This window comes from Scyliorhinus torazame, chromosome 5 (genome assembly GCF_047496885.1).
Source record: "Scyliorhinus torazame isolate Kashiwa2021f chromosome 5, sScyTor2.1, whole genome shotgun sequence".
In the NCBI taxonomy this organism is placed as follows: Eukaryota; Metazoa; Chordata; class Chondrichthyes; order Carcharhiniformes; family Scyliorhinidae; genus Scyliorhinus; species Scyliorhinus torazame.
In genome coordinates this window covers 304,150,232-304,409,953 of record NC_092711.1, presented here as the reverse complement: position 1 = coordinate 304,409,953, position 259,722 = coordinate 304,150,232, and the positions used below count along the sequence as shown (strand labels likewise).

Genomic DNA, 259,722 nt, shown 5'->3' with positions numbered 1-259,722 from the left:
TTATGTTGTCGATTGAGGAGCAAATATTGACATGGACTAGGACACCAGGGATAGTTCCCCTGCTCTTTCTCAAAATAGTACTGCAAGGGCTTTGATATCTAGCTCAAAGTGCAGACAGGCCCTTGGTTAAAAGTATCATCCAAAAAGCTGCATCCCTCAAGATTCAGTCGAGATATTTAAGCTCAAATCCTGCAGTGGGGCTTGAATTCACAACGTTCTGATCCAATTGGCTACCAACTGAGTCACAACCAACACACTGCCAGCTACAAAATGGAAATCAAAATGTGCACCTCATGAACTTAGCATGTGGCCGAGTAATTGCATATTTAATGTTTTCTTTCAAGTTGGAAAATCTGACGGGTCTTTATAGAAAGCCGAAACTTACCAAAACCAAAACCTTTATTCAAAATTACAAACAGTGACAATGCTGTTCATTGAACATGAGAAGTGATCAAGGGATCTGCCTCCGCGGAACGACTGAAGCCTGTCGCAGGAAGGAGCTGCAGTGTCGTCACTAGTTATTAACTCAAGGTTTAGTCATCTTGAAACTTCAGTTTCCAAACTTACAATAGCTTTTCCGAGTCAATGACTCCAGCGCTGAGAGGTGAGAAACAAACTTTGTGGAGGTTTTGTTGTGCCTGTGAAAGCAACGTTTTTGATCAGGGGAACCCAGTCAGGTTTGGCGCCAATGTGCAGTCGTCAGTCAATCAGTTTTCTCCTCTCCCTTTTCTTCTGAAAGCTAATTCCCTTCTGAGTACGCTCCCATAACAGGCACCCTTTTGTACCTCGACCTGTTTCATTCTTTATGTGTGCACCATAACAGTACCAGCACACCCTTCAACCTTAACATATTAAAGTCAAATCCTATCGTGACATAATCACTTTCCAGCAACAATCGCTGGAGAATCGGGACTGGAAATCCAGGCTGATTTTCTTGAAACGGGACACAGGACGCCAAGACCAGATCCTACACCCAGCTGCTGTCCAGGCTGAGCACAGGCAAGAGATCAGAAGAGACTTTCCTTTCCCTTCATTTCCTTATTTTTAATACAGTGCAACATAGATTTATAAAACCAAGTGACTCCAACTGAAACAATGTCAAAACTGAGATGGTACTGATTGATTCAGAATTTTTAATCAGCATGCAAATATAGAATCCCTGCAATGCAGAAGGAGACCATCGGGTTTGCACCGACCCTCCCGAAAGAGCACCCACCCTAGGCCCATAACCCTGCCTAACCTTTTGGCCACTAAGGGACAATTTTATCATGTCCAATCCATCTAACTTGCACATCTTTTGGACTGTGGGAGGAAACCGGAGCACCCGGAGGAAGCCCACGCAGACACGGGGAGAAAGTGCAAACTCCTCACAGGTTGGAATTGAACCCAGGTCTCTGGCGCTGTGAGGCAGCCGTGCTAACCACTGTGCTACCGCGTCTACCTCATCAGCGGCCATCTCACTGATGCTCCCGATAGATAAAATGGTTCTCACTACAATGAATGTGAAACATTTTTCGACCCTTTGAGAGAAGAAGATAAATTATTTAAAATCCCCTACCTTTTTGGAATAAGAGAATAGATTCCCAATGTATCAGTTTGAACGAAGCTATGAATAGTGACATCCCACAAGTTGGCTTGTCTGGCTTGAATGAACATTCTCCAGTGCCTGCAGCCTAAGGCCTTTGCCTTCAACACAGCTAGTGCTTCTTGTTTTTATTTTTATTCTGGCTGAAACTAGAAGGAGAGCCTGAGAATTTGTTCCAGGGAGTAAAACAAAGAGACTGCACTAATGTAAAGAGTGGAGAGATGATTATAAGCAAGAATTACCTTAAAATATCACTTGTAAATATTAGTCATGGATTGAGCACATAGGCTAGCACTTCTGTGTAGTATTGAAGAGGTGCAGCACTGTTAAAGGTCACCTTTCAGATGAGATGTTAAATCATCTTCTTTCTTGAACGAACGTTACAGACCCCGTGGCATCACTTGAAGAAGATGTGCTGGTCAATATTCCTTCTTCACACAATATCACTAAAATAGATTATTTAGTGATTAACTCAGAACAGTCCATGGGATCTTGCCATGTGCAAATTGGCTGCCACTTCTCCGTAAATTACAACAGTGATTATACTTCAAAATTACTTGATTAACTATAAATAACTTTAGGGTGTCTTGAGGTTATGCTATGTAAAGCCAAAGTCTTCATCTAGAAATGCTTAACAACATCTGAGAATGTTAGATATTCACTCGACCATGAACCACAAAATCTACTTATACATTTTCTTTCCTGTTGCTTAAGGACTAAATAAATGTCTGCGTCAATTGCCCAGCAGTAAAATAAAATACTTGATCATTGTAGTTTGGTCTGGTGTTTGGATATCTGAAGTATCTTAATGTTGGATCCGAGCAAAGTGACCACAAGAAAACAGATGTTTGGAGGCAAAACGAGGTTTAATGAAATATACAACTACTCTTCTCCACTCCCCGAAGGTTCTCCCAGCCCCCGACCTACATTTAGGCCAGGGTTTTTATACCCACCATGCTTCTCTTGTTAAGGGGAAGCCCGGCCCCTTTAACAGGGACGTTCATACTCCGCTAAGGTCATGGTAGTCCATACCCGTGACCTACGTGTGGGTTACAACACTCCTCTGCATCCGCATCGGAAACCTGGACTTTGTCCATCGCCGGCAACTGATTTTCCATCTCTGAGTCTGAGGGGTCCTGGTCTTACGGGCCAGGATTTAGAGAACCCCAAAGTGTATCATGGAGTTCACCTGATCCACAACATTTAATAGATTTTGGTTATGGGGAGCACAAGGGCCCACTCTACAGGTGTGATGCAATAGAGATCTAAAGTACTTTTAAAACAAAACAATGTTTATTATATGAATTCAGTTAACATTTTCATAAACACACAGTAAACATCTTAGCAACTATCAACTCAAATACTCCCCCCAAAGAATACAGTACTCTATAAGTAACCCTTAATCTTTCCCAGTAACATTCATAAGCCAAATACCCTCTTTCACAAAGACAACAGGTTTAAATTCTCTACTGAGAGCAGTTATCACTTTTAAATTAGCAAGTGATCTGAATACATTCTTTTCATGCAGAGAGAGATCAAAATTACACCTTGTTTGGCTGAATGCAGCTCCAACTCTGAAAATGAAACTAAACACACACTGTAGCTGCCAGCTCAAAAATGAAAGTAAAGCAGACAGACAGCCCGGCTCCACCCACACTCTGACATCACTGCAGTTATTTGATAAACACCCATTTCTTAAAGGTACATCAACAACGGCTATTTGATAAACACCCATTTCCTAAATGTACTCTCACATGACACCTCCCCCCAAGAAAAAAAAACCCATCAACTTCAAGATGGTTTCATTTTTCAGCTTTTCACATTCCTTTAAGAACTATTGACAGTGAATATATGTTTTTTTGAACAAAACAAAACATGCAAACATTTATAATAACATAGTCCATTTTAGTTCTTCTTCCTCCACCTCCACATTCGTGACAAAGCATCGGCTATCACGTTTTTGCGTCCTGCCACATGTATTATTTTTAAATGAAATAGCTATAACAATAAACTCCATCAAAACAGTCTTGCATTGTTATTCCGGAATCGCTCCAAAAACGTCAACGGATTATGATCAGTATATATAATTGTGTCAGTTGGATTGCTGGTCACATAAATGTGAAAATGTTGCAAAGCCAGCACCAAGCTCAAAGTCTCCTCTCAATCGTTGAATACTTCTTCTGGTGTTTATTTAATTTCTTCGAAAAATAACTAATAGGCCGCTCTAATCCTTCGTCGTCGTCTTGTAGAAGCACCGCACCTACGCCGACATCACTCGCATCAACAGCCACTTTGAATGATTTTGTATAATTTGGGATGGCTAACACAAGAGTGATTAACACAGTCTTCAGGCAGTCAAATGCCTGTTGACACTCTGCTATCCACTTAAATTTCCTACTCTTCTTTAGCAAGTCCATCAGTGGAGCAACCACACAGCTAAAGTTCGACACAAATTTTCGGTAAAATCCACTCATGCCAAGAAATTGCATTATCTCCCTTTGCGTCAAGGGTATTGGAAACTCCCCAATAACTTTTGTTTTCACATCCCATGGGACTATTCGACTCTGTCCGATTGTATGGCCAAGGAAAGTGTCTTGGGCTTTTCCAAATTCACTTTTTGCTAGGTTTACCACCAAACCCGCCTCCTGAAGTCGATCGAATAACTCCATCAGATGCTTTAAATGTTCCGTCCACGTCTGACTGAAAATTACCAGATCGTCGATGTATACCGCACAATTGGGCAATCCTGAAACAACTTTGTTAGTTAACCGTTGAAATGTGGCTGGGGCGTTTTTCATGCCAAATGGTAAAATTTTGAATTGGTATATACCATCTGGAGTCACTAAAGCTGAAATCTCCTTCGCCCTTTCGGATAAAGGTACCTGCCAGTAACCAAATGCTGTTTGGAAATAAAAGCTGATTGTCCCACCTTCACAATGCAATCCTCCAAACGCGGGATAGGATAAGAGTCCGTTCTTGTGACTGCATTAACCTTTCTATAATTCACACATAACCGTTGGGTACCGTTTGGTTTCGGTACCATCACTATGGGTGACTCCATTGGCTGCAACCCACTTCAATTATGCCTGTTTTAAGCATACTTCAATTTCCTTTTTAACCTGTGCCAATTTTAAAGGGTTAAGTCTATATGGATGTTGTTTAATTGGAACAGCATTTCCCACATCTACATCATGTATTGCCATTTTACTGCTTCCCAACTTATCTCCACAAACTTGCCCATGTGATATCAATAATTTTTTCAGGTAAGTTTGTTTTTCCTCTGGAAGGTAACTCAACAATTTATCCCAATTTTTAAGAACATCTTCATTTTTCAATTTAATTTGAGGGATGTCAAATTCAAAGTCATCTGGATTTGGTTCTTCACTTTGAGTTAGAATCATTAAAACCTCTTCCTTTTGCTCTCCTTCCCTTTCAAAGTACCTTTTAAGCATATTCACATGACACACTCAGTGAGTTTTCCTTCTATCTGGCGTTCTTATCACATAATTCACCTCACTTAATTTCCTTTCAATCTGATAAGGTCCACAGAACCTTGCTTTAAGGGTTCACCTACCACTGGTAACAATACTAAAACTTTATCTCCACTGGCAGAACTACAAACTTTTGCTTTCTTGCCCGCTACCCGTTTCATCACATTTTGTGCAACTTTTAAATGTTGCCTAGCCAATTCCCCTGCTCTATTTAATCGTTCCCTCAAATTTGACACGTAATCCAATAATGTAAGTTCCGACTGCTCACTCACCAATTTTTCCTTAATCAATTTACATGGTCCTCTTACCTCATGACCAAAAATTAGTTCAAAAAGACTGAATTTGGTTGACTCATTAGGTGCATCCTTAATTGCAAACTGTACGAATGGAATTCCTTTATCCCAATCCTCTCGATGATCGTGACAATAAGCCCTCAACATTGTCTTTAATGTCTAATGCCACCGTTCTAACGCTCCCTGCGAGTCTGGATGGTACACAGTTGATTTAAATTGTTTTATTCCTAAGCCATCCATAACTTCTTTGAATAACCTTGAGGTAAAATTTGATCCTTGATCCGATTGTATTCCTGTGGGTAGTCCATATCCAGTACCATCAACTGCGTACCATCCAGAATCGCAGGGAGCGTTAGAACGGTGGCATCAGACATTAAAGACAATGTTGAGGGCTTATTGTCACGATCATCGAGAGGATTGAGATAAAGGAATTCCATTCGTACTGTTTGCAATTAAGGATGCACCTAATGAGTCAACCAAATTCAGTCTTTTTGAACTAATTTTTGGTCATGAGGTAAGAGGACAACGTATTTAAGTAACTCCTCCACAATCTTTTTAGCTGTAATATTACGTACTGGAATGGCCTCTAGAAACTTAGTGGACACATCCATTATGGTCAAAAGATATTGATTCCCACTTTTGGTTTTAGGAACCAGTCCTACACAATTAATTAAGATCCTTGTAAAAGGTTCCTCAAATGCTGGAATGGGTATTAAGGGTGCTGGTTTTATCACTGCTTGAGGATTCCCTATCACTTGACATGTGTGACATGATCGACTAAATTTAACTACATCTTTATGTAGTCCAGGCCAATAAAAATGTTTTTGTATTTTAGCTTGAGTTTTCCTTACTCCCAAATGACCTCCCACTGGCACCCTCTATACCCTACCGGCAATACCACTTGATGAACTTCTGCCCACTTGTCATCCGCCTGCATATGTAAAGGTCTCCATTTACTCATCAAGACATAATTTTTACGGTAATAACATTCTGGTATACATTCAGATTCCTCTTCCGTGTATGCTTTCTGGTACATCCGTTTTATTTCTATATCTTTCTGTTGTAAATCCGTCAATTTTCCTGAACTAAAAATATCCGCCTCATCCTCCACCTGTTCTCGTTCTTTTCCAACCATCTGATCAAAAATCATTTCTGATAATTGCACTTCAACTTTATCTTCACTCTTTGATTTCTCCTCTTGTCTTAACTTGTGACTTTGCGACCTTGTTACTACGTAATCCGGAAAAATCCCAGAATATTCGTCCTTCAACTCTTCAGTTGTCTGATTTTCCACTGGCTAATCAAACACTGTTGGCTTCACTCCCACCTGCGATCCAGCTATATCATTACCCAAGATAAACTGCACTCCTGGACAAGATAGTTTCTCTATTACTCCTACTACCACTTCACCACTCTTCATTGAACTTTCCAACCTTACCTTATATAATGGAACACTACTCTTCTCGCCCTGAATTCCACATATTACCATCTTTTCTGGCAATATTCTTCCCAAACTACATAACTCCTCAACTCATACCATTAAAGATTGACCAGCTCCCGTATCTCTTAAAATTGTGACTTCTTTACCTGCTCCTCCTGATACACATGAGTAAACTTTACCCACACAAGTTAATTCTTTAAAGAGATCTAGCACCTTCTTATCAATCACCTCTTGATCAGGCTGTACAATCTTTTGCACATCCTTCGCTTCACTTGGGCTTTCCTTTACCACTTTCACAAACCTTAAAACAGTCTTATCCTGTTTTACCACATCAGCCTTCCCAGTGCTTTTCTTCAACCACCAACACTGTGACATTACATGGCCTAGTTTATGACAGTGAAAACATTTGAAACTTTTCGTTTCTCTTCCAAACTCCTGGATTTCATTTTTAATCTGAGGTCCACTCTCCTTATTATCTCTCATCTTGGGTGGGATTCTCCGACTCCCTGCCGGGTCGGAGAATCGCCGGTGGGGTGGGGGGCGGCGTGAATCCCACCCCCGCCGGCTGCCGAGTTCTCTGGCGCCGGAGATTTGGCGGGGGCGGGAATCGCGCCGCGCCGGTCAGCGGGGCCCTCCCGGCGATTCTCCGGCCCGCGATGGGCCGAAGTCCCGCCCATTCTATGCAGGTCCCGCCGGCGTAAATTAGAGTTGGTCCCTTACCGGCGGGACCTGGTGGCGCGGGCGAACTCGGGGGGGGGGGGGGGGGGAGTGGGGTGATCTGGCCCCAGGGCCTGGCCCGCAATCGGGGCCCACCGATCCGTGGGCGGGCCTGTGCCGTGGGGGCACTCTATTCCTACGCGCCAGCCGTGTATGTCTCTGCGATGGCCGTCGCGAAGGTGAACCCCCCTGCGCATGCGCGGGGATGATGTCAGCAGCCGCTGACGCTCCCGCGCATGCGTGGACCCGCGCCGGCCGGTGAAGTCCCTTCAGCCCTGGCTAGCGCGGCGCCAAATGCCTTCCACGCCAGCCGGCGGGGCGCAAACCACTTGGCGCCGGCCTAGCCCCTGAGGTGCAGAGGATTCCGCACCTTTGGGCAGCCCGACGCCGGAGTGGTTCCTACCACTCCGTCCCGCCAGGATCCCCCGCCCCGCCGGGTACAGGAGAATCCCGCCCCAGATCTCCTTTAACTCTACCACTTGAGTATTTCTCTTTCACCAGTTTCTATCCCTCACCGGCTGAAACTGATGTCGGAAACCAAGCTTTGATTTATGAACTAATTCATAATCATCTGCCATTTCTGCTGCTAACCTCGCAGTTTTAACCCTCTGCTCTTCCACATGAGTTCTCACTATATCAGGAATTGGAGTTTTAAACTCGTACAAAAGTATAATTTCTCTGAGAGCTTCATACGTTTGGGCTTTTCCAAAACCCTTATCCACCTATCAAAGTTACTCTGTTTGATCCTTTCAAACTCCATGTATGTTTGACCTTCTAAACCTCTGTCTGTAGGCTTCAGGCACTAGTACATATGCAGCTAAGATGGATTTTGTTACCTCCTCATACGCCCCAGATACCTCCTCTGGTAGCAAACACATCACTAGCCCTACCTACCAGCTTTGTTTGAATCAGTAATACCCACCTGTCCGGTGGCTATTTCATTTGTTTAGCCACCTTCCCAAATGAAATGAAAAAGGCTTCTATCTCCTTCTCATCAAACCTTGACAATGCTTGGACATATTTAAATAGATCCCGAACAAGCCTTCGACTATGGCGCTCTTTCTCTTTATCCTCATCGCGATTCTCCAACAGTACGTTTTCCTTTACGTCCGCCAATTTTCGCTGACTGTCATGTTTCATGGCCATTTTCTGATGTTCAAACTCTCTCTCTTTTTCCCTTTCCTCCCTTTCTCTTTCTTTGTTTCTTTCTTCTCTCTCCTTTTCTTTTTCCCTGATCAGTATCTCCCTTTCTTTCTCTTTTTCTCCTTCCTCTCTTTTTCTTTTTCTTCTGCTCGGGCTATTCTTTCTTTGTTTCTTTCTTCTCTCTCTTTTTCTCTCATTTCGTATTCAAGCTGCTTTAATTCTTTTTAATGTTCAATTTGCTTGATTTGTAACTGAATTTTTGCAATTTCTAATGTGTCAGACTGTATCTCAGGCAATTTTAAATGCTCAGCTAGCACCGTAAGTACCTCTTATTTTCATGTGCTGTCAGATAATTCTAACTGCAATGTTTTGGCCAATCTAAAAGCCTTTTCTTAGTCTCTGTTGTAAGATACTGCGTGTGACCTTCTCCACTCCCAAAAACTTCCAAGCCTCTGAAACAGTCATTGTCCACAACACAATCCCTACTTGAACTGATATACCACACCTGAAAAGCAACCACAAATATGCTCACCCCTCACTGTCTTTACGTTCACTAAGCCAATCCAATCATGAAAGATAGACTTTTATCCCGGACGAGCCCCCAATTTATTACGGGCCAGGGTTTAGAGAACCTCAAAGTGTATCATGGAGTTCACCTGACCCACAACGTTGAATAGATTTTGGTTATGGGGAGCACAAGGGCCCACTCTACAGGTGTGATGCAACAGAGATCTAAAGTATTTTTAAAACAAAACAATGTTTATTCTGTGAATCCAGTTAACATTTTTATAAACACACAGTAAACACACTTAGCAACTATCAACTCAAATACTCCCCCAAAGAATACAGTACTCTATAAGTAACCCTTAATCTTTCCCAGTAACATTCATAAGACAAATACCCTCTTTCACAAAGACAACAGGTTTAAATTCTCTACTGAGAGCAGTTATCACTTTTAAATTAGCAAGTGATCTGAATATATTCTTTTCATGCAGAGAGAGATCAAAATTACACCTTGTTTGGCTGGATGCAGCTCCAACTCTGAAAACGAAACTAAACACACACTGTAGCTGCCAGCTCAAAAATAAAAGTAAAGCAGACAGACAGCCCAGCTCCACCCACACTCTGACAGCACTGCAGCTATTTGCTAAACTGACAATACTGCAGCTATTTGCTAAACACCCATTTCTTAAAGTTACATCCACTACAGCTATTTGATAAACACCCATTTCTTAAAGGTACTTTTACATGACACTGGGGCTGCTGGACCTGTGGGGCAGGTGCCACCAGTAATGGCAGGGGAGACAGAATTTTGGGGGCCGGAGCAACTGGGAGCAGGTCAATCAGCTCTGGGCCACGACTGCAAAGGTATCTGTTGGACTCCCGGCCCTGTGCCCCTATCATATAGGGGACAGGCCCCATCTAGAGTCAGTACCACCCCTGGGATCCACGCAGCTCCATCACCAAAGTTTTGTGTGTACACTGTGTTGCCCGGAAAAAAGCAGCACGGGGCATATGCCTGCCTGCGTTCACTTCAAACCAGGCCTGTCCACTGTGGACTTTCTCGCCAATGTTTGGGAGCACTAAACCCAAACATGCGTGGAGGGGGCATCCCATGAGTAGCTCGGATGACGCAACCACCTTGTGGCGTGCGGCGTGGTCTGATAACAAAAAGAAAATGGGTCAAACGTGTCTCTGAGGAGCCTGTTGTCTGCCTCCACATCCCCTGTTTAGAAGTCTGGACCGTCCGTGCGGCCAATCCGTTTGAGGCTGGGTGGTACAGTGCGGTGCGCAAGTGGTGGATCGCATCGGTCTGCATGAAACGCGCATCAGGGCAGCACGGTAGCATCGTGGATAGCACAATTGCTTCACAGCTCCAGGGTCCCAGGTTCGATTCCCCGCTGGGTCACTGTCTGTGCGGAGTCTGCACATCCTCTCCGTGTGTGCGTGGGTTTCCTCCGGGTGCTCCGGTTTCCTCCCACAGTCCAAAAATGTGCAGGTTAGGTGGATTGGCCATGATAAATTGCCCTTAGTGTCCAAAATTGCCCTTAGTGTTGGGGGGGGGGGGGTTACTGGGGTATGGGGATAGGGTGGAGGTGTAGACCTTGGGTAGGGTGCTCTTTCCAAGAGCCGGTGCAGACTCGATGGGCCGAATGGCCTCCTTCTGCACTGTAAATTGTATGAAAGAGCTGAATTTGGTGCTGGTGAATGCCGTTCCGTTGTCGGAGGTGAGCATCTCTGAATGGAATGCCAATCACACTAATAAACGTTTGGCGAAGCCGCTCGACCGTGGCCTTTGAGGACGCCGCCTGCATTCGGAGAACCCCCATCCGTTTGCAGTGGGAGTCGACTATTATCTGGAACATCGACCCCTGGAACGGCCCGGCAAACCCAGCATGAGGGCGGGACTAGGGCCGACCCGGCCAGTCCTATGGGTGGAGAGGGGTGCTGCTGGAGGAAGTCTCTGCTGCCCCAAGCAGCGGACTCACTGCTCGTTGAGCTTTTTTATGTTTGCGTCAATTCCGGGCCACCAGACATAGCTGCGGGCCAACATCTTCATCTCTGAAACCCCCGGATGCCCATTGAGGTGGTCCTGCAGAATGGGGCCCTGATCTTTTTCCGGGACCATGACGCGGATCCCCCAAAGGATGAAGCCATCCTCAAAGCTGAATTTTGGTCAAATCATCCGGCAAGGTGCCGTGCTGAGCCACGTACAAAACGATATGCCTGACACGGGACAACTGTGCGTCTGTCTGGGTCCAGGCCCTGATTCGGCAAAGAGTCCATAAAGTGTGGGCAGCTATGACTTTGCTGGACAAAGAGGGCACTGGTCGCCTGGTCAGAGGGGGAGGTGACTCAAAGCAACTGCCTGAGGAATCCTCGCCCCCTGGTGGTGCTCCAGCACATTTTCATGGGCCGTTAATAGTAACGGCCAACGTTGAATCTGCGTGGAAGCGACAGGTGGAATTGCCATGTCCTCTTAAAACAGACCAAACCAGGGCTTGTGGTCCGTCAGCACTGTAAAACCAAGACCTTAAGCGTACTGGTGGAGTTTTTTGACCCCGAGTACCATGGCCAGCCCCTCCTTTTCAATTTGGGCGTAATTCCACTCGGTCGCAGCAAGCGTACGAGAGGCGAAAGCGATGGGACGTTCTTTCCCATTATCCATGAGGTGGGCCAAGACTGCCCCAACTCCGTAAGTCGAAGCGTCTCAAGTGAGCAGCAGCAGTTTGGCGGGGTTGAAATGGGCCAATAACCTCGAAGATGACAGCTGCATCTTCACCTCTGACAAAGCTCCTTGTTGCGGCTGAGCTCAATCCCACGGCTGGGGGGTCAGCAGGGTCACGAGGCTCGGGGTTGATGTGTTAGGCAGGTTGGTTCGATGTGGACTGCACTCGATGCAGGGAAATTAGAAACAGACGTCTAACACAGGAGAAGACCCAACACTGTTTTATTCAACTAGGTGAACTGCTGTTCATATTCAGCTGTGGGTCGACAGTATACTGATCTGACTAGTGACCTTGTAGTAGTCTGACCAGACTTACTAGCTACCGCATGGTGTTTGTGCTTTCTAGCTCGTGGACTCTGACTGTCTCAGTATCTGGGTCCCGAGAGAGCGGGAAACCTAGTGCCCTCTGGCTCTATAGTGGTAGTGTCCTGTCTGGTGATTGGCTGTGCTGTGTTGTATGCTTACTGATCATCCTATGTGTCAATCACAGCCTGTCTGCATCTCATTATATACATGAGAGGATATTATGACAGGGGTGAATTCTCCATAATAATTAATGTCGTAAGACTTCTTACTGTGCCCACCCCAGTCCAACGCCGGCATCTCCACATTATGGCTACCACACTTTCAGGCAGCGAATTCCCTCTGGGTAAAAAGGTTTTCCCTCACATCCTCTCTAAAACTCCTGCCCCTCACCTTAAATCTCTGCCCCCTGGTCATTGATCCCTCCACCAAGGGGAAAAGTTTCTTCCTGTCTACTCTATCACTGCCCCTCATAATTTTATACATTTCAATCTCACCCCTCCTCAGCCTCCTCTGCTCCAAGGGCATGTGCATTGGGTGGGTGGGGGGGGGGGGTGGTCTGTGACTGGTGGCATGTCAGGGCACCATCCCTGGGTATGGAGGGATTGTGCTGGTGGGTGACAGGGTGTGCTGGGGCACAGGCACGGTATTATGCTCGTGAGGTGCCAGCTGCCGACTTGTCGGGTGCAGGGGAGAGGTCAGGGTGGTAGCAAACGCGTCTGGTGCCAGGGGGCCGGTGTCAACTTACCCTTACTGCCCCTTGGAGGCTATTTGTCTGCTTCCTGCTCTGTACGACGGTCCTCCTGGTCAGGATGTCCACAGTGACGACCGCTGCCACTGCCTCCCAAGGGGCAATGGAAGCCCTGCAGCCGGCTCTTCCACTCTCTCCGGGGAACAGGATTTCCTGCCTGGCCAGGTAGGCATCCCCAAATCGCGGAGAAGGTCTACGCAGTGGCACGGCTGAGTGCTGACTGGAGTGTGTTCGGAGGGTGCTGCCCAGCCAATTCCGCTGTGAAGCTTGTGGTGATATGCATCACTGTAAATACACAAGGGGTTAATGTAGATACACTAGGACTAAATAAACACTAGAGGGAGCACCAGAGACATCATGACACACAGACATTCAACCAATAGGTCAGTAAGATAGGACACGGCCAATGGGCAGTCAAGACACACCCAGAAGTGACACTACCACAAGGGGGCTACCCATATAAAAGGACAGGGTACTTTCTCTTTTCTGAGGCGACACTCAGAGAGACAGGGGCAGATCGGGAAGCATCACACCCACCGCATGGCTTCGGGCAGACTGGTTAGTTAGAGTTATGATAGTAAGATTAGCAGGAGAGTCGAACTCAAGTAGGAGAATTGTTAACTGTTCAATAAATGTGTTAAACCTATCTCCAAGTCTGAACCTTCCTTTGAAATGAAATGAAAATCACTTATTGTCACAAGTAGGCTTCAAATGAAGTTACTGTGAAAAGCCCCTAGTCGCCACATTCTGGCGCCTGGTATGGGAATTGAACCGGGCTGCTGGCCTGCCTTGGTCTGCTTCAAAAGCCAGCGATTTAGCCCAGTGTGCTAAACCAGCCCCTAGTCAGAGTATACATCAAGGAAGCAGCTTATGCTGCATGAAGAAGCAGAACACAACAAAGCTCTTGGGAGATCATTTCCCCAACCAAGCGCCATTTGATACAGGTCGCGGTCTCTCCTGGTCGGCCGTTGGGGAGCTCCGTGGAAATCGTGCCAGATACGGCACTCAGACCTTTTCCCGTTAAATCGCGATGTTTGCCATTTGGGGGGACAATTCTGCCCAGTGTGTGTGTGGACTTTAGAAAAGTTTTTTCCCAAGGCACCAAATTGGAGACTAATGGCGAATGGATTAGAACATGCAAACATACAAAATAGGAGCAGGAGTAGGCCATTCGGCCCCTTCAGCCTGCTCTGCAATTCGATAATACTGTGTGTGTTTCAGGTTCTACATTCCCATCTACCCCAGGTTGGGTTCCTAAATATCCGGTTAATTAGAATAGCGCAGTGTCACCCATACACAAATTGATAGACTTGTACAGAACAATGTGAAATAGCATTGAAATATCGGCTGGAATTATATGCCCACTCACCGCCCCCCCAAACCTTGGGTGCAGGCTGGCGAGCCGAGAGATGGGGAAATATGGGGCAGGGGTATGGTTCTAAAACTGGGTGGGACGACAGAGGGGTGCTATAGCTATTGCCTACCTGCCTCAACTAATATTTTACCACGTGGGTGGAAATGCCAACTATATCCTCTGCCCTATGGGGAACAGCTCCTAGCAGCAAGAGCCACCCCTGCTTGAAGAGCCCCACTCCCCTCTTCTTGATCGCGAAACTGTCATCACCCATGACTGGCCCTGGCGAGCCCATTCCGTTTAGCTGTATTCTGGGCCTCCCATGCCGCTCCTGCTCCTGGGCATCCTGTGACCCCCCTACACTGGCCACCACTCCTGGTGGTCCTCCGAGACTGAAAAGCTGCCAGCCCTCTGATTGGCCAGCAGCACTGGGAGGCAGGATATCGTGCCTCAGAGGGGCAGAGCCATAGCTTCAGGCAACTAATTGGCAGCCAGAGGTGGGCCTGTCCCTAACTTTCCAGCCGGTGGGCTGGACCACTGCCTCCACATTAAATCCCAGCTCTCGAAACAGAGAGTTCAGCCCAACCAGTCCATGTTGATGTTTAGCCATCCGACAAGCAGTCTCTTTGTTCCATGTTTACAACCCTTCCTACATCCCCTTTCCTTCAAAAGCCCTATTCAATTTAGTTTGACATGTTAACACAGGACTAATGTTTACCATGAGCATTGGAATTCTGAAGTTGGGATTATTTATAGTTCCCGACCCAGCTCAATGATGTAGTGGCATTATAGGGCGGCACAGTGCCAGGGACCTGGATTCCCTGTCTGTCTGGGTGACTGTCCATGTACGGTTTGCACGTCCTCCCTGTGTCTGTGTGGGTTTCCTCTGGGTGCTCTGGTTTCCCCCCACAGTTCAAAGATGTGCACGTTAGGTGGATTGGCCATGATAAATTGTCCCTTAATGCCAAAAGATCTGTAGGATTGGTGGGGTTACGGGGCTAGGGCGGGGGTGGGCCTAGATAGGGTGCTCATTCAGAAGGTTGGTGCAGACTCAATGGGTTGAATGGCCTCCTTCTGCACTGTAGAAATTCTATGATTCAATTATATGATATCACCTTCTTGTGGCTGGGAACCCGTTCCCATGTGCGTGCAGCCATTTTGTATTGTTTATTGTACAGTTCAATTTTGTGGTTACGTTAAAGCTCGGTGTTTTCACCGAATCACTGCTGATGGTGTCATCCTGAAGGTAAACACATCCTTCTGGTGTAGTGCGCCTGCCGGGTGATTCCCACAGGACGCAGCCGTAAACCCACCTCCACACTCCCTGACCAATTAGAAAGGTGGGAGCTCAGCATAGTGCGGCCCACTGCCCAGGGAGGCTCACTGGGTGGCCAGTGGGGGCACAGCTGAAGCCCAAGCAGCAGGAAAGGGCTGCAGCCGCCATCAGTGTGAGGCCTGGGGAACGGAGACATCCGTCGCCAAGAATTCCACACTCATTGACCAGGCTGTGGGATGGGCAGTCTGCAGCCGTGCCATTTTCTGCTGTCACCGTTTAAATATCCTTCAGCTATGATGCAGCCTCCATCTCCCCGCCGTGCAATCATTGGTGAGGACCAGGGTGAGGACACAGCAGGAGGTCAGCACCACATCGGCAAAATGTCTGAATTACGTCAATTAGCGCCGTAAAGTTGTTCCTTAATTTGGTTGATTGAATTTGCTGCCAAGCGAGATATCGTGATCCCCCCTGAATCCTCAGCTGGAAAATTTACACAGAAGGTGGCAACAGATTGGCAGCAGGCACGTCGTCCTGGTGAGGCACGCCCGTCTCTAAAGCTCTCTGGAAAAACGCCCCCCAGGGTCTACGCTTCAATCAAAATCCTGGATCTCCCTCCCTAACAGCACTGTGGGTGTACCTACACCACATGGACCGCAGCGATTCATGAAGGAAGCTCACCACTGCCCTCTCAAGGGCAATTAGGGATGAGCAATGAGTGTCCAAGCCAGCGAAGCCCATAACCCTCGAGTGAATTTTAAAAATCAAGAATACTAGCAGTGCATTCTACAACCTCAAAACTCTCTGTTTAAGGGAGTCTCTCCTGCTCTCTCTGCCTGAAATTTCTTTTATCTGTGTGTCTTTGTTCCAGGTCCTTCAACCATTGTTTTTTAATTTACCCTGTTCCAGATCAACGTAATCTTAAACACCAGCGACGGGATTCTCCCTCACCTGGCGGGACGGGGTTCCCGGCGGGATGGAGTGGCGGGAACCACTCCGGCGGCGGGCAGCCCCAAAGGTACAGATTTCTCCGCACCTTTAGGGGCCAAGCCCTCACCTTGAGGGGCTAGCCCCGCGCCGGAGTGGTTGGCACCCCGCCGGTCGGCGGGAAAGGTCTTTGGCGCCACTCCAGCCGGGGCCGAAAGGACTTCGCCGGCCGGTGGAAGTCCGCGCATGCACGGGAGCGTCAGCGGCTGCTGACATTATCCCTGCGCATGTGCAGGGGGGCGTGACTCTTACGCATCGGCCGTGGTGAAGGCTGCGGCCGAGGCGGAGGGAAAAGAGTGCCCCCATGGCACAGGCCCGCCCGCGGATCGGCGGGCCCCGATCGCGGGCCAGGCCAACCCGCCCCCCTGGGCCAGATCACCCCGCACTCGCCCCCAGGACCCCGGAGCCCGCCCGTGTCGCCTAGTCCCGCCGGTAAGAGAGGAGGTCTGCAGTGCTCGAAGAAGCTGCACAACCTCCTCAGGGCGGTAGGGTGCGTAGGCAACACTATGCCAGCCCCGCAAGCGTGGAATCCTGGATCAGCGATATGGCGGGGTTTATTAAGTTGGAGAGGGTGAAATTCGCCTTGAGAGGGTCGGTACAAGGGTTCTTTAGGCGGTGGCAACCGTTCTTAGACTTCCTGGCAGAACGGCAGACATTGGTCAATGGCAGCAGCAACTCGGGGGGGGGGGGGGGGGGTTATTTTATTATTGTTATTTACACTGGAGGGTCTGAGGGGGTGTATTCACCTGTTGTGTTAAGTCGGGGTGTTAATGTTAATTTATTATTTATATACAGGGGGAGGGGGGGTATGGAGGGTTGCTTTTCTAGATTGTGTTTTGTACTTAACCCTGTTCGGTTCCTTTTTCATTTTGTGATTGATATTTTATGAAATTCTAAATAAAAATTATTTAAAAAAAAAAGAGTAGGCAACACTGTGCCCCTGGCACTAACCCGCGTCCCCCACACCCGTAACCCGATCACCCCCACCCGAAGGGCGGCCCCCTCACTGTGGCAGAGCAGAGGGCCCTGGACGTGGTTGGCGGCCCGGAGGAAAGGGGGCGGCGTCGGGGTGGAGCTCGGCCGCGGGCGATGAAGTGAGGCCCTGCTGGGTTGCTGTTTCCATGCCACGTGTTTCAAACCCCCCTCTGCAACATCAGCCCCACACCACCTTTCCCCGCCCCCTCAACCCCATGCCACCCTCAATCCCCCCACACCACCTCACCCTCAGCATCACACCCCCACACCATAATAACAATAATAATAATCTTTATTGTCACAAGTAGGCTTACAGTAACATTGCAATGAAGTTACTGCGAAAAGCCCCTAGTCGCCACACTCCGGCGCCTGTTCGAGTACACGGAGGGAGAATTCAGAATGCCCAAATTACCTAACAGCACGTCTTTCGGTACTCGCGAGGCCTCATGCGGCGCCTCCTTTGCACATCCTCGGCCTGCTGGGCGGCTGGCTCTCCATCCTTGGTGGCTGCCTCCTGTTTCTTTGGGGCAGGCTTCGCTGCCGCAGCTTCCTCCTCTTCCTCAAGCAGCTCCAGCTCGTACAGCCGCAGGGCATCCATCAGGGTTGCGGCGACTGGCAGAAAGACCATCATTGCTGATTGAATTGCAATATCCATTGTCTGCAGGGGGTGAAAGGCCACCATGTTAGCATGGTGCGTACCCTCGTGCCCAACCAGGTCCACCGGGCTACATGGTGGTCCCGGTTGGCACTGTGGGCTCTGTCCCTCATGTCCCCCCCACCCAACCCCCCCCCCCCCCCCAAATCTCTGCACTCCTGGCCCCATTGTAGCCCAGCATCATGGGGGCCTCTGGCCCTGACACCCATCCCTGCTGCCAGGGTTACCGTCGGCTAGTGCTGCCCTTGCCAGCGATATGCTCCGCGGCCCCAGCCCGGTGCGCCCGTAGGGGCTACAGTGAGCATTTGCCCTTGAGTGGGCCGCCTGATGCCCCGCCGGTGGGTGGTGGCCAGGTGAGGGAGTAGTATGGCGGAGGGTATGGTGGGGGTGGGGTGCGCATATGGCCAGTGCCACTCTGCAGTGCCAGGAGCCAAGGTGGGTGGTCAGTGGGGTGCGCAGCAAGATGGCTGCCTTGCAGGCAGGGGCGGTCCGTGCCCGGACACCACCCCAGTCGCGTGGGGCATCGCCCCGGCCCCATGGCCCATTCCCCTGTCACCTCCCTCTTCCCCCCCCGGCCTGGACTGGGCCTCCCACCCCCACCAGCGCGGCGTGAGCACAGACGAGTCTACAGAAAGAAAGGGAAGGGGGGTAAAGGAAGGGCGGGTCGGACAAACTGCGAACAAGCTAGGGCCAACAACAGACCGGGCAACTGAGATAGACTGGCTAAATGGGGCCACTGCCGCCGAGAGGGGGCAAACAGGCAGATGTAAATATGTATAATGATCCTCGTTTGTGTGGGCTTTGATTGTCTCGCTCTTTGCTCTTTCCCTCTTTTGTAATTCTAAATTTGCTGTAATGGGCGGCACGGTGGCGCAGTAGTTAGCACTGCTGCCTCATGGCGCTGAGGACCTGGGTTCGATCCTGGCCCCGGGTGTCTGTCTGTGTGGACTATGCACATTCTCCCCCATCGATGCGTGGGTCTCACCCGCACAACCCAAAGATTTATTTTTTTTTAAATTTTAGAGTACCCAATTATTTTTTTTACAATTAATGGGCAATCCAGAACAGCCAATCCACCTACCCTGCACATCTTTGCGTTGTGGGGGTGAAACCCACGCAGACATGGGGGGAATGTGCAAACTCCACACGGACAGTGACCCAGGGCCGGGATTCGAACCCAGGGCCTCAGCGCCGTAGTCCCAGTGTAACCACTGCGCCACATGACACCCTCCCACAACCCAAAGACGGGCAGGGCAGGAGGATTGGCCACGCTAAATTGCCCCATTGGAAAAAGAAATAATTGGGTACTCTAAATTTATTTTAAAAGTTTCACCTTGATTGCTTTTGTAAGACAGTACACGCGGTTATGACACTTGTAATTTAACGCCCAAACTGAAATATGTAATATAATATGTGAAAACCAATAAAAACATTTATTTTTAAAAAGCCTTTGTGCTCCTTGCAGTCCAGGAAGCTTGCTGGTCTTCCCCTATACAACTACTTTCACAAGGTTCAATTGCTGCAGATTGGCTGACATTCATGAGTTAGCCCTCAGTGTTCAGCTCAGAACATAGAACTGTACAGCACAGTACAGGCCCTTCGGCCCACAATGTTGTGCCCAACTCGTCTGACACTAAGATCAAATCAACCTACTCCCAATCATTCTAGTGCACTCCATGTGCCTATCCAATAACCGCTTGAAAGTTCCTAAAGTGTCCGACTCCACCACCATAGCTGGGAGCGCGTTCCTCGCCCCAACCACTCTCTGAGTAAAGAACCTACCTCTGACATCCCTCCTATATCTTCCACCATGAACCTTATAGTTATGCCCCCGTGTAACAACTACATCCACCCGAGGAAAAAGTCGCTGAACAACCACTCTATCTATCCCTCTCATCATCTTATACACCTCAATTAAGTCACCTCTCATCCTCCTTCGCTCCAATGAGAAAAGCCTTAGCTCCCTCAACCTTTCCTCATAAGACCTACCCTCCAATCCAGGCAGCTTCCTGGTAAATCTCCTTTGCACCCTGATGCACGATCAATGACCACTAAAGCGAGGTTGTCGTCCAACTGAAGGCTTTAATAAGCTAGATGTTTCCCCCAGCAGCTCACGTACAGAATGAAGGCTGCTGGGGTGGCACGGGCTCTTATACCCCGCCTAGCAGGGCGGAGCTACCATACAGCTTGACCAAAAGGAAGCATACAATACCTACCAATGGTGTTCCAGCATTACCAGGTACCGTAATACCTCTACACAGACTAGCACATTCACCCCCTGTTAAAAAAGAGTCCGGCGGGGGTGGTGGCCTGATACTACAAACATGGCAACGTGGTAGAATTAGTTATGGAGGTACCGTAATACCTCTGTACAGCGTTTTGTAACTATTTACAATTCTATTAACTATTTCCAATTTTATGATTTAAATTTACAATTTAAAATTAAGCAATCAGTCGATCGGGGGCCCTGGTCGTCCTTTGTGATCGTCGGAGCTTCGGTGGTGACTCCGGTGGAGGCTCGGGCGTCTGTGACTCCGGGAGCATGGCCTCGATCTCTGTGGCAACTTCGACACCCCTAGACGGTGCTGGTGGGGAAAACAGTTGACCTGGGAAGGGAGCGTCTGCGGAGTGCGTCGGTGGGTGGGGGGGCATAGACGGGGCCAGTGGAAGGACCGATCCTCCTGTAAGGTGCCCTGGTGGAGGGGAGGGTGGGACTGATGGCTGGGGTGTGCGTGGGGCTCCAGCGGGTGCCAGGTCTTGTAGGGAGACCGTATCTTGTCGGCCGTCGGGGTACACCACATAGGCGTACTGGGGGTTAGCGTGGAGAAGATGGACCCTCTCGGCCAACGGGTCCGACTTGTGCGCCCGCACATGTTTTCGGAGCAGGATGGGTCCGGGAGCTGCCAGCCAGGTCGGGAGTGAGGTCCCAGAGGAGGACTTCCTGGGGAAGACAAGGAGACGTTTGTGAGGTGTTTGGTTGGTGGTGGTACAAAGCAGTGACCGGATGGAGTGGAGGGCATCTGGGAGGACTTCCTGCCAGTGGGAAACTGGGAGGTTCCTGGACCGTAGGGCCAGTTGGACGGTCTTCCAGACCGTTCCGTTCTCCCTCTCTACCTGTCCGTTACCCCGGGGGTTGTAACTGGTCGTCCTGCTCGAGTGCGCCTGCTGAGCAGGAATTGATGCAGTTCGTCGCTCATAAAGGGGGACCCTCTATCACGATGTATGTAAGCGGGGAACCCGAACAGTGCAAAGATGCTATGGAGGGCCTTGATGACGGTGGTTACGGTCATATCGGGGCAGGGGATGGCGAATGGGAACCGGGAGGACTCGTCAATCACGTTCAGGAAGTACGTGTTGCGGTCGCTGGAGGGGAGGGGGCCTTTGAAGTCCATGCTGAAGCGTTCAAAGGGACGGGAAGCCTTTATCAGGTGCGCTTTCTCTGGCCCGTAGAAGTGCGGTTTGCACTCCGTGCAGATTTGGCAGTCCCTGGTGGCTGTCCTGACCTCCTCGATAGAGTAGGGAAGGTTGCGGGACTTGATAAAGTGGAAAAAGCGAGTGACCCCCGGGTGGCAGAGGTCCTCGTGGAGGGCTCGGAGGTGGTCCACTTGTGCTGTGGCACATGTGCCGCGGGCCAGGGCATCAGGAGGCTCGTTTAGCTTCCCGGGACAATACAAGATCTCATAGTTGTAGGTGGAGAGTTCTATCCCCACCGCAAGATCTTGTCGTTTTTTATCTTGCCCCGCTGTGCATTATCGAACATGAAAGCAACCGACCGTTGGTCAGTGAGGAGAGTGAATCTCCTGCCGGCCAGGTAATGCCTCCAATGTCGCACAGCTTGTACCATGGCCTGGGCTTCCTTTTCGACTGAGGAGTGGCGGATTTCGGAGGCATGGAGGGTACATGAGAGGAAGTCCACGGGCCTGCCCGCTTGGTTGAGGGTGGGCGCCAGAGCTACGTCAGACGCGTCGCTCTCGACCTGGAAGGGGAGGACCCGTCGATGGCGTGCATCGCGGCCTTTGCAATGTCCGCTTTGATGCTGCTGAAGGCCTGGCGGGCCTCTATCGACAGGGGAAAAGCTGTGGATTGGATCAGGGGACGGGCCTTGTCCGCATAGTTGGGGACCCACTGGGCGTAGTAACTGAAAAACCCTAGGCAGCGCTTCAGGGCCTTGGAGCAGTGAGGGAGGGGAACTCCATAAGGGGGCGCATGCGCTCAGGGTCGGGGCCTATAACTCCATTTCGCACTACGTAGCCAAGGATGGCTAGGCGGTCGGTGCTAAACATGCATTTATCCTTGTATGTAAGGTTAAGGATCTTTGCGGTCTGGAGGAATTTTCAGAGGTTGGTGTCGTGGTCCTGCTGGTCATGGCCGCAGATGGTGACATTATTGAGATATGGGAATGTTGCCCGTAAACCGTACCGGTCAACCATTCGGTCCATCTTGCGCTGGAAGACCGAGACCCCGTTGGTGACACCGAAGGGAACCCTTAAGAAGTGATAGAGCCGCCCACCTGCCTCGAAAGCAGTGTATTTGCGGTCACTAGTGCGAATGGGGAGCTGGTGGTAGGCGGACTTTAGATCCACCGTGGAGAAGACCTTGTAATTCGCGATCCTGTTTACCAGGTCGGATATGCGGGGGAGAGGGTTCGCGTCCAGCTGCGTAAACCTGTTGATGGTCTGACTGTAGTCGATGACCATCCTATGTTTCTCCCCGGTCTTTACCACCACTACTTGAGCTCTCCAGGGACTGCTGCTAGCTTCAATTACTCCTTCCCTCAGTAGCCTTTGGACCTCTGACCTAATAAAGATCCGATCCTGGGCACTGTACCGTCTGTTCCTGGTGGCGACGGGTTTGCAATCCGGGGTGAGGTTCGCAAACAGGGAAGGCGGATCGACCTTAAGGGTCGCGAGGCCACAGACAGTGAGGGGGGTATTGGGCCGCCGAATTTGAAAGTTAGACTTTGGAGATTACACTGGAAGTCTAAACCTAGGAGTTTGGCCGCGCAGAGGTGGGGAAGGACGTAGAGCCGGTAATTTTTAAACTCCCTTCCCTGGACTGAGGTTTGCTACACAAAACCCCTTTATCTCTACTGAGTGGGAACCGGAGGCCAGGGAGATTTTTTGACTAACGGGGTGGACGAGGAGAGAACAGCGCCTTACCGTGTCGGGGTGTATGAAGCTCTCCGTGCTCCCAGAGTCGATTAAGCAGGACGTCTCGTGCCCGTTGATTAGTACAGTTGTTGTAGCAGTTGAGAGTGTTCGAGGCCGGGACTGATCCAGAGTCACCGAGGCTAATCGCAGCAGTTGAATGTTCTCTTCGGGCGGTGTGCGGTCAGCCGAGCTGGAGTCCTGGGGGCCCATCCAAGATGGCGGCTCCCATTGGTCGCACATGGCTGGGGGTGCACAAAATGGCGGTGTCCATCCATCTAACGTGGCGTCCGCGGGACAAGGTAGCGGCGCCCGGGGGCCGCACGTGGCCCTGGAGTAGGAAGATGGCGGCGCCCGCTGACCTCACGGTGACCGTGGAGAAGGTTTGTGGTGGCGGTCCGCATTCGCCGCCGGAGACCACGGCAACTGCACGGGCCTGGCATACCCCCACGAAATGGCCCTTTTTACCGCATCCCTTGCAGGTGGATGCGCAGGCCGGGCAGCGCTGGCGGGGGTGCTTGGCCTGCCCGCAAAAGTAGCAGCGGGGCCTCCCGGGGTTGCCAGGCCGCCTTGCAGCACAAGCTTGTGGGGTGATGGGGGATGTCTCGGGGTCGGCTGCGGAGGGGTTCCACGCTGTCCAGGGGGCTGCCGTGCGGTCGGGAACGTAAGCGCGGGCGTTTCTGGAGGCCACGTCCAGGGAGACGGCAAGGGCCCGTGCCTCCTTGAGGCCTAGGGTGTCTTTTTCCAGCAATCGCTGGCAGATCTGGGAGGACAGCATACCTGCCACGAAAGCATCCTGGATCAAGAGTTCTGTGTGATCGCTCGCCGAAACTTGAGGGCAGCTGCAGTTTCTCTCCAACACCAGGAGTGCACGGTAGAATTCTTCCAGCGATTCCCCAGAGATATGTCGCCTCGTTGCTAGCAGTTGTCGGGCGTAGATGTTTCCCCCAGCAGCTCAGGTATAGAATGAAGGCTGCTGGGGCGGCACGTGCTCTTATACCCGCCTAGCAGGGCGGAGCTACCATACAGCTTGACCAATAGGAAGCATATAATATCTACCAATGGTGTTCCAGCATTAGCAGGTACCGTAATACCTCTACACAGACTACCACACACCCTTTCCAATGCCTCCACATCCTTCCTATAATGAGGTGACTAGAACTGCACACAATACTTCAAATGTAGTCTAACCAAAGTCTTGTCCAGTTGCAGCACAACCTCACGGCTCTTAAACTGAATCGCCCTTTTCATAAATGATAACACACTATAGGCTTTCTTCACGGTTCTATCCACTCGGGTGGCAACTTTCAGAGGTCTATGGACATGAACGCCGAGGTCTCTCTGCTCCTCCACATTCTTCAGAATCCTGCCGTTAACCCTGTAATCTGCATTCAAATTTTTCCTACCAAAATGAATCACCTCACCCTTACCAGGGTTAAACTCCATCTGCCACTTTTCAGCCCAGCTCTGCATCCTATCAATATCTCTTTGCAGCCTACAGCGGCCCTCCACATTGTCCACTACTCCACCAATCTTGGTGTCATCAGCAAATTTACTGACCCAACCTTCAACTCCATCATCCAAGTCATTGATAAAAATCACAACTAGCAGAGGACCCAGCACTGATCCCTGTGGTACACCGCTGGTGACTGGGCTGCAGGATGAAAATTTACCATCTACCACCACCCTCTGTCTTCTATGTACTAGCCAGTTACTGATCCAATCGGCCAAATTTCCCTCTGTGCCCTGCCTCCTTACTTTCTGCATGAGCCGACCATGGGGCACCTTATTGTTAAATCTCCGCTCCCCACATAGACAAGCTGCTGGAATGAATGGACAGGCGGCAGATGAAATGCAAAAATGTGTGAAGTGATACATTTTGGTAGGAAGAGTGGAGAGAGGCAATATGGAATAAAGGGTAAAATTCGATATAGTGTGCTGGACAGAAAGACCTGGAGGTACATGTGCACATATCATTGGACGGGTGGCAGCTGCCTTGGATACCCAGGTCTAGTCGTTTCTGGTGTATTTGTGCGCAGACCTGCACTCCATCATTCCAGCTGTGGTTATGTTCCTAGGCGAGATGGGAATGGGTCACCTTGACCTCGCTACAGGTGCACCTTCTCCTCAAGGAGTCAGGGAGGGACCCTCAGACCCTCAGACACCCAATGGAGGACTGCCAGCCAGTCGCTCTGGGGCATCTACCCAGGACAATGCAAGGGTGCCCTGCCTCTCCTAATCCCCTCTGCCTGTGGATCCCATAAACTCCACCAGGTCTGGCTGAGGAGGGCGCACCTGCCCCAAAGCAGGAGACCCTTAACAGGCTGGGCCCCTCCGGGCCTCAGGCCACCAGAGGACGCCTGCCAATGTAACCTCAGACCACAGCCACAGCAATCAGCAGGTTGCCCCCACCTCTGCTGCAGATGTTAGGGCTGCACCTGGATGTAACGGTAGCATGACGAAAATGAAGACATTTTGAATGCACAATGGCAACACGAGTGTTCTTTCACTGCATAGAATCTGCACTGTTGCAAATATATTCCGTATTTATCCCTCTTTAAGTCTCAGGTATTGAATGGCTAATTGACATGATGCAGGGTCCCGCGTTCGTGCAAAATAAAGCCCTCCCCCATTGCCTCCTGTCTTGTTCCTCCATTTCAATTCAGTCTCACTGAATCTCATCACAATGATTCACCTTTAGTTCCGCATCAGCGACATGAACAAAGGCATTTCCGAGAGCTGGCTGGACAGGACACATGTAATCCTTGCATTTTAGGCAGATATTATGTGACCTCATGAGATTTGTTCATCAAGGTTAGTGATTATCCTGTTGCACTGGAATCTGCGGTATGTGGATGTCATAAGTATTTGGCACAACAAACTTTGGAGTCGTTTCACCCAAATGCACAATGGGTTTTATTTTATCACTATGAGGTTTTTATTAAAGTAGCTGTAATAACTTCTAGGATTGGCTCTAGCAGCTAACATAGAAAACACAACGATTTATTCCAACTATAAACAACTATTCACGGAATGCTTCAAAACGGTCTTTCTCTCGTCAGCTCTGGGGCCCAAACTGCAGGAACAAGTCCCCCAACATGCCCCAGTGAATTCCCAACTCCCTCCCTGATTGAACTAGTGGGCCACACGACCCCTCCCTCAGAGAACGTCCCTTAAAGGAACTAGCTGCTACAGTCACGTTTATCGTCAAGCACCATAGCCTTACATGCCTCCGTGCACCTTCATTTCATCTGTGTTTAAGGTTGAACATTATGTCTTTATTTGTCCCCACTGTCCCAATGAATGACGCTGTGCGATGGAAGTTTGTTCCACCCAGTCACATTTGAAATATCCGCTGGCGTGGAATGAGTGTGTAATGTCAGGAGTGTGTGTTCATCCTGACCAACCCATCCACTTCGCTGTGAGGATCATTGCCTGCTCCTAATGGCTGCCGAGCAGAGTTTTACAGAATCCCTCTGAGGTCACCCGATCTCGAATAACGACGAGTCTGAATACAGGAGGGAGATAGAGAACCTAGTGGAGTGGTGCAGCGACAACAATCTCTCCCTCAATGCCAGCAAAACTAAAGAGATGGTCATTGACTTCAGGAAGCAAAGTACTGTACACACCCCTGTCAGCATCAATGGGGCCGAGGTGGAGATGGTTAGCAGTTTCAAATTCCTAGGGGTGCACATCTCCAAAAATCTGTCCTGGTCCACCCACGTCGACGCTACCACCAAGAAAGCACAACAGCGCCTATACTTCCTCAGGAAACTAAGGAAATTCGGCATGTCCACATTAACCCTTACCAACTTTTATAGATGCACCACAGAAAGCATCCTATCGGGCTGCATCACAGCCTGGTATGGCAACTGCTCGGCCCAGGACCGCAAGAAACTTCAGAGAGTCGTGAACACCGCCCAGTCCATCGCACAGACCTGCCTCCCATCCATTGACTCCATCTACACCTCCTGCTGCCTGGGGAAAGCGGGCAGCATAATCAAAGATCCCTCCCACCCGGCTTACTCACTCTTCCAACTTCTTCCATCGGGCAGGAGATACAGAAGTCTGAGAACACGCACGAACAGACTCAAAAACAGCTTCTTCCCCACTGTCACCAGACTCCTAAATGACCCTCTTATGGACTGACCTCATGAACACTACACCCTGTATGCTTCATCCGATGCCAGTGCTTATGTAGTTACATTGTATGTGTTGTGTTGCCCTATTATGTATTTTCTTTTATTCCCTTTTCTCCTCATGTACTTAATGATCTGTTGAGCTGCTCGCAGAAAAATACTTTTCACTGTACCTCGGTACACATGACAATAAACAAATCCAATCCAATCCAAATAGGCATTTAAATCATGGCAAGACAGTGCACACATGGAGGTCGGGCTCTTAGAAATGACCTCTGTGAAGTGGACAATGTTGAGGACTGTAATGGTATGTAAGTGATACTCTGGCACATCTCCCAATGAAGGCCCAGCATTATTGATGAAGGAAATAAGTTGTCATTGACTGCGGTGTCACAATTGTCTGTGCCACATCTCTCCCAGATGCCAAGGCAATGCAGGACATAAACTTGGCAAGGTGTTGATGGATGGAGGGTTATGCGTGTTTATCAATAATCACTCGATTGTCCTGCTGAACCACGCTCTGTGATAACAGCGCTAACGTAACTCTCAGCTTTGGGTGCATTCTGCCCTGCAATTGGTCATTGCGTCCTGTTGTCCCATGGCAACCTGGAGTTCACTATCAAGATGCAGCCTTTGCGGGCAGCACGGTGGCGCAGTGGTTAGCATTGCTGCCTCACGGCGCCGAGGTCCCAGGTTCGATCCCAGCCCTGGGTCACTGCACGTGTGGAGTTTGCACATTCTCCCCATGTCTGCGTGTGTTTCGCCCCCACAACCCAAAGTTGTGCAGGGTAGGTGGATTGGCCACGCTAAATTGCCCCTTAATTGGAAAAAATGAATTGGGTATTGTAAATTCATTGAAACAAAAGATGCAGCCTTCGCGTTAATCATGCTGGAGAGCTGGCGATTGGAGAGATGGTTCTGTCCAGATGTAGCTCCATCTTGAGATGGTCCACCACGAACCAGTCACAAACGTTTTTCTTCTGAGAGCTGCCTTGCCATGCTGCGGAAATGCATACTTAAATGCACCCATTTTTATTTTAGAAATGTTTTCTATTGGGTTTTGAATAAAGTATATTTACCGTTATGTACACAAAATAGAATACATATATATATACATAGAAGGGAAGGGAACACGCACGAAAAACAAAACAAGCAACAACAAAAATAAAAGTTAGAATAAAATAACTGGTAGGGTACTATGTGCTAGCTCAACAACAGCAGCTCTGTACAATTGGCAGTATTGTTTTTAGCACATCAGTAGGCATCTGTTTGTGGAGGGGGGGGTACATATACATTTGGGCGCCGGGGAAACAAATACAGAACAATTACAGAGGGCAATACGCGAATGAATCTGGTGTTGGAGTTGTCGCTTGCTTCTCCCGGACGGTTTTCACTGCCGTTGTCGACTCGCGTTCACCTCCGCTTCAGCCGTTCATCCCGTCTTTCACCCGGATTTTCCTTGTTCTCTGCTCCTGTAGATGCCAAGTTTATTTAAATGCACCCAATAGTCTGCAATAGTGTTTCCGCCTCTTGAAGGATGCCATAGCCACTGATTGTTGATGCCATCTATGCCATCAAAAGTCACTGGCGTCAGGGAAAGTCCCAGAGGATTGGAAAATCGCGGTTGTAACCCCCCTGTTCAAGAAGGGAACAAGGAAAAAGATGGAAAATTATAGGCCAATTAGCCTAACCTCGATTGTTGGCAAGATTCTAGAATCCATCGTTAAGGATGAGATTTCTAAATTCTTGGAAGTGCAGGGTCAGATTAGGATAAGTCAGCATGGAATTAGTAAGGGGAGGTCGTGCCTGACAAACCTGTTAGAGTTCTTTGAAGAGATAACAGATAGGTTAGACCAAGGAGAGCCAATGGATGTTATCTATCTTGACTTCCAAAAGGCCTTTGATAAGGTGCCTCACGGGAGACTGCTGAGTAAAATAAGGGCCCATGGTATTCGAGGCAAGGTACTAACATGGATTGACGATTGGCTGTCAGGCAGAAGGCAGAGAGTTGGGATAAAAGGTTCTTTTTCGGAATGGCAACCGGTGACGAGTGGTGTCCCGCAGGGTTCAGTGTTGGGGCCACAGCTGTTCTCTTTATATATTAACGATCTAGATGACGGGACTGGGGGCATTCTGGCTAAGTTTGCCGAAGATACAAAGATAGGTGGAGGGGCAGGTAGTATGGAGGAGGTGGGGAGGCTGCAGAAAGATTTAGACAGTTTGGGAGAGTGGTCCAAGAAATGGCTGATGAGATTCAACGTGGGCAAGTGCGAGGTCTTGCACTTTGGAAAAAAGAATAGAGGCATGGACTATTTTCTAAACGGTGACAAAATTCATAATGCTGAAGTGCAAAGGGACTTGGGAGTCCTAGTCCAGGATTCTCTAAAGGTAAACTTGCAGGTTGAGTCCGTAATTAAGAAAGCAAATGCAATGTTGTCATTTATCTCAAGAGGCTTGGAATATAAAAGCAGGGATGTACTTCTGAAGCTTTATAAAGCATTAGTTAGGCCCCATTTAGAATACTGTGAGCAATTTTGGGCCCCACACCTCAGGAAGGACATACTGGCACTGGAGCGGGTCCAGCGGAGATTCACACGGATGATCCCAGGAATGGTAGGCCTAACATACGATGAACGTCTGAGGATCCTGGGATTATATTCATTGGAGTTTAGGAGGTTGAGGGGAGATCTAATAGAAACTTACAAGATAATGAATGGCTTAGATAGGGTGGACATAGGGAAGTTGTTTCCATTAGCAGGGGAGACGAGGACCTGGGGGCACAGCCTTAGAATAAAAGGGAGTCACTTTAGAACAGAGATGAGGAGAAATTTCTTCAGCTAGAGAATGGTGGGTCTGTGGAATTCATTGCCACAGAGGGCGGTGGAGGCCGGGACGTTGAGTGTCCTTAAGACAGAAGTTGATAAATTCTTGATTTCTCGAGGAATTAAGGGCTATGGAGAGAGAGCGGGTAAATGGAGTTGAAATCAGCCATGATTGAATGGTGGAGAGGACTCGATGGGCCGAATGGCCTTACTTCCGCTCCTATGTCTTATGGTCTTATGTGCAGCTGCTTGAAGATGTGCACTTGCGGAATGCTCAGCACATTCCACAGCAGTCACTTGATCCCTAGGCAACTTCCAAGGATGACACCGGTGTTAGAGTCAAAGGTCATTTATTCTTCCTCAGTGTTCATTGTAAGATTGTTGACCTTTCGTGGCAAGTTGAAGACAACAATGTAGGTGTTGTTGTGTCCTCTGCATCAAAGTGTGAGGAAAACTGCGCTCGTAACCATTTGTCTTCACCTTCCACCTCCTGGAACCTTGTAGCTATGAACCTTGCATTGTGCCCATGCAATGGCAGCAGTATGAAGCTTGTCTGACTCCTCACCCTCTTCAGATTCATCCCCTTCAATGTCCAGCTCATCTGCCAAGATGTCCAGCTCCTCCGTGTTTCCCTGTGACAAAAGATCCCCCCTTTGCAGCGCAAGTTTGTGCAGGGCACAGCAAACAGTGATGATACGGGACAGTCTCTGTGCTGAGTATTGGAGAACCCTGCCTGGTCTGTCCAAACATCCAAAATGTATCTTTAAGAGGCCAATACTCCGCTCTATTAAGGACCTTGCGTCAGAATGTGTAGCATTGCATCTCTCCTCAGATGCAGTCTGTGGATTACCAATGGGTGTCGCTAACCGTGTCTCACCTGATCTCTGAGGAGCCAACCCTCTAAGCGCTGAGCTCCCTCAAATATCTCTGGCGCCTGAGAGTGACTCAAAATGTACAAGTCGTGTGAGCTCCCTTGGTGCCCAGCACATGTTTCTGGATGTCCAGAGAGTGAAATCTTTTTCTGTGCATGCATCTCACAGGCTGCGGTCAGGGAGCTCTCAAGTCCACATGTGGACAGTCGATAGCATGCTGCTCTTACAGAAAGATTGTGTTCACAGTGAATCCCATAGCTCTGCAGCCTGGCTTGCTTCATCCATGTGAAACTGCGCATAATGTTGAGCTTTAATGAAAAGCAGATTGGTCATCTCCCTTATAAGAGATAAGATGTATAATCATCTGGAAAGGAATAATTTGATTAGAGATAATCTACACGGTTTTGTGAAGGGTAGGTCGTGCCTCACAAACCTTATGAGTTCTTTGAGAAGCTGACCAAACAGGTGGATGAGGGTAAAGCAGTTGATGTGGTGTATATGGATTTCAGTAAAGCGTTTGATAAGGTTCCCCACGGTAGGCTATTGCAGAAAATACGGAGGCATGGGATTCAGGGTGATTTAGCAGTTTGGATCAGAAATTGGCTAGCTGGAAGAAGACAAAGGGTGGTGGTTGATGGGAAGTGTTCAGACTGGAGTCCAGTTACTAGTGGTGTACCACAAGGATCTGTTTTGGGGCAACTGCTGTTTGTTATTTTTATAAATAACCTGGAGGATGGCGTAGAAGGATGGGTGAGTAAATTTGCAGATGTCACTAAAGTCGGTGGAGTTGTGGACAGTGCGGAAGGATGTTACAAGTTACAGAGGGACATAGATAAGCTGCAGCGCTGGGCTGAGAAGTAGAAAATGGAGTTTAATGCAGAAAAGTGTGAGGTAATTCATTTTGGAAGGAATAACAGGAAGACAGAGTACTGGGCTAATGGTAAGATTCTTGGTAGTGTGGATGAGCAGAGAGATCTCGGTGACCATGTACATAGATCCCTGAAAGTTGCCACCCAGGTTGAGAGGGTTGTTAAGAAGGCATATGGTGTGTTAGCTTTTATTGGTAGAGAGATTGAGTTTCGGAGCCACGAGGTCATGTTGCAGCTGTACAAAACTCTGGTGCGGCCGCATTTGGAGTATTGCGTGCAATTCTGGTCGCCGCATTCTAGGAAAGATGTGGAAGCATTGGAAAGGGTGCAGAGGAGATTTACCAGAATGTTGCCTGGTATGGAGGGAAGATCTTATGAGGGAAGGCTGAGGGACTTAAGGCTGTTTTCATTAGAGAGAAGAAGGTTAAGAGGTGACTTAATTGAGGCATACAAGATGATCAGAGGATTGGATAGGGTGGACAGTGAGAGCCTTTTTCCTCGGATGGTGATGTCTAGCACGAGGGGACATAGCTTTAAATTGAGGGGAAATAGATATAAGACAGATGTCAGAGGTAGGTTCTTTACTCAGAGAGTAGTAAGGGCGTGGATTGCCCTGCCTGCAACAGTAGTGGACTCGCCAACACTAAGGGCATTCAAATGGTCATTGGATAGACATATGGACGATAAGGGAATAGTGTAGATGGGCTTTAGAGTGGTTTCACAGGTCGGCGCAACATCGAGGGCCGAAGGGCCTATACTGCGCTGTAATGTTCTATGTTCTATGTTCTTATGCATTTTCATGTCGTGATTGTGAGAATCGGCAAAGGTCCCCAGTGGAGCCCTGGAAGAATCTGCTGGCAATATAGTTCAGTGCAATGATAACCATCAGAACAACCAGTATTGGATGCCCTCCAAGTACATGCAGCGTCAGTTCCTCACGGAGAATATGGCAAATATGAGCTACTGCATCCCTAGACAAGCAGAGGCATATGTGGCACTGTCTTTCGCTCACCTCCGTGTATGAGCTGTGTCCTCTGTAGAGCTTGGTTACACCAAACATTTTTGTGGATTTGGTCCCTTCTTGTCAGCCTCTGGTCTGGCTGGGGCCTGCTAGCCCTTGTTCCTCAGGGAATGGCCTTCCCTGAGCTGTGCCAATCAGTGACCGGCCATTCCTATCCTCATTCCAATCAAAGCTATCCAGAAGGCAGTGTTGCCTGCAGCCTGCATTCTCCACTCCTCCTCGTTTATGTGAATGGATATGATAGTCCCCATTGAATGTTCTCGCTCCATGTACACGGCAGCTCTGCAGTGTCCAGCACTTGACTTTCCCTCAGTCTGCACATCCCATACCTAGACCACCCCTTGCAGGATATCTTCCTGGAGGACGACACGTGCCTGGGTTTTCTCCTCAAATGTGACTGCGCATGCAGTATGAGGGTCTTCATTCAGGCCAAGAGACCCAAGTACTCTGAGCCAGAGCCAGCCTTGTGTTGCTTGTTCTCCAGGGTATATCCAGCCCTTGCACTTATGTCCTGAGTGTAAATACAGTGTCTTGAATGTCATGTTTGTGGTGTTGGGTGCTCTGAGGTACAGACGAACCAACACGGTTGCGATTGGCACAACGCAGTTTTATTCCAACTAGTTATTTACACATCTGTCTTGGTACTCAGCAGGTGGTGACTGTGTGAGTGTCTTGTTAATGAGGTCCTGGCCTTGTCCTGTCTCCAGATGGACTGGCCAGCAGGTGTCGTGTTTCTTGTCTTATACTGTGTCTGCTCTTGTCTGTGATTGGCTGTCGTGTTATGTGTGCTAATTGGTCTGTTGGTCTGTCTATCATGATGTGTGTGTTGTGATGTGTGTTTGAATATCATGGCATCCCCCTTTTTTACAAGATTATGTGCCTACGTGGTTATAAATATGAATGTGTCCTGGGTGCAGCTAAAGGTGTGTGTGCGTGATATTTACAGCATGTACATGTGGCGTAACTATATACAAGGGGCGATGTCAGGCGTGGTATGCTAACGAGGTTGTACCATAACAAAAGAAGAAGAACGTTGAAATGTGGTCCGATCAAACGAGACCTGGAACGATAAAACAGTGACATGTTACAATACAGTAGTTGCTAAATCTTGACGTGTGAACAGTCTCTTAAGTCCAGCCTAGTAGGTGGGCGACGAATTCGGGTTGACCGCCTCAAGGGTGGGTCGAGAACCACCGGCTGAGGTGCGAGCCTGGCCACGGGCGGTGACAGAAGGGGCATGGTATATGGCAACTCCACGAAGTCGCTATCAGGAACCAGTGGAGGACGCGGCGTCTGTGTATGGTTCCATTGCGAGCGTGGAAGTAAGCGATGGGCTCGGCGATTGCGCCTACGCACGGATCCATCCGGCATGCGTACCAGCAACGAGCGGGGAGCCACGCGTCGGAGAACTTCGGCAGGTGCTGACCAGATGAATGCGGATGTTGTCTCCAGGGGCCAGGGAGGGAAGTTCAGTTGCCCTTGCGTCGTACGATCTCTTCTGGCGATCGCGCTGCTGTTGCATCCTATGCAGTACCGGAGCATGGTCTATTGTTGGTGCTAGGATGGAAGGCACAGTGGTTCTGAGGGCGCGACCCATCAGCAGCTGTGCTGGCGAGAGACCCGTGGCTAGTGGGGCCGAGCGATAGGCCAGCAGGGCGAGGTGAAAGTCCGATCCGGCAGCAGCAACCTTGCAGAGGAGCCGCTTGGCCGTGTGAACGCCCTTCTCCGCCTTTCATAGAACATAGAACAATACAGCGCAGTACAGGCCCTTCGGCCCACGATGTTGCACCGAAACAAAAGCCATCTAACCTACACTATGCCATTATCATCCATATGTTTATCCAATAAACTTTTAAATGCCCTCAATGTTGGCGAGTTCACTACTGTAGCAGGTAGGGCATTCCACGGCCTCACTACTCTTTGCGTAAAGAACCTACCTCTGACCTCTGTCCTATATCTATTACCCCTCAGTTTAAAGTTATGTCCCCTCGTGCCAGCCATTTCCATCTGCGGGAGAAGGCTCTCACTGTCCACCCTATCTAACCCCCTGGTCATTTTGTATGCCTCTATTAAGTCTCCTCTTAACCTTCTTCTCTCCAACGAAAACAACCTCAAGTCCATCAGCCTTTCCTCATAAGATTTTCCCTCCATACCAGGCAACATCCTGGTAAATCTACTCTGCACCCGCTCCAAAGCCTCCACGTCCTTCCTATAATGCGGTGACCAGAACTGTACGCAATACTCCAAATGCGGCCGTACCAGAGTTCTGTACAGCTGCAACATGACCTCCCGACTCCGGAGCTCAATCCCTCTACCAATAAAGGCCAACACTCCATAGGCCTTCTTCACCACCCTATCAACCTGGGTGGCAACTTTCAGGGATCTATGTACATGGACACCTAGATCCCTCTGCTCATCCACACTTTCAAGAACTTTACCATTAGCCAAATATTCCGCATTCCTGTTATTCCTTCCAAAGTGAATCACCTCACACTTCTCTTCATTAAACTCCATTTGCCACCTCTCAGCCCAGCTCTGCAGCTTATCTATATCCCTCTGTAACCTGCTACATCCTTCCACACTATCGACAACACCACCGACTTTAGTATCGTCTGCAAATTTACTCACCCACCCTTCTGCGCCTTCCTCTAGGTCATTGATAAAAATGACAAACAGCAACGGCCCCAGAACAGATCCTTGTGGTACTCCGCTTGTGACTGTACTCCATTCTGAACATTTCCCATTGGACAGGGGATGCAGAGGGCTGGACGTCACGTGTGTGAAGCCATACGAGGCTGCAAAGGACGACCATTCATGGCTGGCAAAACATGGCCCATTGTCCGACATGACAGTCATCGGAATGCCGTGGCGAGCGAAGGTGTCTCTGCAGGCCCTGATGACTGCAGACGACGTCAGATCGTGCAGGCGTATGACTTCTGGGTAATTGGAGAAGTAGTCCATGATGATAACATAGTCCATGCCAAGCGTGTGAAATAGGTCGACACCCACCTTCGCCCAGGGGGACGTCACCAGCTCATGGGGCAGAAGCGTCTCAGGAGGTGCGCCGGCTGAAACCTTTGGCAGGTTGTGCAGTTGAGCACCATGTTGGCAATATCGTCACTGATGCCTTGCCAGTATACCGCCTCTCGGGCCCTCCGTCTGCACTTCTCGACCCCCAAGTGGCCTTCGTGTATTTGATCGAGAACCAGCTGGTGCATGCTGTGCGGAATCACAATCCTGTCCATCTTCAGAAGGACACCATCAATGATGGCTAGGTCGTCTCGTACATTATAGAACTGCGGGCACTGCCCTTTGAGCCATCCTCCCGTCGTGTGGCTCATCACTCGCTGTAAAAGGGGTTTGGCCGCTGTCTCTCGGCGGATACGGGCCAGACTGGAGTCGTCAGCCGGCAGATTTGTCGCTGTCAAGGCCACCTGTGCCTCGACCTGACATACGAACCCCTCCGCATCTGGCGGCGTGCTCACTGCTCTGGATAGGGCATCCGCCACGATGAGGTCCTTCCCTGGAGTGTAGACCAGTTGGAAGTCGTACCTCCTGAGTTTAAGTAGGATGCGCTGGAGGCGAGGGGTCATCTCGTTCAGGTCCTTGTTTATTATGCTGACCAGGGGGTGGTGGTCAGTTTTGACCGTGAACCGTGGAAGACCATAGACGTAATCGTGGAACTTGTCTAAACCGGTTAGCAAGCCCAGGCATTCTTTTTCGATCTGCGCGTAGCGCTGCTCTGTGGGGGTCATGGCCCGCGATGCATAGGCCACTGGGGCCCGTGATGCCGTGTCATCCCTCTGCAGGAGCACTGCTCCAATGCCGGATTGGCTGGCATCAGTTGAGATTTTGGTGGCACGAGACGTGTCAAAAAACGCCAACACTGGTGCCGTAGTGAGTTTGCGTTTGAGCTCCTCCCATTCCAGCTGGTGTGTGTGTTGCCACTGGAACTCTGTGGATTTTCTGACGAGGTGGCGCAGAGCCGTCGTGTGGGAGGCAAGATTGGGAATGAATTTCCCCAGGAAGTTGACCATGCCAAGGAATCATAGGACAGCCCTCTTGTCGGCCGGCTGCGGCATGGCTGTGATGGCGCTCACCTTGTCTGCATCCGGACGGACCCCTGACCGGGAGATGTGGTCCCCCAGGAACTTCAATTCGGTCTGGCCAAAGGCGCACTTGGCTCGGTTGAGGCGCAGGCCGTTTTCCCGTATGCGGGCAAAAACGCGTTGGAAACGATATATGTGCTCCTGCGGTGTGGTGGACCAGATGATGACACCGTCCACATATACGCGCACCCCTTCGATGCCTTCCATCATCTGCTCCATGATTCTGTGGAAGACCTCGGATGCCGAGATGATGCCAAATGGCATCCGGTTGTAGCAGAATCTGCCGAAAGGGGTGTTGAAGGTACATAGCTTTCGGCTGGACGGGTCCAGTTGGATCTGCCAAAATCTTTTAGAAGCATCCAGTTTCGTGAATATCTTCGTTTGGGCCATTTCACTGGTGATCTCCTCCCGTTTGGGTATGGGATAATGTTCCCGCAGAATGTTATTATTGAGGTCTTTGGGGTCTATACAGATGCGGAGCTCGCCAGAGGACTTCTTGACACACACCATGGAGCTGACCCATGGTATGGGCTCCGTGACCCTGGATAGGACCCCTTGGTCCTGGAGATCCTGCAGCTGCAGCTTGAGGTGGTCTTTAAGTGGCGCAGGAACCCTGCGAGGTGCGTGAACGACCGGGATGGCGTCCGGTTTGAGGCGAATTCGGTCTGTGTATGGCAGTGTTCCCATGCCTTCGAATGCCTCCTGGTTGTGGGCGAGGAGCGATTGGAGCTGTGCGTAGAACTCAGCATCCGGGAAGTCAGTCTGGAGAGAGAGAAATAATTTGTTGCACAAGGTGGAGAGCCTTACATGCCTGTGCGCCCAGCAGGGAGTCCTTCGATGAGCCAACTATCTCGAACGAGAGTGTGGCCGTGTGTGTTTTGTGTGTCACCTGGAGCTGGCAGGATCCCATGGCCGGGATAACGTTCCCGTTGTAGTCGACCATCTTGCACCGGGATGGCTGGATTGGTGGTCTGACCTTCATGGCATAGAATGCTGACCATGCTATGAGGTTGGCGGATGCGCCAGTGTCCAGGCGGAAAGTGATCGGCGATCGGTTGACCGTCAGGGTGGCACTCCATTCATCGGCCGGATTGATGGTGTTGACCCGGTTCACATCAATGACCGCAACCCGGAAGGTGTCTTGGTCATCTGTGTCATCGGTTTGGATGTCCTGATGTGGAGGCTGGATGGTCCGCACGTGTCTGCGAGGTTGTCGGAGATGTGGAAGATCAACAGGTTGAGCCGCTCGACAGTAGGCAGCGTAGTGGCCCATCTTGCCACAGCGTAGGCATTGTCAGGTTGTTGCAGGACATTGCCCTTTTACATGTGCAGCTCCACAGTTGCCGCACGTCATGACGTCATGGAGTTCGTTACGCCACTGCGCATGCGCAGTTCGGTCTTGCGTCGGGCGCACCTGCGCAGTGCGTCCCTCAATGTTGCCGTTGGTTTTGGCGCGCACAAACGCGGGAGGCCTCAAAAAGCGCGCGAAACGGCCGCCCTCGTCCGGGCCGCGGGCCGGGAGAAACTCGATTGCCTGGATGCGTTCGGCCTCGTGGGTGGCCTGGCTTGCCGATTCGATCGCTAGGGACCCCCTCCGTGCCAATTCGGTCGCCTGAAATTGGGCGTAGCGGCTGGTCGCATTCTCATGCAGGACACAGGCTTCCACTGCAGGCCTTTAATTAAAGGTCAGGCCTTTAATTTTTAGAAGCTGCTGGCATAGGCCACTGGAGGCAACGCCAAAAACGATCTGGTACCGGATCATGGACTCTGAGGTGGTGCCGTAACCGCAGGACTGCGCGAGTATGCGGAGGTGCGTCAGGAAGGATTGAAAGAGCTCATCCTTACCTTGTAGGCGCTGCTGAAAGATATACCTCTCAAAGCTTTCATTGAATTCAACGTTGAAGTGCTTGTCGAGCTTGAGGAGGACCGTGTCATATTTAGATTTGTTCTCGCCTTCCGCGAACACCAAGGAGTTGTATACATCGATGGCATGCTGACCTGCGGTAGTGAGGAGCATGGCAATCTTTGTTTCGTCCGAGGTGCCCTGTTTTTCGTTGGCTCGCATGAACAGTTCGAATCGCTGCTTGAAGAGCTTCCAGTTGGTGCCCAGGTTCCCAGCGACTTGCAACGGCTGCGGTTTGTTGTGGGTGTCCATGGCTCAGGATGGCAGATTTGCCGGTAAGTATCGATTTACTCACTGGTATCATGTGGTGTTGGGTGCTCTGAGGTACAGACGAACCAACACGGTTGCGATTGGCACAACGCAGTTTTATTCCAACTAGTTATTTACACATCTGTCTTGGTACTCAGCACGTGGTGACTGTGTGAGTGTCTTGTTAATGAGGTCTTGGCCTTGTCCTGTCTCCAGATGGACTGGCCAGCAGGTGTCGTGTTTCTTGTCTTATACTGTATATGCTCTTGCCTGTGATTGGCTGTCGTGTTATGTGTGCTAATTGGTCTGTTGGTCTGTCTATCATGATGTGTGTGTTGTGATGTGTGTTTGAATATCATGACAATGTTCATATCTCAAACCATATATTAAACAACAATGAATCAGACTACAGGAGGGAGATAAATCACTTGGTTGCATGGTGTACCGAAAACAACCTCTCTGTAAATGTCGGAAAGACCAAGGAACTGATCATCGACTTCAGGAAGCGTAGCACGACACACACTCCCGTCTGCATCAGTGGCTCCGAAGTGGAGATGGTCGATAGCTTTAAGTTCCTGGGGGTCACCATCACCAACAGTCTGTACTGGTCCACTCACTTATTATAGTGCAGAGATTAGTTGTAGGTGAGCATAGATTATATGTTAATTATCAACTGTGTATTATTTAGGAGTATGTGTCGAATCCAAATTAGTAGTGTTAATAAAGTTATAGCTTTGTTTAAGTTAAAGCTATTTTGTGGTCTTTGTGAACACTACGCCAAACATCCTGAATTTAGCAACACAAAGAACACCACATGGTACCAGGTGTTTATTTCTACAAATAAGAAGCAGTTAAATTAGAAAAGATTATCATAAGAAGACGAAGAAAACTATCAAGCCGCGAGAACGATCAGAAAATCTACATAGAAGATAAATCATAAGATGGAGAGTCTCAAGAGGCCTGACTACGTCAGGACAAACGGTAAACTATGTCAAAACTGGGCATTCTTTAAACAGTAGTTTGAAGTTTTCCTATCTGCCACCGCACAAGAAAATGCTTCCGATCAGAGAAAAATAGCACTCCTATTAAATTTGGCTGGAAAGCAAGCATCAGAACATTCTAATTCCTTTGAATTTACTGCTGATGAAGATAAAACAAAATATAACATAGTGCTACATAAGTTCGATGCACACTGCAAGAAGCAGGTGAATGAGACCTATGAGTTCAACATGTTCAGAAAAAGGCTGCGGTTGTGAGGGGCGTCGGTCATTTTGAGAGTGACATCACGAATGTGATGACATGCACATGCTGTGGCCACACCCACAGGAAAAAAAATTGTCCGGCAAAAGGCAAAACAATGTTCCAATTGTTGCAAGTTCAACCACTTTGCAGCACAGTGCCGTATCTCAACTGCTTCTCCAGTAACCACATTTTTAAAAGTCCTACAATGGCTACAGAAGGACTCCAAAGTGTTCGGACTAAAGTTAAAAAATCTAATATCTTAACTGATAAAGATTTCTCACCGTACATGCGAAAGAATACTTTCATGATTGAAGCAGTCACTAGGATTAATTTGCTGGATTGCAATGACAAACCAGCACAGGTAATTAACGAATGGACTGTATTATTAGAAGTTAATGGAGAAGACATACCATTTAAAATTGATCCAGGAGCAGACGCAAATATTATCACAGAAAAGAATTTAAGACAAGCTTATAGTACACCGCTAATAAAGAAATCTACTTGTCGGCTGACCGATTACAATGGTAACACGATCGTCACAAGAGGATCCTTGTGAGAAATGGCGACATCGAAATGCCAATCAACTTTGGGATAGTGGAAGGTGATAAGTCATCGCTAATAGGGGAGGATGCTTGCGAAAAGTTAAACCTGGTTCAAATGGTTCACACAACCAAGACTTCAACTGGTCACATGAAGGGCCAAGGGAAGACTTGGTCGTTGCGGATAGCAGCACGGTAGCATTGTGGATAGCACAATTGCTTCACAGCTCCAGGGTCCCAGGTTCGATTCCGGCTTGGGTCACTGTCTGTGCGGAGTCTGCACATCCTCCCCGTGTGTGCGTGGGTTTCCTCCGGGTGCTCCGGTTTCCTCCCACAGTCCAAAGATGTGCAGGTTAGGTGGATTGGCCATGATAAATGGCCCTTAGTGTTCAAAATTGCCCTTGGTGTTCAAAATTGCCCTTGGTGCTGGGTGGGGTTACTGGGTTATGGGGATAGGGTGGAAGTGTGGGCTTGGGTAGGGTGCTCTTTCCAAGAGCCGGAGTAGACTCGATGGGCCGAATGGCCTCCTTCTGCGCTGTAAATTCTATGATACCACTAGTCACAACCTTCCATTCAGAAAAATACCCTTCTACTGCTACCTTCTCTGACCTAGCCAGATCTGTGTCCAACTTGCCATCTCAATTCTGATCCCGTGTGACTTCACCTTTTGTGAGGCTATCACGTGAGGCTCACCGGCCTATAGTTTCTTGGATTATCCCTGTGACCTTTCTTAAACAGCGGTATCACATTAGCTATTCCCCAGTATCTCAGTGTCTGAGAGAGTGGGACTGTGTGAGTATGTGAGACTGTCTGAGAGTGTGGGACTGTCTGAGAGTGTGGGAATGTCTGACTGTGGGACTGTCTGAGACTGTTGGACTGTCTGACAGTGTGGGACAGTCTGAGAGTGTGGGACTGTCTGACAGTGTGGGACTGTCTGAGAGTGTGGGACTGTCTGAGAGTGTGGGACTGTCTCACAGTGTGGGACTGTCTGACAGTGTGGGAGTGTCTGACTGTGGGACAGTCTGAGAGTGTGGGACTGTCTGACTGTGGGACTGTCTGAGAGTGTGGGACTGTCTGACTGTGGGACTGTCTGAGAGTGTGGGACTGTCTGACAGTGTGGGACTGTCTGACAGTGTGGGACTGTCTGAGAGTGTGGGAGTGTCTGACTGTGGGACAGTCTGAGAGTGTGGGACTGTCTGAGAGTGTGGGACTGTCTCACAGTGTGGGACTGTCTGACAGTGTGGGAGTGTCTGACTGTGGGACAGTCTGAGAGTGTGGGACTGTCTGACTGTGGGACTGTCTGAGAGTGTGGGACTGTCTGACAGTGTGGGAGTGTCTGACTGTGGGACTGTCTGAGACTGTGGGACTGTCTGAGAGTGTGGGACTGTCTGAGAGTGTGGGAGTGTCTGAGAGCGTGGGAGTGTCTGACTGTGGGACTGTCTGACAGTGTGGGAGTGTCTGACTGTGGGACTGTGACTGTGGGACTGTCTGAGAGTGTGGGACTGTCTGAGAGTGTGGGACTGTCTGAGAGGATGGGACTGTCTGACTGTGGGACTGTCTAACAGTGTGGGACTGTCTAACAGTGTGGGACTGTCTGACAGTGGGACTGTCTGAGAGTGTGGGACTGTCTGAGAGTGTGGGACTGTCTGAGAGTGGGACTGTCTGAGAGTGTAGGACTGTCTGAATGTGGGACTGTGGTACTGTCTGACTGTGGGACAGTCTGAGAGGTTGGGACTGTATGAGAGTGTGGGACTCTCTGTCTGTGGGACTGTCTGACTGTGGGACTGTCTGACTGCAGGACTGTCCGACTGTGGGACTGTCTGACTTTGGGACTGTCTGAGAGGGTGGGACTGTCTGAGAGTTTGGGACTGTCTGAGAGTGTGGGTCTGTCTGACTGTGGGGCTGTCTGAGAGGGTGGGACTGTCTGAGAGTTTGGGACTGTCTGAGAGAGTGGGGCTGTCTGACTGTGGGACTGCCTGACTGTGGGACTGTATGAGAGTGTGGGGCTGTCTGACTGTGGGACTGTCTGATTGTGGGACTGTCTGACTGTGGGACTGTCTGAGAGGGTGGGACTGTCTGAGAGTGTGTCTGAGAGAGTGGGACTGTCTGAGAATGTGGGACTGTCTGAGAGTGGGACTGTCTGACTGTGGGAGTGTCTGAGAGTGTGGGAGTGTCTGAGAGTGTGGGACTGCCTGACTGTGGGAGTGTCTGACTGTGGGACTGTCTGAGAGTGTGGGGCTGTCTGAGAGTGTGGGACTGTCTGACTGTGGGAGTGTCTGACTGTGGGACTGTCTGAGAGTGTGGGATTGTCTGAGAGTGTGGGACTGTCTGAGAGTGGGACTGTCTGAGAGTGTAGGGCTGTCTGAATGTGGGACTGTGGTACTGTCTGACTGTGGGACAGTCTGAGAGGTTGGGACTGTATGAGAGTGTGGGACTGTCTGAGAGTGTGGGACTGTCTGAGAGTGTGGGACTCTCTGTCTGTGGGACTGTCTGAGAGGGTAGGACTGTCTGAGAGTGTGGGACTGTCTGACTGTGGGACTGTCTGACTGTGGGACTGTCTGACTGCAGGACTGTCCGACTGTGGGACTGTCTGACTTTGGGACTGTCTGAGAGGGTGGGACTGTCTGAGAGTTTGGGACTGTCTGAGAGTGTGGGTCTGTCTGACTGTGGGGCTGTCTGAGAGGGTGGGACTGTCTGAGAGGATGGGACTGTCTGACTGTGGGACTGTCTGACTGCAGGACTGTCTGACTATGGGACTGTATGAGAATGTGGGACTGTCTGAGCCTGGGACTGTCTGAGAGTGTGGGGCTGTCTGAATGTGGGGCTGTCTGAGAGTGTGGGACTGTCTGAGAGTGTGGGACAGTCTGAGAGTGTGGGACTGTCTGACTGTGGGGCTGTCTGACTGTGGGGCTGTCTGACTGTGGGGCTGTCTGAGAGTGTGGGACTGTCTGAGAGTGTGGGACAGTCTGAGAGTGTGGGACTGTGTGACTGTGGGAGTGTCTGAGAGAGTGGGACTGTCTGAGAATGCGGGACTGTCTGAGAGGATGGGACTGTCTGACTGTGGGACTGTCTGCGTGTGGGACTGTATGAGAGTGTGGGACTGTCTGAGAGTGTGGGACTGTCTGACTGCGGGACTGTCTGACTATGGGACTGTATGAGAATGTGGGACTGTCTGAGAGTCTGGGACTGTCTGAGTGTGGGACTGTCTGAGAGTGAGGGGCTGTCTGAGAGTGTGTTGAGAGTCTGACTGTGGGACTGTCTGAGACGGTGGGACTGTCCGAGAGTGTGTCTGAGAGAGTGGGACTGTCTCAGAGTGTGGGACTGTCTGAGAGGTTGGGAATGTCTGACTGTGGGACTGTCTGAGAGGGTGAGACTGTCAGAGAGTGTGGGACTGTCGGAGAGTGTGGGACTGTCTGACTGTGGGCCTGTCTGAGAGGGTGGGACTGTCTGACTGTGTAAGTGCCTGACTGTGGGAGTGTCTGAGAGAGTGGGACTGTCTGAGAGGGTGGGACTGTCTGAGAGGGTGGGACTGTCTGAGAGCTTGGGACTGTCTGAGAGAGTGGGACTGTCTGAGAGTGCGGGAGTGTCTGAGAGTGTGGGACTGCCTGAGAGTGTGGGACTGTCTGACTGTGGGACTGTCTGAGAGTGTGGGACTGTCTGACTGTGTAAGTGCCTGACTGTGGGAGTGTCTGAGAGGGTTGGACTGTCTGAGAGGGTGGGACTGTCTGAGAGGGTGGGACTGTCTGACTGTGGGACTGTCTGAGAGTGTGGGACTGTCTGAGAGTGTGAGACTGTCTGACTGTGGGACTGTCTGAGAGGGTGGGACTGTCTGAGAGTGTGTCTGAGAGTGTGGGACTGTCTGAGAGTGTGGGACTGTCTGAGAGTGTGGGACTGTGCCTGTGGGACAGTCTGAGAGGGTGGGGCTGCCTGTGGGAGTGGGACTATCTGACTGTGGGACTGTCTGAGAGGGTGGGACTGTCTGAGAGGGTGGGACTGTCTGAGAGGATGGGACTGTCTGACTGTGGGACTGTCTGAGAGGGTGGGACTGTCTGAGAGGGTGGGACTGTCTGAGAGGGTGGGACTGTCTGACTGTGGGACTGTCTGAGAGTGTGGGACTGTCTGACTGTGGGACTGTCTGAGAGTGTGGGACTGTCTGAGAGTGTGGGACTGTCTGTCTGTGAGACTATCTGAGAGGGAGGGACTGTCTGAGAGTGTGGGACTGTCTGAGAGTGTGGGACTGTCTAACAGTGTGGGACTGTCTGAGAGTGTGGGACTGTCTGAGTGTGGGAGTGTCTGACTGTGGGACTGTCTGAGAGTGTGGGGCTGTCTAAGAGTGTGGGACTGTCTGAGAGTGTGGGACTGTCTGAGAGTTTGGGACTGTCTAACAGTGTGGGTCTGTCTGACTGGGACTGTCTCAGAGTGTGGGGCTGTCTGAGAGTGTGGGACTGTCTGACTGTGGGACTGTCTGAGTGTGTGGGACTGTCTGACTGTGGTAGTGTCTGAGAGGGTGGGACTGTCTGAGAGTGTGGGACTGTCTGAGAGTGTGGGACTGTATGAGAGTGTGGGACTGTATGAGAGTGTGGGACTGTCTGAGTGTGGGAGTGTCTGACTGTGGGACTGTCTTACTGTTTGACTGTCTGACTGTGGGACTGTCTGACTCTGGGATTGTCTGACTGTGGGACTGTCTGACTGCGGGACTGTCTGACTGTGGGACTGTCTGAGAGGGTGGGGCTGTCTGAGAGGGTGGGACTGTCTGACAGTGTGGGACTGTCTGGCTGTGGGACTGTCTGAGAGGGTGGGACTGGCTGAGAGTGTGTCTGAGAGAGTGGGACTGTCTGAGAGTGCGGGACTGTCTGAGAGTGTGGGAATGTCTGACTGTGGGAGTGTCTGAGAGGGTGGGACTGTCTGAGAGGGTGGGACTGTCTGAGAGGGTGGGACTGTCTGACTGTGGGACTGACTGAGAGGGTGGGACTGGCTGAGAGTGTGTCTGAGAGAGTGGGACTGTCTGAGAGTGCGGGACTGTCTGAGAGTGTGGGAATGTCTGACTGTGGGAGTGTCTGAGAGGGTGGGACTGTCTGAGAGGGTGGGACTGTCTGAGAGGTTGGGACTGTGTGAGATGGTGGGACTGTCTGACTGTGGGACTGTCTGACAGGTTGGGACTGTATGAGAGAGTGGGACTGTCTGAGAGTGTGGGACTGTCTGACTGTGGGACTGTCTGACTGTCTGACTGTGGGACTGTCTGAGAGTGTGGGACTGTCTGAGAGTGTGGGAGTGTCTGAGAGCGTGGGAGTGTCTGACTGTGGGACTGTCTGACAGGTTGGGACTGTATGAGAGAGTGGGACTGTCTGAGAGGGTGGGACTGTCTGACTGTGGGACTGTCTGACTGTGGGACTGTCTGACTGTGGGACTGTCTGACTGTGGGACTGTCTGAGAGGGTGGGACTGTCTGAGAGTGTGGGACTGTCTGAGAGTGTGGGACTGTCTGACTGCGGGACTGTCTGACTGCGGGACTGTCTGACTGCGGGACTGTCTGACTGTGGGACTGTCTGACTGTGGGACTGTCTGACGGTGGGACTGTCTGACTGTGGGACTGTCTGACTGTGGGACTGTCTGACTGTGGGACTGACTGACTATGGGACTGTCTGACTGTGGGACTGTCTGAGAGCGTGTCTGAGAGAGTGGGAATGTTTGAGAGCGTGGGACTGTCTGAGAGGGTGGGACTGTCTGAGAGGGTGGGACTGTCTGAGAGTTTGGGACTGTATGAGAGAGTGGGACTGTCTGACTGTGGGACTGTCTGAGAGGGTGGGACTGTCTGAGAGGGTGGGACTGTCTGAGAGGGTGGGACTGTCTGACTGTGGGACTGTCTGAGAGTATGGGGCTGTCTGAGAGTGTGGGACTGTCAGACTGTGGGATTGTCTGAGAGTGTGGGACTGTCGGAGAGTGTGGGATGTCTGACTGTGGGACTGTCTGAGAGGGTGGGACTGTCTGACTGTGGGACTGTCTGAGAGGGCGGGACTGTCTGACTGTGTAAGTGCCTGACTGTGGGAGTGCCTGAGAGAGTGGGACTGTCTGAGAGGGTGGGACTGTCTGAGAGGGTGGGACTGTCTGAGAGTTTGGGACTGTCTGAGAGAGTGGGACTGTCTGAGAGTGTGGGACTGTCTGACTGTGGGACTGTCTGAGAATGTGGGACTGTCTGACTGTGTAAGTGCCTGACTGTGGGAGTGTCTGAGAGGGTTGGACTGTCTGAGAGGGTGGGACTGTCTGAGAGGGTGGGACTGTCTGAGAGGGCGGGGCTGTCTGACTGTGGGACTGTCTGAGAGGGTGGGACTGTCTGAGAGGATGGGACTGTCTGACTGTGGAACTGTCTGAGAGGGTGGGACTGTCTGAGAGGGTGGGACTGTCTGACTGTGGGACTGTCTGTGAGTGTGGGACTGTCTGAGAGGGTGGGACTGTCTGAGAGTGTGGGACTGTCTGTCTCTGGAACTGTCTGACTGTGGGACTGTCTGACTGTGGGACTGTCTGAGAGTGTGGGACTGTCTGACTGTGGGACTGTCTGAGAGTGTGGGACTGTCTGACTGTGGGATTGTCTGAGAGGGTGGGACTGTCTGAGAGTGTGGGACTGTCTGACTGTGGGACTGTCTGAGAGTGTGGGAGTGTCTGAGAGTGTGGGACTGTCTGACTGTGGGACTGTCTGAGAGGTTGGGACTGTCTGAGAGTGTGGGACTGTCTGACTGTGGGACTCTCTGTCTGTGGGACTGTCTGAGAGTGTGGGACTGTCTGAGAGTGTGGGACTGTCTGACTGTGGGACTGTCTGAGATTGTGGGAGTGTCTGAGAGTGTGGGACTGTCTGACTGTGTGACTGTCTGAGACTGTGGGACTGTCTGAGAGGTTGGGACTGTCTGAGAGCGTGGGACTGTCTGATTGTGGGACTGTCTGAGAGGTTGGGACTGTCTGAGAGTGTGGGACTGTCTGATTGTGGGACTGTCTGAGAGTGTGGGACTGTCTGAGAGGTTGGGACTGTCTGTGAGTGTGGGACTGTCTGAGAGTGTGGGACTGTCTGACTGTGGGACTCTCTGTCTGTGGGACTGTCTGAGAGTGTGGGACTGTCTGTGAGTGTGGGACTGTCTGAGAGTGTGGGACTGTCTGAGAGTGTGTGAGTGTCTGAGAGTGTGGGACTGCCTGATTGTGGGACTTCTGGAGGTAGATTAAATGATGACCACCAAACGGTAATTCAATAACCATGATGAAGAAGATAGAAATCACAAGGTGTAGGGAAGCATTGCCGCAGAAGGCTCTGGAGTCCAAGTCACTGAGTGTCTTTAAGACAGAGATGGATAGATAGAGATTAATAAGGAGATGAGGGTTTATGGAGAGAAGGCAGTAGATTGGGTATGAGAAACATATTAGCCATGATTGAATGGCAAAGCTGTCTTGATGGGCCGAATGGCCTAATTCTGCTCTTATGTCTAAGGTCTACGATCTAAAAAGGTGAATTCACAAGGTGAATCCCCTTACAGAGAGCCAGCATAAAGAGGATGGGCCTAATGTCCTTCTCCAGTTCTGAAACCATTCAATTATTCTCTGATTATATTTCGGCACTTTCTAACCGTCAACTTCTGAGCAGTATTTGCAACGGCCTGTGAGCTGCTCCTGACCTACCTTCTCTCCCAGGGATTGCCGCTGGTTGCAACAGGTCAACAGAAGAGAGACGTTGTGGATAGAATAAAAAATATTTTTTGGTATGTTTGGGGAAAATAAATGAAACATTCTTTCAATTTGGTTCGCAATCAATACGGAAAGGTTACACAAAATCATTCTTGCACAATGCACTGGACATACAAACAGTGAAGAAGAAAGTTCAAATCTGAAATTTAAAACAGAGCCTCTGTTCTCATCTTGCATTGAAGCACCAATTTCCGATTCAGACACTATTGAGGTTTGATGGTGCGGAGTCTAATTTAAGAGCAGCAAGCCAGCAATACCTGCACATTGGAGCCGATCTTTCAGAGGCCAACGTGCACCTTAACCAATAGTAGGCCAGTCCATTCTATAGCTTTGTAATACGGCCCCCGTCAGGAATGCATAGTGCATGGTTCAGACGGACATATGTGCATTCTCCTGGATCACCAAGTAGGACCACCAAATCAAATGAGCTAAAAGGTTAAAGCTCAAAGCGATGTCCCTGTTTCACAAATCTAGTCACGAGACAACCATAGAATGGCTATGGCACTAGCGATCATTTGACTCAGCTAGCCCCACGTCCACTCTTCAAGAGCTTATCCAATTCCCTGTTAAAAGCCACGGCTGAATCATTTTTTAATATTTGTTCAGGGCACGTGAACATCGCTGGCTGGGCCGGCAATTATCGCCCATCTCTAATTGCCCTTGGCTTGCTGGGCCATTTCATTGGGCATTTAAGAGTCAACCACATCCAGACCAGGTGAGGACGGCAGATTGCCTTCGCCAAAGGACATTTTGACAAAAAAAATCAACAATGGTTTCATGGTCATCATGAGACGTTTAATTCCAGATTTTTTGGTTGAATTCAAATTTCACCCCTTGGCGTGGTGGGAATCAAACCTGGGTCCCCGAGTTGAGGCTTGGGGAGGGTTTGGGGTCATGTTAGGGCTCAAGAGATCCGGACGCCATTTAAAAATGGTGTCCAATTGCTCGCTGCACTGAAGAGTTCAGGTGAGCGGAGCTCCTCAGTGCAGGAAAGGGGGTGAAGGGTGGCATTGTCGGGGACATCCCCGCGGAGGCCCCCGGACCGGCGTTAGATAGCGGGGTGCTCTGAGCCATGGGAAACATCCGGCAATTCTCGCGCTACAGGACTCTGTCCCCATTCGTGTAGATCGTGCCCACTGACTCTCTGTGGATTCTGTTTAGACCCCTCATAACGTTTAACACCTCCATCACACCTCCTCCGCAACCTTCTCTCCTCAAAGGAGAACAGCCCCAACTTCTCTAATTTGTCCAAGCAACTGATGTCCCTCCCCGGAACCATTCTCATAAACATTATCTACACCAACGCTAAAACCTTCCTAAGGTGCAGTGCCCAGAATTGGACACATTTTCCAATTGAGGTCAAAGCAACGTTTCCTGAAAGTTTATTGTAAATATCTGGCCTTTGTACTCTCAGGCTCTATTTACAAAACCCAAAATATTATGTAACTTTTCATCTGCTTTCTCAACCTGTCCAATTGCCTATGTATCTGGAGATCCTCCTGTTGCTGCATCCCTGTTCGCCCTTTGGGGGCGATTCTCCGAGCCCCGCGCCAGGCCTGAGAATCGCCGCAAGCGCACCTCAATTCACCGAGGTGCGGAGAATCAGCGACATTTGCGCCGGCGCGTTGCTGGCCGCGGGCCACTGGAATCGGCGGGGTCGCCAATTTTGCCGGGCCGTATGGGCCGAGCCGTTGCGCGGATACGACAGAGTCCTGCCAGTGCCGTTCACCCCCGGTCTTTGCCGGCGGGAACTCTGCGCGGACGGTCGGGGGGGGGGGCGGCCTGGGGAGGGGTGCTCCGTCCCCGGGGGCGCCTCCGATGCGGTCTGGCCCCTCTCCTCCCCGGGCCTACTTTCTGGCGCGGCTGGCCCCTGAACACCGACGCCACGTTGAGTTGGGGCCGGCACGCTAAAGAAGTCCCCCGCGCATGCGCAGGTTGGTGCGGCCCAGTAGCAACTTATGTTAATCAAACAGCATAACATAACAGGACCCTGGCGCTATGAAGCAACAGTGATAACCACTGGGATTTTATTGGGATTTTAACATTTAGTAAAAAGATTTATATATATAACAAAAGAAAAGAGTGCCATTGACAAATACATAAATGAAGGAACTAGGCAACAATAGTTGCCTACATATCTGTACAAATGGTTGTCACTTTGCCTGTGACCAAGTTTCCTGAGCTCGTATTCTGTTATTTACATTCATATTTACAGTTCATGGCAGAACTCTTGACTTTCTTTCTATGTGCACTTGTTCTGATGGAGGGAGCCCCGTTCCCCGATTGTGTTCTCGAGGGTGAGGAGGATAATTTGCCACGTTTTCCATGTGTCGAGGGGGACCTGTGCCCCCCCCCCCCCCTCCCCCAACTAGCTCCTTCCCAATCTCTCGTCTGCTGCCGCGAGTTCCCTTCTGCCCTGGCGGTTCTCCCAGCCCCCCTGCCCCGCCCGTGCCCCCCCCCTTCCTACCCCCCTCTCCCTTTCTGTTCTTCCTCCCCCCCCCCCCCCCCCCCAACCCCTGTTAGTTGCTGGTTGCGAACAGGTCCTCAGAGCGATTCGTGAACTTCTTCCAAACGTGGTGAACTTTCCCCCCAGTCCCCCGATCGAGAATTTTATCTTTTCTAATTTCAGGAACTCAGCCAGGTCTGAGAGACTCTCCAATGCCCTCGGTGATGCTGCCGACATCCAGCCTAGCGGAAGTCTCCGCCTGGCGATCAGTGAGGCGAAGGCCAGGGCACCCGTCCCCTTCCCTATCCAGAGCTCTGGGTGGTCTGACACCCTGAAGACCGCACAACCTTGGACATGGCCTCAAAAAGGCGGTCCCTGAGTCTGGGGTGTCATAATATACACCAGTATATCATGGTGCAGATACACACACACTGATGGACACACAGTGGGACCAATCAACACCGCAGCCAATCACCAGTTAGAGCACACGCACTATAAAGACAGGGGACATCAATGTTCCCGCTCATTCGAGATGCAGCCTCCTCGTAGGACAGAGCTCACAGCCTGCAGCACAGATCTTCACCATGTGCTGAGTGCATAGACTGGTTAGGACAAGACATAGGTCTTTAGTTCAATCTAATGTCGTGTTAACCCACAGTGAAAGTATGTTCAACAGTTTCTGACTTAATAAAATAGTGTTGCACTATTTTAAGTGTTGGTGGCCTGTATGTGTTCCACGGATCCAGAGCACCCAACACATAATGGGGCAGGACCAGAACATGTGGGTGTGGTTGGCCGGGCCCCCCTGACACCGCTCGTACTTTTCCTGCACCTCTGGGTAGATCCCACTCATGCGTCTCCTCGTGAGGTGAGCTCTGTGCGCCACTTTGAGCTGCATCAGGTTAAGCCTGGCGCAGGAGGAGGCGGAGTTGATCCTGCGCAGCGCCTCGATCCAGATTCCTCCCCCTATCTCCATGCCCATCTCCTACCTCCAATTCCATCTGGTCTCGCCCAGGGGGGTCCTGATCTTTTCTATAAGTTGCCTGGAAATGTCGCCACACTTGTCCCCCACCAGTCCAGTCCTACAATTGAGTCTGAGAGTGTGTGTCCGGGTCTCTGGGGGAACGTTCTTGTCTCCTTGTGGAGAAAGTCACGCAGCTGCAGGTATCTGAGCTCATTCCCTTTTGGAAGTTTTAGCTTCTCCGAGAGTTCCCCCAGTGTTGCCAGTCTATCGTCCATGTACATGTCCTTTACCCTCAATGTCCCTCTGGCCTCCCTCCATTTCCCAAATGTGACGTCCATCTTTGCCGGTGTGAACCTACAGTTGTTAGAGGTGGGAGCCTCTGTAGACATACCACCAAGCTTGAAGTGGTGCCTGAACTGGTTGCAGTTCTTTAGTCAATACCACCAGGCCCCTAGAGTGTGTGTATGGGGGGGGGGGGGGGGGGGGGGGGGGGGGGCGGGGGGGGTGTGAGGCAGTGACCAGTGTGTGGGGGGAGTGAGGCAGTAACCAGTGCAGGAGGCTTCTTTCATTCAGACCCAGCCTGCCTCTGGCTCCTTCAGCCACCCTCTCATCCTCTCGTGTGCCGCCCAGTGGTAGAATAAGAGATTCGGTAGGACCAGGCCTCCCACATGCCTAACTCACTGAAAGATGGTCTTACATTTCCTGGGGATTACACTTATCGCCCGCGGTGCTTCCCCAGTCCTGAGCTGCTGGCTTGTGGGCGGTGACTTCCTCCGGGAGCTTGGCGAAGCCCTCCTAGCCGACCTGCTTCCTGAGCACCTCTGCAATGTATTCTGCGGGGTCGCTCCTGTCTGTTCCCTCCGGCTGTCCCACGATCCTCAAATTTTGTCGAAATCTGCGGGGTCGACCCTCGCCGGTTCTGTACCTCTGCGTGTGCTTCCCGGTTCCTCGTCTCTGCTGGTTTCCGGCTGGGCGGTTGGTTCTTTCCTATCTTAGCTGGCAGTGCGGTCGATGGGAGTTAATTTGGGGGACTCTATGCTTTTGCTACCCGTTTGTTGGGGTTAAAAGGCCGTCGTCGATGTTCTTAGATGAGAGCCACCTTTCGTGTGACTGCTCAGCTCATGGACCCCACCGGAAGTCTCCGTACCCTTTATTTTAGATTGTTTCCCTGTATTCTTCCTACCAAAGTGCACAATTCGCACTTCTCTGCAATAGATTGTATCTGCTGTGTGTCTGCCCACCCCACCAGCCTGTCTGTGTTCTCTTCAAGTCTATCACTATCCTCCTCGCAATTATAAGTGCTTCCTAGTTTTGTGTAAGCTGCAAATTTTGAAATTGTACCCTGCCATAGCCAAGCCTTAGTCATTAATGAAGATCAAGGAATGCAGTGGTTCGAATCCTGACTCTTGAGGAACCGCACTAAAGCTTTCCCGTCACTGAGGTTAAACTGGCTCGCTTCCAGTTTTTAAAAATATTTTTCTAATTAGAGGGCAATTTAGCGTGGCCAATCCACCTAATCTGCACATCTTTGGGCTGCGGGGGTGAGACCCCCGCAGGCACGGGGACAATGTGCAAACTCCACACGGGGAGTGACCCGGGCCCAGGATTAAACTCTCCTCCAATTAGGTATTTTTACTCTAAATTGCATTTTGGGTTTTTGACATGCTGTGAATTTCAGGGCGAGGATGCTTGATTGAAGAAGTTATGGAAATTGTTTTAAAAGCAACGAGGTGTCAAACTCTGTAGGTATTTCATCAATGCCAGCTGCCTGGCCAGTTTTTATCTCATTTATTGCTGCCTTCACCTCACTCTCGATTTTTGGTCCAATGAAATCAACGTCATCGCTATTCTGTTCTTCTAGCTCAGTTATTTCAGGCTCTTAATTTTCTGCTTACCGATCTTCAATTTGCTCCTTCCTGCTTTTACTCAACATCAAGGCTTACTATGCAAAGATATTTACTTATCAGGAGAATGGCCAGAGGACCTCATACAGACAATAATGATCACTCTAAGAAAGGAATCCATGGCATGCCGACGTTCTGACTTTCATACAATTAGCCTGGCTACCCACACATCAAAGGTTGTGTTGAGAGTTAGAACAAAGAGAGTGGCTAATGTGATTAATGTAGGAATTTTTTATATTGATTGTATTATATATACCTGCTGCAATAATGTTATTAAAAGCCTGGTTAAGGTATATTTATTTATATGTATATATGTTGCAGTAATGGTACAGGCAGATGGTGTATCTGCAAATGGTGCAATTAAGATGTCGTAAAAGTGAGATAATCATTCATTCCAACCATGTATTTGTTTATAAAGAGATGCCTACTTTGTTGGGAACTTTGTTGTGATTGCTGGAGAGTAGATAATTTAAGATATTGTGTTGAGACTAAGGTAAGCAGGCCATGGGGTGGGATAAAGATGATGCAATTAATGAGAGGCACCAGGTCGGTGTGTAGTTTTGCAGTTTGATATAGGTTTGGCAGTCGGCTAGGAGTTTTTAAGTTGATCAGCAGCTTTGCCAAATGCTGTCAGGATGAGTAGTCTGAAACAGGCAGATTGACCTGTAGGTTGTGCCCTGCAGGGTCTCTCTCTTCAAGAAGTCTTTCTAAGAAAGGTCTACACAATTGTACAGCAAGTACCCCTGTATTTGCTAACTTTATTTACAAGTGGCTTTTGACCTGCAATGGGCTTTGCTTAATTGGAGGCAGAGAAGGTATAAGTTAATAATTAAACATTTTTCCTTTCATTTTAAGAATTGTTCAAATGTTAATTGAAAAGCCATTTTCTGTGATACCTGTGTTAATAATAAAGTTTGTTTTAATATAACATATCCCTATTTCTCAGTGGAGCCACCCCTGGAGTGAAGTAACCTTCCCTCACAGTATTGTTGGGGTTTCTCACCAGGTTTCCAAATATAAATTGGGGTCTGGTCCAGCACTGTAACAGTGGGAAGCAATGATCATAGAAGCGTTTGAAGACTCAGAATCTGGTGTTAAGATTGGGGGAAAATGGTAACATCAGTTAGATTTTCATTTCATTTGCAGGCAACAAAACACTGGTGAGCAAGCACAGGAGGAAGATTGTAGGAACTAGTAGACACACTAGCAACAACAAGCATGAACTTTGGAATGAAAGTCAACATTGACAAAACCAAAGTGATGCACACCTCAAAATCACTAAGAAACATTCATATATTCAGAATAGGGAGATAACTCAAACAGGGACAAGGATGCAAGTATTTTGGAAGCATACTATCTGCAGATGGAGGATGCAACAAAGAAATAAGAACAAGGTTAGCAATTTAAAAGGGTAAGAGATGTTTGGTAACCGGAAAGCTTATAAACAACTCAAACTGACTTGCAAAGAGTTTCTTTTGGAGTTTTGTTTTGGATATGAAGCGTGGGCCATAGGGAAGGCGGAGTTCCACACATGCTCAATAGCTTTGAAATCTGGCTTGGGAGAAGGGAAAGGATCAGCTGGACAGAAAAAGTAACCAATGATAAAGTGTTGAGGAGAGTGAACGAGTAAAGGGATTTGCTGAACCTAATTGGGAAAAAGGCAGAGAGACTGGGTAGGATGCATCTTAAGAGGAAGCGGACTTTAAACCTTCCCTAAATAATGTCCCTTACAAGGAAATAGGGAATGAGGAAGAGAATCTTGAAGCAATTTATTGGCACATGGAAAGAATGGCACAGGAGAGATGTACGCAAAACCTGCTATGAGTCAAGGACCTGCCTTTGGGCGTGTTTTGATGATGGTGAGGTGTCAAGATGAAGAAAGATTTTGCTCGTATGCATGCAGTTTTTATAAATGGTTGCTTTTCGAGCCTTTAGCGCGATCACAACCAACGGTTTGACTTGTGACTGAAATTTCTGGGTCCTGCGAATGTAAAATAACATGATGCAATCTTTCTGGTCAATACTTTTTTTAAGAAGAAAGAGATATCAGAATCCGTTCAAACTCAAGATATACTGGGTTGGATTACTTTAGAGTCTTTATTCATCACTAGAATGCATTTGCACTCTATTCTTCTGCATTCGCTCAAAGTGGTTTTTAATATGTTGGGAATTGAATTGTATTTTAGGGGATTCCATTAACGAGGAAAGAACAGCCAAACGTAATCAGTACGGCAATTTTGTCAACCTCTCTATCCCCTTTTCCTCACACGTACCTGCCGAGTCTCCTCACCCGTCCCACTCAAGGATGAAGAGTGCATTTGAGGGTAAGATAGATACATTTTTGGTCTCGGTCAAAGGATTGGATGGGCAAGTGGAGTTGAAGCCCGAGATAGGCCATGATCGCATTAAACGACAGAGCAGCTCGAAGGGCTGTGTGGTCGACTGTTCCTATTTCCTATGTCAATCAGGCGAAGGAAAGGAATCCACTGCAAGGTTCAATATTCATGTTCCATCCCTGCCTCTAGATTGGTCCTTGGCCTTTGTCAGAAAAATAGCAAGTATATGAGTGTAGCGATTCTCCCTCCTCCTTGTTCAGAGGTCCTGACTGGCACTCAGCACCACCCACAGAGCCCAATACAGAGAAAGTTGTAGACATTTCAGTGCTCTAATGTGCGACCATCATTTCATAATTACCACAGACTGGTTCATTCTTTAATTTTTGAGTAGGTATAAAACACTACCCTACCTAAATATAATTTTGTACCCCTCCCTTTTCTTTGATCTATCGAGCCCAGTTTACATTGATTCAAAAAGGCGATGCATGATATTCCTTCTCATATTCTTACTACTGAGTGGTGGCCAGAAAATAGTTTTGAGCATAATGTCTATTGGTGTCAGAATCTTAATTGATCTGTCCAAAGCTTTAAGGAGTGGCGATATGAAAGATATTGAATAAAATGCTAAACAATATCCAGCTTTTTGAGTTTGAACAGATGGCAGAGAGTTCAAGTACTCCAGCCTAAGTGGTCGGTGGTAAACTCATGGCAAATGATGTTGTAAATGCGAGCACGGAATTTCATGCTTGTAGTATGGTAGTCAGCCATAATGCAGTCTTGGCACAAGGCAAGTTTATTATGATATGAAGCAAAAACTTGTCATACTATTTGTGCTCCAAGATGGTATTAAATTAAAAATAAAAGAAACACATTTGTGGCAGGGGGAAAAATACATGTAACTAATAAAACATAAGATCACAAAAGGTTTCAGCAACAAACGCATTATGAAGTTCATAATATCTTGGTAGAATGCACACCTAAAATGTACAGAGTGTCAACATGAGCTGACAGATTACAAAGAAAGCAATTTCGTATTGACAGCTATTCCATCAGTTCAATGCTCACTGTGGTAACGTATTTAAATCAAAATGGGATTGATGGTGAATGAAAGTCTATGAAACCAGGAATAAATCACCTGTACAACACAAGACTGCACTGCCTATGTCATGTCAAAAACACAACCTGTATTTTAACATTGTAATACACAGTATTACTGACTGAACAATGTAGTCTGCATATTTTATACCAAATAAAAATAAACAAATTTGCTAATATAAAAACAATGATTTTGCCTATACTGCATTTTATTGACAAATGATCCAACAAAGTATAATTATTCCTTCCTGACGTACAATATTTATTAGGAAAACATAATTTACAGAATATTTTGAACAAATACATTAATTTATGTATTGCCACTTTAAAACTCAGTGTTGCAGGCAGTACACTAGGTACATCCAGTGACTTATACCTGCGAGTATATGGAAAGTTACAGTGTCCACACCTACACACCTGCCCAATAGTCTTTAGTCCAATGCCACAATGTGTAGGTGGGCGCTCTCTATGTACAACAGCTTGGAGGTCAGATAAATCATACCCAGCAACCAGGCCTTAAGAATGCTGCCCCAGAAAGTCATCAAGAGTCAAGTCATTTATCCAGTCGTCATTACTGCCACTACTCTTCATAATAGACTCTATGAAGTCAGACTCATTGCGAGCTCCAGCCAAGGTATTGCTGTTGTTGTGTTGAAGAAACTCAAAGGAAGAAACCTCGGTGGTGGGGTTCATGCGGTTGAAGGATCCAGATGACTGTCCGGTGGAAGTGTAGCTGGTTGGAGCTAGACCTGGCAGGGGGTGACTCTGGCTCAAATTGGCGATCCCTTGCGGTACAGGTTTCATGCCAGCCATAGTCGCTGAGGGTAGCCGTGGCTGATTATGCCTTGTTGATGGACTGCTCATGGAGACCATGCTTTGTCCAGTCTGGCCTGGGTTGAGTTGCTGCAGTGGCCTCATTTGTCCTCCTGGTGCTATCTGGTTTGGTGGTGCTATGGTTTGATGAGGAAATGGTTGCACAGATAAATTTGGCCTCATGGTCTGTTTGGAGAACAATGGGTTATTTGAGAACTGTTGCATGCTGCCATCCATTTTGGTCTGATTTTGCAATGCTGGAATCCTTTGCTGTGGCCACATTTGAGAAGCCATGCCTGAAGTGGATAACGCATTTGAGATGCCTTGGACAGGTATATTGGCTGCCGCCTGGTTTATGGATTGCCTTATGTGCTGGGGAGGTACAGCGGCATTTGGAACAGAGCCAGTAAACCCGGATATTGCTGTCCTTTGGCGAATTATAGCCTGGCTTGGCACTGCCTGGCTGGTTGATCTAATCCCCAGAGCACTTTGACTTGGTCGGAGAGGCATGTTGATGCCAGATGGTGGTATGTAGATGCTTTGTTGATTGTTGGGATTAGTTGGGTACATTCCTATAGTCCGCTCACCCTGACTGGCTGTTACCGCCGGAATCCCAGGCCCAAGGTTATTCTGAGACGTCACTTGCAGGAGCCCAGTGTTTAGCCGCATCCCACAGTGGGCAGAAGGTGGCGTTGGCAAGGGCTGCCCAGAGTTCGTCGGCAACGATTGTGCCACAGCTGTAAAGAAAACGAGAAGGGATTAATGCAATGTTTTTGCACAATACTCCACGAGTGCTGACGTGAAGATAAAGCAATTGATAATCGCAGGGCAATGTGAGAGCTTTTTCAAAAAAAGCTACTTTATCCTTGCAGAATCGCGTCAAAGAAAAGAAAAGAAAATTTGCATTTATATTGTGTTTTTCGCATCTTCAGGACATCCCAAAGCACTTTACAACCAATGAAGTACTTTTGGAGTATCGCCTCCATTGTATTTCAGCATCACAGTTGTCAATTTGCATGCAAAAAAACTCCTTCAAACAGCAGAGTGGTAATGACCAGATCTTCTATTTGTTTGCAGGAATGTTTCTCGAGGAAAACACATTGGCTTCAACACTGAGCCAAGGTTGACAGAGCTGATGTTGAAATTTGTCAGCTTATCATTTGCACACAAAGCTATATATAGTTTGCGCACAAAGCTATAGATATATATATATATATATATATATATATAGATATCAAACAAAATTTGGTTTACCAGACATATTTTCATGAGGACAGCATCTCCTTTAATCTCTACCTACAGCACTGCTGATTATAGTCTTCAGCATACGTACTACTTTAGACTCCAAGTATAATAAGTGTCTTTTGTATTATTATTCGTTCATGGGATGTGGGAGAATGTGTCAAGGCCAGCACGTATTGTCCATCTTTAATTGGTCTCGAGAAGGTTTGGTGAGCTGCCTTCTTGAAGCTCTGTAGTCTGAGTGGTGTAGGTACACCTACAGTGATATTAGGTAAAGAGGTCGGTACGGTATGAATAGCACAGTGGGTATAGCGCTGGACTAGTAATCCAGAGGTGAGGACCAAAGATCTGGAACATGAGTTCAAACCCCCAGCAGCTGGTGCAACTTAAACTCAATTAATTAAATAAATCTGGCATTAGAAAGCTGCTATCGATATTGGTGACGCTGAAATGACTGGCCTGTTGTAATGTGGTTCACTAATGTCCTTTAGGGCAGAAAATCTATCATCCTTACTATTACGTGACCTAAATGTGACTCCAGACCCAAGGCAATGTATTTGACTATTAACAGCCCTCTGTAATGGCCCAGCAGGTCATACAGTTGTATCCAAGACTGTGGCTGACCATCACGTTCCCAAGAGCAATTTGGGACTTTGCCAGCAATGCCCCCATCCGGTGAATGGATTTCCAGGATTTTAACCCCACCTCGATGAAGGAACGGCGACATATTTGTAAGTCAGGATGGTGTGCGCCTTGGAGGGGGACTAGCAGCTGGTGGTGTTGCTTTGCAGCCACTGCTCTTGTCCTTCTGGAAGGTAGAGGTTCTGAGTTTGGAAGGTGTGGTGAAAGATGCATTCAGCGGTTGCTGGAGTGCAGATGGTCCACACTGCCTGTCGACAGTGCTCAGCTGGGCTTGAGGCTGCATCTCGCGGCGAAACATAACCAGGGCGACAGCAGCTCGGTAATGCCACAGCTGGTAGTGACCGCCACACCCAGAGGAAGAGGCACTGCAGTGGATGTGTGCCCCCACAATCAGGTAAATGGGGCCTGAGGGAGCAGGGGCCAGTCAGGCAGCATCCTGTAGGGGGGGAGGGTGTCGTGGAGGACAGGCAGGTGCTCTTGCTTGGTACCATTGCCACAGGGTCCTCTTCCGAAGGGTCAAACAGTGCCCGCAAAGTAGGGGTACCCACCCAACCCAGAGACCGCGACCGCCCGGGGGGGGGGGGGGGGGGGGGGGGGGGGGGGGGGGGGGGGGTGGGGGTCATCAGGGGTTCACCTGGCAATCGCCAGGGAAGGCCCCCCCCCCCCCCCCCCCTTCTTCCATTCACTGGTTAAAATTGTCATCAGGATAGAAAAGACTTTATTAGCCACAAGTTACTCAATTGGGCCCTGGGCCTGCCACTCTTCCTGTACAGGCAAGGAGATGCATCAATCAATGAGAAGACGGTGGGCACACGACCACCACATTCCCACACCATCCTGACGGGCTTCCTGCCTCCCAACATTGGGGGGGGCTTCAGTGGGAAATCCCACAGAGAATCCCGCCTCCGTGCAAACGCCGAGCCTCCGAGAAACATGCGGCTGGGAGAACGGAGAATCCTGTCCTAAATGGCAAAGTGGGTGATGGAGCAAGACCAGATGTGCTGGTTTCTCACCCCTGGAACCACTATTGTAAACCTCTTCTGCTCCCTCTCCCAATGTGCTCACACACTTTCAATTGTGTGGCACCCAGAACTGTGCATAATATTCCAGCTGAGGCCGAACTATCAACTTGTATAAGTTCAGCATAACCTCCATAATGTCTCTATTAACGTGATCCAGAATACTATATGCTTCATTAACTGTTCTCTCCACCTGTCCTGCCACCTTCAATGATCTATCCATATATACGCCCAGATCCCACCGGTCCTGCGGCCCTTAAGAGTTTTACACTTTATTTTATATTGTCCCGCCATGCTCTTCCTACCAAAATGCAGCATGTAACACTTCTCTGCATTGAACAGCATCAGTCACCTGTCCGCCCAATCCACCAACTTGTCTGTGTCCTTTTAAAGTTCCACACAGTTCTCTTCACAGTTTACAATACTTCCAAGTTTTCTGTCATCTGCAAACTTTGAAATTGCCCCCTGCACACCAACGTCTAGATCATTAATATATATCAGGAACAATGAGCCTCCCAATACTGACCCCGGGGGAACACCACTACAAGCTTTCCTCCGGCCTGAAAAATATTTATTGCCCGTTGCTCTCGGTTTCCTATTATTCGTCAGAATTATCACTGACAGCTGATGTCCAATCTAAAATTTTTCAACCAATATTTGGGGCAGCACGGTGACACAGTGGTTACACTGCTGCCTCACAGCGCCAGAGGCCCAGGTTCAATTCCGGCCTTAGGTAACCGTGTGGAGTTTGCACGTTCTCCCCGTGCCTGCGTGGGTTTCCTCCGGGTGCCGCGGTTCCCCCCACAGTCCAAAGATGTGCAGGTTAGATGGATTGGTCGTGATAAATTGCACCTTAATGTCCAAAGATGTGCGGGTTAGGTGGGGTTATGGGGTTGCGGCGATAGGGTGGGGGCTTCGGTGCAGACTCAATGGGCCGAATGGCCTCCTTCTGCACTGTAGAGATTCTATGAATATCGAGTCTGGAAGACTGCAAAGTGCCTAACTGAAAGTTACGGTGCTGTTCCTTGGGTTACATTAAGCTTCACTGGAAGAAGTGCAGAAGGCTAAAAATAGAGAGGTTCGAATGCGTGTGCATCTGAGAATTAAAATGGCAGCTGATCAGAAATTCTTGAGTCACGATTGTGATCTGATTAGGAGTGTTTCACAAAGCAACTACCCAATTTGCATTTGGTCTCCTCAATGTAGAGGAGACCGCAGTGTGTGCAGCGAACATAGTTTACTCAATCAAGAGAAATCCAAGTAAATTGCTGTTTCTCCCAGATAGAGTGCCTGGGACTTTGGAGGGAGCGAAGGTGAAAGGGCATCTGAAATAATAGCAGAAAATGCTGGAAAAACTCTGCAGGTCCGGCAGCGTCAGAGGAGAGAGGAGCAGAGTCCCTATGACTTCTTCAGAGTTTCTGAAAGGAGTGGGGGGGGGAGGAGATCCAGGAGAACCCTGCTCTGGTTCTGGGAGAGAGGGAGGGGAAAGATGGGAGCAGGTGAGCAGGAAATGGAATGAATGTTCCACTCTGGAGGGGGCGCAGTGGAAAAACTGGTATGGATGGTAGCATTGGCAGAACAGATGCAATTGAGTTAGATAAGCTGAGGAAATAGATGATAATCCTTATAGGAAGTGGGATGGGAGGAAAATTGCTGATTTTCAGCATCATGGTTTGAAGGACCATGATGGTGTGGGCGTGCCACGGTGGAGGGCCTGAGCTTCATGGGCGGGCGGGAGGGCGGGCAGGGGTGTGGGGAGGAAGTGAGGGGCACTCGAAAGGCAGCCAGTAACGGAGACATCTACCCTCTCCCACCCAAGACTCAACAGGTGGCGCAGTGGTTAGCTCTGCTGCCTCACGGCGCTGAGGACCCGAGTTCGATCCCGGCCCTGGGTCATTGTCCGTGTGGCATTCACACATTCGCCCCGTGTCTGCGTGGGTCCCACCCCCACAACCCAAAAAGATGTGCAGGGCAGGTGGATTGGCCACGCTAAGTTGCCCCTTAATTGGAAAAGAAAGAATTGGGTACTCTAAATTTATTTTTAAAAAAGGGATAACTAACATCCCTGAATCCCTTCCGATGCCCTCGAAATGGCCACTTAAGGGCCTCCAATTGAGGCAAGGGAGGGCAGGCCACCCATGTCCTCACCTGATGTGCTAAGAAGACCACCTGGGAACGTAATGCCTGCAAACCCGCCAGCAGGGGCCACTGCAATTCAGCCCCTCGGACTGTCTACACCAAATAAACGGGGTAGTCACAAGCCTGCCGCTGCATCCTCCTCACACCCTCCTCTGATTCCACTGTCCATTCATGACTTGGAATATCAACGGTGACAGCGACATCCACAGACACCGAGCAGATGGTTACACCCGAGCGGGAACCAGGCTGCTGATTTTGCATTCATCTTTTGTGGAGGAATTATTCGGTTTAGCTCCAAATACTCATCCAGAAGAGCAACTGAGTTCTCCCCTGTATCGCGGTCAACATTATTGCTCAACTTACATCATTGGGAAAAAAACAACTCAGCTGATCCGGTCATTATCAAACTGCCCGTGTGCGGGATCTTACTCTGTGGAAATGTGCTGCCACATTTACTGCATTGCAACAGTGATTGTACTTCATAAAGTGCATCGGGACCTCCTGAAGTGCGCTGTCATACAGCTCCTTCCTCACACAGATCAAGTAGCAGCATTTTAACAATTCTTCAATTTTAAAAAGTGGTGAAAGCGTCAAGTATTCCCCATAGTATTTGTAGGGCGGCACCCTGCAAAGTTTTTCTGACAGTATACAACTAAATTAAACTTCAGAAAAACACCGACCACACCCTGCAGCATTTCCACAATCCCTCAAGGTCTGTGAGCCGAACTTAGAAACAAACGCCCGCCAGTGCTCACTCTGTGACACTTCCTGCTTTGGGCTTTTGCTCACTCTGGGGCGAACCTTAAATCGTTCTAATTCATCTCAACGGGATAATGAGCTTGTTTGGCCTCTACCCCGGGCCAGTACCCTACAAGGTCTCGATCACTCTCTCGAAATTTATCTGCAGCAACTAAGCAATATCCTCACCCACAAGTGATGTTGCCAGGCTGCTCTGGGAGGGGAGGGGCACATTTCACAGAGGATGAGATGGGAATGCCAGGGAAGCAGCTGGTTATTCCGGTCAGGTGGGGGAGGCGCGCCCTTCTAATTTATTCTTGATATTCTCACTTCAAATCTAGAATCGGCAGACAGGCACTCGCTTGTCCATAATGAACAGCTCTGCTTCCTGCTGAATTAACCCATTCCCCCATCCCGCCAGAGATTAAACTCTGGGTAAAGCACTTACTGGTGTCCTCATTAAAAACACCCGTAAAAAAATTTTTTAAGTTGCACAGCCCAATACTTTTTTTTTTAAATTTAGAGCATCCAATGATTTTTTTCAAATGAAGGGGCAATTTATAGAGTGGCCAATCCACCTACCCACCTTGCACAGCCCAATACTGATCTTACCTTGGAACTGGCTTAACTGCTGAACTCCAAATGTGTTCCTCTGCTCCTTGTAATCAGGAGACACTCTGATCATGTGGCCGTTTATTTGATCGTGCTGTCTTTGTTTCTCCTGAAATAAAAAAATAAGAGGGGAGCATGACCCTTTAAGTAAATCCTAAAGCTGCAGAGATGAAGGAGACTCAGCAAAACTCTGGTCAAATAAGAATTTACCGTACCACCTTAACAGTTTGGGTGTTTCAGCCCCTCGCAAGGCGCCTTTGAGATTTTTGGCTCACGGGCCCCTTCCTGAATATTTTATTCCAATTGCAATAATGCGTGTGTATGGAGAAGACAAGGACAGCAACAGAAGTAACGCTCAGTACAAAATGTCTCTGCCGCTATACAGCAACATACTATTGTGTACCATCTCTTGCCTCGTTACATTGTAAAAAGAAAGTGTCACCAAATTCATCAACGCACTGTCAGTTTGTATCATTCTGGCCCCCCCCCCCCGTGTCAGAAAGTCATGTGCCTAAGCCCCCATTCCAGGATTTGAGTACATAATCTAGGCTAACACTTCAGTGCAGTACTGAGCGAGTTCTGCATTACTGGAGGAGACATCTATATATTCTGGTGTATTGAATCAATCTGCTACGTTAACCTTGGCAGAGAGCAGTGCTGGATACCCTCTCAAAAGAAAATCTGCTGGTAACAGCAGGCAAGGGGCCAGAGGATTTAAAATAAATATATTTCAGTGCTTTTCCTTCTTTGTGCGATAGGAAGAGCACAAACTCCTGAAAGGAAACCGGACACCTCTCCCCAACCTCCTCCCTGCCCTGGTCTTCCTCCTCTCACAACCCGGACCAGGACTCCTGCCCAGAGCACATGTCTTGACCCAGGAAACATACCCCTTTACCCCCCCCACCCCCCCCCCCCCCCCCCCACCAGCTGACTTCTTTGATCAATGAGTCGGCAAACGGCATCCCAACGAAAAATAAAAACAGAAAGTTCTGGAAAAACTCAGCGGATCTGGCAGCATCTGTGGAGGGGGAAACAGAATTAACGTGCGCGATTTAAAAAAAATAATACATTTAGAGTATCCAATTTTCTTTTCCAATTAGGGGGCAATTTAGTGTGGCCGATTCACCTACCCTGCACACCTTTGGGTTGTGGGGGCGAGAGCCACGCAGACACGGCGAGAATGTGCAAATTCATCATGGACAGTGACCCGGGGCTAGGATCGAACCTGGGATCTCACGGCGTGAGGCAGCAGTGCTAACCACTGCACCACCGTGCCGTCCTTACGGGCGCGATTTAACAGGAGATAAACAGAGTCCTGTTCTGAGAGCGTTTAGTGGGATGTCTCTCGGTGCCTGCAATGTTGAGAACGGCCCCGTTATCAAATGGGACTCTTTTTCTGTCCCTGCCGAGGCACACTTACCTTCATTTACTGTACTGACAAGCTCAAGTGCCATGGTGTCCAGGTGGCAGTGCCAGGCCAGCAGTGGCAGTGCTGGGGCATCATCCCTGCCCAGAGGCCGACCTTCCGGAGCCTCCGCTGCCTGGGTGACCCCCCAAGGTGCCGTTACGCCTGGTCCACCTTTGTGTGGACCAGTGCTAAACGGTTCCAAGGCAAGGCGTCCCAGGTATCGGCATTCGATCCTGGGCCTTGGGAGACTTCAGTGCAGACATATTTAAGTGAGGCTAACTACTCACTTCAGTATGCAAATGCCCAATAAGGGTGAGATCCAGATCGCAACGTCTCACAAGCTCTCGTATGTCCTGAGCATCGAAAATCGAGACCTATGGCAAGATTTAACGGCCCCAGCCACGACGAGGCCATACGTTCGTGTCCAATGTTTCAAGTCCAATATGACTCTTGTTCAGACAAAGATCACACAGACTTGAAACATCAACTGGGTTTCCCTCTCCACACATGCTGCCAGATCCCTATAGTTTTCCCAGAACTTTCTGTTTTTTTAATCAGATTACCAGCATCTGCATATTTTATATTACAAAGAACAAAGAAAAGTACAGCACAGGAATAGGCCCTTCGGCCCTCCAAGCCCGTGCTGACCATGCTGCTCGACTAAACTACAATCTTCTACACTTCCTGGGTCCGTATCCCTCTATTCCCATCCTATTCATGTATTTGTCAAGATGCCCCTTAAATGTCACTATCGTCCCTGCTTCCACCACCTCCTCCGGTAGCGAGTTCCAGGCACCCACTACCATCTGTGTAAAAAACTTGCCTCGTACATCTACTCTAAACCTTGCCCCTCGCACCTTAAACCTATGCCCTCTAGTAACTGACCCCTCTACCCTGGGGAAAAGCCTCTGACTATCCACTCTGTCTATGCCCCTCATAATTTTGTAGACCTCTATCAGGTCCCCCTCAACCTCCGTCGTTCCAGTGAGAACAAACCGAGCTTATTCAACCGCTCCTCATAGCTAATGCCCTCCACACCAGGCAACATCCTGGTAAATCCCTCCTGCACCCTCTCTAAAGCCTCCACATCCTTCTGGTAGTGTGGCGACCAGAATTGAACACTATACTCCAAGTGTGGCCTAACTAAGGTTCTATACAGCTGCAACATGACTTGCCAATTCTTATACTCAATGCCCCGGCCAATGAAGGCAAGCATGCCGTATGCCTTCTTGACTACCTTCTCCACCTGTGTTGCCCCTTTCAGTGACCTGTGGACCTGTACACCTAGATCTCTCTGACTTTCAATACTTTTGAGGGTTCTACCATTCACTGTATAGTCCCTACCTGCATTAGACCTTCCAAAATGCATTACCTCACATTTGTCCGGATTAAACTCCATCTGCCATCTCTCCGCCCAAGTCTCCAAACAATCTAAATCCTGCTGTATCCTCTGACAGTCCTCATTGCAATCTGCAATTCCACCAACCTTTGTGTCGCCTGCAAACTTACTAATCAGACCAGTTACATTTTCCTCCAAATCATTTATATATATTACGAACAGCAAAGGTCCCAGCACTGATCCCTGCGGAACACCACTAGTCACAGCCCTCCAATTAGAAAAGCACCCTTCCATTGCTACTCTCTGCCTTCTATGACCTAGCCAGTTCTGTATCCATCTTGCCAGCTCACCCCTGATCCCGTGTGACTTCACCTTTTGTACCAATCTGCCATAAGGGACCTTGTCAAAGGCCTTACTGAAGTCCATATAGACAACATCCACTGCCCTACCTGCATCAATCATCTTTGTGACTTCTTCGAAAAACTCTATCAATTTAGTGACACATGACCTCCCCTTCACAAAACCCTGCTGCCTCTCGCTAATATGTCCACTTGCTTCCAAAAGGGAGTAGATTAGGCACCCTGATGAGGCTGGGATGTTAAAAACTGCGGCCATATATTGTGGAAATGCTCAGATGGATGAAATAAAAGACTACTGTTTTAAAGCTTTCAAGGATCCTGCCGATGATTGGTTTATATTCTTTATGGATGGCAAGGCAGAATTTCCCGATTCCATTCCTGGAAGTGACCCTTAAAGAAAGCTTTTGCCACTTCACCTGTATTCTGCCTGCAAAAGCTTGGAGCTGGCCAAGTTGGAGATGAAGCGGACTCCAAATTCCAGTTCAAAGCCAAATAAAATGGAGAGTAAGTGTCTCGGGGCATATCATGCCAAGAGCCCGATTTGATCTGCTACTCCGAACAGAATTGTCCTCCACTCCCTTCGACAGTGGAGCTCAATGAAATCAATGCTCCAAAAGCATCTAATCAAATCTTTCAGATACTGGGAGGCTTTGCAGTTCCTTTTTTACCCTCAGGAATCATAGAATCATCAAATTTACAGTGCAGAAGGAGGCCAGTCGGCCCATCGAGTCTGCACCGGCCCTTGGTAAGAGCACCCTACTTAAGCCCACACCTCCTCCCTATGCCTGTAACCCCACCTAATCTTTTTGGTCACTAACGCCAAATTTAGCATGGCCAATCCACCTAACAAGCACGTCTTTCGGGACTTGTGGGAGGAAACCAGAGAACCCGGAGGAAACTCACGCAGATACGGGGAGAACGTGCAGACTCCGCACAGACAGTGACCCAACCTGGGACCCTGGCGCTGTGAAGCAACAGTGCTAACCACCATGCTACCGTGAAGCCCATCTTGTCAAAGGCCAAATATTACTTGCTGCCTCCTACCGGCGTAAACAGTGACCAATCTCTCCAGATTAAAGTTCCAACCAAAGGGCCATATCTTTATCTTTGGGGGCAGCACAGTAGCATAGTGCATAGCACTGTAGCTTCACAGCGCCAGAGTCCCAGGTTCGATTCCCTGCTGGGTCACTGTTTGTGCGGAGTCTGCACGTTCTCCTAGTGTCTGAGTGGGTTTCCTCCGGGTGCTCCAGTTTCCTCCCACAGTCCAAAGACATGCAGGTTAGGTGGATTGGCCATGCTAAATTGCCCTTAGTGACCAAAAAGGTTAGGAGGGGTTATTGGGTTACAGGGATAGGCTGGAAGTGAGGGCTTAAGTGGGTCGGTGCAGACTCGATGGGCCAAATGGCCTCCTTCTGCACTGTATGTTCTATGTTCTATTTTTACTAATATTTAGTAAGACTTTGCCTTGGATGAAACGAGGAAGAGGGTTTCGGGATTAAGAAGCTTGTCTGAATCTGCAGTTGACCTGCCCTTCCCATAAACCCAGGTATGCATGTATGGAAACTTGGGAAAACGAGCACAAACTCATTTTGCAACGAGTCCCTTGCTGCAAGAGTTCATTAGCCCAGTTAGAACTACACAGCCTCCTGCCTCCAATGGAAACCAATATGAAGAATGCCTGGACTTACACGTTTTAGGTTTTAGCTGCTCCCGGCTAAAGGTCAGCAACCTGAAGCATTGGCCGGAAGTTTACGGCCCCTCCCACCCGTGGGATTTTCCAGTCCTGCCAAAGTCAATGGACTTTTGAGCGGCTCACTGCATTCGCCAGCCCTACCCCCGCCGTGACAGGTCCAGAAAATTGCGCTCGTCAACACGGACTTTCTCTCTGCAATCGCTGGCTGATCTGCCAAGCATTTTCCAGTATTTTGTTGGAGGTTTCCAGTTAGTAAGCTGCCCATGTTGCCCTTTTATGTAATGTTGATACTACTTTGTTAGCGTGTTGACTTTGCACTCCAGTACAATCAACGGGGGACAGAATGCACTGCCTACGTCAGTGATGTTATATATTCGTAGTACTGTCAGAAAGTGCTTCAATAACAGAGAGACCTACCTGGTCCGCCATGAGCTGCTGTTGGAGAAAATTATGATGCTGTTTCTTCAGAAGTTGCTGCTTGAGGAAGGCTTGTGGCGTGGCTTTTATATAATTGTTACCAGGATTATGATCCTATAGTGAAGGAGGAGAGAAAAAGGAATTAGGAGAAAACAGGACTTTACATCCACCTTTATTTACTGCTGATGTTTAACAATCTGGTCTGCTGTTGCTCAGCTGGTCTTTCCTGCTGTCCCATTGCCCACAGGTAAGCAGAGGGCTCAGATCGTGCCCCAACACTGGATGTCCAATATAATCCCATGCCTTTGCTCCAAGGAGTTGACCAATGATTTGCATGGGCACATGTAAATGTACGGTGGAGCTACAGCATCATTTTCAACCATTCGTTACAAAACCTGGCCCCGAGTTTGACCAGGCGGGAACTGCGACATTCGGGTGGCCGAGCGGGTCCTGAGTCAGCAGCGGGGCCTGCTTGGCGATTTTACTACTCCTAATCGGCCACCCGTGGACTTGCTGGATGCAGAAAACCTTGGGCAGGTGAGTAAAAGTGAGAACTTAAAAATCTCACTGTGCTGACTGTCGGAGGAAAGGTCTAGCACTTTCTGTTTTTATATCTTTAATTATGTGAGATGTCTGTCTGCCTGGCTCCCCACGACTGTACTACCACCCCCCGCATTCCCATCCCAATACTTCGACAATTGTCTCAATTATTTTGGAAATATTGTGTATTCTTCTGGGATAGCTTGGTATCAATTATTGATGTGGGCGGCTCTTTTCTTTCTTCAGTCAGTCTACTCAACTTTTCATCTCCGAAATAACTGAGGGCTAGGCAAACACATCACCCACATGCCCACCCATTACTGCTGCTTGGAGCCCATCCTGCCAGGAGGTCTGTTGCCATGATATGCCATGCTCGCCTGTCCAGCTCCAGCCTCACACATTCACTGTAACTCATCAGAAACCGTTCTGTGAGGTCCATCATCCAATTACACCCAGGTCGACCCCTCTTTCTGCTGCCTCCACTTTGATCTCTGGGAGAGATCTTTCGCTGTAGCTTTTCAGCTCTGATCAAATGGCCAAAATACAGACTTTTCTTTGTACCTTCAGTGCTCTTTCTGCTTTTGCAAAAAAAACCTTTCATTTGTCTTATCATCTGTAAATGGAATTTTAAGCAGACGTGTTTGCATTGTTTCGACACCCTGGGTTAGCGCACGGTCAATTCCAGCCCCACCTGCCCCGGGGTCACAACACAAGTGAATTAACCAATAATCCTTCGAAAAAGGTCCCAAAGTCTTTGGCACCTGGCTGCCCAATAATTACAATCACCAGGGGCGAGATTCTCCGGAAATGGCGCGATGTCCGCTGACTGGCGCCCAAAACGGCGCAAATCAGACGGGCATCGCACCGCCCCAAAGGTGCGGAATGCTCCGCATCTTTGGGGGCCAAGCCCCAACATTGAGGGGCTAGGCCGACGCCGGAGGAATTTCCGCTCCGCCAGCTGGGGGAAAAGGCCTTTGTTGCCCTGTCAGCTGGCGCGGAAATGACATCTCGGGGCGGCGCATGCGCGGGAGCGTCAGCGGCCGCTAACAGTTTCCCACGCATGCGCAGTGGAGGGAGTCTCTTCTGCCTCCGCCATGGTGGAGACCGTGGCGGAGGCGGAAGGGAAAGAGTGCCCCCACGGCACAGGGCCGCCCGCGGATCGGTGGGCCCCGATCGCGGGCCAGGCCACCGTGGGGGCACCCCCCGGGGCCAGATCGCCCCGCGCCCCCCCCCAGGACCCCGGAGCCCGCCCACGCCGCCTTGTCCCGCCGGTAAGGTCGGTGGTTCAATTTACGCCGGCGGGACAGGCAATTTATCGGCGGGACTTCGGCCCATCCGGGCCGGAGAATCGAGCGGGGGGGCCTGCCAACCGGCGCGGCGCGATTCCCGCCCCCGCCGAATCTCCGGTGCCGGAGACTTCGGCAACCGGCGGGGGCGGGATTCACGCCAGCCCCCGGCGATTCTCCGACCCGGCGGGTGGTCGGAGAATGTCGCCCCAGGTTTGTAAATTTCAACACAATTAGTGTTTATTATAAAGAGAACTATAATTATAGATTTTTCTGTCAGTAACACATTCTGATCTCTTAATATGCCACCATCAGCACCTTTCGTAGCCATGCTCACCGCCATTTACATTCCCTTTGTCATTCTGACCATGACATCTTTGTCAATCTCCACCTATCGCTGGCCCTCTAACAGCCCCACTGCTCCACGCCCCCCGCAACAGCATAAATCTACCCCTATTTCCAGTTCTCTCCAGCCTTGACAAAGAGTCATCCAGACTCAAAACGTTAGCTCCCTTCTCTCTCCACAGATGCCGTCAGACCTGTGGAGATTGTCCAGCATTTTCTGTTTCTATCTATCTGCCAGCTTTGATAAACAGCCATGGCTAGCAGACCTCCCGTGGCATTGCTGATTGAATCGTGCTTGTTTTGTAATGAGAAGAACATAGATACCGGGAGGCACATGCATGATCCTCCTACAATGCAGCTGTGCTTCATTACCCTTGCCCCTGTAAAAATACAAACTGCTGTAAGTAGGACAGCTAATTATAGGTTAGTTGGCGAGGGAAAGTTTGCAGTTCAGCAAATGCGATACACATAAGCTCCTGACTCCATTTCGGAAGATACGACTTCCTTCCTTTTTTTATTTGGACACCCTGAACTGTGACAAGCCGCTGATTGCTCATCGGATCGGCCTTCATTTCCTTCAGCCCAATCTCAAAGCCCCACTTCTTTTAGGAAATTAAGCACGTTACGCAGCGAAATAGTAATGACCAACATGAGACAATGAGAAGCTATGGTGAACAGTGCCCTGAGTTAGGGGCAATAACAGTACCCGGAGTTAGGGGCACCAACCCAACTGGATTATCCTGAAGTCTCCGTGAAAGAAGGATTAATTTTCAGGGACACTGATGTTGTGAGCAACCCGGAAGAAAAATCATCGGGGGAATTAAATAAATTGTGGGGTGTTCTTCATTTTCTTCGATCAAAGGTGGATTGGCCGTGTTAATTGCCCTTCCCTTCGTGTCCAAAAATGTTAGGTGGGGTTACGGGGATTAGGTATAGGATGGAGGCGTGGACTTAAGTAGGGTGCTCTTTCCAAGGGCCGGTGCAGACTTGATGGGCCGAATGGCCTCCTTCTGCACTGGAGGCCAGAAATTATCCTACAAAATCTCCAGGAATACATCTGATGATGGCAATTTGACTGAACCCCTGTATCATGTACTGAAACGCTAAATCATTAGAACCCAGTCGGTTCTAACATTCTAAAGACGATTTGTGGTCATGCGATTGCTAAATTACCACCAGGGTTAACAATACAGAGGTTGTATGCGGGCGCCCTGAAATCGGAAATGGAGTGATCTACAGCTCACTCGAGTGTAATCCCTGCTGTTCTTGCGCAGTTCTGTTTCCTTGGTTTTTAACGATGAAATACAAATTTGTTCAGCCAACACCATTTTGGGGGTCAAAATGGGCTCATGTGTGATCTGAGGCACGCTAGCACCAATCTAGAAAGAAAAACCTCAGGAATTAAACTTAGTGGGGAATTCAGCCTTTGGGAGGGATCAGCAGGAAATGTTTCAAGCTCGGTACTTTGTGTGAAGGAACAATCACGATAAGATACAAGAAGACTTTCAGTTTACTGAGTGCTACAGAAGTAACGCTGGCTCCCGGGGACTTTCCATCAATGGTTGAGGGACGAAAGGTCTTAATATCAGGATCAAACTGAACCTTAGCCACTTGTCTTACCTTTACATTACTTAGCCCTTGCTTGTGATTTTAAAGAACTGTGTTCACTCCTGGTTTCAGATTTAAGCCAGGAAATAGGAGTAATAAAAAGAGACAGGTTTTCCCAACACTGCTGATGGTATCTTTACCGTACCGCTCCCTTTGCCACGCGTTTCGTCATTCAAGCCCTCCCTGTCTTCGTCCCCCTGCCCTCCGTCACTTGTTTAAAACCTATTACATTTTTGGCTTTTACCAGTTCTGATGAAAGGTCATTAAACTCTAACACCATTTCCCCCTCTGCAGAAGCTGCCTGACCTGCTGAAAATTTTTAGTGTTTATCACGATGGTATTCCTACATTACGGAGGCAAAAATATATAGAGGGCACTTCTACTTATGTAGATCTCAGTCAGGGCAAACATCACTGTTTATCAATCTACACTGCGGCCAAGGTCATGATGGGTGAGCCTACATTAGGGCCAAGGTCATGACCATCATAAGCCTACATAAGTGCCAAGGTCACGACCCTTGTGAGCCTACATTAGGGACAAGCTTACAACCCTTGAGCCTACATTAGGGCCAAGGTCACGATCCTTGTGAGCCTACATTAGGGCCAAGGTCACAACCCTTGCGAACCTACATTAGGGCGAAGGTCACGACCCTCACGAACCTACATTAGGGCCAAGGTTATGACCCATGAACCTACATTAGGGCAAAAGCCATAACAATAACCCAACATTATGTTTGATTGTCGGTCATTTTTTGCTTTTACTGAAATTTAACAACAGGAGAGTTTTTTTAATGAAGTTCTATCGGCACAATCAATTTTCCCCATTAGTTCAAAAAAGTAAAACTTATCCTGAGGCATTGCTCTACATCGTAAGTGAAAATTGACGCAGATGCTTTAGGTTTTTATATTCCAGGATCAATGAACAGGAAATGGAAATCTATATACATCTTCCAACAATAACCCTCTTAAAATCTAGTACAGAATTTTGAATCACACCCATGCCTCCCTTGCCTGGTGATTGGTTGTCAAGCTGCCTGGTTTAAATTTCAAACAATGCTTGGCAGTTAACTGTCAGTCACCATCAACTGGTGCGTTCTCCGAGGCAACGCCTCTACCAATTTGAGTCCACGTGCCAACCAATCAGTACTCTCTTCCAAAAAATGTGCTGATTTCCCTTACACACACACACACTCACACTCTCTGGTCTGCAAGGAAATACTGAACTCAGTTGTTGGATCGGGAAAGGTGATATAATTGGCTCAGGGAAGAAGAGAGAGGATAAAAAGTCAGATATGCTCCTGGTTCTTATTGCCATGACTTTTGCCAGAACAGCGTGCATCTGGATGTTAGGGCGAGGACTTGATTGTGATGGCCCTTACAGTCAAATAGCCTGAAAACACACATGGTCACCTGAATAAATGCTCACTTGGCCAACAGGATGACAGTGACTGATGCCCATGAAACTTTATCCCAGTGAAGCACACAGGGAGCAAAGGAATGGGAGCAAGGAAAAGAAAAATGATAGCTTGAATTCTATGGTAGTATTGATGGTAAAAGTGTCAGCCTTTGCCATCATGACTCCATTGAAATGTATAACTTGTCCGCACAGGCGCAAAACAACAGAGTAATTGTGTGCCCCTCGGGCAGGGTGCTGTCGAGAATCCACCTCACCGAATACAATCCCTATGCAATCAGTGAATTGACAAAAGCTTCCTCTTTTATGTTGTCAGTCTCATTGTTAAAACCCTTGCAAGAGAAAGTACATCTTTTTGATTAAGACCATAAGACATAGGAATGGAAGTAAGGCCATTCGGCCCATCGAGTCCACTCCGCCATTCAATCATGGCTGATTTCAACTCCATTTACCCGCTCTCTCTCCATAGCCCTTAATTCCTCGAGAAATCAAGAATTTATCAACTTCTGTCTTAAAGACACTCAACGTCCCGGCCTCCACCGCCCTCTGTGGCAATGAATTCCACAGACCCACCACTCTCTGGCTGAAGAAATTTCTCCTCATCTCTGTTCTAAAGTGACTCCCTTTTATTCTAAGGCTGTGCCCCCGGGTCCTAGTCTCCCCTGCTAATGGAAACAACTTCCCTACATCCACCCTATCTAAGCCATTCATTATCTTGTAAGTTTCTATTAGATCTCCCCTCAACCTCCTAAACTCCAATGAATATAATCCCAGGATCCTCAGACGTTCATCGTATGTTAGGCCTACCATTCCTTGGATCATCCGTGTGAATCTCCGCTGGACCCGCTCCAGTGCCAGTATGTCCTTCCTGAGGTGTGGGGCCCAAAATTGCTCACAGTATTCTAAATGGGGCCTAACTAATGCTTTATAAAGCTTCAGAAGTACATCCCTGCTTTTATATTCCAAGCCTCTTGAGATGAATGACAACATTGCATTTGCTTTCTTAATTACGGACTCAACCTGCAAGTTTACCTTTAGAGAATACAAAGAACAAAGAACAAAGAAATGTACAGCACAGGAACAGGCCCTTCGGCCCTCCAAGCCCGTGTCGACCATACTGCCCGACTAAACTACAATCTTCTACACTTCCTGGGTCCGTATCCTTCTATTCCCATCCTATTCATATATTTGTCAAGATGCCCCTTAAATGTCCCTATCGTCCCTGCCTCCACTACCTCCTCCGGTAGTGAGTTCCAGGCACCCACTACCCTCTGCGTAAAAAACTTGCCTCGTACATCTACTCTAAACTTTGCCCCTCTCACCTTAAACCTATGCCCCCTAGTAATTGACCCCTCTACCCTGGGGAAAAGCCTCTGACTATCCACTCTGTCTATGCCCCTCATAATTTTGTATACCTCTATCAGGTCGCCCCTCAACCTCCTTCGTTCCAGTGAGAACAAACCGAGTTTATTCAATCGCTCCTCATAGCTTATGCCCTCCATACCAGGCAACATTCTGGTAAATCTCTTCTGCACCCTCACTAAAGCCTCCACATCCTTCTGGTAGTGTGGCGACCAGAATTGAACACTATACTCCAAGTGTGGCCTAACTAAGGTTCTATACAGCTGCAACATGACTTGCCAATTCTTATACTCAATGCCCCGGCCAATGAAGGCAAGCATGCCGTATGCCTTCTTGACTACCTTCTCCACCTGTGTTGCCCCTTTCAATGACCTGTGGACCTGTACTCCTAGATCTCTTTGACTTTCAATACTCTTGAGGGTTCTACCATTCACTGTATATTCCCTACCTGCATTAGCCCTTCCAAAATGCATTACCTCACATTTGTCCGGATTAAACTCCATCTGCCATCTCTCCGCCCAAGTCTCCAGACAATCTAAATCCTGCTGTATCCTCAGACAGTCCTCATCGCTATCCGCAATTCCACCAACCTTTGTGTCGTCTGCAAACTTACTAATCAGACCAGTTACATTTTCCTCCAAATCATTTATATATACTACAAAGAGCAAAGGTCCCAGCACTGATCCCTGTGGAACACCACTGGTCACAGCCCTCCAATTAGAAAAGCATCCCTCCATTGCTACCCTCTGCCTTCTATGGCCTAGCCAGTTCTGTATCCACCTTGCCAGTTCACCCCTGATCCCGTGTGACTTCACCTTTTGTACTAGTCTACCATGAGGGACCTTGTCAAAGGCCTTACTGAAGTCCATATAGACAACATCTACTGCCCTACCTGCATCAATCATCTTAGTGACCTCCTCGAAAAACTCTATCAAGTTAGTGAGACACGACCTCCCCTTCACAAAACCGTGCTGCCTCTCACTAATACATCCATTTGCTTCCAAATGGGAGTAGATCCTGTCTCGAAGAATTCTCTCCAGTAATTTCCCTACCACTGAAGTAAGGCTCACCGGCCTGTAGTTCCCGGGATTATCCTTGCTACCCTTCTTAAACAGAGGAACAACATTGGCTATTCTCCAGTCCTCCGGACATCCCCTGAAGACATCAAGGATCCAAAGATTTCTGTCAAGGCCTCAGCAATTTCCTCTCCAGCCTCCTTCAGTATTCTGGGGTAGATCCCATCCGGCCCTGGGGACTTATCTACCTTAATATTTTTTAAGACACCCAACACCTCGTCTTTTTGGATCACAATGTGACCCAGGCTATCTACACCCCCTTCTCCAGACTCAACATCTACCAATTCCTTCTCTTTGGTGAATACTGATGCAAAGTATTCATTTAGTACCTCGCCCATTTCCTCTGGCTCCACACATAGATTCCCTTGCCTATCCTTCAGTGGGCCAACCCTTTCCCTGGCTACCCTCTTGCTTTTTATGTACGTGTAAAAAGCCTTGGGATTTTCCTTAACCCTATTTGCCAATGACTTTTCGTGACCCCCTTCTAGCCCTCCTGACTCCTTGCTTAAGTTCCTTCCTACTTTCCTTATATGCCACACAGGCTTCATCTGTTCCCAGCCTTTTAGCCCTGACAAATGCCTCCTTTTTCTTTTTGACGAGGCCTACAATATCACTCGTCATCCAAGGTTCCCGAAAATTGCCGTATTTATCTTTCTTCCTCACAGGAACATGCCTGTCCTGTATTCCTTTCAACTGACACTTGAAAGCCTCCCACATGTCAGATGTTGATTTGCCCTCAAACATCCGCCCCCAATCTATGTTCTTCAGTTCCCGCCTAATATTGTTATAATTAGCCTTCCCCCAATTTAGCACATTCATCCTTGGACCACTCTTATCCTTGTCCACCAGTACTTTAAAACTTACTGAATTGTGGTCACTGTTACCGAAATGCTCCCCTACTGAAACATCTACCACCTGGCCGGGCTCATTCCCCAATACCAGGTCCAGTACCGCCCCTTCCCTAGTTGGACTGTTTACATATTGTTTTAAGAAGCCCTCCTGGATGCTCCTTACAAACTCCGCCCCGTCTAAGCCCCTGGCACTAAGTGAGTCCCAGTCAATATTGGGGAAGTTGAAGTCTCCCATCACCACAACCCTGTTGTTTTTACTCTTTTCCAAAATCTGTCTACCTATCTGCTCCTCTATCTCCCGCTGGCTGTTGGGAGGCCTGTAGTATACCCCCAACATTGTGACTGCACCCTTCTTATTCCTGATCTCTACCCATATAGCCTCACTGCCCTCTGAGGTGTCCTCTCGCAGTATAGCTGTGATATTCTCCCGAACAAGTAGCGCAACTCCGCCTCCCCTTTTACATCCCCCTCTATCCCGCCTGAAACATCTAAATCCTGGAACGTTTAGCTGCCAATCCTGCCCTTCCCTCAACCAGGTCTCTGTAATGGCAACAACATCATAGTTCCAAGTAGTAATCCTGGACTAGGACTCCCAAGTCCCTTTGCACTTCAGCATTATGAATTTTGTCACCGTTTAGAAAATAGTCCATGCCTCTATTCTTTTTTCCAAAGTGCAAGACCTCGCACTTGCCCACGTTGAATTTCATCAGCCATTTCTTGGACCACTCTCCTAAACTGTCTAAATCTTTCTGCAGCCTCCCCACCTCCTCCATACTACCTGCCCCTCCACCTATCTTTGTATCATCGGCAAACTTAGCCAGAATGCCCCCAGTCCCGTCATCTAGATCGTTAATATATAAAGAGAACAGCTGTGGCCCCAACACTGAACCCTGCGGGACACCACTCGTCACCGGTTGCCATTCCGAAAAAGAACCTTTTATCCCAACTCTCTGCCTTCTGCCTGACAGCCAATCGTCAAGCCATGTTAGTACCTTGCCTCGAATACCATGGGCCCTTATTTTACTCAGCAGTCTCCCGTGAGGCACCTTATCAAAGGCCTTTTGGAAGTCAAGATAGATAACATCCATTGGCTCTCCTTGGTCTAACTTATTTGTTATCTCTTCAAAGAACTCTAACAGGTTTGTCAGGCGCGACCTCCCCTTACTAAATCCATGCTGACTTGTCCTAATCTGACACTGCACTTCCAAGAATTTAGAAATCTCATCCTTAACAATGGATTCTAGAATCTTGCCAACAACCGAGGTTAGGCTAATTGGCCTATAATTTTCCATCTTTTTCCTTGTTCCCTTCTTGAACAGGGGGGTTACAACAGCGATTTTCCCTCTGGGACTTTCCCGGACTCCAGTGACTTTTGAAAGATCATAACTAACGCCTCCACTATTTCTTCAGCTATCTCCTTTAGAACTCTAGGATGTAGTCCATCTGGGCCCGGAGATTTATCAATTTTTAGACCTCTTAGTTTCTCTTGCACTTACTCCTTTGTGATGGCTACCATATTCAACTCTGCCCCCTGACTCTCCGGAATTGGTGGGATATTACTCATGTCTTCTACTGTGAAGACTGACGCAAAGTACTTATTTAGTTCCTCAGCTATTTCCTTGTCTCCCATCACAAAATACCAGCGTCATTTTGGAGCGACCCAATGTCAACTTTTGCCTCCCGTTTGTTTTTAATGTATTTAAAGAAACTTTTACTATCATTCCTAATGTTACTGGCTAGCCTACCTTCATATTTGATCCTCTCTTTCCTTATTTCTCTCTTTGTTATCCTCTGTTTGTTTTTGTAGCCTTCCCAATCTTCTGACTTCCCACTACTCTTTGCCACATTATAGGCTTTCTCTTTAGCTTTGATGCATTCCCTAACTTCCTTTGTCTGCCATGGCTGCCTAATCCCCCCTCTGATAACCTTTCTTTTCTTTGGGATGAACCACTACACTGTGTCCTCAATTACTCCCAGAAATTCCTGCCATTGCTGTTCTACTGTCTTTCCCACTAGGTTCTGCTCCGAGTCGATTTTCGTCAGTTCCTCCCTCGTGCCCCTGTAGTTACCTTTATTTAACTGTAACACCTTTACATCTGATTCTACCTTCTTTCTTTCAAATTGGAGATTGAATTCTACCATATTATGATCACTGCCTCCTAAGTGCTCCCTTACTTTAAGATCTTTAATCAAGTCTGGTTCATTACATAACACTAAGTCCAGAATGGCCTGTTCCCTCGTGGGCTCCATCACAAGCTGTTCCAAAAAGCCCTCCTGTAAACATTCAATGAATTCCCTTTCCTTGGGTCCACTGGCAGCATTATTTACCCAGTCCACCTGCATATTGAAGTCCCCCATGATCACTGTGACCTTGCCTTTCTGACATGCACTTTCTATTTCGTGGTGCATTTTGTGCCCCCGGTCCTGACCACTGTTAGGAGGCCTGTACATAACTCCCATTATGGTTTTTTTGCCTTTGTGGTTCCTCAACTCTACCCACACAGACTCCACATCATCTGACCCTATGTCATTTAGTGCTATTGATTTAATTTCATTCCTAATTAACAAGGCAACCCCGCCCCCTCTGCCCACCTCCCTGTCTTTTCGATAGGTTGTGAATCCCTGGATGTTTAAATGCCAGTCCTGAACCCCCTGCAACCATGTCTCTGTGATGCCTACCACATCATACCTGCCAGTCACAATCTGGGCGACAAGCTCATCTACCTTGTTCCGTACACTGCGCGCATTTAAATATAGCACCTTTAATTCTCTATTGACCGTCCCTTTTTGTTTTCTTAGTGTGGTGGACCTTGGTTTACTGAGCCTTTCCATACACTGTGTCATATTTTGTGGGATGGGGACTATCGTAACCTTTCCTGAGTTTTGTCTTTTCGTGCTTTTTTGTATTCCTAAGCAGCTACGCTTCCCACTGATTACTTCACCTCTTTGTTCCCTGACTTTCCCTTCCCCCCCAATCTTTAGTTTAAAGTCCTATTGACCACCCTATTTATTCTTTTCGCCAGAACACTGGTCCCAGCTCGGTTCAGGTGGAGACCATCCCAACGGTATAGGTCCCCCCTGTCCCAAAACTGATGCCAGTGTCCCATGAAAAGGAACCCCTCTTTCCCACACCACTCTTTCAGCCACGTGTTAACTTCCCTTATTCTTGACTCCCTATGCCAACTTGCACGTGGCTCGGGCAGTAATCCGGAGATTATGACCCTTGAGGACCTGTTTTTTAATTTAAATCCTAGCTCTTTATAATCTCTAAACAGGTCCTCTTTCCTAGACTTGCCTATGTTGTTGGTACCGACATGGACCACAACAACTGGATCCGCCCCCTCCCTCTCCAGTATCCTTTCAAGCCGGTCAGAGATGTCCCGCACCCTAGCACCGGGCAGGCAACATACCATGCGGGACTCTTTATCCTGCTCACAAAGGATACTATCTATCCCCTTGATAATAGAATCCCCTACAACTACAACTTGCCTATTTACTCCCTCCCCTTGAATGGCCTGCTGAACCATGGTGCCTTGATTGAAGTGTAACTGGGGCTTTGATGATGTACTAACTTCATAATTACTACTAAACACCCTCAACAGCCCTGAAAAGCTAATTTTATATCTGGGAAATGTCAAAGTCTCTTCGAAATGAGAAACAAATTCCATTTAAGTAAAATACTATATTTTTTGAAGTTGTTTAACAGTATTTTAGCTTCTCCCTCAATCCAATCATAATCATTTCTATTTTTATTAAATTTAGAGTACCCAATTCATTTTTTCCAATTAAGGGGCAATTTAGCGTGGCCAGTCCACCTACCCTGCACATCTTTTGGGTTGTGGGGGAGAAAACCCACGGGGAGAATGTGCAAACTCCACACGGACAGTGACCCAGAGCCGGGATCGAACCTGGGACCTCGGCGCCGTGAGGCTGCTGGGCTAACCCACTGCGCCACCGTGCTGCCCCCAATCATAATCATTTCCTTTGGTATCTGCAAATTTAAATTAAAAGAGGCTACTGAGTGCCTTTAATTCCTGCTTTTCTGTCTGTGAGAATTCTTCGATCTGACTGGCTATTTGCCCTGCTTACAGACATCACCGCTGCTGTACATCAAGGGATTACCTCGAGTTGGCGCCAAGCTGAAACAGCCGCGGGGACAGAGGAAATCCACTCCATAGAGATCACTGGATCTTTGTGGGCAGCTTTCTCGAGGCCAGTGGTGAGTGCCATTGCTTTGATGCTGACTGTAAAATTCAGCCCCACATCTCTGAAAAGAGCTGGCAGTCCGTGGTCATGCTCCCATCACAGAAGCAAAAAGCAAATCAAAGCCTTCGGGAGATCCACTGCACTTTATGGCAGAAATTTGCAGAGAGAGAAGAAAGCTGAATGCTTACTCTCCATCAGGAAGATAAAAATTGTGGGTTTAGAATCAGACAGTCCAGAAGGAGACCATTCAATCCACCATGCCGATACTGGATCTGTGAAAGGGCTAGTTCCACAGACTTTTACGCCCTCATAGTCCTGCTATTGTATCTAATTCTCTCTCTCTTTTTTTAAAAGTTATCAATCTGCATCTACCACCCTTTTAGGCAGAGGGTATGATGTGTATTGGAATGACATTCACCTGGGCGGCACGTTGGTGCAGTGGTTAGCACTGCCCCGGGTCACTGTCATGTGGAGTTTGCACATTCTCCCCGTGTCTGTGTGGGTCTCACCCCCACAACCCAAAGATGTGCAAGGTAGGTGAATTGGCTGCGCCAAATTGCCCCTTAATTGGAAAAAAAGAATTGGGTACTCTAAATTTGTAATTTTAAAAAAGGAATAGCATTCACCTAAATACATATGGCAGTATTCTATAAACATTGGGTTATAAACAGTAATGTTGCCTTGCAGGTCGCCTAGTTGCATGTAATGGTCCCTGCCCACTGAAGCAAAAGTGTGCATCTGTTTTTTTTTAAGAAAAGGCGTATTTGGAATCATTTCAATGCTCTAGGGCACATTAAATTTCTCATGGATTTAGCATCTCAGGCAAAGCACAATAATGTTCCTTTGATGTCTGATTCCTGGGTTTGATTCACATCCAGCTCTACAGTAACTTACTCAAACTTGATGCCAAAAAAAATCCATTTTATTTCAGTGTCAAATTTCTATGGGGGGGGGGGGGGGGGGGAATATATGGGCGGGATTCTCCACTCCCGCGCCAAAGTGCCCACGCCGTCGTGAACGCCGTCGAGGTTCACGACGGCGCGAAACGGTCCCTATGCCGACCGATTCAGGGCCCGATAATGGGCTAGGAGCGGGGACGCGTCATTTACCCGCGCCAGGCCTTGTCGCCGCGTAAAGGCGGCGCCGCATACATGACGCGGCCGGCGCCGCATAACTGGTGTCACCCGCGCATGCGTGGTTGCCGTCCTCTCCGAGTCCGCCCCGCAAGAAGATGGCAGACGGATCTTGCGGGGCTGCGGAAGAAAGGAGGTCCTCCTTCAGAGAGGACGGCCCGACGATCGGTGGGCACCGATCGCGGGCCAGACCCCATTTGAGGTACCCCTCGGTGCAGGATCCCCCCCCCGCCCCCCCCAGCGTTCCCACGCTGTTCCCAACGGCAGCAACCAGGTGTGGATGGCGCCGGGGGGGGGGATCCCGCCGTTTTGGCCTGGCTGCTCGGCCCATCCGGGCCTGAGAATAGCAGGGGTGCCGGAGAATCGCCATTTTGGGTGTCTCGGGCGATTCTCCGGCCTGCGCCGCGTGGAAGCCGACGGGGCCGTTCCCGCCGCTTGGGAGAATCGTGGGAGGGCGTCGGACCGGCGTCGCGGGAAAATTTGGCGGCCCCGGCGATTCTCCCAACCGGCGCGGGAGTTGAGAATCGCGCCCATAGCAAGAGACACTAGAAAAATCAGGACAATTTGCGTTAATCCCACCAACTCCTGTGCAGCTACACAGATTTGCCACCAGTGGGAGCTGGTGTCTCTCATTAAAACGGTGTCCTTCAGAAGTGCTCCATTAGAAGCAGCTTTTGATCTGAGCGACATGCTGTAATGGGTAGCTGGAGAGTCAGATACATGGAATAGTTATTGAATGAGATAAACCCCCCCCCCCACACACTTTCCTTGGAAACATCCCAGTTAGCTTCCTCAGCAAGACCGAGTGAAAAACTGTTTCTAAACTTCCGACAAACCTTCCAGGATAGATCAGCCCCCATTTAACAGGTCCCTTAAACAGACAATGAAGAAAGCTAATAGGCCATTCGAACAATAGTTGGGTAGTCTCGGTATGATAAAGGACTACATTGTATCTTTACTTATTTTAATACAGCTCAAAACACAACCATTAATAGTGGAGGCTGCGCAGGGGATATTTCACTTTGCAATTAATCATCCATTATCATGCCCAATTTCCATAAATCAGGCCACATTACACCTGACTAATCACTTTGTGATTCATTCATTAATTCAAGGCATTGTCCACAGTGGGACTGAGGAAGAGAGAGAGAGAGAGAGGGAGAGGGGAGGAGAGAGTGTGGATTACTGATAGGCTAGGAAAAATGTTACCCCGAATTCTCCCCCCCCCCCCCCCCCCCCCCCCCCCCCCTCTCTCTGTACCTAAAGCAGTCCTGGTATGCACTGTATTATTTACCACATTTCCAAATGCAGCACAGCTTCACTGTTGCTCGACAGTGATGTAATGCAGATCGCTGCAGCACATGTTTTGTTATATTGATCAATAATGGCAGCCCGTGGTCACTGCTAGGCAACTGTTGGGCAGCTCGAAGACAAAGAACAGATTAGAGAAAGGGGAGGAAAATGAAAAGTCGGCAATGAAAGGAAAACGGGAAGGACAATCTACTAAATAAGTAAATAAGAAAATGCGCGGACGAAATATCACGCCCTTGCCCATGCACAAATGCAAAGAATGGTTTTTAATTTTTTGCAAGGCCAACCTGCCCCTTTCAGTCAATCAGCTGCTAGGTCAGACTCTGATAAAATAGCCTCTCCGGCGGAGATCACCTTTACCGAAGCAAATCGACAGTGCCTGCGCCACCGCCAAAATCAAATCTGCCGCAATATTCGCAAAAAACACGAAAGTTAAAAGGTATTTTTTTTTTTAAAAGGAAAGGGGGGCGGCACTGTGGCTAGCACTGCTGCCTCACAGCACCAGGGTCCCGGGTTCAATTCCGAACTCGGGTGACTGTCTGTGCGGAGTCTGCACGTCCTCCCCGTGTGTGCGTGGGTTTCCTCCGGGTGCTCCGGTTTCCTCCCACAGTCCAAAGATGCGCAGGTTAGGTGGACTGACCACGCTAAGTTACCCCTTGGTGTCCAAAAGGTGAGGTGGGGTTATGGGGATAGGGTGGGGGAGTGGGCCTGGGTAGGGTGCACTTTCGGAGGGTTGGTGCAGGCTCGATGGGCTGAATGGCCTCCTTTTGAAAGAAAAGAAAAGCTGCATTGCAAAACGTTCGCCTGTTCGCCGCTGCCTGCAAGGCGGTCAATATAAAGGACGTGAATGGAGATTTCAGAGCAGATAATCTGAGGGACTAAGTCAGACAAGAACGTCCCCTGATATGATGACAGTGCCCCTTTAAGGACTATATGTAAACATAGTCCAGGACAACAACAACAGAACCGTTAAATTTGTAAAACCTCCCAAGATGCTTCAGAGGAATGATATCAAATACAATCTATCAATGGGCCATTGAAGCCGATGTTACAGCGGGTCGAGAGAGAGAGGTCAGTTTGAAAGAGCATTGGCAAGAAAGAGAGGAGAAGCAGAAAGGTTTAGGGAGGGTATTCCAGAGCTTGGGGCTTGGAGGTTGCAGACACCGGCAGGGATTTACCGACCCGCAGAGCTGAGAGGCGGCCGGCAGTGGGCAGCGGGATCTTCTGGTCCCGCTGTTGTCAGGGGAGAAAACCCGCCGTCACCGGGACCGGAAGATCCCACCGGCGCGATCAGACGGAAAACCCCGCCCACTTTCACCAATGGCGGAGCGATTCAAATTGGGGATGTTCAGAGGTTTAACATTAGAAAGAAATGTGCAGCTACCTTGCAGGGGTGTGGGGCTGGAGGAGATTACAGAGGCAGGGAGGAGTGAGGGGTTTGAAAACAAGCATGGGAATGTTAAAATCGAAGCATCATTTAGCAGGAGCCAATGCAGGTCGGCGAGATCGGGGCTGATGGGTGATCTGCCTTTGGTGCGATTTAGGATATGGACAGCAGAGTTTTCTGACGGCCTCGAGCTGGCAGAGAGTAGAACGTGGGAGACCAGCCGGGAGTGTGTTTGAATCATCAGGTCCGGAGGTGCAAAAGGTCTCGGGGCTTCAACGGCAGCAGAACAGCTGAGGGAGGGGCGAATACGGCTGATGCTGTCGAGGTGGAAATCAGCATCTCCGAGGGCAAGTGTAACACTGAGGCTGTGGACAGTCTGGTCCAGTCTCAGGCAGCTGCCAGGGAGACGAATGGAGAATAGGTGGCAAGGGGGCAGAGTTTGCAGCTGGAGCTGCCAGGGAGACGAATGGAGAATAGGTGGCAAGGGGGCAGAGTTTGCAGTTGGGTCTGAAGATAATGGGGGCAATCAAACGGCCTCGTCGCGCCTGACTCAGTGACGCGACGAGGCTGTTAAATCTCTCGCGATATCTGCAACGCGCGTCACGATCTGGGTTTTGCCCTCGCTGGGCGAGATCCAGATTAATATATTTAAATGAGCCATGAGGCTAATTTAAATCTGTCTGTGCCGGATTACCACAGCGCCCAGGTCTAACGTCCTCACCAGCGAGGCTTCGGCTGGGCGCAGTTTAGCACTGGTTCACACAACCCCGGGCACACTTGCAAGTTAGGTTGAGGGGCTATTGGGATGGGGTGGGGGAGTGCATCAAGTGCAGACTCGATGGGCCAAATGGCCTCCTCCTGCACTTTAGGGATTCTGTGACACACTAGACTCTGCTCTGGAGTTAATTTAAAATTTAAAATTGCTAATGTAAATCCCTCATGTATATACAAGGCACCGTTTGCCACTGGTATCTACACAGTAAACAGATGCCTTAGCGTCAGTGAGGTAACTTATCTAAAAAGGCAAGGTTTGCTGCAGCGTAAACATTAAACACAATTGACTGGTGCCTGGATGGAATGGTCCGGAGTCACCGTGTAAATGAGATATTAGCTGTTAACTGTGATTGCTTGATTTAACCCCATCTCCCTCAAAATAATATGTTACAATCCCTGTTATGAGGTGGAAGCAGCCAAGAGTTGCCACAGGTTCGCTGCAGGATTGTTCCAATGCTGGATCTTGATTAATGCGCTGGCATGAAATTTGAAGAGAAGATCCACTCTCTTAGAATTTAAATGAGTGAGTGTGGAATTTTTATCTTACTTCCTCAGAGGCATTTATTTCCTTAGACGGCAGGTGGTCCCCAGGTAGGGTGGGTTTTCTTTCATGGGCTTCAGTAGGGGTCCGGGGGGGGGGGGGGGGGGGGGGGGGGGGGGGGGGGGGGGGCGGGGGGGGGTGACGAGAGCTCAATTGTTATGAATTAGACGTCAAGTGAGGGCAACGTCACGAATGTATGTTCATTTTATACCATGGTTTGCAATGAGAAATAGACACAGAAGAAACTCCCCAAACTGCGGGTCAAAATGTAAAACCTACACTTGAGTTATAGATGGGGGTTGGCTGCTTTGTATGTTGTCAGGAACCGCAATTTATAAGATGCAGTAATAGCATTGGTTAATTGGTTACAGCACTGATACAGTCAGTCCTGGCACAGTAATAGATCTGATGCAAATCAGGGTATGTTCAGTATTTGTTTTCACATCCACCCCTTTTGAAGTACTAATGCACAAAAGAATGAGCAAGTCTCAGATTACTGTACATGTCACGAGAGCTGCCCATCACAAAAGTGTTTTTTTTTTTGATAGCAGTAACTGATCCACTGGCCCGCTGTACTGAACAAGCCCTTTTAAGTGCATTCTGCTCCTCTGCCTGCCCCTGTGGCACCGATAAGTACACACTTGCACAACAAAGCCAAGCCACTCTTTGAAGGGAATCAATGACTCTTGCCGCCACACCTGGCTGACACGTTTGCCGATGTAGGCTCTAACAAAGCAGGAGGAATACATTCTGCGTACAGTCAGCTTCGTAAATGCACTGGAGAGCGAGTCGAGGGTTGGCATGTGCGTAAACAAATATTTTTACTGATCGGTAATATTGCATTCTACACTCTGGTTATTAAGCACATTTTGAGTTGGGAAGGAGCATTAACTTGCTGGTCTCCCTTCTGACAACGTGGACACTTATAAAAAAAGAGATTTTTTTTAAAGTCGAAATTTATAATAATAATCATTACATTAACACTGCAATGAGGTTACAGTGAAAATCCCCTAGTCGCCACACTCCGGCGCCTGTTCGGGTACACGGAGGGAGAATTCAGAATGTCCAAATTACCTAACAGCACGTCTTTCAGGAGTTGTGGGAGGAAACCGGAGCACCCGGAGGAAACCCACGCAGACACGGTGAGAACGTGCAGACTCCGCACAGACAGTGACCTAAGTTGGGAATCGAACCTGGGACCCTGGCGCTGTGAAGCAACAGTGCTAACCACTGTGCCACCGCAGCCCACCATATGGTGCCAGCCACGAAAACAGCAAAAAGGAATTTTTATAATCCAGAGTTTTCAGGGGGAAAAAAACACGGTTCGTTTAAACCCACGAAGTACAAACTGGCCAGCAGCATGAGACTTCAAAATGGTTCCATTCGAATGAACAGCAAGTCCTTTTTTTAAAATCAATAAATTCACCCCCGGGCAGCATTTTAAAAAATGTGCAAGGTGGATTTGCACCAGCTAATGCACCCACACAGGGTGCCGGAGTTTCCAGTCGGCACTCAGACCGTTCAGAACCACATTTGTGTCACAGAAGTTCTGCTCGACTCCGACAACTGTTTAGGTCTCCCGGTGCACAAGGAGCAACCTTTAAAAAAAAACACGCGAGCAGCAGAGGCAAGACACACACAAAACTCACAGGAGGCCCTTTTAATTAACCCTTCACTTCTCTCCTCCCCTCCCCCCAGGTTTTTATTTTGACTAAAAAAAAATTCCTCTTTGTCCCCAAGTGCTCGATTCCCCCCCACCTCCCCCCACCCATCCCATTACTTTATTAATGCTCAGTGTTGTGATCGGTGACCATCTGCAGCCTCATTTCATCAAGCTCTGGTTTGTCCTTGGGAAATAAGGTCGTTGCTCAGAAGGAAAACAAAATGCTGCTTGTCCATGACTGGCGAGTCCCAACATGCCTCGCTTCTCAAAAAGATATTTCTTCCCCCCTCCACTGCCACCCCAACTCTTCCCCCCCCCACCCCCCGGCAACTCATCATCCGTTACAACCTAGTCACCTATTTACATCATCAATGGTACTTTACAGTAGGCTGAATATACATATTTTTTTTAATACCGTAAGAGAGAGTGATTGCATTTATTACCAGATGACTGAAAAATAGCCAATTTTTTTTTTAAGCCCAGGAATCTCCCGCAGATTCATGTGACTCTCAGAAAATTAGCCATGGGTCAGACAACAAGGTCTACAATCTGCACACATCCACTTCCAAGCACCTCAATATTCTGTCATGCAGAAACTGCAAACTGTGCACAATCCTTCTTGAAGCCAGCTGCAGAACAGCTCACCCACGTACGGTAAATAATATTTTACAACGCAAGTCCCTTTATAAGAATACTGGGAACAGGGCTGGGTGGGGGGTTTGGGCGGTTTAATAAACAAAGGTGAGATCTGGGGAGCCAAGCAGTTCCTCGAAATCCAGACCGCAAGCCTTCGGGGTCACCCGCCGAAATAGGAATATCGACAATGGCCAACCGAAGCCAAAGGTTTGAGAATTAAAGGCTGCCCCAAGTGTTAATAATTCTTACCTCACCCTTTCTCATTCAGGTCACATGCAGCGGTTGCAGATTATTTATTTTTTTTCCAGGGATGGATGAGGAGATTTTGCGATGAATTTCTGCTGGAAATAAAACCGTCTGGAACTTTTCTGGGACTGGCTGGGTGTGTGCAAAAGGTCAGACGTCTAGATCCATCGGGTTGGTAGTTGGCTGGGGGGGGGGGGGCGAGGGACAGAAGCCTGAAGGAGGCCCAGAAAAGGTGTGTCCTGTGAGAGCATTGCAAGATTTCCAAATTGCTTGATTTTCGACATCAAAGAGTAAAGGTACTGGGTGCTGTATTTGCATTCTGCAATCCACTTCCTTATCAAAGTTAACACGGAAATAATTCCTTTCGTCAATTTTTATTTTCTGTTTATTTTCTTCCGTTTTGTAAAGATGTATAAAGCAGCCCGGCCTTGGGACAAAAAAAACATTACAGCTGCTGGAAAACTTCAGAATAACTTGCCTTTAAAAATTTCAATCGCGAAACATTGCTTTGGCATTTCGCTTCGGATCGTAAACAATTCCTCTTAACCTTGCCTACCCTCCAAAGCAGAACAGCCCAGCTTCTAATGTAGTCGAAGGGCTCATTGTCAGGTTTATGTGGGTATGATTGCTATAACTCGATATTAAACAACCGGCAACTCACCAAAAATTATTTAAATCTGTTTAATTGTGCTGTTGCATTGAATGCTTTACTCAAACATTCACTAACGGTGCTGCCACCTCTTTTTTCTCCCCAAATAGTGTTAGTGCCCATCGGCGTTGCTGCCTGAAATCGAGGTGAAGCAACAAATTTAGTCTCTGCTATAATAGTATCATTTGTTACGATTTGGCCCATCAAGTCCATGTTGGCCCTCCACAGAGCAATCTCGTCGGCCGCATTCCTCACTCGACCATACAAACATACAAAATAGGTGCAGGAGGCCCTTTAGCCTGGTTCATAAGATCATGGTTGATCTGTTTGTGTTTCGAGTTCCACATTGCCACCCACAGAAGGAAACATCCTAACCCCACTCATAGCCCCTAGAAATTGATTTCCCCCAAGTGTCCATCCAATTTCCTTTTGAAATAAGTTACGCTCCCTGCTTCCATCACCTCCTGGGCCGCAAGTTCCAGGTCATTCCCGCCTCGCGGTATTAACAAGTCCTTGTTCACATTCCCCCGCACCCCTCGGTCAAAACCTTAAATCTGTGTCCCGAGTCCTTATACCATCAGCTAATGTATCAAAGTAGACATTAACGAAAATCAGCACAATTAAAATGCAATTTTTGGCATTTGGCAAAACTTCTAAAATAGAAAATATGGTCGCGGAGCAATGCAGCTTGAAGTAGATAATCAGATCCATCTGTGTACACAGCAGCACTGCCATTTGTCAGTTAACCAACCAGCCATGGCAAAGACCTATGAAGATTGCCGTAGCCACAGTGTGATAACTTTACCTGTGTACTTTACCTGAATGCTCGTAGTATACGAAATAAGGTAAATGAGTTGATGGCGCAAATCATCGTGAATGACTATGATTTAGTGGCCACTACTGAAACATGGTTAAAAGATAGTCACGACTGGGAGTTAAATATCCAAGGGTATCAGACTATACGAAAGGATAGAATGGACGGTAAGGGCGGTGGTGTAGCTTTGTTGTTTAAGGATGGCATCCGGGCAATAGTAAAGGATGATATTGGTGCTATGGAGGACAAGGTTGAATCAATTTGGGTGGAAATCAGGAATAGTAAGGCGAAAAGGTCACTGATAGGAGTAGTCTATAGGCCACCAAATAGTAACAGGATGGTAGGGCAGGCAATAAGCAAAGAAATAACGGATGCATGGAGAAATGGTACAGCGGTTATCGTGGGAGATTTTAATCTGCATATCGATTGGTTTAACCAGGTTGGTAAATGCAGCCTTGAGGAGGAGTTTATAGAATGTGCCCGGGATAATTTCCTAGAACAGTATGTAATGGAACCTACAAGGGAACAAGCGGTCCTAGATCTGGTCCTGTGTAATGAGGCAGGATTGATTAATGATCTCATAGTTCGGGATCCTCTTGGAAGGAGTGACCACAATATGGTGGAATTTAAAATACAGTTGGAGGATGACAAGGTAAAATCAAACACTAGTGTTTTGTGCTTAAACAAAGGCGATTACAATGGGATGAGAGAAGAACTAGCTAAGGTAGACAGGGAGCAAAGACTTCATGGTGAAGCAGTTGAGGAACAGTGGAGAACCTTCCGAGCGATCTTTCACAGTGTTCAGAAAAGGTTCATACCGACAAAAAAGAAAGACGGTAGAAAGGGGAAAAATCGACCGTGGATATCTAAGGAGTTGAGGGAGAGTATCAAATTGAAGGAAAAAACATACAAAGTGGCAAAAATTAGTAGGAGATTAGAGGACTGGGAAGTCTTTAGGGGTCAACAGAAAGCTACTAAAAAAGCTACAAAGAAGAGTAAGGTAGACTATGAAAGTAAACTGGCTCAGAACATGAAAGCAGATAGTAAAAGCTTCTACAAATATATAAGACAAAAAAGAGTGGCTAAGGTAAATATTGGTTCTTTGGAAGATGAGAAGGGAGATTTAATAATAGGAGACGGGGAAATGGCTGAGGAGCTGAACAGGTTTTTTGGGTCAGTCTTCACAGTGGAGGACACAAATAACATGCCAGTGACTGATGGAAATAAAGATAAGATAGGTGAGGACCTTGAGATGATTGTAATCACTAAGGAGGCAGTATTGGGCAAGCTAATGGGGCTAAAGGTAGACAAGTCTCCTGGCCCTGATGGGATGCCTCCCAGAGTGTTAAAAGAGATGGCTAGGGAAATTGTAAACGCACTAGTGATAATTTATCAAAATTAACTAGACTCTGGGGTGGTCCCAGAGGATTGGAAAGTAGCAAACGTGACACCACTGTTTAAAAAAGGAGGTCGGCAGAAAGCGGGTAATTATAGGCCGGTAAGCTTAACTTCGGTTGTAGGGAAAATGCTGGAATCTATCATTAAGGAGGAAATAGTGGGGCACCTGGAGGGAAATTGTCCCATTGGGCAGACACAGCATGGGTTCACAAAGGGTAGGTCGTGTCTAACTAATTTGGTAGAATTTTTTGAGGACGTTACCAGTGCAGTAGATAACGGGGAGCCAATGGATGTGGTATATCTGGATTTCCAGAAAGCTTTTGACAAGGTGCCACACAAAAGGTTGCTGCATAAACTAAAGATGCATGGCATTGAGGGTAAAGTGGTAGCATGGGTAGAGGATTGGTTAACTAACAGAAAGCAGAGAGTGGGGATAAATGGGTGTTTCTCTGGTTGGCAACCTGTAACTAGTGGGGTCCCTCAAGGATCAGTGTTGGGCCTGCAGTTGTTCACAATTTACATAGACGATTTGGAGTTGGGGACCAAGTGCAATGTGTCAAAGTTTGCAGACGACACTAAGATGAGTGGTAAAGCAAAAAGTGCAGAGGATACCGGAAGTCTGCAGAAGGATTTGGATAGGTTAGGTGAATGGGCTAGGGTCTGGCAGATGGAATTCAATGTTGCCAAGTGTGAGGCTATCCATTTTGGGAGGAATAACAGTAGAATGGATTATTATTTAAATGGTAAGATGTTAAAACATGCTGCTGTGCAGAGGGACCTGGGTGTGCTGGTGCACGAGTCGCAAAAAGTTGGTGTGCAGGTGCAACAGGTGATTAAGAAGGCTAATCGAGTTTTGTCTTTCGTTGCTAGAGGGATGGAGTTCAAGACTAGGGAGGTTATGCTGCAATTGTATAGGGTGTTGGTGAGGCCGCATCTGGAGTATTGTGTTCAGTTTTGGTCGCCTTACCTGAGAAAGGACATATTGGCACCCAGAGTTGAGGGGATTAGATTATGACGAGAGGTTGAGTAGACTGGGACTGTAGTCATTGGAGTTTAGAAGGACGCGGGGTGATCTTATTGAAACATATAAGATTATGAAGGGAATAGATAGGATAGATGCGGACAGGTTGTTTCCACTGGTCGGGGAAAGCAGAACTAGGGGGCATAGCCTCAAAATAAGGGGAGGTAGATTTAGGACGGAGTGGAGGAGGAACGTCTTCACCCAAAGGGTTGTGAAACTCTGGAATTCCTTGCCCAGTAAAGCAGTTGAGGCTCCTTCTTTAAACGTTTTTAAGAAAAGGATAGATACCTTTCTAAAGAATAAAGGGATTCGGGGATATGGTGTACGGGCCGGAGAGTGGAGCTGAGTCCACAAAGATCAGCCATGATCTCATTAAATGGCGGAGCAGGCTCGAGGGGCCAGATGGCCGACTCCTGCTCCTAGTTCTTATGTAACCCTCACGAAGTGGTGGGGGTGGGGGTTCAGTGATTGATCGCCCCGTGAGCTCCATAGAATACCAGTTCCCGTGGTGAGCGGGCGGAGGCACGACCAGTTGGGGCTTGTTAGCGGACACTCCTTTCCACATGGGTCATCTGACAGGAAGAGGAGGCGGCCATTCAGCCCTTCAAGCCTGCTCCGCCATTCAATTACATCATAGTTTCACTTGTACCTCAGCTCATTTTCCAACCATAGATCCATATCCCTTGATGCGCTTACCCATCTAAAACCTATCAATTGCAATCTTGAAAGTTTCAGTGTTCCCAGCCTGCACAGCTTTTCCAACTTTGGGATTTTCCGACTTTGGGATTTTTGTGAAATGGCATTCCTTGATTTCGCGCAGAAATGTCGTGGCGGTGGGCTAACCACGGTGGCGCAGTGGTTAGAACTGCGGCCTCAGGTCGCCGAGGTCCCAGGTCCGATCCCGGCTCTGGGCCACTGTCCGTGTGGAGTTTGCCGCATTCTCCCCATGTTCGTGTGGGTCTCACCCCCACAACCCAAAAGATGTGCAGGGTAGGTGGATTGGCCGCGCTAAATTGCCCCTTAATTGGAAAAAAAATGAATTGGGTACACTAAATTTATAAAAAAGAAGAAATGTCATGGCTCTAATTTATGTCCCTTTGTTCTTGATTCTCCCACCTGAGGAAATAGTTTCTCTATCAAATCTTTTTAACATTTTAAACACCTCAATCAGGTCACCTTTCCATCTCCTCTATTCAAGGTGCTGCAAATCAGCTTTACGGAATATGTCCTTGTAATGTAACACTCCAAGCCTCAGGACCATTTTGCTGATTCTGTGCTACACCCCAGCCAAAACCAATCAAAAAGGCCAACAGATCCGTTCGCTTTTTTGACTGTGTTTTATACCTGTCTGCTACCTCATCTAAATGGTTCTCCTTGGATAGGTTTTCTGAAAACACAGGATGGGAGTTTCTGCCAGCGGAATCTTCCAGTCCCAACGAGATTGGCAGCATGGTGGCGCAAGTGGTTAGCACGGTTGCCTCACGGCGCCGAGGTCCCAGGTTCGATCCCGGCTCTGGGTCACTGTCTGTGCGGAGTTTGCACATTCTCCCCGTGTTTGTGTGGGTTTCACCCCCACAACCCAAAAGGTGTGCAGGTTAGGTGGTTGGACCACGCTAAATTGCCCCTTACTCAGGGCAGCACGGTAGCAATGTGGATAGCACAATTGCTTCACAGCTCCAGGGTCCCAGGTACGATTCCGACTTGGGTCACTGTCTGTGCGGAGTCTGCACATCCTCCCCGTGGGTTTCCTCCGTGTGCTCCGGTTTCCTCCCACAGTCCAAAGATGTGCGGGTTAGGTGGATTGGCCATGATAAATTGCCCTTAGTGTCCAACATTGCCCTTAGTGTTGGGTGGGGTTGCTGGGTTATGGGGATAGGGTGGAGGTGTTGACCTTGGGTAGGGTGCTCTTTCCAGAAGCCGGTGCAGACTCGATGGGCCGAATGGCCTCCTTCTGCACTGTAAATTCTATGATTCTATGATTTGAATGGCTTGCTGTATCCACAGCGTCAGTTTCCACAGGTCCCCGCGGCGTGGGGTGGCTACGATGGAAAATCCCCCTGACAAGTGGCGGTAACAGGGAATCCCTCCCCCAGCGAACGGGGCGGCGCCGAGAAGCACACAGCTGGGGGCAGGGGAATCCAGCACATTGTCTTTGATCCCCACCACCGACACTATTTCTTAGCTGACTCCACCCGTCCCTCTGGCCTGAGGCTACGTCAAGACTGTTCACAAACCTGGTGCCATATTTGAGTTACTTCACGGCGTCGAGGTCCCAGGTTCGAATCCCGGCTCTGGGTCACTGTCCGTGTGGAGTTTGCATATTCTCCCCGTGTTTGCGTGGGTTTCGCCCCCCACAACCCAAAGATGTGTAGGGTAGGTGGATTGGCCACGCTAAATCGCTTAGTTGGAAACAATTGATTGGGTACTCTGAATTTACAAAGAAAAAAAATAAAATTTGAGTTGCTGACCTCAACATCAACTAACATCGCCTACTGCCTCCTCCATGACAATCGCTGGACTCTGTGACCCGAGCTCTGCCCATCAGCTTCTAAAGGCATTCATGCCTTTAGTTTCCTTGTGTTGTGGGTGCCACTGGCAAAGCCAGCATTTGCTGCCCATTCCTGATTGCCCCCAACCCTCGGGCAGGTAAGAGTCATTACATCCGGTCTGGAGTTACATGTTGACCAGATAAGGATGGCAGATTTCCTTCAGTTTTTAATAACGATCAATGATGGTTGTCATGGTCGCAATCACGGGGAGTATTAATTGCGATTTATTAATTATAATTGAATTATTAATTGAATTTAAATTCCACCAGCTTCCATGGTGAGATTTGAACCCGTGACCCAGAGCATTCGACTGGGCCTCTGGATTATTAGTTCAGTGACATTGCTACTCTGCTAAATGGACACACATCAAAGATGGCTGAGGATAAAAAGTCAGTCACTGGCTGAATTTCTGGGTGGGGGATTCTATGAGAGACAATGGAACCCCACCCAGTCTCCAGACAAAGATATTTCCGAAGCGTACATAAACTAAATGCCATCTCCAGTGGAAACAATGGGAGATAATGGGAGATGAACATCATTCCATCAAGGATATCCTGTGCATAATGTCCAGACGGATTTGTGGATTTTGCCTCTAGGAATAATAATCTTTATTAGTGTCACAAGTAGGCCTACATTAACACTGCAATGAAGCTACTGTGAAAATCCCCTAGATGTTACACTCTGGCACCTGTTCGGGTTACAAAGACTGGTATAAAAGCCAGCTGTAAAATGCCCCAAGCATATGTGTGTGTGTGGTGTGTGTATATCTGTCTGTTTGTGTGCGTATCTATGTTTGTCTGTGTGTGTGTGTGTGTGTGTGCGCATTGTATGTGCGTGAGAGTCTGTGTGCTTATCATAGTGTAGAAGGAGGCCGTTCGGCCCATCGAGACTGCACCGGCCCTTGGAAAGAGCACCCACTTAAGCCCACGCCGCCACCCTATCCCCGTAACCACACCTAACCTTTTGGGCACTAAGGGGCAATTTAGCATGGCCAATCCACCTAACCTGCACATCTTTAGACTGCCTGGGCTGGTGCTGGGGTGTCAGAACATATGTGACACCGAAGAAAAATCAGTCAGTCAGCTTTTGCAGGGCGATTTCCACCTCTCCGTCTCTCTGATTGTTGAAGTCAGCCATGCCAGCAAAGCCCACAGGTGAAAAGAATACAGGGAAATTTCCACCAAACTGCAGAACACTGAACTTTCAAAACTGACTATTCGCCTGCTGAGGTCAGCATTACTGGTATCTCAAATCCCAAGGCTGCAACGCTCAATCATCTATTGCTCACAAGTCAAGGACTTTCTCGTATACCTTTTTTTACAGAAACTTACTTTGGACTCAATTCTCACTTCTGATCGGAATGAATGTATCTGTATATGTTTTTGCCATTGTCTTGCCTTTGATAGTTCATAAACTCACTCTGCCTTTTTCCCCAAGAAAGCCTGATTAAAATTGGCTCCTTTTAAAACATAAATAGTGTGATTGGGGAAAGGTCTCCACGAAGGGAAGGATCCTTTTTAGATTAAATTTAATTGCTTCTTCAGAGCCCTGGATTTCTCACCATACAGAAAATACTTTTATTTATCTTTCTTTGCACTTACCCAGATTAAACGGTTTTTCCCGCTCACTTCTTCTGTCAATGCCTAGGAACACAATGGGAAGCAAGAGCCGTGATTGACTCTCCATTCACTCGGTCCAATGTCGCAACAAACTGCAGAGTGTGGTGAACTCAGCCCAACGCATCACACAAACTTGCCACCCCCACATTGATTCTGTATATACCTCCCGCTGGCTCAAGAAGGCAGACAGCATTATCAGAGACCCCTCCCACCCAGGCTTTGCCCTCTTCCAGACCCTTCCATCAGGCAGAAGGTACAGAAGTCTGAAGACCCGCACATCCAGATATAGGAACAGCTTCTTCCCCACAGCTACAAGACTCCTCACCGACTCCCCCTCTGACTGATCTGTTCCCTGTAAGAACACTATTCACGACGCCCTATGCTGCTCTTGCTCATGTATTTCCTTTGTTTGGCCCCTTGTTCCGCACTGTAACCAATCACTGTTTGTCGATGTACCATTTGTCAATGTTCTCTGTTGATTATTCTTTTGTCTACTATGTACGTACTGTGTACGTTCCCTCGGCCGCAGAAAAAGAATACTTTTCACTGATTTCGGTACATGTGACAATAAATCAAATCAAATCCAATCAAATCATTGGGATCATCCGACTCTGCATTGGCCATCGAATGAATCGGATCTCACTCCCAGCAACTTGACAGAGTAACAATTCCCGCCTGTTTGCTTTTGAATTCTCAATCCCTCCCCTCCCCCCTCCCCAACTTCTTTGAAGACAAAAGAAACATTTCTGCAGCAGATCCGAAAATAATCAAATAACACAATGTTCCATTTTCAATGTGCGAGAAATTGAAACGATTTTCCTGCTGTATACCTTTCTCCAATTGCCACCAGGATTAATCACATTTATATTAGAAATCATTTCTTCAAATGGAATGAAAATGGTTTTGGAATGGCTGGGCTTTCAATTTAAAAAGAGATTGATTAAAGTGGTGGTTATTTTGCTGAAATCAACAATCGATATTCAAAATAAAAAGCTGCTAACTTCAAAGAGGAAAAGTCCGTTTTTAGCATATTATATATGTTCAACTACACATTTGTTTCTTCTCTCCCAAAGGAAATGTTTCTACAACAGCCGCGTTGCCTACCCTTTGTTGGCACAGTGGTTAGCACTGCTGCCTCACAGCGCCAGAGTCCCAGGTTCAATATCAGCCTCAGGTGACTGTGTGCAGTTGGCACTATTTCTGTGTGGGTTTCCTCTGGGTGTTCTGGTTTCCTCACACAAAGTCCAAAGGCGTTCAGGTTAGGTGGATTGGCTATGCTAAAAGTTGCCCCTTAGTGTCCAAAGATGTGCAGGTTAGGTTGGGTGCGGGGATAGGGTGGGGGAGTGGGTCTGAGTAGGGTACGCTTTCAAGGTCCGATGCAGACCCGATGGGCCGAATGGCCTTCTTCAGCACTGTATGGATTCGATTGATAGACCACAGAAGTGCTCTGGAATGGACAGATATATACTCACTATCAACAAATTGGATATTTTGACCCCAATCTGCAGTGTACTGATATAATTTGGACAAGGCATAAATACAGCAATAAAAAAAATGACAATAAGTTGAAAACATTACATCTCCATTTTAAATAAGACTGATTCAAAATGCTATCTTGTTTGAATCCGTCAGTCCTTTGCTCCATGCGAGACCTTTGCTAAAGAAATGTGGAGGAAATGTAGCAATGACAGAAATACTGAGCTCTCCCTGCTACAGGCAATGGCTTTGGATCCAATGCAATTATTTGTTAAGGGGCTAGATCTTCAAGGTGCCAACGGTAGGCTTGTACCAGAAAGTATTGACTCAAATCACAAGATCAATAAATTGCAGGATAAGAGTTGAAACTGTAATGATGACAGTCAAATGGATCCCTTCAGGATTCACCAACCTCTGGTCTTCTTGTGTAGAATTTTTCACACCCCCAAGGCGGGTTGGGAGGTTGGTGGGGGAAGGGGAGCGTCACATTGAATGGACCGGAGTCCCTCTGGGAACCCACCCGTCCCAAACCCAGTTGCAATTTTGTGTTTGGGTGCAGGGCTCAGGTGCAAAAACCCTCCCATATATTAACTTTCGGGCCCTATTCCGCCCTGACTCCATTTTTAGGCTACTGCCAGTGGGTGGGGCTAGGGGGGAAAGTGACAACAAACCTTTTTTTCCCCATCTCAGGTGGGAAGTGTTGGGGGGGGGGGGGGGGGGGGCTTCGCTCTGAAGGCTCCTTCAATGTTGCCTCTGCCCCAAGAATTTTGGAATTCCAGGACCCCCCCCCCCCCTCCTCCCCCCATCCCCCATCCCTTGGCCATTGCCCAATGCCACGATTGCCCCTTTCCTGACCACCCTAGGACATCCCCTACCCTTCCGCCCCTGGGACTTACCTTTGCAACAGTCCTGGGACATACCTGGGCAGAGCGCTTCAATGCCGTTTCTGGCCACTGCAGTGCTGTGCTTGGCCAGGTTGAAGAGCTGTTAGCCAATCAGATTCTACGGGTGAACGAGAGTCCTGCCCACTGCCAATCAACGCTCAAGTGAGCATTAAATGGCAGTGGGAGTTTGAGAGTGGGCGGTTGCTGACTCTCGGGATGGTGAGCACCCTTGGCCATCCTTGAATTCTAGCCCACATGTGCACAGCCACATGGAAACTTTGGTCAGCTATGCATCATTCCCTAACCCGTGGGTTTTCCGTTGCCTCTATCGCAGCTAAATTACAAGCAGTACTGTGTTGCCAATTTCAGTGCCCAAGACTTGAATACCTTCCCTGGTAGTTGAAAGCTCTTGGCTGATCCACTGACTGGAACAGTCTGGAGCAAAGGAGCTCCACGTATTTTTTCCATGTCAGAGAACATGGAATTTCTTTCCCAGAAATCTGCTGGTGTGATCAGCCATGTCTGCATAGGATATCTGGCATTAAAGAAAATAGAAACTGAAGAACAGATATGGAATGAAATGAAATGAAATGAAAATCACTTGTCACAAGTAGGCTTCAAATGAAGTTACTGTGAAAAGCCCCTAGTCGCCACATTCCGGCGCCTGTTCGGGGAGGCTGTTACGGAAATGGCTCAAGTCTAAATATGCTGTGAATGCAGCCCATCCCCACAAATAACCATCGGAAATATTTTATGAAAAAAATCCAAGCTCCATCCTCTAGCATCTTGATACAGCAATAATGGAGTTTTGCTTTAAAAAAAAGTTTTGGCGAAGCTTTTAGTCGTGCACTCATCAGGATAATCGCAAAAATACCAATGTCAGGGGAAACAACAACATTATACTGTATGAGAAGACAGTGGCTGATTGGGTTAGTTGATACAGGTGCAATTGGCGTACAAACAAAATAAGTGATGGCCATTCACTGGTTCATTCCTCTGGGCAATGCCTTGTCCAATCAGAGTCAAACTGCCTGGTTTACATTTTCAAACAATGCTTGGCAATTAATTGTCAGTCACCATTAGCTAGTGCAGTCTTCATGGCAACATTACTACCCATCAGCGTCTACTTGCCAACCAATCAACACCCTCTTCTCACACAGTACAGAATTGTTCTTTCCCCTGACATTGGTATTATTGCGATTGTTCTGATGAGTCCAAAATGGAAAGCTTCACCAAAGTGTATTTTTCAGCAATACTCCACGTCTGTACTATCAAACGACGATTTTAAAAATGGGATTGTTGATCAATCATTAAACCATGAATGAGTCGACAAGAGAATTCAAAATGGCATGAGAAAAGGCCCCGTCCTGGCGAGTTTTGAGAACCGTGGGGGGGATTCTGTGATCCTGAGGCTAAGTGTTGACGCCGTCGGAAACGCCGTCACGTTTCCCGAGGGCGTCAACATGGCCTCAGGATCAGCAATTCTGGCCCCTACAGGGGATCAGCAAGGTACTGGAGCGACCCACGCCACTCCAGCTGCTGATCCCGATGCAAACTGGGCGCCAGGGGATCCGCGCATGCGCAATGGCACCGGCGCCAATGTGCATATGCACAGTGGCTTCCTTCAACACGCCGGCCCTGACCCAACCTGGTGCAGGACTACAGGGGCCGGCGCGGAAGAAAGGAGGCTGCCAGCCAGAGAGGCCGGCCCGCCGATCGGTGGGACCCGATCGCGGCCCAGGCCACATCAGAGGCCCGCCCCCTGGGGGTCGGAACCCCCCTCCCCCTTCCAGGCCGAGTTCCTGCCGGCTGAGAGCAGGTGTGGACGGCACCGGCGGGACTCGGCGTTTTTACGACGGCTGCTCGGCCAATCCTGAGCCGAGAATCGGCGTAGAGCGGAGATTCTCCACTCTGCGGGGAATCGCGTGCCGACGTTGGGGCAGTGTGGCGCGATTTGCGCTGGTCGCGGGGATTCTCCAGCCTGGTCCTGGGCTGAGAGAATCCCGCCCCATACGTCCAAAGTCATCTGGGCCTGCCATACAGGCAACACTCACGACACGTCATGTCCAAAATTACTCATATCCCAAACCTCAACCATTGGCCCAACATAGCCCATCTAGAACCCTTATTCAAAAACATAACAAGCAATTCATTCATCCAACTTTGTTAACTCCACGCTTTCTGTATCTATTTGACAGAAGGGAAAAGGACCAACAGGTGGAGATCGAGAGATTGCAGTTACTGGTTTGAGTAGCAGAAATTCACCCTGAACAGGGCTTTTCCAATGACATTACTTACTTTAAGCAAATGTGATCTTCAGCAAGAAACGCCTGCCAGTGCCAGGTGATCATGGTCATCAACGTTTCAAAAACAGCACTATTGAAAATTAATTGTGTGTAACCCTGAATTGTGCTACCTTCAACCTTGCTGCCTGGAGAGTACAGTTCCCATACAGCAACTGCTGAATTGCAAGCAGGTTTTTAATCTTACTTTAGTTATTTTTCAGAGTAAATTACACTCAATACTTCGGCTCGGTGCAAGTGATTTCACTTCAGCCCTTCTTACACATTCTGTTCTGTGACCTTGAAATCTCATGGCACCAGGACAACACACAGGCAAGGAACCCCCACGTTCCCCCCCCCCCCCCCCAGCTCATGAATCAGTATTCCTCCATGTTGAACACCAAGCTGGCTGGGTCCAAAAGGGCATAGCTGTTAGACTGGGACTGTGGCACTAGGTGAGGGAAAAACATACTTGACCATGTCCTCGCCAACCTGCCTGCCCCAGATGCATCTATCCATGACAGGAACAGCGTGGAGGAGGAGGCAGAGGAGTCGTGCTATTGTCAATGGAATAATAAGTCAGAGACCTACAGTGATGCCCTGGGGACCGGGGTTAGAATCCCACCGTAGAAGATGGTGAAAACTGAATTCATATAAAATCTGGAATTCAAAGTCTAATGAAGACCATGATTACCATTGTAAAAACCCATGTGATTCACGAATCTGCTGTTGGGAAGGAAATCTGTCGTCTTTACCTGGTCTGGCCTATGTGTGACTCCAGATCCACAGCAATGTGGTTGGTTCTTAATTGCCCTCAGGGATGGGCAATAAAGGCTGATCCACCCAGCGATGCCCACATCCCATAAATGAATTTTTAAAAGTCCCATCTTCACATTGAGGATATCCTCCATCGTGCTGTGTGGCATTACCACTGTACTAAACGGGATAGGCTTCGATCAGATCTAGCAACTCAAGACTGGGCATCCATGAGACGCTGTGGGTCATCAGCCACAGTAGAATTGGACTCAACCCCAATTTGTAACCTTATGTTCCGCCATATCTCCCCACTCCACCAAGAGTACAGGAGGGCATGCCAGGAGCAACACCAGGCATACCTAAAAATGAGGTGTCAACCTGGTGAGGCTGCAAGACAAGACTACTTGCAAGCAAAACAGCATAAGCAACAAGTAATAGATAGAGCTAAGCGACTTCACAACCAATGGATCAGATTTAAGTTCTGCAGTACTGCCACATTCAGCCATGAATAGTGATGGACAATTAAACAACTCACTGGAGAAGGAGGCTCCACAATTATATCCATCCTCAATGATGGAGGAGCCCAGCACATCAGTGCAAAAGATGAGGCTGAAGCATTCGCAATAATCTTCAGCCAGCAATGCCAAGTGGATGATCCACCTCCGCCTCCGCCCGAGATCCCCAGCACCACAGATGTCAGTCTTCAGCCAAATCACTCCATGTTACATCAAGAAATGGCTGAAGGCCCTGGATACTGCAAAGGCTATGGGCCCTGACAATATTCTGGCAATTGTCCTGAAGACTTGTGATCCAGAACTTTCTCCGTCCTTAGCCAAGCTGTCCCAGTACAGCTACAATACTGGCATCTACCCGGCAACGTGGAAAATTGCCCAGGTGTGTCCTGCACACATGAAACAGGACAAATGCACCCCAGTCAATTACTGCCATCAGTTTACTCTTGATCATCAGTAAAATGATGATCAACAGTGCTATCAAGCGGCACTTGCTCAGCAATAACTTGCTCACGGACGCTCAGTTTGGGTTCCGACAGGGTCTTTCAGCTCCTGACCTCATTACAGCCTTGGTTCAAACATGGGCAAAAGAGCTGATTGCCAGAGGTGAGGTGAGAGTGACCGCCCTTGACATCATGGCAGCATTTCACCGAGTATGGCATCAAGGAGCCCGAGCAAAACTGAAGTCAATGGGAATCAGGGGGAAAACTCTCCGCTGGTTGGAGTCACACCTGGCAAAGGAAGGTGGTTGTGGTGGTTGGAGGTCAATCATCTCAGTTCCATGACATCTTTGCAGGAGTTCCTCGGGATAGTGTCCTGGGCCCAGACATCTTCAGCTGCTTCATCAGTGACCTCCCTTCCATCACAAGGTCAGACGTGGGGATGTTCGCTGATGACTGCACAATGTTCAGCACCATTCACGACTCCTCAGACACTGAAGCAGTCCATGTCAAATGCAGCAAGACCTGGCCAATATCCAGGCTTGGGCTGACAAATGGCAAATAACATTTGTTTAAAACATTTTAAAAAAATTATTGGATGTGAGCTTCACTGGCTGGGCCAACATTTATTGCCCCTCCCTAACTACTGCCCATTTCAGAAGGCATTTGAGAGTCCAACCACATTGCGGTGGATCTGTCACCCCGTGTAGGCCAGATCAGGTAAGGATGGGAGATTTCCTTCCCTAAAGGACATCAGTGGACCAGTTGGGTTATTACAACAATTGATAATGGTTCCACGGACATCATTAGACTTTTAATTCCAGATTGTTTATGGGATTCATATTTCACTATCTGCCATAGTGTAATACAAACTCCGGTCCCCAGATCTTTCCCTGCGTCTCTGGATCACCAGTCCAGCGCCAACATGGCCAATGCCTCCCCTGAGGCGCCAGGCCAAGATCATCTCCAACAACAGAGGGTCTACCCATCACCAGTTGTCATTCAATAGCGTTACTGTCACTGAATTATCCACTATCAACATCCTGGGGGTTACCATTGACCAGAAACTGAACTGGACTAGCCATATAAATACCGTGGCTACCAAAGCAGGTCAAAGACTAGGAATACTACGGTGAGTAATTCACATCCCGACCACCATCCTGTCCACCATTTACAAGGCACAAGTCAGGAGTGTGATGGAATACTCTCCACCTGCCTGGATGAGTGCAGCTCCAACAACACTCAAGAAGCTTCACACCATCCAGGACAAAGCATCCCGCTTGATTGCTGCATCCACTGCACGAAAACCAGTCACGGCGGGGCTGGGAAGTTTCAGCGGTTATGTCACTCTCTTGAATGCTGGTCCACCTGAGTTAACCGCCAGGCCTCACCTTCTACCTACCAAAACAAAGGACTGGCACCTATGAAACACCCATTAGGGAGCTCATCAGCCTGCAGATGTCCCTCGGTAACTCCTTTCTGCATGTTTCAAATCACAGACCGAGGGTTAACCATAGTGAAGATGGAAGCTGCTCGGAGGCCGGACTGACCCATGCTGCATGATCGTAGATACAGAGCTGAGAATAGTTCACTCTCTGACGCTCCAGTGATAACCTAACAGCTTCCTTTCCCTCTCCCCCGTCCCCTGGTATGTTTTGGCCGTTACCTCTGACAACATCCTTGCAGTCTACACGCCTCTGTAAATCTGTAAGTAGGTTTGTAACTGTCATACAGACCATTGGGACAAGTGGATTTTCTTTCTTTCTTTTTTAAAAAAATCAGGACTGCAGTGTCCTAAATCTATCTATTGAAAAGAACGCATTTTGTACTTGGCCTGCCAGAGAGATACTTGATGAAAAGCAGGTTTAACTCTGCAGCTTTTGCAATAAGCGAATGCACAGTGTTGTGGGACACTGGGATTGCGGGTTTGATCTCCAGCTAAGATGACAAGAGCAGCCGGTTACCGTGAAGTCTGGACATGCAGTCAGCGAAGTGCTCTGGTCTGTTCCACATCTGCTGGACCGGTGAAAAAAGCAGGATGCTTTAATTAGCACCGGTCTCTTTGGAGCAGGCTCACCAGGGTTGTGTGGCTTACTCCTGCCTGTATTGCTGTGTTCTTTATGTTCACTCTGCACTGGGGCTGTGGAAGTACCAAACAATGTTTCTGCTCAGCAACTCTCAACCCATCCAGGAAGCAGGAGTAGATGGATGGCGGGGCGGCACGGTGGCACAGTGGTTAGCACTGCTGCCTCACGCGCCGAGGTCCCGGGTTGGATCCCGGCCCCGGGTCACTGTTCGTGTGGAGTTGCACATCCCGCCTGTGCCTGCGAGAGTCTCACCCCCTCAACCCAATGAGGAAATGAACAGAAAGGCATGATGGGTAGTTAGGCCAAGTTAGGAGTAAAATCTTAATGTGCAGCCTGCAAGTGGGATTCAAGAGTGGAAGAAGGGGGATGGGCAGCCATTAGGACCTGTTCTTTCTGCAGAGGATGCTGCAGAGGATGCTGGGTGAAAGGGGCCCCAGGGTGAGCTTATATGGCCAGGTCAAGGAATGTGTGAGAAAGACCTATGAAAATCTTGCATTTGCCACCTTGCCTTATTTGGTCGTGTGTGAAACTTGATTCTATATTCATGTGTATAAGATGTTATGTGCTTTTTTTTCACTCACTTCCCCTGGGGATCTCAGGAACAGTGTTGGTCCTGGGTTATCAGAGTGAGTCTAGCTTGCAAGCTATTTGAAATAAAACAAAGGAATACCTATAAATCCGACTCAGCCTTTGACTGAGACCAGACTGAGGGCAGGAAGTACTCAATATCATCACCAATGATGTCCAGGGTAGGTGGATTGGCCGCGTTAAATTGCCACTTAATTGGAATAATAGAACTGGGTACTCTAAATCTATTTTTAAAAGAGGGGGAAAGAAGTAAATGGATGGTGCCTGAAGACAGGGTCAACTGGGATGAATTGGCAAATCTCATAAGCGATTTACCCTCCCACCCCCCACCCCCAGCTACAGCTCAGTGGTCCTGGTCACTTTCTCCCAATCGTAGTCAGTTTAGCCACTGACTGGTTGAAGGGGCTGAATAACTTTACCCTTGTTCCCCGCACTCACGACTGCTCAGCAATAAACCAAATGAAGTTTCGAGCACGACGGCACCATTTTGAAGCCAGAGATTGAACCAGATGTTTGGTGGCGAACCACGAAGCTTGACCAGCGGCACAGTGACCGGTTGCTCATGAAGACAACACACCCGAACCTTCACTCCGCTCACTGGCACTAACTGGAGCAATGCCAGCAAAGCTGTAAAAGCGGCTGTTACGGTGACCAGCTGGAAGCTTTTGCTTTACTCCTGTAGCGAGTAGGACACCGACACTTTAAAAACAGGCTGATTAGGGGGGGGGCGGGCAGGGAAACGGGACTGGTGAGGGCAATCGCAGGCCTCCTTGTGTGATGTGCCTGCCCCACGTGGCAATGCCCATGATCCAACAGGCCACTTTCCAAGTTCACACATTTTAAAGAACTAGCTCTGTTTGGTTAAGTACTGAAGTGGCGCCGTCGAACCATTAAGTCATCACCTTCAGAACGGCGAAAGAGGAAAACAATTACCATTCCACGGCCAATTGTAATGGTTTGATTTTTTTTATTTTTTAAATCGGCCTTCTGACACATAGCACACGCGCTGACGAGCATGTGAAGACTTGACACGAGTAAAAGCAGTATTTAAAACATTGAAAATTATCAGAATTGGCTCCACCATCTTTATTGCCATGCCGGAGGAAACTAGCGGGTTAGACCAGCTGCTGCATGCTCATGGCTGCCAGCTCCACTTGCCCACAAACCCTCTGCCCTCTCCCCCCCATAATCCCAGGACTGTCACTGCATTGTCCTCATAGAGTTCATAGAATTTACAGTGCAGAAGGAGGCCATTTGGCCCAGTGAGTCTGCACTGACTCTTGGAAAGAGCACCCAAGCCCACACCTCCACCCTATCCCCGTAACCCAGTAACCCCACCCAACCTTTTTGGACACTAAGGGCAATTTACCATGGCCAATCCACCTAACCCGCACATCTTTGGACTGTGGGAGGAAACCGGAGCACCCGGAGGAAACCCACGCAGACACGGGGAGAACGTGCAGACTCCGCACAGACAGTGACCCAAGCCGGGAATTGAACCTGGGGCCCTGGAGCTGTGATGCAACTGTGCTAACCACTGTGCTACCGTGCTGCCATGCTACCATCCTGTCTGAGAACGCTTGATGCGTATTCCTTGGGAGATGGCAATACGAGTCGATATCACAGTTAAGAAAGTGCCTGGGACGCTTGGCTTTATTAATAGGGGCATTAACTACTAGAACCGGGAAGTCACTCTAAAGCCACTGCTCTCAGCTAGAGTATGTGTACAATTCTGGGCATCACACATTTAGAAAGGATATCAAGGCCCTGAAGAGGGTCTAGAGAAAGTTTCCCCGGATGACAGCAGGGGTGAGAGAGCTCAAGCAGAGAAGGTAAAAGGTAGACTTAATTGAGGTGTACAAATTTGTTGGAGCCAGCATGGGGAAGCTCTTGCCTCGGGCCATAGATTTAAAATAATTGGCAAAACATCTAGAAGGGAAAGGAGGAGAAATTCCTTCACACAGGTGGTTAAGATTTGGAATGCATTTCCTGAAAGGGTGATGGCATTGGATTCCACACCAAAGTACGTGGAATTGAAGAGGGTTAATTTTCAGGGTTATGGGAGTAAAGGGAGACTGGGTAACTCTTCAAACAGCTGGCACGGGTACATCAGGCCAAATGGCCTCATTCTGTGCACTGACATTTTAGAATTCTATTCCATGAGCCAGAACTTCCTCCGAACATTGGCACGGTTGCGCCCAGACGGTTCCAGTCCAACAATAACATTGGATTTTGGTGACTTCCCCTCTTGTCCACGGTCCAAATCGTTCACCGTTGGAACTGTGCATGATCCAGGGGTCCAGTGTAACCCTTTTCTGAGTTTCTAGCTCTCTATCCCATCACTTGGGGTCGGTTAGCTCAATTGGCTGGTCCGGCTGGTTCGTGATGCAGAGCAGCTGGGGTTATTCATAGAGGCCCCGCCTTCTCAACCTTGCCCCTCACCCGAGGTGTGGTGACCCTCAAGTTAAGTCACCACCAGTCAGCTCGCTCTCAAAGGGGAAAGCAGCCTGTGGTCCTCTGGTTACATCCCATCACGAAGAACATGCATGCTCACCTCTCTCAGAATGCACCCCACCATGGGGGAATCTCAAATCTATATCTTTGCCATTTTCAGACTTGACCACTCTGGCTTTCTCCTAATTGGCCTCCTCAACTCCATCATTTGCAAACTCCGATCATCAGCTTTCTATCCTAAACTAAGTCCCACTGACCATGATCGCAATCTCGACCAGTTCCCCATCTCTGCAGCTACCGATCTCAACAACTTTGTCTTCCTTTAGACCATGTCTTACTCTACTGTACCAATACAGTCTCCCACACGCCTACATCTCACTGTGGCCTAACGAATACCCAGCTTCCCTGCTACACCATCATGCTTCTCAAATTCTGTTTCTAAACCACATTTGCGTGGTTCCATCTTTTCCTAATTCCGGAGCTTTCCAAGGCCTCGTTATAACCTCCCTCTTTGACCACACCCCTAACTCTTCTCTCAACTCTCCTGGTGAGGGAACTTTGGGATGTTTTGTTGTGTTCCAGGTACTTCATGGAAGTCGTCGTACACCTTCAGCCAATGGTTTGGTCGAGGAAAAGTGCCTCGAGTCCAGTTTGCTCCCCTCCCTGGAGTTGGAGATGGTCATTTCGCAACACGACGCTGGAAGGCCAATGACCATGCCCGGCCCACCAGAGCGCTGCAGTTTAACTTCATTTCCTCCACTTGTACGGTGATTATCAATCTCCATTTTGAACACACCCTGGCCCTGACAGGGCAGGACCACAGGCAGTTCTACAAAACCTCAGTCTTAAAACATGGCAATTACAGATCTTTCTGCTTTGGTTCACTCAGGGAACAGAGAAAGGTCTGTTTCACATTACAGTGTCAAATGTACTGTAACATTCAAGCCACGGAAAGAAAACAGCAGCAATAAATAAAGCTTCAACGTCGCAAACAAAACTCCCATTTTTAGACAGTTTAATTGAAGACGCAACTGGTACAGGCTGTGCTTGTGTGTCCGTGTTTTAAAAAAATTAAATTAACAGCAGTTGTCAAATTCAGCATCTTGTTTCTCCATTCGGGTTTCTGGCCAGAAACTGTTGGTCATTCCCCTCACTCTCACCAAAGCAGCCACTCACAATGAAGAAAGGACAAGAAGGGCAAACAGGCCCACGAGCATTTAAAACAAATTTTGGTATATTCTATTGATGCAGGTGGGCGTAGACTCTTGGGAGGCTGTTAATTTTCCACCCACACCTGACTTTTGCTGCTGCTAATTTTGACTGTAATTTAGTCAAAGAAGCTCCTGGAACCCGGTATACCTTGGACACATTCCAGGATCTCCTAGTTCCAGCTATCCTTGGTCAAAACAGCCTTTCTTTCCCCATCTCTGATGTTCTTATATCTAAATACATAAAACACATTTCTACTTGCTACGTCTTATGTTTTTGTTTTCTCTTGGGTTACTTGTTTTTAACAAAACATGAATTTAGAGTACCCAGTTCTTTTTTTCTTCCAATTAAGGGGCAATTTAGCATCCACCCATCCTGCCCATCTTTGGGTTGTTGGGGGTGAGACCCACGCAGACACGGGGGGAATGTGCAAATTCCACAGGGGCAGTGACCTGGGGCCGGGATTGAACCCGGGACCTCGTCGCCGTGAGGCAGCAGCGCTAACCGCCGTGCTCCTAGGTTATTTGTGACAGTGCCCAGGAGATAGATTCTGCAAATCCTGAAGACTCCAGGACAATGTCAGAGGATTGGCAATTCTATTTGGAATGGTGGATGGTGAGCTATCTCATTAACATTGCTGCACTAGCAGGCAGCGGAACCTTGGAGCAACAAACGGATGGAAAGAATTTAATACTTTCCACCTTCTCCAAGTCATTTTATTCAATATTTCGCTTAAGACCCAGCAGTTGTGAAACAAGAAGCAGAAATCATTGTTGAATATAATATTGTTGACTCCCCAAGGTCTGTCCACTCTCTGCAAGCCACCAGTCAGGAGTGTGATGGAATACTCCCCACTTGCCTGGATGAGTGCAGCTCCAACAACTCTCAGAAAGCTCAACACTATCCAAAACAAAGCAGCCCGCTTGATCGTCACCCCATCCATTACCGACGAACAGTGGCAGCCGTGTGTACCATCTACAAGATGCATAGCAAGAACTCAACAAGTCTCCCTAGCCAGCACCTTCCAAACCCACGACCACTACCACCCAGAAGGACAAGGGCAGCAGATACCTGGGAACCCCACCACCTGCAAGTTCCCCTCCATCCCAACGTGGAACTTTATCGTTGTTCCTTCACTGTCGCCGGGTCAAAATCCTGGAAATCCCTCCCTAACAGCACAGTGGGTGTACCTACACCACATGGACTGCAGCGGGTTCAAGGCGGTGGCTCACCACCACATTCTCGAGGGTAATTAGCGACGGGCATCAAATTCTAGCCTCGTCAACAATGCCCACATCCCACAAAATAATGAAAAAGTCCTCCTGAGCGGTGAGGTGTGGGGTGGTGGTGGTGAAAGGGAGAGTGCAAGGGTCCTGCTGTAACGCTCAATGTTACAGTAACGCTATGCATGAGTAAAGAAGATATAATGTCGTGTTTAAAGTCAATCGCAGCAGGCTGACATGGTCGTGGTTTTGAGCTCCCAGCACGGTGCAAAACATGCCTCTTATTAGGTTGGTAAGCTTCTCTTTATGTTTCCAGCGTGACTACATCCCCACTTAGGATTTAAAAATCTTGAATTTACACAACCCTTTTAACATAATAAATATCCCTCAATCGCTTCATAGCCTGACAAAACAAATTGACATTGGTGAGGCCACATTTGAAATACTGTGTCCAATTCTGGTCACCGCACTACCAGAAGGACGTGGAGGCTTTGGGAATAGTACAGAAAAGGTTTAACACGATGTTGCCTGGTATGAGGGTATTAGCTACGAGGAAAGTTTCAATAAACTGGGATTGTTCTCCCTAGAGAGACGGAGGCTGAGAGGCGACCTGATAGAAGTTTATAAAATTATGAGGGGTGAACAGTTGGAGGCTTTTTCCCAGGGCGGAATTGAAAATTACAAGGGGGCACAGGTTCAAGGTGAGGGGGGAAAGGTTCAGTGGAGATGTGCGGGGGAAGTTTTTTTACACAGAGAGTGGTGGTGGCCTGGAATGCACTGCCAAGTGAGGTAGTTGAGGCAGATGCATTAGCGACCTTTAAGGCTTATCTGGATGAGACGGGGTATAGAAGGATACAGGCGGTTGGTCTAGATAGGACACGTGATCTAGGTTTGGAGGGCTGAAGGGCCTGTTCCTGTGCTGTATTCTTCTTTGAGACACACGAGGTGAGATGACCAAAAGTTTGGTCAAAGAGGTAGGTTTTAACCGGGGCCTAAAGGGACAACAGGGGGATGGAACCTTTTAGAGAAGGAGTTCCAGACGTTGGGGCTTAAGCAACTGAAAACAATGCTGCCTATGGGGGAATGAAGGATTTGGGGGGTTGTGCAAGAGTCACAAGTTGGAGGAACACAGAGATCCTGGACAGCTGATTGACTCCGGTGGGGATGGAAGGAGCCCCAATTTTAAACGGGGACAGGTTTGCCCGGGAACCTGAAATCTAGTGAAGGGATTTGAGAGTTTGCTAGGATGGCAAGAAAGGGGACCAGGTGAGAAAGTTGATTTATTCAAATGTTGCTTTTTTAAAAAAAAATAAGGTGTTGAACTGGCAGGTAGGGTAAAAATATAAACCCACTTCAAAATAGGCACGCCAAGTGGAAAAGCGAAAGGGTTTGAAGTAAACCCATTCAAACCTGTTTAACATCATATTTCTCAGTCAAACCTTACAGTGTGGCAACTGCCGTGTAGTCAGTCGAGTGCAGGAGCTGGGATCAGTAAATCTTGGGTTCATTTTAAAGTGCATCTCCACACACGGCACTGGATTCTCCGGTCGCCCAGCCGCGTGTTCCTCAGCGGCACGCCGGTCACTGGTGGCGTGATTCTTTAGTCTGGCCGTTTGTCAATGGGGTTTCCCATTGAGGCCACCCCATGTTGCCGGGAAACGGGCTGGCGAGGGTGCTCTGCCGGCGGGAATAGCCACTGGTTGTCCCTTTGGTAGGGGAAGTGGTAGAAGAATTCCTGAGCTGATTATCAGCCCGTTATAAAGGCTCCTTCTGTGGCCAACACTCCCTGACGTTGGACTTGAACCGGCAGCTTCTAGCCCAGAGGTAGAGGCACTACCACTGTGCCTCACAACCACAATAGCGGCACTCACTCAAGCATCCTTCTGGGGCTGAGACCTACATTTTGAAACGCGTGAAGGGTGGGGGTGGGGGTGGGATAGAGGGAAGAAAAGGAGGAGAGCGCACGTGCACCGTTTACCAAACAGTCCCAAGCATGGTTTTCCGATTCTCGCGGCCATCTGCAATACAAATGGAAATCGACAGCACCTCACGGTAACCATCTGGTGGCGGTGATTGTCCAACACCCTCTCACTGTGATGACACTGCAGCAAATGTAATCTTTCAGCAACAACGTTAAAAAAAAAGAGATGATAAAAGCTGACTGATGGGAGTAATTACAATGAAAACCAAGCTGTGGAACCTAGGTGAGTCACCCGGATTTTCTCATCAAAATTGCCCACACGCCCTGAATTGTGCACAACCATATACAGGGTAAATTTCAACTGAGATTGCTCAGAGGATCTAACCCATGACATGCCTTCGATACCACATCCAGGACTTTTGTTCACTTTTTTCTGTATTGCCTCCCCCCCCACCCCACCCCACCCCACACACACACACACACACGCCAATCTCATCGCGGTTGTGACAGGCAAGGAAATAAAACACAGAATAATGTTCATCAGCTGCAAATCAGGCAATTATCCGCCTCTGAAGCCAGTGAAGCTTCAGAACGACACACTTCTGCATGCATCTTCCACCAGTGTTTCACATCCTGTTCCTCAAGAGGCTGTTGTTGAAACAACAAAATAAATACGAGAAACTTATTTTTAGCTCGCAATTAATTAAACGAACCGACGTAGGCACGTCTGGGCAAAAAATAAAAAGGCGAAAAGCCAGCCCGGGTGGAGGAGTTACTGGAGGAGTACGCTGGCGCCCTTTTGCGAATACTTAACCGAATGCAGCCATTTTTCTTAAACACACTTTTTAAACTTGAATGGCAGCCTTAAATCAACAGTTGATTATGCAAAGTAATTACTGATTTCGCAGTAACTGTACGATAATTATTACTCTGGGCCAGCCTCAGTTACTGTTTCAACCAAACAACTTGTGATTGATTTTTCCGATGAAGTGGAGCTTCCACCTTTGACCTTTAACCCTTTTGATCCCACTCTGAAATCAAATTCTGAATGAGAGAGCCATATGCACATACATATGCACACAGACACAGACAGACAGACACACACACCAAATGAATGGCTTCTTAGTACCACCAGGTGCGGTGTTAATGTACTAAGAAAACATAGAACATGAATATGGTCAGACATTCGTGCATTTCACTACATTCAACATGGTGCTGTCTGGGATGTGGGGGAAATAGCTGCAACCAAGCATCGGTACTTTGGAATCATTTAATGGCTGCACACCAATTAGCTCAGCTCTGTGACCCCGCTGTCCCTATCCATCACATTAATTCAGCCTGGTGCCAGCCTTCCCTTCCCCTGTCTGGAGGCTGGGATACAGGAAGGACTTGTCTCACCCCAGCGCACCCAGCCCTGCCACAACTTCCACAGGAGGCTTTTTATTTTTCGCCAGGTCAGTCTTTGCTCGAACGGAGTCGGATCAGGAGTCCACCAGCACCGTCCGTCCTCGGCAGCCAAAACAAAGGAGCATCTGCAGAAGAAAGTGACACTGGCACCCTTTCACTACAGCCAGCTATCTGCGGGGTTGTGACGGAAGTCTTTAAACGGGAAGCATGGTGGTGCAGTGGTTAGGATTGCTGCCTCAAAAGGGCAGCACGGTGGCGCAGTGGTTAGCACAGCTGACTCACGGCGCTGAGGTCCCAGGTTCAATCCCGGCTCTGGGTCACTGTCCGTGTGGAGTTTGCATATTCTCCCCGTGTTCGCGTGGGTTTCGCCCCCACAACCCAAAGATGTGCAGGGTAGGTGGATTAGCATCGCTAAATTGCCCCTTAATTGGAAAAAATGAATTGGGTACTCTAAATTTTTTTTATAAATGGAAGCGAGATAATGCCATGAGGGACAAAGGTAGAGAAGGATATGGTGATGAAGAGAGGTGGGAGGAGGCTCGTGTGCGGCAGAAATACCCAGTTGGGCTGAATGGCCTGTTTTGGTGCCGTAGATTCCATGGGGCATCACTGTAATTTGAAATAAGATCAAGAAAATGGTGGAAAGACTCAACGGGTCTGGCAGCAGCTGTGGAGAGAGAAGGACGGTGTCTTCCGGCGGTTTCCTGCCAACGGGCAGCAGCGGGACCTTCTAGTCCTGCCGCTGTCATAGGTCACCGGTTGTTCCTACCCTCCGTTGCCAGGGAACAGACAGCGCTGGGGGGTGGGGGGGATGGGGATGGGGATGGGGATGGGGGGGGCACCGTCAGGTTATACCGCAGGCGGAACTGGCCGGAAAATTTCAACCAGAGTTGACATTTCAACTCCGTATGACCCTTCCTCCGAGCTGAATCATATAATCCAGCGCAGAAGGAGGCCACTTGGCCCATCGAGTCTGCACCGGCTCCTGGAAAGAGCATCCCACCCAAGGTCCACACCTCCACCCCACCCCCACCACCCAGTAACCCCACCCAACACTAAGGGCAATTTAGCATGGCCAATCCACCTAACCTGCACATCTTTGGACTGTGGGAGGAAACCGGAGCACCCGGAGGAAACCCACGCACACACGGGGAGGATGTGCAGACTCCGCACAGACGGTGACCCAAGCCGGGAATCGAACCTGGGACCCTGGAGCTGAGAAGCAATTGTGTTAACCACAATGCTACCGTGCTGCCCCTTTTATCATTGGGACTCAAAACGATAACTCGGCTTCGCTCTCCGCAGATGTTGCCCGACCTGCTGGGACTTTGCGGCATTTTCTGTTTTCATTTCGAATTTCCAACATCTGCGGTATTTCGCTTTTATCTAACTCCCATTGCCACCCATTGACTTGCTTCCAGTACAAAGCACAGGCCCTGTTTTTACACGTAAAAGGGTGACGGGTTGATCGGAATTCAAAAAGGTTACCAGGTTAAAGGATGGGGAATCCCCTTCATTCCGAGTACAGTAACATTCGTGTTACTGGCACCGACATCAATCAGCTCATGTGAAATGCCTTTAATCAGATTCTCTGCATTTAAATGAGGGATCCCACAAACCTCACTGCCACCTGCAACACAACATGTGGGTAAACACATCTGTATGCAATCTTTAGGAGTCAGGTAAACGTGCAATGTGTATACCTTAGCTACAATCATGTAGGAGGCTTTTAATGCAATTTTACAGGATATAAACGGGCCATTCGACTGGTCTATGTTAGCGTTAATGTTCTACATGAGCCTCCACTCACCCCTCTTCATCTAACCCTGTCAGCATGTTCTTCTATTCCTTCCTCCCTCCCCCACTCATTCAGCTTCCCCTGTCTACGTCCTCTGAAAGAAGAGGGTGGTGTTGGGGGCGCAGGGAAGAAAATTAATCAGCTGGTCTGGAAGTGAAATAGAATTAATCTTATAGGCTGGCGAACGTTCGTCAGAAACAGGAAAAGTTCCAGTTATAACTGGTTTTAAAGAAATAGGGAGGTAACAAAGATTAACGGACAAACGAGATGATGGAGCCAAACAGAAGGAGGAGGCAATGGGCTCAGTAAAGTAAGAGAAGGTGAGTCTGGGGAAGGGTAAATGGGAATAGCAGAAAATTCACCAACTATGCTTCATGATCCCACATCATTTGCCTGAAATGCATGTTTCCCCGTCAGCGGGTTTTTAACAGGGGATGGGTAGGAATGAGGGACGCAACCTCACAGCAATTTAACACTGGGGTGGGCAAGGCCTCGGAAGGGCCATTTTCTGGCCAGCCACAATTTTTAGGCTGGTGCAAGGAGGAGTGAAAATGAATAGGCTTAGGCCCCAGGTGGAAAATGCAAGCGGACAGTGGGGGGGGGGGGGGGGGGCGCCCATACAGAGGGGCCAGACAACAGGGAAGCGGGCTATGTAATTGACCAGATCAGGCCTCCATCTGTGCATGGTCCTAAAAAAAGAGAGGACCTTCTTCTTCTAAATGGCCAAGGCAAATGGAGAGCAGGGACTCGGGACAGGGAACAGTCGGTTGCTAAAATTCTATTCCTGCTGTGAAAAATTGGGGAAAATTAAGATTAACATAGGAGGGCGGCACGTTGGCTAACCCTGCTGACTCACTCCGCCGAGGACCCAGGGTCACTGTCCGTGTGGAGTTTGAACATTCTCCTAGTGTCTGCGTGGGTCTCGCCCCCACAACCAAAAAGATGTGCAGTGTAGGTGGATTGGCCACGCTAAATTGCCCCTTAATTGGAAAGAAATAATAGAATACTCTTAAAAAAAAAATTTTAAAGATTAAAATAGGAAATTGGGATAAAATAAAAAGGGAAATTGATAAGGGCAGCTGTCTGAAGGGGAATTAACATATCAGTGAGAAAAGCAAGTATTTACCTATGTGACTGGAGGAGAACAATGGGATGTAGAAGAGGTAACTTCAAAGTGGAGAGATAAGGGAATTGGCACCAATTTTCTAAAAGGCCGGGTCCACAGGGTGGGTAACATCAAAGGGAAGAATGGTATATCAAAAGCATAATAAGTGGGGAAAGGGACACCATAGAGGCAGCCACCATCACAGCCACAGCCAGCTGCAGAAAACAGTCTCTCCTGAAAACAAGTTATTGCTGAAAGCGCAGACGGTCAAAATCAAAAACCCCAACCAAGGAAATTACGGCTTTGCTGAAAATGAAGTTGGTTTTCCCAAACATGGTAATTATCTGCTGTGTTTAGCTCATGGAGTTGTTTAACATTGTACGTTGTTTGGAAAAGGGGCGTCTCAGAGTTCAGGAAACATAGGTAGTTGGGAAAAAAAGGGTAACTTCATGTAATAGTGTGTGTCTATGACCATCAGCGTATTAATGGAAATGTTTTTCATTGAATTTTATATTTTACATCCAGCCATCAGTGTAGTTAAGTGCACGTTTGTGGTGAATTATAGTCCTTCTTGTGTGTTTTTCTTTTTAAGTCAATAAATATTCTTTATGAACTGATCACAAGATGACTGGACTGTTCCTCCCTGGTTTGCAGATCTTTTCTCACAGTATATCAAATTGAAGACATACACCACTACAAACCAGTGTTACAAGTTACCCTCCTGGGTTTTGGGATACCCTCACATTTAACATTAGCGGGGTTCTTAACAAAATTGGGGGCTCTTTGGTGGGATTTTGATAAGCATAATTCTTTGGGTGGAGGGGAATTTGTGACTTTTAAATATAACGAGAGTAAGAAGAGTGTGGAACCAATTGAGGAGGTGTGTGATTGAAAATAAGGTGACTGCAACATGACTTTTGAAATGGCTACGCCTTGTTTGGGAGTAGACGATATAACCTGGGAAAGTCCGAAAAGTGTACCTCAGGCCAAATTGACGGAATTGGCGAACACGTTAGGGCATTAGGGTTACTGCAGGACAGCTGAGGTAAGTGAAAGAGCAGCGTAGCATTTAAATGTACAAGAGTTGTCAGATGGACCATATTCTTCAAAAAGTGAGGAAGCTAAATTAGCTGAAATTCCAATACAAACAAATCAATTGGAACTGAAGGGAAAAGAGAAAGAAATAGAAATGAGGAAATTGAATTGGAGGCAAAAGAAAAAGAATGGGCGTGATTCTGCCAGCCCCGCGCCGGGCCGGAGAATCGCCGCAACCGCGCCACGCTGCCCCGGCACGCGATCCTCCGAGATGCGGAGAATCGGCACCATTTGCGCCGGCACGTTTGGCGCGGCGCCGGTCGCCGGCCGCTGATTCTCCGGCCCGGATGGGCCGAGCGGCCGCGCGGAAACGGCAGAGTCCCGCCGGCGCCATTCATCCCCGGTCGCTGCCGGCGGGAACTCTGTGCGCAGGGTTGGGGGCAACCTGGGTGAGGGGAGGGGGGCTCCGTCCCAGGGGGGGCCTCCGATGAGGTCTGGCTCGCGGTCGGGACCCACCGATCGGCCGGCCGCCTCTCCCCCCCCCCCGGGCCTACTTTGTTGCGCGGCCGGCCCCTGAACCCCCACGCCATATTGCGTTGGGGCAGGCACGCTGAAGAAGTCCCCCGCGCATGCGCGGGTTGGCGCGGCCCAACTGCGCATGCGCGGGTTGGCGTGGTGCCCATTTGTCGCCGGGAAGGGAGGCTGGAGCGGCATGAATTACTCCAGCTACGTGCTGGCCCCCTGTGGGGGCCAGAATCAGTTGTCCCCGCGCCCGTTTCACGCCGTCGTGAAACGTGACAGCGTTCACGATGGCGCAAACACTTAGTCTCCATTTCGGAGAATCGCGCCCTACATTCTTTTATTAGTGCCACAAGTAGGTTTACATTAACACTACAATGAAATTACTGTGAAAGCAATGGAACTGCGGAAAGTTGAAATGCAAAAAGAAAGGGAAAGAGAGGACAAAGGGAGAGCTTTTCAAGAGGGAATTGGAAGTGTAGAAGTTAGCAATGGCAGAAAGAGAAAGGGGAAAGGGAGCATTTTAGCATGATGGAAGTTAAAGCAGAGACACCAGAGCAGGTTGAAGGACATAATTCTGGGCATGAACCTAGTGGGGAGATGTTTGGATTTGTACAGGCACTTCTGTGATGAAAAGGATGTTGGAGGCACTTTTAAATTCATTTGAGAAATTTGGATACTGCATTTACAGAGTAAACTCGTAGGTAGGGCTGGTGAAGTCTATGTATCTTTCTCAAAGGAAAGGTCTGGGGGTATGATGCAGTGAAGAAAGGTATATTCGGTGCTTTTGAGTTAGTACTGGAGGCTTATAGACAAAAGTTTTGAAATGTAAGAAAGCAGTCTGGCCAAACTTATATTGAATTTGAAAATGTCAAACAAGCAATTTTGATTCGTGGGTGAGAGCATTAAAAATAGAACAAACCTATGAAGCTCTTAGAGAAATAACTCTGTTGGAAGAATTCAAAGATTCATTACCTCCAGTGATCAGAACTCATGTGAAGGAACAAAGAATTAAAATTGCGAGACAAGCCACAGAGCTTGCTGATGACTATGAATTGGTTCATAGGTCAAACTTTCTTTTCAACACACTTTTAAATCTGAGAAAGATTTTAAAAATGGGACGGTGCGAGAAAAGACAGTCAAGCAAGAGAGGGAGTGGTTACATGTTCCAAAGAGACATCACCTCAAAGTAAAGAAGACATTGCTGAGAGAATATGGGATACGAGTAAAGTTAGATGGTTCCATTGTAATAAACTGGGTCATACAAAATCATTCTGCTGGTGGTTAAATTGCAAGCCGGTTGGAGTTAAAAGTTCTAAGAAACGAAGTATTAAATCAGAGACTGGAGAACAAAATACGTTGAAGGGTTTGTGCATTGAGAAATACAAAAAATTGGGGTGAATGTGTGCACACAACTTGTACCGGGGCAGAGTGAACAGCAAATGGCTGATGTGTTTAAGGAGCTGCGTGTGAAGGGAAAGTTTTCTTCAAGTGTACAAAACGGAATGGGAAAAGGTATTAAAATGTTAAGAGACACAGAAGTGAGTCATTCCCTAACGTTGTGGGATAAAGGTATTTGTTGTTCAGAAGGGATATTGAAGGAAGAGGTTCTGATTAGCATGGAGAGACTATAAAAATTCCTCTGGTGAAGGAGTAGCTTGAAGACCGGAGAAGTGGTTTTAGGAGAGGTTGAAACATTGCTCATTATAGGGATTCAATTTATTCCAGGGAATTATATAGCTGGATCACAGATAATAGTGATGCCTACTGTGGTGGATCAGCCGGTAGAAAACCACACTACAGAAGAATTGCTGATGGACCATCCTGGGGTGTTTCCAGACTGTGTGGTAACAAGATCACAGGCACACAAGATGAAATAAGAGGAGTTAAGAGCCCAGGATGGGAAAGGTGAGATACGGCTGTCTGATAATGGATGGAATTTTCTGGCTGTTCGCCCTGGAGGAATTGTATGGCCAACAGCACACCACCCACTGCAGATTTCACGACGGTGAGGGGTGCATTCAATGGGAAGTCCCGTTGGCAATGGCGGGACCGGAAGATTCCCCCACTGGCCCACTTGGTGAACCGCCCTCTGCCGCTGCAGAACACGCCGGGATGAGGAGGAAACTCCTGCCCAATATCTCGAGTAAGCTGAATGAAGATGGAAAAGGCAAAGTTAAAAAAAACATGTGTTTAGCTCAAAGAGATGGGTAGACTTACAGCAGGGTAATTCCAAACTAAAACAATTTAAAACGCAAAGATACAGGAACAATGTTTCTGGCCAGGGCTACATGAAGATGTAGTTAGATTTTGTCGAACATGTCACATATGTCAGTAGAGAAACCACATACTGCAGTAAAGTAAGCAGCTCTGATCCCTATTCCAGCTTTCAAAGGGGAGGGCCAGGGGGCCACCCTGCCCTGCCCCTAACCACCCAGGGGTCTCCGATGACCCAGCAGATCCCCCGGGTGCCGATCCGCCTGGTCCACATTTGTGTGGACCAGTACTGAACGGCGTCCGGCTGGGGACTCCCTGGGAGGCCGGTAGATAGCGGGAGCTTGATAGATCTTGGGTCAGCACGCCTAAGTGGGTTTTGAACCTACTTAGGCGTACGAGGCATGGTCCTGCTCATTGGGTTCCTGATCGCCATGCCTCGTGACACCTGGGTAGTTCTTGTGAGGTGTACTCGCTGTTGGGAAGCGTTTCCCAGCATCTACCGGCTGTGTTGTGCTCCTGTTCCGGTGCGATGCGGCCGGTAGATCGCGCCCATTGTTCTATAGCAGGGAGAAAGTGCTAGTGTTGTTATTGGTGGTGGGCGAACCATTGAAAGCTAGTTCTAGTGGACCGTATCAGATTGAAAGAAAACTGAGTGAAGTCAATCACCTGCACACAAGATAGATTTAAATCTCACAGAAATGTCATATTAATATGCTTAAGAGATATTGGGATAGAGGAGATGAGAACAAGCATGAGGTTTTGGTCGTAATGAAGCAGGGAAAAGAAAAAGGGTTAAAGTCTACGATTTTCCTGTAATTAATTTAGGTAACGACGAAGTTCAAACAACTGGTTAAGTTATCTTCCTGGTAAGTGCAGAGGTGAATTGAAAGAGTTACTGCAGTTTTATAAACGTATTTGTGGAAACAAATTAGGTAGAACGGAGATAGTGATGCATGATGTAGATGTCGGCAAAACAGTTCCAATAAAACAACATCCATATAGATTAAATCCAGCAACGCTATCACAAGAACAGAAGGAAATTGAATATATGCTCCAAAATGACATTATTGAATTGAGCTACAGTGATTGGAGTTTCCCTATCAGTATGGCTCCAAAGACAGGTGGAACACCAAGACTTTGTATGGACTGCAGGAAGGTGAATGTCATCATCAAGAGGGATTTGTTTCCTATACTACATTTAGAGGACTGCATTCAAGGACTGAGTCACTGTGCGGTGTGCATTGTTGATTTAGCCATGTTTAGTTGACGTTTTGAAGAACATCTGCAACACCTAAAAGAACTGCTTGGACACTCAACAGAAGCTAATTTAGTCATGAATTTGGCAAAAAGCATATTTTCTGAAGCTCAAATTTCATATTAAGGACATGTCGTGGGACATGGTCAGATGGCTCCACGAGATGTAGAAAAAAAAGACCATTTGGCTTTTCCAGAACCTACAACAGGAAAAGAGATTTTAAGACTTCTGGGAATGAGTGGGTTTTATCGTAGGTTTGTGCCGAGGTTTAGCAGTGTGGTAACAGAACTCTTGAAGAACAAGAAATTTAACTGGACGGAGGACAGCCAAACTGCATTCCAACTTTTAAAAACTGTGTGATGACAGCGCCAGTGTTAGCTGCACCAAATTGTGACAAACTGGCTGTGGATGCTAGTGACATTTGTGTGGGGGCTGTGTTGTTACAGGAAGATGAACCTGAATTTGAGAAGCCTGTGGGGTATTTCTCAAGGAAATGAAATCCTCAACAGAAGTGTTCTACACTTGAAAAATAGACTTGAGTAAGTTTGATATTGACATTACAACACTTTGATATTTACAGCTTTGACAAAGAGTTATTGGACTCGAAATGTTAGCTCTTTTCTCTCCCTACAGATGCTGCCAGACCTGCTGAGATTTTCCAGCATTTTCTTTTTCGCTTTGATATTTATGTTGTCAATAAAGCAATCATATATACAGACCATAATCCCCTAACATTTCTGGAGACATGTCAAACTCGGAACACCGGGTTAATGAGACGGAGTTTGTTATTATAACCGTTTAATTTGAAAATCAATCATGTGGTTGGGAAAGGTGGCACGGTGGTTAGCACAGCTGCCTCACGGTGCTGAGGACCCGGGTTCGATCCCACGTGGAGTTTGCACATTCTCCCCATGTTTGCGTGGGTCTCACCCCTACAACCCAAAGGTGTGCAGGGTAGGTGGATTGGCCACACTAAATTGACCCTTAATTTGGAAAAAAAATTGGGTACTCTAAATTTATGTTAAGAAAATAAGGAGGAGCAGATTTAGGACTGAGTTGAGGAGGAACTTCTTCACCCAAAGGGTTGTGAATCTGTGGAATTCCCTGCCCAGTGAAGCATTTGAGGCTAGCTCGCTAAATGTTTTTAAGGCAAAGGTAGATATATTTCTGCGCAGTAAAGGAATAAAAGGTTACGGTGAGCAGGTGGGTGAGTGGAGCTGAGTGCACAAAAAGATGAACCATGATCTCATTGAATGGCAGAACAGGCTTGAGGGGCCAGGTGGCCTACTCCTGCTCCTAGTTCTTATGTTCTAAGTGGAGAGATACATGCTAAAACGTTGGGTGGGTCCACAGGGTGGGTAACATCAAGAGAACAAATTATACATCCATCGCACAATAACTGGAGTTAGCACATTCTTCCTGTGTTTATGTGGGTCTCACCCCCACAACCAAAGGTGTGCAGGGTAGGTGGAATGGCCATGCTAAATTACCCCTTAATTGGAATTTTAAAAAAAAAGAAACGGCAGAGGATGAGCCATTGAAAATGAACACCGTTTCAGGAATGGAGGGGAAGGGGTGACAATAGAAGAGCAGGAAAAGATCCGGGCACAGTTGAATGCCCTTCTCCTGTGAGGAGTATCTTTAGTCTGTGGTAAAAGGACGACCTAGTCATAATAATGGCATTATCAGAATTGATGCATTGGAGACGGAGAGACTTGGAGAATGAGAAAGTGTCCTTACAAGAAGCTAGCTGCGGGAGTCAGCGGGTTCACAATAGGTAGATAATTGACCGACAGTCAATCTGCAGAAATGTAAATGGAAAAGTCAAGGAAGGGAAGGAAAGAGTTGGAGGTGGATTGTGTCGAGGTGAAGAAAGGGTTTAAACTGGAAGCAAAACTGAGTAAATTTGCAATTTCTGGGGTGTGATCAGGGAAGAGCACTGATGCAGCCATCAATCGATAGAATCCCTACGGTGTAGAAGGAGGCTACTCGGACCATCGGGTCTGCACTGACCCGCCGAAAGAGCACTCTACTTAGGCCCAAACCCCCAACCTATCCCCTTAACCCCACGCATTGATCATGACCAATCCACCTAACCTACACATCTCTGGACACTGAGGGGCAATTTACCATAGACAATCCACCTAACCGGGACGAACCCGGAGAACTCCGAGGAAACCCATGCAGACAGGGGGAGAATGCGAAAACTCCATATAGTCACCCGAGGCTGGAAGAGAACTGAGGTCCCGGAGCAGCGGTATGAATGAGGTACCACGGTAATTGGGTAGATTGAGGTCATTACTACACTTTTTAATAGCTTTATGTACTGCAAAATAGACAGTAGGCCTGAGTAAGACTGGAACAAACCGTGTTCCACGTATCCCACGATCAAGGCGGCATAGCTGGAGCTTATAAGAACTTCCAACGTGACACCATTCATTTTGGAGAAATTGAGTAGAATTAAAGACAAATTGTTCAATGTGAGAACAGGTTCAGAGAGGTGGAGGAGAGCGGTGGTGGATAGGGACTGGCTGGGCCTCCGTTCGAGAAATAAGCAGAGATGGTGACAGAAAGGTTACGGGTGCAGGTGGGAGAGGTTTGCAGAAAGGGGGAGTGGGGGTGGAAATGAAGTCCAAGATAGCAGGAAATCAGTTCCAGTGGCACACAAATGGGCTGAAACAATAAACCTACCAGAGCAGGCCTGTCTGTGGATTTTGGGAAGACAGTGGAAGCTGGCTGCATTGGCTTGGGGGACTCCGAGGTTAAAGGCTGTAAAGAGAAAACCCGAGGATCTGAAGTTAGTGACAGTCCTGAAAGCAATGGCTTGATGGTGAGAGGCGGGGCGATGGCAGGAAGGAGCAGAGAGTTGGCGTTCAGCTTCCGCGGGGTTGTGGTTGGATCTCTCGCCAACAAACAGTAAAGGGCATGACAAAGTCAGGGTTGGCACCGAGAGAACAGAGGGAAGCAAGTTCGGAAAGAGACAAGTGTGATCGAATAAAGGGGAACAGAGAAATTGAGGCAGTCGATGTCATGCCAGCAGTTCCCAAACAGAAAGGTCTAAAGAGGGCTAGGGACCTGGGGGGGGGGGGGTTGAGTCTCTGAAAACAGGAGAAGAGTCCATTGTTCAGAGGGAAGAGTACTGGCCAAAGGAAGTGAACACAGAAACAAAGGTGTTGGAAGAGGTGCTCAGCATCATTGCCAAGCTCCATATTCTTTGAGGTGGAGTGTTAAAGGATGAAGTCACGAGGATTCCTCAACGGGATCCGCATTGGAGACTGGTAAATATGTTTTTTTTAAAATATAAATTTAGTGTACCCAATTCATTTTTTCCAATTAAGGGGCAATTTAGCATGTTCAATCCACCTGCCTTGCACATCTTTGGGTTGTGGGGGCAGCACGGTAGCATTGTGGTTAGCACAATTGCTTCACAGCTCCAGGGTCCCAGGTTCGATTCCGGCTTGGGTCACTATCTGTGCGGAGTCTGCACATCCTCCCCGTGTGTGCGTGGGTTTCCTCCGGGTGCTCCGATTTCCTCCCACAGTCCAAAGATGTGCAGGTTTGGTGGATTGGCCATGATAAATTGCCCTTAGTGTCCAAAATTGCCCTTAGTGTTGGGTGGGGTTACTGGGTTATGGGGATAGGGTGGAGGTGTTGACCTTGGGTAGGGTGCTCTTTCCAGGAGCCTGTGCAGACTCGATGGGCCGAATGGTCTCCTTCTGCACTGTAAATTCTATGAACCCACACAAACACGGGGAGAATGTGCAAACTCCACACGGACAGTGACCCAGAGCAAGGATCGAACCTGGAACCTTGGCGCCGTGAGACAATGGGACTAACCCATTGCGCCACCGTGCTGCCGACTGTTAAATAAGTTAAGAGCTCATGGTGTTCAGGGTAAGATCCTGGCATGGATAGAGGATTGGCTGACTGGCAGAAGGCAGAGAGTGGGGATAAAGGAATCTTTTTCAGGATGGCAGCCGGTGATTAGTGGTGTGCCTCAGGGTCTGTGCTGGGACCACAAGTTTTCACAATATACATTATTGATCTGGAAGAAGGTACTTAAGGCACTGTTGCTAAGTTTGCAGATGGTACAAAGATCTGTAGAGGGACAGGTAGTATTGAGGAAGCAAGGGGGCTGCAGAAGGACTTGGACAAGCTAGGAGAGTGGGCAATGAAGTGACAAATGAAATACAATGTGGAAAAGTGTGAGGTTATGCACTTTGGAACGAGGAATCTAGGCATAGACTATTTTCTAAATGGGGAAATGCTTCGGAAAGCAGAAGCACAAAGGGACTCGGGAGTCCTTGTTCACAATTCTCTTAAGGTTAATCTGCAGGTTCAGTCGCCAGTTAAGAAGGCAAATGCAATGGTAGCATTCATGTCAAGAGGGCTAGAATACAAGACCAGGGATGTACTTCTGAGGCTGAATAAGGCTCTGGTCAGACCCCCATTTGGAGTATTGTGAGAAATCTTGGGCCCCATATCTAAGGAAGGATGTGCTGGCCTTGGAAAGGGTCCAGAGGAGGTTCACAAGAATGATCCCTGGAATGAAGAACTTGTTGTATGAGGAACGGTTGAGGACTCTGGGTCTGTACTCGTTGGAGTTTAGAAGGATGAGAAGGGATCTTATTGAAACGTACAAGATACTGCGAGGCCTGGATAGAGTGGACGTGGCGAGGATGTTTCCACTTGTAGCTAAAACTAGAACCAGAGGACACAATCTCAGACTAATGGGACAATCCTTTAAAACTGAGATGAGGAGGAATTTATTCAGCCAGGGGATGGTGAATCTGTGGAACTCTCAGAAGGCTGTGGAGGCCAATTCATTGAGTGCCTTTAAAACAGAGATAGATAGGTTCTTGATTAATAAGGAGATCAGGGGTTATGGGGAGAAGGCAGGAGAATGGGGATGAGAAAAATATCAGCCATGATTGAATGGCAGAGTAGACTTGATGGGCAGAGTGGCCTAATTCTGCTCCTATGTCTTATGGTCTTATGGATCGAACTGAATTATGCGCAGGCTCGATGGACCAAAAGCACACACAGATTCCTATTCTTTCTGTTAACAATTAACAAATTCCTGGAATATAGCTACAATTACTGGGGCACCATTTCCACTAGTGTCACTTCATAGTGAAATAGGGCATTGTGGGTGGCAAAAAGCCATTGTGAGAGCAACCAGAGGCACTCAGCCAGTCAACAGTTTCTTACATTTCTGTCCTAGGGATGCATTTGTAAAGTGAGGAGCGAGCACAGATCCAAATGTATCTTTTTTTTTAAAAAGTGTGTGAATAGACACATTGGATCGACACAATCTAATCCTTAACTTTCCTTCAGGGCTGGAGACCCTTCAGTGTTTCGAACGCTGTATTAAAATGCTTACCTTATTGACTCCAAAGCCACAACTTCATAACATCACAGTGTCATTTTGAAAGCCTGGAGTCTGTAAAATTGTCCAAACTATGGGAGAAACGTGTGACTTCCTAATCCTGACATTCCAGTGAAATACATAAGGGTTGGGTCTCAGGTGAGATCAAGTCCTCTTTCTACACTAAGATATGACAACTATCACAGATTTTAGGTTCAGTGTAGTAAAGGACATAGGGCAGTACTACGGTAAAGATAAAGTCGCCATAGTCCCAAGTGACCATGGGCTGCTTTCCCCTTTTGAGGAAGATAGCTGACTGGTGATTTAACCCGAGGGTCACCACAACTCAGGCGAGGGGCAAAGTTGAGAAGACGGGGCCTTCATGAACAGGCAGTACTAATATTAAAATGGATATTTGCATTCTTGGAGGGTACATGATCATACCCGTTCACCCCTCATGCAAGGGATAGTATTGTAGGATATAAATTAAAGATGTACAATAGAGGGGCGGCATGTGGTGCAGTGGTTAGCACTGGGACTGCGGCACTGAGGACCCAGGTTCGAATCCCGGCCCTGGGTCACTGTCCGTGTGGAGTTTGCACATTCTCCCCATGTCTGCGTGGATTTCACCCCCACAACCTGTGGTGGTATGTATTAGGGGTAATACGGTACACCACGTGTCGACAGGCTATTGGTGGAGGGATGCCAGGTCCTGATAGGATCTGCCACCTACTGGACTCCACCCAGAAATGCCGGTATAAGAACCCAGTTTTTCCCTCCATTTCCCTCAGCAGTTGCATTCTGTAACCACGCTGCTGGGGATAAAGTTCTGCTTAATAAAGCCTTCAATTGACATTACCTCAACCTGCCTCGCGTCATATTGACGGTGCTACACAACCCAAAGATGTGCAGGTTAGGTGGATTGCCATGCTAAATTGCGCCTTAATTGGACAAAAAATAATTGGGTACTCTAGATTTTAAAATTTTTTTTAACGATGTGCATTAGAGGCACTGCACAACAACAACTTATATTTAAATGGCATTTATGTAAAGCAGAATATCCCAAGGTGCTTCATGGGAGTGTTAAAAAAAGCAACATCCAACAGGGCCAGGTGACATTCGGACTGATAAAAGCATGTTACAGGTGGACGGTGTAAGGAGCATTTTAAAGAAGAGTAGGAGTAGAGGGGTTTAGGGAAGGAAATCTTACAGCTGAGGTGGCTGTAGGTACAGGCGCCAATAGTGGCGCGAGGGTAACTGGTGATGTTCAAGAAACCTGAATTGGAGGAGCGCAGAGTTCTCATTGGATCGGAGGACTGGAGGAGGTTACAGAGGGGAGGAAAAAGCAAGGCCACAGAGGGATTTGAGCACAGGAGCGAGAATGTTAAACTGGTGATCTGGGAATCCAATGTGAGTCAGTGAGCACAGGGGTGATGGGTGGGTGGGGCTTGGTGCGAGGGAGCAGAGAGGGCACTGGCAGCAGAGTTCTCAATAACTGCAAGTTAACAGAGGGTGCAGGATGTGAATCATTGAACTTACAGTGCAGAAGGAGGCCATTCAGCCCATCGAGTCTGCATCTGCCCTTGGAAAGAGCACCCTACTTAAGCCCACACCTCCACCCTATCCCCGTAATACCACCTAACCTTTTTTGGACACTAAGGTCAATTTAGCATGGCTAATCCACCTAACCTGCACATCTTTGGACTGCGGGAGGAAACCGGAGCACCCGGAGGAAACCCACGCAGACACGGGGAGAACAGTCAGTCAGTCACCCAAGTCCGGAATTGAACCTGGGACCCTGGAGCTGTGAAGCACAGTGCTAACCACTGTGCTACCATGCTGCCCATGAGGGTCTCAGCAGTAGATGACCTGGATGGCCTGGATTCTGGATGTGAACTGCATCCCTGTGGGTGAGTGGGTGTGTGTGTGGCAGGTGTACCTGGCCTCCAAACAGAGAAACAAGATTCAAAAGGAAGAACACGGCCACAATACTGACCAACAACCAGCTGAAAACTAACACAAACGGAGTCTTGGAAACAAGGTTCTCATCAACATCCTCAGCACAGTGCTGGACTCAGCGGAACCTGGGGAGGGAGGGCGCAGAGGAAAATTGAGGCATTTTGTACCCTCAGAACACATACACATGCAAAATGCAGCACAACATTTGTACGTGCATTAGCATAGACAACACAACGCAGGAACCAAGGTTGACACATTTATGGGGAGGTTAGAAATTGCTCCCTCTGGAATCTGTCAAACCAGTTAGCTATTACAAGACAAAGTATTAAAATATGCTGTTAATAGGGCATAATTGTTGCGTGGCATTTTGATTTAAAATTAGATAATAGATCAGGCACCACCTCCCACCCCCAAAGCACACACATACGCAAATTTCCCCTCCCTCCAACCCCACACACACACAAAACTCCCCCCTCCCCCCCCCACACACAATGCCCCCTCCCTCCCCCAAACACAATTCCCCCCTCCCCACACACAAAGCTCCTCCCTACACACACACAAAACTCCCCCCTCCCCCACACACACACACACAAGACTCCCCCTCCCCCCCACACAAAACTCCCACCTCCCCCACACGCACAAAACTTCCCCCTCCCCTACACGCACAAAACTGCCCCTCCCAAAAACACAAACTGCCCCTCCCCCACACACACACAACTCCCCCTCCCCAACACACATAAAACTCCCCCCTCCCACACACACAGAAACCCCCACACACACACAAAACTACCCCCTCCCCCCACACACAAACCCCCCCTCCCCAACACACATAAAACTCCCCTCTCCCCAACACACACAAAACTGCCCGTCCCCCCCACAAACAAAACTGCCCGTCCCCACACACACAAAACTCCCCCCATCCCCACACACACAAAATACCCACCTCCCCACCCACACAAAACTGCCCCTCCCCAAAAACAAAACTCCCCCCTCCCCCCGCACGCACAAAACTGTCCCTCCCCCACACGCACAAAACTGCCCCTCCCCCACACACAAAAAACTGCCCCTCCCCCACACACACAAAACTCCCCCCTCCCCAACACACACAAAACTGCCCGTCCCCCCCACAAACAAAACTGCCCGTCCCCCCACACACAAAACTCCCCCCTCCCCCCACACACAAAACTCCCCCCTCCCCACCCACACAAAACTGCCCCACCCCCACACACACAAAACTCCCCCTCCCCTACACACACAAAACTCCCCCCTCCCCCACACACACAAAATTCCCCCCTCCACTACACACACAAAACTCCCCCACACACAAAACTCCCCCTCCCCCACATGCACAAAACTGCCCCTCCCCTCACACAAAATTACCCCCTCCCTCACACACACACAAAACTCCCCCTCCCCCCACACACAAAACTACCCCCTCCCCTACACACAAAACTCCCCCTCCCCAACACACAAAATTCCCCTCCCAACACACATATGCTCCCCACCCCCCACACACAAAACCCCCCCATACACAAAACTCGCCCCTCCCCCACACACAAAACTCGCCAATGCCCCCACACACAAAAACTACCCCCTCCCCTACACGCAAAACTCCCCCTCCCCTACACGCAAAACTCCCCCTCCCCCACACACATACAAAAAAGACCCTCACCCCACACACACACAAAACTCCCCCACATACACAAAACCCGACCCTCCCCCACACACAAAACTCTCCCATGCCCCCACACACACAAAACTCCCTCCGTCCCACATACACAAAACTCGACCCTCCCCCACACACACAAAACTCCCTCCGTCCCACATACACAAAACTCGACCCTCCCCCACACACACAAAACTCGTCCCTCCCCCACGCACAAAACTCTCCCATGCCCCCACACACACAAAACTCCCCCCTCCCCTACACGCAAAACTCCCCCTCCCCCACACATACAAAAAAAACCTCCCCCACACACACAAAACTCCCCACTCCTCTCTCACACACACAAACTCACCCCCGTACACACCACCCAAATTCCCCCCAACACCCAAAACTCCCCCCATCTCCCCCATACAAAAGCCACCCCTCCCCTACACACAAAACTCCCCCGCCCCACACACATAACTCCCCCCCCACACAAAAACACCCTCCCCCACACACAAAACCTCCCCCTCCCCCTACACACACAAAATTTCCCACTCCCCTCACACACACACAAACTCCCCACCCCCCAACACACACAGGCTCCCCAACCCCCCCCCCCCCCACACAAACCCCTCCACACACACACACACACACACACACACACACACACACACACAAACTCCTCCCTCCCCCAATATCAACTTGTACGTTATCTCGTAGAGAACAGAAAATAGGCCAAGAAATGCATTTAAAATTCTTTAATACCCAACTGCACAATAAAACGAAATCCATTTGGATGGAGTCCTTTCCTCCGCTGCTTGTTTTGAAGCCGGGCTCGACCCTTTCAGGGAGTGAGTTCTTAGTGTAGCGCAGTGCTGCAAAACTGCTCTTTTTTTCATTACAGCTATTTCAAGACTGGACCATCACTATGGAGTGTATATATTTCCTGGAACATACCCTCAGAGTCGGAGGAGAAGGCCTCTCCAATAGCTCAACTCACTGGCTGTCTCTTGGTAGTAATGATCCTGGTTCGCAGCAGCTTTGTGTGGGACATACAGTCCCTGACTGAAACACTGTGATGCTAAAATACATATTGATCCAGATTCAAAGAACAAAGAAAAATTACAGCACAGGAACAGGCCCTTCGGCCCGCCAAGCCTGCGCCGATCCAGATCCTCAATCTAAAACTGTCGCCTATTTTCTAAGGATCTGTATCCCTCTGTTCCCTGTCCATTCATGTATCTGTCTAGATGCATCTCAAATGACGCTATCGTGCCCGCCTCTACCACCTCCGCCGGCAATGCGTTCCAGGCACCCACCACCCTCTGCGTAAAGAACTTTCCACGCATATCTCCTTAAACTTTTCCGTCTCACCTTGAACCCGTGACCCCTAGTAATTGAGTCCCCCACTCTGGGAAAAAGCTTCTTGCTATCCACCGTCTATACCTCTCATGATTTTGTAGACCTCAATGAGGTCCCCCCTCAACCTCCGTCTTTCTAATGAAAATAATCCTAATCTACTCAACCTCTCTTCATAGCTAGCGTCCTCCATACCAGGCAACATCCTGGTGAACCTCCTCTGCACCTTCTCCAAAGCATCCACATCCTTTTGGTAATGTGGCGACCAGAACTGCACGCAGTATTCCAAATGTGGCCGAATCAAAGTCCTATACAACTGTAACATGACCTGCCGACTTTTGTACTCAATACCCCGTCCAATGAAGGAAAGCAAGTCGTATGCCTTCTTGACCATTCTATCGACCTGCGCAGCCACCTTCAGGGTACAATGGACCTGAACACCCAGATCTCTCTGTACATCAATTTTCCCCAGGGCTTTTTCATTTACCGTATAGTTCGTTCTTGAATTGGATCTTCCAAAATGCATCACCTCGCATTTGCCCGGATTGAACTCCATCTGCCATTTCTCGGCCCAACTCTCCAATCTATCTATATTCTGCTGTATTCTCTGACAGTCCCCTTCACTATCTGCTACTCCACCAATCTTAGTGTCATCTGCAAACTTGCTAATCAGATCACCTGTACCTTCCTCCAGATCATTTATGTATATCACAAACAACAGTGGTCCCAGCACGGATCCCTGTGGAACACCACTGGTCACAGTTCTCCATTTTGAGAAACTCCCTTCCACTACTACTCTCTGTCTCCTGTTGCCCAGCCAGTTCTTTATCCATCTAGTTAGTACACCCTGGACCCCATGAGACTTCACTTTCTCCATCAGTCTACCATGGGGAATCTTATCAAATGCCTTACTGAAGTCCATGTATATGACATCTACAGCCTTTCCCTCATCAATCAACTTTGTCACTTCCTCAAAGAATTCTATTAAGTTGGTAAGACATGACCTTCCCTGCACAAAACCATGTTGCCTATCACTGATAAGCCCATTTTCTTCCAAATGGGAATAGATCCTATCCCTCAGTATCTTCTCCAGCAGCTTCCCTACCACTGATGTCAGGCTCACCGGTCTATAATTATCTGGATTATCCCTGCTACCCTTCTTAAACAAGGGGACAACATTAGCAATTCTCCAGTCCTCCAATACCTCACCCGTGTTCAAGGATGCTGCAAAGATATCTGTTAAGGCCCCAGCTATTTCATCTCTTACTTCCCGAGTTGGACTATTTACATACTGCTCTAGAAAACCCTCCTGGATGCTCCTTACAAATTCTGCTCCATCTAGACCTCTGACACTAAGTGTATCCCAGTCAATGTTGGGAAAATTAAAATCTCCTATCACTACCACCTTGTTGCTCCTACATCTTTCCATAACCTGTTTACATATTTGTACCTCTATCTCACGCTCGCTGTTGGGAGGTCTGTAGTACAGCCCCAACATTGTTACCGCACCCTTCCTATTCCTGCGGACTCACAGCGTATATAATTAGCGAAACGCCAAGGAATCCAAACCATACTGCGTTATGGGACTGGTCAGAATCAATTAGACACATTTAAAACCTGGCTTTATTCTTGTTATTTCTCCATTCCGGGACCAAACATTTTGCACCTTTGCTCAGGACATTTCCCCCCACCCCTTTAGCCCAGAGAGTTCAGCAGCTGCATTCCCAAGAGCTGTGATCTGAACCTGTGCCAATGAGGAAAAGAGGAGAATTCCTCCGCAGGCAGAAACACAAAGAGGCTTCTATTTGCAAAATGTTCCACAGCTGCAGAGGCCATCACGACTGCTTCAGGCTGGGCTAGATCCTAGTGGCGAGGGAGCAAGATCCTTCAGCAGAAACACTGAGGAATGAGAGGGGAGTGCGGAGCGCGACTTGGAAATACTCTCTGCAGTTTGCAGGGTACTTGACTCAATGCCCAGACTCAAATGGCATTGTCTAAGGGGGTGGTTAAAGTGCAGCCACCACACCAGCCAGTTCCCTCTACCCTCCCACCCCAGCACCGTCTGTTTTTGGCCAGTTGTGGAGAGCCAGTGTGGCTATTTCTGAAATCCAGGGAGCAGGTTCTGAGGTACGGGAATGGGTGGTCACAGCACGGTCAACATTTGGGCAATGAGGGGCGACATGTGGCGCAGTGGTTAGCACTGGGACTGTGGCGCTGAGGATCCGGGTTCGAATCCCGGCCCCGGGTCACTGTCCGTGTGGAGTTTGCACATTCTCCCAGTGTCTGCGTGGGTTTCACCCCCACAACCCAAAGGATGTGCAGGTCAGGTGGATTGGCCACGCTACATTGCCCCTTAATGGGAAAGAAAAAAATTATAATTGGGTACTCTAAATTTATTTTAAAAAACATTGATCTGCTGTTGAGGGATATGGGAGGCAGGCGGGAAAACAAGAGTTAAAGTCACAACCTGATCAGATAGTGTAGGTGGGCTTTAGAGTGGTTTCACAGGTCGGTGCAACATCGAGGGCTGAAGGGCCTGTACTGCGCTGTAATGTTCTATGTTCTATGTGGACAACAGGAGGCCGATTCTTGTCAGTGGGATAGGATGGAAATCCATTCCAATGTATGGCTGTTTGAGTTGGGATGGACATTATTTAAAAACAAAATGAATGACCCACCAATCCAACTTATTTGGCAGGCTTGCACAATTGGTCAGAAATAGTGACTGGGTGAATTAAAAAAAAAAACATACATTAGCACAGTCCTGGATTTGGCACTTCTCCATTGCTCAAATAACCCAATGAGAATCAATACTTAAAATGACCTGGCAGGAGGGGTATGGACAGGGTAAATAATGAGGAACCGTGCCCACTCCAGAGAACTTCAAGAACATGAGGGCACAGAGCCAAAATAATTGGCAAAAGGAGTAGAATGGGATTTTGAGGAAGTGTTTTTCACCAAGTGGTTGGAGTCTGGAACAAACTTTCTGTGAGGGGGATTGGGGGGGGGGGGGCGAAAGAGAGGCAGGTTCAATCAAGGTGTTCAAAAGGGAACTGGACTCCTATGTGAAAGGAAATAGGTTGCAGGGATAGGACAAGAGTAAGACGATATAGAATGCTCTGTCAGTGAGCCATTGCAGATCCGATGGGCCGAATGGCCTACTTCTGCACTGTAAAGATTCTGTGATATGGTATCACGGGATTACTGTGTTGACATGGACACTAGTTACTGCTGCTCCTCCATATCTCACTCACAAATCAGTGGAAATGCTGGGGACATACTGGTACACGATAAAAGAAACCCAAGCAGAGAGCTCGAAGTTTAGCCTCCCAGTCCAGCGCTGTTTCTTTAAAACGATTTTATGGGACGTGCGCGTCGCTGGTCAGGCCAGCATTCATTGCCCATCCCTGGCTGCCCTTCAGAAGGTGGTGGTGAGTTGCCTTATTGAACCACTGCAGTCCTTCGGGTGTAGGTACACCCACTGTGCTGTTAGGGAGGGGGTTCCAGGATGTTGTCCCAGCGACAGTGAAGGAGCGGCGATATATTTCCAGGTCAGCAGGGTGGTGGCTGGTGAATGACTTGGAGGGGAACCTCCAGGTGGTGGGGTTCCCAGGTATCTGCTGCTCTTGTCCTTCTAGATGGTAGTGGCTGTGGGTTTGGAAGGTGCTGTCGAAGGAACCTTGGTGAGTTACTGCAGTGCATCTTGTAGATGGTACACACGGTTGCCACTGTTTGTCGGTGATGGAGGGGTTGAATGTTTGTGGGAGGGGGAGAAATCAAGCGGGCTGCTTTGTCCTGGATGGTGTCGAGCTTCTTGAATGTTGTTGGAGCTGCGCTCATCCAGGCAAGTGGAGAGTATTCCACTACACACCTGACTTGTGCCTTGTAGATGGTGGACAGGCTTTGGGGGGTCAGGAGGTAAGTTTAAGTTACTCGCCGTAGGACTCTCCTAGCCTTTAACCTGCTCTGGTAGCCACAGTGGTAATGTGGCTAGTCCAGTTCCGGTTCTGATCAATGGTAACCCCCAGGATGTTGATTTTGTACCTTAGAGCGCTGCAGAAGTTATTTTGTTTCATACTTTTAGCCACAACTGTGGTTGTAACATTTTACAGTAAAGCTCTCTCATTGTAAAAAAGGGGATTTTTTTTTCTTTAAAGCAGAAAGGAAAATCTGCAATTTCTTGCTGTGGTTGAAAAAGACCCTTGCCACACAATGCACACTCTATCCCCTCTATGTTCCAGCACAGTAGCCAAATCCACTGCCACCTCTGTGCCTTCTGAGCCCCCATTAGCCTTTACCTGTTGCAGCAAACCTACTGCCTCCGGGCACCCTCCAATGCCCCCGGTGATCCCAGAAATTGATAAATGTGCCCCAAGCATGGATCAGAAATGCTCTGTTAACACAATAGATTCACTCTCTCAGTGAATTAAAATTCTGTATTTCAAAAAGAAAGACAGTTCTGATGTGGTTTAGGTGTAATGGTTCTGCAAAGGGACCCAGCTCAGACGTGGATTGCGTCAAAATCACTTCCTAGTCTGCTGAAAGAAGAGGCAAACGCAGATCGTTTAATGGAATTAGAAATTGACTAAAATTATAGTTTATTGGCACTGTCCCGCCAGTTTTCATATCAATCAGGAGACTGAAGCACTTAACTACAATCACAGGTTTAGTCCAGATTCCGCCCCTGTAAAGAAATCTTCTATTAATGACGGTCCTGAGGGATTTGTGGCGAAATTCTAAACTCACAGAACAATATTGTGAGTTTTAGCCTCACTCACATGCCCACGATTCTAGCCAATTCCTCAGTGCAGCATTATTTGTGCAGAATCACCAAGAACTCAAATTTCAATACCGAATAAATATTGAGATGAGCACGGCAGAATATGTTTGCTGTTTAAGCAAATCAATGAAGCTCTTGTGCCAAAGCAAACTAAATAAGAATGAAAACAGCACAATGCATTTTGAGGAAGTGCAAGTATCAGACAGTGTATAGCGTTCATTGACTCGACAGGAAGAAACAAACTTCACATTGTCAGGGCAACGGTGGAGGAAGTCATTCTGAAACCCCCGGGTTCGACAAGGGCTGATTATCATAACAATTCTACTGCTTCGCCTGCTAAAATTGGAGACTTATTTCACTGATTTCTAGTAACCCGATTAAGAAGTACAGCACCAGGACAGCACGGCGGCACAGTGGCTAGCACTGGGACTACGGCGCTAAGGACCCGGGTTCGAACCCCGGCCCTGGGTCACTGTCTGTATGGAGTTTACATATTGTCTGCGTGGGTTTCACCCCCAAAATCCAGACGATGTGCAGGTTAGGTGGATTGGCCATGCTAAACTGCCCCTTAATTGGAAAAAAAAAATAATTGGGTGCTCTAATTTTATTTTTAAAAAAGGAGTACAGCACTGACCATTTACTAATGAAAATTAGGGGGCAGCACGGTGGCGCAGTGGTTAGCATTGCTTTCTCACGGCGCCGAGATCCCAGGTTCAATCCCGGCTCTGGGTCACTGTCCCGTGTGGAGTTTGCACATTCTCCCCGTGGGTTTCGTTCCCACAACCCAAAGATGTGCAGGGTAGGTGGATTAGCCATGCTAAATTGCCCCTTAATTGGAAAAAAATGAATTGGGTACTCTAAATTTATTTTAAAAAAAGAAAAGAAAAAGATACGAAGAAAAATTAGATCGTACCACATGTTCCACCGAGGTGAAGTCGGGCCATCAATGGCTGGACTGATTGATGTTTAAACTCTGACTCATTCTCAGCATTCTGGGTACAAAGGTCCCGGTACAGCCTTATGAAATTGTTTTTCTGTACACTAACTGAGGTTTCATGAGCAAATTTCTGTTTACAAAAATCTACCATTTCCCCACCCGCCTACACAGAATTTCTCAACGACAAAAAAAGCCCAACTCCGGTTCTGAGTCTGAGTCAGCCGAAGACAGTCGGACCCGAAACCTTAACTCTTGGCTTTTCTCTCTCTACAAGACCTGGTGTGCTTTCCCATCATCTTCTGTTTTCATGGCAGCTGAAGGGTTCGCCCTGGGAAATCCGAACTGAACTTTGTATTTTTCTTCCCCCAAAAAAGAAACTTACTTTCACTCCAAGTGCTGCCGACTTTGAGGCTATGTTACAAAAACGAATCTGTTTATTTCAAATGTACCTACAGGTTGCCCCAGCCCTTTTTTTGAGAGACGTTTTTCATATACAACCCATTTCCTTCATTAAATAAGCAATCCAACGAAAGGATTTTCAGTTGTTTAAAAAAAATAGCTGAGCCTAAATGGAAAAAAACTTTTGATCTGCATATTTCTTGAGAGTTTGCCAGCTTGTATCTCATTTCGCTTTGATGTGGCTTTAACTTGTTGCAGGTTAATCAGTCACGTCACTAGTGGAAGAATGCTGTCTTGCTGGAATATTGTTCTACCAAGATCAAACCACAGCTACTAGCACGGGATTGTGTTCCCAGTGGCTGACAACACAACTCATGTTTTGTGGCCCTGTTGAGTTGTACACTGAAATACATTCGACTATTGCTTTCGCCAAATAAAAATAAACATGTTTGATCCACGCAAGCATGTGATACTGACATTACACAGGGCGTTCTTCCACCACCTCTGCCACACCGCTAAGTTTTTAAAAATATTTGTTCCCCAATTAAGGGGCAATTTAGCGTGGTCAGTCCACCTACCCTGCACATCTTTGGGTTGTGGGGGTCAGACCCACGCAGACAAGGGGAGAAGGTGCAAACTCCATAGGGACAGTGACCCGGGGTCGGGATCGACAGTGGGACCTCGGCCCCCTGAGGCAGCAGTGCTAACCACTGCGCCGCCCTTCCCACCACTATGTTATTTCAGGTTTCCCAGGGTGATGTATGTACAACGGGCTCACTAGCAATGTGCAGTACTCTTCTCAAAACTGCATGATGTAAAGACCAAGAGCAAGAGCCAAACTGGGACTTACTTTGGTGGGGTTGGGGAGGTGGGGAAAATGTGACTTCTTGCAGAACACTGAAAAGTAAGTTTATATTTGTTTTACAAGGCCACGAAGGGGTCCACACCGTGTACTTACTTCACAGAAACTTATTTATCTACAATCACTAGTATATAGATCACTTGCTAAATCCCTACTGGGGCTGCCTTGCCTGTGTCTAACTGGCTGGCTATATATACTATCCAACAAGACATTGTTTTGCGGTTTCCCTGCCCCCTTAACGGGGCGGGGGGGAGCTCACATCCGCACGGTCTATGGGGAAGTTCATTGCCCCCCCCCCCCCCACACACACACACACACACACACACCACCACCCCCTGCTATCCCACCCAGTAAGGCTCTTGTGGTTTATAACAATTTGAAAGGATTCCCCCATCAACGTTCTCTCCTCCCATTGATGAATGTTCTGCTCTGTCAGTCATCAGGCCACTGGTGTTACTTCTCACAAACTATCAAGAGATGCAGTGCAAGAGCACGATACAGAAAGGAAACTGAGAAAAGGGAAAGAGAGAGAATGGGAGAGAAGAGAGTGGGAACAAGTGAGAAAAGAGATGTGGATGAATGAATTGGAGATTTCTTTGCCGCTTTCTAGCCTCACAATTGTTCTGTGGCTTAGTCAGCAGGAGGCAGTGCAACGTAATAGGGCTGGCAGCTCTCAAATATGCTGTTTTCCAACACTGGGTACCCCACATGATAGTTCCGCCGAAAGCCATTGAACCTTACTGCAGGTCCCGGTATCAAAACTCAAACTGGTTGATAGTACTGCTCCAAACATTGCTTACCCAGACTGCTCAAGAGTAGATTTAATTTTTGGTACAAAGTTTCCCATGGCACCAGCAGTTACGAATAAGCCATTGACAGAATGCGTGGCATTCTCTAGTCTTATTGCTATTTGGAAGCTGTCTTTTGTGGCGGGTTTATCAGTTGAGGGGGCAGGACATTATGTTTTAAGTGGGGTGGTACATCTTTGTTGTGAATGCCTTAAATTACCCTTGAGGAAATAAGGAGCAGCTTTACATCGACCCGGGTCAAAAGTGCTCAGCAAAGTTTTCCAATTCTGCTGAGCAGCAGAACTATTGATATCGATAAATAGGATATAATGTGCAGTGCCAAATAGGATATAATGTGCAGTGCCTTGGGGTTGCTTTGCTGCACATGAAAAACAACAAAATGACCACTAAGCGAGTCACTGCTAACACCAGTGAGAAAACAAGAAGCCAAATCTCTAGCTCATTGCTGTGAGACAGCACGGATTCATCTCCTTTATTCGCCTATTCAAAAGGCACTCAATTAGCTGCAGGGGCTAGTGCTGTAGATCAGAAGCTGCATACACCCTCAAAAGCTCACAGTCTGGCATTCTCGCTGTCACAAGCCTTTGAAATCAAATCCAGCTCCAGCCCCCCGCCCCCGCCTTTATCCTCTCTCTCTCTCTCTTCCTCCCCAATGCACTCTCTCTCCAAGCTTTGTCTGTCTCTCCCTGTCTGTTTTTCTTTCCATGTCTCTCTCTCTCTCTCACCTTCCCTCCCGCTGTTTGCCTGGTTTTCTCTCCCTTTCTCTCTCTCTCTCTCTCTCTCACCTTCCCTCCCGCTGTTTGCCTGGTTTTCTCTCCCTTTCTCTCTCTCTCTCTCTCTCACCTTCCCTCCCGCTGTTTGCCTGGTTTTCTCTCCCTTTCTCTCTCTCTCTCTCTCTCACCTTCCCTCCCGCTGTTTGCCTGGTTTTCTCTCCCTCTCTCTCTCTCTCTCTCCGGCACATTTGTGGAGATTTGTTCCAGAGTTCAAGAGTCAATTATAAAAGGAGGATGGGTGTGTGGGGCTTGGGGGGGGGCAGAATTCCATTTTAATTGGAACATCCTCAACACAGTTAGACATTCCTTAAAAGCCTAAAAGGAAGCAAGAATATTTTGAACATAAGCTCACTCGCTCTGCACTGCCAGACATCAGAGGTCTCTGTGGCTGAAAGAAAAATGCTTAGTTACCTCATTGAAATGGTCCACTTGCATTTTTAAAAGTGTGTAGGTTGAAATCCAGAGGCCAAACACTGTTGGGACTCCTCTGATTGCACGTGATGGGGGGGAACATTTCGACAAGCATATTTGTCTTAAAGTTAAAATGCTCATCTTTCCATTCACAGAACTAACAAGAACTAACACACACACAAACAAAAAAGTTTCAGGACCCATACAACAGCTGCGAGCTGTGTTTCCACTGCCTGTTACACAGATCAGATTTCATGGCCCCTTTTTTTTTTGTTCCCTCTCCAGCTGGCTACCTTCCACATACCTTCGCCCACATATCTCTGCCTTGCTGGGAACTTTGACCTCTCTGCTGGTCTGCTCGAGTCATTCTCCGAAAAAGAATGCTTGCCGCTCAAGCATCGAAGACAAGACCGGGGCGGGGAGTTGGGAGTTGGGGGGGGGGGGGGGAACAGCGCTCAGCAGCCATTTTTCATCCTCATGTATGGCCCCACCAGTTCTGGATCAGCATTCCATGTGTGCGAGTTTACTCTGCCTCTTCCTCTGTTCGGGCCCACACTCAATCAGTGGCATGAGGGTCATGAATTCATTTTGAGACAGCGAACATGCAGCAACATTCGTTGGAAAACAGTGCATAGAGTTGACAACTTATTCCTTTTTTTTGGTAATATTGGAGATTTATGAAAGCAGCTTTCTTGCCATGACAAATCATAGAGAAAAGTAAACAAACATTTGCATTTATTCTGTGCCTTTCACTAAGACAGGACTTCAGCCAATTAAATGCTTCTGAAGGGTTGTCACGGTTGCAATGCAGGAAATACGGTGGTCAATTTGCACACAGCAAAATTCCAGAAACTGATTGGAACACAGGAAGAGGCCATTCAATCCTATTAAGCCTGTTCTGCCATCTACATAGATCGCGTCTAATTTGTACCTAAACTTGTCTACCAGCCTTGGTTCTGCAACCCTTACTTAACATATAACCATCAATTTTAATTGACCTTCTCAACAGCTTTACAAGGGGAGACTGTTCAATCGCCTTTTGCAAAGAAGTATGTCCTTTTTTTTAACTTTTCCAATTAAGGGGCAATTTAGCGTGGCCAATCCACCTACCCTGCACATCTTTGGGTTGTGGGGGTGAGCCCCACGCAGACACGGGGAGAATGTACAAACACCACACGGACAGTGACCCGGGGCCAGGTTCGAACCCAGGTCCTTGGCACCGTGAGGCAGCAGTGCTGACCACTGCGCCGTCCTGTGAAGAACGTCCTCTGATCAGCCGAACTTTATACCCTCTTTCTTGGTTTCCTCAGCAGAGGAATACGTTTCTCCCTATCTGCCTTATCTTCACCTCTTAATCATCACTGTTTGAGGAAATGCTAGTCTGGCCTAGGTACCCGTCTTCATGGCTGGGATTCTGTGTCCTTTCATTGGCGATCGGTTCACACCAGCAGTGCACCCCCAGCCATGGCTTTCCCCACAGCGTGCAGTGGCTTCAATGGAAATTTCCATTGACAGCGGGGGTGCAACGAATCCCCCCCGCCAGTGAACAACACGCCGCTTCCTGCCGGCTAGAAACACGTGACTGGGAGGCTGGAAAATTCCGCCGCATATTTTAACAGTTATTAATCCCTGGTGAAATTGTTTGAGGCATATAATATTGGCCAAGGTGCTGGAGGAAATTACTCTGTTCTTCAGAAAAGTGTGTGGGACATTTTACATCCAGCCAAAAGAGGAAAGGTGATCTTGATTTTAAAGTCCAATCTCAAAGGCTGCACCTCCGGCAGTGCAGCACCCCCTCAGTAGTGACCCTCTGACCGTGCGGCACCCCCTCAGTACTGACCCTCTGACAGTGCAGCACCCCCTCAGTAGTGACCCTCTGACCGTGCGGCACCCCCTCAGTACTGACCCTCTGACAGTGCAGCACCCCCTCAGTAGTGACCCTCTGACCGTGCGGCACCCCCTCAGTACTGACCCTCTGACAGTGCAGCACTCCCTCAGTACTGACCCTCTGACCATGCAGCACTCCCTCAGTACTGACCCTCTGACCGTGCGGCACCCCCTCAATAGTGACGCTCTGACAGTGCAGCACTCCCTCAGTACTGACCCTCTGACAGTGCAGCACTCCCTCAGTACTGACCCTCTGACCGTGCAGCACTCCCTCAGTACTGACCCTCTGACAGTGCAGCACTCCCTCAGTACTGACCCTCTGACAGTGCTACACTCCCTCAGTACTGACCTGACAGTGCAGCACTCCATCAGTACTGACCCTGTGACAGTGCAGCACACCCTCAGTTATGATTCTCTGACAGTGCAGCACTCCCTCAGTACTGACCCTCTGACAGTGCGGCACTCCCTCAGTACTGACCCTCTGACAGTGCAGCACTCCCCCAGTTCTGATCCTCTGACAGTGCAGCACTCCCTCAGTACTGACCCTCTGACAGTGCAGCACTCCCTCAGTACTGACCCTCTGACAGTGCAGCACTCCCTCAGTACTGACCCTCTGAAAGTGCGGCACTCCCTCAGTACTGACCCTCTGACAGTGCAGCACTCCCTCAGTACTGACCCTCTGACAGTGCGGCACTCCCTCAGTACTGATGCTCTGACAGTGCAGCACTCCCCCAGTTCTGATCCTCTGACAGTGCAGCACTCCCTCAGTACTGACCCTCGGACAGTGCAGCATTCCCTCAGTACTGACCCTCTGACAGTGCAGCACTCCCTCAGTACTGACCCTCTGACAGTGCAGCACTCCCTCAGTACTGACCCTCTGACAGTGCAGCACTCCCTCAGTGCTGACCCTCTGACAGTGCTGCACTCCCTTAGTACTGACCCTCTGACAGTGCGGCACTCCCTCAGTACTGACCCTCTGACAGTGCAGCACTCCCTCATTACTGACCCTCTGACAGTGCAGCATCCCTCAGTACTGACCCTCTGACAGTGCGGCACTCCCTCAGGACTGACCCTCTGACAGTGCAGCACTCCCTCAATACTGACCCTCTGACAGTGCGGCACTTCTTCAGTACTGACCCTCTGACAGTGAGGCACTCCCTCAGTACTGACCCTCTGACAGTGCGGCACTCCCTCAGTACTGACCCTCTGACAGTGCAGCACTCCCTCAGTACTGACCCTCTGACAGTACAGCACTCCCTCAATACTGACCCTCTGACAGTGCAGCACTCCCTCAGTACTGACCCTCTCACAGTGCAGCACCTCAGTACTGACCCTCTGACAGTGCAGCACTCCCTCAGCACTGACCCTCTGACAGTGCAGCATCCCTCAGCACTGACCCTCTGACAGTGTAGCACTCCCTCAGTACTGACCCTCTGACAGTGCGGCACTCCCTCAGTACTGACCCTCTGACAGTGCAGCACTCTCTCAGCACTGACTGTCTGACAGTGCGGCACTCCCTCAGTACTGACCCTCTGACAGTGCAGCACTCCCTCAGTACTGACCCTCTGTCAGTGCAGCACTCCCTCAGTACTGACCCTCTGACAGTGCAGCACTCCCTCAGTACTGACCCTCTGACAGTGCAGCACTCCCTCAGTACTGACCCTCTGATAGTGCAGCACTCCCTCAGTACTGACCCTCTGACCGTGCAGCACTCCCTCAGTACTGACCCTCTGACAGTGCAGCACTCCCTCAGTACTGACCCTCTGACAGTGCAGCACTCCCTCAGGACTGACCCTCTGACAGTGCTGCAGCCCCTCAGGACTGACCCTCTGACAGTGCAGCACTCCCTCAGTACTGACCCTCTGACAGTGCAGCACTCCCTCAGTACTGACCCTCTGACAGTGCAGCACTCCCTCAGGACTGACCCTCTGACAGTGCAGCACTCCCTCAGGACTGACCCTCTGACAGTGCTGCAGCCCCTCAGGACTGACCCTCTGACAGTGCTGCAGCCCCTCAGGACTGACCCTCTGACAGTGCTGCAGCCCCTCAGGACTGACCCTCTGACAGTGCTGCAGCCCCTCAGGACTTACCCTCTGACAGTGCAGCACTGGAATGTCAGCCTCGATTATTTGTGCAAAACCCTGGAGTGAGTCCCAAACTCCCCAAACCTCTGAGATATGATAGTGCTGCCTCAGAGCCACAGATGCTTGAGGAGAGCAGACACTCACCATTGAACGATAGAGTAGAGGAGAAGCCCTTTGCGCCAATAAAAAAAAACCTCCTCTAATCTACCCTGAACGCACTCCCCAGCACATGGTCCAGAGCCTTGAATGTTGTGGCATTCCAAGTGTTCATCCAAGTACGTTTTAAAGATTGTGAGGTTTCCTGCATCAACTACAACCCCCCCCCCCCCCCCTGCCCGTCCCCCGCCCGCCCCCTCCCAAGCAGACTCCTCACTCTCACCACCCTCTGGGTGAAAACATTTCTTCTCAAATCCCCTCTAAGCCCCCTCCCTGCCTTTCAATTTAAAATTACTCCTCCTTGTTGTTGGCCTTTCAACCAAGGCTGCTTTCAATCCACCCTTTCCATGCCCCACATAATCCTCGACACCTCAGTCAGGTCCCCTCTCAGCCTTCTCTGCTCCAAAGAAAACAGCCTGAGCTTATCCAGCCTCTCTTCACAGCGAAAATGCTCCATCCCAGGCCACATCCTGGTGAATCCCCTCTGCACTCTCTCTCGTGTAATCACTTACTTCCTATAGTGAGGTGACTAGAGCTGAACACTGTACACTAGCTCTGGCCTAACCAAACTCCCATACAGCTCCGGCGTAACCTCGCTGCTCTTACAATCCATGCCACGACTGATAAAATCAAAAGTGTCCCATATGCCACCTTAACTACCCTATTAACCTGTTTCTTCTATATCATTTCTGTATAATCACAAACAATAAAGGACCCAGCACTGATCCCTGTGGTACGCCACTGGACACCAGCCTCCAGTCACACAAACAGCCTTCCACCACCACTCTCGGTCTCCCATTTTGACCGTAAATATTGCTGTGATCAGTGTTGTCAGTTCTAAGTCAGTCCGCTATGCAGAAACCCTAAGAATGCCACAGTGCTCTTCAATGGGCAAGTGTTTGTGAATTTCAAAACACATTAAAACTGTCTATTTTGTCTGGCACGTTTCAGGCAAAACTGCCTGAAAGGCAATCAAAGAGGTCTTGCCATCAAGACTCCTAGATTTGCAAGTTAGAAATCCCCAAATGGGACAGTGGTTCAGTTATTGCTACAGAATTTGTAACAACATCATCGTCACACTGAAGTACTGTTTGAAGACGCCAGAAAAAGTCAGTCAAAAGACTTAGTGTTTGGTGTTTTCACTTTAAGCTGCTCTAAGCTATTATCATATTCCCCTCACTTCCAACTTCAATGGAACCAATTCATAGAATCCCTACGGTGCAGAAGGAGGCCATTCAGCCCATCGAGTCTGCACCGACCCTCAGAAAGAGCACCGTATCTTTAATAATCATTACTTAATGATCTGTTGAGCTGCTCGCAGAAAAATACTTTTCACTGTACCTCGGTACACGTGACAATAAACCAAACCAAAATAAGGACACGGGGAGTCCATGCCAAGTAAAATAAGAAACAAAGTTCATTTACAAAAACGATATGTGCACTACCTGGTAGATCCCGACTAGGTTCTCCTCTGGTTGGTGTCTTACTGGCTGACCGTATTTACAGCGACTAACGAGATACCCCGTCCCTAGAGGGGTAGCTTGTATCTTCAAGGAGCATGGGGAAGACAAGCATTCCCACCCCGTAAATCCTGTGCGGGATATTAGAGCACCCAGGCCCATGTCCCCATCCCAGCCCAGTGAGCCAGTAACCGCACCTAAACTTTTGAACACTAAAGGGGCAATTTAGCATGGCCAAGCCACCTAACCCGCGCATCTTTGGACTTTGGCTGGTTTAGCACACTGGGCTAAATCGCTGGCTTTGAAAGCAGACCAAGGCAGGCCAGCAGCACGGTTCAATTCCCGTACCAGCCTCCCCGAACAGGCGCCGGAATGTGGTGACTAGGGGCTTTTCACAGTAACTTCATTGAAGCCTACTTGTGACAATAAGCGATTTTCATTTCATTACAAAAAAATTTTAACAGCAAAGTGATACAGCGCAAACCGATGCCCTGGATGGGCCTGGTTCCCAGGAAAAAGGAAACTTAATAGAGGCAAGTGGTCTTTTGTGGTAGAGGGAGGAATTGCAAGCTTGAGCCGATGAAAGTTAGCACAGAGAGAATTCACTAAAAAGAAAGTATGCACCAGCGCTAGGAAACCTACCTTTAATCCATTCAGGAAAAACGGAATGCTCCATTTAAATGCATCTTTACCAAGGGGAAGCTAGACAAGCACGAGAGGGAGAAGGGTATAGAGGGTGGTGATGATAAGATTTAAACGGGGAAAGAAGGAGAAGGCTTGAGCGGAGCAGAAATACCGGCAAGGACTGCTTGGCTGACTGGTCTTTTTCTATACCGCCCGATGCAAAGTCCAGCTCGCAAGCGGTAAAAACATGGCTCGTGACAAAATTCACACCTGATGGCTACAGGTTCAGGAGGAATGTTCTCTTCCCTCCACAGGGCTGGCAATCCAGAAATTCCCGTCAGAAACAATAGCCACCTCAGGGAACTAAAGTCTGCAGTAAGCACAGTTTTAATAGCACTTACATTCTTGAAATATGTTATTTTCACACGTACAAACATATGAATTAGGAGTAGGCCAGTTGGCCCCTCGCGCCTGCTCCGCCATTCTATAAGATCATGGCTGATTGGATGGTGGCCTGGATGGTGGCCTCAACTTCACATTCTGCCATCCCGCAATAGCAAGGATTCTCAATGAGGATTGCATTTTCATGTTGTGGCTAACTATAAACAAAGGCCCGTAATTCTTGCGTCATATTTTATAGCAGCCGCCATTCGCATGGAGGATCTTATAAGCCAAGAATTCCAGAGGCCTATTTGCCCTTGCTTGGTTCAGAGAGGTACAAATATGAAAATGTAGCAATTCATTTTTAATATAATCTTACCGGCGACGGTTGAAGGCTGCCCTGCACTCTCATTTGGTGCATTCGTATCTTGTTTCGAAATTGCAGTTGCAGAGGGTTTGGCTGCTGAGTGGGCCCAGGCTGTGGAGGCTGCACTGCTGAGGCTGGTTGCTGCAAGTAATGCACCACCGAGGGCTGGCTCTGAGCGCCGGACACTTGAGACATCTTCTGAGCGGATAGATCAGGGTCAAAATGTGACAGCGGTTTCGTGTTGCTAAACGAAAGCTGCTCTGAAGGCATGGGGTTCTCATTCACGGGAGCCTGGCTCAAACCCGTTTGCTGCTGCTGCACCATCATGGGGATACGGTTAGGCTGGCTGGGTGGCGCTTTGTTGTAGAGGTAACTCTGCATGGCACTGCTCGAGGGAGGAATGTTGGCCAGCATGGCGCTCGGAGGGCTGAACGGCTGCTGGTGCAGGGAGGGACTGGGAAGTTTGTCCGGTCGGTAAGGTGGGGAAGGTCCCGAGGAAGGAACTGGCGGCCAGTTTGCTGCCTGGCTCTGCTGTGAGTGGGGCTGCTGAGAGACAGAACGCTGATGCTGGCTAGCTGCTATCTTCTTCAACTGCTGTGCATGCGACAACTCATGCCAGTTGGTCCCACCCCGGTTGGCGTTGGTGCCCGGCAACAACGGTGACTGGGCCTGGTTCGGAGCTTGGTTCTGAGGTGCTGAAGACATGGGCAATGGCATGGGATTGGGAGGAGTTGGTAATGGATACGATGTGCCTGTGGAGGGGGGCCTCGGCTGAGGCGATCCCCCTGGTGCCGGATTGTAATTGGGAGAAAATTCTCGGTTTGGTATGGCACTCTCCAAATGTGGAGCTGCTTGAGGAGATGGCTTCCGACTGCTGCTCTGGTTTGTTTGTACAAGGCCCAGGTTCAGAGGGTCACTCCTGTTGGTCAAAATGTCAAGTTCATTCAGGGGAGCGTTTGGCATATTTGTCAATTCTTCCAACAGATCCTCCAAGTCCTGATCCATTGTTTGCATATTGTGGACTCCTTTGGAGTCAAACGAGAACATATTGTGTCCATCCCCCACCGTGGGTTTCATTGCAGCGTTGGATGGCACAGCATATTGCGAGCTAATGTCATTCCCATTCACTTGGATGCTGCCCATGAGGCCGGCACTGGCGCCTGGCGCAACACACCCCAAAGATGGCCCCATGGAGGCAGGAGTCTGCAGGGCCTGATTGCGATGTCCAATTGGCAGTGAGGAGGTTTGCACATCTGGGCGAAGGACACTGGAGGTGTCGCCCTGACTCATCGGAAGACTGACATCATCCAGGCAAATCCTTTTCACCTCGCTGGAGAACGAGCCATCAGAAAGTTCGGTGATTTTATCATGATTGGCGGGTGAGCCGTTGCTTTCCAACTTTCTCTTTATTGATCCTTGGAGCTGAAACAAAGAAAAAAGGGATGGTGTGAGGTTGCATCAACTTTAGAGCAGAACAAAGAACAATTCAGCACAGGAACAAGCGCTTCGGCCCTCCAAGCCTGCGCCGATCACGTGTCCTATCTAGACCAACCACCTGCATTTGGCTATTCCCCGTCCGTTCCTGTGTCTATCTAAATAAGTCTTAAAGGCCACTAACCTATCGACCTCAGCCACCTCATTTGGCAGTACATTCCAGGCCACCACCACCCTCTGTGTAAAAAACTTGCCCCGCACATCTCCTCTGAACTTACTCACCCTCACCTTGAACTTGTGCCCCCTTGTAATTTTAATTTCCGCCCTGGGAAAAACCTCCAACTGGTCACCCTATCTATACCCCTCATAATTTAATAAACTTCTATCAGGTCGCCCCCTCAGCCTCCGTCTTTCTAGGGAGAACAATCCCAGTTTATTCAATCTCTCCTCATAGCTAATACCCTCCATAACAGGCAACTTCCTGTACTCTCCCCAAAGCCTTCACGTCCTTCTGGTAGTGCGGTGACCAGAATTGGACACAGTGGGCGGGATTCTCCGATCCTGAGGCTAAGAGTTGACGCCGTTGTAAACGCTGTCGCGTTTCCCGACGGCGTCAACATGATCTCAGGATCAGCAATTCTGGCCCCTACAGGGGGCCAGCACGGCACTGGAGCGACCCATGCCACCTCCAGCTGCTGATCCCGGTGTCAACTGGACGCTGCGGGGTCCACACATACGCAGTGGCACCGGCGCCAACGCGCGCATATGCAGTGGCTCTCTTCTCCCCGCCGGCCCCAACGCAACATGGGGCAGGGCTACAGGGGCCGGCGCGGAAGAAAGGAGGCCCCCAGCCGGAGAGGCTGGCCCGCCAATCGGTGGGCCCCGATCGCGGGCCAGGTCACAGCGGAATCCCGCACTGTATTCCAAATGTGGCCCATGTGCCAGAAAAATACAAAATATTCAGAATGATCCATCATTATTTATCTCCAGTACTGAAGCTAAAACTGCTACAAAGATTCATTAGGCCTTCTCATTCTCACAGGTTAAATTCTTTATCAGTTCATGTTTGTTGCCTCAATCTACTAACATACTAAACATCCTCTGCAACAAGGCCCACTGTTTATCAATGCAGTAAACAAATTCAACTAAACAGCAGAAATCCTTGATTTTAGAGGACAAAGTATGAGATTACTAGACAATCTGTGCCAGATGACAAGAACATGCACACAGAGCGAGCAATGGCTATTAAAAATGGGTCATACTTAACATGACCTCAAACGCAAAGTCAATTATTGGCAAAGAACCAAGTCAATACTTCAAATCCATAAAATGGATAACAAGGGAAAGGGGAACAAGAAACAGAATTTCCCACAACAGTAAGGAATGTTTGACCCCATATTGTTGCTGAGGCAAGAACTAACCTATCGTTGAAACGGGAGACTAGATAAACACTTGGAGCGGAGACAGTTACAGGACAGTGGGAGTGCTCGAACAAAAGACCCTGCAAGGACACAACTGGTCAAACTGCCTCCCATCTGTGCAGTAAATCTCTGCCACTCCATATACTGACAAAAACAATCGCGGCTACTTGCAGCAATCCCAGCGTTCATTTATACCATCACTGAAAAGTCGGTGTGAAGTGGCATCACAATGCAGTCTGAAATTATTAGTTCAGCGTGTTGCTGGAGCGAGTCTAACTGACAGGAGGAAATCTTGCTCCGGGGCATATCGGGCCTGAAATCTGATTTACACCACGCAGGTTTAATGTTGAGTTTAGTGCGAAGCGTTAGTATTTTATACCCAAGTTTGTGACTGATTACTATCTGCCTGGCTGTCTTCTGCTCTCCCATATCTTGTGCTGCCTCTGACATTGGTGAATATCAGAATGAAAAAGACACAGCCTTACACATCAATATGGAGAAAAAAAGCAATTCCTTTTCCCATTGCCTCAACTGGTTCACTATCGTCAATTTGAAAAACAAAAAGAGGACAGGCAACCAACAACTACTATTTCTATTTAGATAGCGGGCTGGCAGCGCGAATCGTGATTGGGCGGAGAATACTGGATGAAGCAAAAATCCTGAGCTGGATTCTCTGTTTTTTGGGACTATGCCCCACGCCCTCGTAAAAACTGTGGAGTTTCACGCCAAGAAACATTGTGTGAAAAGGCCCCATATTCATAGCCCTGCAGGGGGCGAGCAGGGACCCGGCCAGGTTCTAGTAGTGATAGCTGCAGATATGGGCCCCACGCACTTCCGGGTCTGAGGCCGCGCTCCATGGCAGACTCAGACTGCAGAGCTGGACCTGCCAAATAGTGCCCCCGATCGGCCGCGCGTCAGACCCGGACCACCACCACAATAAAGGCTCCTGTCCCTTATCAGGCCTCACCTATCCTCAGACCGGCCAGACCCCAACCATGGCGATTTCGGGGTCGGGGTTCGGAGAATCCAGCCCCAGAATGTGTGCCTGGCGCCGATACCGTTGCAATGGTCGGGTCCTCCGATGGCGTCGTTAGTGAGGTTCACACTGTGCGCCGGCGGGTCCATGCAAAACCACCATTTGCATGGATTTGAATGTGATTAGCGGGTTGGACACCGAATGCCCCGCCTCTCCACAATGCTCCACCCCTCTCAGGCGGGAGTCACGCGGGTGCAAATTGGTGCAAGTGTTTACAAGTGGGCCATGGGCGGCACGGCTGCTGAGGGGGAGAAGGAAGGTAAGAAAACTCTCTAAACTTGTTGGGCTTGCTGGGGAGTGGCTGCCCGCACCCCAGGGTTTAGCAGGCTGCCAAGTCCATGCACTCGGGATGTCCCCCTCAAGACCGAGGTGGCGTGGCTCAGACCACCATTGCTGCAGTATGTGGTTTAAACCCATCCCTCTGGTGCAATTTAGCGGCTCCTGGCTATTCACACTGGTGACTGCTCACTGTGTCCTGTCTATGCTCAGAGAACGTGGTCCTGTGGTGGGAATGCACCCAGGCCGTCCCTCTGGAAACCCTCAGACCCCAGCAGATTCATCAATGGGATAGGCGTGTCCAAGCTCAGGCACTGGTTCACGAGGTGTTGGTAATCCCCAGTGCACTCCTTAGAAGCATGGCTCCTCGGCACAAAGGAAGCACCGAGGTGAGAAAACCTGACTAGCTCTGTGTCACAACTTGTCTATTACACCTAGGCCCCCCATCACATTGCAGCTAAGATCCCAGCAGATGCACACTTCCCTCGCTCACCCCCATTGGCAGGACCTGCCCTCTAAGCATGGAGGCGATTTGAAGCACAAGTTGATCTTCTCCACTGCTCAACCAGTTGCCTCCCTGCTGGTGGGATATCACACGGCCAACCCAGTGAAGAGTCCCACAGTAGTCCCCACTCAGGGAAAGAGGACAGGGGCCGCAGAGCCTATCGCTAACGCGGGTTGTGATAGCCATCGGTACCCCTGTCGGGACGGGTGGCGAGGTACATGCCAGCTGACACTCATTGATGGGGACAGGGGTGTAGTGTGGGCGACAACATATTGAAGGAACCAGGTGAGGGGTTGCGGGGGGGAGAGGGGGGGGGGAGGAAGTGTTGAGGGGGGCACAGCAGTACAACTCAGGGTCACGATGTAACCTGGTGGCGTTGGATGGGTCAAGGAAATCCTCACCTTGCGAACATTCTCTGTCAAGGTGATGGTCGCCCTGAGTTTTTAGGCGTCTGGATCATTCCAGTGCTCAAGGGGGGACCTTGTATGAGACCTTGCAAATGTTCGGGCACAGGTGTATCCGTGCTGTGACAGGTGTATGCCGCCCGGACATCAGATTACATACATCACCTTCAACCTGGACCCGGCCCATCAGGAATTTGGGTGTGCTGTTAGCTGCTGCCGGGATTCTCTACTCCTGCTGCTTGTCAATGGGAATTCCCATTGAAGCCGCACCCACACTGGCAGGACACCCGCGGGCAGGGGTGCACTGCCGGCGAGACCAGAGACTCCCGCTGCCAGCAAACAGCCGGAGAATCCCGCATCTCCCAGACGGCGAATCCTTGAACTGAGGTGTTTAAAGAGGAGGTGGGAGAAACTGTTTCCATTGGCAGAAGGGTCTGTAGTGAGAAACACGGATTTAAGATCATTGTCAAAAAGTCCAGGGCGAGGAGATGTTTTAGAAAAGTAAAAGGATGGGGCAGCACGGTGGCGCAGTGGTTAGCACTGCTGCCTCACGGCATCGAGAACCCAGGTTCGATCCCGGCCCCGGGTCATTGTCCGTGTGGAGTTTGCACATTCTCCCCTTGTCTGCGTGGGTGTCACCTCCAGAATCCAAAGATGTGCAGGGTAGGTGGCCACGCTAAATTGCCCCGTAATTGTAAAAAAAAAGAATTAAGGCACTCTTAAGTTTTAAAAAAAAGTAACAGGGTGCGTTGTTACGATCTGCAGTGCACTTCCTAAGAGTACGATGGGAAGCAGAGCCAATAGTAACTTTCCAAAGCAAATTGGATAGATTCTTGAAAAGGAGAATTTTTCAGGGCTGTAGTGCAAGAGCTGGGGGTTGAGATTAATTGGACAGCAATTTCAAAGAGTCAGTATTGACACAATGAGCTGAATGATTGTGTTCTGTGCTGCTCGATTCTACCGAAGATAGACAAACATCCCAAGGCACCTGAACCAGTTGCTCGCTCTGTTATTAACACTCTTAACTGGCCTCCAGGAAGCCGACAAGCAAAACCCTGGTTAACCCTACTTTGAGAAGCACCTCACCTCTGTCAAACACCCCCCACAGATAATCTGGCAAAGATTAGGAACCCAGCAGGTAGAAAACAAACAGGATTACAGATATCCCCATCTGCTGAATTCTGTCGTGTAAACATCTGGGGCGTCATTCTCCGCCGGCGGGAGTCTCCGCTTTGCCGGCACCCGGGGGTTTCCCGACGGTGTGGGGCTGCCCCACAATGGGAAACCCCATTGACCGGCCGGAGTTATGGAGACTCCCGCCGGCCGGTCGGCGCAGAAATGTGGCGGGACGGGGAGGAGAATTTCGCCCCTGATTTGAATACCAGACTTAATTTTCACATCCAGTTTAAACCCAAACAGTGCACTGTTCCGCAATTCCGGTTTGTACTGTTGCAACTGAAAACCATCCTGAAGGCTAAAATATTGCCAACACTGCAAGTTCAAGTAATCTACGATCTTAAATGTCAAAGCAATGTTTTGAAAATTCCATAGTATTTTCCTTCTGACCAGGTGGAGAAAGGGCAGTGATTCTCAAAGTGGACAATCGCAGCTTTGCAGCGGTCTGTAGTTTTGGGCCCTCCTGCAGCTTTTTGCAATACATTTGGGTGGCTATCTCTGGAATCTTACATGGACTCTTTCTATGCTGCTTATTCTATCACCCCAACTCGTCTATTTACGCTGTGCATGATCCCCCCCTACCGCCTTACTTCATCAAACTCGCTGTTCCTTAAATGCATTTATGTTTTTGGCCTCAATTACTCCCTGTGGCAGCGAGTTCTACATTATAAACATCCTCCAGGTAAAGATGTTTCTCCTTAATTTCTTATTCATTAGCGACTATCTGATATGGGCCGGAATTGTCCGGCTGTTGGGGTTTGTTCTTTGCGCTGGCAGCTCACCCCCACCTGTGAGCTTGGGGTGGATCCAATGCGAAATCCCATTGACAAGCGGCATGAGGAGAGAATCCCGGCCCCAGAATCCAGCCCCACGATCTCTAGTTTTGAACTTGCTCATTGATGGAAACATCTTCACAACGACCCTATCAAACCTCCTCATTACCTTAAAAGATCTCTGCTAGGTCACCCCTCAGCCTAGAAGAAAGAGTCTCGGGTTGATTAGTCTATCTTGATAGTTGTAACCGCTCTATTCTCATATTGTTCTTGTAAATCTATTTTGAACCTCCGCCAGTGCCTTTCTATCCTCTTGGTAATATGGAGGCCAGAAGTGTGCACCGTACATTATGGAAATGTGTTGATTCACGACTGGAAAGATTTTGTGCTTACATTGTTGAACATCATCATCACATAAATAGGATTAGGGTGGAGAGGAAAAAAAACAATTCCTCATTAGGTGACTCGGTACCATTGTTTAAAGAAATAGAAATTACAATAAATATAGATTATGCACAAGTAATATTGCTGTGTTAAAAATAGTAAACCAACCAATATGGATTATATTGTTATATTCTGTTTTGAAGAAGGGTGATACTCGACTCAAAAAGTTAACCCGTGTATCTCGCCACAGGTGCTGTCAGAAGGGTTCCAGCAATTTAAATTTTTATTTCAGATTTTCCAGCATCCACGGTATTTTCCTTGAACTTGGATTATAGATGATCTTATTTGGTTCCTAGAATTAATTGAAATCAGTGGTTTTCATTAACAGTGTACCCTCCTGGCCCCACCCCTGACCATTTACACTCCCCTCTCTTTACGTCAGGCTGACGGGCAGGCCTCCATTTTAGGCCTCGCAACACAACATTTTGCAACCAACTGCTCGGATCAGCTGCGCAAGTATAGTCAGGGGCTGAACCCACTAATTTTCACTTCCTCCCTGTGGGAAAGCACCAAGTGCCCTTTCCTCTTCTCTCCGCTGAGATTGAAAAAAACTCACTGTGAGGAAACCCCTCACCGCAATTTGACAATACAGCTGGACGTGAAAAGCCCATCTCGTCCATCCATTCAGAGAGATTCCAAAATGACTCAAGAGTTTATGCCTTCATTTCATTGCGTGATCTGGAACAGTTACCGAAAATGATCATTTACTAGTTTGCACCTCCCAGGAGGGAAAGAAAACAGTTCAGACCAGTATTCTTATTTCCCTGTTTTACTGGTGTTCCATTTTAAAGTACATGAGACCAGTTCAGACCAATATTTTTATTTCCCCATTTTATTGTTTTTAAACTTCTGGGCTATTCTACTCCTAGCTTCTACTCAAATAGTTCAACTTGAAATAATGTTGTGGGTTAATTTTTTTTTACATTCCTTAACAATCTTCACAAAGGTCTGCCCCTCAGCTGCCCCCCTTCTTGACTAAAAGTTTATTCTCCAGTTCTTCCTCATACCATTAAGAAAAAAAGCTCTTCGCAACACTGCCTCTAGAACTTAATCTCTGTCTCCTGGTTTTTGGCGTACAGATCGGATGCAGTATTCAAGGTGGGGTGCGGTCCTGATCTCTTGTATTCTACTGCTTTATCTTGGTAAGTCAACTCTTCAGGACAGGTACTTGAAGAGGACTGATGTGCAGGGTTATGGAGAAACACTAGGACATGGAACTAAATTGGACAGCTCTTTCCGGGAGCTGGCACAGACAGGCATGTTGGGTTGAATGGTGATGTTGATTGAGGGATAAATATTGGCCAAGACGCTTGGAATAACTCCCCTGCTCTCCCTGGACTAGCGCCAGGGGATCTCATACGTACATCTGGGGGGGCTCTTATCCTAAAGTCAGTGGGCGGTATTTAACTGAGGTGGAGGGGCCTTACGCTAAAGGGAGCCCTGTGTCGCCTCTGGAAGGGAAGGCTTCCCAAATTAAGTATCAAGGATCCCGGGTGGGGAAGTCAGAGGCTGGCAGCTCCATTGAATGGGAGCGTCATCAGGGAGCCTGGGAAGCCCACAAGTGGGATGCATTTGTTTGCTTGTTGTGGTCCCCAAATGCAAGCCCCCACCTGCCTCTGGGTTAGTATCAGTGGCGGCTTGAGGCCCTGAAGTGGGCCCATTTGAGGGCCTCAATAGGTGGATGGGGCAGGAAGGACGTCCATGGGCCTTTCTGCCTTGGACTTAATTGGGGTGGAGGTAAGAAGGTGGTGGGGTCTCCATCTGCTACCCTCCCACCTGATAGCATGCCGTCTGCCACCAAACCCGCCATGAGAGAGTGCATTCAATTCCGCCCATGTGTCTGACCCTCAGTACTGTTCTGGGGCACTTTTGTTCGCAAGATCCGGGGCGGGACTTGAACCCACACTCTCCTGACTCAATAGATGAGAGAGCTACCCACTGAACTACAGCTGACTAAACCAGTAAGAGCCCATCATGGATCCAGTCACAATGTGATCTCTTATCATTTTTTGAGCAAGGACCAGATTGAAAGCAGGCATGATACACAAAACAGCGCACCGTCAGTGTGGCTGGACTTGTCTGGACTGCTCATTTTACGAGTCAGCTATCTGGAACGCAGTTTGGGCTGCTGGTGTGGTTTCTTCCTGGGATATGCAACATTCTAGCAGCTGATCGGTGGACTCCAGCACCATTTAATAAAAGCAGCCTAAAGATACTTATTGCATGTTACCCAGGACAGGTGCCAAGCTGCGTATGTATAAGATTAACGTAACAAATATTACATATGCAGGACCAACTGAAGTGTTGTCGGTGGAGAAAGACGAGCGTTTCATCCAGTGTGCAATTCTTGCTTCCAAATAGTCCGCATTCATTTGTTGCACAAGTTACTGTGGCAACTAATTGCTCCCTTTTTCCCTCAAACTGCAAAAACACTCTCATCGTTTGGCAATAGAATTAAACTAGACGAATTCTTGGCTGTACCTGTGCTTACACCATTCACACCAGGACTGCGCAGCATGCTAAGTTTTGTGAAGTCCCACGGAACTGTCATTCTCTGTTTTACCTTCCACGAGATCTGACTCACTTTGTCCCTCACTTCTTTAATTGAATTCAATAAATTAACCATATAGTCTGAATATCTTTCAATTAAATTGACCTAGCTTAGTTCTTACTTTAAAGGAATCATTTGAAATATATTTTCTTTGGCCGCAGTTTAGAAAGGCCCAAAGTCTAAATATTAAGAGCCACTGGGAGCATTTTATTCACTTGCACATATACTTCTGATTTTAAGGATTTTCTTCGAAGTTCTGCCAGCCGTGTTTTTTTAAAATTGTGGATGGTTAAGTGATGACTAAATTGGCTGGCCGCAGGTTTCCAAAGCTTTAAAAACTTACTTTGTGCAGTGGGAAGGAGACCAAAAGATTTCTCGATCAACAGATGAGAACAACGCTATTTTTTTTTTGTTTTTGAAAAGGGCTACAAAAGATGTAACCTTTCTGTGGCCTTGCTGCAAAACAAAAACAAATGTTCCCCCTAAAGTGTGAACAAAAATATATCCCACATGTGCACGTTTTTCCAATGCTGGAACATATGTCTCATGTGCCACTGCTGGGATAGCTGGAAGTATCGCCCAGTCAGCCACTTGTGGCCGGTTGGCAGTTACTCATTTCTTCCCAGCTTGTTTCTCAATTTTTCTTCTGATCTCTCTCTCTCTGCCTCCCATCCGCACAACACCCTATTACCTCTTCCCTGCTGCTCGATTTTCCCGATTTCTCTGGAAGCCAGTTACGGTCCAATGGTTCTATTTGCCCAAAGAGAGGTATTTTGGCGAGTACTTTTTAAGACTTTAATTAAAACAGAATGTCAACAGTGTCGGGCCAGAGGTAGTGTCAGGATAATTTATCCTCGTCACCAGACGCAAAGATGCACTTTCACAGAATTCATTAGTGAACACAATAAGTATTTACTAATAAGAATTGTACAGCAGCCTCACGGCTGTCGTTGGGTCCTAAAATGTCTCTTTGCCTCGCAGCCTCTCTCACCTTGGGGCGGTTCCCCGCTCCGAGTCTCGATTGGTCCCACAGACCATGTGACCCTTACTCTGCTGTGTTGCCCTTAAAGGGACAATCACCACACCTCTTTAAGATGTTCAAAAGACAATCATGGACTTCTGAACTGTATTCACTTTGTTGTGTCAGCAAACATGACAATAACTTCCACAAACAGCAATGAAATAAACGACATGTTCGTGTATTTTGCTGAAAGTGGTGGAGAGATAAATGCCAGCAAAACTCCTCCTGTCCTCTTTTGCAGATAGTGCCATGGGGTCTTATGTCTATTTCACCCGAAAGGCAGCACCTTCAGCATTGCAACATTCCTTCAGTACTGCGGTGAAATGTCAGTATAGATCACTTGCTCAACGACCAGGCGAGGGCTTGAACACCTGACCTCCTAACTTGGTGGTATTGTTTAATGGTTCAAATTATTCTATGCTTGGTTACGTGAGCCTGTTCACAATCAAGGCTAACTGCACTTGGCTGGTTAAGCCTGGGTGTGGACTCAGGAGAGGAGTAAACAAGCTGTAGAAATAGCTGGGAGCTTGAAACAGCGTAAATAAAATTCCTGCAAACATAGAAAATAGTGTCAACTCTGTACAGTTCTGAGATATTAGATATCAGATGTACCACACTGACTGTACATGGAAGCAACTAAACCAAGCTAATGCAAACTGCCTCTCCAGGTAATGGAACTCACTTCTTCCAACAGGTGTGAGCTGTTGGCCCAATGACCTCAGTAGGTTAATCTGCTGATCTATATTCTCCAGCTGAATGGGGCTGGTTTAGCACACTGGGCTAAATTGCTGGCTTTTAAAGCAGATCAAGGCAGGCCAGCAGCACGGTTCAATTCCCGTACCAGCCTCCCCGAACAGGTGCCGGAATGTGGCGACTAGGGGCTTTTCACAGTAACTTAATTTGAAGCCTACTTGTGACAATAAGCGATTTTCATTTTTTCATTCATTCATGGTTAACAATGCATCAACTAACTCAGCGATTCCCAACCTGTGGTCCGCGAGAGTACTGCAAATGGTCCGTGGGGAAAAAAGTACAATTATGTGTACCTTGTAGGTATCATAATTGCGGTGACCTTATTATTCACAATGTAATTTGCTTCACAAACATACTCGCGTAATATAATCTGCAATGTATTTGAGAGCGTGCATCATAACGTATTTGAATAGCTGCGTTTTTAATACCCGTTGATGTATATGTTTGACTCCCGTCAGTCGTAGGTCATGTAAAAAATAATGTTTAATTGGCTTGCGTCCGCTGTGGATCGCAAAAGCTTTTGCTGGCGATCTATGGTTTGCATAAAGGGAAAGGTTGGGAGCCACTATGCTAATTGATTGAAAAACTACAGTATATGGGGTGGTTTCGTTTCTTTTAAATGAATGTTACAAATTCAATCGCATGACAGCATCATTTTATCCATATCCTTCGGGTTTTGGTCAGGTTAGTTTATCCATCAGGACTAGAAATTGCAACCTTTTTACCGTCTGTAACTGTTAATTAAAAAAGAAGAAACCAGATGTTAATGGAAAGTTAGGTTCCTGTTTAAATCTCAGTCATAAAACAAACGATAACACATCCAATACAGGCTTTCCCATTAAAAAGCAAATGGTTTCCATAATACTGCACTGCTTCAGGGAATACACAACCCTCCTGTAACATAATAATCGCTTATTGTCACAAGTAGGCTTCAATGAAGTTACTGTGAAAAGCCCCTAGTCGCCACATTCCGGAGCCTGTTCAGGGTGGCCAGTACGGGAATTGAACCCGCGCTGATGGCATTGTTCTGCATTACAAGCCAGCTATTTAGCCCACTGAGTTAAACCAGCCCCTGTACACAGTAACATTACACTATTCAGGGTAATGTAATCAGATATATAAAATAATGGATTACGAGTGTTACAGGTCCCATTACTTAAAAATTGGATTGACAACCAGAGGTTCTCAGGAGAGTTCGGGTGGTCCAGACCCCGGCCACGTGTCTGTTGACATTTTATTCACCAGTTTCCTTCGTTCCCTGCTATGCTACAAGGCAGAATATTTTACAGAAGACCAGCCATAAAAGAGGAAAGCATGACTGCTTTAGGTGGCTGGAGGTGGCGAACAATGTAAACCAAATCCACTGCAAGACTGTTCGATTGAAAGAACATGAAAGAAGAGGTTTTGAAGATCGAGTCCAACCCCACTTCTGTTTCAGTCCAAAAGGCCCTCAACGGAGAAGTGAAACACTTTCATAAAACACACAAGACATAGGAACAGGAGTAAACCACACGGCCCATTGAGTCTGTTCCACCATTCAATATCACCATGGAGGTTCTTGGGCTTCAACTCCACTTTCCTGTCTGCTCCCATAGCCCTGGATTTCCTGGAAAGCTAAAAACGGGTCTATCCCAGCATGCAATGCTGGAGGATCCACAACCCTCTGGGGTAGAGAATTCCAAGGATGCACAATACTTTGAGTGAAGACATTTCTCCTCAACTCGGTCCTAAGTGATCAGCCCCTTATCCTCAGACTACGCCCCGGCCAGTCAATACACTCTGCCAGCATCCGCGATATTCAAGCCCCTTCAGAGTCTTGAATGTTCCAATAAGATCACCTCTCATTCTTCTGAACTCCAAGCTCAATTTACTCAGCCGCTCATCATGGGCCAGCCCCTTCGCCCCAGGAACCAATCCTCACAGAACCATAGAATTTACAGTGCAGGAGGAGGCCATTCGGCCCATTGAGTCTGCACCTTGCCCTTGGAAGGAGCACCCTACTTAAGCCCACACCTTCACCCTATCCCCGTAACCCCACCTAACCTTTTTGGACACCAAGGGGGAATTTAGCATGGCTTACCTGCTTAGGTTTACCTGCGCATCTTTCGACTGTGGGAGGAAACCGGAGCATCCGGAGGAAACCCACTCAAACATGGGGAGAACGTGCAGACTCCACACAGTCAGTCACCTGAGGCCAGAATTGAACCCGGGACCCTGGCGCTGTGAGTGAACCTTCGCTGTACCGCCTCCAGTACAAGTATATCTTTCCTTAAATGCAACAACGAAAACTGCACAATACTCCAGATGTAGTCTCATCAAAAAATGTCCAATTGTAGCAAGACTTCTTTCTTCCAGTACTCCATTCAGTGATGGAAAGTTATAAACCTGGCCTGGATCTCACAAATAAGAACTCGATGAGGCAAAAGGAGACGCACATGTTGCCACAATTTGCTTTCAGTTACAGCAACACTCATCTGAATATAGTTCCGTGTTGTAGGTAGATACGTAGGAGTGTGTTCGATAGCTCGTGAAAGTTAGCAGTATGAACTCTTTTGAGATAAATCAAAGCTCAGATCCACTTATTTGGGCACGGTTTTGTTTAAAATGAAGATGTTGGGATACTGAGCTGAGCAGCAAATGAAAGATAAACATTGCCTTGGAACAGAGGAGGATAAGGAGTGACTTACGTGAGGTGGATAAAAATTACGCGGGCCCTAGGTAGAGTAAATAGGCATGACCTACGCACCCTGGCAGAGGGGTCAAAAATCAGGCAGCATAGATTTTAATGAATTGGTGCATCAGATGGGAGGAGGAAGAAATCATTTTTCATCCTGAAAGTGGGAGGGACTGGAAGTCACCTTGTAAAAGGTGGTAGAGGCAGTAATTCTCACCACATGCAAATTACCTGGATAACTACTTGAAGAGCCATGACCTACAGGGCTGCAGACTTAGTGCAGGAATGTGGGATTAGTCTGGGATAGTTTGTCATTCACCAACACAGACACACCTCCTTCTGTATCGTAAATTATTTTGTTTTAACATAGGAAACCATGGGCCTTATCTGCGTGTGTTTTACTTTACTTTAAAGCTGAATATAGATTATAAAATAAACACAGTTTCAGCAGAGATAGATATATAGATTGATTGGTTATCTCAAACCTGAGCTTTATGTTAGATGGATGGATAAAGGAGCCGGTTAAGATCAGGACTCGCTGTGTGCAAGCATAAAACTGTTGTAAAAGCTTCCTTCACTCAATTGACTCCTGAATCACAAGTCTGATTTCTGGCAGTCGTGCAGTGCAGGTACATGGCATGAACCATGGATTGGAGGTGAGAGTTTAAAACATAAGCTAAATGGTTTTGCCTCCTTTACAGTTCATCATTAAATGTCGAAGCACAAGTTGTATTGGTGTTCAGTAAGGTTAAATATGTTTTCTGTTCGTCTATGGTATATAGGAACCGCTGGCAGGGCATGTAAAGAGTCAATCACATTGCCGTGGGTCGGGAGTGACATGTCGGCCAGACCAGGTAAGGATGGCTGACTTACTTCCCTAAAAGTGAACACAATGGGTTTTTGCAATAATCAACAATTGTTTCATGGTCATCATTAGACTTTTAATTCCAGATCTGTTTTTAATTGAAAATCTCACCATATGCCAAGGTGGGATTCGAACCCGGGTCCCCAGAGCATTACCCAGGGTCACTGAATTACTAGTCCAGTGACAATACCATTACGCCACCACCTCCCATGTCTGCCAGATTTTACTTTTGCCAAGTGGCAAGCTGTCAAGTGAAAGATCAACATTATGAATGTGGGAAAGGTTTCAGATAACTTAGAAGATAGAGTATATTTCACGCCATGGAATAGGGTACCCAAGTATAATCATTTTCCACTCTTTTTATCTAATCGGTCTAGAAATCAGTTTAAGATAGCAGTTCTGAAGTCTATTTATTCAGGGATATTTATGGGCTATTGAAATGCACTCAACTTTCATAACAGGCTCGTAGGCATGAAGTGGAGTGGGTAAAGGTGGATGTGGTTGGGGGGTGAGAGGTGTGAGGTGTTGAGGGGACGGGGGAGTGTTTAAAGTGGTCAATGATTCAGCTATATTTGGATGAGCCAGTAATTGTGGCAGGCCCGCCTCCAGGCTACTTAAGGCCCAGAAGATCCCGCCGACAGTCTCTAGATGGAGACGGGATCGTGATGGCGGGATGAGTCCCATATCCCAATTCCCGCCTCCGTGTGTCAACTCGGGGGATATTCCATGTTAAGTACACCCTGCAGCCTGCAGTTGTGGTGACATATTATTTATCTGAATATAAGCAAAGAAATTAAACAAGGCTCTTATACTAAAATAATTTTATGCTGATTGCTGGGTGGTTGTTTTCATTTTGAGAGATTTATATGTCTTTGTAATGAAAGAAAGTTGCTAACCATAGCAATGTTCGCCACGGGCTCTTTACAGTGGTATTGGAGCATTAGCCTAGATTGTTCCACACATCTCAGCACCCGCAGAAATGACTGGCAGGTATTGCAGTAGGGCTTTCAAACTGTGCGTTATGAAAAGATTATCCTTTCTAAAGTTCTTGGAACATCTGGTGTTTCACAGGAGAACCATGAAGTAAATCATAATGCACCCAAAATCCGCAAACACTAAGCAGGTCATTAATCTATTATTAGTCTGTGCTAAAAAAAAACGTGCCACAGGAAAAAAAAGGTAATTGGGAGTCCATTTCAAAGCCAGTGACACATATAATATTTGTTTTTCCCTTCTATGCAGTTTATTTTCCAATAGTTTTCTTTTTAAATTAAAGCTGTTTTGTAATCAGCCTTTGTCTGAATGCACTAATACTGACGATGCATTAAGTATCCAGCAAGGCTCTGCGTGTGCTGTGCTGTGCTGCGAACCCTTAATTCTTGTCCCTAGTTAACTGTGCTGTAGTGGAACAGCAGTGAATGGTGTCATGCTATGCAATCCATTTAAAAATTCATTAGTTTTTTTTTGCTTGCTGCATTCTCTATGCAAATAGCCTCATAAACACATTTACATACCAGAGAGTCCGGTTTGCTCTCCGCCACAGTCTCATAAATTAAAATGGCTGCAATTGATCTGCACTATGAAAAGAAGAAGAAATAAAAAACTTTTTGTAATTTCTGTTCCCCCCAGTAGAAAAGGCGGATTTGCTTCATGACTGCGTATTGGGCGTCAGAGAGGCTTTTTCTTGCCTGGCACATTGCTAGGCTGGAATTGCAATATTACTTTATGCACATCTCACCCTAGTGAAGCTTAACTTATGCCATCAAGCACGTCTCCAGACAGTGCACCAAAGAACACCAAGTACTGTTGGTATTGAATCGTGCTGAACAGCATTTCGCCAGCGAAAGGTTCAAGACATATCCTTATTTCTCTGGGAGTTGGGCTGAAGTCCATATATTCTGGCGGGATGTGTATCTCCTCTCGCAAATAGCCGATGGGGGCCTCCAGTTTTCAGTCAATTCCTTGTGCTCACAGATCTGCAACCAAAGACTGGGTAAAGTCAGGTTGCATTGTAGGCTCTCGCTCAAAACATTGGAGGTCTTGTGGCGTTGAGATAGCGCCCCCCCCCAAAAAAAATTCTGGACCAGAGGCCGACGCCAGGACTTGCTGGCGACAGAAGGAGCATTCAAAACGCGTTTCAACGGGCTGATAATTCAGCTCGGGAATCCTTACACCTCTTTCTACTTACCACCCCCCAGTGTCCTCTCTGCGTGTCATGTTGACAGCCAATCTGTGCTCAGCAAGATCCCACAAATTGCAATGTGACCGACTTTAAATGCCGTGGGAGATTCACCGAGAGGGCATGTGGGACCTCCTGCTTAACATCACATCTGCACAGTACCTCAGAAGAATACTGCATACCCGTAGTACCTCAATGGAGTGCCAGCCGAGATGATGTGCCCCGACCCCTCGAGTGGGACTTGAACCCACAACTTTCACACTCAAGGTGAAAGTGCTACCACTGACTGAGGTCTGTGGTAATTCAGGTTCTGGATTGGCTGTGAGGTCTGCCCCATCTTGGAAATTGCTGGGTGCTCCAAATCTTGTCAGTTTGAGGAGAAAAAAATTGAAGTTTGCCACAACATACTTTTTCTGCATCCCCCGTGTTACTATAAAATGTATCAAAATTAGGTTATCTCCTGTGGTTGGAATGACATCTGTTTATTTACAATGTTTATGTCACAAAACAGCTAAAAAAATCCCAGCAGTGTTATGAAATAAATGTTTTTTTTCAACTTTTATCAAAATATGCTCAATGCTATAAGGTGAGAACATAAGAACTACATAAGAACTAGGAGCAGGAGTAGGCCATCTGGCCCCTCGAGCCTGCTCCGCCATTCAATGAGATCATGGCTGATCTTTTGTGGACTCAGCTCCACTTTCCGGCCCGAACACCATAACCCTTAATCCCTTTATTCTTAAAAAAACTATCCATCTTTATCAAGGAGCTCAGTTCCTGTGTGGAAGGGAGTGGAGTAAACTTTAGCTAACTTTGGCATTATAATCCCAGTGGCACAGTGGTTAGAACTGCTGTCTCACAGCGCGAGCGACCCAGGTTCAATTGGCTGGTTTAGCTCAGTGGGCTAGACAGCTGGTTTGAGATGCAGAACAAGGTGCGAGTTCAATTCCTGTACCAGCTGAGAATTCTGAATTCTCCCTCAGTGTACCCGAACAGACGCCGGAATGTGGTGACCAGGGGCTTTTCACAGTAACTTCATTGCGGTGTTAATGTAAGCCTACTTGTGACAATAAAAAGATTATTATTAATTCCTGTCTTGGGTCACTGTCTGTGTGGAGTTTGCACATTCTCCCCGTGTCTGCGTGGGTTTCCTCCAGGTGCTCTGGTTTCGTCCCACAGTCCAAAGATGTGCAGGTTTGGTGGGTTGGTCATGCTAAATTGCCCCTTGGTGTCCAGGGATGTACAGGTTACATTCTGGAGATGAGTCGGGGAGCGGGCCTGGGTGGGGTGCTCTTTATAGGATCAAAGCAGACCAGATGGACTGAATGGCCTCCTTCTAAACAGTAGGAATTCTATGGTTCCATGGAAATACATCATCCGAAGACAAGGTTAGGGCATGTTGTTGAAGCACAAGCTTTATTTTGCGATAAACAGGTGTATTCAGTTATATGGTACTGATCTTTGATAGAGCGTATGTGCGCGTGCATACTAGCATTCCCAACAATTAGCAACTCAATACAGACCAGAGACCAAATTTACAGCCTTCCTAATTTGAATGGTTTAAGCAGCACAATAGAGTCATAGATAGATGCTACCATTACCTTCTAAGTAATGGAGACAGCTGAAAAGTGACTGTTCAAATACACACTTTATAAGAATGAGATATTTGTACTAAAGCAGCCTGCAGGACACTTGTTGCCAATTAAGATTTATTGATGTAGTCGTTTATTATTAGACACTGAGCAGCAACCCAAAAAATAACTATCTTTCGAACATAAATAGGAAACCATCCTTTCTAGATTGTTGACAACACATCCATTTGATGCAAACACCCTTTACTTGCACCAAACACCAAGGTGCTGAAGCGTGTGCGGAGAATTTGCAGCAGCGTAACCCCATTTACATGGGGAATTGTGAAAATGGAGCCAATACTCCTAGGTATGCTCACCTTCTTATAATGAACCCCATGGCAGCAAGGTGGCACCGTGGTTAGCACTGTTGCTTCACAGCACCAGGGTCCCACGTTCTATTCTCGGCTTGGGTCACTGTCTGGGTGGAGTCTGCACGTTCTCCCCGTGTGTGCGTGGGTTTCCTCTGGGTGCTCCGCTTCCCTCCCACAGTCCAAAGATGTGCAGATTAGGTGGACTGACCAATGATAAATTGCTTTCTTTATAATAATCTTTATCTTTACCTTCATTATTGTCACATGCAGGCTTACATTAACACTGCAATGAAGTTACTCTGAAAATTCCCTAGTCGCCACACTCCAGCGCCAGTTCGGGTACACAGAGGGAGAATTCAGAATGTCTCATTCACCCAACAAGCACGTCTTTCAGGACTTGTGGGAAGAAACCGGAGCATCCGGAGGAAGCCCACGCAGACACAGGGAGAAGGCAGAGGCTCTGCACAGACAATGATCCAAGTGGGAATCAAACCCGGAATCTTGCCGCTGTGAAGCAACAGTGCTAACCACTGTGCCATCATGCCGCCCATGTGTCCGGGGATGTGCACGTTAGGTTACGTGTACAGGGCACGAAGGATGGGTGAGTGGACCTGGATAGAGTGCTCTTTCAGAGGGTTGGTGCAGACTCGATGGGCCAAATGGCCTCCTTCTGTACTGCAGGTATTCTATGATTCTATGCCCAGGGTTTTAAATTCAGCGGCAATGCATGGAGGCTTGCTGCTAATCTCAAAGAAAGGTCTCCTTACCTGGGAAAGGACATATTGGCACTGGAGGGAGTGCAGAGGAGATTCACTCGGTTGATCCCAGAGTTGAGGGGATTAGATTATGACGAGAGGTTGAGTAGGCTGGGACTGTACTCATTGGAGTTTGGAAGGATGCGGGGGGATCTTATTGAAACATATAAAATTATGAAGGGAATAGATAGGATAGATGCGGGCAGGTTGTTTCCACTGGTCGGGGAAAGCAGAACTAGGGTGCATAGCCTCAAAATAAGGGGAAGTAGATTTAGGACCGAGTTTAGGAGGAACTTCTTCACCCAAAGGGTTGTGAATCTCTGGAATTCCTTGCCCAGTGAAGCAGTTGAGGCTCCTTCTTTAAACGTTTTTAAGAAAAAGATAGATACCTTTCTAAAGAATAAAGGGATTCGGGGATATGGTGTACGGGCTGGAGAGTGGAGCTGAGTCCACAAAGATCAGCCATGATCTCATTGAATGGCGGAGCAGGCTCGAGGGGCCAGATGGCCTACTTCTGTTCCTAGTTCTTATGTTCTTATCTAGTGATCTCTGTGCCGTGAATTTCCCCTTTCTCGATGGATATTTACACCCGGTCCCATGTCAAAGGTGGTGGCATGATGCAGCAAGCAGCCAATCAAATTGAAGCATTCACCCAAACAGCAAATCTAGAAGTTAAAAGCCCCAGAGATCCTTCACTTTCAATTTAATTTTTCAGGTAATGAAATAAATGTGTGGACTGTATTAAGTTTGAAGCTAAAATAAAGATAACAGGTTTTGAAAGAAAAAGGAGGGAAAATATTTTTTTTTTAAATAGTGGAAAAATTGATATTCCACAAATGTAAAATTAGGTTTTCAGGATTTATGAGGATGCTTAGCAGTAAATAAGGAGTTCATACATTGTTCAAAAAACAAATTACACCTCATTCAGCAAGGTGCAACCTTTTCCAGGCCTTTTAAACGGCAAGTTTGGAAGTTCGCGTCAATTCATCATTGCAACAACTGCTGTTGGTCAGAATCTCTACAGCTCATCATCTGGAAGGACATAGATTCACTGACAGCAGCTCCTGCAGTCTCACTTTATCCTATGTAAGTCAGACTCCCAAAAGTGCTGTCAGTTTTAGTGGAGTTTTGCTGTCATTACTGTAGCGAAATTCAGGCCAACAGATTCGTGATGGGTACTCAGAGCATTTGGCAAACATGGCAGCTCAAATCACCTAAGTGGCCCCTAGAAGGTAGACCGCTTGGCCAAGGCGACCACAAATAAAATGGTCTCAAATGTTTCCGATTAGAGAAACCTTGGCTTTTTGGCAACACCGTACTCCATGGGCATCAGAGAGAGCAGGCACCAGTTTGCCATCACTATGTACAGAGAGACATGGGAAACAGGAGGTACAAAATGCAACAGTGAGAATGCAGTGTGCAACTGAAAACAACCAAGCAGTTCTGAGGATTTAATTTCTGGAGAGGGGCACAATTTTGAGCTCAATTCTTGCTGTGGTCTAAAGCTGGGATTTCACCAGAAGTATTTCTACTGCTTCAGATATGGACCAATAGAATTCTTCCACCCGGTACACCCAAGTGAGCCCATTTGCAATCCAATCATTCCATGGCGTCCTTTTAGAAATTTCTCTCCAGGTTCTGAGAAAATCATGAAACAAACAAGCTAGCCGGGAGTGCAGGAGGCGAAAGAGGCCGGAATTCTGGCCTTTGCGTCCCTGGTAGCCCAGCGAAGGATTCTCCTTCAGTGGAAAGATACGAGGCCCCCAAGCATGGAATCCAGGATTCATTAAATTGGAGAGGGTGAAATTCGCCTTGAGAGGGTCAGTACAAGGGTTCTTAAGGCGGTGGCAACCGTTCTTAGACTTTCTGGCAGAACGATAGAGATTGGTCAATGGCAGCAGCAGCTCGGGGGGGGGGTTTACTTTATTTTTGTTTATGTTATTTACACTGGAGGGTCTGAGGGGGTGTAAACACCTGTTGTGTTAAGTCGGGGTGTTAATGTTAATTTATTATTTAGGCACGGGGGGAGGGAGGGGTTTGGGGGGTTCCTTTTTTTAGATTGTGTTTTGTACTTAACCCTTTTTTCTTTCTCATTTTGTTATTGCTATTTTATGAAACCTTTAATAAAAATTATTTAAAAAAAAAAAAAAATGAAACAAACAAGCTGGAGGAAGGTTCATGAAATGTCAGAGAAACAATTATTTTTTAAATAAACTTAGAGTACCCAATTATTTTTTTCCAATTAAGGGGCAATTTAGTGTGTTCAATCCACCTACCCTGCACATTTTTGGATTGTGGGGGCGGAACCCACGCAAACACGGGGAGAATGTGCAAACTCCACACGGAGAGTGACCCAGAGCCGGGATCGCACCTGGGACCTCGGCGGAGTGAGACTGCAATGCTAACCGCTGCGCCACCGTGCTGCCCGAGAGAAACAATTATTGATGTTGTTCCCTGGATGGGATTTGAGAGCTTGAACAACCTGCACAATTCATCATCTTCTTGTGAAATTTCATGGAGGCCATTCTAATCATCGTAGATGGCCAAGACCAAAGTCTGACAGACAGCCTTTACAATCTCACCCAAAAGCGGCATAACTGGAACCATTCACAATGAATATTCCCTGCTTATATTGATGGGATCTTTTATATAAATTCAATGTTAAAAACGCTACCTGTAGGGCAGCACGGTGGTGCAGTGGTTCGCGCTGCTGACTCATGGCGCCATGGACCCTGGTCGATCCCAGCTCCGGATCACTGTCCGTTTGGAGTTTGCACATTCTCCCCGTGTCTGTGTGAGTCTCACCCCCACAACCCAAAGATGTGCAGGGTAGGTGGATCAGCCACGCTAAATTGCCTCTTACTTAGAAAACATTTTTTTTAAAGAAAATAAAATGCTCCTGGTAAAGGAAGTAGGTTTAAACCTTTAGCATTTCTACCATGTTAAATTCCTGTGGGCCATAGGTCATAGATCAAAACTCATTTAGCTCAGCTTACTTATATTCAACTTAACAAGAATCCTGAAAACTAGATCCCTTTTATTTCAAATCCTCGGGCGTTATGGTATCAAAACAATTTTGTTTGTCAAATATGCATAATCTTTGGCTTTATTCCCCACAAGCAATTACCAGTCACTCATGTTTCAGCTATAGTTTTACCACAGCAGTATACTCTTCCCATCTCACTGCATCTGTTCTGGTTGTGTAACGCACTTGCAGACATCGATAACATGACCCAATATATGGCTATGATTTGGCATTTACTGAGATACATGTATCAGGCTTGCTAATCTGGCAGCTTGACGTATCCAGAAAAATGGTCAATTGCAACTGTGGTCAGATATTTGAGCCATGACTGTATATGCTCCCATTTCCTGTCAGTCTAATTCACCTCCTGCCTTTTTTTAATATTCTACCAAGGACAGAAACTGCACCCACTTCTCTTTCTCAGAGACGCACAGTAAATGGGTTTGGTCTTTTACTTTGCTTTGATTCCCCCATTAATGGGTAAAAGTGAATTCACTTTAATGTCCGTGAGTCGGCGGTGGTTTGGTTGGTAGTGTTCTCGCTTTGGGAGCCTGGAAGTTGGGGATTCAAGCTCTGCTCCCGAGATGCGAGTACATAATCATTTCAGTGTGGCACCGTGGGAGTGGTGCATTGCCTGAGGTGCTGTGGTGAGATATTAAACTAAAGCCCCTGCTGTTCCTCAGGTGGACATACATGATCTCCTAGAACTATTTCTAGCCAATATTTATCCCTTAACCAACAGACTTAAAGAAAAAAGAATGTCTGGTCGTTATCACATTGCTGTTTGTGTGAGTTTACAGTGTGCAAACTGACTGCTACATTTCTGACATTGGCTGTTTTGGAACACTCTGAGAAGCACCCTCGCAATGCACGTCTTTCTTTCTTTCTTTTAAACCTAATTCATCAATTACTTTTCATTTAAATTGAACTCTTGCACTATTACAACAGAATATCCCAGATACGAATGCCATTCACAAAACTGCAGGCGGAAGTTAAATCCATCGACGCTTCTCTGAAGTAGTGTTCTGATTGTCAGATTTAGGACGTACATCATTGCCATCACGCTGTCTACCTGCTCAAGGTCTGCTCTGCAGGTTTGTCGGGGTGAGTTCACTTGTCAAGCAGGGCGGAATGTTGGGTCAAAATCTGGAGTTGAGATACTCTCGGAACTGTGTAGAACAGTTAATTATTGTGCAATGAGCTGTGGAGGAGTGAACGCCACTTGGAGACATAAATGAGGCTTAGCCGCCCCAAGCAACGCACAAGATGAATAACTTCAAATCATATCATTTAGAAGATAGAACTATAAATATCGTTATCTGAATCACGGGCTGCTTTTAGTTCTCTGGTAACTGCAATGTTGTGCAGTGCATTCGCAGTTGTGTGAGAGGATAGTGTGCACAAGGGTCTACTGAATGACCCCTTGTGTTTGAAAATCATAGGCGGTCATTGAGATACAGTCCCAATCAATTTGCAGAATGCATATCGAGTAGCGGGAGTCACAGAAAATCGAGTAACACTGAGTGATGCTGCAGAGTTCACAAACAAAGCAGACGCATTGACAGATTTCTGATTAATAATAACATAAAGGGTTATGGGGATAGTGGGTCCAAGAGGAATTGAAGTGTCCGATCTGCCACGATGGTATGAAATGGCAGAGCAGGCTCAATGGGCTGACTGGCCTACTCCTGTTCCTATGTTCCTCTTCTGACAAGCGGCTGACGTTGGCAGCATCGCTGGTGATTGACTATACACTTGCTGTGACTCTTAATGTGTACGTTGCTCAAACCACATGTCCAGTTCTCAGTGATGATGAACGTCACTTGGCAAATAACGTGGCAATTTGTGGGCCCACCTGGTCAGTGCAATAAAATTGCAACTAGTGGTACAGCCCGGTTCAATTTTGTGGCAACAGAAACAGAAAACGTTGGGAAAACTCAGCAGGACTGGCAGCATCTGAGGAGCGAGAAAATAGTCTTATCGTTTCGGGTCTGTATGAGTCAGAGCTCTGAACAAGAGACACGTGGATTTGAAACGTTAGCTCTGGTTCTCTCTCCCCAGATACTGCCAGACCTGCTTGAGCTGGCTTTGAAAGCAGACCAAGGCAGGCCAGCAGTTCAATTCCCGTACCAGCCTCCCCGAACAGGCGCCGGAATGTGGCGACTAGGGGATTTTCCCAGTAACTTCATTTGAAGCCTACTTGTGACAGCAAGCGATTTTCATTTCATTTCATTTTGTTCCAGCATTTTCAGTTTTTGTCTCAGATTCCAGCATCTGCAGTATTTTGCTTGCATTTGGGAGTAACTGGACTACATCCCAGTTGCTCACTCTGGGGTGCAATATTCCCGTACTCTTCCCGAACGGGATAGAGTACAAGCCATAAGTAGGAAGCAGCATTGGGGGAGTTCATAAGTTCAGAAGATATAGGAGCAGAATTAAGCCATTCGGCCCATCGAGTCTGCTCTGCCATTCTATCATGGCTGATATGTTCCTCATCTGCTACCTACAATGCTACAGACCAAGAACTGGATTGCAAAATCAGCCAAAGCATCTCCTCCCTCGAACACATGACCCAGGGGCAGGAGTCGGCAATTTAGCCTCCCGAGCCTAAACACTCTCAATGTGATCATGGCTGATCCCATCCTGGCCTCAACTCCACCGTCCTGCCCGTTCTCCTTAATCCTTCAACCCATTACCAATTAAAAATCTGTCTAACTCCTCCTTAAATTTACGCACTGTCCCAGCATCCACCGACTCTGGGGTAGAGAATTCCACAGATCGTAACCCTCTGGGAGAAGTAGTTTCTCCTCAAATTTGTTTTCAATTTGCTACCTTTTATCCGAAGATTATGACCTCTCATTTTAGAATGCCTTACAAGAGGAAGCATCAACTCCATGTCTACTTTATCCATACCTTTTATCATCTTGTATACCTCAATTAAATCTCCCCTCATTCTTCCAAACTCTAGAGCGTAGGCCTAAACTGTTCAATCTCTCCTCATACGACAAAACCCTCATCTTTGGAATCAATCTAGTGAACCTCCTCTGAACTGCCTCCAAAGACTATATCTTTCCTCAAATAAGGGGACCAAAACTGTGCACAATACTCCAGGTGTGGTCTTACCAATTGTATTATTGCAACAACACTTCCTTTCATTTATACTAATAGTAAATCAAAGAGAAGATCAGACCATTATTGGGAGTTTAGGAGCTAGAAGCAACTGGTTAACAAAATAATCCTAGCAACACAACAACCCCTCTAAAGAGGGAAAAGCTTGCATTTATATAGTACCTTTCATGACCCAAAATGCTTGACTTTTGAATGAAATGCTGTCACTGTTGTAATGCAAGAGTAGCACACAAGCCTGATGAACGAGTTCTAAAATCCCAGATGTGTAGTAGAACACCATCTCACAGCCAAGGGACATAAATCTTACCGTTACGTGTACGAGATAACAGACATCTTAGTTTAGAGACCACACATATTGCACAATGGGATTTGGTCCCCAAGTAGACAACTTTGCATTTCTGTAACAGGATACCTCCCTTACAAAGCCCTTGCATCTGGGAATCAAGGTTTGTCTAGATGGTCGTTACACTGGTACAGATGCACCAAAGGGACACACGGTAATCCAAACACCCAGGTCAGGAGATTCTTTAATCAGGAAGTCTCTGTCAGCTAGTCTCACACAAGACTGTTGAGTCTGAACTTGGCTGCGTTGAAAACCTACAGGGTGAAAACCTGACTGAAACTTGTTGTAGTATTTTGCATCTTCAAAACTATTTTGTTAGTTTCACAACCACCTCATCAGTGCAGCACCCCCCGCCCCCCTCCTCCGTATGAACTGGAAGAACCATCGGATAATTCAACGCAGGAAAACAAGCTAGCTTCTGAGAGAAAGGTGCACATTGTTCAACGATGCTAAATTGCCAACAACGCACTCAGGAGGAATCGACCACCTCCGTAATCATTCCCACCCTTCTATTTTGCACTGGCAACATAAAAAAAAATAAGATCCAATTAATTAATTACAGCAATTATACTCCACTGATTGAACAGCACAAATAAGAGAGAAAATCGAAAGGGCGACTAACAAAATGACTTTGGAGGTGCTGCGGGTATGATTGGGAGACAATGGAAATTCCAAATAAACAAAATAATTAAAACTTTTGCAGAAATAAAGACTGCATAATGAATCTAATTTACTCTGTTTACAAGCCTAATCAAATGATTAATCTTTCTGTTGCTGAACACTGATTGTCATCTGCTGGTATCCCAAAGTTATACAGGGTGATAATATCTCTTGACGTTTTGATTTATTGAGGAAGTAGCTCTGAACCTAATACATTATTTCAATATGACAGAATGAATTATTATGTAAAGTAAGCTGCTGTTATTCAATCTACACTGCACTAAAATTACAAAGTAGGTACACAGGCAGACATTTACAAGCCTGCACTGACAGATTGCAAACCGGAGGAGACCAAGCCCATCTCCAACTCACCCACCAACCCCTCCCAAATTGTTTCCCAGATTCTCTTTTGTGTCACTTGCTGGAGGTATGTCATTTGTAACGGAAAGCAATATTTCATTGTGTTTGAAAAACTGCATCAGTGATGAGCTCAACACAGCACAATCCTTTGTGATGAACAAAAGAGGTATTTGACTTTCTGTAGTGTCCTTTAACACGGTGTAACATTCCATACCCTGCCACACGAAAAGATAGTAGGACAGGTGACCAAAGTTTTGGCCGCAGACATAGGCTTTTAAAGAGCATCTTAAAAGGACAATGGCACGGTAGAGAGGTTTAGGGATGGCATTCCAGAGTTTAGGGACCAGGCAAGGAGGAGGCACAACCGGTAATGGAAGAGTGATTCAAACTGGGGAGTGCAAGGGACCAGAATTGGAGAAGAGATTGTGGACAGCTGTGCTGCAGGTTTTACAGATGAGGGGTAGGCCCTGGAGGGATTTGGAAACAACGGTTAAGAGCTCAACCGGGCTCCACGGTAAGTCAGGTGGAAAAATGAATGGGCAGCATGGTAGCACAAGTGGATAGCACTGTGGCTTCACAGCGCCAGGGTCCCAGGTTCGATTCCCCGCTGGGTTACTGTCTTTGCGGAGTCTGCACGTTCTCCCCATGTCTGTGTGGGTTTCCTCCGGGTGCTCCGGTTTCCTCCCACAAGACGTGCAGGTTAGGTGGATTGGCCATGATAAATTGCCCTTAGTGACCAAAAAGGTTAGGAGGTGTTATTGGGTTATGGGGATATTGTGGAAGTGAGGTCTTAAGTGGGTCGGTGCAGACTCGATGGGCCGAATGGCCTCCTTCTGCACTGTATGTTCTATGATCCAAAGCATAAACCCAACCAGAACTCTGGCCACAATTTTTCGCTCTCACCCTTGGTGGGGTGGAGACGTTGGGAAGAGGCAGCTGGCTTTTGGTGGGGATTTACGGAAAATTCCAACCTCTCGTGTTCAAGACCAGGCTGTCGACATCCCAGTGGACTGATGAAAAAGAACAAATCCAATTTGCATGCAAACTACAATCATAGGGAAACAATTCTGTGCATCAGTAGCTAATGTCTCAAATCTTGCTCATGTTAAAACATGGGTGTCAGGTTATTGCAGCCCCTGCCACCAGCCATGCTACTTCTCAAAAGGTCACAAGACTCACTGGGCACACAAGTTCTCACAGCAACCTCAGCTCAATTGTCAGTTCAGTTACATCGGACTGCACCTCCAACAACTGCTTCTTTTAAAAAAAAAATACATTAACCATGCTAGGTGACTGATGAATAGATAAATGGTGCAAAGGTGGAAGATATGTCTGGCTCACTCCACTGCCCTCCAATCATCAATGTGGGCACATCTCCTACTCTCACTGTCATCCCAAGATTCCCAGTTTTAGCAGCGGAGGTCGCAGGGCATCGCACGTCACCAATCCCTTATATTACCCAGTTATCTGCATGTCCGGACCAATTACTTCCCTTCCTGGCAGACTGTCAGTGAAAGTAAAGGGAGCTGTCGCCTGATTTAGCCCGTCACCTGCAGATGTGGGCAGTAGACCTTGCCCCTTAATGGTGACCTTTACACAGCCACATGCAGGCTTTAGTGACTGGCTCTGGATTAATTCTGAAGCAATTGCCCTGGAATTGGTAGCTTGAAAAAACATCACAGAAGATATCCATTTCCTGGTTGCAGGAGGTTTGTACTGAGACAGACAGGTATTACGGAGCAGGACTGTAATCACTGCCATTTTTATCAATGAGCCTGGAGTGAGCGCTCTTCAGCTCAAAATGCAGCACAGAGGACAGCAACCGTTCCTAATCCCAGGCAGCACACATCACGTAGTTCAGTGATTTTGCATCTGAATGTTAAAGCTCGATAGCTTGCTTGATTTTAAAATGTTCCACGCGCGTGGAGTTGTACCATCAAGAATCACATCCTAAAAAAGTCACCTGACTGTACACGCCCCTGTCTGCATCAATGGGGAGATGGTTCAAATTCCTAGGGTGCACATCAGCAAAACTCTGTCCTTGTCCACCCACGTCGACACTACCACCAAGAAAGCACAACGGCACCTATACTTCCTCGGGAAACTAAGGAAATTCGTCTTGTCCACACTGACTCTCACCAACTTTTACAGATGCACCATAGAAAGCATTCTATCTGGCTGCATCACAGCCTGGTATGGCAACTGCTCGGCCCAGGACCGCAAGAAACTTCAGAGAGTCGTGAACACCGCCCAGTCCATCGCACAAACCTGCCTCCCATCCATTGACTCTATCGACACCTCCCGCTGCCTGGGGAAAGCGGGCAGCATAATCAAAGACCCCTCCCACCCGGCTTACTCACTCTTCCAACTACTTCCATCGGGCAGGAGACACAAAAGTCTGAGAACACGCACGAACAGATTCAAAAACAGCTTCTTCCCCACTGTCACCAGACTCCTAAATGACCCTCTTATGGACTGACCTCATTAACACTACACCCTGTATGCTTCATCCGATGCCGGTTTCTATGTATTTACATTGTGGACCTTGTGTTGCCCTATTATGTATTTTCTTTTTATTTTCATGTACTTAATGGTCTGTTTGAGCTGCTCGCAGGAAAATACTTTTCACTGTACCTCGGTACACGTGACATTAAACAAATCCAAATCCAATCCAAGTCAGTACCAAGAACCAAACTAAAGATCCTAATGCCAATGATTATAGTTATCTGTTTAAGTGAATACCATATTTTCATTCACCAATGACTGTTTTGTTGCATTTTACCCTCAAACAACTTTGCCACTTTATTAGGCTCTCTGAATTGTCAGCAAATCATGTTGTGCTCACTTCTGCCTTAGTGGGTCATCTCCAAACATGTCCAGCAAAAAATCCAAGTCTTTATCAAGCTGCAGTCCCCTTTTCCCTACCTCCCCTCAAAGGATATTTTGAATTGTATTGCATTCACCTATCAAGAGAATTGTCCTCCTGTAGCAGAGCATTGTCTGCACTGGGCTGATTTCAGAAACATATAAATCAGTCCTTCCAGCTAAGAACCAATGATAGCACTTGGTGTGCAAACACAAAAATTCATCAGAGAAAGTTACTTCTACATTGGTCTCCATGTTTGGAAAGTGACAGCAAAAACGCAGTCGATCAATGCAATGTTTTAAAAAGATCTCTGTATTCTTACGGTCCCTGTGCACATCTAGAAATTCGCTCACAAGTTTCAGGAAATGTGAGTCTGTATTCCCCCCACCCCCGTACAGTTACTAAACATAAGAAAGTGACATCTCAAACAAATATGTTACGAGAGAGACAACAGTTTGCTGTGTGAATTGCAAATCCCCATTCGCATGGCATTGCTTGCTCAGGAGTGCGAATGTACCCTGGTTTACAGTAGCTGCAGTGTGTACGAACTAAAGGGCGCAGCCAGCAACTCACCCGGGCTTCTTCGACAGCGCCTCCAAAACCTATGGCCTCCACCGCCTAGGAGAATAAGGACAGCAGGCACATGGGAACAGCACCGCCTCCAATTCCCAAGTAACACACCCACCAGGCATGCAGAAACATTGTTGTTCCTTCATTGTCTAGGTTAACATTCTGGATCTCCCTAAAAGCACGATGGGGGTAACTCGCACCATACGCACGGCAGTGGTTGAAGGCCGTGGCCCAACCATCACCTTCTCAAGTGCAACTAGAGGTGCGCAATAAATAATGGCCTTGCCAGCGATGGCCGCTTCCCAAGGCTTAATCTGAGGATCCTTTCTACGACCTACATTCACACTGGCATGTTGGCAGTACAAAAGAAAGCTTGCTCCTTCTGTACAAGGGTGACTTGACATAGGAGCACCAGTGTCAGTGCGTGGAGTAGGCACCACGCAGCCCGGGAGCGGGCGGGGGGGGGGGGGGGGGGGGGGGGGTGCTTTGCATCAGCACAAACTGACTCCTTTACCAGGGGCAGCAGCAGTATGACATTGCTGCCAATGCCAAGTGTTCGTGCAGCTGGATTGTGCCATAGAAGAAACACTGCAGATCTTGGACTTATGCCCACGGTCCCAATGGATACCAAGTGCAAACAAAACAGTCGATGCAACAGTAAATACACAGTGCAGGTGGGACTAATATACTATTTGACTGGAGACAGACACTCGAGCCCAGAGTGAGACAGAAGCAATTGCTTACTAGAAGATATATTATGTGTACTCCGTAACCAGTGGTGAAAAGGCCCAAACAAATGATTTAAAAATACTTTTAATCCTTTGCCTTTCCTCTAAAAGCAACAGGGTGGGAAAAAAAACATTTGGAATGATTTTCCTTGAAACGAAGGGTTGAAATAAATTATACAATTGCTGGATACTCCCAATATAAATATGAGCAATGCTGGTTCAGTACATGCCGGAATACTGTAAACAGGGAGAGAGAGGCGTAGCTGTATTGTCACTGGACTAGTAATCCAGACACCCAGTAAACCGTCGTGGGAACCCAGGCTCGAATCCCACCATTACGGATGGTAAATTTGAAAAAGATCTGGAATTAATAGTCGAACGATGCCCATGAAGCCATCGTCAATTGTTGGAACAAACCATCTGGTTCAATAATGCTCTTTACAGAAGAAAATCAGCCATCCTTTATCCGGGCTGTGAGTCCAGACCCGCAGCAATGTGGTTGAGTATTAACTGCCCTCTGAAATGGCCTCAGTACCAAGGGGCAATTAGGGGATGGGCAATAAATGTTGAACAAACCCCCGACACCCATAACCCCCATATCCCATAGAAGAATAAGAAAAAAAGGGTAGAACCAGAGAATGGGAGCAACAGTAATCTGAATTCGAGGGAGGTCAGGGAGATCAGTGGGCCCGACTGTCGAACCATTTCTGGATCATGTTGTTGATGGAGGTTCTCCATGAGGTGAGACAGAGGTATTCTGTGGAGATATCATGCTTCATGGGTCAAAGGGGACAAAACACAGGTCAAACTTGGATCCGTTGCAGGGTGTACTTAGATCTAACTTTTCGCATAGCAAACACCCCAAGGTACGTCACAAAAGCATTATCAAATAGAATTATCAAATACATAAAATGATATCAGGGCGGGTGACCTGGAGCTTAGTCAATCGGGTAGGTTTTAAGTAGTATCTTAAAAGTGGGAAAGGGAGGTACTGAGGTGAAGAAGTTTAGGAAGCGACGTGAGAACTTTGGGACGTTAACAGCTGAAGGCATGTCTGCCAATGATGCAGTGATCAAATGTTGAAGATGTGCACTGGGCCATAATTGGAGGAGCAGAGGTATCTCTGGAGGGTTGTAGGGCTGGAGGAGGTTACAAATCAGACTGTACAGTTGGTGCTCTGACTGATCTGTGCTCTATAAAGGGGCCAACGCCTGTGATTCACTTCATGGAGATGCCTGAGCAGATGAAAACCAAATGCACATTGCAGTTGAGACCACATCCCACCCCGTTACTAATCCACCCACCACATCCCGTGCAAAATCACGCAGGCTGTGGTTACCCATTTTACTGGTTGTCACCACCACCTTTTTTGTTTTAAGCTGAGAAAGTTGTAGTCGGTTGCACATGTGTACAGGCCACTGAGGGGGGCTCTGCCACGGTGTCAGAAAATAACAGCAGCGCAACGCAAGTGGACCTTTTAGCCAGGCTGTCAACACCAATGGCAAACAACAGACCCAGATTACACATCTGGTTCTCAGAAGAGAGAGACTACAATGAAAAATAGGCAAACACTTCTGGTGCTGATATAACATGAGTGTCAATTACTCCTGGTTAAGATGCAGTAACTTAATTCAGGAGGAGTTCCTGATTTTGGGTCACGTAAGAAATAATCTAAAACAGATAAATAGAAATCTAGAAATTATTCTTGCTACCGTAAATGGCCAAATGCGTAACATGTTCATACATCTTTTATCTGGTTGCTGTTTTAAATGGAGACATTAACCCATTTATTTTAAATAGATTAACACCTCCTTTAACACATTAGACTGCGCGCTGTCATTTCACCTCATTAATAGTTCATTGGTTAATATTCCCAGCAGTAATATCTGATTATGGATGAGATGGTAAACGCCTGCCCTCTCAGCTCGATTTAAAAGATCCCAGGCCACTATTCAGAGAAGAGGCGGTCTCGCAGTATCCTGGCTAATATTTATCCCTCACAAAGAGGGTGTATCTGGTCAGTATTTCATTCCTGCTTGAGGGGCCATGGCTATCCACAAGTTGGTTGTCACATTTCCTACATTACAGCTGTGACAACACTTCATAAAGTTCTTCCTTTGGCTATGAAGCATTTTGTGCTTGGGCAATCCCAAGGCTGTGACAGGCACTACATCGATGCAATCCTTTCTAGGATTGAATGTTTTCCCCTTATCCAGTGTGAGGTGGGGTGGGGGGGTGTCCCTCACATGTTGTGTTCAGGCGGGGGGTCGGGGATTCTTTTCGGGGCCTCGGAGATCGGGACGCCATTTTTAAATGGCGTCTCGATCTCTCGCTACAATGGCGAGTTCCGGCAAGCAGAGCTCCCCATTGTAGAAAACGGAGCCATGTGCGGCCTGGGCCGCGCGTTCTCCATTTAGGCCCCTTATTCAAAGCGGGTCGCGTTGAGTAGCCGCATGTTTCTTGGCACTGCGAGTGCCCGGAAACACGCGGCTAAACGCGCTCGCTCAGGACTTTCCTCCCTTTTGGGAAGATCCGCCATGTGGCTACCAGAGCAGGTCAAAGGCTAAGAATCCTATGATGGGTAACTCACCTCCTGACCTCCCCAAAGCCGGTCTACTATCTACAAGGCACAAGTCTGGAGTATAATGGAATACTCTACAATTTTATGGATGAGTGCAGCTCCAACAACACTCAAGAAGCATCAGATACCTGGGAACCCCACCACCTGGAGGTTCCCCTCCAAGTCACTCACTAATTCAATTTGGAAATATATCGCCATTCCTTCACTGTCACTGGGTCAAAATTTTGGAATTCCCTCCATAACAGCACAGTGGGTGTACCTATACATCAGGGACTGCAGGGGTTCAAGAAGGCAGCTCACCTAGCCAGCGATGCCCACACCCCATAAATGTGGTGGCCTCCATAGTAAGGTATCTCTCACTTGGGGAGTGGCCCGAATGCCCCCATGCTGGCGAGAATGGATGGGATGGAGAGGGTGGGGTCACCCAGACATTTAGTGATGGGGGGAGGTTGCCCCTCTGTGGTCAAGGGGTCAAGGGTTGGAGGTGTTGCGTATGTTCGCGGGGGAGGAGAACGGGGGGGGGCAGACCTTCAATTTCACTTTGAGATCGGGGCACCCTTTAAAAATGGCGGCCGGTCTCCGAGGAGCTCAACTTGCTGGCTAACTCCAACTCCAAAAGAACTGGTTCGCCCTACACCAACCAGCGGGAATCTCCCCGGTGTTGGGAACAACACTTTGAATTATTATAGCAGAATTCCGCCCAGATTCCTTTTATGATTCCAGAATTTTCTCCAAAGTTTCAACAGATGCGGCTGCAGGGTTTATGGTATCATTACAAACAAGGGTTCATCCCAATGATTCAATTATTCCCAGATGTATTCGCTGCTGAAAGAAGAAGTAATGGCACCTTCTGGATTTCAGGGAAAAAAACAGCATCACAACCGGAATATGCACAGATACTGGGCAGGATTCTCCCATTCGGCGGCAGAGTGTCCACGCCGTCGGAAACGCCGTCGCTTTTCACGATGGTGTGACCGGGCCGCTGGGGGTACCGATTCTGGCCTCTACAGGGGGCCAGCACGGCGCTGGAGCGGTTCACACAGCTCCAGCCTCCCATCCCGGCGCGAACTGTGCTCCGCGCCATCCTGCGCATGCGCGGTGGCCTCCCTCAACGTACCGGCCCAGACGCAACATGGCGCGGGAGTTCAGGGGCCGGCACGGACGAAAATAGGCCGGGGGAGCGAGAGGCCAGCCCGCCGATCGGTGGACCCCGATCGCGGGCCAGGCCTCATCGGAGGCCCCCCGCCGACCCTGCGCGTAGAGTCCCTACCGGCTGCGACCAGATGCGGACGGCATCGGCGGGTCTCTGCCCTTTTAGAGCGACCGCTCGGCCCATCCGCGGAGAATCCTGTGCCGGCGTCGGGGCAGCGTGGCGCAGTTGCGGGGATTCTCCGGCGCGGGGCTGGGCTGGGAGAATCCCGCCCACTCTGTCTGACAGGAGATTCCATTCGTAAATAAACAACAACAATGAACATGTCTCGTAGCTTCAGAGTTTCAACTCAGTTATTTATAACGACCACAGCCTTAAATCTACCTACTCCCACACAGTTCCACCAGGAGACTGTTCTCCAGATTTATTTATTACCCACTGTCTTCAATCTCAAACATTTCAAGTATTATTTCATTTCAAGAAGTGATACATTCTACATCCAATACTGCACACGGCCCAAAACAGCTCCAAACACTGGATGAAAGCTCAAGTCTCGACACTTGTTTAATCCAGCACTAATAATCGAATCTCTGTAAACTCCACCAATCCTACAACCCTCAATCTATCTGAACTCCCCCAATTCTGACCTTGAGCAAACCCGCTTTTAATTGGTCCACCATTATAGGCCAATGCCTTCTTGAATCCTAGAATATTTACAATGCAAACAAAAGGCCACTCAGCCCATCGAGTCTGCACCGGCCCTTGGAAAGAGCACCCTACTTAAGCCCACACCTGCACCCTATCCCCGTAACTCAGTAACCCTACCTAACCTTTTTGGACATTAAGGGCAATTTAGCGTGGCCAATTCACCTAACCTGCACATCTTTGGACTGTGGGAGGAAACCGGAGCACCCGGAGGAAACCCACGTAGACACGGGGCGAATGTGCAGTGACCCAAGCCGTGAATCGAACCTGGGACCCTGGAGCTGTGAAGCAACAGTGCTAACTACTGTGCTACCGTGCCGCCTTCTTCAGCTGCTTCGATCCTAAGCCCTGGAGCTCCCTCCCCAAACCTTTCGGACTCCCCTTCCTCCTATCAGATGCTTCCACAAGTTAACAGACAGTGACCCAAGCCGGAATCGAACCTGGGATTCTGGAGCTGTGAAGCAATTGTGCTATCCACAATGCTACCGTGCTGCCCTAAATAGAACTCCTTTAACATATAAACTGTCCCATGATGCTGCACGACAGGGCTAATCAGACAAACACTGACACCAAGCTCACCAAGGAGTTATTAGGGCAGGTCACCAAACGCTTGGTCAGGCAGATGGGATTTATGCAGCGACTTTCTAAACATTCTTTCATGAGTGTGAGCTTTGTGGCTGGGCCGGCGTTTGTTGCCCATCCCTAATTGCCCTTGAACACAGTGGCTTGCTCGGCCACTTCGGAGGGGGCGGTTTAAGGTCAACCACGGTGCTGTGGGCCTGAAGTAACGTGTAGGCCAGACCAGGTAAGGCCGACAGATTTCCTTCTCTTTTTTTCATAACTTTAGAGTACCCAATTATATATTCTTTTTCCCAATTAAGGGGCAATTTGGCTTGGCCAATCCACCTATCCTGCACATCTTTGGGTTGTGGGGGCGAGACCCACGCAGACACGGGGAGAATGTGCAAACTCCACACGGAAAGTGACCCAGGGCCGGGATCGCACCCGGGTCCTCAGCGCCACAGTCCCAGTGCTAACCACTGCGGCACATGCTACCCTAGATTTTCTTCTCTTAAGGACATTAGTGAACCAGATGGGTTTTTACAACACAAATGGAGACCTATTATGTTTTTATTAATTGAATTTAAATTCCACCAGCTGCCACGGTGAGATTTATTTTTAAAAAGACATTTAGAGTACCCAATTCATTTTTCCAATTAAGGGGCAATTTAGCGTGGCCAATCCACCTATCCTGCACATCTTTGGGTTGTGGGGGCAAGACCCACGCAGACACGGGGAGAATGTGCAAACTCCACACGGACAGCGACCCGGAGCCGGGATTCGAACCCGGGTCCTCGGCGCCGTGAGGCAGCAATGCTAACCATTGTGCCACCGTGCTGCCCCTCGCCATGGTGAGATTTAAACCCCTGTCCCCAGAGGTTTAGGCTGAGCCTCTGGATTTCTAGTCTGGTGACATTACCTCTATCTCCCCTAAAGTTTAAAGGAGGATAGAATGGTGTACATAAGAACTAGGTTCAGGGGTCGGCAATTCGGCCCCTCGAGCCTCCTCCACCATTCAATGTGATCATGGCTGATCCTCTCTCTCCACTTTCCAGCCCGTTCTCCATAGCCCTTCAATCTATTACTAATTAAAACTCTTCTTAAATTTACTCAAGGTCCCGGCACCCACTGCACTCTGGGATAGTGAATTCCACAGATTCACGATCCTTTGAGAGAAGTAATTTCTCCTCATCTCGGTTTTGAAACTGCGACCCCTTATCCGAAACCTATGACCTCTTGTTCTAGATTGCCCCACAAGAGGACTCCTCTTTCTCAATACTTTTCCATCACCTTATATACCTCAATTAGCTCTCCCCTTCTTCTAAACTTGAGAGAGTACAGGCTCAATGTCTATTCATAAGACAAAACCCTTCATATCTGGGATCAATCTAGTGAACCTCCTCTGAATTGGATTAGGGAAGGAATTCTGGAACTTCGGGCCTGCCCAGAGGGCTGAAGACACAGCCACCAAAATTGGGGGGGAAAATATATAAAAGTTTATTATTTAAATGTTTTAAAACTTTTATCAAACATGGGCCTTTGACATGGAGATCCCAGTCAATATGAGGGAAAGTGACTCAACATGGCTTCGTATCCTGTAAACCTTTACAGCTCACTGCCTGTCACGTGATTTTCAGAACACTTTTGGATCCAGAGTCCCAGTGGGAGTGAAAACCCAAGTCTTCTACATCATGGATGTGAATAACAGCAAATCAGTGGCTCTTGTTTAATCAAAGAAACTCCTCACAATTTAGTAAAACATGCCATCAGTTTCACTGACAATACATAGGGGGCGGGATTCTCCCATTCGGCGTCGCGTTTCACGACGGTGCGAACGGGCCACTGGGGGTACCAATTCTGGTTCCTACAGGGGGCCAGCACGGCGCTGGAGCGGTTCACGCCGCTCCAGCCTCCCATCCCGGCACGAACTGTACGCCGTGCCAACCCTCCCATGCGCGATGGCCTCCCTCAACGTGCCGGCTCCGACGCAACATGGTGCATGCGTTCAAGGGCCGGCACGTAAGAAAATAGGCCCGGGGAGCGAGAGGGCGGCCCACCGATTGGTGGGCCAGGCCCCATCGGAGGCCCCCCCCCCCCCCCGGGGTCGGAGCCCCCCTCCCCCACCCACACCCCCCACAGGCCGGCCCCCGACCCTGCGCGCAGAGTTCCCGCCGGCTGCGACCAGGTGCGGACGGCGCCGGCGGGACTGTGCCGTTTTAGAGCGGCCGCTCGGCCCATCCGGGCCGGAGAATCGGTCACCCGGCCGCATAGAGCGGCCCGCGACCGGCTCCAATTCTCCACTCACGTGCCGGCATCGGGGCGGCGTGGCGCAGTTGCAGGGATTCTCCGGCCTGGCGAGGGGCTAGGAGAATCCCGCCCAGGACATCTGTCACAGAATAAACTTACTCCAGTGTCTTAGCAGCTGCAGAATTCCCAGAGCAAGTTCTCCCAGTAATTTTGCCTGTCTGAAAATTCCCCATTTTATAATAACACTCTTGCTTACAAAATGAAATACAAAGGCAGCGCAGTGGTTAGCACTGCTGCATCATGCCGCCGAGGACCCGGGTTCGATCCCGGCCCCGGGTCACTGTCCACGTGGAGTTTGCACATTCTCCCCTTGTCTGCGTGGGTTTCGCCCCCATAAAGATGAGGAGGGTGGCTGGATTGGCAATGCCAACTTGGCCCTTAATTTGAAAAAAAGAATTGGGTACTATCAGGGGGCGATTCTCCCGAAAAATTTACACATGCTGTAGCGAGCAGAAATTGCCGTTCGTTTCCCGGTGGTCGGTCCAGTGAGCCTGGCAACGTAATTCAACGTTAATTGGTCTAATTAACGAGGCCTCATGGGCTTCTCGCAATAGATGAAGGCTCACCAGCTGATTCGCCGGAACAGCGCTCGCCAGACCCCCACTAACAAGGTCGAGCAGCACTTAAGCTGCTGCACTTGCTCAGCCAACCCAGTCAGCTCGCAACAATGGCACCGAGGAGACCAGCCCCAAGATTCGGGGACGCTGACCTGAGGAGGCTCCTGGACGCGGTGGAGGCCAGGAGGGATGTCCTGTTCCACCGAAGGTCCCGGACGGTGAGCCACAAGGCAGCCAGTGCTGCCTGGGTTGTGGTAGCTGTCAGTTCGGGCACTCTGACTAGTAGGACTGGCCTCCAGTGCCGGAAGTAGGTCAACGGCCTACACCGGGCACCATGAGTGAGTGGACACCAACCTTCCCCCCCACCACCACCCTTCCCCAAGGAAGCAACCCCCCAGGTGACCCCAACCCTCCCTCCATTCCCCTCCAGCATTCCCTCCATCCACCCTTTAACCCTCCCTCCACCCCAACCCTCCCTTCACACCCGCCCCCACAACTACACGCGTGAGGATAACGATACCCTCGGTGTGTCCCCTCAGGAAAAACTCCCATAATGGCGGAAGAGGGCTCAGACTGGCGGTGGGGTACCGGACTTGTGAATCCTCAGCTCCGTCGAGGAGCAGGCCCTGGAGGTGATTGGCGTGGTCGGGGACAGGGCGGTCACCAACATGGAGGATGGCCGCAGGGGTGAGGGACGACCAGGCTCCACTCGGAGGACCTGTCAAACATGAGTAGTGATCGCCTTATTGACTAACCCATCCCTCCCACTGACCACATGTCCATTCTCCGCCGGCCCATCACGGGCGGCCCCCTCTTCTGACTCCGGGGAGAACACCTTGGAGAAGAGCTCCGAGGATGCAACCGTTATAGTCATGGCACAGGTTCACGTTTATAAAAAGGAGTACTAATCGACGCCAGTATGACTACTCGCTGGAGAGGCCGGTGAATGACAGGAGGCTGTTGGATGACGGGTGGCCGTCGTCAATCGTATGGAAATTGGGCTGAAGTGCTGAGATTTGGTTTCTCGTCATGCTACGGCGAGATTCCGAATTTGCCTCGGGGAGCAGGCCGGTTGCATCGCACCTGGCACGGTTCCTGTTTTTGGCCTCTCCCGCTAGTCACTGGCCTCGTTATGCTTGAGCGCAAATGTAAAGAGGCTGGAAGAGCGCGTCCAAAATTTATATAAAAAAACTAAATGAAACCCAAAATCAAATCCTGTGGCAAGTCTTCGTAATTTCACATAGGTGCACAATGTTCGTCATGGTAACACACCCTCAAACTGTTCAGCTTCCCTGTGAACCCTTGCCCACTATCAACGACGGTCTCATTATAAAACATTGAGTATGTGACGAGTTTTCCCATGCCAAGATGCTCTTTCTGAAGTTCAATCTCGAGGCCGCCAGAAGCAGCAGCCATTGCTTTTCTCTTACGTTTTGTGACTGAACGCGAAAGGAAAGTTCTGATTGTATTGTGCGATGGAAAGAGGAAAGATAAAGAAGAAACCGGTGAAATCCCCACCTGAATTTTGCCGGTTTCATTTAAAGGAAAGCAAACAGAAATGAAAAGGTCCTCGAGAGCGAAATCGCACAGTCCGGTGATAATAAGGGCAGTGGGGAGATTCCGCACACTTCATTTCAGCGTTCAATCAGTTTAACACTTAATCCCACAGAGGCTAAGAAATGAAGTCCAGTCTCTTTCATGAATACGGGTTTCTCGGGTTCTGCCAAACCACTTGCTGGAAAGTGACCGCCTCTGTTGCCCGGCAGATACCTGTCATTTATCACTCCGGCTTCAAAACAATATTACAAACCCCAAGCATTTTACTGTAAAATCACAGCCTACAGAAAGTCTTGTGAGGAAAACAAAACCTGTAGTTAGCTGAAATGACACAGGCCAAAGTCTCCGGCTTCTGGGAACAGGAAGGAAGATGCCACGTGTGTCTCGATAGCTGCTTCCTCTCCACTTTACTGGCTTTTGCGATTACCTCACCGCGCCCACTCATGCTCAATTGCAGATTCTTTTCCAGCTACACCCAATTCTGTTGTTTGATTTACACCCTAAATCACCCCAAGCAGAAGGAAAGGCCTCGCTGTAATCCTGTCCTTTTTAAAATAAAGTTTCCCCGTGCCCAATTCTAACATTAATGCTGCGTTGACAAACTTTGCATTTTCAAAATGGTCATTCCACCCCCCCCCCCACCATGAACATGCACGTTTGGCGCAGTGGTTAGCACTGCTGCCTCACACCCGCCAGGGACCCGGGTTCGATTCCGGCCTTGGGTGACGGTCTGTGTGGAATTCACACGTTCTCCCCGTGTGTGCGTGGGTTTCCTCCGGGTGCTCCGGTTTCCTCCCACAGTCCAAAGGTGTGCAGGTTAGGTGGGGTTACGGGGATAGGGCGGGGAAGCGGGCCTAGGTAGATTGTTCTTCTGAAGGGTTGGTGCAGATTTGATGGGCTCAATGGCCCCCTTCTGAACTGTAGGGATTCTATGGCATTTGTACAGCACCTTTGGTGACCTGAGGCTTCACAGCCAATGAATTACTGTTTTAAGGGTAGGCCCTGGGGTCATGTAGAAGACACAACATTTGTGCTACAAGCAGGAATAAGATAATGGCCGGATTGTTGGTTTGAGATATTGGTGACTGTGCCTTCAGTTGCTTAGGCGCCAAGCCACGGAATACACTCCTTAAATCCTCCCACCATTCCCCTTTAAGGAACTCTGTAAAACCGCTCTCTTTGATCAAGTTTTTGATCATCTGAGCTAATGGCTGGATTTTAACTTTGGGACCGGGGCCCCTGATGTCAGATGCACTACCGGATCCTGACGTACCAAAATGTTTTCTTTGACGAACAGGCCAACTAGTGGCCAGGTAGCGAGCTCGCCATCTAATTAAGGCAGTGGATCGGGAGCCAGACTGTCAGAGGTAGGAGCTGCGGGTGAGTGCAGGAGGGGCAGGTGCCTCAAGGAGACCTTTCAGAAGGTGAAATTAAAAGTGACCATGGCTGCCAGATTGTAACCATGGAGACGGAGCCCCTCCACAAGGCCACCTGTGGCCACCTCTCAGTTGTTACCATGGGGATTGTTGGTCCTTGGTTTGGCCTCAGCAGGGGGGGGTGGGGCGGGGGTGCTGCTTTCCATCCGGCACTGGCAGGCAAGAGTGGCTCTTCATGCTGCAGATGCCGGAAATCAGAAAATGCCAGAAACACTCAGCAGGTCAGGCAGCAAGTGCGGAGAGGGAATCAGAGTTACCCGGCGGGATTTTCCATTTCCATCCGCCCGAGATCGGAAATTCCCTCCCGAGGTCAACGGACCTTGAAACATTCAGTCAAATTTCAGTCCCGCCCCCGAAGATTCCCGAGTCTGTCTCAGAAATGTTGCGTCAGAGATGGGAAATAGTTAGAGAGGTAATAGATATTGAGCAAGGGGTGGGCGGGACAAGGAGAAAGGAAGGCCTTGAGAGGTTTCTTCATTCGTTCATGGAATGTGGGTGTCGCTGACCGGCCCAGCATCTGTTGCCCATCCCTGAGAGTCAGCCACATTGTTGTGGGTCTGGAGTCACGTGTAGGCCAGACCAGTTAAGGATGACAGCTTTCCTTCCCTGAAGGGCATGAGTTAATCAGATGGGTCTTTACAACAATCGACAACGGTTTCATTGTCGTCATCAGTCTTCTTTAAATTCCAGATCTTTATTGAATTCAAATTCCACCACCTGCCCTGGTGGGATTCGAACCCAGGCCCCCAGAGCATTACCCTGGGTCTCTGGATTACCACTCGTCCAGTGACACCGACTCCTTGTTGAAAGACAGGAGAGATTGAGAGACAGAAGAGCTGATCTGGCAGGGCCAAGGAAAGACTGATGCAACAAGAAGCAAACAATGTGCCGAGCGCAGGTGTGCTGCTGTCTGGAAGCAAAAATAAGGAGAGAAAAAAATGCCAAGAAGAAGAAACAAAATGGCGGGTTCAGAGTTCCCAGTCTGAAATTGTTGAACTCAATGTTGAGTTAAGGTCTTCAGTAGGGTCTATCTGATCCCGAGCTGGCTACTTGTGGCCTGCAGACAGTTAGCCATTCAATGCCATTCTCCCCCCCCACCCCCCAACCCCCCACTCCCCACCCCACCCCCATCCAAACTCGCTCGGAGGCCGGAACATACCGGCAAATTGACTTACCAGCTGCCGGTGGGAATTTTTTTAATAGGGCCCAATATCCCCTAATGTGGCTCGATCTCATATTTTTGTTTTACATTACTCCTCTGGGGTGCTTCGAGGTGTTTTTCGGTAACGGAACTATATAGGTTTTTGATGGTAAATGCCGACTGGAGAGGAACCCCCCCACCGTTCTGCTTGGAAAGATCACACGGTGCTATTTAGAAACTCACTCAGGAAAGCAGAAGCAGCTCCAGTTCCACATTTGATCTGAAAGACAATGCAACATGCCCTCAGCACTGCCCTGCACTGGGAGTTCCAGTTTGATAGAGGAGGCACTCCCGAACTCTGGAGCCGGACTCAAAATGCACAACCTTCCGACTCATGGGCCAGGACCGCCACTGGCTGCGCCTTGGCAGTCGCCCACAGACAACAATTAAAAGCACAAAAAGGTCTTTTCTCACCTCATGGTGGAAAGCAAAAGTTTTCAAACACAGAAGGAGCTGGTAAAAATATACAGTTTAACTTGTAGCAAACGAAAGTAGCAATAATTAGTCATAAGTGCACGCATCTGTCTCAAATAGTCTTGTTATTAATCAACGCCCTATATAAAAATCTCCCCGTCATTCAAATGTCTGCAGCTTTAGAAGACACCACAAACAAAACTCGAATTTAAACATTTGCAATGACACACCAAAGAGTTAATTTACCGTAATAAATTCAAGGTGCAACTGTCAGATTTTTTTTGTTTGCAAAATGAATAGCAGGAGGCAGCCACCTGATTTGTCAAACAGATGTTGATATATATAATAATAATCTTTATTGTCACAAGTAGGTTTACATTAACACTGCAATGAAGTTACCGTGAAAAGCCCCTAGTCGCCACACGGTGCCTGTTCGGGTTCACAGAGGGAGAATTCAGAATGTCCAAATTACCTAACAGCACGTCTTTCGGGACTTGTGTGAGGAAACCGGAGCACCCGGAGGAAACCCACGCAGACACAGGGAGAACGTGCAGACTCCACCCAGACAGTGACCCAAGCCGGATTCGAACCTGGGACCCTGGTGCTGTGAAGCAACAGTGCTACCCACTGTGCTACCGTGCTGCCCATGAACGCCAGGACGAATTTGAGCAAAACATCTCAGCAGGCGGTCCAGGCAGACATTTCTGACCATCTTAATTCAGATCTCATGTGTCTTTTGTGACTCGTGAATGAACAATCAAAACAAAAACGTCCAATTCACACTTACAAAATTAAACTGCTAAACGGAACTGGAAGTGGCAAATGAAAAATCTAGAACATTCTTCCCCCAAACAGCCACGGCAATTGAAAACTTAAATGCTGAGATTGATAGATATTTGTTAAGCAAGGGTATTAAGGGCTACGAAATAAAGGTGAGAAAATGAAGTTAAGATACAGATCAGCCACGATAGAATTGAGTAATGGAGCCAAGTGACCCACATCATGTCCCTATGTAAACCTGGACTGTGTTTTCCCCCCATCTTTAATTTTTAGTCTAGGGCCACTACTTCAGAGAGTCAGACAATTATCAGATTAAAAGGGAGTGGCCAGTCAACAGGATTAAGACAGAGTAGGTGGGCATGTGTCAGGACAAGAAAATTAAGTTCCTTTGCAGAATTTTCTTAACTCACTTCATCAATCGGGTGAGACATTAAATCGGAGGCTCCGTCTGGCTTCTCAGGTGAACGTTAAAAGGTCCCATGTCACGATTTTGAAGAGCAGGAAGGTTAAACTTGTGCAAACCAATGTTTAATCTTCAAAGGATGTCATTAAAAAGAAACATTTTTTTATAATATAAATTTAGACTACCCAATTATTTTTACCAATTAAGGGGCAATTTAGCGTGGCCAATCCACCTATCCTGCACATCTTTGGGGGTGAAACCCACACAGACACGGGGAGAATGTGCAAACTCCACACGGACAGTGACCCAGAGCTGGGATTTGAACCTGGGTCCTCAGCGCCGTGAGGCAGCAGTGCTACCCACTGCGCCACCGTTCTGCCCTAAAAAGAAACATTATTGACCTGTAACTTCCTGGCTCCCTAGTGTTGGAATTTGGGGGATACCCCAGAGATACGCTGGAATCCCTCTTGGGAGTTCTGAGGTAAAGGTGTACCCGGCAATTGTCCAGAAGTGCTAATTTTTAGGCCGGCGTGTGCCGCAGTGGTTAGCACTGGGACTGCGGCGCTGAGGACCCGGGTTCGAATCCTGGCCCTGGGTCACTTTCCGTTTGGAGTTTGCACATTCTCCCCATGTCTGCGTGACCCCCACAACCCAAAGATGTGCAGGTTAGGTGGATTGGCCACACTAAATTGCCCCTTAATTGGAGAAAAAAATAATTGGGTACTCTAAATTTATATTTAAGAAAAGAAGTGCCAACTTTTTCTGGACAATTGCGCTGGGCTGGGCAAAGCGATTGAAATTGCTGACTTTGGATGGTTCTGCCAATGTGTGAAGAAATAAAAGCATTTCGAACTTCAACGACACTATTTTAAACGCCCAGACCGGGCTCCACACAGGCCACCCCCTCACATCCCGACCCCTCGGGAACTCCCCCATGCACCCACAGCTAAGCACTCCCCACAATTCCACAACTGACCTGACCTGACTGGACCCAATCCCTGCCCCCTTCCCAGCACCGGCTCCCCACTCCAACCCCCTGACCACCTGCCACTTACCCCTGCCACTCGACTGCCCCCCCCCACCCCGAATTTCTACCCACCCTGACCCCACTACCACCACCGATGTCTGACTCATCTCCCCCCCCCCCCCCAATGTCCGACTCTCTGTCCATGTCCAAAGCCCCATCCCACGTCCCATCCATTTACCTTAGACACTCATCGTCTCTCTGGCCTGTTATTTTTTTAAATAAATTTAGAGTACCCAATTCTTTCTTTTCCAATTAAGGGGCAATTTAGCGTGGACAATCCAGCTACCCTGCACACCTTTGGGTTGGGGGGGGGGGGGGGTCGAGACCCACACAGACACAGGGAGAATCATCATAAAATTTACAGTGCAGAAGGAGGCCATTCAGCCCATCAAGGCTGCACCGGCCCTTACAAAGAGCACTCGACTGAAACCCACGTATCTACCTATCCCAGTAACCCCCACTTAACATTTTGTGGACACTAAGGGCAATTTATCATGGCCAATCCACCTAACCCGCACATCTTTGGACTGTGGGAGGAAACCGGAGCACCCGGAGGAAACCCACGCAGACACGGAAGAACGTGCAGATTCCGCACAGACAGTGACCCAGCCGGGAATCGAACCTGGGACCCTGGAGCTGTGAAGCAACTGTGCTACCCACTATGCTATCATGCTGCCCTGCTAATGTGCAAATTCCACACGGACCAGAGCCGGGATCGAACCCCGGTTCTCGACGCAGTGAGGCAGCAGTGCTAACCACTGCTCCACCATGCCACCCCTGGACTGTTATTTTCAATGGGACTTTTAAACTCATCTGCTTTATGGCAGCTGGTGCTGTAAAATAGGGGGAAGTAGGGGTGCCATGTGGCGCAGTGGATAGCACTGGGACCCGGCTTCGAATCCCGGCTCTGGGTAACTGTCCGCGTGGAGTTTGCACATTCTCCCAGTGTCTGCGTGGGTTTCACCCCCACAACCCAAAGATGTACAGTGTAGGTGAATTGGCCACACTAAATTGCCCCTTAATTGGAAAAAAATAATTGGGTACTCTAAATTTAAAATAAATAAATAAATAGGGGGAAGTATCCTCCTCTGTTCCGCTTCTTTTACCCTTGGACGCTGGAGCCAGGCACCTGCAGCGCTGCCTGAATCTCACCCAGTTTGAATCAGGAAATCAGGCAAGATAAGCGTTTAATAAGTTTACTGTTGGTAAGTCAGTACGGAGTGATTATCTGCCGCAAATTGCCATTCCGAGGAAGTTATGACCTATTGTTTGGTCCTTTCACGTGTTGTTCTTTGTGGGATCTGACTGTGCATAATTTGGCTGCTGCATTTCCTACATTACAACAGTGACTACTCTTCAAACGCATGTCATTGGCTGCAAAGTGTTTTGGGATGCTCTAACACCATGAAAGGTGCTACATAAATGCAAGTTCTTTCTTTTCCGCAGTGGTTAACAACAAAAATGACCCCACTGGGTTTTGGAAGTTTGTGCCTCTGTTCGCTTCCGTCTATCCCCTCGGAGACACTAGTTTCAGCAAAAGCTAAAGGCAATTAGAAGCACATAAACATTATGTGCAACATGCTGTTGTCATGACATCATCTCCTCCCACCAACAGTCAGAGTCGCTGGTCTTTGAAGAAGGAACAGTGAATCACAGCCAAGTCTTTAATAAATCGGAGAGTCCTCCCTAAGTAAATCAGGACCTGCTAGCTCACGGACAGACTCTTAATTCAAGTTCTGATGCCATACTGGGAAGTCTGTTTATGAAACTGGTCTTTTGAAAAAGCATAAAAATATACTGGATGACGAAAATTCTTGGCCCCTCGCATTTTCTGCAGCTAAGAAATGGTTTGTACCAGTTTGGCGCCTCCTACATTGACTGATAACCCAGCGTTGGAATGTAGATGTATTTGATTGCCCTGGGATGCGGTTTCTTACAGTTTGTAAGGGATCTGTCGCTCTGAGCAGCAGGGGTTTGGGGTGGGATCCCGGTCCAAATTCATTCATATGAAAGACTTCATGGTGAAGCAGTTGAGGAACAGTGGAGAACCTTCCGAGCGATCTTTCACAGTGTTCAGAAAAGGTTCATACTGACAAAAAAGAAAGACGGTAGAAAGGGGAAAAATCGCCCGTGGATATCTAAGGAGGTGAGGGAGAGTATCAAATTGAAGGAAAAAACATACAAAGTGGCAAAAATTAGTGGGAGACTAGAGGACTGGGAAGTCTTTAGGGGACAACAGAAAGTTACTAAAAAAGCCACAAAGAAGAGTAAGGTAGACTATGAAAATAAACTGGCTCAGAACATAAAAGCAGATAGTAAAAGCTTCTACAAATATATAAGACAAAAAAGAGTGGCTAAGGTAAATATTGGTCTGTTGGAAGATGGGAGAAGGGAGATTTAATAATAGGAGACGGGGAAATGGCTGAGGAGCTGAACAGGTTTTTTGGGTCAGTCTTCACAGTGGAGGACACAAATAACATGCCAGTGACTGATGGAAATAAGGATATGATAGGTGAGGACCTTGAGATGATTGTAATCACTAAGGAGGCAGTATTGGTCAAGCTAATGGGGCTAAAGGTAGACAAGTCTCCTGGCCCTGATGGGATGCATCCCAGAGTGTTAAAAGAGATGGCTAGGGAAATTGTAAACGCACTAGTGATAATTTATCAAAATTAACTAGACTCTGGGGTGGTCCCAGAGGATTGGAAAGTAGCAAACGTGACACCACTGTTTAAAAAAGGAGGTCGGCAGAAAGCGGGTAATTATAGGCCGGTAAGCTTAACTTCGGTTGTAGGGAAAATGCTGGAATCTATCATTAAGGAGGAAATAGCGGGGCACCTGGAGGGAAATTGTCCCATTGGGCAGACGCAGCATGGGTTCACAAAGGGTAGGTCGTGTCTGACTAATTTGGTAGAATTTTTTGAGGACGTTACCAGTGCAGTAGATAACGGGGAGCCAATGGATGTGGTATATCTGGATTTCCAGAAAGCTTTTGACAAGGTGCCACACAAAAGGTTGCTGCATAAACTAAAGATGCATGGCATTGAGGGTAAAGTGGTAGCATGGGTCGAGGATTGGTTAACTAGCAGAAAGCAGAGAGTGGGGATAAATGGGTGTTCCTCTGGTTGGCAACCTGTAACTAGTGGGGTCCCTCAAGGATCAGTGTTGGGCCCGCAGTTGTTCACAATTTACATAGACGATTTGTAGTTGGGGACCAAGTGCAATGTGTCAAAGTTTGCAGACGACACTAAGATGAGTGGTAAAGCAAAAAGTGCAGAGGATACCGGAAGTCTGCAGAAGGATTTGGATAGGTTAGGTGAATGGGCTAGGGTCTGGCAGATGGAATTCAATGTTGCCAAGTGTGAGGCTATCCATTTTGGGAGGAATAACAGCAGAATGGATTATTATTTAAACGGTAAGATGTTAAAACATGCTGCTGTGCAGAGGGACCTGGGTGTGCTGGTGCACGAGTCGCAAAAAGTTGGTGGCAGGTGCAACAGGTGATTAAGAAGGCTAATCGAGTTTTGTCTTTCATTGCTAGAGGGATGGAGTTCAAGACTAGTGAGGTTCTGCTGCAATTGTATAGGGTGTTGGTGAGGCCGCATCTGGAGTATTGTGTTCAGTTTTGGTCTCCTTACCTGAGAAAGGACATATTGGCACTGGAGGGAGTGCAGAGGAGATTCACTAGGTTGATCCCAGAGTTGAGGGGATTAGATTATGACGAGAGGTTGAGTAGACTGGGACTGTACTCATTGGAGTTTAGAAGGATGCGGGGGAATCTTATTGAAACATATAAAATTATGAAGGGAATAGATAGGATAGATGCGGGCAGGTTGTTTCCACTGGTCGGGGAAAGCAGAACTAGGGGGCATAGCCTCAAAATAAGGGGAAGTAGATTTAGGACGGAGTGTAGGAGGAACTTCTTCACCCAAAGGGTTGTGAATCTCTGGAATTCCTTGCCCAGTGAAGCAGTTGAGGCTCCTTCTTTAAACGTTTTTAAGAAAAAGATAGATACCTTTCTAAAGAATAAAGGGATTCGGGGATATGGTGTACGGGCCGGAGAGTGGAGCTGAGTCCACAAAGATCAGCCATGATCTCATTAAATGGCGGAGCAGGCTCGAGGGGCCAGATACCCTACTCCTGTTCCTAGTTCTTATTATAGAATCTACAGTGCAGAAGGAGGCCATTCGGCCCATTGAGTCTGCACCGGCCCTTTGGAAGAGCACCCTACATAAGCCCACGCCTCCACCCCATCTCCACAATCCCACCGAACCAATTGGAAAATCATTTTTAGCAGTCAACAAGCGTGCAAGTTCCAAACGACATTTGGTACTGAAAAAAGTCAATCTGCTCCGTTTCAACCAAGGGAATCGAAACTGGATCTGTGCACTAATTTTTCGCTTTGAACCCAACAGTTTTCATCCCGACTCTTCAGGAACAGTTTTTAAAAAACTCACATAAGAGTGTGTGAATTAATGGCACAGAAGTAAAGAATGAGATGGCAGGTCTTAACTTTCACCAGGTCTGAAACATCAAAACATGTTTTGATATTAAGATCGGTGGAATGTCTAAGAAAAGATACCTTTCACAAAAGGGAGAATTTAGCTGCAAGATATGCATTCAGTCGGAGTTCCACACATTGGTTACACCATTTTCTTTTCTCTGGGAGTAGGTAAACAATGTTAAGGCCATTTCAGTTCCTTTACCCCACCCACTCTCTGGGTAAACTGGTGCTCATCATAGCTTTGCACAAGCTTCAAGTGTGTAGCTCTTGGATCATTGTCCAATCTAATCATTTACCAACAGCAATGGTTAAAAGAACCAATTTTACACTTTACGAGTGTTGGTAGTCAAGCAGCAGCTTCTGAACCAGCAGTTATTAATGCTGAGGGCACGTTTGGTAAACAGCTAGTGATTTTTGTTGTGTGTGTGTGTGTGTTGAATGAACTCCATTAACGCTTAATCATTTTAAACCACAGGTGTCAGACCATTCATTTGGACTAATGGGTTAGCAGGAAGGCTTCAATGATAAACACTGCTGGGGACACTTCCCTCATTTAACATCGCAAGATACAGATGAAGTGCCAAGACTCATAATGCAGCAAATGGATAAAGCAGGCAGGAGTGATTGGATGACACAGCGTTTGGCATTTTAAAAGCATGGAGAAGGAAGGCAGGACTCGGGGAAAGACATTGGGTAAATTTAAACCTTCACCACTCGAGTGTGAAACTGGGAGAAAATTCACACTCCTTCCTCTTTGCAGAACCTGCCTGGCTATCACTCCATTGACTTAGAAAGTAGGTGTCTTAGGACCAGCTGTTTTCCCCCTTTCCTTTCCCAGGAGATTACTAGGCTATGGGGTGGAGTGCAGTGTAGAAAGGAAGAGTTTAGCCATGAAACTCCATCCATCTCGACATAGAACAGGCTTTATGGACCTGCTGGTTTTTTCCTTTCTTTTATAAATTTATAGTACCCAATTCTTTTGATTGATTGATGGATTTATTGTCACATGTACCGAAGTACAATGAAGTATTTTTCTGTGGCCAAGGGAATGTACACAGTAGGCCAAAAGAATAATTAACAAAGTACATCGACAAATAAGTAATGGTTACAGTGCGGAACAAGGGGCCAAACAAAGGAAATACATGAGCAAGAGCAGCATTGGGCATTGTGAATAGTGTTCTTACAGGGAACAGATCAGTCCGAGGGAGAGTCGTTGAGGAGTCTAGTAACTGTGGGGAAGAAGCTGTTCCTATGTCTGGATGTGCGGGTCTTCAGACTTCTCTACCTTCTGCCTGATGGAAGGGTCTGAAAGAGGGCAAAGCCTGGATGGGAGGGGTCTCTGACAATGCTGTCTGCCTTCCTGAGGCAGCGGGAGGTATATACAGAATCAATGTGCGGGTGGCAAGCTTGTGAGATGCGTTGGGCTAAGTTCACCACATTCTGCAGTTTCTTGCAATCTTGGGCCGAGCAGTTGCCATACCAGGCTGTGATGTAGCCGGATAGGATGCTCTCGATGGCATATCTGTGGAGGTTTGAGAGAGTCAATGCAGACAAGACAAATTTCTTCAGCTTCCATAGGAAGTAGAGAAGTTGTTGGGCTTTCTTGATTGTTGCATCAACGTGAGTGGACCAGGCCAGACTGGTGGTGATGGTGACTCCCAGGAACTTAAAGCAATCAACCATCTCCACTTCGGAGCCATTTGTGTTGCACTACGCTTCCTGAAGTCGATGATCAGTTCCTTGGTTTTGCAGATATTTAGAGAGAGGTTGTTTTCGCTACCCCATGCAACCAATTTTTCCCAATTAAGGGGCAATTTAGCGTGGCCAATCATCCTATCCTGCACATCTTTAGGTTGTGGGGGTGAGACCCACGCAGACACAGGGAGAATGTGCAAACTCCACACGGACAGTGACCCAGGGCCGGATCAAACCCGGGTCCTCAGCGCCATGAGGCAGCAATGGTGGTCTTTTCCTGCCCATTGACTTTGTATATTCTGTCTTTCAGCGGGATGAATTTGGTACTCACTGTACCAAATTACCATACAGGTGCTGAAGGCGAGAACGTGTACCATAGTTTTGAAGTTGAAAATGAAAATCGCTTATTGTCACAAGTAGGCTTCAAATGAAGTTCCTGTGAAAAGCCCCTAGTCGCCACATTCTGGTGCCTGTTCGGGGAGGCTGGTACGGGAAATGTTCTGGGGAAATGCAAGCGAAAACAAAATGCTATGGAAATGAGCCTTGAGAATATTGAAAGTATGTTTTACACTGGAATGTTTACGTTGTCAAATAGGGGTCTCCAAACCCCTATTGTATTTTTAAAATATATATAAGTCCACGTTACTGCTGCAGGAATAAAACAAAAGCCAGATTTTGCAGTGTAAGCAAAGTGTGAGCACCAATCCCCCTACAATCCCAGTGAAACGCATCTTTGCATCTTAGCAGGAGGAAAATTCTCAGGGACACTCAAAAAGTACTGGTAAAAAGAGAGAGACAGGTAGAGACAGGGACAAGTCAGGTACTAAGCCGTGTCTTGTATCCTATCCGGGGTATATAAAAAGTCAAAGCTATTTAACTATAGATCTCTTTCACCCAAGAAAGCCTCAGTACGACAAGTGAATCAATATTACAACAACTGCATTTTTGCTGGAGTACATTACCATGACCTTCAATCTACAATGTGATAAGACTTCAGCCATGGCAATGATAATATGAATCTGCTGCCCAAGTTTCATTCTGAAACGGCAGCATATTTAGAAAGGATTTTATTCACGGAGGGACATTCAAACCACTGACATCCAGGCATAAAGTATCAACAGAAAAAACTCACATACAATCACAATTCTCTTGATTACATGATAACAGTACTTGTCTTTTTTGCTTTTTAAAACGTAGTCGCTGTTGTAGTATACACCTGATCATTCCAAGTATAGTGATCATTCCAAGTCTTTTTTTGCACTAATTATTTGATCATTTGAATGAATCAATGCAGCATCAGAATTTTAGAGCAAAATGTGAAGTGAATGAAATCATTGAAATGAGCATTACTGAATGAAGAATCAATGGGATTTTGTACATTCTTCCCTTCATCAACCTCGGCAGAGTGCTCAAATTTTCCATAGAATTTCTACAGTGCAGAAGGAGGCCATTCGGCCAATCGGGTCTGCATCGATCCTCTGAAAGAGGACCTCACCCAGGCCCACTCCCCCGCCCCACCCCCAGAATCTAACCTGTACTTCCCTGGACACCCAGGGCAACTTAGCATGGCCTAACCTGCACATCTTTGGACTGTGGGAGGAAACCGGAGCACCCGGTGGAAACGCAGACACTGGGAGAACATGCAAACTCCACACAAACAGTCACCCAAGGCAGGAATTGAACCCGGGTCCCTAGCGCTGTGAGACAGCACGGTGCCACTGGGATTATAATGCCAAAGATAGCTAAAGTTTAGTTCACTATCCCCCCACCCCACACAGGAACTGAGCCCCTCACCTTATAACATTGAGCATTTATTCTGTAACACTGCTGGGATTTTTAAATCTGTTTTGTGACATTAACATTGTAAATAAACAGATGTCATTCCAACCACAGGAGATAATTTGATACATTACGAATATACGTAACGGAGATGCAGAAAAATTGTGTTGTGGTAAACTGCAGTTTTTTTCTCAAACTGACAAGATTTGGAGCATCCAGCCAAGACGGGGCCGAGCTCACAGCCAACTCAGAACCTCAGTCAGTGGTAGCACTTTCACCTTGAGTGTGAAGGTTGTGGGTTTAAGGCCCACTCGAGGGGTTGGAGCACATCATCTTGGCTGGCACTCCATTGAGGTGCTATGGGCATGCAGCAGAATTGTCCTCGACCGAGTGTTGCAGACTGGCACATTCCAAGGTCCAGGACTACGTGCTGGGGGACGCACTCAAGCTTGGGGCAGCTGCCGCCAAGGCGCAATGGGGAAAGACCATTGTGTAAGGTCTTTCCAGCAAATGTACACCGAGGGGCGGGTAACAGTGTAAACCCCCCTCGGTCTGGGCCACCAACACTCCAATGTATAAAAGAAACATGACAATGTAAATAGTTAAGAAGGAATTGTAATGTAAAGAGTGATATGTGTATAATAATATTAAAATTGATTGGAAGAAAGTCAAGGCAATGTGTAGCTCTGACGGAAATGTACAGTCAAGACAATTCGAAATGCTCTGTAATGCTTATGATAAATTTTATGAATAAAGTATATTTTTTTGAATTAAAAAAAAAAATTCTTCTGAGGTACTGTGCAGATGTGATGTTAAACAGGAGGTCCCACATGTCCTCCCTCAGCACTTAAAAGTGGGTCACATTGCAATTTGCGGGATCTTGCTGAGCACAGATTGGCTGTCAACATGACACGCAGAGAGGATACTTAAAAAACTCAAAATAGGGGGCCGCACAGTGGGTTAGCCCTGATAGCTCACGGCGCAGAGGTCCCAGGTTCGATCCCGACTCTGGGTCACTGTCCGTGTGGAGTTTGCACATTCTCCCCGTGTTTCCGTGGGTTTCACCCCCACAACCCAAAGATGTGCAGGCTAGGTGGATTGGCCGCGCTAAATTCCCCCTTAATTGGAAAGAAAATGAATTAGGTACTCTAAATTTATTTTTAAAAACTCAAAATAGTTGTGACATTCTAAAAGGTGCAATATTAATACAAATTCAATTGTTGTCACCTGTTAACAGAAACGGGTGCAGTTCTTCCTGTTGTGAACACATGTGGAATATGCAAAAACAGATTTATCTAATAAATGTATCTGGTGAAGCCAACACCGGGCAAAGCCATTAATTGGTCTTCACAAACGTGACTGCTGGACCAGAAATATGGTTCATGAATGAAGACTTTGACTTGCAGCATCTCAGATGGGCAGCCCAAAGTACTAGATTACCCTGGCGGGGCTGTGGAAAAGTAGACTGCTGTCTATACAAGCACAGCCCCTGAATAGGTTGGACATTAGGAAATGTATATTTGAGCTAAATGATGGGGGTGGGGAGGGGATTCCTCCTGGGAAGTGCCAACCCTCAGTGAGAGAGAGAGATGACAGATAGGCCTATATTTATATACAACTTTCGCAACTTTAGAACATCCCAAAACGTAAGTGCGGTCACTGATGCAATTTTGGAAGAATAGCAACCAGTTTGCACACATCTCATTAGTATTTGTGGGTCCTTGGTAGGTGGCTGGATAATACCTTCAGTGCTCTGCTAGTTGATGGATATTGGCCACGAAATGGGCATAAACACCCCATCTCATTGGAAATAGTGCGAGTGCGAGGAGGGCATTTTTCTTTAACGTGTACCCGATAGGTGTCCTGACAATTGTAATTGTATCCAAGTGACTATGATCAGGACACTAAAAGCAGCAACAGAACACAGCGTATTCCTCTGCTTAGCAAATGATAAATTGTTTTAAACTGATAACTGAACTTATGATCAATGATAACTATTTTCCAATTAAATTCACAACCCCCCCCCCCCCCCCCCTCAAATGCCTGCAGGGAGAAAAGACAATGAGCCGAGTGTGAAACAGGGCATTTAAAAATGGGCTGGTTACTGAAAGTTGCTGGATGGGGAAACAAAGGCACTTTTATTGCAGCCTCCACATCAGAGAGAAGTGAAGCAGAGAAAACAATAACAGCGTTCAGCTTTGTTTCAGTTTACAAAGAGAGGCACAGTTTGTGTAAACCTGGCTTGAAGACAGAATCCCAGTTTTGTCAGACACACACACACACATACAAAATCTGAATCCCTGGTAGGCCCAGCTAAGTATATAAAATTAAGAGCTGACAAATAAAACAATATTTCCAAGTCCTCCCTTTAGAGAGCACGTGCTATACTGAAATTAACCTTTATTTTTAAATAAAGGATCTACTAAAAGCAGACGCTAATGAATATTACCGATGTACCAAGCTATATTTATTGCAAAACCGATTCACTGGCAGGATTATAGATCAGTTTCTGTTGGCCTGACCTGGGTGTAACTGGCAAACTGGTTCTCTCTCTCCATAACGTGTAATCAAATAAAAATGGGGATGCTGCTCAAATAATGTCCTGAATCTAGAGATGCCAGATGGTAAAATTCTAAATCAAAGGCTGGCTCAGCATCTCGTCTTTTAACAAAGGGTCCACGTGTGGAGACACATTTCCCTCACGTGAAACAAACACGGTCACGCTGATCATGCCTGGATCATGTTGCACTCTGCCGAGTTTATTAAAACATCACAGTGCCATGCCAATTCCCTTCACTGATAAAAGTGTTCCCTACAGGACCAAAATGGCAAGAGAAATTTTCGAAGCCTTTGGAAGAGAAGGAGCTCCCCTTCTAATGTTGCCATTCGGCTAAGCAGCGACCAGTTTAGTTTGACTGAAGGAGACGTGTCCCAGTTTTGAATAGTTCTAAAGCAGTTAGGAGCCCAACACATTATCCTGTCGGCAGCCTAACAAAAGTATGAAATACAGAGGTCACAGCAAAGTACTAGATAATATGAAAGGGGACAAAAGTAGCTTCCACAAAGGCTTCAGACAGCAGAATGGAAGTTAAAAGTTAACCGAATGCTTGAAATTCCACAAGCTTGCTAAATTAATTCCACCACCCTCCCCCAGATTTGCCAAACTATTCGCCTAATTAACAAAGGAATCAATGCAAATCTCATTGATGGGTGGAGGGCCCAAGGCAGCAACACAAATTTGTCTTAATTGTTTTTCATGCAAATTTGCCAAATTGTTACAAGCCTTGGTAGGGCCAGCTTCTGTCAATGCCACACCTCCTTCGCAACAAAAGCCATTGATCAGATTTGCCTGATATTTCCCACACTTCAATCAGCGTTCCAGTACTGAAACCCCATTTACATTTCAAAATGAGCAAACGGCAGCTTCTGCCACACATTCCAACTGCACAAATGATCTTAACAATGATCTTGTGCATGTGCCAAAGCATGTCGTAACTTTAGTCACTTGAATGAAAACAGATATACGTTACAGTGTTAAAATGCTGCAGTGCTTGAAGCTTAATATCATCTAAATGAATTGGCCTTTGTTCTGGATTGATTTCCACGTTTGAGGATAGAACCCAGGATAATTCCACAGAAGCACTTCAGCCCGATCTTACAGAAGCGAGTAAGACAGACAAACTACTCACAACCCTCAAATTCAGAGGCATTACTATCGGGATAATTGAACGATAGTGATTGAAATCCAGCAACTAAATCACCTTGGCTGTTTTTTTCCACTGTACGCAATCGTTCATCGGCATAACATTTCCAAGGAGCTGTGCTTAAGGTAGTGTAAAGCAACAGCCCAATCCTATTTGCTGATTGTTTATTTCCACACAATGCACTCTTGCAGCCTGCGGGGACAAGACTGAAGTAGGTCAGCAGTCTGTAATCTGCACGAAAAGATCCCATTAGACAGCCTTCTGGGGAAAAGGCAGAAACTGACAGTGTAACTGACACATAACAAACAGCCGTAAGTTGTCTTCGGCACATCTTGTTTTTTAAAATATGCAGCCTCCTAAAACGTAGCGAGCCCACCCTCGTCCCCTTAATCAGCAATCCTCTGTCCTTTTTTTACTGCCATTAGCCAAGGCAGCTAAATACCATCCCTGGCTACATTTTAAATTCGCTCCATTTTAAACACCAGAGGATCTTGCTGAACGTGTTTAGGGTAAGCCCACCAATGCTAGCCCGCTCCTTCCTTATTGTTTCGCTCGAATCGCCCTCGAATTCTTCGCTGCCCAGTTTAAACCTTGAACGATTTATGGCAGATGTGATACTTGTTAGCCTAACAGAAGGGCACGGATAACACAAATCCTTCAGGACTTGGGAGTTCCTTTATCAGGTGGGAAGGCCACCCAGCTGTTCAAGGCAACTCCTTCGCTGCAGCACTTGCCTTCCCTGTAACATCCCTACTCTAGCCATGTTAGTGAGAGGCGAGGGGGGTCGCTTATCTGCCTCCAAATTGCAGAATAAGATCAGTAGATACAATGAACATGACCAGATCTGTGCTGTGTGTTCTGATGAAAATGATTGGGGTGGGGGGCTCCTCATTGTTGAGGGTCGCCTAAAGCTCCGCCCCTCCACATGGCAGGCAATTCACCATCCCCTACGCCTCTCTGTAAGGAAAATGTGATGTCTTTGTTCAATTTAATTTGTAAAATGGGATTTTTTTTTTTTGACAGTGAAAGCGAATCTGGCAGAGAAAGCTGGAGCAAGGGACTTGCCGATTCTTGAAGCTAAACCCATTGGGGGATTTATCTTCACAACAGTTTAACTCCGAACCACAAATCAACCAGTCTCACCCATCTGGGGGGGGGGGGGGTTACACGAGTTTGCTGCTTGTAACCTGGGGGGGGGGGGTTACACGAGTTTGCTGCTTGTAACCTGGGGGGGGTTTACACGAGTTTGCGCGGGGGCGGGGGGGGGGGGGTTTACACGAGTTTGCAGCTTGCAACGGGGGGGGGGGGGGGGGGGTTTACACGAGTTTGCGCGGGGGGCGGGGGGTTTACACGAGTTTGCGCGGGGGGCGGGGGGTTTACACGAGTTTGCTGCTTGTAACCTGCTTGCAAATTGTTTCAAATAAATTGACCTTTAAAAGATTTAGCAGATTATCCGCATCCTTGACATCTGATCTCGTTGTACCCATTTCTAACTTGGATGGAGGTTTGGCAGAATGTAATTCAAAACTCACTGCCTTTGAGGATCCCCTCACTATTTTTGTGTTTAGAGATCAAGGTCGGTTTGAAAAAAAAACAACCAATGCTGAAATAATGGACTCCAGGAGAGGGAAGCCATGGTTAGGGTTCGGACAATATTAAATGCTTTGACGTTTTTTCCCTTACAAGTCTTTAGTTTCGATTTGAATTTGGAAATCTAGTCATTAAAACGAGTAAGATGGGCTCCTACACAAAAGTAAGTTTATTACAACATTTAAACGTGTCCCCCCCCCCCCCGTGTGCCAGACAGTGAAGAGGGAGGAAACTCCAGAGATACTATCGGGACATATCAGGCAGCAGTAATGGGTTTTTTTTTTTTGCAGCTGAAGAAACAAACAATGTGGATTGGCAATTTGAATTTATTGGAACCTCATGTTGCTCCCGCTGCTGTAGTCCCGATTAGCTAAAAAGCATGGAACAAGTGACTGTTAGCCTGCTGTACACCAAAGCCTGCTGTACACTAATTCCCAAAATTGTTAGGTTTGATTTTAGTATCCAAAGACTTTTTCTTTCGGTCACAAACATGAGTGAAGTCGACAAATGAAAAACTTGTGTTGGGCAGATTTTTATTAAGCCAATTTTCCCCTTTAACTGGAATCACACGGCCAGGAATAATCCACAAATCAACTGGAACAGGTGAATTTTCAATTTAGACATATACACTTTTGCAAAGCTTTTTCTGTGACATTGTCAAGCAGGAAGAGAGTGTAGGGGGAAAAACACGTTTAAACTGGTCAGAAATTACAGCGCGCCAACAATCTTTGCTACTTCCCAACCAATCATTACCATGGACTCTGTGGAAATTCGAGAACTTTCATCAAAATAGTCCCAGCTGTTCTGTATGCCCCCCCCCCTTCTCTTTTAAATTGATATTGTTAACTGATTAAACTCCAGTCACACACAAAAAAAATCTGAGAAAGGACAAGATTCAAAAATAGTCCGCCCCCCAAGTCTTAGCGACAAGTTCAGCAGGGAAACTTAATTTCTGACCATTGATTGCTTTTTCTTCTGCAGACAACACACAGCCAGCAGTCGTGCCGGATGCAGGTACAGATGAAATTGTACTTGGCACAGCTGCTGCATTTCTCCTGTCAATATCTTACACCATGAACTGCAGGCACAACCCAGCACAACACACACCTTTTTACAGCTATTCTGACCACCACAGACACAAGCAGGAGGCTCAGGAAAAGGCAAATTAGTTGGCTGATTTCTCCCACAAACAGCAGTCGAAGCTACAACAGTTTTTAATTTTAAATCTGAGATATAGATTTTTGTGAAGCAAAGATATTAAGGACCGACGGCGTTAGGCCACCGATCAGGCATGATCTCAGTGAAAGGCTAGAGGGGCTGAATGGCCTACTCCTGAGTTAGCTGATTAATTCCAGGTTCTTGGGATGTTGTTTTAGACAACAGGCCTGGGTGCAGACAGGGGTTTTCTTAGTTGCTTCAAGGAAACTGGGCGGGGGCGGGAAAGCAAAGATATGTTTTTTTCTTTCTAAATTTAGAGTACCCAATAATTTTCCAATTTAGGGGCAATTTAGTGCGGCCAATCCACCTAACCTTCACATAGAATCATGGAATTTGCAGTGCAGAAGGAGGCCATTCAGCCCATCAAGTCTGCACCGGCCCTTACAAAGTACATCCTACTTAAGCCCACATCTCCACCCTATCCCCATAACCCCAACTAACCTTTTTGGACACTAAGGGCAATTTAGCATAACCAATCCACCTAACAAGCACATCTTTGGACTGTGCGAGGAAACTGGAGCACCTGGAGGAAACCCACGCAGACATGGGGAGAATGTGCAAACTCCACACAGACAGTGACCCAGGACCGGGATTCGAACCCAGGTCCTCAGTGCCGCAGTCCCAGTGCTAACCTCTGGGCCACGTGTTCCCCCTTTTTTTGGGGGGGGGGGAGGGGGGAGAAGGGAGCAAAGATGTTCCGACCAAGGATCTCGCACCTCCAGACGTTCACCTGGATTTATGTCAGATGTGGATAGACCTGCTCAGGGAGGCTCACAAGAATGAACCCTGGAATGAAGAGCGTGTTGTGTGAGGAATGGTTGAGGACTCTGGGTCTGCACTCATTGAAGTTTAGAAGGATGAGGGGGGGGATCTTATTGAAACTTACAGGATACTGCTATGCCTGGATAGAGTGGACTTGGAGAGGATGTTTCGACTTGTAGGAAAAACTAGAACAAGAGGACACAGCTTCAGACTGAAGGGACGATTCTTTAAAACTGAGATGAGGAGGAATTTCTTCAGCCAGTGGTGAATCTGTGGAACTCATTGCCGCAGAAGGCTGTGGAGGCCAAGTCACTGAGTGTCTTTAAGACAGAGATGGATAGGTTCTTGATTAATAAGGAGATCAGGGGTTATGGGGAGAAGGCAGGAGAATGGGGATGAGAATAATATCAGCCATGATTGAATGGCGGGGGGCAGCACAATGGCGCAGTAGTTAGCATTGCTGCCTCAGGTTCGACCCTGGCTCTGGGTCACTGTCCGTGTGGAGTTTGCACATTCTCCTCGTATTTGCGTGGGTTTTGCCCCCCCCCCCCCCAAAAAAAAAAATGTGCATGCTGGGTGGATGCTAAATTGCCCCTTAATTGGAAAAAATGAATTGGGTACTCTAAATTTTTAAAAAATGATTGAATGGTGGAGCAGACCCGATGGGCCGAGTGGCCTAATTCTGCTCCTATATTCCCCAATACTTCGGAAGGTACAGAAACGTGATTTGAAGTCGGCACGCGTAGCTGTATCTTCGGTCCAGGACAAAGAAAATCCGTTCTTAACCTTTGGCATGGGGTACATCTTTCCAATGTGACATCTCCTGTTAGTTAATCAGCAAAATTCCACGAGCCGTTCTCGACTAATTATCTTGAAGGAAAACTCGTGCTCTGAACACAGGGCGTGCGTGTAGCTGTAATTCAATTAGCAGACTGTTAATAGAGATATGGCACCAGTAATAGGTTAAGGATAAGTATAGTAAGTGTTTGACCTAGAAATATGTGTGATCGGGAGTGCGTGTTCAAATTTTTCAAAAATACAACAATCACCCGGAATACTCTGATTTTCCTTTTCATTTAAAAATAAAAGACAGCTTTATAAAGGACATTTATTGGAACTGCGTTCCTCTGTTAGGAATGGTAGAAAAAATTGACTTTTTTAAATGACCAACAATGCGATTTAATGTTTACATGCCGACAATTCTTGATTGTTTTAACCATTAACATGCCTCGATGTCATTTCAGGAAATTGATTTATTGCGGGTTTTCTTTAGAAATGTATTTTTCAGACTGCTTTTACACATTTTTAAATCAAGTGAAATGATTTTTTTAAATCATTTTTGACGGGATTCCTGAATCGGGATCAATGTTGCCGCCTAGCCCATTGCCCTGTGGGTTCCATTACTCTAGTAACTCGGTGCTATCGTTTTAAAAAGGTACAAATGGTCTTACTGCCACAATGGGTGGGAAATAAGCAGCGGGGGGCGGGGGGGGGGGGGGACTGTTCACAATCAGCGACCGAGCACACTGCGGAATGCCAAACGGTAGCCAGAGTTAAATCCGAAGAATTTCTGAAGTTAACGCACCTTCTCTTGCAAAGCATCGTCGATGCTAATCTGACCTCGAGTGGCACAGGGAGTGAACGACTGTGTCGGGGGTGGGGGGTGTGAAGAATGTTTGCAAATTCAATTTTCCGGGCTGGGAAAGACAGAAATAACCTTCAAGACCCGTGTCGATGTGTCCTGCCCTTAACGCGATTGACTTAAAGCTGGAGTTCTGAAGTCCGAAGCATCAAACAAGAGCGCGGTGCCTGGCAAAATGCATTAGTCTGCCATTTAAAATAAACAGCCCGCACTTGAGCGGTGCTACCAAGGTTACCTTTGAGTGACAGACAGGCTGGTTTATTATGGCGATCCATAGTAACCAGTCCCTCTACATCGATCATTTCTCTTCCTAGCCAGTGACATATGGCTTTGTCTGCGCGCCCTCCCTGCATTGTATTTGTCCCTGGAAACACCTATCTTTTCTGCTTAGCTCAAGCTATCTTATAATTACACCCATCAAACACGATTATTCATTCGAAATTTAAAGAATAACCGTTTAACTTAAATGGTAATGGTTAAACAAGACAAATGGGTGACTATTATTATTTCGATGTCTGATACATTTCAGTCCTCTCCCCTCCTCCCTCCAAGCCTGATGAACATTTGTTGAAACTGCCTGCAGGCGTTCAGAAGTACACAAAGGCTCTGATCTGGATCCGGGCGCATATTTGACAAGATGAGGACGAGAGTGACGTTTGGTGTCAGCAACAAAATCGCAAGGATACAGCGCTGATTTTCGTGGGCAGCTTGTGGACATTTGGTATAGATACTGGCAGTAAAGGGAGCAAACCCCAAGAGTTCAATCGGATGACTCTTTTAGGAAGTGCTGAGGGTTTTGGTCAAGGCTGGTATGACCACTACAGCCTTGGAGGGCCCAAGGGCCTGTTCCTGTGCTGTATTGTTCTTTGAAGGTACAAGGCACAGAAAGAGACCATTCAGCGCACCTGGGCCATGCTGGTGGTTATGAAATGGGAGCAGGAGCTGTCCATTCAGCCCATCGCTCCACCATTCCGTGAGATCATCTTTTACTTCACCATTTTCCAGCACTATCCACATATCCTACATTATCCCAAAGATTCACCACCCTCCGAGTGAAGAAATTCCTCTTCTCAGGTCTAAACTACCTGCCCCATTATCCTGAGAGCATCCCCAACAAAGTCCAGTCCAAGAAGGTGCAGTGGGCCTAGGTAGAGTGTTCTTTCAGAGGGTCGATGCAGACTCATTGGGCTGTAGGGCCTCCTTCTGCACTGTAGGGATTCTGTGGTTCTAGACCCCCGCCCGCCCACACCCTGTGAGATGTTTTTAAAATTTTTTAGAGTACCCAATTCATTTTTTCCAATTAAGGGGCAATTTAGCGTGGCCAATCCACCTACCCTGCACATCTTGGGGTTGTGGGGGTGAAACCCAAGCAAACACGGGTAGAATGTGCAAACTCCACACGGACAGTGACCCAGAGCCGGGATCGAACCTGGGACCTCGGCGCTGTGAGGCAGCACGGCTAACCCACTGCGCTACCGTGCTGCCCTGCGAGATGTTTGAATGAGATTACCTCTCAAAGAATAAAAGTTAAGGCAACATGATGGCACAGTGATTAGCACTGCGCCCTCACGGCACCGAGGTCCCAGGTTCAATCCCGGCTCTGGGTCACTGTCCGTGTGGAGTTTGCACATTCTCCCCGTGTTTGCGTGGGTTTCGCCCCCACAACCCAAAAATGTGCAGGCTAGGTGGATTGGCCACGCTAAATTGCCCCTTAATTGGAAAAAATGAATTGGGTACTCTAAATTTAAAAAAAGAATAAAAGTCCAGTCCTTACCTCACACAAAACCCTTCCCCCCGACTTTTTTATTTAATCCCATCAATAGATTCTTCTACCACTCCACCCCCACATGTGCTTACCTAGCTTCCATTTAAATGCATCAATGAGACTTGCCTCAATGTGTCAGCGAGTTCCTCATTCTAACGAAAAGTTTCCCACGAATGTCTCACTGGATTGATTGGTGACTGATATTCATGCCTCTAGGTGTGGTCTGCACAAAGTTGGTAGAGGTTGTGGTGCAAATCAGAACAGGCTGCCAATGTCGCATTTGAATGTTGGTTTTGCCTTCATTGTAAAGGGAAGGAAGAGCCAATTGAAATGAATATGGCCCAACATCCCCACAACAATCAACACAAACCAAACTTGACCGTTCTCACTCTGCCCCTGTGTAGCTATAGCCCTGGGGAAAATCCCTACACAAGTCACGCTTCACTCTTGATACGGTCTCGTCTGGATCACTTTTACTGCTGACAAATTTTTCTTATCACCATTTTCAGCATGTTTCTGGGTATCAGTTTGAAAGTTCAGCAGTTGAACATACTGATGGGAGTGGACACGTTACTGATTCAACTTACCGAAAAACAAATGACTTCCACAGAACTATAAACAACTGCATGGCATTAACAGCGACCCTGTAATCTCTAATACCTGGAGACGTGTATGAAATACCTTGGACCTTGCGACAAATATCCCTTTTTGTACAGGTTGAGAGGGTTGTTAAAAAGGCGTACGGTGTGTTAGCTTTTATTGGTAGAGGGATTGAGTTTCGGAGCCATGAGGTCATGTTGCAGCTGTATAAAACTCTGGTGCAGCCGCATTTGGAGTATTGCGTGCAATTCTGGTCGCCGCATTATAGGAAGGATGTGGAAGCATTGGAAAGGGTGCAGAGGAGATTTACCAGAATGTTGCCTGGTATGGAGGGAAGATCTTATGAGGAAAGGCTGAGGGACTTGAGGCTGTTTTCATTGGAGAGAAGGAGGTTGAGACGTGACGTAATTGAGGCATACAAGATGATCAGAGGATTGGATAAGGTGGACAATGAGAGCATTTTACCTTGGATGGTGATGTCCAGCACGAGGGGGACATAGCTTTAAATTGAGGGGAGATGGATATAGGACAGATATCAGAGGTAAGTTCTTTACTCAGTGAGTAGTAAGGGCGTGGAATGCCCTGCCTGCAACAGTAGTGGACTCGCCAACACTATGGGCATTCAAATGGTCATTGGATAGACATATGGACGATAAGGGAATAGTGTAGATGGGCTTTAGAGTGGTCGGCGCAACATCGAGGGCCGAAGGGCCTGTACTGCGCTGTAAAGGTCTATGTTCTAGGTCTCGCCTAATTTGGTTTCTACACCAACTAAATTTAATCTCAGCCATTCTTCAAGTGGCAACTTAGTCCCAAGGCGGTACCTTAGACAGGTGGCATCGCCTTGCTGTTGTCTGACGCCTATATGGGTACAGGAGGAAATATTTTGGACATAGTTAGGGTAATACAAAAAGAAATACACCAACAGCCATGAGTCACAGATTCATGACTCTCAACTGTGCCATTCCAGGCCTCTAGACATTCCAACTGAAACATAGTTTTCCCCCAAATGACCTGGTCTTTAATTAAAGCACCAAGTGATGGTGGGAATGGGTCCATTCAGTGTCCTGTGTCATAAGAACTAGGAGCAGGAGTAGGCCATCTGGCCCCTCGAGCCTGCTCCGCCATTCAGTGAGATCATGGCTGATCTTTTGTGGACCCTGCTCCACTTTCCGGCCCGAACACCATAACCCTTAATCCCTTTATTCTTCAAAAAACTATCGATCTTTATCTTAAAAACATTTAATGAAGGAGCCTCTACTGCTTCACTGCAAGGAATTCCATAGAGTCACAACCCTTTGGGTGAAGAAGTTCCTCCTAAACGCAGTCCTAAATCTACTTCCCCTTATTTTGAGGCTATGCCCCCTAGTTCTGCTTTCACCCGCCAGTGGAAACAACCTGCCCGCATCTATCCTATCTATTCCCTTCATAATTTTATATGTTTCTATAAGATCCCCCCTCATCCTTCTAAATTCCAATGAGTACAGTCCCAGTCTACTCAATCTCTCCTCGTAATCCAACCCCTTCAGCTCTGGGATTAATTTAGTGAATCTCCTCTGCACACCCTCCAGAGCCAGTACGTCCTTTCTCAAGTAAGGAGACCAAAACTGAACACAATACTCCAGGTGTGGCCTCACTAACACCTTATACAATTGCAGCATAACCTCCCTCGTCTTAAACTCCATCCCTCTAGCAATGAAGGACAAAATTACATTTGCCTTCTTAATCACCTGTTGCACCTGTAAACCAACTTTTTGCGACTCATGCACTAGCACACCCAGGTCTCTCTGCACAGCAGCATGTTTTAATATTTTATCATTTAAATAATAATATCTTTTGTTGTTATTCCTACCAAAATGGATAACCTCACATTTGTCAACATTCTATTCCATCTGCCAGGCCCTAGCCCATTCACTTAGCCTATCCAAATCCCTCTGCAGACTTCCAGTATCCTCTGCACTTTTTGCTTTACCACTCATCTTAGTGTCGTCTGCAAACCTGGACACATTGCCCTTGGTCCCCAACTCCAAATCATCCTATAAAGCTCTTTATTTACACATTAGGTTGTAACCAAAGATTTGTCTTTATGTGACGCCTTCCACGCCCACCTGATGTGCCAACGTGTTTAACTGATCATCAGGTTCTTACTTCCCAAGTGTCGATACAAGTTAGAAATGTAGGAAAGACGGCAGCTAGATCTGCATACATCCAAATGGTGCCAGAAACCGCAGAGTAATAATGAGCAGACGATCATTTCAGTGTCATTGTTTTGGGATACCAGGAAGAAACTCCTAGGATCTGCTTTGAAACGGTGCCCGGGGATCGGACTGTGCAGCGCTGGAGTGTCAGTCTGGAGCGGGACTGGGGCCCACAACTTTCTCACTCAGGTGAGAGCTACCAGCTGAGTTAGGGGCCTTACGTCCAGAGATGCAACTAATGGACACTCACACCCAGAACAAACAAAGTGCACAGTGTTCACAACGTGTGTCACTGTGGTGGCGACTGTAGTTTTAGTGAATTGCAAATATCCCTGAGGCCAATTTAAGCGATGCGAGAGCACCCCGCAGAAACTCTGACAATCAACCTATTTACTTGCTGCCTGTCCTATGTGTGTGTGCCTTTTGGGGGGGGGTGCATTTATATAGCGTCTTTTAACATTCCACCGTGTTTCACAAGAGCGTATCAACCTCCCCCCCCCCCCCCCCCAGGAAAGTGCTTCAAGTGGCGGAATAAAAGTCAAGCAAGCAGTGACAACTGGGTCTGGAGTATCCCTGCGTGTTTAATACAGAACAGACAAGAGTTTAGCGCCAGGGCCTTTCTGACACCGAATCCAGGAGGGGTGGGAGCAGCTCACTGGATTACCCAGCACTCCAATCACTGGATCACCCAGCACACTGGATCACCCAGCACACCAATCACTGAATCACCCAGCACACTGGATCACCCAACACACCAATCACCGGATCACCCAGCACACTGGATCACCCAACACACCAATCACTGGATCACCCAGTACACTGGATCACCCAACACACCAATCACTGGATCACCCAGCTCACCAGTCACGAGATCACCCAACACACCAATCACTGGATCACCCAGCACATTGGATCACCCAACACACCAATCACTGGATCACCCAACACGCCAATCACTGGATCACCCAGCACACTGGATCACCCAACACGCCAATCACTGGATCATCCAGCACACTGGGTCACCTAGCTCACCAATCACTGAATTACCCATCACACTGGATCACCCAAAACACCAATCACTGGATCACCCAGCACACTGGATCACCCAGCTCACTGGATTACCCAGCACAACGAGAGCTTCTCTAACTACACAGGCGGCACACGTTCCAGCTTCTGTTTAAAACACCATAAACCCATTGCTGAAACTTCCCCAGCTACTTTCCTCTGGTTGGGGGGGGTTACAATCAGCACTGGCCCACGCGAGAGGCTAGAATCAGTTAAAATCGTGGTTGCTATTTTGTCCATAACAAAAAAAAACAGCGACCGTGATATGGGAGCCAAGAGCGAGAATCTACTGCAATGGGGAGAAATCAAGAAGTGATACAAACAAGGGGAAATATTGACACTGCAAAACAGTCTATTTGTTGACTTCAGCTAGGCAACAATGGAGACAGACTTCCGCCTCATGCCTTTGGAAGATCAGTGACGTTTTCAACCCACACAGCTCTGCCTCGCACGTCAGCAGAGAAATATTACATATTTTTTTTAAAAGCAAAAAGTCATGCTTCCTAAATTGGAGTTGTGTTGGGTCCACCGTGACTTCCCCCGCACATTTCCAAGGAGCAGTTCCGTCCACCCCGACAACGTGCAGCGAGCAACCCACCCACCCCAGCAGCTTCTGGGGACTTCGGAAGTGCCTCCCCTTGGCAGAGAGCAGCTGCCCGCCCTGCCAGGTTCAAGGCCGCCTCGCCTGCTCTGCACATCGGCTCCCATATGCTGCAGTTCGCGGGAGGCCACCCGCTTCGCTTACGCCACTGCCATGCAACAAGAGAGAGAGTGAGAGGGAGGGCGAGAGCGACTCATCCTTTCCGCCTTCTCTCTAAAAATATAAAACCATAACAATCCCCCCCCCCCCCCCCGCTTCCTTCCCTCCCTCCCTCTTCCTGCCGTCTTTGATTGGCCTGCCTACATTTCACAACACTCCAGATGCCTTGTTCTCGCTCTCTTTCTCTCTCTGGGCCATTGGCGTAATGCAAAACCCTGCTTAGTTTAAAATATATATACACAACCGGCGTTGATATCCCGGGACAGTAAAAGGGGTGATTCTGTGAAACACCAACACACCCAGTGTGCAGTAGCCCTGATGTACTTGTCAATTTCAGCGCAGCTTTACATCTCAGAGCGGTTTAAAAAAAAAAATCAGCTTACAAAGGATTACAATCCCTGTTTTGTTTTTAAAAAGTGGCATTCGTCCCTTCCATAAATCACACACACACATAGCCCAGACTAGTGTTTTAATGCCATGAATCAGAGAATGAGGAGAAAGAGGCATGTCCTCAGCCACTGCCTCGGTTTTCTATTGTTATTTTGGTGGGGGGGGGGGGGTTCTTTCAGGTTTGAGTTCATATTCCGCGTGGTTTCCTGCCAGGCAGTGGTTAAATGTTGGTAAATGTGACGTTCATTCAAGGGCATCGCCTGATGGACGGAAACGGTAAAAAAAAAATAAAAGACCCGCCGTCACATAGCCGAATGAATAAGTAAAAGTGATGAGTTGTCCAACTTCAATCTGACTCAATCTCTCCCCCCCCCCCCTTCTTCCACCAGTGTGCAGTCCGTTTACAAACTTAATTACCATAAACTCGGCCCTCACTGACACCATTAGCCCCGCCACCAGCCGCTTACAGGTGCTGCTTTCTCTTCCAGGGTAACAAGGAGGCGATTTTTGGGACGTCTTCTGTCCCCAATCCACAAAGTTTCTGAGTATATTTAACACGATCCCACTCACCCCCCCACCCCACACACACTCCCTTTCTTGGTTTAAAAAAAATCACTGCAAATGTCACAATTAAAGGTCTGACCGGCGGTGAACCGAGGCGCTGTCCCCCTTTTTAAAAAAAAACCCATCTGCAACAATTATTTTTCTTGTGTGGAAATTATTTGCGTTGGGGAAAATCAAAGTGAAGTTAATCCCGCGTTAAGTTTGGGTAATGGTCCCTCAGAACTATCAGCCACCTCGTCGTGATCTAACTTCACACCCAGAGATTATTTGATCATATTTAAACAACAAAAACATTGCTTTCTATAAATGAAAATCCACATTGCACGACAATAAACAGCGACAACGCCGCTGCAAATTCAGAACAGACAGCCCTCCCTAGGACTGCGTGCGCCAGAAAATTCTAAATCAATTCAAAGACTTCATTCCTTTTTTAAAAAAAAACACACACACACATTTAAATCCTTTTCCTGGGCCGGCTGTCCCAGGTAACCTCCCCGTCTCAGGCAAGTGATGACACCCCACTGATAACGAGAGACAAAGAGGGGTTTGTTACCGGCTCCCTTACAAACTCGTCCACATTTTAAAAAAAATTAAACATCCCTGGCAAATACACATCCAACAAACAAGCACTTGCCAATTACCAGCCACAGGAGTGAGAGACAGAGAGAGTGAGGGAGAGCCACTCAAAAACAATGTTTACAGAAGAGAGTTTATTGCTAGTTTCAAAAATAAAAACACACTTTAATCCCTGTGCAGTCAATCCTAATCCTGGATAAATCAAGCTTCAACTCCTAACCCCCCCTCTCCTAACCTGCCTGGGATCGGAAACTGCTAACAGATTATTAATGACAGTGATAAACTACAAGGTGCCAGACGTCGAGATGGACAATAGACAAAAAACAGGAAATATATATATATATATACACTCACACATCTTTCGCAATATTGAAGTGAATGTCACTGGAGCGAGTGCCCCCCCCCCCTTCAGGGGTGGAGGGGGGGGGGGGGGCTGAAGCCGACCAAACCTATGGAGATTTCGCTGCCTTTCTTTTTAAATCGTCGCGATTTACAAAAGACAAACTGCCCCTCTTTCTGAATTCATCCTGGCTCTTCACGCCGGAGCGCAGCTTTCAAACCAGGGTTTTATTTTTTTTATTGTTAGCCGAGCCCTTGCAAGCTCCTGAGTCTTCGGAGATCTCCAACTAAGACCTGCTAAAGATCAAGCTTCTCTCTCTCTCTCACTCATTCTCTGACCAGGAGAACAGCCCGTGCGGGATTTAATTTATATATATACATGATGAAAGCAAGTTGGGATTGTTACGTACCGAGATGTGCTGCTCCATGCGAGGGGCTTCGATGCGCTGGGAGACGAGCAGCATCTTGCAATGCCTCGCCCAGGCTTAAAATCCACTCTGGAGAAGACTAATATTTCTACTGCCCTCCTCAAGTCTCAAGGCAAGTTCATCCCACGGCTGGTTGTGCTGAGCGAGTAGCTGATGATGATTCTCTGTCTCTGTCTCTCTCTCTCCCTGAACGGTGCCGAGTACATTCGCCAACAGCCCCCAGCTTCCTGGGCAGGCGGGCGGAGCCGGGCGCGCAGGCTCACACTCCATAGGGCAGCTGCTGACAAGGGGGATGGATGTTGGCCAGCGAGCTGCGCCAGCCCACCTCCACCGCGCAAGCATTCTGGGCATCGTAGTTCTCACTTGGCGGCGGCGAGAGAGAGTGGCTGAGTGAATCGCGCGGAATCCCTGCAGGACAGTGGGGGTGGGGGAGCATTCGGCCCGTCCTGTCTGCACCGACCCTCCGAAGGAGCACCCCCCCCCCCCTAACCAGATCCATGCCCCCCCCCCCCCCACCCCGCCTGAACCCCCCTCCCAACTTTCTTGGACACTAAGGGGCGATTTTAGTATGGCCAATCCGCCTAACCTGGGCAGCACGGTAGCACAGTGGTTCGCACAGTTGCTTCACAGCTCCAGGGTCCCAGGTTCGATTCCCGGCTTGGGTCACTGCCTGTGCGCAGTCTACACGTTCCCCCGGTGTGTGCGTGGGTTTCCTCCGGGTGCTCCGGTTTCCTCCCATAGTCCAAAGATGTGCAGGTTAGGTGGGTTGACCATGATAAATTGTCCTTAGTATCCAAAAAAGGTTGGGTGGGGTTGCTGGGTTACGGGGATAGGATGGAGGTGTGGGCTTGGGTGGGGGGCTCTTTTCAAGGGCCGGTGCAGACTCGATGGGCTGAATGGCCTCCTTCTGCATTGTGAATTCTGTATTCTATCTTTGGACATTAAGGGACAATTTAGCATGGCCAATCCCAATCCACGTAACCTGCGCATCTTTGGACACTAAGGGGCAATTTAGCATGGCCAATCCACCTTGCCTTCTGTGTCCGGTGCGCACCGCAGCAGTTGGGGTTGTTACCCATACCACGATTACAATGCAGAACTTGCCAACACAAGAGGCGAGTAGCACAGATGCACCGAGAGAGAAAAATACTTTCATTACTGTAGCGCCCGTCACCTCCACAGGACGCGCTTAGCAGCCACTGAAGTGTGGTTTGATGTGAGAAATTGCCAGTGGCGCAGCAAGCTCCAACAAACATCAACCTGACCATTACTGGATCATCTGCTTTCGTGACATTGGTTGAGGGATAAATATTGGCCAAGTCATGTGGAATGAAAGTTGAAAACAAATGACTGCAGGCGCTGGAATCTGAAACAAAAACAGAAAACGCTGGAAAATCTCAGGTGGTCCGACAGCATCTGTGGAGAGAGGAGGGAGCTAACATTTCGAGTCTGGATGGCTCCTTGTCAAAGCTCGAAACCTAGACAGGTGCTGTGACAAAGAGTCATCCAGACTCGAAACGTTAGCTCCCTTCTCTCTCCACAGGTGCTATCCGACCTGCTGAGATTGTCCAGCATTTCCCGGTTTTCTGACATAGAATGATAGAATAGTTACAGCACCGAACAAAGCCATTCGGCCCATTGTTGCTGAATTGACGCTCTGAAGGAGCAATTCACTTGGTACCCACTGCCCTGCCCTCCCCCTTTGACTGGCAATTCTTTGCCGATTTCAGATAATAATTCAATTCACCCCATTTCGACTGCCTCTGTTGAACCTGCCTCCGCCACGCTCTCAGGCAATGCATCCAGATCCTCAACACTCGATACATGAAAATTTTTTCCCTCATGTCGCCATCGCCTCTTTTGCCAAATGCCTTAAACCTGTGCCCACTGTTTCTCGATCCTCCCACCAATGGGAACAGTTTCTCCCGATCTTCTCTGGCCAGACCCCTCACAGTTTTGAATACCTCTTTCAAATCTCTTCTCAATCTTCCCTTCTCCAAGGAGAACAGTCCCAGCTTCTCCAATCTCTCTCCGTAATTGATGTTCCTCATCCCAGGAGCCAATGTCTCTAATGCCTTCACATCTTTCTTAAAGTGCAATGGCCAGAGTTGGAGCCAATATGCTGGTGTTTCTTACAGATTTGAATTGATTTCCTTGCTCTTGTACTCTATGCCTCTATTAATAAAACCCAGGATACTGTCTGCTTTATTAACTGCTATCCTCAACCTGTCTCCCACCTTCAATGATTCATTCACATATACACCCAGGTCCATCTGCTCCTGCACCCCCTTCAGAATTCTACTCTTTATTTGATATTGCCTCTCCACTTATTCCTACCCAAATGAATCACTTTGCACTTCTCTGTCCTACATTTCATCTGCCACTTGTCCGCCCGTTCCACCAGCCTGTCTGTCACTTGTGAAGTCCTACACTATCCTCCTCATGGTTCTTAATGCTTCTAAGTTTCATATCATCGGCAGATTTTGAAACTGTGCCCCCTAGTCACTTTGTCATATGAGGAACGGTTGAGGACTCTGGGTTTAGAAGGATAAGGGAATATCTTATTGAAACTTACAGGATACTTACAGGGGGCAGCATGGTAGCATTGTGGATAGCACAATTGCTTCACAGCTCCAGGGTCCCAGGTTCGATTCCGGCTTAGGTCACTGTCTGTGCGGAGTCTGCACATCCTCCCCGTGTGTGCGTGGGTTTCCTCCGGGTGCTCCGGTTTCCTCCCACAGTCCAAAGATGTGCAGGTTAGGTGGATTGGCCATGATAAATTGCCCTTAGTGTCCAAAATTGCCCTTAGTGTTGGGTGGGGTTACTGGGTTATGGGGATAGGGTGGCGGTGTGGACCTTGGGTAGGGTGCTCTTTCCAAGAGCCGGTGCAGACTCGATGGGCCGAATGGCCTCCTTCTGCACTGTAAATTCTATGATATTCTATGATACTGCGAGGCCTGGATAGAGTGGACATGGAGAGGATGTTTCTACTTGTAGGAGAAATTAGAACCCGAGGGTAAGCCTCAGACTGAAGGGACGATCCTTTAAAACTGAGATGAGGAGGAATTTCTTCAGCCAGAGGGTGGTGAATATGTGGAACTCTTTGCCGCAGAAGGATGTGGAGGCCAAATCACTGAGTGTCTTTAAGACAGAGATAGATAGGTTCTTGATTAATAAGGGGATTTGGAGTTATGGGGAAAAGGCAGGAGAATGGAGTTGAGAAAAATATTAGCCATGATTGAATGGTGAAGCAGACTCAGTGGGCCGAGTGGCCTAATCCTGCTCCTATGTCTTATGGTCTTAGTTCTAGATTCTCCCACAAGTGGACATGCCCTCTCAGCAACTTCCCTAGGCCAGTGTAGGCCCAGCCTTTCCTCATAAGGCAAACCTTTCACCCCAGAAATCAGCCTGGTGAATCTTCTCCAATCTGTCTCCAATACAAGTATATCTATCCTTAAGGAAGGTGACCAAAACTGTACACAGTACTCCAGATGTGGTCGCATCAATGCCCTGCAGCGTTGTAGCAAGAATTTCCCACTTTTATACTCCATCCTCCTTGCCATAAAATCGTCATTCAATTTGCCTTCTGCATGACTTGCTGCACCTGCATGCTGACTTTTTTTGTGATTCATGTACAAGGACAGTCAGATTCCTCTGCACCACAGCATCTTCTAGACTCTCTTCAATTAAAATATATTCTGATTTTCTATTCTTCCTGCCAAAGTGGACAACCTTGCATTTTCCACAGTATAAGCATCTGCCAATTTTTCACCTAATCACTTCAGCTATCGCCATCCCTTTGCAGTCTCTTTGTATCCTCCTCACAACTTACTTTCTGCCAATCTTTGTATCATCAGCAAATCTGGCGGCATTACAGTTGGTCCCTTCGTCCAATTCACTCATGTAGATTGTAAATAGTTGAGGCCCCAGCCTTGATTCCTGTGACACCCAATTAGTTACAGTTTACCAATTGAAAAAATTACCAATTTATCCTGATTCCCTGTTTCTTGTTATTTAGCCAGTCTCTATCCATGCTAGTACATCATTCCCTACACCATCAGCTCTTATCTTGTGTAGTAATCTTTAATGTGGCACCTTATCAAATGCGTTTTGGAAATCTAAATATACTATATCTACTGGATACCCTTTATCCACCCTGCTTGTTATGTCTTCAAAGAACTCTAATACATTTGCCAAACCCAATTACATTAATATATAGCAAGAGAAGGCATCCTAACACTGATTCCTGGGGAAATCCACTATAAACATTCCTCCAATCCAATAAAAACAGTCAGCACAACTCTTTGTTTCCCATCACTCAGCCAATTTCCTATCCGTGCAAATCCATTTAATTCCATGAGCTCTAACTTTGCTCACAAGTCTACTCTGCAGCACCTTATCAAATGCTCATGTACACCACATGAACAGTGTGGAGGAGATGAAGAATAGTTCCCTGTTGTTCTTCAATATAGTATCATGGGATCTTTTCTGTCTCCCTGAGAGTACAGGCAGAACCTTGGTTAACGTCTTATCTGAAAGACGGCAACACCGATGATATCGTCCTCCCTCAGTACTGGGTTGGAGAGTCAGCATACGTACTTGTGCTCAGGTGTCTCGAGTCAAAGTTAAAGCCGTAAAATGACTTTAAGGTGAAGCATAAGGGGAAAGAACCAGAAAGATATGTTGATTGGGGGAGGTGCAATAGGTTGGGTGAATCATAAATTCCCGTTTAGACCAGCTGGGCCAATAGTCTGTTTCTGTGCTATGATTACCTGTCTTCCCTCTTCCAGCTCAAAACATTGATGGTATGTTTCAGGCTTCTCATAGAATCATAGAATTTACAGTGCAGAAGGAGGCCATTTGGCCCATTGAGTCTGCACTGGCCCTTGGAAAGAGCACCCTGCTTAAGCCCACACCTCACCCTATCCTCATCACCCAGTAACCCCACCTAACCTTTGGACACCAAGGGCAATTTATTTATTTATTTAGCATGGCTAATCCACCTAACCTGCACACCTTTGGACTATGGCTAGGCCGGCATGTGGCGCAGTGGATAGCACTGAGGCGGCAGCGCTGAGGACCCGGGTTCGAATCCCAGCCCTGGGTCACTGTCCGTGTGGAATTTGCACATTCTTCGCATGTCTGCGTGGGTTTCACCCCCACAACCCAAAAGATGTGCAGTGGATTGGCCACGCTAAATTGCCCCTTAATTGGAAAAAATATACAATTGGGCACACTAAATTTATATATTTTAAAAAAATCTTTGGACTGTGGGAGGAAACCGGAGCGCCTGGAGGAAACCCACACAGACACGGTGAGAATGTGCAGACTCCGCACAGACAGTGACCTAAGCCGGGAATCGAACCTGGGACCCTGGAGCTGTGAAGCAACAATGCTAACTACTGTGCTACCGTGCCGCCCATGATAGTTGGTCACTGCAGGGTATAGCGTGTTTTCTTATTATTAATTCATGGGATATGAGCCTCTCTGGCAAAGCCAGAGTCTATAGTTCATCTCTAGTTGCACTTGAGATGGTGGTAGTGGACCACCGTCTTGAACTGCTGTGGTCCTTGTAGTGTAGGTACTCCCACTGTGCTGTTAAGGAGGCGGTGATGTAGTCCCTAGCCAGGATGGTGTGTGACCTGGAGGGGAACTTGTAAGTGGTGGTGTTCCCATACGCCTGCTGTCCTCCTTCCAGGTGGTAAAGCCCATGGGTTCAGAAGGTACTATCGAACAAACCTTGCTGCAGTGCCTCTTGTAGGTAGTACATAATACAGACATGGTGTGTTGCTGGTGGAGGAAGTGAATGTTGTAGTGGATGAAGTAAAGCTATTAACAATGGTTCAGTTGAGTAGGTACCATTTGCTTTTGGTCAAACCTCTTTTTTGCCAAAGGTGGATGCCTTGATTGTTTCTTTCTTCTATTTGTAGGCCGGAAAAGGGGAAGTTGCTCTGCTGATACTTGTTTGGTGATACTAGGGCAACCCTTATTAGCCCACCAAAATAAACCAAAGCCTCCAATTTGGAACAGGGAACAGATTATTCATTAACACAGGAGCCAAGAGCCAAATCTTTAAAGATCTGAGTGTCCCTGATTCCAGATGACTTGGAATCTAGCCACCAGTCTGCCTGGCTGGTCAACAGAAAATATTTTTCCAGAAGAGACTCACATACTCCAAGGTTTAACTGTTTGAGTTTTAATAAGAGCCTGTTTTAAATTCAAATGGCATATACTGCCCTGGGGTGTGCTCAGGGGCAGCATCTGAGGTCTCCTGCCTTGTTGCTTGGGGTTTGAGAGAGGAAAGAGCTTGCACTTAGATAGCACCTTTCACAACCTGAGAACCGCCCAAAGGACCTTTTAGCCAATTGTTTCTGAAGTGTCGTCACTGTTGTAAGAAACACAGCAGCCAATATACCAGCAACAAGCCCACATATACAGCAATGTGATAATGACCAGATATTCTATATTTTGGAAGGGCGGCACGGTGGCGCAGTGGTTAGCACTGCTGCCTCGTGGCGCTGAGGACCCGGGTTTGAATCCCGGCCCTGGGTCACTGTCCGTGTGGAGTTTCCACATTCTCCCTATGTCTGCATGGGTTTCACCCCCACAACCCAAAGATGTGCAGGTTAGGTGGATTGGCCACACTAAATTGCCCCTTAATTGAAATAAAAATAATTGGGTACTCTAAATTTAGAAAAAAACAAAACAAATTCTATACTTTGGGACGTTGACTGAGGGATAAATACTGGCGGGTACACTGCTTTTCTTTCAAATAGTGCCATGGCATCCGATCAGTGACATCTGAGAGGATGGATGTAACTTTTCCCCTGAAAACTGGTTCCTTTGACAATACAGTGCTCCCTCAGGCCGGCACTGGAATGCTAGCCTGACTTAATGGGGTTGGGGGTGGGGGAAGACGATGATGTAGCAATATGTCACTGGACTAGTAATCCAGAGGTCCGGTGTAAAGCTCTGGGGAAATAGGTTCAAATCCCACCAGGGCAGCTGGAGGAATTTAAATTCAATTAATAAAAAACAAATCTGGAATTAAAAGCTAGTCTCAGTAATGGTGGCCATGAGGGGCAGCACGGTGGGGCAGTGGTTAGCACTGCTGCCTCACGGCGCCGAGGTCCCAGGTTCGATCCCAGCTCTGGGTCACTGTCCGTGTGGAGTTTGCACATTCTCCCCGTGTTTGCATAGGTTTTGCCCCCACAACCCAAAGATGTGCAGGGTAGGTGGATTGGCCACGCTAAATTGCCCCTTAATTGGAAAAAAAAATTGGGTACCCTAAATTTAAAAGAAAAGTAATGGCGGCCATGGAACTATGATCAATTATCGTAAAAGCTCACCTGGTTCACTTCAGGGAAGGAAATCTGCCGTTCTTACCTGGTCTGGCATTCAGGTGACTCCAGACCTGTGGTTGACCGTTAACTGCCCTCTAAAATGGCTTAGCAAGCCATTTGGTTCAAGGGTCAATTGAGGATGGACAACAAATGCTGACCTTCTAGTGATGCCCACATGCCATGAAAGAATATTTGAAAAAGCCCTTGGGGAGGGATTTGTGACCAGAAGCGCCTGGGTAAAAGGCAAGAGAGTTACCAGCTGGGCCGCACTCAGAGACAAGAGGCATCGAAGCCACGGTTTTTTCACATATAGCACCTTTTATAACCTCAGGATGTCCGAAAGAGTTCATAGAAAAGCACATAAAGAGCCATTCAGCCATCATGTCTGTGGTACATCATTCCACAGTCCAAAGACGTGCAGGTTAGGTGAATTGGCCATGCTAAATTGCCCCATTGTGTGCAGGGATGTCCAGATTAGGTACATTGGCCATGCTAAATTAATAATAATAATAATCTTTATTGTCACAAGAAGGATTGCATTAACACTGCAATGACGGTCTGTGAAAAGCCCCTGGTCGCCACATTCCGGCGCCTGTTAGGGTAGACTGAGAGAGAATTCAGAATGTCCAATTCACCTAACGAGCACGTCTTTGGGAACTTGTGGGAGGAAACCGGAGCACCCGGAGGAAACCCACGCACACACATGGAGAACGTGCAGACTCCGCACTGACAGTGACCCAAGCCGGGAATCGCACCTGGGACACTGGCGCGTGAAGCAACAGTGCTAACCACTGTGACACCAGTTCTCTGGCCGAAGACAAGTCTGATGTACAACGTCATGACCTCCAAGGGCAAGGAGGCCGACCTTGAATCCACCCCAGCAATCCAAACATAATCTAACCTAATTGAGGGAGTGCTACACTGTCAGAGGTGCCAATTCTCAGCTGAGACATTAAACCAAGGTCCATCTGCCCCTCAGGTGGGTGTGAAGGTTCTCATCAAACTATTCTAAGAGGAGGCTATTTGGGATAGGATGGGATCTTTCAGTGACCGGAACGACATTAATCCCTCAAATGACATAATTAAAGCAGATTATCTGATCATCCACCTTGATACAATTTGTGGAAATCTGCACAAATTGAAACAGTGACTGCACATTCATTGTACCTCATTGGCGTGTGAAGCACATGGGGACATATTGAGGCCACGAGAGACACTGGATGGGATTCTCCCGTCGCCAGCCTCATTTCCCAGCGCTCCCGCGTCCCCGAATCTCCGCTTCCGCAGCCGGCCAATGGGTTTCCCATTGTGGCCACCCTACGCTGTCGGGAAACATCCATCTTTTTTTCCTAAGTAAAACGTTGCATTATAGAACACTTGCACAAAAAAATTCAGACATCTCAAAACGCTTTATAAAGTACTTTTCAAATACAGCCACTGTTTTTTAAATAAACTTTGAGTACCCAATTCACTTTTTTTCCAATTGAGGGGCAATTTAGCGCGGCCAATCCACCTAGCCTGCACATCTTTGGGTTGTGGGGGCGAAACCCACGCAAACACGGGGAGAATGTGCAAACTCCACACGGACAGTGACCCAGGGCCAGGATCGAACCTGGGACCTCGGCGCCGTGAGGCAGCAGTGCTAACCACTGCACCACCATGCTGCCCTGCCACTGTTTTAATTTAGGAAATGCAGTAGCCAATTTGCACACAGCAAACTCCCATAAACAGCAATGGGATAATGACCAGATAACTGATTTAATTGATGTTGATCGAAGGATAAACACTGGATAGTGCCACGGAAACCTTTACATTCACCCAATAAGGCAGAAGGGGGTTCATTTGACCATTTCATCTGAAAGACAAAAGGCAAATTCTCCGAAGCCCGACGGCGAAATTGGGATCAGCAATTGGGCGGAGAAAGGCTTCTGACGCAGGATCTGGGGAAGGCGTCGGTTTGACGTGGTTCGCGATGCTCCGTCCCCTCCAAGTCGGAGTCATCGGGACGCGTGCCGCGCGCAGTCGTGGGTCTTTGCCGCATCTTCAACCAGCCCACATGCGATTCTCCGCTCTGATGGGCCGAGTTCCCGATGCCGCGGGCCTCGTGCGCTCCCAGCTTTCGGGAACCAGGCGTGCCGGCTGCGGACAATGTCCAGTGCTGCCACACCCGTCCGGTATCCGTGCCGCTGGACCGGGGGCTTCTGCTCGGGTTATGGGGAGTGGTGGGGCGTGGACAGGGGGTGGGCTGTGGGGTCGATTTGGGCGGGTTAGGGTTCCAGCACGGCCGGCACCATGTTTTCCGGTGCGACCGGTGCTGCTCGTCAGACCTATGCATGCGCGGCCCAGGACCTGCCGATTCTCCGGCCATTTTCCATTCGATCCGCGGGTGGTTCACATGGCGCCAGTGTTAGCCCCTCACCCGCACCGGAATCGGAGAGCGTTTTGCACCGATATTCCTGTTGTGATCCACCCCCACTTAGACGCTGGAATGGAGAATTCCGCCCAGCATCTCCGGCAGTGCAGCTATTCGTCAGTAGGAGTGGGAGCTCAAACTCAGAAACTTGTGAGTCAGTGACAAGAGTAATACCCACCAGCCATGACTGACATGACTAAGATCTGGAAATATCATCGGTGACAGAATGCTTTCTGCAATGATGCCTTTCCTGTTTAGTCAAGGAGCCTCTCACCCATATAAACCGCCAAACCCACTAAGAGCACATCTTTAGCCCCCTTTATCCAGTAGCATGTCGATTTATTTCACCACTACACTAAGTGAGTCACAAGGTACTGTTCATCACTTAAATATTGAATAGGTTTCATCCAAAATTATTTTGTTGATTCCACATATTTAGGGCGGCACGGTAGCACAGTGGTTAGCACGGTAGCACAGTGGTTAGCACGGTATCACAGTGGTTAGCACTGTTGCTTCACACCGCCAGGGACCAGGGTTCTATTCCCGCTTGGGTGGCTGTCTGTGCGGAGTCTGCACGTTCTCCCCGTGTCTGCGTGGGTTTCCTCCGGGTGCTCCGGTTTCCTCCCACAAGTCCTGAAAGATGTGCTTGTTAGGTGAATTGGACATTCTGAATTCTCCCTCCGTGTACCCGAACAGGCGCCAGAGTGTGGCGACTAGGGGCTTTTCACAGTAACTTCATTACAGTGTTAATGTAAGCCTATTAGTGACACGAATAAAGATTATTATTAGATCAAAAGATTTTTCATTCCCTCGCCTCTGCCCCCCCCCCCCCCCCCCCCCCCCCCCCCCCCGCCCCACCACCCAGATTCTGAGCCAGGGCCAGGGAATGGTGCTTGTTCTTGGTCCGGTACAAAAGGGATAAAAGAAACTGAATCATTCTGTTCACCTAACTTTCCAGTTTGTTGAGTTCTGCATTCCGCCATCGCTGTCAGTGCCTGAACAAACTGGATTGCCCTGCTCCCATTTTAGAGGGTAAAATGGGTACTTAAGCGTCCAACATATGAACATAAGAAGGTAAGAACTAGGAGCAGGAGTAGGCCATCTGGCCCCTCGAGCTTGCTCCGCCATTCAATGAGATCATGGCTGATCTTTTGCGGACTCAGCTCCACTTTCCCACCCGAACACCATAACCCTTTATTCCTTTATTCTTCAAAAAACTATCTATCTTTATCTTGAAAACATTCAATGAAGGGGCCGTAACTGCTTCACTGGGCAGGGAATTCCAGAGATTCACAACCCTTTGGGTGAAGACGTTCCTCCTGAGCTCAGTCCTAAATCTACTTCCCCTTATTTTGAGGCTATGCCCCCTAGTTCTGCTTTCATCCGCCAGTGGAAACAACCTGCCCGCATCTATCCTATCTATTCCCTTCATAGTTTTAGACGTTTCTATAAGATCCCCCCACATCCTTCTAAATTCCAACGAGTACAGTCCCAGTCTACTCAACCTCTCCTCGTAATCCAACCCCCTCAATTCTGGGATTAACCTAGTGAATCTCCTCTGCACACCCTCCAGCACCAGTACATCCTTTCTCAGGTAAGGAGACCAAAACTGAACACAATACTCCAGGTGTGGCCTCACTAACACCTTATATAGTTGCAGCATAACCTCCCTAGTCTTAAACTCCATCCCTCTAGCAATGAAGGACAAAACTCCGTTCGCCTTCTAAATCACCTGTAAACCATCTTTTTGCAACTCGTGCACTAGGACAACCAGGACCCTCTGCACAGCAGCATGTTTTAAACATGGCAGCACGTGTGCAGTGGCTCAATTAGCCCTCGCTGTTCATCGCCGCTCTTTGCATCTGAAAATCGGGGCTCGAGGTCTACTTCAGGCCCCTTTGCGAAACTGGACTGAGAATGGCTACAACTTGTACGTCTAGGCTATGAGGCCATGGTCACTTTCTTATGCCAAGCAGCAGCCCAGCTCAAGTGCCAGACAGTGACCATCTCCAAGAGGGAATCTAACCATCTCCCTTTGACATTCAATGGCATTATCATCGCTAAATCCCCCACTGAATCAACATCCTGGGGTTAACATTCACCAGAAACTTAACTGGATCATCTGTCAGTGTCTTCATTTGGCCTATCTCTCCTTAGTGTCAATTTGTGTCTAATTTCAGTCCCGTGATGTACGTTTGAATCATTTCCTGCCTTAATATCATGGCTACGAGAGCAGGTCAGGGGCTGGGAATTCTGCACATAAAACCCACCTCCTGTCTCCCCAAAGCCTGTCCACCATCTACAAGACACAAGTCAGGAGTATGATGGAACACTCCCCAATTGCCTGGATGAGTGCAGCTCCAACAATACTTGAGCAGCTCAACACCATCCAAGGTAACGCAGCCCACTTGATTGGCACCTCATCCACCACCTTAAACATTCACTCCCTTCGCCACTGGCACACAGTAGCAGCCGTGTGTAGCATCTACAAGATGCACTGCAGGGACTGACCAATGCTCCTTCCAAACCCAAGAACTCTATTATCTAGAACAAGGGCAGGAGATACATGGGAACACCACTAAGTTCCCTTCCAAGCCATATACCATCCTGACTTCAAACTGTATTGCTGTTCCTTCACTGCCACTGGGTCAAATTCGTCGAACTCTTTTCCTTTCAGCGTATTGTATGTGAACTGCAGCGGTTCAAGATGGCGTCTCACCACCATCTTCGCAAGGACAATTGAGGATGAGCAACAAATGTTGGTCTTACCAGTGAAGTTCTCATCTCTTGAAATGATACATAAAATGCTGTTGTTCGGGGCAGCACGGAGGCGCAGTGGGTTAGCACTGCTGCCTCACGGCGGCAAGATCCCAGGTTCGATACCAGCCCCGGGTCACTGTCCGTGTGGAGTTTACACATTCTCCCCATGTTTGCGTGGGTTTCGCCCCCACAACCCAAAAGATGTGCAGGGTAGGTGGATTGGCCACGCTAAATTGCCCCTTAATTGGAAAAAATTCATTGCGTACTCTAAATTTTAATTTTTTTAAATAGATAAATAAGGAATAAATGCTGTTGTTCATCATTCTTCCTACAAAAACTCCAGGAAGATTGGGGAACTTTTGAGTATTACTGAGTCAAGCTAATTAAACTTAATTATCCACACTCAGGACACACGCCAATTTAATTATTAGGGGTATCAATTCTATTCTGGATGCATTTTGTAGTGTCTTCAGTTTCTCTGCCTGTCCCTAGTATCAATTTGTCTCTAATAACACTTCTGTGATGCACCTTGAATGGTTTCCTATCTTAAAGGTTCCTATATCTGTTAGCTGCTCAGTTTGACACATGTTCAATGGTATCATAGAAATTTATAACACAGATATAGGCCATTCAGCCTAACATGTATATTCTGACTCTTTCAAAGAGCAATCGTCCTTAAACTCAAAACCTCGCTTTTACATAAGAACTAGGAGCAGGAGTAGGCCATCTTATCCCTCGAGCCTGCTCCACCATTCAATGAGATCATGGCTGATCTTTTGTGGACTCAGCTCCACTTTCCGGCCCGAACACCATAACCCTTAATCCCTTTATTCTTCAAAAAACTATCTATCTTTATCTTAAAAACATTTAATGAAGGAACCTCTACTGCTTCACTGGGCAAGGAATTCCATAGATTCACAACCCTTTGGGTGAAGAAGTTCCTCCTAAACTCAGTCCTAAATCTACTTCCCCTTATTTTGAGGCTATGCCCCCTAGCTCTGCTTTCACCCGCCAGTGGAAACAACCTGCCCGCATCTATCCTATCTATTCCCTTCATAATCTTATATGTTTCTATAAGATCCCCCCCTCATCCTTCTAAATTCCAACGAGTCCTGTTTTGTCCTGTAACTCATCCTCAACTACCTGCCTGATCCCCTGATAAAATTATTTATGCAGTGGTGCACTTCTAATACTTTGTGCGATGTGGAATTAGTTACTTTCAGCCTACCTGGGGATGATGGGTGTTAGTTTGATCAATTGAGGTTAACTATATATAGAGAGGTGGCACAGTGGGGCAGTGGTTAGCACTGCTGCCTAAGCCGCTGAGGACCTGGGTTCGATTCTGGCCCTGGGTCACTGTCTGTGTGGAGTTTGCACATTCTCCCCATGTCTGCATGGGATTCGCCCCCACAATCCAAAGCTGTTCAGGTTAGGTGGATTGGCCACGCTAAACTGACGCTTAATTAGAAAAAAGTAATTGGGTACTCTAAATTTTTTTGAAAGTATGTATAGAGATGGAGTGCATTGATTGGGTGGTTACTTGAGCATATATAAAGAGGCACTCATTGAAACAGGAGGAGAATGGAGTCAGGAGGTATATGCTTGTAATGTTTCACCCCGTGAATCAATCTATTCCAAGAAAAGACTGGCTCTGATTTCACCTTTAATTTTAAAGTACATTCCCATCCCAAAGAAAAAGCAAAATTCATCTGCTCCCTTAGGTGCTGAGCATCTGGCTTAAGTTGACATAGTAGGATAAACATTCAGAGCAGTGTTTGCACATTCTCCCCGTGTTTGCGTGGGTTTCGCCCCCACAACCCAAAGATGTGCAGGGTAGGTGTATTGGCCACGCTAAATTGCCCCTTAATTTGAAAAAATGATTGGGTACTCTAAATTTTTTTTAAAAGGATAAATATTCAGGAGTAGGGTGGGTACAGCTCTCCACACACTTAAATAACACAATGCTGGAAGTGAATCTATTGGATAAGTTGGACTGCTTTGGTTGAGAAATTCAATAGAGCATTAAGCAAGTAGGAGCTCACACAAATAGACAGGTGTCCGTTTAGAAGCAAACATATTTAACAACCATTGCTCTCTCTCTCTCTCACGAGAGTGATGAATGTCTTCTGCCCTCTGTGTTACTCCCTTCCAAAGTTATCTCTATTATTATTTTACTGTTATATTATTACCAACTGAAATGCACTTTTGACTAGTGTGAGTAACAAGTACTGTGTGACATTTCTATACTCAGTAGATTGACTGAAGTTAAAGAAAGGCTTCCGACATCATTGCTTTGGTATCTGTGTCATGTGGCTGGGCAGTACAGTAGTCTAGAGCACGTGTTCGCTGCCTAATGAATTAAGAATAGCCATCAACTGGATGTCAACTGGATACAATCTAAAAAAATATAGCAGGTACATCAAAAAAGAACAAAATAATACTATCAGCAAGAAACCTTCACCTTCAATGAGAATTCACATTTGTACTCTGAACGACATCTGTATATGTGGAATAAATTGATTTGAACAATTTAATTTCACAAATGGAAACCTGCAGAGGGCATTTGTGGGGAGAGAGTGGGCTGGATTCGCCAATTTTGCGACTAGGTGCCGACGCCGCTTGAGAACTGTGCCGTTTTAGCATGCCAAAATCGGCGCCGAACCCTCACCGATTCCGGGACCGGTGAGGGGCTAGTAGCCGTGCAGGGTAAAATCCCCGGCTCCCGTGCCAAAAATGGCTGGGGGACGGCCGGGAATGTGGCCGCGCATGTGCAGGGCGATGACCCATCACCGATTACGATATCGGCGTCAGGCAACGGAGAATCCCGCCCAGTGTGTTCCAAGGATTAGCACAGAGATCACCTCCGGGTTCTCCGGTTTCCTCCCACAATCACAAGCATGTGCAGGTTAGTTGGATTGGCCATGATAAATTGTCCCTTGGTGCCTAAAGGTTAGGTGGGGTTATGGGGACAAAGCGGGGGCGTGGGCCGAGTGAGGCTGCTCTTTCAGCGGGTCGGTGCAGTCATGATGGGCTGAATGGCCTCCTCCTGTACTGTACCTATTCTATGAATCTATGAAAACTTGCATTTATACCGTGTCTTTAACATTGTAAAATGTCCCTTGGTCGCTATGAAAGTATCAGTGTAAGTTTCTGTGCTCAAGCTCTACAGTGAGGCGAGTAGACGGGACACAGGGGGCAGACAGGAAAATGGTGTCAAAGCCACAATTAGGTCAGCCCAGACTTGATTGAACGATGAAGCAACCTTGAGGGGCTGAATGGCCTACGTCTGCTCCTATTTGTTATGTATCTATGATATTCTAAGAAGGTTTATTAAACCATGCAGATTATCACACGTCTGGACATGGGACACAAGAGTAGTAATCTGCCACGAGAATATTTCACAACTTAGAAAACTGGAAGAGAAGAGAATGAATGAGAATGGGGAAGGAGAAGAGTAAATTGCACAACGCAGTCCAGTGAAGCAAACCTAATCAATGCAGAATTCACTGGAATATGTCAAACGCATGTTTGCTATCCAATCAAAGGGATTTAAGGTTACTGTAGTTCATGAGGGCTGCAATCAGGCTGGGGAACAAAAATAATGAAAGGAACTGCTGTACAGTCAATGTAAGTCAATTTGGACAATCCATAGATCATGCAAAACAAGTATTTGGAAAGAACTTGTACTTTGCAGACTTTCTCAAAAAGTTGCAATGCTGGGCAGACCAGGTGGTTCAACTTTTCACTGCACCCCTCAAGCTGCGCATCTTGAATTTGATCCTGGTAAGTGCTGAGTCAGTCCAGATATGATCACTCCTCTGTAACACCTCAATCATTAGCCACATTATAGAAACATAGAAAATAGGAGCAGGAGGAGGCCATTCGGCCCTTCGAGCCTGCTCCATCATTCATTATGATCATGGCTGATCATCCAACAAAGCCTGATTCCACCTTTCTCTCATATCCGTTGATCCCTTTTGCCCTAAGTGCTGTATCTATCTGCTTTGTGCAAACCTGTATTTTGGCCTCAACTACTTCCTGTGGTAACGAATGCCGCAGGCCGACCTTTTTTTTTTTCCATAGAGTTTACAGTGCAGAAGGAGGCCATTCTGTCCATCGAGTCTGCACCGGCTCTTGGAAAGAGCACCCTACCCAAGGTCCACACCTCCACCCTATCCCCATAACCCAGTAACCCCACCCAAGGGCAATTTTGAACACTAAGGGCAATTTATCATGGCCAATCCACCTAACCTGCACATCACTGGACTGTGGGAGGAAACCGGAGCACCCGGAGGAAACCCACGCAGACACGGGGAGGACGTGCAGACTCTGCACAGACAGTGACCCAAGCCGGGAATCGAACATGGGATCCTGGAGCTGTGAAGCAATTGTGCTATCCACAATGATACCGTGCTGCCCCACTCTCTGGGTGAAGAAATTTCCCCTAAATGGTTTACCCCGTATCCTCAGACTGTGACCCTTGATTCTGGACACACCCACCATTGGGAACATCCTTCCTGTATCTACCCTGTCCAGTCCTGTTGGAATTTTATGGTTTCTAAGAGACCCCCCTCGTTCTTCTGAACTCCATCGAATACAATCCTAACCGATTCAATCTCTCCTCATACGTCAGTCCTGCCATCCCGGGAACAGTCTGTTCGGTGATGGTAAGTTCCTTGAAAGAAAACATATATATATATTGGAATCCTCTGCTCTCAGTCGTGGTGGGGCCCGTTGCAAGCGAGAACAGAGAATTTGGCGTTCCAACCAAAACTTCGTCCACCTCCAGCTGCACCGAGAAACCCCGGCCACGAAGGGGAAAGGACGTTTTTCATCTACATGTATTACTTTTCGTGGTATCAGAATGGCTCAAAGCATTTTACAACCAATAAGTGTTACATATGAAATGAAAATCGCTTATTGTCATGAATAGGCTTCAATGAAGTTACTGTGAAAAGCCCCTAGTCGCCACATTCCAGCGCCTGTTCGGGAGGCTGGTGCAGGAATTGAATCGTGCTGCTGGCCTGCCTTTGACTGCTTTAAAAGCCAGCGATTTAGCCCAGTGAGCTAAACCAGTCACTGTTCTAATTGCAGCAGCCAGTTTGAGCACGTTAAAGATCTCACAAATGACACTTTGATAATGATCAGATAACCGGTTTTAGCAATGTTAGTTTTTTGTTTGTTATAAATTTAGAGTACCCAATTCATTTTTTCCAATTAAGGGGCAATTTAGCGTGGCCAATACACCTACCCGGCACATCTTTGGGTTATGGGGGCGAAACCCACGCAGACACGGGGAGAATGTGCAAACTCCACACGGACAGTGACCCAGAGCCGGGATCGAACCTGGGACCTCGGCGCCGTGAGGCAGCAATGCTAACCACTGCGCCACCGTGTTGCCCCATCAATGAGATCTTTAACATCTACCTCAGAAAGGAGACATTGGATCTGAAAGACGGCATCAATTCCAGCCCCACTCGTCCCAGAGTCACAACACAAGTGAATTAACCAATAATTCTTATAAGAAGTCTTTGGCCCTTGACGGCCCAATAATTACAGTCACCAGGTTTGTAAGTTGAAACAACAGTTGCTGTTTATTTGTAACATGAATAATGGTGAAATGTGCAGTAATAGCAACTGAATAACAACAAGCTAACCTACTACCCCTTTTGACTGTCGCACTCTCTACCCATACATACAAGACAAGGCGGTTCTTTAGCACACTTTCATTGCAGCAAGCTTGCTGGTTAAGATCTCTGGTTTACAGCTGGTAATGGTCGTATTTGAAGAGTAATTCATTTAGCACAGTACTTACAGGCAGCTGGCCTTCTGGAGAGTCACTTTAGTTCCCATCAACTGGGCCTTCAGCTCGAGGTTCACACTCAGGTCTATTTCTTTCTTGAGACACTTCACCTGACATCAAACCCTGCTTGCAGCTCATGGTTTGACTTTATGCCTCTGCAGCCTCCAGAGAACGGAGCCCCAACTAGCTGGAGAGGGAGCCAACCCTCACAGTGGCCTTCTGAAGAGAGTTGAGCTGGATCTTTTGGGAGAGAATTAATTAGAACCCTCCATTCAAGCTGCAGAAACCAAACTGGATCCTCGTGATTTTGAAAACATTCCAGTGGGATCAGATCGAATCGCTGCCTGTTACACGACAGAGCTCAGCCTTTTGTGCCAATTCATTGGCCGACAGCCAAATCAATCAAACCGAGTCAACCAATCTGCAAATCACGAGCCTAAAACAGCACAGCCTTCTGGATCCATTTGTTTGAATTCAAGGCAACGGCTGCTTACAGACTGCTTTGTCTTAAAGTCCCAGGTCCATTAAACATCAATGGATCAAAAAAACGTAACCTCAAAAATCAAAGAAAGGGGGAATAGGGAAATAAACAGGAACAAACGGGAGGGCCCCTTACACAATTCAGGCCTGTCATGGGTAGCACATAGCCCAGTGGTTAGCACAGTTGCTTCGCAGCTCCAGGGTCCCAGGTTCGATTCCGGCTTGGCTCACTGTCTATGTGGAGTCTGCACGTTCTCCCCGTGTGTGCGTGGGTTTCCTCCGGGTGCTCCGGTTTCCTCCCACAGTCCAAAGATCTGCAGGTTAGGTGCATTTGGCATGATAAATTGCCCTTAGTATCCATAAAAATGTTAGTTGGGGTTACTGGGTTACGGGGATAGGGCGGAGGCAACGGCTTAAGTGGGGTGCTCTTTCCAAGGGCCTGTGCCGGCTCGATGGGCCGAATGGCCTCCTTCTGCACTGTAAATTCTATGAGTAGCCGGGATTATGTGCTCAAGGTTCTTTTGTGCAATGACAGTTGGGTGGTATATTGGAGTGGCCCCCTTTCATCGCAGTGGGCTGTAAGGTTGAAATCGGGCATGTTCTCCAATTATGACCCTTGAATAGGATTGAATACATTTAATAGAAGCCAAATATTTCAAAGCAAGTGATTGAAAATGCTTAATCATTCGTATGTTAATGGAATGGTCATCAACTTCAAGTGGTAAAAACAAAATAAATATTTATGCTTGATTGGACGCAGAGGGAGCGCATCCCGCGGTCAATGTTGTGAGCAATCAGCACCCACCTCGCTTCACGTGTCCTTGCTATACTTGCAGGTCACTTCGGTCAATGGTCAACAAAATGTCTTGGGGGGGGGCGGGCGCTCGGAACCCTGATAGGCAGCCAGCGGTCACCAGGTCGCAGATTGCGCACTGCTGCTTTAATGGGATCCTTCTGAAGGAGGGTGAGATTGCTATTCACGGGGGAACAGCTGAGGGGAGGGAAGGGAATAATCAGCTGTCTTACATGGATAGCACACTAGTCTGGACAGCAACTGGGCTCAGCTTCATGACTGACCCCCCTCCTCTGCTGTGGCACAGCAGCGTTGCCAACACCTATCGCACAGATAGAAATGCGAACCTCAATAACCTGAGTGAGGTCACACACTAACTTGCTGGCACTAGTGAAAGACATACAAGCAAACAGAGAATGGCTGTTGGAGAACAGAGGGATGAGGAGGTTGAATAATATAAATGAGAGTGCTCTTCAGCTATAGAATGGCCGCCAAAGAATATAATCTATGAAATGTATTTTGTTTGCTGAAGTTATTCTGAATTTCATTTTTCTGCAGCAGGGATTGATATTCATAACACGCAGTTTGCGTATTTACTCTGGGTGACCTCTACTCTTCACCTCCGACTTTCGACTAGGTGATTGGCAGGAACCCAGGGGCAGAGTGCAGAGGTCAACATGTTACTGATCCCACTCTCTGCTCCAGAAAGGTAAATATCTTCAAAAAGAATAGCACCACGAGTCAAAACAAACTTCACATGTTGGCTCCTTTAGCTGCTCCTGTAACTTTTTATTTTCCTTCTGTTACTCTCCTCCTCTGCTGAAGGCAGCAGGGAACCCAGGCTGGGGCGCACTTCCGTAAGCACCTACAACACTCAGCACAGCGATACCATGTGGTGCGCCGTGCAAAATCCTCATGGGGTTGCCAACCGTGCTTACATGTGTTTCTGGAGATTTCGTCACATGACTCACCCCCAAACTCCAGCCATTATTCAGCCAACACAGCCACCCTTGTGTGGGCCTGCCTCCCTCCGCCAATTGGAAAGCTAAAGGACTCATCACCCAATTGAATGATGCCTGACCGTCAACCAAACAGCCTTTGTTCACCATCTTCAACATTTTCATATCTGGCAAAGAGAAATGTTCAAAGAAAATGACAAAAAATATAAATCTATTGATGGCAGCCATTCATCGACTTCTTTGAGAACAATTAAGCTGTCAACAGGGGGGAGGGGCAGGGGAGGCATAGGAGAGATGAGTGACGGCAGGAGAACCAATGGAGGGGGGTTCTGGGGAAGGTGGCATGTAAGCCATGTTGGCTAGGGTTTGTGCTCGGAGGCGTTTGTTGGGTATATTGTTGTGTTTTTGTTTTTGTTGAAATTTGACGTTTAAAATTGTTCAAATTATAAATGCCTCAATAAAATATTTTCTAAAAAAAATCTATTGTAAAGTCCTGATGATTCTTCTTCAGGGCTTCACACACCAGTGTCCTGGAAGTTGTTCTTCAATTCCTGGTCAATTTTAGACAGCTGGCAGCCTTAACGCCCAACCCAATCCCAACATATGCCCACACTCAGTCACTGGCAGGGCTCGCTAAATAGTTATCAGGAAAAAAAAGCCCCAGATTGCTTTGCCCCTCTTCATAATAATGGCACCTGCACCCACACAGTTTGAGGTATTTAGCGTCCAGCTTTATTACATTTTCATTTGTCATTTCTACTTTCGGGCCCCAGTAACTGCGCTTTTCTAACCTCAGTCTTACTCTTTTTTTTCTTCTTTTATTTTGGGGGTGGGGAACCTGCTTGAGGGAGGGGGCCGGGCAGATCACTGTGCTGCGGCTTCCCACAAAGTAGGCGGGTCACCTGCAGGGGGACCTTTACCCGCTCAAAAACACCTCTCGCACAAGGCGGCGAGGACCCGGGCGTCACCCCGGACTGTTATTTTCCTTACTCATTAGTTTAAGGCATCTCAGTCTTACTCTTTAAAGTTTCCTCAGCTGGTGGCACTCTTGTCTCCGAGTAACAGGGTTCTGGGTTCAATCCCACTCTGGGGTTTGAGCGCGACGCACAAGGCTGACACTCCAGTGCAGTACTGGGAGAGTGCTGCATTGCCGGAGGTGTGGCCTTTCAGATGAGGTGTTAAACTGAGGTCCTGTCTGCTTGGGTGGATATCAAAGATCTCCTGGTGCTATTTCGAAGAAGAGCAGGGGAGTTACGCTTAGTGTCCTGGTCAAAGTCTATCCCTTTTTTAATGCAAGAAGTATTACGGGTAAGGCAGATGAACTTAGAGCTTGGATTAGTACTTGGAACTATGATATTGTTGCCATTACAGAGACCTGGTTGAGGGAAGGGCAGGATTGGCAGCTAAACGTTCCAGGATTTAGATGTTTCAGGCGGGATAGAGGGGGATGTAAAAGGGGAGGCGGAGTTGCGCTACTGGTTCGGGAGAATATCACAGCTGTACTGCGAGAGGACACCTCAGAGGGCAGTGAGGCTATATGGGTAGAGATCAGGAATAAGAAGGGTGCAGTCACAATGTTGGGGGTTTACTACAGGCCTCCCAACAGCCAGCGGGAGATAGAGGAGCAGATAGGTAGACAGATTTTGGAAAAGAGTAAAAACAACAGGGTTGTGGTGATGGGAGACTTCAACTTCCCCAATATTGACTGGGACTCACTTAGTGCCAGGGGCTTAGACGGGGCGGAGTTTGTAAGGAGCATCCAGGAGGGCTTCTTAAAACAATATGTAGACAGTCCAACTAGGGAAGGGGCGGTACTGGACCTGGTATTGGGGAATGAGCCCGGCCAGGTGGTAGATGTTTCAGTAGGGGAGCATTTCGGTAACAGTGACCACAATTCAGTAAGTTTTAAAGTACTGGTGGACAAGGATAAGAGTGGTCCTAGGATGAATGTGCTCAATTGGGGGAAGGCTAATTATAACAATATTAGGCGGGAACTGAAGAACATAGATTGGGGGCGGATGTTTGAGGGCAAATCAACATCTGACATGTGGGAGGCTTTCAAGTGTCAGTTGAAAGGAATTCAGGACCGGCATGTTCCTGTGAGGAAGAAAGATAAATACGGCAATTTTCGGGAACCTTGGATGACGAGAGATATTGTAGGCCTCGTCAAAAAGAAAAAGCAGGCATTTATCAGGGCTAAAAGGCTGGGAACAGACGAAGCCTGCGTGGAATATAAGGAAAGTAGGAAGGAACTTAAGCAAGGAGTCAGGAGGGCTAGAAGGGGTCACGAAAAGTAATTGGCAAATAGGGTTAAGGAAAATCCCAAGGCTTTTTACACGTACATAAAAAGCAAAAGGGTAGCCAGGGAAAGGGTTGGCCCACTGAAGGATAGGCAAGGGAATCTATGTGTGGAGCCAGAGGAAATGGGCGAGGTACTAAATGAATACTTTGCATCAGTATTCACCAAAGAGAAGGAATTGGTAGATGTTGAGTCTGGAGAAGGGTGTGTAGATAGCCTGGGTCACATTGAGATCCAAAAAGAAGAGGTGTTGGGTGTCTTAAAAAATATTAAGGTAGATAAGTCCCCAGGGCCTGATGGGATCTACCCCAGAATACTGAAGGAGGCTGGAGAGGAAATTGCTGAGGCCTTGACGGAAATCTTTGGATCCTCGCTGTCTTCGGGGGATGTCCCGGAGGACTGGAGAATAGCCAATGTTGTTCCTCTGTTTAAGAAGGGTAGCAAAGATAATCCTGGGAACTACAGGCCGGTGAGCCTTACTTCAGTGGCAGGGAAATTACTGGAGAGAATTCTTCGAGACAGGATCTACTCCCATTTGGAAGCAAATGGACGTATTAGTGAGAGGCAGCACGGTTTTGTGAAGGGGAGGTCGTGTCTCACTAACTTGATAGAGTTTTTCGAGGAGGTCACTAAGATGATTGATGCAGGTAGGGCAGTGGATGTTGTCTATATGGACTTCAGTAAGGCCTTTGACAAGGTCCCTCATGGTAGACTAGTACAGAAGGTGAGGTCACACGGGATCAGGGGTGAGCTGGCAAGGTGGATACAGAACTGGCTAGGCCATAGAAGGCAGAGAGTAGCAATGGAAGGATGCTTTTCTAATTGGAGGGCTGTGACCAGTGGTGTTCCACAGGGATCAGTGCTGGGGCCTTTGCTCTTTGTAGTATATATAAATGATTTGGAGGAAAATGTAACTGGTCTGATTAGTAAGTTTGCAGACGACACAAAGGTTAGTGGAATTGCGGATAGCGATGAGGACTGTCGGAGGATACAGCAGGATTTAGATTGTTTGGAGACTTGGGCGGAGAGATGGCAGATGGAGTTTAATCCGGACAAATGTGAGGTAATGCATTTTGGAAGGTCTAATGCAGGTAGGGAATATACGGTGAATGGTAGAACCCTCAAGAGTATTGAAAGTCAAAGAGATCTAGGAGTACAGGTCCACAGGTCACTGAAAGGGGCAACACAGGTGGAGAAGGTAGTCAAGAAGGCATACGGCATGCTTGCCTTCATTGGCCGGGGCATTGAATATAAGAATTGGCAAGTCATGTTGCAGCTGTATAGAACCTTAGTTAGGCCACACTTGGAGTATAGTGTTCAATTCTGGTCGCCACACTACCAGAAGGATGTGGAGGCTTTAGAGAGGGTGCAGAAGAGATTTACCAGAATGTTGCCTGGTATGGAGGGCATTAGCTATGAGGAGCGGTTGAATAAACTCGGTTTGTTCTCACTGGAACGAAGGAGGTTGAGGGGAGACCTGATAGAGGTATACAAAATTATGAGGGGCATAGACAGAGTGGATAGTCAGAGGCTTTTCCCCAGGGTAGAGGGGTCAATTACTAGGGGGCATAGGTTTAAGGTGAGAGGGGCAACGTTTAGAGTAGATGTACGAGGCAAGTTTTTTACGCAGAGGGTAGTGGGTGCCTGGAACTCGCTACCGGAGGAGGTGGTGGAAGCAGGGACGATAGTGACATTTAAGGGGCATCTTGACAAATACATGAATAGGATGGGAATAGAGGGATACAGACCCAGGAAGTGTAGAAGATTGTAGTTTAGTCGGGCAGCATGGTCGGCACGGGCTTGGAGGGCCGAAGGGCCTGTTCCTGTGCTGTACATTTCTTTGTTCTTTGTTCTTTGTTCTCATCAACATCATTAAAGAAATACATTATCTAGTCATTATTCCGGCCTCGGGTGACTGTCTTTGCGGAGTCTGCACGTTCTCCCCGTGTCTGCGTGGGTTTCTTCCTGGTGCTCCGGTTTGCTCCCACATTCCAAAGCTGTGCAGGTTCTATGGATTCTACTATCACATTGCTGTTTGTAAGAGCTTGCTGTGCACAAAAGAATTGTAATAATTTGCGGTATTAAAATTGGTTACTGTGGTCCCATTTGTGATTGTATTTCACTGACCATAAAGCACTTTGGGATGGCCAGTGGCTGTGAAAGGCCCGGAATAACTGCAAGTGTCTCTTTACTCTTTCTCTCTGCCAGGGTAGCAGTGCTTTCCTTTGCAGTAGCCAATGGTCTAGCTTTTGAAAGTTAATGCATGGAGATCCCTGGGAGTATTGTAATACTTCCAGCAGATTCCTAGGAAGATGGCAATATTCCCAGCAAATCTAAAGAGCTTTGCAGCATTTCCAGAAACAACAACAACAACAATCTCCATTTATGTAGCACCTTTAACATCATAAAATATCCCCAGGCGCTTCCGAGGAATATGAGCAAACAATGCATGACACCGAGCCACAGACGGATGGATATATTGGGTCAGCTGACTAAACTTTTGTTTAAATAGGAAGGTTTTAAGGAATGTCTTGAAGGAAGAAAGCAAGGTAGAGAGGCAGAGAGGTTTCAGGAGGCATTTCAGAGCTTGGACACAAGGTGACCGAAGGCGCAGACACCAATAGTGGGGGGATTAAAATCAGAGATACCCAGGAGGCTCGAACTAGAGGAGGGCACCACCACCTTGGAGGGTTGTGGGTCTGGGGGAGATCACAAGGTGAGGCCATGGATGGATCTGAAAACAAGGACGAGAATTTTAAAATTGAGACATTGCTTGATCAAAAGCCATTGCCTGCGGTGGGGTCTTCTAGTCTCGCTGATGTCTATGCCGTTTTGCGTCGCCCACCTGTCCCGCCACACGGCAGCGGGGGGGGGGAGTATTCTTTGTCCCATCCTTGAGGATTGATAACCATTGGTTTACAAAGACACAGAACACGTCAGCTGCATTAACGCAAACCATAATATCTTTTTCATCCGATGTATTAAAACCCCCCAAAATTTCCCACTTCACCTAAGACAGGGGGACGTTAATAATGAAGTTACAGCCATGAATTTAGAGAAGGTGGTTATAACATCTCGACAAATAACCATTAAAAACTGTCCATTGTGTCAATACTTTCATTAAAGTAAGTAGATCACTTTCTAAACCTCAGTGTAATCTCTGATCCTGCCCCCTGTTCACTGATTAAATGTGGCTTCGAAGGGTGACAACGGGAAGGGAAAAAGGTGAGATTTGTGGGCTGGATGTCTGAAATAAAAATAAAATATTAGCCAAGGCTCTGATAAAGAATCCCATGCAAAACACCAATCTATCCTTCCTTTCCTCAGATATCAAACCAGTTTCATTTCAAGTATGTTCCATTTTAATTGAAGTTTGGAGTTTAATAAGGAATTGTTTCTTCGTTCGCTAAAGAAAGGGTTACAAAATCAATAGGAAATGCTCATGGCATCACATTTCACACTCCTGAAGTGCACATTTTCCTCCTCTGATGTCAGTCTGTCTGATTTATTTTTTCTCCCTTATCCCAATACACGCTTGTGTGTTTTTCATTTCAACTTGTATGCCTCTTAGGGATAACACATTAGGACAGAGCCTGCACTGACTAAATACATTAAGATGCAGCCTTGGAGCTGCTAACTTCACTCTCGCCAGCTCTCAGTTGCTTGTGTAGGGCTGTTATTGATCACCGTCTACTTGGGAAAGGGAGAGTCTTTTTTTAATTCATTCATGGGGATTTGGGCATCGCTGGCGAGGCCGGCATTTGTTGTCAATCCCTAATTGCCCTTGAACCAAGTGGCTTGCTAGGCCATTTCAGAGGGCAGTTAAGAGTCAACCACGTGGGTCGGGAGTCACATGTAGGCCAGACTGGGTAAGGTCTGGCAGATTTCTTCCCGATAGGACATGAGTGATGCAAGTGTGTAGCCGGCATTTTAATAATAATCTTTATTGTCACAAGTAGGCTTACATTAACACTGCAATGAAGTTACTGTGGGGACAGCACGGTGGCACAGTGGTTAGCACTGCTGACTACGGCGCTGAGGACCCGGGTTCGAATCCCGGCCCTGGGTCACTGTCTGCGTGGAGTTTGCCCATTCTCCCCGTGTCTGCGTGGGTTTCACCCCCACAACCCAAAGATGTGCAGGATAGATGGACTGGCCACGAAATATTGCCCCTTAATTGGAAAAAATAATTGGGTACTCTAAATTTATATTTTAAACATTTTTTTCAAATGAAGTTACTGTGAAAATTCCCTAATCGCCACATTCCGGCGCCTGTTCGGGTACACAGAGGGAGAATTCAGAATGTCCAAATTACCTAACAGCACGTCTTTCGGGACTTGTGGGAAGAAACCGGAGCGCCCGGAGGAATCCCACGCAGACACGGGGAGAACGCGCAGACTCCGCGCAGCCACCCAAGCCGGGAATCGAAACTGGGACCCTGGAGCTGTGAAGCAATAGTGCTAACCACTGTGCTACCATGCCACCCATTTTCTGTATCTCCCTCCTTTAAATGCGGAGGCTGCATTCCAATGGCTCAGGAAATTGCCTCCGCCATCCCTCTGCTCTCATTTAATCAGGCATTTGAATTGCCAACTGGTCGCTGAGACAAAAATAGACTCGGCTTGTGGTTGACGGCAGAGGAATATAGAAGGAGGATGCCGGTAACTCTGAGAGGGCTGGTGTGAGATACCAGGAAGACCACTTGTGTCATATTTCGGGACACAATCTCTTTGGCATGTGCGTGGTGTGACGGGACCACATCAATCACGACATGTGTTGATTTCCCTTTCCTTGGAAATGTAATGTCAACAGAATTGATTGTTGACGGCTGTAGGGGGAGAAGGTACTGTGCTGTAACTGAATAAACACAGAGTGTGCTACTGAGATATATGGGGCAGGATTCTCCACTCCCGCGCCAAAGTGCCCACGCCGTCGTGAACGCCGTCGAGGTTCACGACGGCGCAAAACGGCCCCTATCCCGACCGATTCAGGCCCCGACAATGGGCTAGGATCGGGGCCGCGTAATCTACACGCGCCAGGCCTTGTCGCCGCGTAAAGGCGGCGCCGCATAGATGACGCGGCCGGCGCCGCATAACTGGCGTCACCTACACCCCTTGAACCCTTGTTGAAGAAAACCTGCATGAAGACAAGGTGCCAAATGTCCAGAAACCATATCACAGTACATCACTGCATCACAAAAGCGAAGGAGAAGACAAAAAAGGAGTTGGAGGGTGTCGGCGGGTGGGGATTGTTCCTGATAAAACAGGACCAATGTTTAAAAATCTCTTTGGTATTCTCATTTTCATTAAAGTGCACTAACTATTTAAAATGGCACTGGGTATCGCCTTTGGGCTTAGCTCAAGCCCAAGGTGAGGTTCGATTCCTTTTCTTGTCAGCTTGGATCTTGTACGTTGGATCTTGTGTGTCTCTCTTGTGGAGGCCATGAATGGAATTGACTTCAATTGGAACTGTTTTTTTGGAGCGAGCAATGAGATGGGTTAAGGGTTTGGCCTGTCCACTCTGCGCATTGGCTTTGTGACTTGGAGGATGGGATTTCTTTTAAATTGGCACTGGGCCAGATCTCAACGAGCCAAAGAAGGGTAATGAATCAAACTGGTTTGCCTTGTTTACTGCAGTCAAGATACGGAATAGACTACTGTGAGCTGCCACGGGTAAAGAGTAATGCATCGCATCTGCTCCCCCCCCTCCTCCTCCCTCCATATTGTGCGTAGCAGGAGCTGCAAAATAAATGTGATCAGTGAAACTACGTCACAATACCTGAGAGCTAACATTTGACCAGTGGACCATAAGACCATAAGACATAGGAGCAGAATTAGGCCACGCGGCCCAGCAAATCTGCTCCGCCATTCAGTCATGGCTGATATTTTTCTCATCCCCATCCTCCTGCCTTCTCCCCATAACCTCTGATCCCATTATTAATCAAGAATCTATCTAACTGTCTCAAAGACACTCAACGATTTGGCCTCCACAGCCTTCTGCGGTAAAGAGTTCCACAGATTCACCACCCTCTGGCTTAAGAAATTCCTCCTCATCTCAGTTTTAAAGGATCTTCCCTTTAGTCTGAGATGGTGTCCTCTGGTTCTAGTTACAAGAGAAAGACACTACGAAGCTTCGATATTATTGCTACAGTGACATTTTTTTCGGGTTGATGCTCCTTCATACTTGTTATCGATATTTCAATACAAGTCTGATTTCCAGAATATGGAAGGAAGACTCATTAACTAAATTAAAAATGGGTCTATCACGCAACAGAGTCAATGAAACAAAACAGCGGCTAAAGAAACTGCATTTAATGCCTTGTTGAATAGATCTCAAATCCTACCTAATTGTAGCCAGCATCTGGTAGCAGAGACTAACAGAAGGGTTTCAAGAATCAATTCTCGAGAGATTACTTCTGGTTTACAAAATCTGCAGATTAGGAACTGACCAATCAGCTGAGGATCTGCAGGTTAGGAACCGGCGAATCAGCTGAGAATCTGCAGTCCAGAAACCGGCCAATCAGCTGAGAATCAGCAGTCCAGAAACCGGCCAATCAGCTGAGAATTTGCAGTCCCGAAACCGGCCAATCAACTGAGAATTTGCAGTCCAGCAACCGGCCAATCAGCTGAGAATCTGCAGGTTACGAACCGACCTATCGGCTGAGAATCTGCAGTCCCGAAACCGGCCAATCAGCTGAGAATCTGCAGTCCAGAAACCGGCCAAGCAGATGAGAATCTGCAGATGAGAAACCGGCCAATCAGCTGAGAATCTGCAGATTCGAAACTGGCCAATCAGCTGAGAATCTGCAGCTCAGAAACCGGCCAATCAGCTGAGAATCTGCAGATTAGAAACCGGCCAATCAGGTGCGAATCTGCAGAACAGAAACCGGCCGATCAGCTGAGAATCTGCACCTTAAAAACCGGCAAATCAGCTGCAGATTAGAAACCGGCCAATCAGTCCAGAATCTGCAGATTAGGAATTAACCAATCAGGTGAGAATCTGCAGCTCAGAAACCAACCAATCAGCTCAGAATCTGCAAATTAGAAACCGTCCAATCAGTTGAGAATCTACAGCTCAGAAACCGGCCAAACAGCTGAGAACCTGTAGATCAGAAACCGGCCAATCAGCTGAGAAATTTCAGATTAGAAACCGGCCAATCAGTTGAGAATTTGCAGATGAGAAACCGGCCAAACAGCTGAGAACCTGTAGATCAGAAACCGGCCAATCAGCTGAGAACCTGTAGATCAGAAACCGGCCAATCAGCTGAGAATCTACAGATTAGGAACCGGCCAATCAGCTGAGAATCTTCAGATTAGGAATCGGCCAATCAGCCGCAAACTGCTGATTAGGAACCGGCCAATCAGCCGAGAATCTGCAGATTAGAAACCGGCCAATCAGCTGAGAATCTGCAAATTGGAAGCCGGCCAATTAGCTGAGAATCTGCAGATTAGAAACTGGCCAATCAACTGAGTCTCTGCAGATTAGGAACTGACGGATCAGCCGAGAATCTGCTGATTAGAAACCGGCTAATTACCTGAGAATCTGCAGATTAGAAACCGGCCAATCAGCTGAGAATCTGCAGATTAGAAACCGGCCAATCAACTGAGTCTCTGCAGATTAGGAACTGACGGATCAGCCGAGAATCTGCTGATTAGAAACCGGCCAATTACCTGAGAATCTGCAGATTAGAAACCGGCCAATCAGCTGAGAATCTGCAGCTCAGAAACCGGCCAATCAGCTGAGAATCTGCAGATTAGAAACCGGCAAATAAACTGAGAATCTGCAGATTAGAAACCGGCCTATCAGCCGAGAATCTGCAGGTTAGAATCCGGCCAATCATCTGAGAATCTGCAGATTAGAAACCGGCCAATCAGCTGAGAATCTGCAGCTCAGGATCCAGCCAATCAGCTGAGAATCTGCAGATTAGAAACCGGCCAATCAGCTGGGGATCTACTGATCAGAAACCGGCCAATCAGCCGAGAATCTGCAAATTGAAAACCGGCCAATTAGCTGAGAATCTGCAGATTAGAAACCGGCCAATCAGCTGAGAATCTGCAGCTCAGAAACCGGCCAATCAGCTGAGAATCTGCAGCTCAGAAAACGGCCAATCAGCTGAGAATCTGCAGATTAGAAACCGGCCTATCAGCCGAGAATCTGCAGGTTAGAATCTGGCCAATCATCTGAGAATGTGCAGATTAGAAACCAGCCAATCAGCTGAGAATCTGCAGCTCAGGATCTAGCCAATCAGCTGAGAATCTGCAGATTTGAAACCGACCAATCAGCTGGGGATCTACAGATCAGAAACCAGCCAATCAGCCGAGAATCTGCAAATTGGAAACCGGCCAATTAGCTGAGAATCTGCAGATTAGAAACCGGCCAATCAGCCGAGAATCTGCAGCTCAGAAACCGGCCAATCAGCTGAGTCTCTGCAGATTAGGAACTGACCAATCAGCCGAGAATCTGCTGATTAGAAACCGGCCAATTACCTGAGAATCTGCAGATTAGAAACCGGCCAATCAACTGAGAATCTGCAGCTCAGGAACTAGCCAATCAGCTGAGAATCTGCAGATTAGAAACCGGCCAATCAGCTCAGAATCTGCAGCTCAGGAACTAGCCAATCAGATGAGAATCTGCAAATTGGAAACAGGCCAATTAGCTGAGAATCTGCAGATTAGAAACCGGCCAACCAACTGAGTCTCTGCAGGTTAGTAACTGACGGATCAGCCGAGAATCTGCTAAATTTGAAACCGGCCAATTACCTGAGAATCTGCAGATTAGGAATCAGCCAAACAGCTGAGAATCTGCAGCTCAGAAACCGGCCAATCAGCTGAGAATCTGCAGATTAGAAACCGGCCTATCAGCCGAGAAACTGCAGGTTAGAATCCGGCCAATCATCTGAGAATCTGCAGATTAGAAACCGGCCTATCAGCCGAGAATCTGCAGGTTAGAATCCGGCCAATCATCTGAGAATCTGCAGATTAGAAACCGGCCAATCAGCTGAGAATCTGCAGCTCAGGAACTAGCCAATCAGCTGCGAATCTGCAGATTAGAAACCGGCCAATCAGCTGGGGATCTACAGATCAGAAACCGGCCAATCAGCCGAGAATCTGCTGATTAGAAACCGGCCAATTACCTGAGAATCTGCAGATTAGAAACCGGCCAATCAACTGAGAATCTGCAGCTCAGGAAATAGCCAATCAGATGAGAATCTGCAGATTAGATACCGGCCAATCAGCTGGGAATCTGCAGATCAGAAACCGGCCAATCAGCCGAGAATCTGCAGAATAGAAACCGACCTATCAGATGAGAATCCGCAAGTTGGTAACCGGCCCAATCAGCTGAGAATCTGCAGATTAGAAACCGGCCAATCAGCCGAGAATCTGCAGATTAGAAACCGGCAAATCAGCTGAGAATCTTCAGATTAGGAACCGGCCAATCAGCCGCGAGCTGCTGATTAGGAACCGGCCAATCAGTTTAGAATCTTCAGATTAGAAACCGGCCAATCAGCTGAGAATCTTCATTCTAGAAACTGGCCAATCAGCTGAGTATCTGCAGCTCAGAAACCGGACAATCAGCTGAGAATCTACAGATTAGGAACCGGCCAATCAGCTAAGAGTCAGCAGATTAGAAACCGGTAAATAAAATGGGAATCTGCAGATTTGGAACCGGCCAATGAGCCGAGAATCAGCAGATTAGGAACCGGCTGATCAGCCGAGAATCTGCAGATTAGAAATCGGCCAATCAGCTGTGAATCTGTAGATTAGAAACCGGCCAATCAGCTGAGAATCTGCAGCTCAGAAACTGGCCAATCAACTGAGTCTCTGCAGATTAGGAACTGACGGATCAGCCGAGAATCTGCTGATTAGAAACAGGCCAATTACCTGAGAAGATGCAGATTAGGAACCAGCCAAACAGTTGAGAATCTGCAGCTCAGAAACCGGCCAATCAGCTGAGAATCTGCAGATTAGAAACCGGCCAATCAGCTCAGAATCTGCAGCTCAGGAACTAGCCAATCAGATGAGAATCTGCAAATTGGAAACAGGCCAATTAGCTGAGAATCTGCAGATTAGAAACCGGCCAACCAACTGACTCTCTGCAGATTAGGAACTGACCAATAAGCCGAGAATTTGCTGATTAGAAACCGGCCAATTACCTGAGAATCTGCAGATTAGAAACCGGCCAATCAACTGAGAATCTGCAGCTCAGGAACTAGCCAATCAGCTGAGAATCTGCAGATTAGAAACCGGCCAATCAGCTGGGAATCTGCAGATCAGAATCCGGCCTATCAGCTGAGAATCCGCAAGTTGGTAACCGGCCAATCAGCTGAGAATCTGCAGATTAGAAACCGACCAATCAGCTGAGAATCTTCATTCTAGAAACCGGCCATCAGCTGAGAATCTGCAAATTGGAAACCGGCCAATTAGCTGAGAATCTGCAGATTAGAAACCGGCCAATCAGCCAAGAATCTGTAGCTCAGAAACCGGCCAATCAACTGAGTCTCTGCAGATTAGTAACTGACGGATCAGCCGAGAATCTGCTAAATTTGAAACCGGCCAATTACCTGAGAATCTGCAGATTAGGAATCAGCCAAACAGCTGAGAATCTGCAGCTCAGAAACCGGCCAATCAGCTGAGAATCTGCAGATTAGAAACCGGCCTATCAGCCGAGAAACTGCAGGTTAGAATCCGGCCAATCATCTGAGAATCTGCAGATTAGAAACCGGCCTATCAGCCGAGAATCTGCAGGTTAGAATCCGGCCAATCATCTGAGAATCTGCAGATTAGAAACCGGCCAATCAGCTGAGAATCTGCAGCTCAGGAACTAGCCAATCAGCTGCGAATCTGCAGATTAGAAACCGGCCAATCAGCTGGGGATCTACAGATCAGAAACCGGCCAATCAGCCGAGAATCTGCTGATTAGAAACCGGCCAATTACCTGAGAATCTGCAGATTAGAAACCGGCCAATCAACTGAGAATCTGCAGCTCAGGAAATAGCCAATCAGATGAGAATCTGCAGATTAGATACCGGCCAATCAGCTGGGAATCTGCAGATCAGAAACCGGCCAATCAGCCGAGAATCTGCAGAATAGAAACCGACCTATCAGATGAGAATCCGCAAGTTGGTAACCGGCCCAATCAGCTGAGAATCTGCAGATTAGAAACCGGCCAATCAGCCGAGAATCTGCAGATTAGAAACCGGCAAATCAGCTGAGAATCTTCAGATTAGGAACCGGCCAATCAGCCGCGAGCTGCTGATTAGGAACCGGCCAATCAGTTTAGAATCTTCAGATTAGAAACCGGCCAATCAGCTGAGAATCTTCATTCTAGAAACTGGCCAATCAGCTGAGTATCTGCAGCTCAGAAACCGGACAATCAGCTGAGAATCTACAGATTAGGAACCGGCCAATCAGCTAAGAGTCAGCAGATTAGAAACCGGTAAATAAAATGGGAATCTGCAGATTTGGAACCGGCCAATGAGCCGAGAATCAGCAGATTAGGAACCGGCTGATCAGCCGAGAATCTGCAGATTAGAAATCGGCCAATCAGCTGTGAATCTGTAGATTAGAAACCGGCCAATCAGCTGAGAATCTGCAGCTCAGAAACTGGCCAATCAACTGAGTCTCTGCAGATTAGGAACTGACGGATCAGCCGAGAATCTGCTGATTAGAAACAGGCCAATTACCTGAGAAGATGCAGATTAGGAACCAGCCAAACAGTTGAGAATCTGCAGCTCAGAAACCGGCCAATCAGCTGAGAATCTGCAGATTAGAATCCGGCCAATCAGCCAAGAATCTGCAGGTTAGAATCCGGCCAATCACCTGAGAATCTGCAGATTAGAAACCGGCAAATAAACTGAGAATCTGCAGATTAGAAACCGGCCTATCAGCCGAGAATCTGCAGGTTAGAATCCGGCCAATCATCTGAGAATCTGCAGATTAGAAACCGGCCAATCAGCTGAGAATCTGCAGCTCAGGATCCAGCCAATCAGCTGAGAATCTGCAGATTAGAAACCGGCCAATCAGCTGGGGATCTACTGATCAGAAACCGGCCAATCAGCCGAGAATCTGCAAATTGAAAACCGGCCAATTAGCTGAGAATCTGCAGATTAGAAACCGGCCAATCAGCTGAGAATCTGCAGCTCAGAAACCGGCCAATCAGCTGAGAATCTGCAGCTCAGAAAACGGCCAATCAGCTGAGAATCTGCAGATTAGAAACCGGCCTATCAGCCGAGAATCTGCAGGTTAGAATCCGGCCAATCATCTGAGAATGTGCAGATTAGAAACCAGCCAATCAGCTGAGAATCTGCAGCTCAGGATCTAGCCAATCAGCTGAGAATCTGCAGATTTGAAACCGACCAATCAGCTGGGGATCTACAGATCAGAAACCAGCCAATCAGCCGAGAATCTGCAAATTGGAAACCGGCCAATTAGCTGAGAATCTGCAGATTAGAAACCGGCCAATCAGCCGAGAATCTGCAGCTCAGAAACCGGCCAATCAGCTGAGTCTCTGCAGATTAGGAACTGACCAATCAGCCGAGAATCTGCTGATTAGAAACCGGCCAATTACCTGAGAATCTGCAGATTAGAAACCGGCCAATCAACTGAGAATCTGCAGCTCAGGAACTAGCCAATCAGCTGAGAATCTGCAGATTAGAAACCGGCCAATCAGCTCAGAATCTGCAGCTCAGGAACTAGCCAATCAGATGAGAATCTGCAAATTGGAAACAGGCCAATTAGCTGAGAATCTGCAGATTAGAAACCGGCCAATCAACTGACTCTCTGCAGATTAGGAACTGACCAATAAGCCGAGAATTTGCTGATTAGAAACCGGCCAATTACCTGAGAATCTGCAGATTAGAAACCGGCCAATCAACTGAGAATCTGCAGCTCAGGAACTAGCCAATCAGCTGAGAATCTGCAGATTAGAAACCGGCCAATCAGCTGGGAATCTGCAGATCAGAATCCGGCCTATCAGCTGAGAATCCGCAAGTTGGTAACCGGCCAATCAGCTGAGAATCTGCAGATTAGAAACCGACCAATCAGCTGAGAATCTTCATTCTAGAAACCGGCCATCAGCTGAGAATCTGCAAATTGGAAACCGGCCAATTAGCTGAGAATCTGCAGATTAGAAACCGGCCAATCAGCCAAGAATCTGTAGCTCAGAAACCGGCCAATCAACTGAGTCTCTGCAGATTAGTAACTGACGGATCAGCCGAGAATCTGCTAAATTTGAAACCGGCCAATTACCTGAGAATCTGCGGATTAGGAACCAGCCAAACAGCTGAGAATCTGCAGCTCAGAAACCGGCCAATCAGCTGAGAATCTGCAGATTAGAAACCGGCCTATCAGCCGAGAAACTGCAGGTTAGAATCCGGCCAATCATCTGAGAATCTGCAGATTAGAAACCGGCCTATCAGCCGAGAATCTGCAGGTTAGAATCCGGCCAATCATCTGAGAATCTGCAGATTAGAAACCGGCCAATCAGCTGAGAATCTGCAGCTCAGGAACTAGCCAATCAGCTGCGAATCTGCAGATTAGAAACCGGCCAATCAGCTGGGGATCTACAGATCAGAAACCGGCCAATCAGCCGAGAATCTGCTGATTAGAAACCGGCCAATTACCTGAGAATCTGCAGATTAGAAACCGGCCAATCAACTGAGAATCTGCAGCTCAGGAAATAGCCAATCAGATGAGAATCTGCAGATTAGATACCGGCCAATCAGCTGGGAATCTGCAGATCAGAAACCGGCCAATCAGCCGAGAATCTGCAGAATAGAAACCGACCTATCAGATGAGAATCCGCAAGTTGGTAACCGGCCAATCAGCTGAGAATCTGCAGATTAGAAACCGACCAATCAGCTGAGAATCTTCATTCTAGAAACTGGCCAATCAGCTGAGTATCTGCAGCTCAGAAAACGGCCAATCAGCTGAGAATCTACAGATTAGAAACCGGCCAATCAGCTAAGAGTCAGCAGATTAGAAACCGGCCAATCAACTGAGAACATGCAGATGAAGAATTGACCAATGAGCTGACAATCTGCAGATTAGAAACCGGCCAATCAGCCGAGAATCTGCAGATTAGAAACCGGCAAATCAGCTGAGAATCTTCAGATTAGGAACCGGCCAATCAGCCGCGAGCTGCTGATTAGGAACCGGCCAATCAGTTTAGAATCTTCAGATTAGAAACCGGCCAATCAGCTGAGAATCTTCATTCTAGAAACTGGCCAATCAGCTGAGTATCTGCAGCTCAGAAACCGGCCAATCAGCTGAGAATCTACAGATTAGGAACCGGCCAATCAGCTAAGAGTCAGCAGATTAGAAACCGGTAAATAAGATGGGAATCTGCAGATTTGGAACCGGCCAATGAGCCGAGAATCAGCAGATTAGGAACCGGCTGATCAGCCGAGAATCTGCAGATTAGAAATCGGCCAATCAGCTGTGAATCTGTAGATTAGAAACCGGCCAATCAGCTGAGAATCTGCAGCTCAGAAACTGGCCAATCAACTGAGTCTCTGCAGATTAGGAACTGACGGATCAGCCGAGAATCTGCTGATTAGAAACAGGCCAATTACCTGAGAAGATGCAGATTAGGAACCAGCCAAACAGTTGAGAATCTGCAGCTCAGAAACCGGCCAATCAGCTGAGAATCTGCAGATTAGAATCCGGCCAATCAGCCGAGAATCTGCAGGTTAGAATCCGGCCAATCACCTGAGAATCTGCAGATTAGAAACCGGCCAATCAGCCAAGAATCTCAGATTAGGAACCGGCCAATCAGATGAGAATCTGCAGATTAGAAACCGGCCAATCAGCTGGGAATCTGCAGATCAGAATCCGGCCTATCAGCTGAGAATCCGCAAGTTGGTAA

The 259,722-nt window shown here is 47.8% G+C and overlaps 1 protein-coding gene and 1 non-coding gene across 3 annotated transcripts; both read right to left on the bottom strand.

Annotated features, from left to right (window-relative positions):
• Positions 1-57,260: 57,260 nt before the first annotated feature.
• Positions 57,261-222,240, bottom strand: LOC140421277 (mastermind-like protein 2). Of its 2 annotated transcripts, none has more exons than XM_072505864.1 (5): positions 221,990-222,240; positions 149,872-151,281; positions 70,000-70,113; positions 64,784-64,892; positions 57,261-59,128 (listed from the first exon to the last, which is right to left on the bottom strand). In XM_072505864.1, the coding sequence occupies exons 1-5, from the start codon at positions 222,041-222,043 to the stop codon at positions 58,095-58,097; spliced, it is 2,721 nt and encodes a 906-aa protein (XP_072361965.1). In that variant the 5' UTR covers positions 222,044-222,240; the 3' UTR covers positions 57,261-58,094. The 2 variants fall into 2 exon arrangements, with proteins under 2 accessions (XP_072361965.1, XP_072361966.1); XM_072505865.1 differs by lacking the exon at positions 221,990-222,240 and adding an exon at positions 208,168-208,218.
• Positions 222,241-243,414: 21,174 nt separating this feature from the next.
• LOC140422853 (U12 minor spliceosomal RNA) lies at positions 243,415-243,565 on the bottom strand. Its single transcript, XR_011947633.1, has one exon. It is a non-coding gene; the product is annotated as a U12 minor spliceosomal RNA (small nuclear RNA).
• Positions 243,566-259,722: the final 16,157 nt, after the last annotated feature.

What these genes read in the sequence shown, in the direction of transcription:
- LOC140421277 (XM_072505864.1), bottom strand. Translation starts at nt 222,043, where the DNA reads ATGCTGCTCGTCTCCCAGCGCATCGAAGCCCCTCGCATGGAGCAGCAC. An exon ending in AGCAGCTCATGGCGGACCAG is followed by an intron (nt 64,893 to 69,999) that starts GTAGGTCTCTCT and finishes TTTTTATTTCAG; the next exon opens with GAGAAACAAAGACAGCACGA. An exon ending in GCAGTTAAGCCAGTTCCAAG is followed by an intron (nt 59,129 to 64,783) that starts GTAAGATCAGTA and finishes TTTTCTTTACAG; the next exon opens with CTGTGGCACAATCGTTGCCG.